We start from the raw sequence: 249,777 nt of genomic DNA, 5'->3' as shown, positions 1-249,777 counted from the left end.
TAAACAATCGCTCATATCTCTTCATTGTTTTTTTTTTAGGATGATAATTTTCGTTTTCCTTGCCAAAGAGAAATTGTATGCATCCTCCTCGTTCGATTCAGGATCGGATGGAGATGCATGTCCCTCGCGAGTTTCCGTAGCGCGATCGGTCTAAGTTTGGATATTGAGGAAGTGCTCATCCAGCGGGTAAATCACAAAGCATCAGCGAAGATTATTTTAAACAGTACATTCGCGTTCGCACTGAAAATACACTATGGCATATCAACTGTACAGAAACACGACACTCGGAAACAGTCTACAGGAGAGTCTCGATGAGCTTATTCAGGTAACGTTAAGATTAAATCAAATTGAAGGTATGTAGCTTGATGGCTAGCCAGCGCAGAATGATGTGATAAATTGATAAACAAACATGATGGTATAAAGACGATAACTGCACATCCAGTCATCCACCTTCAGTGGCTTATTATATATGTTAGTGTTAAAGCCTATTTTGTTCTGATCGTGGGTAATAATGTGTTGGTTTATTAGTAAATGAGTGTTAGCTAACACCAGCTGTGTTTGTAATTTAGCTGCTTTATTAGGAAAAAGTCATAAGTTAACTGCTCTAGTCAGGGATAAATGAATTATTATAGTGTTTCTGGGATTTTTTTTGTTTTCAAATGACCGCAGTTTTGGACATATCAACCAGAAATTCCTGTCTGTATTTAATAATAACAAGCATACAGGCAGAGTTTGCTTTTTATTACTTCATTCTGTACATTAATACTTTAACTAGTCCATTAATGAAACCAGAAAGTTTTTGTGTTTAATTCAAATAAAACTACAAGCTTAATGAATGAAGCTCAATAGTGTGTTATGATTTATCTCAGTAATGGGAAATATTTAACTATATTTTCCCTCCATTCATAGACTCAACAAATCACACCACAATTAGCCCTCCAAGTACTTTTACAATTTGATAAAGCTATCAACACAGCGCTGGCCAACCGGGTCCGCAACAGGGTCAATTTTAGGGTAAGTCAAGTGAATGCCTTATTTCTTAAGGTTATTGTAGAGTATTTACAGAGTTTTGCCTGCTTATGCAAGTTCTTTAGATAACTAGCTTTACCTTAAACTGGACACTAAAAATAACAGATCTTTGTTTTATCCATAGGGATCTCTGAACACATACAGATTCTGTGATAACGTCTGGACGTTTGTTTTAAATGACGTTGAGTTCCGGGAGGTGACTGATCTGGTCAAGGTGGACAAAGTAAAAATTGTAGCGTGTGATGGCAAAAGTAAGTTGGATTCGCCTGTGCTGATGTTGTATGCTGTATTTTCATAATTTCATAATGATGCAATCCTCCTAATTGAATGTTTCTCTGTTATAGACACTGGGTCTAATGCAGCTGAGTGAAATTAAGGTGGAGAGAGAGAGAAATGGAATGAATTGAGTTGCTGGCTTGTGGGGAAGGATGACAAGAATTGAAGATGAGGCACACAGCGGAGGGGACTGTGTATATATTATTTATTACAAGAAACAGTTCTCCAGTCTTCATACACCAACCTGCTCAGTGGAGGACTGACAAACGTATGGAGCACAAAAGGCCTTGGATGTCACATGAAAGTTTTCTTTTTATAAATAAATATATATAATTTTCATAGAAATGCCGATGCTTTTCAGTTTGTTACTATTTAGCTTATTCTCTAATAAACTTGTTTTAAAGGTGTTTAGTTTCTCTTGTTGTGGAGAATGTTTTTTGTTTTTTTCTTCTTCAAATGAACAGGATAATAGAGCTGTATCACGAAATGATCTGGATCGTTTTCGATTTCTTGTTGCCCATGCATACGCTTCACTGAATGTGCAGGGCCACATCCTCAAATGTTTTTTTATTATCTGTGACCAATAACATTAAGGCCCGGTTTCACAGACAGGGCTTAGATTAAGCCAGGATTAGGCCTTAGTTCAATTAGAATATTTAAATAGCTTGTTTAAATATGCCTTAGATAAAAACTACTGGTGTGCATCTTGAGAAAAAACAACTGTGGCAATGGCATTGACATATTATTATTTTAAGATAGGTCGGTGCAAGTTGCTTTCAGTTAAAACAGCTCAAACATGCATTTTAGTCTAGGACTATCTTAAGCCTTGTCTGAAACCGGGGGCTAACGTAACAAAACCAGATTAAGATGTTTAGCTGAACCATGTAAGATTTCTACTCTCAATTCAGTGATTCTGGACATTAAATCAGGCATGAATATGATCAATCAGTAGAATTAATGTCTCTTATTCATTACTCATTTATAGAGGGGAACAAGCATTTTCATTTTGAGCCATGTGGGAACTCTTATAATTTGAGAATCTTGAGTTTTTACCTGATAATGGTGATAAAAATTGTGTTGATAGAAGATGTGTGCTGTCAACTGGAGTGATTTTGCTGCACTGTCCTATTCACAGCTAAGCCCTACAATTCGGTTTCTTAATACTTCCCAAGGCATGACCTATCTATGTATTATTTTTATTTAGCATAAGAGCTATTTTTTATTTGACTTTTACCCAAAGTAGATTTACCTTCAATCACCATTTATTAAATCTCCTGCATTAAAGAGCATCACTCATAGGGCAACTCCATTAAGCCTGATTACACACACACACACACACACACACACACACACACACACACACATATACAGTAGCCGAGGAAGGGGGTTTTTGTGTCAGCGTCATACTATTTGCATCTAGCTGTGTCTGTATTAATCAGTCTGGCTGGGGATGCTGGAAGGGGACATCACTATTTTCAGTTGTTGAACATTTTGTCTGCTGGTCACAGAGCCTGAGAGGCTACATTGTGATGGCTGGACTTTAGGAGCTCATTATAAAGATGGATAACAGGGGATTTGGAGGAAAAAGGGGCAAAGAGGGGTCTTTTAAGCGTGCATCTATTAAACGCACTACCTCTGGATCTCAGAAGGTAAGAGACCCCAACAAACTTTGAATTCCCCCCATTCTCCACCTACTGCAATTTATTTGGTTATCTTGAGTTGTTTAAGAAACATGCATGTATTGAATTATGTTCGGGATCAGAGCTGTAGCTCGGAATTTTGGGCCCTCTGTCCCATTTAAATTTTGGGAATCTTGTTCCCACTTTTAACCCGGCCAGCTTTGATTACTTTGGGCATGGTTAATTAACCGAAGTTACACTGTCGTATGCAATGAATTTTTAATTTGTTTAGGATTCGCCACATTTTTTAAAGATTTGACTGGTTTTGCACTGTAAAATCAAGCAGTTTAAATTGCAGGTTTGTATAATGTTAACAAAAATTGGGATTTCTGTTATATTTTTATATTGGCAGTGATTTTGGATGGTCAAATACATGTGTAAACTCATTTGGTGAATGCACTGATTCCCATGGCGCTCTTGATCTCCGAGGGTGCGCTCAAACACTTGCACGCATACATACTGAACAAAAACCTGTTTTCAGCATTGTCCTCTAATCTCTGATAATGGCCCAGTAAAAAGCACTGGCCCGGGTAGCTTAAACCCCTGTTCTCTGTAATTCTCAATCTTATGTGATTAATGCAGAGTTCTGTGGAATAAATCCAAACACAAGTGGACAGAAACAAACTTAGTGGGCTTACAATGGACCTGATAAACATTGCAAATCAGCTTGTGTTCTGTTTGCACTGGAATGGAAAACAGTGTACTGAGTTCATTAAAATTCAAGGTTGCATCAAAATTTCCAGCACTGTCATTTTCAAATGACCTTCCAACTCTGTAAACTATAGCCTACAAACTGACCAACACCATTTTTTCTTATCAAATGAATACATGCTTTTAAGTTATCAGTTGCAACTGAACATGTTCTGTAACAGAATGTTTGTTAATTCGGTGTTCACGAAAAAGCTATTTTAAAATTGAATGTTAAAGATGTTAGGATTATAAAATAGTAGTCCTGAATGTTTGTAGGAATGAAAAAATCACCATGCTCATATGTTGGACTAATATTAACTCCCAGAATCATATCTGCCCTACAAAGGCAAAAGACCTTAAGTCGCTAGAGTGTGGAACTGAGAAAAATGACTTTAAAGATTTTTAGTTGTCCCGCCAAATTAATTATAGGTAGGACACTGGAAATCTGGCAAATAGATGTTTTAGTAATGGAAATTATATACATAAAAAAATCTTGAGCTCAAACTTGACTTTTGACCACTATTTTAAAGTTACTGTACTCTGCCTTTGTATTGTCAGCAAAAAGTGAGAAGTCATGCCAAGGCAAAAGGCAGTAACTTCCACATTATCAATATTTAGTTGCTGATCACCATTAACAAAATCATTATAGTAACACCTGTATAAAATCTAGTGATCATGGCATTTATTTTGTATGATTTACAATTATTTATAGCCATCTACTTATTGCTATCCTGTGCTTTGGTTGCATTCTGATGGCATTATTAATACATTTGACATGACAAAATACCTATTAGTCCAGCGTTGACTCGATCGACCGCGTTTAGGGCGGGGCTGAAGGCGAAGTTTTGGCACTCTGCCAGCTAGTTTGCCAAGCTTTAATTCTTGGTTGTATTCATCTGATACGGCAATGTGTAACGTTTTTCTGTCAACTCTGCATAATCCTTCGCGATCGATATCGCACGTTTGTCGATGGAGCAGACCATACTAAATGTTCTGACCGCTCTGAGAACATCAGAAGTTAGAGCGACTGATGGCAGCTGTACAAAGTACACAGGCTACACCGTAATTTAAATTTTAATGGACATTAAAACAAAGGCAGATAACCGTACAATCTGGTAGGTAGCATTATTTGATTGAACACCGGCACAGTAACTTCATATTGACGCGCGGCTAAACAAAGGCAGAGCACCGTAACTCGTAATTTGAGCGTTCCAAAACAAAGCCAAAGAGCGGTAACTGATGTTACGGTGTTCTGCCTTGGTTTCTCATGGGCTTTTGGAAGTTACTGTTAAGACAAATCATTATTTTCTCGAAAAAAAAACGGAATTGATTCAAGATACTTATCCACATGATAAAGAAGGTCTTGAATGTGCCAAAAATATAAATAACTCATTTTCGACCAAAAACGAAGTTACGGTCTTTTGCCTTTGCACGGCAGATATGTTTTTGTGAACTTTTGGGAATTTTTCTGTGAAATTATCCTTCTTGTAAACATTGTGGAAATGCAAGTCTTTGTTTCCTATTGGCAGACAGAGTTGATTTGCTTTTTGCTTGATTTGCTTAGATTAGGATTATCTGAGTTGAGCTTCTCACAGAGCTCCTTTATGTAGCTGCTCACGGGGTAGACATGTGTTAATGTGAGAGCTTTGAGGGACTAAATTATAATTATGGATCAGCGGGAGCAGATTTTTCTGGTTTTCTCTTTCTGTTTAATTTACTAGTCAATCTGTTTCAGGAAGCTTGTGGACTAGGGACAATATCTATGCGTCTTTGGACGGTAGTGTAGATAAAACAAGGAAAAATTCATACGTCATTAAAGCTCTTTCTTATAAGGCATTGTCACGATCGGCTGTTGCTTCAGTAGTACGCGCACGACAAAGGAGTAAGATCAAAAACACAGTCTTTAATACAGTGCTGGTCAGAATTATTTCTGAAAATCACATTACGAAATAAATGTTTTTCTCCAAAACACGTTGGGAACAATTATAAAGATACGAGACAGAACAATGGAAACTGAGGGCTTAAATACACATGGGAAGCTAACTAACAGAAACAGGTGTGTAACTCATCAGTAACCATAGATACAAACTAGTGGCGGGAACAAGTACAGGAACTAGAACTAAACCAAAACAGAGCATACACATTACAGGTATAAGGTCATTTCTCCTCCAATTTAAAAAAATAAAATAGTAATTTCACATTTTGTTTTACTCAGTCAACTATATAATATAAATATAAATATAAATATAAATATAAATATAAATATAAATATATATGGAACAGTTTTTACCTAAAAGACAATTCCCATAACAATGTAGTTTGAGAGAACGGTTTGTGTGACTGTCCACAGCTTCACCTCTGGGAAATTCCACATGTGTGTTTCTATGACTAAACCATTTAGGATTTGAGAGAAATGAAGCTCTAAAATGCCCAAATCCAAAGATGTCAAAAGCTGTCGACAGATGTCTAAACACAAATCTCACATGTACTTGGGACAGAGCCAGATTGTATTTCAGCGAGACTGCTCTTTGTGAATGAGAGTGCTTGTGCTTAATTTGATTTCTGTATTGGTTTGTTTATTTTGTTAATGTGGTGCTGCTACAGTAACATTGAACAGTTTTATAGATCACCTTTCTGAAGCAGGTAAAAACTTACTGTTTCCAATATAAATGCTAACTTAATGGCAGGACTTTAAGGACTCCAGGCATTGGTGTCTTTCACATCCCAGTTTACCTTAACAAACAGCATTAATAGAAGAGTTATGGAGGGGCTAATGGTGAGATTAGCATGTTGACCAATGAGACAGATTAGACAGCCTCAGAGGGGGCTTTAGTTTGTGGTGTTCCAGTGGATTGGTCATGAGGTCCCAGCAGGATTATCTTCAGCAGTGGTCATGAGACTCTGAGAATGAGGTCCAGCAACACGTGGTCCAGGTCAAAATAAAGACCACTGCTCCATAAATGAAGGCCACAGGCAGTTGAAGGCATGGCAAGCTGGAAGAAGACTTCATAGCAAGCCTGCCATTATGTAAGCTCTTTGTCTGTCTCTTTAACTTCAAGGGTAAGTACCTGTCTAGTAAGTTTGTTTGAGCTTAATAGATAATGTTAATGATGATACCTCATATTTATTGGTTGAATGTTGTCTGGTATAAATTAAAAGAGAAAGGCGGAGTTTACAAGCTTTTGGTTAGTCACTGTAACCTGTTTGCATCCCAGTCTGGGCTTTGTTAAGAGCTTGTTCCATTAAATACATATTTTTTGTATCAACAGCATGAATTTTAATTTTCTGTTTGGTTTATTATTGTGGTTTTGAGATTCAGGCATATTTCTATAAATATCCCTGTGTTACACAAACAACATTAAGCTGAGTGCATTTTAAGTTCCATTGCTTCACTATGTCTTCTGTAATTTTGCTAAATATATTTTTTATGTCACAAACCTTTTTTTCACACATTTACACATTAGTGCAATTAAAATTCTTAAATATATGAAAAGAAAGTAAAAAAATTGAGAATGGGAAACGTTCTGTCTATGTATGTGACCTAGTTCAGTTGATTTCATAATTTTAATATAAAGTGATTTCATTTACCCAGAGTGGTTTACAGCTGTTATGAAAACTAGAAAATATACTGTATACGCAGATAACCTATATATAATCACAATTCTTTTTACAAGTGCTGTTTTTATTGTTTTCCACATCATTAGTCAGAAATAATTTAATAAACAGATAAGCTGCAGAACAGATTGTTAATTTTTGTAGCTATACCGGGAAAAAAAGAAAGTGATTTAGGACATGTTTAGACATGACATTCCACCTGAAATGACTGTATGAATATGAATATACTGAATTCTCCTGTTTTGTGTCTTGCAGGCTCAGAGGGCATGGATTGATAGGACATTTCTAAAAAGGGAGTGCATTCATATATTCCCCAGCAAAGAGCCCAACAAGTCAGTAACAGTGTTTTTATTGTTAACTAAAATTGAAATTATATATATAAACATTTTTAATCTAAATAAAATTCAAATATTAGATGGAAAATTTTAAACTTAAAAAACTTAAAATTAGAAAATAGAAATATTAAAGACAACATAAATACTAAAACCGAAAATATAAAAATAAAAGCTAATTTGCTTTATTTGTAACATTTACAAAGTACTTTAGACCAAGTAATTACTACATTTTTTTTATTATTGCAACATGATAGTTATAATCTATAAACATGCTTCATTCGGCACTCAAGGTGGTTAAATGTGGATTTTTTCCTTTTTGCTAACTGTTGTAGGTGCTGTTGTGGTCAACTGGTAAACCAACATGTGGCTATTCTTCCTGGTTCCACCTATAAGAACGCAGATGAAGGTCAGGGGGTGCAGAATGAGCCTTCACAAGAGAAATGGTCAGTTGCTAAGCACACACAAGCCACGCCCACTGACGCATACGGCATCATTGAATTCCAGGGAGGAGGTCATGTCAACAAGGCCATGGTATTTTTTTTCTTTGCAAAATGTGCTATATACTTTGGGAGTCATCTTAGAAATTGTCCTGAACATTTTATACCCTAAATTCAACTAATTTTCTCTCCTCTTCCTTGTTCATCATCAGTATGTCCGTGTGTCCTATGATACTAAGCCTGATAGCCTTCTGCATCTGATGGTGAAAGACTGGCAGCTAGAGTTGCCAACCCTGCTCATCTCTGTGCATGGCGGCCTGCAGAACTTTGACTTGCAGCCCAAACTCAAGCAAGTGTTCGGAAAGGGCCTGATAAAAGCTGCTGTCACCACTGGGGCCTGGATCTTCACTGGAGGAGTTAGTACAGGTGGGTGTTTGACTACACTGAGAATTGCAATTAAAATGGCACCAAAACAAGAAGGTGGTCATTGAGGACCAAATCATGGTGTGACCTAACTGACCTCACTTAAATGGTAATCTGTTATAGTTTCAGATGTTAAATCATGTGCTTTCCTGTTGAGCAATAGACTGCGAATGACTCACACTAATGAGTTAATGTTTTTTCCCTCTTGTCACATTACACAGGAGTGATTCGCCATGTAGGAGATGCACTGAAAGATCACTCCTCCAAGTCCCGTGGGAAGGTGTGTGCCATCGGAATTGCACCGTGGGGTATTGTGGAAAATAAAGAGGATCTGATCGGACGAGATGTAAGCCATCATTTCACAGGAATACGTGCGCTCGTTTGACTAATGGATTCTGTGAGGTTTTTGAGTGATGTATCATGCGTTTTTGCTTTGACCAGGTGACGCGACCTTACCAAACCATGTCCAACCCCCTTAGCAAACTTTCTGTGCTCAACAACAGCCATTCCCACTTCATTCTGGCTGACAACGGCACTCACGGGAAGTATGGCGCGGAGGTCCGTCTGCGCAGGCAGCTGGAGAAACACATCTCTCTGCAGAAGATCAACACACGTGAGTCCCTCAAACTTTATGACAACAACTAGTAGTGAAGTCAACTTTTTGAAGACAGTAAAATAATATTAATGAATCCACCAAGTCAAAAGGGAATCAAACACTGTTGGAGTCCATGAATGTTGGAAGGCCTAGTCTGTGTCTGTGGCCTCCTGGGTTTCCCTTTGTCATCCTATGCCTGGAGTTCCTGATGAGGCTGGGACAGCAAAGGGAGGTCCAGACGTCGACCCATACTGCAGTCAAAACAACCATCTCAATCATGCTCAAAAGCTTCTTTTCATGTCTAATCACTGCTTATTTTGGGCATATTTGTACATGAGTATGTTTTATGTGTGTGTTTGTACAGGTCTGGGTCAGGGGGTCCCTTTGGTGTGTCTGATTCTTGAAGGCGGGCCGAATGTAATCTCCATTGTGTTGGAGAGTCTGCGTGAGGACCCTCCCGTACCCGTGGTGGTGTGCGACGGCAGCGGCCGAGCATCAGATATCATTTCATTCGCTCACAAGTACTCTGAGGAGGATGGGTGAGAAAATATTGATGATGATTTAGTTTAGTGACTGTTAACTAATCTTAAAGGTGCAGTTCTGTAAATGTTTTTTTTTTCTCTTAAGCATATTCACAACAGAGCAGGAGAAAAGATTTGTTTTTACTGAGAGGTTATTGTGCTGTTGAAAAACATATTGGTGACCTTTAACATTAAAATCCCCTTTTTAATTTACTTCCTGTCTCACGGTTTCTAAAAATATGTTCTGGTGTAGGTTGGTTAATGACAGTGTTAGAGAACAGCTTCTAGTCACCATACAGAAGACATTCAACTACAACCGCAATCAGGCACAGCAGATTTATCTCATGGTGATGGAGTGCATGAAGAAACGAGAGCTGGTGAGTAAAAAAAGAAAAGCACAAAAAGATGGAATGGCGAGGAAACGGATTAAGGACAAGTTTGTTCCAGATTTTTGATGCAATGTAAATTACTGTTTATTTATGAAAAAATTATTTGTTCGATTGTTATATTTCACAGATATGATAATAAACATGACTGTCATTCATTCGGCCTCATTTGCTTTTTTCATATCATACATTGTTCTTATTTTCTTATTCTCATTTTTTTCTATCTTTCACAACATTCATTTTATTTGCATGTCATCCCATTGAGTGCTTGTACCCTTCAAGAAAAAATATCGATTTCCTTACAAAACCCAGGGACACTGAGGCAAGTTCCTCAAAACCATGTGAGGAACACATTTTAGAGAAACTGAAAAAACATCTAACAATGAATGAACATGTAACAATAAGCATGTGCATCTTGGCTGTTCTATGTGGCGTTGTAGTATCAATGAGTCATAGATCAAATACATAATAAATTTCTGTCCAACCATGATAATTAAAAACAGCTGTGGGAAAATTAATAAACTATATTTCATGTTTCCATTTGTCAGTATGTATTATGACCATTTAGGCCAGTTTGTGCTTGTCATTCATGAGTTATAGGCTACCGTTCCAAAGTTTGGGGTCAGTAAGATTTTTTGGTTTTCTATAGAAGCTAATACTTAATAGCTAATATTTAGCAAGGATGCATCAAATTGATTAAAAAGTGACAATAAAGAATACAAAATCCTGAAAAGAAATGTGTATCACGGTAATATATAAATATTACGCAGCTCAACATTGATAATTTTTCTTGAGCACCAAATCAATAGAATGATTTCTGATGCAACATGTGACAATGAGACTGGAGTAATAGTACCTTTACCATCACAGAAATGAATTACATTTTTAAATGCATAAAAAAAAAAAAAAAAAAAAATAAAAAAAAAATATATATATATATATATATATATATATATATATATATATATATATATATATATATATATATTCAATATTACAGTTTTTACTGTATTTTTCATCAAATGCAGCCTTGGGGAACATAAGAAATTTTCAAAACATAAAAAAAACCCATACCATCCTCAAACTTTGAATGGTAGCGTATAATTATATTTATATACTGTGTATAGTATTCTATATTAACATATACATTCCACACAGTTTTTACCTTTTGTGCTGAAACAGATCACAGTTTTCCGCACGGCTTCAGAGGGTCAGCAGGATATTGAGATGGCCATCTTAACTGCTCTGCTGAAAGGTGAAATCATGTTCAGACCACATTCATACAGTTTACAATAGCACTAATCCTGAACATTAAAATAGCCATGAAATATCCCTGAAAAGAACTTTGTTTTGTATCAGAATATTTTGTATTTTATAGAATTTTCTTCTAGCTTTTTCACTCTAATTCTATTAAGCTCTATTCTATTAAACATCTGGTTCTGGATCATTTTGTTTTTTGGGTTTATCAGGCACAAATGCTTCAGCTCCAGACCAGCTGAGTTTGGCTTTGGCCTGGAACCGTGTGGATATCGCTCGCAGTCAGATCTTCGTCCACGGACAACACTGGCCTGTAGGTGTCGCTATGCACAGCTGGGTTATGGGGCACATAGCACAGGTTTCCGTCGATAGAAAGTATAGAAAAATGAAATTCTAAAAAAAAAATCAATACATTTTCATATATTACCACGCCAGACTGCTAGGTCCCTGCCCACCTCGTCCACAAGCCAGCAGGATAAACCAAAGAGCCCCATCGCCGCCCGTGCCAGCAAGGGTAAACCTGCCAGGGGCAAGAAGGGCAAAGGCGCCAAATCCAAACCTGAGCCTCCAGAGGAGACAGACCCCAGAAAACTAGAGCTGCTTAGCTGGGTAATTTATTTTTTAGTAATTTCGAGTCAGTGAAAATGTATGGAAGCTTGTTCCGCCACAGAATAAAACATTTTAAAAGATAATTGAGACTTTGTATCTCACAATTGCGAGTTCAGGCCTACATCTCGCAATTCTTACTTTATTTCTTAGAATTGCGTGATAAAGTCAGAATTGAGAGATGGGTCATTCTACAGAAACGTCCACTTTTGGTATGGCAAGATGTCTTGAAATGTATTTCTTTTTCTAACATTTAAATTTAGACCACATTATTCGATTTCTTGTGCATTTATTTAAAGACCTCGTGCATGTACCATTTTTTTTGTCACTGGTGTTACCCGTTTATATACTGTCTATGGTGTTGTTACCTTACTTCTTTGACAATATTAAAGGTTTTTATGAACTATTATTTCTATTTTTTTTTTCAGCACATGTAGTCAGAGTTACAGAAAAATAAAAATAATGCAACAAATAAGGAGATTATGTTTTATTTATTTTAATCAGGTTTGTTAAAAGTGTGCTTGAATGCTGTTCATCTGCGCAACCATGTATTTGATATAACAATGAAAATATTTGAAAACCAGTTAAAATCTAGTAATGATGCAATCCTTTAAATCTTAACCTTTGAGTGTAGCAGAATTAAATGGATGTAAAATTATTATCATGTCACATATGACATTTTATTTAATGTGACAGAAAAAAACACAGTAACACCAGTGACACAATGAATCACCAATGACATACATAAGACCAAATATCCTTATTCTTCAACTATAATTAAGTAGATTAGACTAAATTGTTACATTTGACAATCTAAATGAATAGCTTTTAATAAAGTGTAGCCTATCTATAAATGTGATTGAATGAGAGTAACAGCAGTGACAATTTTCATGAAAAAATACTTTTACAAAATGGCTGCTGCAAGGTATCGAACCACATGTTGTCAATCATGGTATATTAACTAAATTAAGTAGTTTAATCCATTTGTATTCTATTTTTTATTTTATTTTTATTTTTTACAATCCCCTAACAATGAAGTAGGTCATACCAGTGAGTTCAACTAAAAGCTTCATATGAAATCATGTGATAAATGAGAAAATTTTGCATAACTGAAACTGGAAGAAGGAAGTCAAGTGATGCCATCAGTGTGATTTTTATTTCAAGATAAGAGATTTTTTTTCAGTGACACAACTCCAGGGGATCACTACTTTCATTATACATTTTATAATATTTATTCGGCATTTTGTTTTGTTTTATGTCATTTACATAATATATTTGATAGTTATGTATACATTATTGTATTTTAAATGGTAGAAAAACCTGTTATTGACCTCAAAATAAAGCATTTTCCCTCTGTACATGACTGTGGGGATGAGCACTTCTGTGGTGCTTGGAATTCTATATAATTAATTAAAAAACAAATATTGCCACATTGATGGCTCAAGAAGGTGTAATTGTTCAAATAGCATATTGTTTTATTCTAAAATATAAAGAAATTGTAACCCTAAAGTGCTTTTCAAGTGTAGTATTTCTGTAAAGGCTAGGGACAGAAAAATGGACATTTGAACAAGATATAAACTGACAGTCAGTTAAAAAGTCAGAATTGCGATATATAAAATGTGAGATTAAAAAGTTGCAATTACCTTTTTTATTTTTTATTCTGTGGCGGAAACAAGCATCCATAAGCATTTGCTTTACTCAGTGCAGAATAAACAGGGATGTATGTGTGTGTATGTTTTAACTGAAGTAATTATTTCTGTTTATACGTGTATGTTCTTTCTGATGAATTAAATGTAATATTTTTCTGTGTGTGTTGATGTGTAAAATAGGTTAATTCTCTGGAGCAGGCCATGATGGACGCACTCGTGCTTGACAGAGTGGATTTTGTGAAGCTCCTCATTGAAAATGGAGTCAACATCCACCATTTCCTGACAATCCCACGGCTGGAAGAGCTCTATAACACAGTTAGCACACAATCATCAATTAATGGCGTATTAGAGGGTCACGTAGCCGCTGTGTTTTACTGTGCTCTCCATTTCACAGAGTGCATTCTATATTTTAACGATACAACCATTGACGAATGTGAACCACATGTCCAGTTATTAGAGCTTTCACCAGTCCCCTCCTCTTTTTCTAAGCAATATGATTTGAAAATGTCAGTCGTGTGTTCAGTATTATCCATTATCATATTGTTTTATGTAATCTGTTGTTGAGGAGAAAGCACTTAGCCCACAAACATCTGTGTTTTACAGAAGATGAGCTTTTCAGTCAACTATGTATGATTTTTTTTTCTGTCATTCAGAGGTTAGGACCCATCAACACACTGCATTTTGTGGTCAGAGACGTAAAAAAGGTAATGTTTATTATTCATAATATGTGCCATGATCATTCTTGTCATTGAGATTATCATGAGTTAAAACACACTGTTTTTTTTTTCTTTTCTTTTATGGCCTATTTTTCTAAAGAATAAGATTTTAATCTTCTTTACAGTGTGTGAATGAATGCAAGTGTGCGTTTGATTCTGTGTTTGTGTGTGTGATTGTGAGAGCATTGCATCAATAGTTTTATTTTTCTCTCAGTAGTCTCAGCTGCATAAACTAAGCCAGAAGTGCAGCAATAGAAGGACCAGTTATTTTATGGTGTTATGACATTAATGTTCCCAGGGAAACCTTCCACCAGATTACCAGATCACCCTGATTGACATTGGCTTGGTTCTGGAGTACCTCATGGGAGGGGCGTATCGGTGTAACTATACTAGGAAAAGTTTCCGCACACTCTATAATAACCTCTATGGACTGAAAAGAGTGAGTTATCACCACCTTTATACATTCATGTATATCTGAAAACACACAATCACATTTTTCTGCAAGCACATTATACATAATATAATAGCTTTTTAAATATTAAAAAAAGCTCAAACAAGTGGCTGACTGACTCCCACTTTCTGTTCTCTTGTAGCCCAAAGCGTTGAAACTTCTGGGTATGGAGGTAAGCCACTAAAAATCAAAAACTAAAACCTTACGTTTTTGATTTTCTTTATGTGTTCAGAATGTTTGCAAGTACTGTGTACTCTCACACACAAAAGACATGTGAATGGTAGCTAAAACTTGTATTTGCAACCGATTCTTTCTGTTTTTGACAGGACGATGACCCAAGACCTAAAGGCAAAAAGAAGATGAAGAAGAAGAAAGAGGAAGAAATCGATATTGACGTTGATGACCCAGAGGTCAGTCGATTCCAGTACCCCTTCCATGAGCTGATGGTGTGGGCAGTTCTGATGAAACGCCAGAAGATGGCGCTGTTTCTCTGGCAGAGGGGAGAGGAGGCCATGGCGAAGGCGCTGGTGGCATGTAAACTCTATAAAGCAATGGCGCACGAATCCTCACGGAGTGAACTTGTAGACGACATCTCACAAGATCTGGACAATAATTCAAAGTGAGGAATATTATTATATTTTGTTATATTATTAATTGTTTAGAGCCAGTAAGATTTTTTTTAAATGTGTTTTTAATGATTGGTAAAAAAAAAAAGTCTCTTATGCTCACCAGGGCTACATTTATTTGATAAAAAAAATACAGTAAAACAGTAATATTGTGAAATATATTTTAGTGTATTTTAAAATGGCAAAGCTGAGTTTTCAGCATCATTACTCCAGTCTTCAGTGTAACATGATCTATCAGAAATCATTCTTATATGCCGCTTTTGGTGTTTAAGAACCATTTATTTTTGTTATGTTGAAAACTGTTGCTTAATATTTTTGTAATATTTTTAAAAAAAAATTCATTATTCTTTGATGAATAGATAGTTCAAAAGAACAAAATTTATTTGAAATGGAAATATTTTGTAACATTTTAAATGTCTTTACTGACACTTTCATTGTTGAGTAAAAGTATCAATTTCAAAAAATCTTGGTATAGTATAGTGTATCTATAATCTTATTTAGGAAGGGCAAAACAGTACTAGGATGCATGGGACAGAATACAATACAATATAACTATTTTTAAATAGTTTTTTCCCCCACGATTATTTCTAAATCAAGCAGTCAGACAGTCACTTCTCATATAAAACATCTCTTCTCCCTCTCACACTCAGGGAATTTGGTCAGTTAGCATATGAGCTGCTAGATCAGTCATACAAACATGATGAGCAGGTGGCCATGAAACTGTTGACATATGAGTTGAAGAACTGGAGTAACTCCACCTGTCTGAAACTGGCTGTGGCTGCAAAACACAGAGACTTTATAGCCCACACTTGCAGCCAGATGCTGCTCACTGACATGTGGATGGGATGCTTGCGGGTGGGCAAGAGCAATGGACTCAAGGTCTGCAATAAAAAATAAACACTCCACATTTATAAGCCATAGACTCTAAGTATTATATATCAACGTTTTTATCATTCAATATCATTCCTAGGTGATCCTTGGAATCATTTTTCCTCCAGCCATCCTTCTCCTTGACTTCCGAACTGGAGATGATCTGTCTTACCAAAACTCCAAAGACAAAGAAGAGCTCAAAGACAAAGAGGATGATAACAAATCTGGCAAGGTAAATATATGTAGAGTACCATTATGTTTTTTTCTTTTCTTTTTTCAGAAATTATTTTTTTAAAGAAAAAAATAATACTTTTATTCAGCGAGGATAAATAAAAAACAAAACAATTTATAATGTTTTAAAAGAGTTCTATTTCAAATAAATGCTGTTCTTAAACTTTCTATTCATCAAAGAATTAAGTAGCATGACTGTTTTCAACATTGATAATAATAAATAAAAAAAGGGTATTTGAGCAAATCATCATACTAGATTCATGAAAATTCAGCTTTGACACCACAGGCATAAATTACATTTTAAAATAATTTACAATAGAAAAGTTATTTGTTATTTTTATTTGTAATATTTATTTATTTTTTACAATATTTCTGTTTTACTATCATTTTATTTTTACTTTTGATTAAATAAATGCAGCTTTGATGAGCATAAGAGATTTTAACTTGTATACAATATATATATATAATATATTCTGTATATTTTTATGGACATTTATGAAGTGAAAGTGAGTAAAACTCATCATGGATGTTTATTGCCAGGATGGCACTGTGAGCATGGACGCAGCATCTAAGAAAGGTGATGAGGAAGATGGCAAAAAGAGACAGAAACGAGTGCCTGTTGGGAAGAAGATTTACTACTTCTTTAACGCTCCGTATACCAAGTTCTGGTTCAATACGGTATGTGAAGTCAAAACACCCAAAAAATCTAAATTTTGTTGCAGCACATGTTTATAACCTCATAAACTGAAGAAAAAAATAAAACAATGATTATGTATCTACTCAGACTGCCTACCTGGTATACCTGATGCTGTATAATTACATCATCCTGGTGAAAATGGAGAGATGGCCATCATTGCAGGAATGGATCGTCATCTCCTACATCATCACTCTTGGACTGGAGAAAGTTAGACAGGTGAAGTACTAGTATAGGTGAAGTTGCTATCTCGTTATATTTTTGTGTTTCCTTCATTGGACGCATGTGCTTGTGTGTAGATCCTGATGTCAGAGCCGGGAAAGCTGAAACAGAAGATAAACGTATGGCTTGAAGAGTACTGGAATATCACTGATCTGGCTGCCATCACCACATTCCTGATGGGACTTTTACTGCGCTTGCAGAATGAGCCTTACTTGGGCTACGGACGCGTCATCTACTGTGTGGACATCATCTTCTGGTACATTCGTGTCCTCGACATCTTTGGAGTTAACAAGTATTTGGGACCGTATGTCATGATGATTGGTAAAATGGTGAGAACTAACATGAAAACTTGAATATGAATGGCTCAAAAGCTTTTTGTTTGTTTGTTTTTCCTAACAATAATGGTGTTTTTATGTGTGTGTGTGCAGATGATTGACATGCTGTACTTTGTGGTGATCATGCTGGTGGTTCTCATGAGCTTCGGCGTGGCACGTCAGGCCATCCTGCACCCGGACGAGGAGCCGACGTGGCGTCTGGCGAGGAATATCTTCTACATGCCCTACTGGATGATCTATGGAGAAGTGTTTGCTGACTCGATAGACCGTAAGACTAGAATTCATAGTAAGATTCTGTTTCCTGATTCATGTGTGGATGATACGTCTGGTCTCCATTCCACCCTTTCTGTATCTGTGAACTCTGCAGAAAGATTTGTGTCTCATCTCCTGATCATGTGACCATTCACAGTGCCGTGGCTTTCGCCCTCTACTGAATCATGTGTGATGGACTGAGTGTGTGACAGTGCTGGTCTTTACCTACCCTGCTTGTGAGTTTTAGGTTTGTAGCTGTGTCTTCTAATTGTTCATAGTTGTTGACTGATGTTTTTTTTTTTTTTTCACTTTTACATTTCTGTTCAAGCATTCTGCTACTCTGGTATTTATGTGTGGTAGCACTAACTGTTGTATCCCTTGGTTACATTTCTTCTGCTTGTATATTCTCATTTGCAAGTTGCTAAATGAATAAATGTAAATAAATAGTATAGTAAATAGTATAGTAGTTCATATAAGAGTATAACAGTATAACAAAGGACATATTAAAACACAAAATGGTAGTTGTACCATTATATGGTACACATGTATATGTGAAAGTATTGTTATGAAATGACTTCAAACATAAATTATTGAATGTCATGAAGTACACTACCGTTCAAAAATGTGGGGTCAGTCTCTTATGCTCACCCAGGCTGCATTTATTTGATCACAAATACAGTAAAAACAATACTATTGTGAATTAAAAAAAAAAAAAAATTATTTAAAACGTAATTTATTCCTGTGATAGCATAGCTGAATTTTCAGCATCATTACTCCAGTCTTCAGTGTCACATCCTTCAGAAATCATTCTCATATGCTGATTTGTTGCTCAAGACACATTTCTTATTATTATCAATGCTGAAAATGGTTGTGCTGCTTAATATTTTTGTGATAATCTTTGTCCCTGAATCTCTGATGAAAAGAAAGTTCAAAATGACAGTATTTATGTGAAATAGAAATATTTTGATCAGTTTAATCAATGCATCCTTGCTTAATAAAAGTATTAATTTCTTAAAAAAAAAAATCTTACTGGCTGAAAACTTTTGAACAGTAGTGTATCTTTTCTAACTTCACTTAAATAGAGATGTAAAAAATTCTTTAACTAATCTTCATAATGCACTGTAAGATATTGCCAACATATAGTTGGCTGATTGTGAAATGATAAAAACAGTTTTTATCTGTGTTTTCTCTCTTTCTTTTCTACATACTCTTAGTCTATGCGATGGAGATTAATCGTAAGTGTAAAATTCTTCCACTATACCCACAATTCAGTGTGATTATCAAACACTGTAGAATTACGTCATGATTGCATCTTAACCTCTGTTATGTACGACAGCACCCTGTGGTGAAAATATGTATGATGAAGATGGGAAAAAACTCCCTCCATGTATACCTGGGGCCTGGCTCACACCTGCCATCATGGCCTGTTACCTATTGGTAGCCAACATCCTACTGGTCAACCTGCTCATTGCTGTATTCAAGTGAGTCAAAGACTAAATATAACGCTTACCCTGTAACATAAAGCAGTGATGTGAGCCATAGCACTGTATTATGTTCTCATTTATTCATTATCAACTCATCAAGAGAACTCATTCCCTTCATAGTAACACGTTCTTTGAAGTGAAATCCATCTCCAACCAAATATGGAAGTTCCAGCGCTACCAGCTTATCATGACGTTCCATGACAGACCAGTGCTTCCTCCTCCTCTCATCATCTTTAGCCACATATACATTGTGTTGAAGCGCCTGTGCTGCCGCTGCAGAAAGAAACAAGAAGGGGAGCTGGACGAGAGAGACCGCGGGCTGAGTTATTACTCCTGTTACTCGTTTTTACTGCTTCAGTCTATCAATGTTATAGCAACTTATTTTAAAACTGGCTATTATCATCTTTTTTCTTTTTTTCAGAGTTGACTCTGAGTCTGGAGGAACTGAAGGGTCTGTATGAGTTTGAGGAACAGTGTGTGGAGGAGTACTTTAGAGAGAAGGAGGACGAAACGCATTCTTCCAATGATGAGCGAATCCGAATCACTTCCCAGAGGTACTGGATGGAAAACAACAACTGCACCTGCAAATGTAGTTTCAGGGCTCAATAAGTTTTTTCTGCTGCAGAATGATCTATTTTTATTTTTGCAATTTCACCAAATCCAGGATTTGACATCTAGCCAGATTGATAACTTTCTTTTGGTGACAAATAAGCAGAATTTGCAACAACGATGTAGAATACATCACAGAAATCCAAACATTTAAGTTTAAAAAGCATAAAAAAATGGATGTACTGAATCAATGATGTAAAATGTTCACCGGCAATGTCCCAAAAGATCCAGTGACAGTTCTGTCAGCTGGCCCAAAACTCTCGCACACTGGCTTTGGGCAAACAGGCCGTTCTTATTGTTGAGCCCTGCATTTAGAATAACAATTGAGTTTAAAACGACAACAACCATTTGAAACTCTTGCTGTTGCAGGGTCGAGAACATGTCCATGCGCCTGGAGGAGGTGAATGAACGAGAGCACTCCATGAAAGCCTCTCTTCAAACAATAGACTTGCGCTTGGCTCAGCTGGAGGAGTTCTCTGGCCGCATGATGCACGCGCTGGAGCGGCTGGCTGGCATCGACCGCTGCGAGCTGGTCCACTCTCGATCCGGGAGCACAGTGGCCATCGACCAATCCGGCCTGCTTCGTCGCGGTAGTGTCAACAGTGCTGACGGCTACAGTTTGTACCGCTGGCACCTGGATGCAGAGGACCGTGGTGATGAGATATCAGGGGACAGGAAGGGCCAAACAGAGAATCGTGGCAGTATTGGCAGCGGCGAGCTCCTTCAAAATCCTCAACATGTTTCATCCTACGGTCCCACATTGGAAGTGGTCCCCCTTCGGCAGAGGTCACGCTCCAGCTCCAGTGTGGACATCCTCATCTCTCCCTGTGAGTCACAAGGCGGAGGCCAGAGTTCTCAGTCCCCAAAACTCACCTCCGCTCATCTCCCTAAAGACCCACATATTCTGCTAGAAGCTAGAATAGACGCAGCAATGTCACATCCTCTGGAAAGGGCGCAGTCCCTGAGGCAGTACCCAACTGAAACTCAAAGTAACTCGCTTTCGTACGGGAACAGATCCCAAAGCAGTACATTGTATGTCTCTGTTGCACAGTCGAGGTTGGGCAATTCGGAAAACACGTGGGCTTCGGAGCCTCACGGCCTACAGGATCAAGCAAGCAGATCGCCAACGCTAGGTCGCTGGCCTCCACGCTTCGATTACAAAGTTCATCCCTCCCCGTTCGGCCTTTCACCCAAGAAATCTTCAGAGAAATCAAGACACATAGAGGACCAAGATAAAGAAGGAGCTTCTAAGGAGAGCAAGAGGACAAAAACGCAACAAGAGGAAGGTGAGGAGAAGAAGAATGACGAGAATGAGACGGAGGCAAATAGCGAAAGCACCAAAACAGAGGTGGGAGAAGAGAAGAGAGAAGAGCTGACAGACTCAGATCACTTGTATGTAGCAGAGGACAGGATGTACCCCTCACTCAGATCTAAGAGTCTGAACACTAATCCACGAAAGGTGAAGGCCGCAGGGGACGTCCTGGATAAACCTCGAGCAGCCAGTAGTGTGAAAGACCTGGCTGGGGCCTTTGAAGTCAACACTAATAACTCCAGACCCTCTAGAGAGACATAATTTTATTAAGATAATCGCAGGAGTGCAAGCTTAAAGAAGCGGTTAAAGTGTTGTTTCTTTTATTATTTTCCCATATGGAATACGCTTCTAACTAACACATGCTCATGCACTGACATCTTAGCTAAAAGGCATACTTCATTCATATTTATGAGGTACGTAATAAAACCTGGCAATGAAAAGGGAAATAAGGGTCTACCTCTGTGCTGTAGATATTAAATATCCCATTTTTCAAAATAAAGGGAAATTTAACTTTCAGTGATGCTGTTTATTATTCAACAATTTCACATCTTTCCAAATTCCCATTCCAAATAAAGCAGAAAAATATTATAATATCATATAAATTATATATAATCTTATGTGGTAAAGCACCATAAAAAAATAAACTGGGCACATGTAAATAACTTAGAAAAGATATTTTAATCTTTTTTACATAATCAGTTAAACTCTGACATAGAACAGACATTCTGACATATTATAGAACAGACAAGAAAAATCAAGGAAGACGTTATAAAATAGGACATAAAAGCTTGCATTGAATAGTCAGTAAGACTTTATGCTCATATGGGAGGTTGAGTGCTGTCACTGTTTCATTGAAAAATATGCAAATGTGCCTGCATGCATATTCAAAAACATGACTACAGGGCCATTAAAGGGATAGCTCACCCAAAAATGAAAAATATATCATTTACTTAAGCTCATGTTATTCCAAACCTGTATGACTTTCTTTCTTCTACGGAACACAAAAGTTTTGGTTACCACTGACTTCCATTGTATGGACAAAAAACAACAATACATTTCTTGTTCCAAAAATATTTTCTTTTGTGTTCCACAGAACAAATAAAGACATACAGGTTTAGAATGACATGAGGGTGAGTAAATGATGACCGAATTTTTATTTTTGGGTGGACTATCCCTTTAAGTGGATATGGCACACCTCCGAGCAGCGGTTCTATCAAACAGATACAAAACAGCCAATGGAACTCGAGCAATCGTACACCCTTAGACATAAACAGTAGAATCAATCATTCATTCATTCTGAGTAACTTAAGTGACTGTGAATTCTGAAATTTGTAGATTCTCAGCGTTTCAGTTTGAATTTTGTGTTTGAATTTGTAACAGGCCCACATGGAATCTGTACATGGAAGAATTCGCAGATTTACGCAGAAATTGAACGTCTGATATGCTCAAAGGTAATAAGAGTTTAGTACTCTCAGCTCTGGTTAACAAATTTGACCATGATTAAAACCATTCAGCAGAATTTCAATGGATGTCCCCCCCAGAAATCAGCGATAAGAGTCTGCAGGTTCCATTTGGGCCTGGTAAAAGCCCAATAAGCTCAGAGGACACTTGAACACAATCAAGCTAGTGCAATCTTGCACTCTTTTTTGAGTGGCTGACTTCACAAGCAGGACTTTAAGTGGTTTATGAAGTGAGGAGGCTCTACGAGAGACCCACACACACACAGATAACAGTGCACGACTTAAAAAAAAAGATATTGTTGCAGTGTGGTTATTGTAAACACTACATGACTTCACACTCATAAGAGTCTTATAAAAGAGGGAATTAAAAAAAGACAATGTACAGAATACTGTGACGACATTTAAATGAGTTTAAAAAATAAGTATTAACAAATAAATCTCACATAAGCACAGGTTAACATGTTTTATATGAAGTGGTGAGTAAAAGATGCTTACGTATAAAAATATAATACCATTAGTAAATGTAATACTGTATATACTAATATACAGGGCCTAGCTGGCTGCTGCTGCTTCAACAAGCATTAGGAAAAGGGTCCTAGCCCTCTCTTTTCATTCTTTCGCTCTCTTTTCATGCTCAATATGTAATATATGAGAAATTACAACCAAAAAAGAAAGAAATTTTGACTTAATATTAATCACAGTTTTGATTTCTTTTTACTTTGGTCTCTGTTACAATTAAGGTTAATAATAACGTAAAGTCAGGGGAAGGGGGAAGACTACAACCTGTGGAACGCTGCTTTATATTCAACAGTTTATTGCTGCTTTGGAACAGTAACTAAAAACTAATTTAAGTTGATAAAAAACATACAACGACAACAAAAATTATATATATGTCTTTCAGTTTGACCAATATTTAGCTGTCAAACTATCAGGTTCTTCAGTCGCTACTTTATTGCCAAAAACTGCATAATGCCAGATGTTTGATATCTGTAATCTCTTCATATTCTTTCCTTCATTAAACTGTGCTTTAACAAAGCACTTTAAAATCAATGTAACTATAAATTGTCTATATATAATTAATTACTGACATTTTAAAGGGGAGAAAATCTAATCAAATTTAAATCAGGCTACACTAAATTGTGATTGGCCCACGGAGGGTTAAGGTTGATGGATATTTTGGTTTAAAAGAAATGTTTTGGGAACAGCTCAAGAGTCTTTTATCTAGCATACTTTCTTCAGGCCTTTGATGAGGCAGACTAAAGTCCAGAGCTCTCAGCAGCAGCTAACAGCTGAAAGTCCAGTGGTACTGTAAACTCTCGCATAAACACACACACACCGAGCTCAAACACACAAAGAAATGACTGAAGTCATTCACACACTGAGGCTGCAGGAGTTGCTGGGTTAGAGCAGAGTGCAGCGGAAGAAGCTTGGCTTCTTGGACCGACTCTCCGTGATTTTCACTGCTCCTCCTCCACCCGAAGGGTTATTCTCATTCTAAACACAAAGATGCAAGCAAACAAGAATCCATTCAGCATTAGTGTCAGAGATAAAGCCACGTTTCAATAATATTAACATACTATTGTGGTGTTTGAGTCAGTGAGCAGTACTAAGCGCATCAATTTTCTTTTTTGATGATGTTGATCAATTTTTTTTTTATATAAACATTTTCTACATCAGCATTCTCACCATTTTTCTGTTTAGTCTGGTCATGATGTCCCTAGCAAGAGTGACAAAGGCCTAGAGTTGAAGAAAACAGAGATATGACACTAGATAAGATGGTATGATACCTTGTAAAATATGCAAATCAAATTAGATCAACATTACACAATTTTCCCCCACCTCTTCAACATTTGTGCTAGATTTTGCACTGGTTTCCAAGAACTTGATTCCATAATCAATAGCTAGCTGTAGCAACAACAAAAAAAGGAACTGTTTAAATAAACACATCAGCATTTTACATACAGCTTGTTCAGGCAGTTCCTTTGATCAAGGTTTGTTTTAGAAAATAGATTTTTCAGTAATCTTTTTTTTAATTATACATACCTTTTCCCCTTTTTCTTTTGAAACTTGTCTCTTATCATTCATGTCACATTTGTTACCCAATACCATCCGTTCCACATCCGATGATGCATGCTGATTAAACAGACAGAAGTGAATCCATATGACAGACTCACAAAATGAAATGAAAACTTCATGCTTATTTTCTCCAGCATCAGCTGTTTCTCACCTCCTCAATGTTCCTGATCCAGTTCCTGATGTTGTCAAATGATTTCTCATTTGTGATATCATACACCAGCATAATTCCCTGTGAAAGTGAAAGAAAACAAAAACATAGTAACCACATGCAGAAGAATATCCGCCACTCAAAATAATAAGGCATTATAGCTTACCATTGCTCCTCTATAATATGCAGTGGTGATGGTTCTAAACCTCTCCTGTCCGGCTGTATCCCTTTAAGGTAAATTTAAAACACACATTTTAAATATTGTATGTATACAATGATACTTTACATACCAGTCTCGGCCATAAAATCAAAACTTGATTGAGGGCTGTGGGCCGAAAAATGTTGCATAATTTCCAACAATATAATATTATAAAATGTTTTTTTTGTTTTTTTTAATCAAATGTACTTAAATTCTCCACATTCAAACAATAATAGGAAGCCAGTAGATGAATCCAGCAAATGAAGATATGCTTCAATGGCATGTTTTTCCCCACGCCACGGCAGGCCAAATCTTTCCACAGGTTTGGGCATCTCTGCTTTATAATGTATAATGCAGACTTGTACTCTCACCAGATCTGAAGCTTGATCTTCTTCCCATCCAGCTCAATTGTTCTGATTTTGAAGTCAATTCCTGCAATAATAATGTTTAGAAATAAGTGAAACACTGTATCTCAGTACCTTGTATTCTCACATTGGAGTCCTATTATAACACGTTGTGAAAACTGACTCATCTCAGAACACATCACAACTCTTTCCACTGAAAAGGGAATCGACCCATTAGCACGTTTTCATGGTGTAACCGTGGATATGGAATGTGTAGAAAGGTCAGAATGGTTTAACATATGCCTGACCAACTGAATTACTACAGTGCTGCAAAAGGCTTTACACACAATGCATGTAAAACTGTTGAATTTGGTAGCAACAGAGTGTGATCCTCTGCTTATGGCAATTATGAGAAAACTCGGCAGTGTGTGTATATTGAGGCATACAATCCTGCCACCAGTGAAAGCTCGGACAGGACATGGGACGGGATGTGACACAGCAGTATTGTCCATGGCAATAGGGGAAGTCTGTGGCATAACAATGACAAAAGGTCAAGGAACTCTCGCACAGGTTTCACACAGGAAATGACATATTGGTCCACGGTAGAGACGAGCCTTCCCAAAGTTGTGTCAAAAATATCACAACAAATAACGTGTCCAAGAACTATAAACCTGGTGAACTAATCCATGTGTACAATTGCTTGTGACATGTATGATTTTGCACATTCTTATTTTGAGGGGTTCCTATCCCGAAATAACAATATAGGTCAGCTGACTTCAACAGCTTACTGCTTCAAGGTAATAATAGTGTTAAAGTTGCAATGAAACGGAAGTAGTGACACATCTTCCTGTATTATGACTAATCAGCTTATCAAAAAAAAAGAAAATATGTAGGGCGGGTCTTGGTTTAATTCACTGGTTGCAGATTGGATTTTGAGATGTGTGCATTGCAGTCAATAGTGGAGGCAGATGAACACGCGTCTGCTGGGGCGAAGTTTAAGCAGACTTAATGATTATTGGAGAAGTCCTGTATACGTCACCAGAGAAAAGTCTGTCGTTTCACTGGAAGGTCCAGTTAAGACATTCTGAGGTCAACACATATTGAATGAATGAAACATGAAACATGCACAGATGAATTGTTCACAGTACAATCAATAACATGAGTTTAGAAAACGTTAAGTTGGCATGAAAATAATTTTAATTTCACGCCAACTTTAAGGTTAAAGTGCAATTAAGAACTCAAAAAAAAAAAAAAAATCTAATATTTGAGATAAGTCACTTGTGACTGCACACAAATCCGCTTTTTAATCTTATCCAAGTAAAGTGCTGGCTCTGGCCCCCTTGACCTTTTGTTTAGTGGTGAAATGTGAATCTAAACACCTAACGTTAATCGTCTCTTTAACCACAGAAACGAAAGTGCAGTCCAGCCCACATTGCTAGCGAACAGCTAATCAGGCTGCCATCATGCTAGCTATATAAACACAGCATACTCTCACGTTTTATTCAAATTACATATAAAAGTAGTATGCCAACTGATCCTGACATGGAAAATCGGTTGTTTGTCATTTTAAACGCAAATAAAAACATGTCGATGAATAGCTCAGTAAACGGGCTGTCACATTCACGGCCTCTTCCTGTCACTCCAACAGACAGTCACATGTATGTAAACCTCCATGTATCTCTATAACAGCGTATTTCTCCTCCCGCAGGACTGCACAGTAAACATTCCAGTAATGTATACATACAATTCAAATAGTCATAGTGTTAAACTGACCTATAGTGGAGATGAAAGTGGTGTTAAACGCGTCCTCACTGAATCGAAACAGCAGACACGTCTTGCCCACCCCGCTGTCTCCGATGAGCAGCAGTTTGAACAGATAGTCGTACGTTTTCGCCATGTTTCCTGTTTCTCCTGCCTGGCTACCTTGCTTCGGATCGGTAGCAGAGTAGCGGTATTCGGCTAACGGTACATAAAAGATGCGATTGAACTTGTGTTTCCTGACTTTTCTGCACACAGCAGTGAGGAAAAGACTGGGCGTGTCTGTCGTGACGGCATCGCGAAGCCATAAACGTCAAGAGCGACAGAAGGTACTAGTGTGGAAGTCCCTTGCCTTTCTTTCCCCACAAAACATTCATAATGATCACTTCATAATGATGACTTCAAAAGTCCCTGCGACCATGAAGAGGATGGCCATAAAGAAATAAAAAAATATGAGATAAAAAGTCACAATTATGACATAAAAAGTCATAATATACTGCGTTTGTTGTCATAATTATGATTATTTTTTATTTATTAGTTTATACTTGAAATAATAATAATTATTATTTCCAATTTAGCCTACCTCCTAGTTGCTTACCCTACGATTTATTTCCCTATGAGAATTTTTCTTTACATTTAAATTTCAATTGTAGACTATATTAAAATTCCATCAAACTGAATTGAATAAACTAAATGAATAATTTAATTCTAAATGAGTAAAACGAGCTTAATAAAAATGTTGTATAAATCTTAATGGAACAAGGTAATGGATCGTTTAGTATAATGTGAATCGTATTCATAAAAAAAAATGAAAACGTTTAAATTTATGAATAGGCTTCCATATTCTTGAGTTACTTCTTGGTTTGAAAAATAGTAAAACAAAACGTACTGTACTCTTGGTGAAGCTTCATGTGCCATTTTTTCTTTTCTTTCATCAAAGTTTTGTATTTTGATATGTAAGTGATATGGTCATATTAATTATTTGATTTGTCTAAAAAGCTGTGCTAGTGCTGGGGATTTTAAACCCGTTCACTAAGATCAATTCATTGATTTGTTAAGTGATACATTTTTAATGTTTAATTAAACATGCACTGTAGGCCGATATGTGAAATGTATGCAGTTTCAGAGGTATAACCAGAGCCCGTCTTCTCTGGTATAACTGCAAGCAGTTGTGCCCATGGTTGTCCCAGATGTAAAGGAGGTGGTGAATTTATGCGTCCATCAGGTATTTTGGCAAAAAAAGACTTCCGCATGGGATGCAACCGTATATTCTTCCTTTTCCTAAATACTTTGGGAGTTTCCTCTGTTCGCGTTGTGCAGCTCTTTGATCGATTTCCGGGGTCGCGAAATGAAGCAGCTTCAATTTATTGAGACAGCCGTTACTTTTTCTTACATTTGGGGAAATACCTGTCGACTTTCTGATTCAAATTATTCATAATGTGGTGTAATTTTACTTTGTCGTAATAACCACATGATTTCTGAATTTTAGTTATGATATCATTAGGTACAAACCATTTGTTTATCCCGAATTTCCCTTGAATCCACCATATGCTAATATTCTCCGCCAAAGGTAGCATCAGCATATACTATTGTAAAAACATTAATAAATTATTATGGAATCACATTTTATATATATTTGTAATTTTATTTAAAAACGTTTTAATGACAATGAGGGCTACCAAGTTTATTATAACAGATAAACTAGAATACTGAAAAAAAAATCTGAAAGGTGTAAACAATAAAGTGTGAATTGTGGTTGTGTCACCGTCTGCTGGAGGAGGCCGGTACTTCACCGCCGTAGAGTCCCCGAGATAGTCCGCTTCTCTGGAGCAACAACGGGATGATAAGTAAACAATCTCGAATTGCGTCAGTGTTATGGACGTGTTTGCCTTTTGGACGTGTTTGCATTTAATCTACCCTGAAATGTAAAAAAGTGGTAGCAGCAGAAAATCTGGTATGGGCCTGTCTGGCGACAGCAATTAACTTTTAAAGATGAACCAGATAGCCTATAGTGTAAGAATACCAGATTAGCCTATAGTGATTTTTAAAATACAGCATAGCCTAGGCTACTTATAGTTTGTTTCACTGGTTCAGAAAGTGAGTTTGGTGTGTGTAACCAGATAATTGACATGAAATCACTTGATCATTTCTGTAATGATTATCTTTTTACTGGTTAGTACTTTTTTACTAGCAGGATTTTATATTGTGAACATAATATTTTATTCAACAAATGCTTGTTACTATTCTCAAAGTCCTGTTTTAGGCTGAGATAATGAATTTGTACACATCACCATTTCTCAATCTCTGTATAGTTCAAATCTTGAAGTAAAGGTCATTTTATGGCCAATTTTGTACCTCTACACAACACATAAACCTGTCATGTCGCATTGCCATCATGTCAGAGCTAAAGGTATAAATTTGCTTTTAACTGTCTTAATCACTTTCTAAAGGGGTGATTGTTTTGATTCTGTCTTGAATGATCTGTGTACATGTTCTCCATTCTCAGTCAAATGAAGAGGAGACTGGTTGCCCAGTGGGTAATAAAGGAGGCAGGCTTGGATAGAGAGATGAGAAGCTATCACTTCTTGACTTTGAAAACATGATCTTCAAGTAAAATTGTTTCGTCACGTAAGTAACTGTACAATTTAAAATATAAGCATATAATTATCATGAAATTAATCATCAACTCTCTTTAAACATTAAGCATTAAACATGAATCTATTACAGCCAATTAAGCCCAGGGCAGGTCATTTTGATGGCTAAAACAATGCAAGCATAGTTTATTAAATAGCATAATAGGCTGTTCTGCAGCTCACCAATCCATCATGAGGTTGTATCAGTATTTAGAGTCCAAACCCAGTGGAAATGGCTGAGTGGCTCAAAGAACACATCACTTTAAAGGAGACAAGAACCATGCAATCAATCTACTCAATACTAACCTCATACAGAGCACTTACTGTAATATTATCTCAATGCTTTATTGAGTTATGCTGTGTGGTGTTATGGGTTCTAATGTGTAGATAAAGACTATTGTATCATACAAACAGTGTGGAGTTCCTGGATTGGGTTTACAGAAACTCTAGGTAAATGTGACAGGCTGTGCTCACATAATCTACCACTGAAAGATAAAGTCCTGGGAAAACAGAAAACAGCAGGAGTGCAACAAAAACTATATATATAATCAGAGCAGGTATTCAAATACATTTTCCAAATATGTTGTATCATAATAATATCTCTGTACCATTGTATTTGCATTAACAATGTTTAGCATTTTGTAACTGTGGAAGCCATACTGTACTGAAGTTACGCATATACTGCACACACTAACATGAAAATTATAACTTTATAATTCTAAACTTAAATGTGTAGCTTTTGCATTCACCTATAACTGTGGTGTTTCTTCAAATAATATGACTATGACTTCTTGTTCTCCAGACGAAGTTTCCACCACTTATGATTCTGTTAAAAACAACAGTTTCAGCATTTTTTTCACAACATAAATTAATGCAAAAATGATGTATATTTGTTTGTAATTATGTCAGGTCTCATCTCACCTTCTTCCCCAGGATGTTTTGTGTGTGTGGCTGCATCTCATCCAAACTTGCATATGTATTGCTGTCTGTCACTCGAATGTCCTCATAGGTGTTGCTCTCAGGCATGTGTTGATAGGTGTCATTGTCACGTTGTTCAAGTATGTCTTGATAGTGGTTTTCTGCTAAAAGGATGTTGTCGATGGGCTTTGCACGGTTGTCATACACTAGCCCTGGCTGGTCCTTCTGCCCCGAGTTAACCACGGACGAGGCCTGGTAGAGTGGATTAGGCTGTAGGGCAACTTTGTCAGTTTGTGGCACTCGGCCAGCTCCAGTATGGTGTTTTTTAAGTTCGAGGACAGCGTAAGAGCAGGAGGCTGTTTTGGGTGGAAGTAAGGGATGTTGTTTTCGGGTGGAGGGCATAAGATTACAAGAGTTAGAGGTTAGAGACTGATCGTTTTCATGGTGGAGAGGCCACTTTAACTGAGGGTTGTAGCCCTCAGTGTATATGATATCACTTCTGCCGTTTACTCTTTCGTCTCCAACTGACCTTCCAGGTGTCCTTGATTCTGAAAAGCTGGGTTGTTCATGTGAAGGATTTTTACCTGGAAAACCAGCGCTTAAGGCATTCCGAAGTGGTGCACTTTTCTTTGGCACTGGTGGAATTTTCATACCCTAATGATTGAAGCCATACAGTACATACATGAATTTTAAAAAAAAAGTATGCCACAGAATTAGCCGTATTTACCAGAGAGATAGTAACCAAGGAAGCAGCTGATATGGTTACCTGTGACAGGCTGTTCCTGTCAATAGAGGTGGAGGTTGTGAGTTTCCGGCCACTTTTAGAAGACAGAACAGGAGGCGTGCTAAGCGGGACATTGTTAGTTTGTTCCCATAAACTTCTTAGAGCCTTAACGCTCACTCCTGAATTAACCCAGGGCTTATTTTTAACCACATCATAAAGCTCATTTGTAGCATCCTAAAAGAAAGAAACACAAAAGTACAGACATTTTAAAACAATTCTTAACATGCTAGTATTCTATTTGTTATGTATTTAAAGGTGCACTTAGTAATTCTTTCTTTATATTGTGCTGGCCAATATGCCCAACACCTAGACGTTAAAGCAAACAATTTCCTTTCTGATGCCTTTATAGAAGTGCTTTATTCACAGTAAGCAATGATTTAGTTTTTCCACAAGCAAAACTGTCCAATAACAGAAGATTACCAAGATTGTATTTGGCTAGTGATCTTAAAGGAACACGCCGACTTTTTGGGACTTTAGCTTATTCACCGTATCCCCCAGAGTTCGATAAGTCCATACATACCCTTCTCATCTCCGTGCGTGCCGTAACCCTGTCTGACGCACCCACCGCTAGCCTAGCTTAGCACAAAGACTGGAGGTAAATGGCTCCGGCTAGCATACTGCTCCCAATAAGTGACAAAATAACGCCAACATTTTCCTATTTACATGTAGTGATTTGTATAGTCACAGCGTGTACAAATAACAAGGTCACATGAGACACAGCCATCTTCTAACTGTATACATACTGGGAACTATATTCTCAGAAGGCGAAGCACTGCTACTTGGGCGGAGTGATTTACTCCAACTCTGAACGAACTCTCTGCTCCTCACCACGGGGCTTCTCAGGTGCTGCGAACAAATCACTCCACCCAAGTAGCAGTGCTTCGCCTGTCACACGCTGTGACTATACAAAGCACTACATATAAATAGGAAAATGTTAGCATTATTTTGTCACTTATTGGGAGCAGTAGACTAGCTGGAGCCGTTTGCCTCCAGTCTTTGTGCTAAGCTAGGCTAGCGGTGGGTGCGTCAGACAGGGTTATGGCACGCACAGAGATGAGAACGGTATGGACTTATCTAACTCTGGGGGATACGGTGAATAAGCTAAAGTCCCAAAAATTCGCTGTGTTCCTTTAATATGGAGCATGTCAAATAAAACGGCTTATAAAAGGCTATGATTAAATGTATTTTTCATCTAATATGCATCAACTTGACTTTAAACAGTTTTTAAAAGTATCAATTTCTTTATGGGTAACATTTTTTTTTAATAAGGAATAATTACTGAGTGCACTTTTACAAAGAATGCAAAAATGGTTGACTTTACCTCTCCTACAGAATCCATCTCTGTGTTGTATGAAGTCAGGTACTCTCCAAAAGGCTGGATTGGTGTGGTTTTAAAGTGATCAATCAGCTCTGTGAGACTGTTGTGAGTGGTGGAATCACCAGAAATGATGAACATGCCAGTCTTGGTTTGATTTATGACAAAATGGCGACAACGATCCTGTCCTCTGTGAACATAAAGCATTAGAGAAATGAAACAACTCGAAACACAGCAGCTTCAAACTGTACATTGTGGTTTTTTTTTTGCCATAATATACTTAGGATTTACTAAAAATGACAAAATCTTGTTTGTAAACTACATTAGTTCACATTAACTAAGAAAGAACAACGCTTCTACATAATTTACATAACTTAGCTACTGTTAATTTTGACATTTACATTTTTAAAACCAAAAGTTGTATCTGCTAACATTTGTTATTGCGCTGTGAACTAACATTAAAGAAGATTAATAAATGCTGTAAAATGATATTGTTTATTCTGCAGTTCATGTTAGCTAATGCATAAATAATGTAAACAAATTAGATCTTATGGTAAAGTGTTACAGAGAAATCTTTATTCTTACTTGTATGAAAGAATATATCCACTGGCTTTTTCACTGAGTCTGATAAGGAAGCAACCAACATTCTTGTCTCGGAGCTGATCTTCTGCTTCACTACAAACAGCAACAGTTACCACAGTGTACCAGTGCAACTGCCTCAATACACAATCATAAACATTTGGATCTCATTTGCCTGCACCCGAACAGTATACGTTCAGATGGTTTTACAGATCATGGTGAAACAGTTACTGTTACCAAACTTCTCATTTCTCATTAGTTCTTACTGCCTGGAGATGAAGCCCTGGAACCAGGGTGGAAAACTTCCGTCACACAGGATGAGCACAGCCTGAGTCTCCACAAACCACTTTATGATGGGCTCCCTCTGTCCTCTGTCCGTGGTGAGATCTCCCTCCATTCTTTCCATCTGCTTTTCATTTAATCTCTCAGATATCTTCATCTTCTGGTACATAGCTGCCTCTATCTGCTCCATTGTGAGCTTCTCACAAGTGCACTGCACACATCCAATAAACCATCTTCAAAAATTCATCACTCATTCACTGCGACAGGAAGAATGGCACACTTCATTTGCCTAGTTTCCTCATACGTAAATCTTGCGACTATAAAAGGTTCTATTGTTTGAGTTTATTTGCGTAGTCAATAACAACTTACAGGTAATGTGATTTCATTGCATTATCTTTGGATGGTTCTTCCGCCAGAGTTGCCATCCTTATAAATATTAAAGATTAAAAATATAGATTGGATCAGGAACTAGGCCAACCACTGCACAATTTCATAGACTATACAGTATTAATACATAAGTGAATATACTCAGCTGGGAAAAGAAAAGTTTCAGAGTCTTATAATTAATAGAAGTCATTTCAATGATATTGATTATTGACCTAAAAGCATAAAGACATGTCAACCAAATATTTATTGACTCTATATTTGCATTTCATTTTTATTAAGTGTTTTAGATTAAATTTGAAAACTAATATGATAGTGTTGGCTATATAAATAACACGACGAAACAAAGGAGTGTCCAATTTAAACAGTCTTTATTAACAAATCAAAATCCACATGCAAGAGATCACAGGAGAAAAACTATCACATAGAGAAAACACATAAGCGTAAATAAGACTGAAGAAAAAACTGAATGAACTGAAGGCTTACATACACAGACGAGTATTCAACGGAAAACAGAACAGGTGCGTAAATTAGGAACTATAGAAACTAATAAGCACAGGGAACTCGGGAATCCCAGAATAGGGAAAACCGAACCAAAACACAATGACACTAAACAGACATAGAACTACATGTTACATTAGTCCCCCCTCCCGGAAGGCACGTCCCCATGCAATAAAAAGTCCAATCGAGGAGGGAGCTCTGGAGGACGACGTGTAGCAGGCGAAGGGTAGGACACGAGATGAGAGGAGATGACAGAGGGAGGAGCCAGGAGCAGGGGAAGCCAGGTGGGGACCCAGACAACAGCCAGGATGAAGGCCCACAGCGGAGTCGACAGAGGAAGGAGCCAGTTTAACCAGTTGGACATCAGACGGAGACAGAGCCGATGGAGGTGAAGACACAGGCGGAGATGGAGAGCTGATAGGTCAACACTGAAGGTTCAGGCGACCGAGGCGCCGCTGCAGCGACGAGTGTCTGAGGGGGAGCCAGGGTGCCAGAGGACTGAGCGGAGCCAGTGGGACTGAAGACCAAAGCAGAGCCAGAGGGAAGGTGGAGCCCGACGGAGCCGGAGGGTGCAGCCGGAGACCCGGAAGTCCGTATAGTGTAGGCAGAGTGACGTCTGACCAAGACGGAGCCGGAGGGACGAGGGAGCCCGCTAGAGCCGTAAGGGTGATAGTCATGCAGGAGCCGAGGGAGGGAGGAGCCAAGGTGGAGGCGGAGGGTGGCTGGGCTTTGGGGCTGAAGTGGGGCTGGTGATGTCATCCACAGTGGGGCAGATGGTGAATGCTGATCCTTTATTCACCAGCACCCACTCCACATATGCGGCGAAATATCCCAGAGGACCGTTCACTGGCAGGTGTGCCTTGGACTGTTGGGGTAAAAAATGCAGAGCGAACGGTTCAGATAGTAAGTTAGGCACACCAGTTCTAAAGAGTCCCTTGTGTGGTCATCCACTGAACGGTCTTTCTACTCCAGGCATAGCAGTTGGATAGCGAGTAGGTCCATTGTGAGGGGGAAGAGGGAAAAAAGAAATGAATCCAATCTAGGTTCGTTCTTCTGTAACGGTGGTTGTGTAAATTGCATGACGAAACAAAGGAGTATCCAAATCAAACAGTCTTTATTAACAAATCAAAATCCACACGGAGGAGATCATAAAACTACTTTATGGCCAGGACAGGAACTAGTCTTGAATTTATAGCAATTATACAAACAAGGACTTGAATAAACCTCTTCTATGATGAAGATTTAAATTATTGAATTAATTTAATATTTTTGATAGCTTTTACTGTACAACTATAAGTCTTATTAAAATAAATCTGGGTTAAAAGTATGACATGATCTTTATTATTATATTTACTTAAAAGTAACTAGCCTATTTGCAAGTGTTTCATTACTTCAGCAAAAACTAAATCAACTATTTTCCACTTGTTAAAAGTGATAATTTTTTAGCACGTCAGCAAGAGAAGAGAGGAGTGAGACAACGAACAACATTGATTAATCTGACTGAAACTGACTGCAGTGAGCGACATAGCGACTAAACGGGCAGGTGACAACATTATTCAGAAGAATAGCCTACTTTATGGGTTTTTTTTTAAGTCATGGGACAAGCCTGTCAGTGTGTTGTCGTTTTTACGCTCAGGCATGAGTTCAACAGGTGGCGTGTCCACTTTTAGAAACAAGCTGCTGGGACTCACGACGAGTGCACTGTCCTCTATGAAAAACGCATGAAAGGATTCAGAACGTAACATATTTGTTGGTGATGACAGGTAGGCTATCTTGTGCTTGTACTAATGATCTTAAACATATGCATTTTTTTCCACACAAACTCTTTGGTTAAGCCCTTAAATGTTACTTTTTTTATTACAGAACGTCTGCTCGTGCTTGTGTAACTAGAATATTTCTAAATATTTTTTCGAATGCCTAAAGAAGTGCAGTAAGCCTACACCGTCTTTTTGAGATCATATGGTAATCCGGTGTTGTGACGATCAGACCTATTTAGGGTGACTGCTAGTAGCCTAGGCTAGATAAAGCTGCTATGTTTGTCAGGTAAAAATGCTTCTTTCTAGGGCTGCACTATATCGAATTTCGAAATATCGCAAATGTATCGCAATAGCTTATGCATATCGCAACGACTTGCAATAACTGGGGTCATGAACAAAAGACAAAGAGAAAATCACTCACTGCTCTTGGCTGAATAACTTTTGTAGCTTTAATGAGAATCAGTATATATATATATTAATTCATACAGTAAAAAACGAAGCAGTGTTTTATTTTTACATTTGATTATTCAATTTCTGTTTTTAAATAAACCTAATGTAGGATAACCTGAACCCCATGGTGATGTTAAAATAACACTTCTTATGCTACAGTAAAACATGCTGTTCACTTTCAGAAGTTGTGGGGACGTTTTCTTGTCACAAAAAGAATGTGAATTTTTCCAATTTGCATTTTGTGAGTTTGTTTTTTCATGTTCCATTTTAGACACCCGTTTTCCTTGGATAAATTTAGGCTAAATATAGTTGAGGCCTCGTCGTTATCTTGCACACTTGAGTAAGATCTAAATTTGTCCCTCCATCATGAATGAAATATTTAGGTCACAACAAACTATATAATTCTGTATGGTCAGCTTTATTGTAGCCTATAGGCTATGCAATAAAGGGCCATTTTGACTGACATGCACAGATTATTTAGGCTATATTGTTCTTTAAACAATTGTAAGTCTTTGTGTATACTATTTGTTATGAGTCCAGTAAATCTAAGAAGAGATTTTGTTTTGTTTTAAATAAGATCACAATGGCTGTGTTCAAGCAGCAGCAGGTTGAGAATTTCTATGAGATTGGAGAGGAACTTGGAAGGTAAGAATTTTGCTGTTTACATAGTGATTTATTGATATACTTGCTGATTGCTGCAAATGTGATGATCAGTGTTGGAAATGTCAAAGTATCATACCAGAAGCTCAAAATTATAGTATTTGAAAGAAAATGATCGTACACGAGTCAAACGTACAGAATATAGCTATTTATTGTAAACATACAGATGACATTTTAATGATATACAACTTTGTATACAATATACAAAAAGTACATTAGCTTGTGCTCATGAAAGTGTCATTCTCCACGATGATTGGCAGAGAAGACATAACGTGAGATGAGATGGAGGACATGCGTATTGCGTAACACCACGTTCACGTTCTTCTCACGCTAGACGTAGAATCCACAGCTAGATCAATGAGTATAGAAGCCCTATGATTACAACGACCATCATTTGAAGTGTCACACAATTCTGAAATGATCGTACATATTATTATCGTTTTTTTTTTTTTTTTCATTATTGATCGTACAAGGTCAAAATTATCGTACAAATACAATAATTATCATACGTCTGGCAACACTGGTGATGATACACATTACACAGATGCATTCATAGGTACCATGTATAGGGGGACATATTGAGTCATTCGCCCCCCCCAAAACTTTCATCCCAGCACAGTGCTTGTGAAAATCAGAGATTAAAACTGCTCTATAACAGTGTGAAAACATCAACAATGTAATTGAGTCCTGATATAAACTGAATATAACAATAGGTTATGTTAATACTATTTAATAAAATATTCATAATAATTATTAATATTAATTATATTAATAATAAATAATATATTTAAATTAGTGCTGTCAAATCGATTAATCGCATCTAACATAAAAGTTTTTGTTTACATAATATATATGTGTGTGTATATATATATATATATTATTATGTATATGTATAAATATATGTCTGTGTGTATACAGTATATATAATATACATATAAATATAACAATATAGATATATACACACATATATTATGTAAACAAAAACTTTTATGTTAGTTGCGATTAATCGCAATTAATCAATTTGATAGCAAAATTTAAATTAATGTCCCATGTTTCTTTTACACTCACAAGATGCATTATGGTGCCTTGCTTGTATTAAGTCTCAATTTAAGACTGTTGTGATTCCACAGTGTAGTTTCAAATCTGAAAATCTTTTCTAGAAATACCTTTTATATATGTTTTATATATGCTTTATAATATGAAATTGTTGTCTGTGTGTTTTATAACAGTTCATGTGTCTTTCAGCGGGCAGTTTGCAATTGTTAAGCAGTGTCGTGAAAAGTGCTCAGGCCGGGATTTTGCAGCTAAGTTCATAAAGAAACGCCAGAGTAATGCTAGCCGGCGAGGTGTGCTCCGAGAAGAGATCGAGCGAGAGGTCAACATCCTACAGCAGATACAGCATCCCAATATTGTCATGCTACATGATGTGTTTGAGAACAAGACAGATGTGGTGCTGATTTTGGAGCTGTGAGTAAAGCTTGTATTAATGCTAATACATGATTTAATTATTATATTAGTTTGCGCTTGCATCATTTTTTAAGTGCATATTTTAGTTTTAGTTCACCTGCCTATGCTTATTGAGAAGAGATTATGTATTTTTGTAGGGTGTCTGGAGGAGAGCTTTTCGACTTTCTGGCACAGAAAGAGTCTTTAAGTGAGGAGGAAGCCACACAGTTTATTAAACAGATTCTTGAGGGTGTTCACTATTTACACACAAGGAATATTGCTCATTTTGACTTGAAGGTACAGTACACTCACTGGTCTAATAACACTGCTCAGATTATTACGGTACAGCATATTTGCGCTGACAGATGTGGAACACTGAAGAATTCTCTGTCAGTAGAACAGTGTGTCTTTGTGTGCATATGAGTGTGGGTGTGCTCCTGTGTGTATAATTTATTTTCCGGTTCGCAGCCTGAAAACATCATGCTTCTGGATAAGAACGCCCCTCTTCCCCGGATCAAACTCATTGATTTTGGCTTGGCCCACAAGATTGCTGAAGGAGTTGAATTTAAAAACATCTTCGGAACACCAGAGTTTGTTGGTATGATATGTGTTCTGTTTAATCCCTAAAGCCTGCAGCCTTAACCGTGCACACTAAGGGGCCGTTCACACAGAAAATGTTTTCGCGTTGAAAAACGTGAGACGCAGGGTTGTGGAACGAACTTGAGTTCTGCATTTTTAGAGCGCTGTGTAATGCAGCGGCATTCAAACACATCCGTCTAGCTCATGTTCACATAGAAAAAACAATGGAAAAGCAGCACAGTGGAATGCAAAAACACGTTCTGTGTGAACGACCTCTAACACACTTTTTTAAATTCTTATTGTTTTGTTCCTCTTTATACTACATAACGTTTTTTCAGCTCCAGAAATTGTGAATTATGAACCACTGGGACTGGAAGCAGATATGTGGTAAGATCATTTTTTTATGTATATTAAATAAAATATCTCAATAATTTGATGTTGTTTTTTATTTCAAATAATTAAGTGCTTTCCTTTTATAGGAGTGTTGGTGTTATTACATATATTCTGTAAGTACACAATTTTTTTAAGCTTATAAATATAATAATGTGTGATTTTAGTCATGTTCTGCTAATATGCTTTCTAAATGCAGGTTGAGCGGGGCGTCTCCTTTCCTTGGAGAAACGAAGCAAGACACCCTGGGAAACATCTCAGCCATGAACTATGAGTTTGATGATGAATTCTTTGGCCACACCAGTGAGCTTGCCAAGAAGTTTATACGACAACTGCTAGAAAAGGACACCAAGTGAGTGAGCAGACATCTTCTGAGGTCATGTGTATTTGAGTGTGAACTTTGAGCTTGTGCTTGTTTTTAAGTAATATGGCATTAATTACCATCTCAATTATGTATTTCAGAAAGAGACTTACAATTCAAGATGCCTTGAACCACCCTTGGATCAAGGTATGTTATCAGCTTGAGATTGTTTACCTGAAAGGCATTTAAGGCCCTTTCACAGTCACACCAAGGACTATATCTAAAAAGATAACCATAAAGATTTAGTTTTAAAAACTGTTCTAAATGTAAAATAACAGCTCACACCATCCACACCACAACTATAACAATAACACAGAGGAATTATATAATTGGAATAACTTTTTTCCATCTGATGAAGCATAAAAACATTGACAGCCAATATAAGCAACCACACCAACGCACAATAACGCCTGCGACTTTAAACGCCTGAGCTCTTTAAAGCAGTTTGGATTCCATTCCAAACCAGAGTCCATACTGCTTTAAAGAGCTCGAGCATTTGAAGTCGCAGACATTACTGTGCTTTGGTGTGGTTGCTAATATAGTCATCATTATTGTCATCTTTATAGTTATCATTCTTGTCTTTATAGTACCGTGCATTTTGATATTCCCTCTATTTCATGCTTTCTCTCTCTTAATCTTTAAATATCTCTCTCAATCTTAACCCCATTGTCTATTGGCAGTCTAATGAGCATAAGGACGAGCGCAGTAAAGCACCAGAGAGGAAGAGAGAGCGTAGGCAGCTGAAGACGAAGCGTCTTAAAGAGTACACCATCAAGTCCCACTCCAGCATGCCTCCTAATAACACCTACATCAACTTTGAACGCTTCGCACAGGTGGAAGAGGACGTGTCAGCAATGGAGGGCACTTTCTGCCAGTTGGCGTCGGCCCATGACTCCTTGCAGGAGGACATTGATGCACTAGTGTCCATTTACAATGAGAAAGAGATGTGGTACAAAGAAGAAAGCGAAAGCATCAGACACGAGTTGTCCCAGCTTCGTTATGAGTTTCGTAAAGTCGAAGCCCAGAGACGGAGCGTTCACGATGACATGAGGAGCGTGGATGGCAGCGTTAGCCGAGTGAGCGAGCGATACAAGGAGAGGCAGACACGTTTTGAGGCCCTGCAGAAGGAGCTCTGTGCCGAGCTGCAGTGGGTACAGGAAGTGGTGGGTTCATTCCAGGTCACCTTCCCAAACTGTAGCTTTAGCAGCGTGTTTAATACCGATGTCAATGAAGCACTGAAAGAGTTGCTGAATAGATCCTGTGGAGGAGACCTGCTGACCGGCAGCAACCTGGACCAGCAGAGATGACATATTAATAACCCACCATCCACTGATCACACATCGTTATATAAACACTGGCGAGGTAAACATGCTGAAGATACTGCGCTGGGACATATAGATCTGAATAAAAGCAGGTATGGTCAGTCAGAGAGAGCTGACATTTAAATATACAACTATTGCGTCTGTTCTGGTTATTTATGGTTAACAGTTTAAAGATATAGACCGTCATCCTAACATAATCTCAACTGAAGTAATATATTAACAGGTTTACTTTGCAGATTGGAAAAGTATGAAATTTGATTTGAGTAATTTCCAAACTATTTCCCTTAAGTTTTCTAAAATTTAAATTGAATAATTTATAAAAATAATTTCATCATACAAGCAGAGTGATTTCATGGCTAAAGTTTAGTGATCGTTTGGTGATAGTCAAGCACGACTGAATGAATTAAAGGCACACGAATGTGTAAACAAATGACTTCATTCATACTGTACTGAATGTTTCATTCAGACTGTACTTTGCTGTTTGGTGATCGTGCAACATCAAACCACATTTACAGTATCAAACTGATTTGTCAGAGGTGAATACATGCAGTTTATAAACCGTTGTAGGTTTCTTGTCATTATGTAAATTCATACTATCACTTTGAGAAAACCAATGAAAAAAACCTTAGAAAGTATTTTCTGATGATTGTACTATATATCAAATATAATGCTGTATGGACAATTTATGTTAAATATGGTCTGAAAAATCTAGAGAGGTTTGGAAATTTAAGTCTGGAAAAGTATGACATTTTTTATTTGAAAATGTGTAGGAACGCTGTATTCATTAATTCATGTTTTAAAAAAAAATAAAAAAATTAATAGGGTCATTCCATCTCAAACGCTCCAAAAATTAAAATTTGGCTGCCTGACTTTTTTAAATTTGCCTTAATTTTTTTTGTGATTACCTCTTATGTATTGGTATTGCAAAGTCACCAGTTTTGTATTGTTATTTTAAAATATGCACTGGAGATCCTAAACTTCCATATATCCCAAATATTGACAGCCGCTGTGGTTAAACCAAGTTGTTTTTTTAAAATATCCATTCATAAAAAAATTGAAAAAATCTAAATTTGCAATTGGACCACTTGAGATGGATTGACCCAATAATAATAATAATTAAAAAAAAATTATATAACCTCAACTGGCTCACAGCGGGCTCCAACCATTGCTCCAGTACTTTGTGACAAGGTCTGCGTATTTAGCCTTCTTGCGCTTGCTCATTGGCTTCCTCAATCCAGTCTTCCCAGGGGACAGTCAGTTCTAGCAAGACCATTTGCTTTGTCGACTCCGTTGTTAATACCATGTCTGGGCGGAGCAGAGTGGTAGCGATGTTTTCTGGGAACTTGTGCCGCCTTCCTAGGTTGACCTGGAGCTGCCAGTCTATAAACCCTCCCGCAGAGCTAGACCGATGAGGTGCCTTCTCCCCAGCTCTGATGAAGGGGTTGTGCTGTTTTGGGGGAATTTTGCTGATTCTTGCTATCTTGAAATGCTGTGTTGATTGTATCCGCCAAAGACTGTATGGCGCCAGCGATATCGCCCTTCACACTTTGCCTTCAAATAGCAACTGAGGATGTGCTCCAAGGTGCCCCTCCTCTTGCACAGTTGGCACGCTGGAGTGTTTGCCATTCCCCAGCTATGTAGGTTGGCCGGGCTGGGGAGAACGTCATAAACTGATTGGATGTGAAATTGAATGCATAGCAGAGCTCTGACCAGGTGATCTTGCAAGATTCTGCATGCTCCCATCTGGTCCAGGCTCCTTGTTTGTACATACCAACCATCTTGGTGCAGCGATTTTCCTCCACCTCTGCTCTTATCTCATCCTGTACCAGTTGACGCTTCACCTTTTCATGGGTTTTGTCAAAGCGAGGTTTGGGAAAACCACCCAGTTCTGCCTGCCCCACCGCCACAGTGCCCACCAAAATATTGTGCCACAGTCATGCCTCCGCTCTGTCGACAGCTTCCTGGGCCTGCCACTTCCTTCTAGTCTTCACGAAGATTCCTGCGGTTGCAACTTTAGCGTCAGAGGAGTCTCGGTACATCATATCCTCCCTGGCTCGAGCAACTTTAAACTCCTCCACCAGGCCGCTGATGGGGAGCTGCAGTTTGGTGGAATGCCCATACCCCATGCCCCAACCACCTCCAGAGAAACTGACTGATATTTTTTCCTTGAACCTCCACTGTTGTCATTGGCACCTCGTACACTAGCAGGAGCCAGAGTAGCCTTGGCAGGACAGGCTTTGAACTTCCTGGAAGCCCCGATTTGTCTTTCACTGTAAGCCAGGCAGTCAGGTCGCTCTTGGTATGCTGAAATGCGGCTGTGTCCTTTATGGAGCTGTCAAAAATCTTGCCCAGGCTCTTGACCAGTTTTTCCTGTCACCGTTGGAATCTGGGTCCCTCCCAGGTTAAAGAGTAACTGGTCAACCACCCTTCCCTTCTTCAGGACCAGAGATCTGGACTTGGCTGGTTTAAAACTCACCCTTGCCCATGAGATGAGCTTTTCCAGCCCTCTGAGGAGCCATCAGCACCTGGGCACGGATGTTGCCATCACCATCAGGTCGTCCATGAATGCTCTTATGGGGGGCTGCCGAGTACCAGATATAGACATGGGGCCTCTACATTCCACCTACGCTGACTTGATAATCATGTTCATGGCCAATGAGAAGAGTGGCACAGAGATTGTACAGCCAGTAATTATGCCCTTCTCCAGCTGATGCCAGGCAGATGTTAATGACCCTGAGGAGACTCTCAACCTGAAGACGCTATAATAGTATATAATGATCAGAAACACCATTCATATAATGATTCTGATATATAGTTTAAGATTACTGCTATTAAGTCAAGGGGAAAATGGTGCCACAAAACTAATTATTTGTCTTTTTCTTTGCTCTATTAAAAACAGAAAATAGATCTGATCTTTTTAATTTGTAAGTTGTAAAATCATAAAGCAAGATGTTGTGATTTTATGTTTTGATTTTATGTTGTGTATTAGGCGTATTTAAAATCATGGTGCTTTATATACATAAGTGATCAGCTGTATTTTTTTCACGCTGTGTTTACACAGAACATGGTGGTTTGGTTATTGGTATTGGTTAACCGTTGGTTATTTGTTTACCAGATCTGATTAAATAAGGTTGAAATGGGAAGTGAAACAAGCTTATTTGATTAAACCCTGCTAATTTATTGAATATGCCTCAGTTTCAGATTCCATTTTTATTCCTTTTTTTCAATTGCCGTCTACTGTAACGTTTCAGAGGAATGAGTGTTTTATTTTATATTGTGTTTAAAAAGTACTGATTGTTATGTCTGCATGACATAAGTTGCTATGCTTAGTGGAATGATGCCCCTTCCAGCATGTACTCATCGACCTATCAGAGTGCAGACTCTTTTAAACAATTGACTACACTATTGGAACTACTGGAAAGGGATGTTGATTCTCAGTGAACTGTTGGGAGAAGCTGTTAACCCCTAAAGGAGGTTATTCCATAACCATATGATCACTCTGCTACATTGTGTCCATTACTGGTGAGTTGCATTGAAGCTTTAGCATTATGTTGGCACTTTGAGTTGGTACTCAAAGTATGTTAGATACATTGTCATTTTCAGTGTTATGTTGCATTCATTCTTTGCAAGGTTTCTTCAAAGCATCCTTTTAAGGACTAACTGCTATATTCTGATAAATTCAAATGCATGCATGTTGTAGGGTACATGGTATTTCTTTATTTTCAATTTCTCTTGATAAAAAAGTTTTTGCAGTGTTTTTATTTGGGTTTTCCCCCAATGTATTTGTCATTGTCACATGCTGTCATATAGAAAGGACACATTGTGTTGTGTAAGTGCAACTGTAAAGCTAAACCACTGACCAGGATCCTTAAATGAAACTGTCATGCTACTTTGACTTTGTTTTTTCTCCTGAGCAACAGAGCTTTTCATTCATATGCTGCAGCTGTTAACCCTTTTAATAACAATTTGTGGATGGTTTTATCAGAAAAGGTAGAACCCTAGGAAGTGTGTCATTTTCAACTCCAATAGAATGTGTTTACAAAGTAATAAAGTAGAGTGTCCACAGACATCAGCACAAGACATTCTGCTGCAACAACGCTTGTGGTTTCCACTCCCCACTCCCCGAGTCCCCAGTCTCAATACAGCATACCACAAAGCAGCACGGAAAAAACTTGTTTTTGCATTATTATTGTAGTCCTACAGGGGGCAGCGTTTACATCTTATTTCCTCTGGAACCCACATACATGTAGTCCATGAAAAGTAGGTTTAGTTTCATCTAAAGGCCTCATAATGTGTTTGCTGTTAGATAACTCTGAGGGCAGTGACTCACTGGTGTTGTTTAGCTGTCCCTTATAAAGGTTGGACAGGTCAGGGATGATCGAATGTTTTGTTGCAATTAAAGAACAAACGTGTGCCAATTCTTCTGTTACACAACCACATCCACCTTTTATTAGACTGCAGAGGCTTGCACGCGCACTGCTGTGTGTACTCAGATAGTTCTGGACAATGTTTATCTGTACGTGTGCAATAGCCACCAATTTTTTAAACCATTATTTTTGTTTTATTCATTCTGTACAATGTTGTCCCACTAAAAATGAAACTTAATTTCTTATTTAATTACATTAAATAATCGAGTTGAAATGATAAATTATTGTGACGTTTTAAATAGATAAAAAACAAAAATGTTGTTGTCATTTTTTTATTATTAGCCTACGTTTGACTGGTTTCCTTGTGTAAATGTGTAAATGTCCAGTGAACCGATTTAGGTTTAGCGGTTGAATGTAGCCAGTATTATTTAGCCTATGCATTTTGAACTGATTTAGCCTATGTATTTTGAACTGAAACATAAATAAATGAAAAAAATGAAAAAAAGAGACTAACTTCAACTAAAATTAGAAATGCTGCCTTGAGAACTAAGGGAAATTATTGCAAGTTAAAGCAGCCATCTTCAATTACTGAATCTGAAAAAAATATTATAATAATAATTAAAGCTAGAAATACCATAAAAAAGAGAAAAAGAATAGAAATGACAATAACAATACCAAAACTTACATTTAAATGAAGATATAAATATAAACTGAAAATATAAAAATAAAGGCTAATTCAAAATATTCATATATACTATAATAGTAGGCTATGTAAATAATACAAAAATAACACTGCTCACTGTTGCGTAGTGTGAATTTTGCATTGAGGGTGTGCGTATTTCAAATAATGGACACCACTAGCATATTGTTTATAAATTACACAATATATATTTATTCTAAAGGACAGGTATGGTTGTGTATAGTCGTTCAGGGCTGTGAGCGCTGTTTTTCTGTGCAGCGGGTAATGAATGATAGGGAGGGACTGAACACTGAGCCTGCTGCTTATTTCACAGTAGCTGAGTCGAGAGGGATTGAGCACTGCTCTGCTCACTCCCAACTCTCAATTATTCAGCCTAACCAGATCCTCAATCCAGCGATTACGAGTCTTTTCTATCATGCACGGTCACATGCAGGTGCCGAGGGATCATTAATCACCATGAAAGCCACTTTCGTTCATTCACTGAATAGGCCTTTGGCAGTTTATGGTAAGCTCCAGCCTAACCTTTTCAGTTCTTTATGATCACAACAGCCGACAGGTTCAAACCATTTCAAATGTGACATGTTTAGCCTAATCTTCTGTATTGGCATATCTCTGTTTTTGTAGCAGCATCTGTGTCAAATGCATGCCTTGTACATGGGGCAGATGTTTGTTTGGGTGCATGATTTTAATGTGAAATATCAGCAGCTGAGCTGACTCATGTAAAGTGAGTGGCGGAGGGAGTTGATCACAGCCTGGCAACCACCGACAAGCAGCTCTACAGCCGGGCTAATGCGCCGGGCTACCTGTGCTATATAGTCCTATACTCACAAGACAGCTGGTTATTTTACTTGAGGCTCTATCTATGTGATAATTCAATCTAGGCCCACAACATAAGTTGTGACGTTAGAGAATCATCTCAGTGTGGATTAGCTTAGCTTGTTGGCTTCTACTGCTCTGTTAGCTGTTCTCATGCTAACAAGCTAACAACGCCTATAAGTTCCATTTCACTCACAGACGTTAGCATAGAAGTAACGTTACACTCCTTTTGAATACATATAAAATATGCTGCAGATGTCGTATAATAATTTAAGTTGACAGATGTTCCTCGAGAATGTAATTTACGTACGCTGGCTATGCAAGGCAAGCTATGTGATAAGATGGGTTAGCCAGCTGAATGAATAAGCAAACCACAAGGTTGTCAAAGCCCAACACCGTTAATCGCAACGCAAACAGCTGGGTGGAAATGTCACCCTAATTTTCACATACAATCAAAGTGCTTATTAGCAAGATATGATAATGTTCGGAGCAGAAGAATAGCTTAAAATAACCTCCTTTGCTGTTTTACTAATGCTTTAACTTAGCTGACAACCTGTAACTTATAGAGTCAAATATGTCATATTATATAACTGGCTGTAAGAACTTGCAAGACTGTTTTATCCTTATGACAAGCTGAAGGGTAGATCAGATTGGAATATACACCCAGGTTCCTTATATTTCCCCAGGTACTTGTGGAGAATAATCAAAATTCTGTGTCTATATAGCACCAAAAAAGGGGGGAGTAAACAGGTGTAAACCATGCATACATTAGATATGCATGTTTCTTTCATTAGTGTCATACTTTTGGTCAGGTTTTCAACAAACCATAGTTAAAAGAAGATCTAACGTCAAAAAAGTCTAACGTCAACCTGCTTATGAAAGTTTGCTGACTAGATAAATAAGTTAATAATCAATGGGTTGACTCAAGACCTACATTTATACATGTGTTCATGCTGAGTAGGCAGAGGCTGTCATCTTGCTGGAAGTATTCCGGGCATCGTTAGGAACATTAGAAAGATGACAAGTATGTGTCATCAAAACATCATCTACAATTGATGAACTTTCTAGTTCTGAAGTCCATTTCTCAGAATCAAACTGGTTTTAGGATGAATGCATATTTCATCATCACTTTGTATTGTTAATCTTTGGTTATGGACCTTGGTATACAAGAATATGGAGAGATAGACTTATAGAGCTAGAGGTTAAGGTTAACAGGTTTAACAGTTAAGGTTTAAATATTGGTTTTGAACCAATGTTAGACATTGTTTTTAATTTGTCTTTATCAGTTAAACATTTGGGATCGGTATGATTTTTGAACGGTTTTTAAACGTTTCCCCACTTAACTGTGGTTGCCCACTTAATCTTTAATATATTTATAACTTAAAAATAGTTATTGACTTATCTGTATCAAATATTGATGTTTCTGTGTCCCATAAGTCACTGTACCTCTTTGTCTCTCAGATGTGAGGGTGAGGGTGTAAGGTGGCACCATGGCTGTGATGATACCACCAGTAAAACTAAAATGGTTGGAGCATCTCAACAGCTCCTGGATCGCTGAGGACAGCGAGTCCATCTCCACCCGTGAAGGCGTCGCTCTGCTGTATGGCAAGCTGCTGGCCAATAAGGAGGTGGTTCTTCTCCCTCAGCAGGTGCTATGTTTGAAGGGCCCTCAGCTGCCGGACTTTGAGCGAGAGTGTCTGTCCAGCGATGAACAGGAGCATTATCTTGACGCGCTGCTGGCCAGTCAGCTGGCTCTGGCCAAGACAGTGTGCTCGGACTCACCCTTCGCCACTGCCCTACGTAAACGCCTGCTGGTCCTGCAGCGGGTTTTTTATGCACTTTCCAACAAATACCATGACAAGGGCAAGGTCAAACAGCAACAGCACTCGACTGAAAATACTCTGGGTTCTGCAGACTTACAAGCAGTTAACGAGAGGCCTCGCTCTAGTACAGACGCCCTCATCGAGATGGGCGTGCGAACGGGTCTTAGCTTGCTGTTCGCTTTGCTCAGGCAAAGCTGGACGCTTCCTCCAGCCGGTCCAGGGATCAACCTCTGCAACGATGTCATCACCACAGCCATTGAAGTGGTGGGCTCTCTTCCACCACTCTCCTTGGCCAATGAGAGCAAGATTCCTCCAATGGGTTTGGACTGCCTGGCCCAAGTCACCACGTTTCTGAAAGGGGTGACCATGCGGAACTCCGGGGCTGATGTGGTGGGGAGGAGGCTAGCATGTGAGCTGCTGCTGGGCTTGGCAGCCCAACGAGGGTCACTGCGCTACCTGCTGGAGTGGGTTGAAATGGCCCTGGCAGCATCAGCCGGTGTCAGCAGCCTGGAGCAGAGCCAGGAGGGGCTGATGGGATATGACTGCTTCATGAACATTTTGATGCAGATGAGACGTTCACTGGTACGTCCTCACTAAAACTCTCATACACTAACACTAATCTGTTTACACAAGTGTTTTTTATAGTCGTGGATATTGTGAAATGACTGGATGTCTGGTGTTGTAGGGTTCATCTGCTGATCGTAGCCAGTGGAGGGAACCAACACGCACGCCTGATGGACTCTGTTCCCTATATGAGGCTGCGCTCTGTTTGTTTGAGGAGGTAACATACCCATTAATATATTTATGTATATTTGGAGTATAGATAAGAAGAGGCCATGCCATTTGAGAGTTTTTTTTAATTAGATTTTTTACATGAATTACTCATTGAAATAATAATGTTATTACAGTGTGGGTATTTTGATATAGTCTTTTAACCATGTAAAGCCTGACATATGAAATAAAAGTCAGAAAATAGAAAAATCACATATTTCGAAATAGAAGTTTATTGAACCTTTAGGCAAAATGTTTTTTCAAAAAACTGCATAGCCTATGTTTTTTTTAATTGAGTATCATATTTGATACATCAGGCTTTATGACTCTTTAGTCTTTATGGAGAATATGGAGCTCATACTCAAGGAGGAAAAAATACCCAGTTTTATTCTGTAGCTTAAACTGAGCAAAAATAGCAATTTATACAATACAGTGATGATTGTGAGCTGCACAAATAAACATTCCTTAAATGAGATTAATGTATCATATTTGATACTCACATTTGAACATTTTTCTAAAAAATAATGTATGGATGATCAAGTTAACCTTACCTAACCTTGCTTCAGTGTTCATCTTGAAATATTATTAACAATATAGTTAAGTTACTTTTATGTTGATTCTTATTATGTTGATAATTTAGAGGTCTTAAGTATATACTGTATATAGGCTTTATAGGTTTAAGAAAACAAAAACTATTTGAATGTTATCACTCTTATTCTGTTGGGAATGTAGGACGTCTTTCATAAGGACTTTACACATTCAGTTTATTTCAAGTTCTCAAGAGTCGAAATAAGCAATTGTTTATGACCTAGAATAGAGTGAAATGGTTGTAATGTTTGGTGATGTAATTCATCTACACAAAAGAGTCTGTTGTTTTCTGTTAATTTTCTCATCCTTAAAAGGTAGCAGCTGCTGCCAATGCTCAATGTGCTGCCATAACAATACGTGGAAATGTGGACCAAAATAAATTTAAATAAATTTAGCAACGAAACAATAATATATAAATGGGGACTTGTGGGATCATTTTAACATAAATGTTTGCAGCTAAATCTGCGCTTTTTTATATACTGTTGATTTCAGATTTTGATGACGCCCTCTAAGCCAAACTTATTTTCGGATTGGACTAAACATCACCTTAAGCATGACAATGATTTTTACTTGTTAAATCTTGGTGCATCAATGAAGAGAGCATGCACAACATGCTCCTTGACCTCATAAAGTACTTCACAAACGAACGAAAACTAAAGTAAATGGCTATTAATAATGACAGAGTCCTTTAGATTGTATTGACATACCAAACGTGGTAATTAAGTAATATAAATCAAATAACAACACTGATAAGAAAAAGAGAAACCACTCACTGCTCTTGGCAGGGCAACTTCAGCTGTAATATTTACATTGGCAAATATTTACAATTTACAATATTTGTAATTTACAACAAAACATTGCCATAATTTTCATTATAGCTCTGCTTCTCTGTCAAACACATTAAATAATTATTAATATATGAATGCTTATGTTAATTATTCAGTGCAGACTTTTAAAAGAAACCCACATATATATTTTCCTTATACCTGTCCATGATATCATTATTGCTGTGAGTGATTTGCTCTCATATTTTGTCACCCAAAAATTCAGTTTCAACTGCCTTAGTGCACAATTAAAAGAGAGTTTCTGCTGCTTTCAAGCTGCAATCTATAACATGCTGCACAACAAATCTGTCCTGCTGTATCTAAAAATAGAATGTTAGTAATTTATATCATGCCAATTCTTAGCATTATTATTACTCTTATTTCTAAAAGCAGTGTGTTTGTTACTCTCGTTTTGTTTCAAATCGGTTTCCCGATGTTATAGGTGTGTCGCATGGCTTCAGACTACTCAAGAACTTGTGCGAGTCCAGACAGCATCCAGGCAGGTGAGGCGACCATGGTATCTGAGACCTGTGAGGTCTATGTGTGGGGCAGCAACAGCAGCCACCAGCTTGTAGAGGGCACTCAAGAGAAAATCCTCCAGCCCAAACTAGCTCCCAGCTTCAGTGATGCACAAACGGTAGTAAGCATCTTCATATTAACTATTCATACTGTGTTAGCATCCTCATTTTTGCCCACAGTGGATATTTGATGACCACATCTCCTGTCTTTTAGATTGAAGCTGGCCAGTACTGCACATTCGTCATCTCCTCTGATGGTTCAGTCCGAGCGTGTGGGAAGGGCAGCTATGGTCGCCTGGGACTGGGCGACTCAAACAACCAGTCCACTCTTAAAAAGCTGACATTTGAACCTCACCGTGCCATTAAGAAAGTATCATCATCCAAAGGCTCAGACGGCCACACGTTAGCCTTCACCGTTGAGGGGGAGGTGTTCAGCTGGGGTGATGGAGACTATGGCAAACTGGGTCATGGCAACAGCTCTACCCAGAAATACCCCAAACTAATACAGGGCCCTCTACAAGGAAAGGTACTGAATTCATGCAGTTATGCATCACTTGAGCTATTTGGGCACTCTAAATGGACCTGTGTGTTTAAATGATTTATGTTTTCTCTGTGTGTGTTTGTGTGTGTTTGTTTGTAGGTGGTGGTTTGTGTTTCAGCAGGCTATAGACACAGTGCTGCAGTCAGTGAGGATGGAGAACTCTACACCTGGGGAGAGGGCGATTTTGGCAGATTAGGTATATAAATGTTTATTATACATATTAAAAAACAGTTTGCACAGAAACTATTTTCAACATTGATAATAATAAGAAATGTTTCTTGAGCTGCAAATCAGCATATTAGAATGATCAATAGATCATGTGACACTGAAGACTGGAGTAATGATGCTGAAAATTCAGCTTTAATATGAAAGGAATAAATTACATTTTAACATATTATAAATAGAAAAGTTATTTAGAATTGTAACATTATTTTACAATATTACTGTTTTTACTGTATTTTGGTCAAATAAATGCAGGAAAATAAATGAAATGTATGCTTGTATCATTGATTACATTTGTCTACACTTGTAGGTCATGGTGACAGTAACAGTAGGAACATTCCCACACTAGTTAAAGACATCAGTAATGTAGGTGAGGTGTCCTGTGGAAGCTCCCACACCATTGCGCTGTCTAAAGATGGACGTACAGTCTGGTCCTTTGGAGGCGGAGACAATGGTAAGTTGAGTTGGCCTGTGCCACTTGTTCTGCTGTTGTTCTGCAGCCACTTGTTCTGTTTGAGACAATCTTATTCTTGAATTCTTAGTCAACATATAATTATTATACTCTGTGTGAACTTGCTGGCATTTATCTGCAGGTAAACTGGGTCATGGTGACACCAATCGTGTGTATAAACCCAAGGTGGTAGAGGCGCTCCAGGGAATGTTCATACGCAAAGTATGTGCTGGCAGCCAGTCATCTCTGGCTCTCACCTCTACTGGTCAGGTATGACACATTACTAAGCCACAAATGAATGGCACAATTTGAGTTCATGTTGACTGTATTGACTCTAATGCAGTGGATGTTCATTATAAAAACACCAGTTATTATGTATATGTAATGTGCAGGTGTATGCTTGGGGCTGTGGTGCGTGTCTTGGCTGCGGTTCATCCGAGGCCACAGCTCTACGGCCAAAGCTGCTCGAGGAACTTGCCACAACCAGAGTTGTAGACATCTCCATTGGAGACAGCCACTGCCTTGCTTTATCACATGGTAAGGGATCACTGCAAACCCATTGGATTGAAATGGCCCTATCTGGTATGCTTAAGTGGTTGATAGTGCAACAACATTCCTAAAGAGAACGAGATGTTTCCGTATAGGGCTGGACTATTAATTTACTTTTATTTTCAATCAGCGTTCCCGCAGGGCATTAAAAAGTCTTAAAAGTCTGAAATTTGTCTTTATTATTTGTTTTTTTTTCTGCTAGGCATTAGGTCTTAAATCTGATCGAGAAATATAGGCTTTTAGGAGGTGTCTTTGGTAGTACCCAGGTAGTACCCTTGGTAAACACCAAGTCTTTGGTAGTACCCAGGTTGCAGCTTGACTGTTATGTACATATTTTTATGTAAGTGACAGTGCAGGCTTCACCAGAGATGAGTGGGGGAGGGGGAGTTGCTTGGGAAAAGACAGCGGGCAAATTCGAGCGAAAAGGGGAAGCCAAAATTTAACACTCAATGGCTCGAAGGTTTCAGAGATGGTTGGCAACAACTACGGACAGCAATGTAGCAAAGTGCAATTTATACCGCAAGACATTCGGTACTATGGGAAGGTGGTTGAATCTCAAAAGATGACAAACAAAACAACAAAACAAGTTTTGCACCATAAAACTGGTTTGATTTCAAATGTGCAGCAACCCTACAATTATGAAAAAAAGATAATCAGGATAATACGATTGTTGTACCACATTCTGTTTCACAATGATTCGCTTGTTTTGTTTATAAATTATTGTTATAAACCCAGTGCACCCCTACAACAGTGCTTTTCGCCCCCTCCCTAAACTCATTCCCCACTAGGCTGTGGTATGTTTAGTTCAGCTTGAGCCAAGATGATGGAAAGAGAGCCTTTGCGCAACACAATTTTTGCAACATATTTGGTCTTATTTATTTTTATTCCTAATTTTAAATATTGAATAAATGTTTAGTAGTTTTCAGTAGGTTGTGATAGCACTCTATCACTATATCCTATTTATTTTGATGTACTTTATATTATTTAAAAACAACAATTTTTATTTGATCAATTTTTTTACTAATTTTTAAGTTGTGTGTGTGTATGTATATATATATATGATTATATATGATATTTGATTTTGCAATTACAGTAAATTATCATTAGAGTTTGGTTAGGTTAGTGATCCTCTTCAAATATTCTTTTCACTTTCAGTGTATTGTAAACGCAGTAATCAGTGGCTGGTGATTAGGTGCTGATGGTTTTGTGAGTCTTCTTTTTTAGAGCTGTACTGGGTTGTGTGAACTGTAGTTTGAGATAGTGGAGGGAGGGGGGGGGGGGTGGGGGGTCAGATTAGTAGCAGAAGGGTATGTGCTGACTCAGAATCAGATAAGGTGAAGCCCTCACACATGATGTCACAATTTGACGCTGTGTACTTGAACAGAATGTGCAATTCACATGTATTAGGAAAAATGGTCAGATAATTATTTTTTTTTTCTGTGCATGTTTTTGATAAAGACAATGAAGTGTATGCCTGGGGGAATAACTCCATGGGTCAGTGCGGTCAAGGGAATTCCACCGGTCCCATCACCAAACCCAAGAAGGTGATTGGTTTAGATGGAGTGGCTATTCAGCAGATCTCTGCTGGCACATCCCACAGCCTGGCATGGACTGCCCTCCCGAGAGACAGGTTAGCAAACCCGTTGACTCCTTTCATAACCTTCTGTTAAAAAAGAAATGCATTTGTTGTACCGTGAAGACACAATATATTTCAAATGCATTTGTGCCTTTTAGGTCTTAGTTTGTTGAAGCCTTTTTCTTCTTTCTTCTAACTCACTTTTCAACATTCCTATATGTATGCTAATAATCTTATGTGTATACACAGGCAGGTGGTGGCCTGGCATAGGCCGTACTGTGTGGACCTGGAAGAAAGCACTTTCTCTCACCTCCGCTCGTTTCTGGAGCGATACTGTGACGGCATCAACAACGAGATCCCACCACTGCCTTTCCCATCTTCCAAGTGTGTATTCTGCCACCACCATAGACGAGTGGCGCCTGCTTTGTTTTTAAGTGCATTAATATCACTGGAAGATTACTGCTGCTAATGTGATTTTAGTTGAGATCAAGTTTCAATTGATTTTCTAAACCATCCTGAAGGTTATTAAATATTGAGAGAGTGTCTTCTTGCACAAATTTGTTTTGGGCCAACAGGGAGCATCATAACTTCTTGAAACTATGTCTACGGCTCTTGTCCAACCACTTGGCTCTAGCGCTGGCGGGGGGCGTGGCCACCAGTATCTTGGGACGGCAAGCGAGGCCACTCCGCAATCTGCTTTTCAGACTTATGGATGCGTCAGTACCTGATGAAATCCAGGAGGTCTGTGTATACATGTGTTTTGCCACATATTTGTTGCTGTGGTGGTTTACTGTGGCCTGTGTTTTTCTCTGATCAGTGAAAATAAGTTGCGTTTTGTAGGCTGTCATTGAGACTCTCTCCGTGGGAGCCACAATGCTGCTGCCTCCTCTGAGAGAGAGAATGGAGCTACTGCACTCGCTCCTTCCTCAAGGACCAGACCGCTGGGAGAGCCTCTCAAAAGGACAGGTACATGTGTGTGCCTGTATGAAAATAAAATGCAGTTTAAGTTGCTTAACTTTAAAGAAGCATCTGTTAGTCATGCTCCTAAGAATGTGTGTGCTTTCTCTGTCTCAGAGGATGCAGCTGGACATAATACTCACTAGTCTGCAGGATCACACCCATGTGGCATCTCTGCTGGGTTACAGCTGTCCTCCAGATACTTCTGAGCCTTCCGCTCCACCCTCTGACTCTGTGCCTGGCACTCACTCTGATACACATCCTGACACACACTTGGCAGAGATCCTCATGAAAACTTTACTCAGGAACCTGGGATTTTACACGGTCAGTCTTTAGCATATATTTTAGCTCTGGTCTTGATTTTCACGTTTATATTAAATTATCATTCATTAAAAAATATCTCAAATGTGTGTCTATAAAATAAATGCATGTTGTTATTGGAACAATTTGCAGGTAATAATGGTGACCTTATGTTTAACAAACTTTTAGTACGTGCTTCATTTTGAGACCGGCATCACTGAAATTAATAATGAAGTTCAGAAAATGATTGAGATGTTGATTCATTGAACACTCTCTTGGATTCAGTGAGTTCATACAGTAAAGGATTCACCAGACTAATTCAAATCAGCAATTATTTTTAGTCTTTTTTTTTTTAATGATTCATTAAATGAACCAACTCATACTGTAAGTCATTTGTTCTTGAATCAATACATTTCCCTGTTTTTGCATGCAACCTACAAAGAACTCAATAGAAATGCACGGTTTCTTGCCTTTATTTTGCAGTACATATATCATATTTGTATACTGATGAACCCATATTTGAAGAAAATAAATAAAAATATTTTGCTGTGGTTAATGTCAACCCGTTAGGATATTTTTGAGAACAGGGGCATGCAAAAAAATGTAAAACTAGTACTCTTGTTAGGCTAGTGCATCTTGACTGGGTAAACATATAAACACTGTCCTAAATTAATGTAAAATGATTCAAGAAGATAAATTGGATGTGTGTCAATATTGTATGTGTATTACACTTGCAGTGCAACCTTTTCATATTCACTGATGATCATCTTCTCAACTGTGGTCCAACTGCTCTTTCCCACGATTTTCAACAACACCCTGTTTTCGTGTGTGTGTTTTAACCTCACAGGACCAGGCGTTTGGAGAGCTGGAGAAGAACAGTGATAAGATCTTGCAGGGAACATCTTCATCTGATAGCAGCCAACCAGCTCACCTCCATGAACTGCTCTGCTCTTTACAGAAGCAACTACTGGCCTATTGCCATATCAACTGTGTTACAGAGGTACTTGCACAACTAAACACATATCATGAACAAACAAAAATTAGAGGGAGAGAGATTAGAATCTCAAAAAGGCCATGTATTGTTTTTGGTCAGAGGAGTATGATTTCCTTCAGTATGTAAATCATCTGTGTTTTTTCAGGGCTCCAGTAGTGTTGCACTCCTCCATAAACATCTGCAGTTATTATTACCTCACGCCACAGATATCTATAATCGCTCTGCAACTCTTCTGAGAGAAAGCTCTGGAAACGGCAGTGTGCGTGAGAAGCTACGAGGTATATCAATATACACACGTTTTTGCTAAACTCATTCATAACTATATGCAAACGGACCTGCTAATTTTGCCTGTGTTTGTATTTGGTAGATGTGATCTACATGTCTGCAGCGGGCAGTATGCTGTGTCAGATTGTGACATCCTTGCTGTTGTTGCCTGTTTGGGTGGCACGGCCACTGCTCAGCTACCTCTTAGACCTGCTTCCCCCGCTGGACCGTCTCAACAGACTCCTGCCTGCCGCCACACTCCTTGAGGAACAGGAGCTGCAGTGGCCACTACATGGTCAGACTGTCACATTAAACTTTCGGTCAGATCTTCATATCAGTAGTACTGCAGCACTGTCTTGTTGGCAAGAATCAATGTGTGCATTGTGTGGTGGCAAACAATTTTCTATCTAGTTCTATCTATTTAGAACTTTCTACTTCAAAGTGATAGCTGGTTGTAGGTTTAAATCCCACATGGGTCGATTCATCAACTATATATATATATATATATATATATATATATATATATATATATATATATATATATATATATATATATATATATATATATATATATATATATATATATACACACACACACTACCGTTCAAAGGTTTGGGGTCAGTAAGATTTTTTTAATGTTTTTAAAAGAAGTATCTTCTGCTCACCAAGGCTGCATTTATTTGATAAAAAAACAATAAAAAAAAACAGTAATATTGTGAAATATTATGACAATTTAAAATGACTGTTTTCTATTTTAATATATTTTAAACTGTAATTTATTCCTGTGATCAAAGCTGAATTTTCAGCATCATTACTCCAGTCTTCAGTGTCACATGATCCTTCAGAAATCATTCTAATATGATGATTTGATGCTCAAGAAACATTCATTATTATTATCAATGTTGAAAACAGTTGTGTACAAATTTTTTTCAAAATTCTTTGATGAATAGAAAGTTCAAAATAACAGCATTTATTTAAAATAAAATATTTTCTAACATTATAAATGTCTTTACTGTAACTTTTGATCAGTTCAACTCATCCTTGATAAATAAAAATATTGATTTATTTTATTACTTTCCCCCAAAATAAAATGAAAATTCTTACTGACCACAAACTTTTGAATGGTAATGTTTAATGTTACAAAAGCTTTAGCTTTAGCTTAAGATTTCAGATAAATGCTGTTCTTTTGAACTTTCTATTCATCATAGCATCATGAAATAAAAACTGTTTTCAACATTGATAATAATAAGAAATGTTTCTTGAGCATCAAATCATCATATTAGAATGATTTCTGAAGGATCATGTGACACTGAAGACTTGAGTAATGATGCTGAAAATTCAGCTTTGATCACAGGAATAAATTACATTTTACTGTATATTCGCATAGAAAACAGCTGTTTTAAATTGGAATATTTCACAATATTACTGTTTTTGTTTGTATTTTTAATCAAATAAATGCAGCCTTGGTGAGCAGAAGATACTTCTTTTAAAAACATTAAAAATCTTACTGACCCCAAACTTTTGAACGGTAGTATATATATATATATATATATATATATATATGTATATGTATGTATGTATATGTATATGTATGGATGTACATTTAAATAATTTTAAACCGTCTTCTGTGCCCCTTGGGAGTTTGCTGAAGCCCCCTGTTAGGCCCTGGCCCCGTTTTTGAGAACCACTCATCACTCAAGAGCCGCTCATCTCTCATTTGTGTTGAACTTCTTTAGCTTTAAATCTGTGATATTGTTTTGAATTAGGACTATTTTTCTTTCACTCAAAAATCTTATATTGAGAAATGTTTCCTCTTTTTCCTGTAGGCACTCCAGATCTAGTTGATCCATTGTGCGTGTCAGGACCGGCGCAGTGCTGGGTGTGGTTGGTGGATCTGGAGCGTACCGTTGCGCTGCTGGTGGGACGTTGTCTTGGAGGAATGCTTCAGGGAGCCCCACCCTCGCCAGAGGAACAGCACACTACCCACTGGCTCAAAACACCACTTTTTAGTAACGGCTTAGAGACTGAAATACCCCAGCTTGGTATGCACACGCACACATACGTGCGCGCACACACATTGAATTACCTTTTATCATTAAATGTCCTGTTTTATTTTGAAATTTGGTTTATTTTGAAGGTTGTGAATGCCATTCCATGTTGATGTTGAACGTGTGTATATGTTTTTAAGATGCGTGTATCAGCTCTCTGCTGGAGGTGGCTCTGTGTGGAAATGAGGAACAAAGACCGTTTGACTGTCAGTTGCATGCTGACATGAGTGTGCTGGTCGATTTGGCCCTTGGATCGACTAAAGAGCCCACATACAGCCTGTGGACAAACATGCAGGACTATGCCATCAGCAAGGGTAGGACACAAACACAGAACATATATTGAGGATTGTGGAAAGATTACTACAAATGATTCACTGATGATTACCCTTACTTGCGTAAGTGCTTGCATAGTCTCAGAAGTCACACATTAACCTATGCAAACCTTGTAATGGCTTCTATTTCTGTGGTGTTGGGTAGACCCACCCACATTGAAATCTCATTGGTCCAAAATCTCACTACACTTGCATCTGATTTGGACTTTGTGTCAGTTGTCATTTCTTTTATATAAAGACATTTGTTTTTCTGAAAGAAGTCGGGATCTAAATGTTGAATTTAAGTAATATTTGAGTGTACATTGCTGTTATGAGGTGCATTATTTTCCCACACTTACTACCTAGAGGTTACCATAACTACTGTTATGTTACAGCTGGTCATAAACCAGACCTTTATGGCTTCTTAACTATGAAGTTATTGGATTTTATATAAGTATTATTTATTATTAAGTTATTGGTTAAAAACAATCCTGATTTTTGGCTTTAGCATTATCAACTTGCATTTGTGCAAGTGAACATCTTTGATGTCGTTACATGTTGCTTTAGTCTTGTGTGTGTGTGTGTGTGTGTGTGTGTGTGTGTGTTTGTGTAGATTGGGACAGTTCGTCACTGCCGAATGAGGCTCTGTTAGACACATTATCCCGCTTTGTACTTGCTGTCCTGCTGAAACACACAGGGCTGCTGGGACAGGCATGTGGAGAGGGGAGGTATGACATCATATCCTACATAACTATGGAGAATGCTACACTGTGGACACTACTAAAGCATTTCTCTCTCGTTTTCTTTCTTCCTGCAGATATCAGCCATGTAAACTGTTGGCAGAGGTGTATCGCAGTGTGTATAAGGTGCGGAATCGCCTCCTGGCTTGCAAGAACATGGAGCTCATCCAGACCCGCTCATCATCACGAGAACGCAGAGTATGTTTTCATTACAAATGATATTATCAGCATTACAGTTTGATTAAAAACTTTTTTAGCATCTGCCGTGTACCCCTTTTGCTTTAATGACGGCAAACATGCGAACTGGAACAGACTTTGTTTTAAAAGGATATTTACTCAGCTTAACCACAACTCACGTTGTTCTAAACCCAAAATGATTTTCATTCTTCTGTGAACACAAAAGAAGATATTATGAAGAAGTGCACTGAAGGGCCACTAAGGAAAAGCAGTCTAAATGACTCTTTTTAAACACTTTTAAACAAAAAAAAGTTATGAAAACAAAAATAAAAGAATAACGAAGAAGAATAAAATAAAATGTGTGTATTTATTTATTTATTTATTTATTTATTTATTTATTTATTTATTTATTTATTTATTTAATGTTTCTGTTTCCAGAGTTTCAAAAAAAAATTGGAAGACTTTTGGATCCCACTATATGTAAAGTAATTTCTCCTCCTGTGTGCAGATCTCTGATAACGTGGACTCGGTGGAGATGGACCCTCAGGAACACTCTTTCACCCGAACTATAGATGAGGAGGCTGAACTGGAGGAGAGAGACCGAGAGAGGGAAAGGGAGGAAGGACACCAGGAGCAGGAAGATGAGGAGGAGGAAAGAGAGCATGAAGTCATGACCGCAGGAAGTGAGTTCAGACACATTTGAAGGGCATGTGTATGTGCTGCTGATGTTGGCTGTGTGGCATGGTGCAAAGTTGTCACACATTCACAATTTCACACACTTTATGCACTTTTACATTTTCCTGTCTGACAACTTAGTTATTACACCTAAAAATAAATGTTCTGTAATTGTTTATTTACCCTTCTATCATTCCTGAACCACATGCCGCTATTTTAAGTGGAATAAACAGAATTTTTTTTTACACAACTATGGATTGATAGGAACAGACCAAAATTTAAGTTATTATTCACAAATTACCTCCTCCTTCAAAGATTAACAGCATACGGGTTTTGAATGACATGAGGGTGAATAAATAATAACATTTAAATGTATTACTCTAAAGATATATTTAGTAATTGGATTGACAGTGTAAATTGCACTGTATTAGAATAGACCACACAATATACACTATCACTCAAAAGTTTAGGGTTGCTATGTTTTTTTTGAAAAACGTCTCTTGTGCTCACCAAGGCTGTATTTATTTGATCAAAAATACAGTAAAAACGGCAATATTGTGAAATATTATTAAATATGTGAAAAAAATTGTTTTCTATTTGAATAAATTTTAAAATGTAATGTATTCCTGTGATGGCAAACCTGAATTTTCAGCATCATTATTCCAGTCTTGATGATTTGATGCTCAAGAAACATTTCTTATTATACATTTTTTTGAAAATAGTTGAAAATAGTCAAAAAACATGTTATTTAAAATAAAAATAAAAATTTGTAATAATGTAAAAGCCTTTACTTTCACTTTAGATCAATTTAATGCATCCTTGTTGAAAAAAATTATCTTACCCTTACACTTTTGAACAGTAATGTATACTAATAAAACCCCCAAAGTTTGTTATCCATGGTTGTTTGTTACACATTTGTTACACATGACATTGTGTAATACCCAGCCATAGGCCCTTTTTTAACAGCCTCATGCTTCTTGGCTGCTTCCCTAACCCGGCCGCTCTGTGTCTTATGTCTCGGCGGACACAGAAATCTTTCAATGTTTCCTATCAGCACGGGAGGCAGCGCGAGGAAGGGACCGAGATCGAACCGGAAGCATGAGCGTCCAGGAAGAGCCGGCTCAGCCCGGTCCCGAGCGCAGGAGCAGCACAACTGCTCAGGAGGGACAGGATCTTTACACCACCGCATGCAATGCCGTCATCCACCGCTGTGCAATGCTCCTGCTGGCCGTCAGCACGCCGCTCGCTCAACTCAGCAATCAACAACCCCTGACAGGTGGGGTCAACCAGGACGGAGGCGGGTTTATGCCGAGGTGAGTGACGTCATCGTTATAAAGTACAGGTACAAGTACAGGTTAAACAAGCGTAAGCGTGCCTTAACTTTCATATGTAACCCTTATCCTTGGAATCTGAATGTCTCACTGAACTCGTTTACCTCTCCAGCGCTCTCGTGCGGTCCAGGAATGCCTGACCTACTTTTTAAGATTTCATATTATCCAGTTGCAAGAGACCTTGTGTGCTGTCCTACTTTTGAAGCACCTTTATAAGCTGACCCAAGTGCAATTAGCTTAAAAGCAGCATTACCTATCATTTCAATAATCGTAAAACATTGTTCATTAGTGGTATTAATATGAAATTTAGGTCACATTTTTATTGACATGATTATGTGTTATGCCCACTCACAGGAAATGTAACATTTATTTCCCATTTTTATTTTGTGTTTAGGAGTGAGAGCTTGTCAGCAGAGAGTCGGTCTATCCAGAGCAGTCCCTGCTATAGACTCACAAAATCCAGGAGTGAGTCAGATCTCTCCCAGCCAGAGTCTGATGAGGAGGGATACTCACTGGTGAGATCTGTAACACACGCACACTGCCTTATTTGCTTTTCTTGCTTTTAAATTGCAGTTATGTAACCTGTCGGTGTGACCATTTTCAGAATGCAAGGAGGAATGTGGATCTGGATTTAGCTTTTACTCCTAAAAAAAGAGGTAACAGCCCCTCCCCCAACACTTTGACCCTCTAGTGGTGGGACACACTGTATTGGTGTCTCTATATTTGTGCTAAAGTCTATCTGTGTACACATGTAATGTGTCTCTGACAGCTCTGCGTCAGTCTGTTTTCTTCTACTTGGCTAAATGAGTCCATACATTTAAAGCATCTTCATGTTCTTCCAAAATTCAAGACATGCCACACAAATTTAATAGTAATTTCACACAATAAAATAGCACAGAAAAATTCCTCAGAACTTTATTTATATATACTTTCTGTATGTGTTAACAGTCATAGCTAAATAAATTAGACATTAATTGGCATTTTTTATTATACAGTCAACCGCACCTGGGACACATCTTTTTGGTCGACTGTTGCCTCTATGCCTGGGAATTTATGACGCTATTGGCTACTAATAAATGGCTTATTAGATCCATTAAGCAGATTTTACCATATAATACTTTCCCCAGATTTTCTCTTACAATCAGGACTGAAATGTGAAAAAAGGATGATGACTTGTGGAATGTTTTGAGAATTTGAAACTCAATGTTTTCTGTTGAAAGTATCAAATTGATCCTTTTACTGAATATTTTTTTAATAATTTGAATTACAATTTACAGAAAATGTACTGAAAAACAACTATTATTTAAATATAGATTATACACATTTAAATTAGTATATATAAATTAAAAGTAAATATAAATGTATTTAAATTATACTTATTTGCCCATCTTTATAAATTTGTTCAACAGATTTTGTTGTGTTTTCAAGGTTTTCTCTACAGTTCTCCTGACTCTTCTGCTGATTGGTTTGGGGGACGCTCAACCCGTGAGTGTTTGTACAGCTCTCCGCAGTCCTACGAGGAGTCAGACATCGATCTGAGCCAATCACTCAGGCTCCATGCACTCATCGAGAACATTGTGAACTTCATCAGTGGAGATGTTGGGAATGCTCCTGCGTTTAAGGAACCAGAAGAGAGTGTGTCCACCAGCCCACAGGCCATTATTATAGCCATGGAGCAGCAGCAGAGCCGAGCAGAGGTACGTGCATTCAGCATTTTTATTTGTCTTTGTTACTACAGATGCCTTCCACCTACACATCTTATGCTTTTATGTTTATTTTTTGTTTCTATAGTTGCGTCTGGAGGCCCTTCATCAGATTGTGGTGTTGATTTCTGGGATGGAGGAGAAAAGCAGTCAAGCAGGCTCTGGAGGTGGAACTGGACGCACAAGCCTCAGTTTTCACTCTGCCTCTCTGCTAACATCAGTCAGACTGCAGTTCCTGTCGGGATGTTTCGGCCTGGGTGCCGTGTGTAATGGGGGGCCAAAGGGGGAGAATGTCCAATTACACCATTACCAGGTAACTGTGACATGGATCTAAACTTTGACTTGTTTCAGATTTACAGGTACTGGTAAAATATTTTTTTTTAATGTATGGCATACCGTTCAAAATGTATTTATGACCATCATCAGTGAATAAAAAAAAAACAACGGATTGAGTTCCTGAACATAGTTGAGCTTCTTTGTAGGTCATGCTGGCTTAATATGAGCTAATTTAGACTGGGGTATGTAAGCATAAGGCCTTAAATAGAGAAGATCAGAATGGATTTGAGCAGTTCGGTCTTCTTGCTTTAACACATTTAGTCCTATAAACTGGGCATGGAAGTTCTCATAACATGCTAAAAAAGGTATGTTATCATTTATGCTATTATCTGCATGTTCTTTGTCTTTCCTTGTAGGATGGAGTCAGAGCAGCCAAGAAAAGTTTACAGATGGACATTCAGACAGCTGTGCATAAGATATATCAGCAGCTGTCAGTCACATTAGAGAGAGCCCTGCAAGCTAACAAGCACCACATAGGTAATGTATACACTATAGTAATTGCATGTGGCATATTTTATTATACTGAACATATATTCACAATGCTGTGTGTGTTTCCAGAGGCCCAGCAGAGGCTGCTTTTGGTGACAGTCTTTGCTTTAAGCGTGCGATACCAGCCAGTCGATGTATCATTAGCCATCTCCAGTGGCCTTTTGGACGTTCTCTCACAGCTTTGTGGAACGGAAACCCTGCTTGGACAGACACTGCAACTCCTGCACAAGCCTGCAGGCTCTCAGCTCAGCACTGCCCTCAAAGTGGCCAGCACCAGATTGCTACAGATACTGGCCATCAGCACCGGGTACAAAACAGTTCACTCACTCACCTGGTTTTTCATAGTCAATCTGAACCTTTAATGCTGTATGATTTAAATTATGATGCTAGTGCCTGAATGTTCTTTAGGGAACTTCATACCTGGCATGTAAACAAAGTGCCAAAATCTCACAGCATTCAAAATGTTGCTTTCCCCTATCTTTTCATCAGTACATATGCGGACAGGTTGAGTCCTAAGGTGGTCCAGTCCCTGTTGGATCTTTTGTGTAGTCAGCTGAAGACTCTGCTGGCTCAGGCTGCTGGAAGCACACTCAGTGCAAGTACAGAACTGCAGGAGAAGACTGACGACTGTGCAGATGCTCAGAAAAAAGATTTTCGAGGTAGGACACTTAAGAGCTCAAAACAACCACGTGCTCACTAAGTCGATTGATTTTGTGGTCTTATATATTGCTTTTGTTTTGGTGTAGCATTGTTACGCAAGACACACACCGCAGAGCTGCACCTTGGAGACTTCTTGGTGTTTCTACGGCGCGTCGTCTCTTCCAAAGCGATCCAGTCCAAGATGGCATCTCCTAAATGGACTGAAGTCCTTCTCAACATTGCTGCTCAGAAATGCTGTTCAGGTAATACAGCAGTGTCCCGTTCATCATCTTCGTCTTCGATCATCATCAACATCATCTTGTTTATGTGTTAGTTGTTAGATTAGTTGAATTTGTGTGTTTTTCAGGCATTCCATTGGTTGGTAATTTGAGGACACGGCTGTTAGCCCTTCATGTTCTGGAAGCTGTACTTCCTGCCTGTGAGAGCAGTGTGGAGGACCATCAGATGACCCAGGTCTGACTCCACAGAATTGTGGTTTTTTTATATATTTTTTTTTTATATGTGTAGCAGAGCTAAATTAATTTGACTTTGTGTGGTAGGTGGTGGAGAGGTTGTTCTCGCTGCTCTCGGACTGTATGTGGGAGGCACCTGTTGCTCAAGCTAAACACGCCATCCAGCTAAAAGAAAGAGAGCAGGAACTCAAACTACAGGTAAGGGAGATAAAGTCAGTCAAGTGTTTTTGTCAAGGTTTTGTTGCTTCAAAATGTACACGTACTCAACATTCACCTTTCTGAGATGCCATTAAATTGCCTTTCGTGTTGTTTTAGGGTGAGACAGAGGAGGAAGAAGAAAATTTGCCTATCCAGGAAGTGACCTTTGACCCTGAGAAGGCTCAGTGCTGTGTGGTGGAAAGCGGACAGGGACTGACACATGGCAGTGGGGGCAAAGGTTACGGCCTGGCCTCCACTGGCATTTCCTCTGGCTGTTACCAGTGGAAGGTTCTACACACTTTCTTTTACAGTACTGTTTGAAAGTTTGTGGTTAAGATTTTATGTTTAACTATAACTTTATTTTAAAAATATGAAAGATAACAAGAAAATCTCCACATCTGTAAGATTTTTAAATAACTGTTTTCTATTTTTGTGTATTTTAAATGGTAATTAATTCCTGTGATGGTAAGCTGAATTTTCAGCATCATTACTCCAGTCTTCAGAGTCACATGATCCTTCAGAAATCATTCAAATATGCTGATTTGGTGCTCAAGAATCAAGAAACATTTCTTATTATTATTATCATCACAGTTGACAATTGTGCTTCTTAATATTTTTGTGGAAACGGTGATACGTTTTTTCAGGATTCTTTAATGATTAGAAAGTTGAAAAGAGCAGCATTTATTTGAAATAGAAATCGTTTGTAACATTATAAATGTCTTTACTGTCACTTTTGATCATTTTAATGTGTTCTTGCAGAATAAAAGTATTAATTTCATTTAAAAAAAAAACTTAACTACCCCAAACTTCTTTGAACAGAAGTCTATGAATACACACACACACATCCATGGAAGCTGATAGCGTAATATGTACATTCTGTCAGGCTATGTGAGTAAAAGTACACTTTTTTTTTTTTTTTTTTTTTCAGTTCTATATCGTGAAGGAGAATCGGGGAAACGAGGGAACGTGCGTGGGTGTTTCACGCTGGCCCGTTCATGATTTTAACCACCGCACAACAGCAGACATGTGGCTCTACCGCGCATACAGTGGCAACCTTTACCATAATGGAGAACAGACCCTCACGCTGTCCAGCTACACACAGGGAGACTACATCACCTGTGTGCTGGACATGGAGGCGAGGACTGTGTCCTTTGGCAAGAATGGAGAGGTGCGGTGCAGCCCACTCATGAAGACAAATATTTAACCATTTTACCAACTCTCATGTCAATAGCTGAGCTATAACACTCATTATTTAACTCTCTTTTATCATATTTATTTGCTAAACCATGTGGCTTTATGTGGCAGGAACCTAAACTGGCCTTTGAAGATGTCGATGCTACAGAGCTCTACCCTTGTGTCATGTTCTACAGCAGCAACCCAGGGGAGAAGGTAGGATGCAGAGATGCTGATGTTGATTTTTTTTTTTTTTTTTTAATGACACATTATGCCTGAAAAGGTTTTGGACTTTTTATCATATGTTAATTTAGAAAATCTTGTATAATATGACTTGCTGTTTTTGTTTGTTTGGTTTTAATGTATTTATATGATATTTGTATTTTTGTAATTGAAAATTTGCCATGAAAATAGCCTTGAATGCTAACATGGCACTAAATAAAATAATCTGAATCTTTAAATGACACTGATAGACACCAACTGTTCAGACTACATTATAATTATTGTCTAAGCTTCAATTTCTTCACCTTAGAGAAATGATATTTGTGATGTAAAGTATAAAAACAGTTTTTTATTAGTTTAACAGGCATATTTTGTAGTGAAACAAATTATATATACGTATATATTATATTTTCAGATTTCCTTTTGGTAAATTTTTAGTGACTTTTTAGTTTTTGTTTATTTCCAGTTAATAATTTTAGTGCTTCAACTTATTTCATTTAGTTGCTTAGGCAACATTTCTAATTTTCATTTGAAGTTTTTCATGTAATACTTCCGTTTTATTTTAATTAACAAAAATATATTTATTAGTTTTAAATAATGATATTAACTCTGATAAATGTGAGTCATTTTAAATCAAAACACTGTTCACATTGGATGTTTGATTTTGCCTGCAAAGCTTAATAGAAAAGTTTTCTTGCCATTATTTTGTACTACACTGTCTTATCTTATATTCAGTTAAGACTGCAGTCACATTCAGAACTAAAATATGATTGATTTCTTTTGCTGTGGCGCTGCAGAAAGTGATGTAGCACTACCATAACAGTGACAACAATGAAAATGTAGACTGGTTGGCAAATTTCTACACTTTTCTCTATTGTTTTAACTGGTCCCCTACCCTGCAGGTAAAAATCTGTGACATGCAGATGAGGGGCACACCACGTGACCTGTTACCTGGCGACCCGATCTGTAGCCCTGTAGCAACTGTCCTCGCTGAAGCCACTACTCAGCTGGTCCGGATCTTACACCGCTCGGAGCGCTGGACCCAAACCATCAACCATAGCATCCTCCAACGCCTCCAGCAGATCAGGGGCTGTCTGCGAGAAGGAGCTCCTCCAGCAGGGGCCACCCGACTGCGCAAGAGCCGCTCGGCACAGAGCCGAGAGGAGCAGGATGAGAAGGAGGAGGAGCGAGAGGAGGAGAGAGGAAGAAGTGGACGGCACACTGCAGCAGAGCTGTCGGAGGCGCACCTGCGGACGCTGTGCCACCAGGTGTGGCCGGTGTTAGCTGTGATAGGGGGAGTAGATGGTGGGTTGAGAATGGGGGGACGGTGTGTGCACAAGCAGACGGGGAGACACGCCACTCTGCTGGGTGTGGTGAAGGAGGGGAGCACATCAGCTAAGGTGCAGTGGGATGAGGCGGAGATTACCATCAGGTGAGAGATGGCTATCTGTTTACATGGTTTATTGATCTCTAAAAATTATATTGAGGCTTTTACCTTGTTCCTGCTCCCCAGAGGTCTAGACTCCAACTTTTCTTTCTTTCTACAGTACTGTGCAAAAGTCTTAGGCATGTTAATATCCCCCCCCCCCGCCCCTGGTTTTAAGTAAGTTATTTATATCTTTTGCTGTAGTGTGTCAGTAGGAAATATCAGTTTACATTTCCAAACATTCTTTTTGCCATTAATTGTAATAATCCAGTGAGATTTGTGCACAAGGAGTCTGACAACAGCCGGTATGATCTGATCTCATGTATTAACATGCCTAAGACTTTTGCACAGTACTGTATCTGGGGCTCTCTTGGTTTCTTTAAGGGATGTGCGCCACAACTAATTTCATGAATGATTAAATGGACATTTTGTTACCTACTAGTCTAACAAACACCAAGAAGCCAGCAATCCATTTAAAATAGCCTACTTACTTTACGAATGAACAGTCAAATCCCATACTGAATGCAGTTGAAAAATCATACATGTGCTGTGCATTTTGATCATTGTACATTCAATTTAAAGGGATAGTTCACTCAAAAATGAAAATTCTGTCGTTTCAAACCTATACAACTTTTGTTCATCTTCAGAACACAAATGAAGATATTTTTGATGAAATCCGAGAGCTTTCTGTTCCTCCGTTGATGACAATTCCTCCGCAACTGACAATTTGGCCCCTAAAAAAGTTCATAAAGAAATCTTAAAACCAAACCATATTAATTGAGTGGTTTAGTCCAAATTTTCGTAAATATGACGAACAGATTTAATTTAGGCTTTTTCAAATATAAACATTCATCAACGCACACATCAGTTGTAGTAAACGGAAGCTCAAGCATGTTTGCTTGATGTGCGAGAACCAATAAGGTTCTTTCTTATGTGTTGCGTAGCACATTTGAGCTTCCGCAAGAACCAATGAGGTTTGTTCTCGCGCGTCAAGCAGGTTAGGTTGAGCTTCTGATATGTTCGCTGATCAATGTTAATAGGGGTTTGGAGCGACATGATGGTGAGGAATTAATGACAGAATCTTTGGGTGAACTAACCTTTTAAGCATTCACTTAATCAACGTTAGCCAATTGTAGACATATTTATTGAGATCAACTGAATCAATAGGCTTTGCAGGACCAATAAGAACAAACTGAATTTTAAAAACCGAATTCCTTAAATCAATATTAGTTAACATAAATCAGCACGTCAAAGTATCGTTGTTCATTACCACAGCCACCGCTTGCACGTCCGTGCTTAAGCGTGTATGAAAAGTACCTCTTCACATGAGAGACTTGTACTGGCAACTATACATTATTTAAGGGTATTCTATTTGTTAGGATATTGTTATAAGATCTGTTGTCGTCAAGTAAGTTTCAGCAATATTGTTGAAACTCGTCTAGTCTCGCACATCCCTAGACTCTTTTTCCACTTTTCGTCCTCCCTATTCATTTCTTTGACTTTTTCCTTTGAATTAGTTCCATAATGTTGCATGTTCCCTGGCCCTCCTCCCTGCTCCCTCACTCTCTCTCTCTGTCTCTTTTTCTCTCTCTGTTTGGTTTGTCACTCTTTTTTTATTGAAGCTTCCCCACTTTTTGGTCGCCCAGTGACACGCCGTTGTACAACTTGGAGCCGATAGAGCCACTTCCCTTTGACGTTTCTCGTTTCCGCGGACTCACTGCGGCTCTGCTTCTGGACCTCACCACCCTTGCCAGCCTGCAGGACGACAGCTCCAAATCCGTCTCTAACCGGCGGCATGAACGAAGACACCGGCACGAACCCCAGGAAGAACGAGAGAACGAGACGCGCACCAAACCAAAAGAAGGGACGGGAGACCTGCGTGTGTCTCACAGCTTAGACGAGGTTCGAGCTCGCGCACCGCCCAACTCTCGCTCTGAGAGCGAGTTGGCTGCCTACACACAGGACGCCACACAGCAGACTCCAGCGGAGGGACGCCGCAGACTGCAGGAGATGGTGGTGACACGGGGAAGCTCACAGGAGGCGGCTGCACAGATGGAGGTGCATGCGGTACAGCTCTCGTATTTGTATCTGGGAGCGATGAAGACCCTGAGTGTACTTCTTAGCTGTAGTAAATACGCCGAACTGCTGCTGATCCCCAAAGTGACGCCTGATAGCGGCCATAATGCGGATTGTGCAAGCCCTGGGGTCAGCGTGTGTCAGGAGGAGGCAGAGCTGCGATCAGCTCTGCAGTTTCTGATGCGACACATGGTGAAGCGGGCAGTTATGAGGTCACCCATCAAAAGGGCGCTTGGGCTGGCAGACCTGGAGCGGGCGCAGACTATGATCTACAAACTTGTGGTCAATAGCCTGCTTGAAGAACAGGAAGGCCAGAGTTCCAAACCAGGTACATCAGAAAACGTAAAACATATCTGATATACACAAACCGCATATATGAACTACTTTTCAAACGTTTTCGAATAACCCTACTTTTCAAAAGTTTGAAATCTTATGTTCACCAATGCTGCTTTTATATGATAATATTGTGAAATATTATTAAAATTTAACAATTTAAATTTTCTGTTTTAATTTCATTTAAATGCGACTTGATGTCAAAGCTGAATTTTCAACATCATAACTCTAGTCTTCAGTGTCACATGATTGTAGGATCATTCTAATATGCTTATTTGGTGCTTAAGAAATTTCTACATAATGCACACATGATGGGCATAAACAATGATTCTTGTATTATTGTAAAGTCACATAATTTAAAGGAAGTTAAGGCCCAGGTATACCTAATTTTCCGCGTTCCGCTGCCTCCGAAATTATACTCCATAGGCCGTTAGTGGACTCTGTTTTCAAATCCTCAAGTCACTCTCATATGCGAGTGAAATGTAAGCACTATGAATTAGAACATTTAATAGAATTGATCATTATTTTTAGTCTAATGGGTAGAGATTTTTGGTTTTGTCTTTTTTTCCTATAAAACAGCAAAATAGTAGCAAAACCCCTTTATTTTGCACTCATCTTTAGATCACAGATTGCACTCTCTTTCCCAGGACACACACTTCTCTTCATAAAGTATGTGAATGTGTGTGTGTTTTTAGTGGACACAGAGTGTGAGGAGTTAGAGGGAGAGCAACAGTTTCAGACTCCGGTCACCACCTCCCCCTCAGCTTCCAGCAGCACCTCCTTCATGAGCTCCTCACTGGAGGACACCACCACAGCAACCACACCCGTTACCACAGCAACCACACCTGTTACAGATGCCGAGACTGCACCAGCTTCTGAGTCACCTGGAGTGATGCCCCTCAGCCTGCTCAGGTACACACCCAACGGATGTCTTTTTTAGAGTATGTGAACATTGAATCTTTCAACCTGTGTGTCATAACTGATCTGCATGTGTATATCTGAGCAGGCAGATGTTCTCCAGCTACCCGACAACCACCCTGTTGCCGGCACGTAGAGCTCAGACCCCTCCCGTCTCATCGCTGCCCACCTCGCCATCGGACGAGCACGGCCGGAGACAGAGCCTCACATCACCGGAGTCCCAGCCTGCCAGGACCAACACTAGGACAGGTACAAATACACACACTCACAATATGTTTCTCTTAATTAATAAAATGGGGTCCAAATGTCTGAAAACACATCGAAAATATGAAAATTTGGATTTGGTTTTTTGAAATGTTTTTTGAAAGAAGTCTCTTATGCTTACCAAGGCTGCATTCATTTAATCAAAAATACAGTAAAAGTTGTAATAATATTTCACATAATTACAGCTATGTAATACTATTTTGTTCAAGATAATATATCATCAATCCTTCTTCCAAAACATGTTTTTGTCTTACCCTGATTCACAATGGTAAGTCTGTTATAAGTGTTTATATTTTAGACCTGTCAGGATGGTTTTCGCAGGAAATTGTACGCATACGTCACTAATGCTTGTGCATGTCTTTTCATATCTGTAAACAGAGAAAAGTTGCCGGCTAATTTGACGCATGTGTATGGTGTTATGTGACCGGCATAGGTTCGTTTTCACAACGAACAGGAGGCAAACATATTTTGCTGCTTAATATTTTTGTGGAAGTTGCGAATGCGATACACAACCATTCAAAAGTTTCGGGTAAGATTAAAAAAAGAGAGATAAATGCAGCCTTAGTGTGCAATGTGCATTAGTGACTTCTTTCAAAAAACAATAAAAAAATAAAATACTAGGAAACTTTTAAAATTATGCTGAAAATATAATTTGAAAAAAAAAGAAAAAATTCTGAAAATGTATGTTTATTCACTCCAAGCATTATCAGACCCCAGCAGTCGTCTCTCCACATCTCCACCTCCTCCTGCCATCGCGGTTCCACTGCTGGAAATGGGATTCTCACTCAGACAGATCATGAAAGCTTTGGAAGCAACAGGTAGGCAAATACTTATAGATACTCTCATAGATATGTTATGTCTGATTCAGAATTTCCTCATATATCATATCAGACATTCAGAGTATGTTCTGTATCGGTCTGTAGGTGCACGTGCTGAGGCAGATGCTCAAAACATCACTGTACTTGCAATGTGGATGATCGACCATCCAGGCACTGCAGACTCTGAGGAGGCTTCGGACCCCTGCTCCGGGGCAGCTGGAGGGGGTAAGAGCACAGAGAGGGGTTACCTGCGCTCACCGGGAGACATCCCCAACGCTGACGCTGCAGAGATGGAGGAGGGATTCAGTGACAGGTACAATACCTACAGAATGAATGACATTTACTTATTGGATGTCTTTAATTACTAAGTGTTATTACAATGTAATAAAAAAAATTATTGTTAGGTACAGTGTACTTGGATTGATAAATGGCCAAAATAATGTTTTGCAATACAACATGAACACTGTGACCTCTCTGTTCCTACAGTCCTGAAGGTCTTGATCAAGATTCGGCTTCTGCCTCTGCAGGCCCCACTCCCAGAGGACGCTCTGCAGCCAGCAGGAAACACCGCTTTGACCTTGCTGCACGCACTTTACTAGCTCGTGCAGGTACACTCTAGGGATCTACAAATATACATGTTTTCAACTATTTGTCTAATCAGTCTCAATGAAGCCCTGTGCAATGTGGCTGGTTTAACTGACCCTGAAAGGACTTTCTAAATGTTTTTGAAAGAAGGGACACAAACGAAGGCTGCAATTTTTATATAGTTTAGTTTTAATATATTTTAAAATGTAATTTATTTCTGTGATGGTACAGCTGATTTTCAGCAGCCATTACTCCAGTCTTCAGTGTCACATGATCCTTCAGACGATTTGGTGCTCACGAAACATTTCTTAGTATTAACAGTTGTTGAAAACAGTTGCGCTGCTTAATATTTTTGTTGAATATGTATACATTTTTAAGATTATTTGATGAGTAGAAAGTAAAAAAACAAAACAGCATCTATTTGAAATTGGAATATTTTCTAGCAATGTAAATGTCTTTACTGTAACTTTGATCAATTTAATGCATCCTTGCTGAACAAAATAAGTTTTAATTTCTTGAATGTATGAATAATCTGTATAACCTTGACCGTACCGAGGACAAGCGGTTTGGAAAATGGATGCATTTGTATATGTGGTTGTATGTATAATACAATTTTACAACATTAAGTTGTAACCGTTGTTTTGTTGTGTAGCTGGACTGTACCGCTCAGTGCAGGCACATCGAACTCAAGCCCGTCGAGAAGGCTCTGGACTGCAGCAGGAGTCTGGGCCTCTAGGGGCGCTGTACGACTTCAATCTGGATGAAGAGCTGGAGCTGGAATTGGATCAGGAAGCCATGGAGGCCATGTTCACCCAGGAGCTGGCATCCGACTCCGACATTCTGGGAATGTGGATCCCGGAGGTACTGGACTGGCCAACATGGGTGTGTGTGACAGCAGCCTGGGGCTGCCGCTGCTTTACTACTCACCTTTAACCCCTGCACGGCTGTACACAAACACACCCCAACACATTAGATGCACATAATGTACTTGCATAGAGTTTGCTCACTCACGCTCTCATATTGGACACAGACAAACTTCTGCTGAAGCACAGCAGCTTTCACACACTCACTAACACTGGTGCATGCTTTACTGGCACAGTATGAAAGCAGCAGATGCATAATGGGATGCTTCAGCCCTGATCCATGTTCTACTGGCTTACATTTCGTTTCAAATGTTTGTTGCACAACTTGCTCTTCCATCTGACCACAGTTTTGTTTCATTTTGCTTGTGTGTTAGCATGTGTGCGAGTCGGAGGACCGCGATGAGGTGGTCGTGTGTGAGTTATGTGGGGTCAGCGTTTCCAGCTTCAATCAGCATATGAAGAAGAGCCACCCGGGCTGCGGTCGCAGTGCCAATCGCCAGGGTTACCGCAGCAATGGATCCTATGTTGACGGCTGGTTCGGAGGGGAGTGTGGAAGCGGGAATCCCTATTACCTGCTCTGTGGCAGCTGCAGAGAGAAATACCTCAACATGAAGAGCAAGATCAAAGGACCACTGCCTGAGAGGTGAGCAGTGTGTTTGCAGGCATGCGTTATCATAGCCGAATTCACAAGAATCTGACATATTTCACTGATCTCGGTTTTTCAGGTATAAAGGTCAAGCCCCAGACCTGTTGGGAAAGCAAGACTGTGTGTATGAAGGTATTAAAAGTGTCTACAAGCAAATCCATACCCAGAGAAAACAAAAAGAAATTTGCTAGAATTATTAACAACCACTACTGTTGATATGTGTCAGGGTAAATGCGTCTAAGTACATGTGGTTTTGTCCTGCAGAGGACTGGGACATGTTGGATGTAGACGATGCAGAGCGTCTGACGGGCGAGGAGGAGTTCGATTTGCTCTCTGCTCCGCTGGGTCTTAGTGAGCGCAGACCTGTTCCTGAGGCTGTCCATTTTCCCGACACCGACCCTCTCGGAGCCTCTGTTGCCATGGTCACTGCCACCAACAGCATGGAGGAGACTCTCTTGCAGATAGGTACAATAATAACACCAATGCAATTAAGTGACTTGAATGCATCTCATTGATTAATGGTGTAAAAATGCCTATCATTTTACAGATATTGTTTAAGATGTTTGTATTTATGTATGGATTTAATTTATTAAACTCTATGGATTTGACCAAGTAAAACATGCTTTGTCTATAGGTTGCCAGAGCTCAGTGGATAAAAGTTCATCAGGTCGGTTGTCTTTGGGGGAGCAGGCATCAGGTCTCCAGACGTCTGCTGATCGCCTGGTGGCTCTGAAAAGAGTCACTGCAGCTGCACAAGTCCTGTTGGCCAGAACAATGGTCATGAGAGCACTGTCCCTGTTGTCAGTTAGGTAAGTGGTGTTGTGGCTGCTTTAATTTGCATTCATAAATTTAGCCTCAGATACATGATATGTTCATTCGCTCTTACAAGCAGGTATTGTTCGTTTCCACATTGAATTTATTTCTTGTGTGTAAAAAGCACCTGTACACATAAGAGGTGCCAAGATCGCAATAAAAACTTTACGTGTACTGATAACTATACATTATATAAGCCGCGTTTCCACCAAAATTAAAGGAGAACTCCGGTCAATTTTAACATTGAGCTCATTTTTTTGTACATTTGGAGTGCTGTCAGTACAGAGAACAACGACAAAAATCAGTGTTGCCTACACCGTGTTATCCTCTTTTTAAAATGTGCACCCTGTTGACTTCAATGGGGCAAGTTTTAAACCTGCTTTTAGCCTCTTAACATCCTTGATGTGTCATTACAAGTGCCCAGCCATGTGAGTGATTCCTTCAGAGTGAACACGGGTGAATCTGACTGCAGTAGATGTGAAAGATATGAATAAAAATGATGTTATTTCAGCCAGCGCACATACCTGTATTTACATCCTGTTTTCCGTTGAAGTCCACAGTAGTCGATTGTCGAGTTCGGACGCATGATCGTACGTACTAAACCTATGCGCGTGAACTCGACAATTGATTACTGTGGGCTTCGACCAAAAACAGGATGTAAATACAGGTATGTGCGCTGGCTGAAATAACATCATTTTTATTCATATCTTTCACATCTACTGCAGTCAGATTCACCGTGTTCACTCTGAAGGAATCACTCACATTGGCTGTGCACTTGTAATGACACATCAAGGATGTTAAGAGGCTAAAAGCAGGTTTAAAACTTGCCCCATCGAAGTCAACAGGGTGCAAATTTTAAAAAGAGGATAACACGGTGTAGGCAACACCGATTTTTGTCGTTGTTCTCTGTACTGATAGCACTCCAAATTTACAAAAAAATGAGCTCAATGTTAAAATTGACCGGAGTTCTCCTTTAACCGGAACAATTTGTCCCAGGAACAATTTTTCCCCCAGACCTGTTGCTGTCTGCATTTCCATCGAGGTCTAAAGTACCATGAAGATTAGGCAAATTAGTCCGGTGACGTAGGACTGCGTGCCACTTTACAGTTCCAGCTGGATTTCATCCTCTGAATTTAAGCTTAATAAAGCCTGAACCTTGTCGTTCCATCTGTCGTATTTTTTAACTCCATTGTTGATTCGAATAGCAAACAACTCTTACTGCACACAATGCAACAGATTTTAGAAAATGGTGGATGAAATAAAATGCTGCGTGGAGTCAACCAATCAAAATGCGGCATGAACTCAACCAGTCCCACCCCCGAAAGTTCCTGAACTTTGAAAAAGTACAACCTTGCAAGCAGGGACTTTCTGAGGGAGACATTTTTACCTGGAACTTCCAAAGTCCCTTGTTTCTGGGAAAAGTTCCTGCGGTGGAAACGCAGATATTGTTAAGATGTTGATATAGAAACTGTTGTGGTCAAGTAAGCTTCATTCTCAATGCTTCCTGTTGCACTCTCTAAACTGTCCGGGTTCTGCACTGCTCTTGCAGTTGACTGCAGCCTTATTTGTTCCGACAATATCACGTTATTAATAACAAACATTTAGAAAATCAGTCTTTGAAATTTGTGAATCGATTCGAATCGGTAGAAAATAGAATCGTTGTTCATATGTTAATCAGTTTTCCCCCTACCACTTTTATATATATGTATGCACACACACACACATGTCTAAACTCATATTTCTGCTCTTCAGTGGATCTAGTTGCAGTTTAGCAGCAGGATTGGAGTCTCTGGGCTTGACAGACATTAGGACTCTGGTGCGTCTGATGTGTTTGGCTGCAGCAGGTAGAGCTGGACTGTCCACAGGCCTTGCATTAGGCCCCGGATCCTCTGAGCGCCCACGAGGGGCTAGTAAGCCTACCAAACCCATCTCTTGTTTAGCATACCTCAGTACCGCCGTCGGCTGTCTGGCATCAAACAGCCCCAGCGCTGCCAAACTCCTGGTCCAGCTGTGCACACAGGTAGTCAGATCGTCTCATGAATATCTATTAAACAAAGAGATGACAAAAAACTGTAAATCTTTTGTCTCATCCTGCCTCTCTTTTCCTCTAGAATCTGATATCAGCTGCCACCGGGATGAATCTGACCACAGTAGATGATCCAATCCAGAGGAAGTTCCTGCCCAGTTTCCTGAGGGGAGTGGCAGAAGAGAACAAGCTTGTGACATCACCCAATTTTGTGGTGACCCAGGCACTAGTTGCCCTGCTTGCTGATAAAGGTGCCAGGCTTCGACACGGCTATGACAAGGCTGAACTGGAAAAGAGAGGTTAGTTAACGTCTTGCTAGCCGCTTGAGACTGCCACCACATTATTTACTTATTTGAGTTTTTTCCCAGTCATTTTTTTTGTTTTGTTTGGTTAAATCTTGTAAATCTGATGCTTTATTTGTTTGTTTTTGCAGCAGAGGGTTTGTTAGATGAAGCTTTGTTGTGTTGCAGCTCGAAAACCACAGCCTTTGCCGCCAATCACCACCATTTTAATTTCTCACTTTTTTTTTTTTCTCATTTTGTGTGTGTGTGTGTGTGTGTGTGTGTGTATCCGTCTGTGTGCACGTGTGTTTGTTTCTCTCGCTCGCGGCCTGGCTTTGTTCTGCTCGGTCGTCACAGGGCTAATGTCGCCTCTCTATGCCCACCTCTCCTGTGCCCCCCTTGCTGTAGGCCCATTGGAGCTGGCAAATGCGCTGGCGGCGTGCTGCCTCTCGTCTCGACTCTCGTCGCAGCACCGCCAATGGGCCGCGCAGCAGCTGGTGCGCACACTGGCGGCTCACGACCGAGACAATCAGAGCCGCCCACAGACCTTCGCCGACGTGGCAGGAGACCTGCGGAAGTGGTCCACTTTCAGACTCGAGGCCCACCAGAGCAGGGTATGATTCCCACAGCGCTGTTTGCTGCTTTTAACCGCACTGGATGGTTTTTGATGCTGAGTCATTTGGTCTCTTGTAGGTGATCACATGTGGGTGGTGTAGTAAAAAAGGACTTCTGGCTACAAGTGGGAATGATGGGACGGTCCGCGTTTGGAGCGTGACCAAAAACCAGTATACCCTGCAGCAGACATGTGTCTTTAACAAAGCGTGAGTTCCTCTCTTTCTCCTAATTAGGCCTGTGTCTGAAAGGTGATGTTTATGGCCTTCTGTGTCTGTCTTCAGAGATGATACTTCGGAAGAGTGTATGAATAATCTGGGGTCGCCAGGTGATCCAAACTTAGCTCCAGTGGCCTGGAGTGTCAGTGGGAAGTACTTGGCTGCTGCCATGGAGAAAATGGTGAACATTTGGCAAGTCAATGGTAAGTTGCTCACCATCACCACCATATAAACTACTGTTTATACCCATTTTACCCATAAGATTTTTATTTTTTTGTTTTATGCTCACCAAGGCTGATTTGGTGCTCAATAAACATTCCATATTATCATGTCTAAAAAAGTTGCTCTGTTTAATATTTTTGTGGAAACAGTGATACAATTTTATATTCATTGATAAATAGAAGGTTCAAAAGAACTTCAATTATTTGAATTAGAAATCTTATGTAACATTATAAATGTCACTTTTTATCAATTTAATGTGTCCTTGCTGAATAAGAGATTTAAAAAAAAAAAAAAAAAACCTTCCTTTATATTGTTACCATACCGGTTATCAGCCAACATTTGAGTTTTTGATTTTATTTATTTATCAGTATTGGTTGATATTGGATATTTAATTGTGCTACTCATTTGCTCTATTTTTACATTTAGATTACATTTTTAAAAAAAAATGTTTTAATAACACTGTTAAATGTAATGTTAGCAAAATATCCATTTTCCATACTGTATATTATAATGTGATGCCTCACTTGTAGTAGTTTTCAGTGTTTTGTTTTTCATTTATTTAGACAAAATGGAACAAATTGTTTATATTTTAATATAGAAAATATTTATTCGCTTATCTGAATTGCGCAGAATTTTAATATCAGTCCATCACGATGTGTTTGCGCACAAGGTGGGAAGGCCTCATTGGACCTGCAGCCTCACTGGGTATCATCGTTAGCTTGGCCGGAGGAGGAGGCGGAGTCTCTGTGGGGCGGGGAGCCTCGAGAGCTGCTATTGGTGGGTCGCATGGATGGGACATTGGGACTTCTCGAGGTTCTTGATGATTCTGATATGCAGAGAACTGAACTCCAACACTGTTTCAGGAAAGACGGTACTGACATTTACAAAATCCATACTAATGCATGCGATTATACCCAGTTTGTTCTAACTTTGTGAAACTGTAAACAAGATTTCTTTTGTGCATTTTTTTCATGTGTATCCATGTTTGGTGCTGATCTCTACAGTGGTTGTAATGCAAATCGCATGGTACAGTGAGGACCGGCCCTTTGCAGTTGGATATGCTGATGGAAGGCTTCTGATTGGCTCTAAGGAGCCTTTAGAGAATGGATCTGTGGTGGTTATTGATGCCCATAAGGTTAGAGTCATCATTACTCATCATAAACTGACACACATATAAACACACATTCACATACAGTACTTTCACACATTCTTGTCTGTAAAAATCCTTGTGTGAAGAAGCTATTTAACGTGCCTTCACAATTCACTGACAGTCAAATCTTTGTTCTCTCTTTGTGTGTTGTGACCGTAGGAAAGCATCAGTTCATTGCGCTGGGCTCCAGGTGGGCAAGTGTTAATAAGCTGTGCTAAAGAGGAGATTGTGCGTCTGTGGATGGGGTCTGGGACAGGTTTGGGCCAAAGCTGGACATGTCTGCAAAGTATCGCCCACCCTGCTGTTGTCAATGCTGTTGCCTGGTGCAACCTGCCTGGTCTAGGACCTAAACCTCTCAACATGTTTGCCACGTATGTCCAGACAAACAGTGTGCACGCTAATACATAAGAGTGCTAAATCCAATAGAGTGGTGCAGGGATGATATTTTTGTAGGGTAACCCGGAAGTTAGCATCACCCTGGTTCCCTCATCAAAAACCCAGTAGGATTCCTCTGGCTTTTGGATTATTAACGAAAAAAATATTTTGTCATTTTTACAAAAGGATTTTTACAAGGATTTTTAATCAAATAAATGTATTTATTTGATTAAAAATACCATAAAAACAATAATTTTGTAATATTATTATAATTAAAAATAGCTGTTTTCTGTTTTAATATATATATTTTAAAATGTAATTTATTTGTGTTATGGCAGAGCTAAATTTTCACTTTACTTTTGATTAATTTAATGTGTGCATGTTGAAAAATAAATCTTACCGACCCCCAAATTTTAAGGGTAGTTTGCATAAAAATGATTATTATTATTTAAAGTGCCATTGCTTGGGATATAAGGAGTAGATATTTCAGTATATAGCAAATAAACATTCTTTTAATTCTATTTTTATTAACATTACTATGATTGGTTTATTTTTTGATAAGTTTGTAATGTACATTATTTTTCCAATTACATGTTTCACAATGTTTCACTAGCATGTAATTATATTTTTCTGTAGTATTTGTAATCACTTTATTTATTTCATAAAAATGTGTGCATTGTGAAATATGTCCTAAATTAAGAATATGGTCATTAAAACGTGTACTCTTTGTCTCACAGATGTTGTCAGAATGGCCTTGTATCTGTGTGGACTGTACCGCAGGACCCTTCGTCATACTCTCAGTGCAGCATTGCCTGCCCTGATGCATGGTGGGAATCAGAATCCAAATCCAAACTGATGGTAATGCGTCCATACATCTAAGCAATTTAAAAACCTCTGAATTATACTTTGCTATCTGTTCTTCCCTATCCTTTAGAATGTACGTTTGTGTGTTTTTAATGTGACTTCCCTGATCTCTCTCCAGCTAGACCCTCAGCGGAGTGAAGGAGCAGTGTGTGTGTTCAAGCTCCGGGGTCACATGAGTCCTGTGCGGACAGTAGCATTCAGTCCAGATGGGCTGGCTTTGGTGTCCGGTGGGGTTGGTGGACTTTTGAACATCTGGTCATTACGGGTCAGTGTCTGTCATGGACGCACATTTTGTAAACGCATACAGGCTAAACTTACAATACTAACAAACAAACTTGAAAGTATCAATATAGTGTTTTCATGATGATACGCTTGTGTGTATGTTTATACGTGTAGGATGGATCAGTGCTGCAAACAGTAGTTGCAGGATCTGGAGCGATTCACAACACAGTTTGGATCCCTGACGTGGGTGTAGCTGTCTGCTCCAATCGCTCAAAGGTAAAAGAATCCTGAAAGTTTCAATTTTAGTCGATTTTCATTCATTAAAAAAAAAAAAAAATCAAATATCTAGAAAAAATGTTGCTTATTGGAGTCTGTGCTTGTTCTGCAGGATGTGCTGGTCGTTAATAGCTCAGCAGAGTTTATGGCAACCAATCACGTATTAGCAACCTGCCGCACGGCGCTGAAGAAGCAGGGTGTTGTGGGACTGAATATGGCTCCATGCATGAGAGCCTTCCTGGAGAGACTTCCCATCATGCTTCAGGAGCAGTACGCATATGAGAAGGTACACAAAACTGATATAATTTGAGCAAATAGTATTCATGGAAAAATGCAAAATGTTGAGTTGTTGTTGAGGTAATTTCTGTTTCTTTGTTTATTTTGGTGTGTTTCAGCCTCATGTGGTGTGTGGGGAGCAGCTCGTCCACAGTCCTTACATGCAGTGTCTGGCGTCTCTGGCGGTGGGTCTGCAGCTGGACGCTCTACTGTGTCATCCTCCTGTCCCACCTCATCTGGCCCACTGCCCACCTGAGCCTGGCTCATCCCCCGCCCCCTTGCCCGGCTCCTGGGCCAGCAGTGAGTGGGCGTGGCTTCACTGCTTCTCCACCACCGTCAAAACGGCCGAGGCCCTTGTGCGCGGACACACCTTTCCTGAGTCTTTCATCGTCCCGGACCTGGAGCCCGTGGCCAAGGACAAATTGGCATTGCTCATGGTGAGGGCGATTAAACATACACTTGTCCTGTGAGACTGCCATATTTAATGATTTGATGGTGAAAAATAAACTGTTGTTGATGATGGTCACAGTCTTTTCATCACACACAGGACAACAGCAAGTGGCTGTCTGGGATAGATGAGCAGATCATGTCTTGGGCCACTTCCAGACCAGAGGTGAAAGCAAATAAAAGGGATAGAAATATATATTTATAGATATATTTATGTCAATCGATTTACATATTATCACCAAGGCTGCATTTGTTTGATCAAAAATGCAGTAAAAACAATAATATTGTAAAATATTACAATTTAAATATTTTAAAATTAATTTCTGCTTGTGATGGCAAAGAGGATTACTTAATTTTTTAGTGTCACGTGGTCATTCTAATATGCTGATTTATTGCTCAATTTTTATCAACATGTATATAATGTTGTTGTTATTATTATTAAAATTGAAAAAAAAAAAAACTAAACCTTTGAATATCTCTTGTGAATTTTAAGGACTGGCACCTCGGAGGGAAGTGTGACGTGTTTTTATGGGGTGCTGGCAGGCATGGGCAGCTTGCAGAGGCTGGGCGAAACATTATGGTGCCAACTCTTGCTCCCTCTTTTTCTCAGGCCCAACTGGTATGATTGTACACAAATTTATTTTTATTTTTCAAATTTCAAGTTTGATTTTTATAATATTCTGTCGTACAAATCAAATAAATTCAAATTCATGTAATTTATCATTTTTGTACTGTCAGGTTGTGTGTGGGCAGAACTGCACATTTGTGATCCAAGCTAACGGGACAGTGTCTGCATGTGGAGAGGGTAGTTACGGCCGCCTCGGACAAGGAAATTCAGACGATCTGCACGTCCTCACTGTTATATCTGCCCTGCAAGGCATGCTGCAATCATACACAAACTCTGAAGGACTTTCATTATAGATGTTTACAATACCCTGGAAGCTTTAACAGTGATGTGATGCGTTTTTGTGCAGGGTTTGTGGTGACCCAGCTGGTAACGTCCTGTGGGTCTGATGGCCATTCGATGGCTCTAACTGAGAGTGGTGAGGTGTTCAGCTGGGGAGATGGAGATTACGGAAAACTGGGCCATGGCAACAGCGACAGACAGCGCCGACCGCGGCAGATAGAAGCGCTGCAGGGAGAGGAGGTGGTCCAGGTCAGAAACACACCTCTCACATTCACTCTCACTCTTTAATACACCCAGATGCCTCTCCAGCGGGCAGTTCTCCTCTTCTTCTTCTTCCTCTAAGGTGTGTATGATGAATAATGGTGTTTGTTCCTGTGCAGATGTCGTGTGGATTTAAGCACTCAGCAGTGGTGACTGCAGATGGAAAGCTCTTTTCCTTTGGTAATGGAGACTATGGCAGACTGGGACTTGGAAACACTTCTAACAAAAAGTTACCAGAAAGAGTCAGCGCGCTGGAGGGCCACCAGGTCGGCCAGGTAAAACTGAGTAATAGCTACAGACACACTTCATACATCCTTTATAGTGCTGTTCAAAAGTCTGAGTTCACTTGTGAAAATACTTCCTTTTTTTAAATGTAAAAAATATATACATTCTATACATATAATGTATTAATGTATAATATATTAGTAATCATATAATATAATTTATTAATGGAATTTAATTCATTTCATTGTCATTTCATGAAGTCATTTCGTTTATCCTCTTTTGCTTTAAATCAATTAAATTCTGAAACTTTGTTTATTTGCAGGTTTAAATTAGACTTTGAATCCTAGAATGTCAACTTTTGAATGGCACTTCACATATACACAATTTTAACTGATGTTCATTTTAACATCGGTGTGTGTAGGTTGCATGTGGGCTGAATCACACTTTGGCAGTATCGGCTGATGGAATGACCGTCTGGGCGTTTGGAGATGGAGACTATGGCAAACTGGGATTGGGAAACTCTACAGCCAAATCTTCCCCTCAGGTACCACTACTGACATATTTATGTGACAACACCCTCACAAGAATACACAGTTAAGCATATTACATGTCATAAACTCTTTTTTTTTTTACTAAATTGTGCGTGTTTGTTATTTTACAGAAAGTGGATGTTTTGTGTGGAATTGGAATAAAGAAGGTGGCATGTGGCACACAGTTCTCTGTTGCTTTAACCAAAGATGGAAACGTGTTCACGTTTGGGCAGGGTAAGCCATGTGCAGTCATGGATGCATACTTGTCTCAGGGAGGAACTGTACACTTCTATAAACTGTCATGTAAACTGTCACTTAATGTTTTTGCTTTAATGTAACAGATCGTTTGATTGGTCTGCCGGAGGGTCGAGCACGAAATCATAACCGGCCTCAGCAGGTCCCAGCTTTAACAGACGTGTTTATAGAGGATGTGGCTGTCGGGGCCGAGCACACACTTTCACTCTCTTCAACTGGAGAGGTTTACGCCTGGGGGAGCAACTCAGAGGGACAGGTGTGTGTTTACTAACAAACTCGTAATCTTTCCCATTTTCCATTGTTTTTATGTAATAACTGAACAATAACATGGTTTGCAACAAAACAAAAAATGCCGGTATTTTTAATCTTTTTTTTTTTTTTTTAAAGCTGGGCTTGGGCCACACCAATCATGTCAGAGAGCCGACCCTCCTCAGTGCTTTACAAGGCAAAAACATCCAGCAGATATCTGCAGGTCGCTGCCACAGTGCAGCATGGACTGCACCGCCTGTACCGCCACGTGCTCCAGGTACAGACACATAAACAATGGCTTGCTTAGGCTTATTCTTTATGAATAAGCTGATGTAACTTTAAGAACGAATGCACAGATCTAATATACTGATACTTTACACTTGTTTAGTTTCTAAACTGTTTACATTCACTTAAGACATAACTGACTATGTTTACTGGGATACTCGCAATTCTTTTACATAATTTTGTGAGTTTGTCCGCTCAAGTGCAAGATGATGTGAAAGAGTTCAGTTTTGTATTTGTGCGCTGTCTGAGCGTGTACAGCTTTCTGGGCACGCGCTGAAGGTGTGTGCGCACACAAGACTTCCCACACAGTGAGTAACGAAATGAGCTGCTTTTCGCATGCTCTTGCACTTGAGTATTTAAATTGGCAAGGATCTTAAACTTTCGTGATTATGCAGTGCTGGCTCGTCAACTGTCCCGAGCATTGTTCACGTTTGTTCAAGTTCATGCATTTTTAGGATTCATAGAAATTTTGCGTGCTTGGCGAGTGTTAATTTTAGGCCAGATAGATAGATGGACAGACAGACAGACAGACAGATATGTGTGTGTATGTGTGTGTATATATATATATATAGAGAGAGAGAGAGATCCGACAAAATATAAATAACTGATTTTCTTAATGTTTTTCCTTTTGAGCTTTTTCTTTTTCTTTTTTGCATAGTAAAATAAAACCTATACCTTTAGTTTGCAATTTTTGCTAAATAGTTTTGTCCGATAAATACATTAACCAAGTTTAGTGTTTTGTTCTTCCCTCATATTTAAAATTTTAAACTATATATATATATATATATATATATATATATATATATATATATATATATATATATATATATATATATATATATATATATATATATATATATATATATATATATATATAATGTGTGTGTGTGTGTGTTCCTCATATTTTGATGGTTTAATCGAACTAGTAGGGTTGTTAAAAACAAATATCCCCTCCTGACATCATTTTTGGCCACTATATTATTATTTATATTTTTATAATTAGAAGATAATTCTTATTATTCAGTAGTATAGCATATACAGTTGTGGTCAGAATTAATGGCACCCCTGGTAAATATGATCAAAAATGGCTGTAAAAAATAAATCTGCATTGTTTATCCTTTCATTCAAAAAATGTAAAAAAAATCGAACCTTTCATTGAAGTGATTTCCCCCGCACTTTCAAGTCTTTTACATTATGAAATAAATGTTTTTCTCCAAAACACATTGGCCACAAATATTGGCACCCTTTTATTAAATACTTTTTGCAATCTCCTTTTGCCAAGATAACAGCTCTGAGTTTTCTCCTATAATGCCTGATGAGTTTGGAGAACACCTGACAAGAGATCAGAGACCATTCCTCCATACAGAATCTCTCCAGATCCTCCAGATAAAATTCTAGGGGTGCCAATAATTGTGGCCAACGTGTTTTGGAGAAAAACATTTATTTCATAATGTGATCCACCCCCCCCCCCCCCCCCCGCTTACAATTCTTTTACTTCAATGAAAGGTTAGTTTTTTTGCACATTTTTTTAATGAAAGATCAAAAGATAAACAATGCAGATTTATTTTTTACAGCCATTTTTTATCATATTTACCAGGGGTGCCATTAATTTTCACCACAACTGTATATATAGATCAAGGCTGAAATAACATAATAACAATAATAAAATGTAAACACATTGTAAAGCTGTCCAGTTAAACCATCGAGACTTAACGTTTTTTTATGCCTTTTTTTATGTCCACATTCTAGATTTTTAAAACTCCATTTCTATGTGACATGCTGTTAGTTTCAAATTAATTTGACAGACCTGTTTCTGTTAGGTGGCAATTTAAATGTACAATAATACAAAAATCATAATTAGACCCAATAATTAGTTCATTCAGTTTTACCTGATTATGTAATAAAACAAGCATAGGTGTGATCGTCAGTTGTTGAGATGAATGGTTTGTGTGTTCAGGTTCATCAGTGCCTCTGCAGCTGGGCTTGCCCGTGTGTGTGCCTCCTCAATACAGTGCCCTAAGAGAGGTCAGTATGGAGGCTCTGAGAGCCCGACTGCGCCTTCTCTACCACTTCTCTGACCTCATGTACTCCTCGTGGAGACTGCTGAACCTCAGCCCCAACAACCAGGTATACACACACTCAAACACTCACAAACAAATCATATTTGCATCGATTTATCGCATTACTTTGAGTCTGTTGGACAAAACCCCATGAGCACTGTCTGTGATGTTGCCATCATGACTCATTTCGATTTCAGAGCTGCACGTCACGCTATAATGCAGGTACGTGGGGTATAGTCCAGGGTCAGCTGAGGCCCCTGCTGGCCCCTAGAGTTTACACACTGCCCATGGTGCGCTCCATTGGTAAAACCATGGTGCAGGGGAAGAACTACGGCCCACAGATCACAGTCAAAAGAATATCTACACGGTCAGTCATGTTTTGTACAGAATTGTAACCAGAACACTGTGCATTTAAATCCTTATCTTTGCCCACTTTTCATTAGAGGCAGAATATCTTAATGTTAACATCTTATTTTTTTCTCTCATTTTCTCAGAGGGAGGAAGTGTAAACCCATCTTTGTGCAGATCGCAAGGCAGGTTGTGAAATTGAACGCATCTGATCTGAGGCTGCCGTCACGAGCCTGGAAAGTCAAGCTGGTGGGGGAGGGGGCAGATGATGCTGGAGGGGTGTTTGACGACACCATCACGGAGATGTGCCAGGTAGGGTGATCCTGATTGTGAGCTACATTAACTAGGGCTGTCAAAGAATGCGTTAATATTTTATATTTAGTGCAATAAATGCAGCATCCTTTTTTTCCCCTTGCTGAAGTAGCTATGCTCATGTCTCCTCACATCCTTTGGATAGTGTTACAGTATTTGTTCACACTATCTGGGTTCTGCTCAACAGCTCCACAAATCAAGAGAGCGGCCGACCGAGGAGGGTCCACAATGTAAAAAAATGAAATTATTTAGACAGAGGGAGCTGATATTGACAAAGACAGAAACATCATAAAATTACTATATGTGACCCTGGATCACAAAACTAGTCACAAGTCGCATGGGTATATTTGTGGCAATATACATTGTATGGGTCAAAATTATCGATTTTTCATGTTCAATGAAGATATTTTGTCAATTTCCTGCCGTAAATATATAAAACATTTTCATTTTGTGAGTGGATGCAGCACAATCGCGAACATAAATGGACAACTTGAAACATTGAGAAAAACGCCTTTAGATTTTTTTTTGCATCCTCAGATTCCAGATTTTCAATAGTTGTATCTCGGCCAAATATTGTCATATCCTAACAAACCATACATCAATGGAAAGCTTATTTATTCAGTTTTCATATGATGTATAAATCTCAATTTCAAAAAAACTGACCCATGTGACTGGTTTTGTGGTCCAGGGTCACATATACACTATATAAAACACAATATATTAAAGGCACATCTAAATGTGAAATTACAATGGGTTTATTTCAAGATTGTTTTAAGTTCACTTAAATTGAAAATTTTTTAAGCCTATTAAATGTTAAAAATGATGACTGTTAATTATATTTTAATGTTGATTTACTAATTTCCTCCTCAAAAATAAGAAAAAAAAACATTTTATAGAGATATCAGTAGCAATATTGGTATCGGTTGCTGCGTTTCCATTACAGATTTGTGCAAAACTTTTGAGGCGTTTCCATTAACCAATGTTATGCAACTAAAACCTTTTTTTTTTTTTTTTACCAAAAAACATTTATTTGTTTTACTCGTGATAAGTCATTCCAAAAATCATGGCAACGGATGTTAGTAGGTTTACGTATCGCAGCCACGGCACTAGCCATTATTTTTAATCGAAGGAGACGTAGGTATATTATCCTACTATCCTTTCCAAGGAAAGTCCCTTATACTTGGCAGCAGCTGGATGAGGTGTTTCTGGGTGTTTCTCCCTCCTATCTGCTTCAAGTCTTGATAAATTGAGGCATTTCATTGTTATTTAGAATCCAGTATTCTCGTAATACTTTTATCTTTTATGAGTTTAATAAAGAACTCGTCTCGTCTTCTGTCCAAACATAACGTGTCATCTTTAAAGAATGATTGACTGTTACGTATGCCATGTGACCTCTAAATGTGAAAAAACTGTTTCCATTGCAGTTTTGCGAAATATTCCTTTTTCGAATTGCCTGAAAAACCACCTCATGCGAGCATCATAACTTTTTTGCGGTATATGGGATTTTTTGCGAAACTAATGTATTTTCAATTCACACTTTCATTTTGCGCAATTTGAAGGGTAATGGAAACGCGATGATACTGAACTAGTGATACTGGCCTTTATTCATAGTATTTAGTAAAAAGATGACATATTAAACTGTTTCTACATTATTTGAAGATTCAATGTGAAAACATGTACTACAATACAAAAAAAACTCTAACAAATGTGCGATTATTTTTTTTTAAATCTATCAACAGCACTCTATTCAAAATGACAAGCATCATGAATAATGAAGGAGTGTTTAATTGTGGCATGTTGTTCTGTATAGGAGCTGGAGACAGGAGTGGTGGACCTTCTTATCCCTTCTCCCAACGCTTCAGCAGAGGTGGGCTACAACCGAGACCGGTGAGTGGCCACAGACCAATGTCTGAATAATGTATTCCACTAAACTAATAAACTGATCAGGTCGTCTTGAACTTTGTGTGTCCTCAGGTTCTTGTTAAATCCCTCAGCCTGTCTGGAAGAGCACCTGCTGCAGTTCAAGTTTCTGGGTATTCTGATGGGAGTGGCCATCCGCACGAAGAAGCCTCTAGACCTGCATCTCGCTCCAATGGTGTGGAAGCAGCTGTGCTGTATTCCTCTCACCCTTGAGGATCTGGAGGAAGTGGATCTGCTCTACGTACAGACACTCAACAGCATCTTGCACCTGGAGGACAGCGGCATCACAGAGCAGAACTTCCATGAGGTGGAGTGGACGCTCACAAAATACTCGTTTTTACAGTCTTGTTTCTCACAGGGGACATGTGCTCGGTCTAACTCAGTGGTTCTCAACCTGGAGGATAGGGGGGCAATATGGCTTAAATTGACTACTAAATATTGGTTTATATTTCATTTAGTTTATTTTAAATCTTATGTAAGCTGAAATCATATTTCTTATTTTAACTTGTTCTCTTGATTTTTATTTAAGAACTAGAATTCCCACAGCCTTGGAAAACCTGGAAAAGTCATGAAAAAATAACTGAAATTTTACAATGACATGGAAATATTTACAATGAATATAAATATTTCCAGTATTTCAAGATGTAATCTATTTTATCAGGTAGAACGAAATTATAAGCAAACATATTTTTAAAACCCTTTAAACACAAATGACTAGAAAAGTCACAAATTCGGCAGTAATAAAACGTTTAACCCTTTAATAAAAAGTTAGAACATTCAGTTGTTAAAAAATATGGAATTGAATCATTTTAATGATGATAATTTTAATCAAATATTATTTTTATTATTATGGTTTGTAATATTTATATTTGTATTTATAGTTTCTATAAATTAAAAGTTTTTTCCCCCCTTTTTTAATAGATGATTCCACTGGATTCATTTGTTGGCCAAAGTGCTGATGGGAAAATGGTTCCCATCATCCCTGGAGGAAACAGCATACCACTGACCTTTTTTAATAGGAAGGAGTATGTAGAGCGTGCCATTGAGTATCGCCTGCATGAAATCGATCGCCAGGTGTGTTGAAGTCAAAACGGGTGTATCCTTTCCTCAAATATGTGGGAGTGTATCTACACCTAGAAACGTCTTGTCAGCTGATCCTGTTATTCATCTCTTGTAGGTGGGGGCGGTGCGAGAGGGCATGTCCTGGATCGTGCCTGTCCCCTTGCTCTCCTTACTAACAGCGCGGCAGCTGGAGCAGATGGTCTGCGGGCTGCCGGAGATCAGCGTGGAGGTTCTGAAGAAGGTGGTCCGGTACCGGGAGGTGGATGAGCAGCAGCAGCTGGTCCAGTGGTTCTGGCAGACACTGGAGGAGTTCTCCAACGAGGAGAGAGTGCTCTTCATGCGCTTCGTCTCGGGACGCTCACGTCTGCCAGCTAACACTGCTGATATATCCCAGAGGTTCCAGATCATGAAGGTGGACCGGGTAAGAACGTTGCCGTGTTTTTATGGATGAACAGGCATTTGAGTTGATGTACTAATGTTTGTCTCTGCTCTCTTTCAGCCGTACGACAGTCTTCCCACCTCTCAGACGTGCTTCTTCCAGCTCCGTCTCCCACCTTACTCTAGCCAACCCGTCATGGCGGAGCGGCTGCGTTACGCTATCAATAACTGCCGTTCTATCGACATGGACAACTACATGCTGTCCCGCAACGTGGACAATGCAGAGGGGTCTGACACAGATTACTGACCTTACGTGCACACACAAACACAGTGTACACTGTTAGGACTCAGTTTAGTATTCGGTGCAGGCTTTTATAATTTTTATGATTGCATATACATCTTAAACACATAATCAAGTGGTTTTATTTCACCTTTTATTTCTTGGCAATTAAGCAAAGCTTGGGTGGGCCGCACAATCTGTTTACACACATGTACACACGCGCACGTGTGTTGATTGTATATTCTTTCTCTTTACTTTAAAGCACAGTCTTTCGCCACTATTCATTTTTTGGCTCTGCCTTTTTTTCAGGATATTCTGCATGAAAGTGTTTTTATTTAAAAAAAAAAAAAATGTATAGAATGACAAAAAAGAAAAATATTGTACATTGTGTATAATGCTTCATTAGGAAATTGTTTTACATGAGTATCTGTATTTATTTGAATTTTTTTGAATCGCCTACACCAGATTTCTTATGTCAGATGCAATAAATGTTTGAATCTGAAACTGCATTTTTGATATATTATTGGTCACAAATTAAAAAATTTAAGGGGAAGAAAAAAAATGTAAGGTCAGTAAGGTTTTTTTTATTTGATACTTTTATTCAACAAGGATGCATTAAATTGATCAAACATGACAAATCTTTTGTTACAGGTTTTTTTTTAATAAATGCTGTTCTTTTGAGTTCTATTTATCAAAGAATCTAGAAAAAATTCAGGAAAAAAAAAGGTTCATAATTTCCACAAAAATATTCAGCACAACCATTTCCAACACATACATAGTACTGTCTCTTAAGCGCCAAATCAGCATGCATAGAATGATTTCTGAAGGGCCACGTGACACTGAAGACTGAAGTAATGCTTGATTCAGCTTTGCCATCACAAGGAATAAACTCCATTTTAAAATATAGAAAAATTGAAAACCGTTATTTAAGATTTTAATATTTCACAATATTAGTTTTTACCCATTCAAATAAATGCAGCCTTAGTAAAAACGTTCTAGCTCGTGTTTTGTTCTAGTCGTAGATTTCAGAAATTTAGCGCTCAAATTAAACCTTTTTAGAACTCAATCTTATGAGATTGGGGGTTAAATCATGATTTGATACATCAGGAATGAATTCCCAGCTTCTTTACATATACGTCCAGCATGGGGGAATTTTTTTTTTTATTCAGAACAAAATGCACATGAAAGAAAGAATACAATTACAATGGATTCAAGCTCAACCTACTTTATTATGAATGAAAATGTCATGTCTTAAAAGGAAACTAAAAGCATATGAGTCCAATAAAAGTGACATCTAAACCGATACCACTGTACTGACCCCACTTAGGTTTTAAAATCATTCGAGCTTCCAGTAGAGTAGTGGTTTTATCGAAGCGTGGTCATTGCATTGCTTATTCAAGCCCAAGCAATTTAAATGCATTTAAGTACCACTGGAATGGCGATACACGGGAAAATTAAACTGCTGCCCTAGGGAGGGTTGAGGAGGATATTTTAAAAGACAAGATTACAGAATTAAAAGGACAGCACAACGCCACACTCAAGAGAATTCGAGATCTGTTCTAAGACTCATGACATGATATTAGCAGATGATTTGAACCTAATTGGACAGTTAAACATAAAATACAAAGGAGAAACCCTGACAAGTACACTATTTAAATGCCAAACCTATACAAGACCTCATTTAAAATCTGCTACAGAGGAAAGAATCACATATGAAAGCAGCTCTAGACATAATTCTTTAGTATAAAACACACACACACAATCTCTGTCTTTTACATGGTTTCAGTGTCTCTCTCACACACAGAACATGAGGTACAGAACAGAAAACAAAAGAGGAGGTAATTACAGAAAGTGCAAGATCTGCAGACTGATCTGAAATTCCTGTTACTCGGCAACCAACTACCTAGACCATAAGCCTCCCAGAGTCCAGGGCTGCCGGCCGTGTCGTCGGCCAACTGGCTCAGTGAGCCGGTCTTTGGAGAAAGTCCTGTTTGTAGTTGATGGGTTATCTGGGCCTGTGATTGGCCAGCAGGAAGTCTTTATCTTTACAGGTAAGGCAGAGTTTGAGGTTCCTCAAAGATCCTCCAGCGCATAAGTACGCCCAGGCCGCCATGACAGACAGTATGATGTAGGTCGGGATCAGACTGCCTTGATAGTGTGGGTTCACAAATGTCTGTGGGGGTGAAAAAAAAGAACCAATGTCTCACATGATGCACTTGTGATCATAGAGTCAGCTGTATTAGTTGTGTTTGTTGCTATTCTCTGAGTAATGCAGGGTTTCCCAAATGGGGTTTCGTAAGTTGATGAAAAGCTAATAATTGAATCAAATGTAAAATTATATTATAAGTAAATGTGGCTGCACTTGCACTACTAATTGAAATAAACTGAAATGGTGACAGTTTGAAAGTATAAAATCAAAGACTCGATTTAGATAAGTATATAGTCTGTTGCGCTGCATGTTTCAGATTGAAGAGCGGCACTGTGTTAAACGTGCAGCTCACAGTGTTTTCAGCTTCAGAGTAAATGCTGCTTCTCACCAACTACATCTCTGTATGTGCAGTAAGTTTAATAACATGCATTTCGGGCATGCAATGTGTGCTACTTTATTTAGACATTCACACAATTAAAAAAATATATTATTATTAATATGGTATATTATCATTGTAATTTGCAGTGTAAAAAATGAATAGGTCTATATTTATGAAATATATATTTTTTATTTTACAGGACAATTGTAATTACAACTGTAATATTTATATGTCTTATATATTTTTATAATAACAATGAAAACAATATAATATTAATAATAAAGAACCCTATATATGTGCAGCCCTATACACAAACAATTTTAAAATTAAAACAGGGTTATTATCATTAACTAAAATTAAAACTATTAAAAACATCTCAGTTAATTGAAATAAATAAATAAATAAATAATAGTTGAAAATAATAGAAATAGAAATGTTGCCTTGGCAATAAACTAAATTAACTAAAAAACTAAAATTAACTAAAACTAAAATAAACATAAATTGAACCTACATAGCAATATTTATAAAAAACAAAAAACAAAATGTAAGTAAAATGAACATGAAAACTACAATAAAAGCTAATTAATTAGTAAACTATAATAAAACTAAAATAACACACATACATACACACAACACTAACTAAAAAAGTTTTATGTTTACTTGCATGTCACGTGACCATTAACCAACGTCAGAAAACCATGAATATGCGAATGTGACGTTGAATTATTGAAGTATTAACTTAAAATCTCAGGGGATACTTCAAGAAAATATTTTGAAATATCTAAAAAGTTTACTGTATGATGTGTGTTGACTTACCAGGCATGATACTACAAGATGACTGATGACCACAGCTCCAAGAGCCCACCATCTCTGTCGCTCACACGCCTCGAAGAAAACAACCCCCCAGAACATATGCAGCAAGATAATGGCCAGTGTCATAAAGGCTGAAGAGGAAGAGCACACCATGAACGTCTGATATCATTCTCTGGGTTTAATCACAAACTGCCATCTCATTACCTGAGGATATGAAGTAATGCTGAGGGTCACCATGAATACCGACAGTTCCTGGACCCAAGGAGTCCGAGAGTATGTTGATCATAGAGAACGCACCACTCATGAAGCCAAAGCCCAGACCTGATACTGCAAACCAGTGACACGCACAGTTAAACAAACATCGGCTGTTTATTGCACTACTAGGAGAGGCATGTGATGGATGTTTACCATAAGCTAGCTGCCGCATGGAGATGGGCATTGTGTCCTCCTGACTGAGCGTCAACAGCCCTTCATTTGCTTTCCTGAGAGATACGATAACAGATATTAACAACCACCCTCCTACACAACACCAACACTGAATGCCAATGTGAATCACAAGAAGTTACTCCTTTCATTAAAAAAATCAAAATAAACACCGTTCTTTTGAATTTTATCAATCAAATTGTCCTAAAAACATGCATCATGGTTTCAACAAAAATATTGATAATAATAAGAAATGTTTCTTGAGCATCAAATCAGCATATTAGAATGATTTCTAAAAGATCACGTGACACATAAGACTGATGTATAGTGCGTGCAGAATCATTAAGCACGTTGATTTTCTGATCATATTTTTTTCCCAGTCACATATTACCAATTTCAAACCACATTAATCTTAATAACTACTATTAATTTTGTATTTAATCATTTATAAGTGATTTATAATTGTTCATGAAGGCTGGAAATGAAAAACACCTTATATTCAGGTGTGCAGAATTATTAGACACGTTTTCTTTTACAGATAAAATAAGCCAAAAACGAGATTTAACTCAGACTGAAGAGTAAAAAATTATTAAATGCCCATGAGAAGGATGCAATAGTAGAAATTGCAGTTGAGGCATGACCATTGGACAGTGAAATGTTCATTGGGTCAGCAGGGTCAGACAGAAACAGGTGGAGAAGAAAAGACACATGTTAACTGCAAAAGAATTAAGAATTAAGTGTGAAAGCATCAGGAACCCTTTAGTCTCCAGCGCCGCCAAGTTTTGGCAAAACTTACTGCCAGATTCTGGAAGATGAATTCTTCAAACAGTGGTACAAGAGGATATAGTACTGGTCCTTCAAGAGTCACTCTCAATCTTCATGTCTTTTCATGTATTTTACTACACTTCAGCTTGTGATTCTTATTAAGTGGGGGTCATTTTTTAGGATTCCTTACCTAACCCAAGTCTCTGAGATCCTGACACCTTGCACTTCTGGAGACTCCAGGTAGGTTGCAGTTCTGGAAAATGGTGGCACTGAAGACTAAAGGGTTCCTGATGCTTTCACACTTAATTCTTTTGCAGTTAACATGTGTCTTTTCTTCTCCACCTGTTTCTGTCTGACCCTGCTGACCCAATGAGCATTTCACTGTCCAATGCATTATCTGCAATTTCTAGTATTGGGCATTTAAAGGTCCCATATTGTACACCTTTCTGAAGTTTTATTTTAGGTTGTGATGTCCTTAAAGGTCCCATGACATGAAATTTTCACTTTCTGAGGTTTTTTAACATTAATATGAGTTCCCCTAGCCTGTATATGGTCCCCAAGTTTCTAGAAATTTCAATCGGTGTAAATCGAGCTTTTGCTATCTTTCTCTGCCTTTGAGAAAATGGAAGCTCAATCGCGCTGATCTTGAATCTCCTCCTTGTGACGTTACAAGGAGGAATGTTACCTCCCCTGTCTCTGCTTTGCCCGCCCAGAGAATATTTTCCGCCCATGAGAAAATGAGCTAGGAAGTAGGAAGGCGCGCGCGCGATTTTAGTTAGTCCACGAGAGATATCATGGCTTTTGAGCGAGCGAAGCATAACAATTGCTCAATAATTGGATGTACAAATGAACACCGAAGGGTTAATACAGAGCTGGGCTTGCTGAACGTCTGAAACTAAAGTCTGGATCACTCTCTTTGGCTCAGCTACACACCTCGGACAAGTAAGTCAACTAATGATATATAAGTGTGTTGCTTTACTGTTTATGGTTGCCTAGACTGTTACACGTAGAATGTGGCTGTCACATTAGCTATGCAGCTATGCAGTTTATGTGTGTGAATACACACACTGTAACGCGAGTGTTGTACACTTCTTTGTTATTTGGATAACCGTTTTCCTGTTGGTTATACGGCGCGCGCGATATCCGCATTTCAAGATAGCAGAGCTTGATGATGTAATTGTAATAAGATAAATTACAGATGTTACAGATCTCTCATGAAAAGGCAACAGTAGGTTAGCGTTAGCTACATGATAATAACTGTAAACCATCCGAATAAAGTACCGTATCCAGACATAATATTTTAAACTAACCATTCGGAAACGTCCTGCTGGAACCGCTGAGTTGTTGCTTCTCCATCCGGATCAGATTCTGGGTCAAACTGAAATGCTTGAAAGACTGCGTGTCTTCGTGCCATTGCTATATCCAACGTAAACATGCACGGACCGGTACCGTTGCGCAAGATGGTCAAGGCCACACCCACCCTCCACCTTGCGCCGCCTTTCTCCTCCTCATTAGCATTTAAAGCTACAGACACCGAAACAGCCTGTCTGAAGAAAGCTCATTCTGGGACTGGCTTGTAGTGGCTATACTTCTGCACCGAGGCTGAATTTTTGAAAAGAGATTTCAGATACAGTACTAGGGACCACTAAGGCCTATATTAAAGCCTACAAAAAGTAGCATGTCATGGGACCTTTAAGAATATATATTTGTGGTATAAGTACCAAAAACCATCCCAATATATTTTTAGAGCTCCTTTCTCAGGAGCTCTGCTAGAACAGGTCGATTTTGGCCGGTCTAATTAATATTCATGAGCCTCTCTTCTGATTGGCCTGTTGTTTTCTGAGTGACGCACGGCCAGGCCAACCACAGGTAACTAGGGTCATGTATGCTGTAGCCTGCTGTGGCATGATGGTGCTCACAAGCAAGGTAAATAAAACACCTGTAATGATGGACGTTGCTGAGGGAAATGTTATCCGGCCTTACATGTTCGAGCCAGATTCAGACCCCGAATCGGCGATGACAGGGAACAAACAACCACCTCACTTTCGGCGTTATTGTAAGAGTATTATGATTACCATTACATCAATGCTGCACACAGATTTAAGGTTAACGCTAATTTAAACAAACTCAGACTCTTTTTTTTTGGTCAAATTCGATTTAAATCTCCTAAATATGTAGGTTAATAGCTAGTTATACATTGTACATTTTGAAACACTTAACTGCTTTATAATATGTAACGTTAGCAGACAGACACTGAATGCAGTAATCTATGTAGCTATTGCTTTCCTACTGATACAGTGAGTTGACATGCTACAATTTCTTTTACAATGTTACTTTTTTCTGGCTCTGAACTGAGCCTGATTGACGAAGCAGTCACTTGTGAACTGTGCAGAACAGACGGTTAAGGTTGAACTAAATTGCTGTGGCATTTCTAAATAAATAAACATTAGCCACTGTTCTCTTATATTAATGTTGTTCGGAAGCCTGTGCAATGTAGTTTCCTGACAGTGGGCAGTGCTCGGGGTGGAGACTGAGTAGTTCTGACGTCACATTTATACGGAAGTCACAACGGCTCGTGAAAAGGCACAGCTACTTTATGCAGGCTGTGTCTGTGGATTGACTGTTTTGAAACTTATATGGTAGCTTCATAGCCCCTAGACCTCTGCTATCATGAAAAAAGCCAGGAAATTTCAGTTTTGACAATATGGGACCTTATAAAAATAATTTTGGACTTTTCAGTCTGAGTGAAATCTCTTTTTTGGCTTATTTCATTTGTAAAAGAAAACGTACCTAATAATTACGCACACCAGACTATAAGGCATTTTTCATTTCCAGCCTTCATGAACAATTATAAATGATTAAATACAAAATTAACAGTAGTTATTAAGATTAATGTGGTTTTAAATTAGTAAAATGAGACTGGAAAATAAATATGATCAGAAAATCAACGTGCCTAATAATTCTGCACGCACTGTAATGACTATGAAAAACTCAGCTTTGCAATCGCTGGGAAAAAAATGCATTTTTAAGTTATTTTAAATTATAATAGTATTTCACAATATCACTCTTTTTAGTGTATTTTTGATTAAACAGCCTTGGTGAGCATAACAGGCTTCTTTAAATTTTTTAAAACCTTTTTTTTTTTGGGGAGGTTTTGATTTTTAGTGCAATATGAGTCATCAATATTTTTGCTTCCATTCCCACAGAAGAGAAAGACTGTACATTCAAATGTGTATACCAAAAGGTGAATTTTGTTTGCGTTGATGTGTAAACTAGCATATAAATGAACACAAAACACAGCCATGCCATTTAAATGTTATATCAATGCAGTTAATGCTCAAGAACACAATATGCTGTTATATTTAGGCTTATTGATTATGCATCTCCTTTCAAACAAGCAAAATGGATGGATAATTCTTACTTCAGCAATCTGTAGTAACCATATCTGAAAGCCTCCTGAAGCAGAACAGAGAGCACGACTCCAAAAATGAGCAGCCCTCTCTGCTGAGTGGCACTGTTCTTGTTGCTGATCTGAACTGTGATGAACCACACAAGAGAGGACAGCAGCAAAGACACCAGCCAGAAGAACGCCCTAAAACAAACACAATCATCTTACAAACACTGTAGGGCTTCCCCATTCCACTGCTTGTTAGCGCTCTTAAAGGAGCAGCACAGCCACAAATGATTTCTAAAATTGTTCCCCATGCTAACTTACAGTTCAAAAGTTTGGGGTCGGTACGATGTTTCTGAAAGAAGTCTCTTATGCTCACAACACAAGGATGCATTTATTCTATCACAAATACAGTAAAATGTGAAATATTTGGATCAATTTAATGCTGAATAAAAGTATTAATTTCTATAAAAATTAAACCCCAAACTTTTGAACAGTAGTGTTTTTTTGTTTTTGTGAACTATTCCTTTAAATATCTTAAGATTTCAAAACTTCTTCGTTTATTCATTCAAAGATGCGTGAGTTTGTCATGATTTAATAGTATTCCAGATAAGCTTGAGATCCTAGTGATTTCACTACAGAAGTGAAGGGCAGTCCTCAGCCCAGATGAAGTGCTGTATATCACGGGACTTTCAGCCACACTAAGCCGCACATCTGCCCTGATACTCACCCTGCTATGAGGAAGATCACACGCAGCGGGTCCCGGGCGATTGTAAACAGAAACAAACTGATGGCCGGGCCGAAAGCGATGAACGTACAGCCGAAAAACACCGCCACTGTCATGATGGAGCTCGGCTAACCTGCTAATTCAATCAATAACTACCACTTCACCCTCAGACGCTATCAACACACGGCATCCATGAGAGAGTCATACGGCTGTCAATCGGTTCGTATAAGCAACATAGATCAACAATTATGGAAGCATTTATTCAACCCGTTTTCCTCGAAATAGGTTAAGAGGGTTCAGCGCTGCGCTTGAAACAGAGTTCAGCACAACGGCTAAGGTTACTTCCGGTTCCTAGTCATGTGACCTCATGTGTTTCGGAGTCATATCAGTTTTCTTACCGCACCCACTGATTTCCTTTTCTTACCACCATTATTCAACCATCCTTTTGTCCTATGAAACTTGACACACATTTAAACCTATTTTGAAAGCCTATTTTTTAAACTCTTGATTACAGTAGCCTACGATAGGTCTATCACCCTGAGACATTTAAAATGTGTTTTTACCTTCATAGTTTATTCAATTTCACTCACATTTAGACAAAATGTTAATTCACTTTAATAAGTTATTACAAATATAAATATAGAATTACTGTGTTGAACATTAGCATTCATACTCTCCATTATTATCCAAATAGTTTACAGTCATTCCATACAATGCATTTGAAAAAAGAAAACATTATTCTTGTCCAAACCTACACAATATAATAAATACAGCATATAAGCAAAAATCCTCCTGTGCATTGTCTTAGCCACAAACAAATAAATAAATAAAACAGCAGTAACAGTACTGTGGAGACATTTTCTTCTAAAAGTACGTAGTTGCCACTCATCCTCAGTTTGAAGTATCATAATGTTTATCATCCATCAGTCAAATGTATAGACATTTTTCTGAGGCAATGATATTGCAAATTATGATGAAAAGAAGATTAAAACTTGTGCATCAACTCCATAACAGCTATAGTTGTGCTCTGGCCAAAGATAAAAGCTCCAGTAATGACAGTCACCACACCCCAACCTGTCAAGAAGATTCTGAAAGAAACAAACAGAATGATAGAGGGAAAGTGTGTATAAGAAAGAGAAAGTGATTTAAATCAATGCTTAGAAGTGCCATCAATATATGATGAAAAATAATGTAGTTATCAATTTTATTTTCCTGGCTGTTTCCTCTGGTTTCTTTACACATAAGACAACATAGATGTTACGCACCTCATCCTGGGATTTATTGGTTCTGTCTGCATTGCGAAAATGAGGCACAGTCCTGCAAAAAGTCAACTTGGTCAATGCCATTTCATGGTCTATTTGTGACTTCTATTTCAAATAAATGCTTTCAATTCATCGAAGAATCTGTGGTTTCCTTAAAAATATAACCTCAATAACCTCAATATTATTGACACTGATGATAATAAAGAATAAAGATATGTTTCTTGAGCTACAAATCAGTGTATCAGAACGATTTCTGAAGGATCATGTGACACTGAAGACTGGAGTAATGATGCTGAAAATTCAGCTTTGCCATCACAGGAGTAAATTACATTTTAAAATACATTTAAATAGAAAGGTTATTTTAAATTGTAATAATATTTCACAATATTACAGTTTTTACTGTATTTTTTATCCAATAAATGCAGCCTTGGTGAGCATCATTTCAAAAACATTAAGAAATCTTCCCAACCCCAAACTTTTGAATGGTAGAGTATGTGTGCATGCTTGTGAGTTGGTGAGATTGTGATTGTTCCATTGAGTGTCTCACCAGGAAAGATAAATATAAAGAAGGCACTAATTCCCCCGATTACGCTGATGACCTCACTCATGTCTGGTACACAGATGGCGATGAGAAGAGTCACAGTGATCCAGAGAAGTGTTAGTATCAGACGGCACCGACTCTCAAACACAGACGTCATTATGGCCCGTCTTTCCCAAAAGCGCAATATTTGTGTTAGAATCACTGACCTGTGAACAAGACATTGACACATGAGTGTGTATACACAGTGTGTGTGTGTGTGTGTGTGTGTGTGTGTGTGTGTGTGTGTGGCCTGGTAAACCCTACATTATGGGGACAAAATGTCCCCACAAGGATGGCAATATCCAAAATCCTTGTTCGTGTGGGGACATTTTTTGGTCCCCATGAGGAAAACGGCTTATAAATCATACTACTAAGTGATGTTTTTTTTGAAAATGTAAAAATGCAGAAAGTTTTCTGTGATGGGTAGGTTTAGGGATAGGGTTAGTGTAAGGGAATAGAATATACAGTTTGTACAGTATAAAAATCATTATGTCTATGGAAAGTCCCCATAAAACATGAAAACACAACATATGTGTGTGTGTTGTGTGTGTGTGTGTGTGTGTGTGTGTGTGTGTGTGTGTGTGTGTGTGTGTGTGTGTGTGTGTGTGTGTGTGTGTGTGTGTGTGTGTGTGTGTGTGTGTGTGTGTGTGTGTGTGTGTGCAGTGAGCTATGCACATTTATTTGTAGTTTACAGTACCTTCCCAAAAGCAAAATTATAGGATAGATGGTGATGATCGAAATCCCAAACAGCAGCCTAGCAATAATCATCACTACATCATTTCCAGGATATGACATCAGGATATCTGAGGCTACTTCCCGTCCAAATGTAAGAAAACCAAACACACCTGCCATATTGCAACCAACAGTCAGTCTCTCAGTTTAATACAAAAACTCACTGGAAAATATTTATTATAATAGTACAGGTAACTAATGCTCTACAAATATGTACATATCATAGAGTAAAGTGATTTGACTCACCTGTGAGAGTATAAATAAGCAGGCAGAAAATCATAGATGTGACCGAGATGAAAACCCAATGTGTAATATTTTTGTTCTCCATGCTGCTGTAGATTGCAATACAAGCTTCATGACACTGTAATAGAAATAATGATTACAGTGTGTGAGCTTTGAGCAATCCTAATGGTCAAAAGTACAACAGAGAAAGTTGCAAATAGTGCACCAGTGATGTAAAGAAATAAATAGAATCTGACCTGGAAACCAAAACAGATGGTGGGAACCACACTGAACATGGAGGCCAGTGAGTCCAATCTGTTACAAACACAAGAACCAAAATAAACCACTGATATGAACAATGCACACAACTTAACGGCAAACATGTACATATAACTAAACTCACCCTTGACTGTGCATTGGTGTGAGGTCTGCTGTGTGCTCATCTTTTAAATAATACTTTGCAATTACAGCTACACTCAGGTATGTAGCAGCCAGAGTTCCCATTACGCTGCCAATTAAACATAAAGAAACGTTAAAAGATCAGAGATAATGATAGATACAGCAGCTCAGAAGTGGAAGAGCAAAGGAACTACGCAGTCCTTCTCACTCAGACCTGTGTTTGCTGATGGTATTATATGGTATAAAAATATTTAGGGAGTCACAGATGTATGTGTCAGCTTTCAACGCACCTGGTGTATTTCTGGATGCCGATCTCTTTGGGAATAGAGAGTGGAAGGACGATAATGAAGCACATGAGAAAGAGTGCAAAACGGTGATCTGTGTACCAATGATATGGCATCTCTCCTTCTGTGTGTCCCGTCACTGTCTCATACAGAGACAGACACACTGAAACGCACAAACAAGGGGAAAAATATCTCTTTGTTTCATTGTCATGTGTATATATACACATTTGTCTGTTACAGTTCCTCACACTGAAACATAATGACTCATATTGAACCACACACATACAACTCACATTTATCCAGCTGATCCTGCACAACCACCAAAAAGGCCACAGAGATCATGAAGAGGTTGAAAACAAAGCAGATCTCGCACAGATGGCCGATCCTCTGTCCGCACACCTCTCGCACCACATCGTGATACGTGTTCTGCCGACTGATTGACGAGGCATAGCCAAGAATGACCAACCCACTTATAAGAAATACCAGAGACACCTGAGAAAGGGAGAAAGATGTTAAATTGCTTTAAACCCCACAATCTACACATTCTTTTTCAGCTGTATCCACATTAGCACTTCCGTGTAAGGCTTTACGTGGGTTCTTTCTTTGCTAAAGGGTTGCATGAACATTAAAGACCGTTGTTTTTTTTTCCCTAAAATACCTACCGCCTTCCATTTCATTAGTGGCACATTGTGAATAACAGCATCACATTCTCACTCTAATGTGAAAGATACAGACAGAATATAAACTATGCATTTGTACATCTCTGTACAAGAAGACGCATTATATTAAATCTTAATCTAAAATTAAGATGAAACAATAAAAATATAAATTCTACTTTGCTCTCTGCTGGACAAAATTATGACAAACCAGCCTTAGCTTGTTTGTTGGTCTTAGCTGGTCACACAATTGGTTTAGCTGACAAGGTTTTTTGTATAATAAAATAAAGTAAATAAATAGTAAATAATAACTGAGTCTTATTTGTCAGAATGATAACAACGCACCATCTCCACACTGATGGCTGTGCTCACGCCGCCGGCCTTTTCAAAAGCCCATGGAAAGTTAAGGAGTCCCGCGCCGAGGGCAGATTTAAGCATGATGAAAATGGCCCCAAATGAGCCCAGCCGCGGGACGTCCGAACCCCGTGCAGGTTTGGATAGCAGACTGATGCTGCGAATACTCTCCCGGGCCAGTTCCTCCATGCTCAATATGTAAAGACAAAAACAATGCAAGAAGCTTCTCTCGATAATAATGGTGCGTTATGAGTCCAATGCATCCGCACTTGTCTGCGGTAAAACCGCTATTTAGTAGGCTAAAGCGAGTGAGGCTGTCCCAAGTAAGACCCCCTTAAAAATGTCATCCCAAGGTGAGAAATATTGTAAAGCCTTGCTAGCGTTTGAAACGGTGGGTTCCGAGTCTAAATGATGTCTCCTCTACAGATGCATGTTAAAAGGAATGTGCTTCTGATTTCACACAGGAGTGACTACAGCAACTGCCTTATCAAATGAGAGCTGCTTTTAGTCTATAACAGCAGGAATTCACGTCAGGACGGTGTTATTTTCTAACGAGAAACACTGCGGCTAAATTCAATTAGTGCTCGTCTTGCGACCCTGTTCGAACCCTTTGAGCAAATATTCATTTGCAGCGCTCACTTGAGGCGCGTGTCTCTTTAAAGGTGCCTTCACGTGCTATGGTAATTATGGTAAATATGGCAAAAGCCGACGTGGAAAATGCACATGAACACCCCCTCATGTGGTATTTTCCACTGGGCAGCTCGTAGAATATTTTGATGCACGAGTTGCCGAGATGAGATAACCTTTGACCTTTTCAAAATGGTGGGGAGCAACGCAAGAGTCGTGAATACTGTCAGAGAATGTCTACTATGATACTGTTAGCAGATAGTTTTTGTAGCCTATACAATGTTGTGTCATTAACAATTGTAATATAATGCGTTAACACTCAATTTTCAACTTCGCCGCAATTTCCTTGGTTCATATTTAATCATTTTATGTCGTTTTTTTTTTTTTTTTTTATTATTAATTATTTTTTAATCATCAGAAAGCACCACATTTACGTTTTTTTGTAAAGATAAAAAAGATACTCTACTGACACAGACCTTGCGGGTACTACATTACGACAACAAAAGCACTTGAACACAACACACTGGTAAATACCAGTGCACAAGTGGAAAATATCATCTCTCCATAGCACGTGAAGGCACCATGAGACCAGTGATTAATGATTAATTAACCACCATGATTAATTCGGATTTAAAAAATCTAGAAATATGAAGCTATCATTAGGCCTAATTGATGTGGCGCTCCACAAAGCAAATTTAAACTATTTAAACAAATCAAAGAAATAGAACTTAACAAACAAACTCAGTGTTGTTACATATGTGTGTGAGGCGGTTTTTGAAAATGTGAATTATGTGCATTGTGCAACAAAATATAACTTTGAAATGAAACAACCCACACTGCCCTATCTCGAAATCCCGCTGTGCGTCATGTCACGCCTATGCGACAGATGGCGGTAGAGCAAAACCAGCAGTGTCCTGTCCCATACGGTTGATTCATAGAACAAGAACTGCACGGTTTCGCTCCTGTAAAGTTGTGTTTCAATAAACACGTGGGTTTATTGAAAATGCCGTTTGACACAAGACGTATCCGTGGACCGGAGGAGTCGCAGTCCCCGCTGCTTTTTCTTTCCCCAGACAAAGTCCCCGAGGCCAGCAGTAGACAGGGCGTCCGAGGGAATGGAGACGTGCGGCCAGTGTTTGCGCGCTGCGGGCTGGTCAGCCAGGCGAAGGGCTCTGCGTACCTCGAGGCTGGAAACACCAAGATCATATGCTCGGTGTACGGACCGAGAGAGATTGAACGTAAGGACGAAACAGACATGAAAACCGGTCGCCTTATTTGCGACTTCAGGCTCGCGCCGTTTTCCTGTTTGAAACGGGGTGCCTGGATCCAAGGCAGCGAGGAACGAGACCTGTCCGCGACTCTGCTCGAGAGTTTGCAGCCAGGAGTTTGCCTCCACAGATACCCACGCTCGCAGATTGAGGTTAATGTCATCGTTCTGGAGAATGACGGCTCGATTCTTGCACACGCGGTGACCTGCGCCTCTATGGCCCTGGCGGATGGCGGTATTGAAATGTATGATGTGGTGTTGGGTTGTTCGCTGCGACAGAATGGAAACACGTGCCTCGTTGACCCATCACATTCAGAGGAGTGTGGGAGCTGGCAGGAGGGATACGGGGAGAATCGGGGATGCGTCACCGTTGCTCTGCTTCCCAATCTGAATCAAGTGTCTGGTCTGAATGCGGACGGGGAGATGCGGGAAGACACACTGACTGATGCTGTGAGAACCTGCCTGGACGGCTGTCACAAACTCTATCCCGTGGTACAGCAAGCGCTGACGAGGGCTGTGAAGAGGAAAGCTCCTCCACCTGAGAAATAGACTTGTTTGCCAGGATCTTAAAGTTTTTGTTGTTTTGTTTTGAGGAAAATAAAATTGTAAAACTGAATATATTGTTTGTGCATGCATTGCTTAACAAAATTTCTACACTCGTGTAAATATGTAGTACCAATTAAATACAGTATCTTCAGTTGCAAATATATTTTCTTATCTTTTATTTTTTCACTGCACAAGTGTTGATGGTTTTCTATTCAGTAAGTACATTTGCAAATATATAAAAACATGTTTGTAATATGAAGGCTTTTTTACTGGATAAAAGAAGTAGAAAAGATCAATTCTGAGGCTGATGCTTTGCTGTAGTGTGTGAAATGGTCTGTAATTAAAAGGGTGAAACGGTACAAATACATACAAAGTAATTAAAAAAAACTGGCACTTTGGAACGTGAATATTCTCATAATAAAGTGCTTGAATTTCTAGCATGTTTTGGCAAACAAATTACAATACCACACCCATTAAAAAAAAGATGACAAACAATTAAAACCTCTTGCTAAGTGTGTCATTTGAGTAATAAATAAGATTGTGCTCAAGCAAATCAGCGCAAACTTGAACAGACTGGTATCTGTGACTGATGCATCACAGAATTATACATGCATTGCTATGCGATGCATGTTTAATTGTGTGACAGCATGCAGGGTGATGAGGTAATGAATATGTATGGATGAGATTGTGTGTTTGATCCCTGCACTGTGCGAGTGCTCTCAAGCACGTTTCAGTATAATGTTTGTGATTTCTGAACGGCTTGCAATTCTCATTGGAATGCCATAATAACCGGTTCCAGAGGTCACGTAGACCATGGTGTGTTCAGAGACACGGTAGAGTCCACAGAAAAATGGATTCATCAGGAATGCCAGGATGGTGAGGGGGAACAGCTGACCAGCGTGTGTGTGACCTACACAAACGCAAAATTGCATTTTATTGGTCAGTAGAGGACATAAGCAGTATGCTCCTAAATTTTCACTTAAAAAAAAAAAAAGCATCTGTAAGACCAAAATATTTCAGCTGATATTTACATACCTGAGAGTACCAGGCTGATGTCTGGCCGTTGCTGGAGGGCTTGTTTGGCAGCATGAGGCTGATGTGCAAGAAGAATAATAGGGCTCTCTGCACTGCAGCCACTAAGAGCTTTCTCAACATCCATGCCATGGCCTGGGTATCTTTAACCAAAAAAACACTACTGACATGAGCCCAGTGCAAAGCACATGCACCAGATTTGCATACATTCAAGTGAGCCTGAGATGATATCACTGTGGACTAACCGTAACATGCGGGCCTCGAGGTCATCAATGCCGGCAAGGCAAATCCAGTCTTGAGTCCGTTCTGGGCGGAACACTTTCACATTGCTGTTGTGAAGAGACTCGATCCCCATTGAGCGCAAGAGCTCAAACCAGCCTTCAACATCAGCAGTGTAGTAGTCATGATTGCCTGAAAGTCACAAAAATGCATGCGAAAATGTGCACGAAAACATTTATTTACATATAAACGATAATTTCCCTTTATGTCATACAGCCACAAGGACTGACCAGTAGCAAAATAGGAGCCCAGTCGAGCCCTCATCTGTCCCAGTGGTTCTGCAGCGCTACTTAATCGAGTCACCTGAGAGTCAGTCAGATCACCGACAATCACCACTACATCTACAGCAACAAAGAGTACAATTAAATGTCAGGTACATGTTAAAGGGATAATCCACCCAAAAATGAAAAATTCTGTCATCATTTGCTCACCCTCATTCCGATTCCTAATCTGTCTTCTGTTGAACATGAAGATATTTAGAAGAATGCTGGTAAGCATACAGTTTTGGTTCCCATTGACTTTCATTTCATTGACAATGCAAGTCAATAGGAACCAAAACTGTTTACCAACGTTCTTCAAAATATCTTCGTTTGTTTCACAGAAGAATGAAAATCATATGTGGTTGGAATATTCTTTTTTTTACTTTTTGGATGAGCTCTCCCTTTAATATTTCAAACATTAATCTGATACAAGATGTAATTACCTGGGTTCAGCTCATTCACCATAGTCACAATGCGCTGCAGTTTGGAGCGGCCTACTGTAGGTCCCAGATGTATGTCGGACAGAAGCACCAACCTGAGCCCGTTCAGAGACTCGGGCAGCTTCTCTACTGGGATCTCCACCTCAATTACTCGAGGAGGTTGGGCTGCATTTACCAACCCATACACTGCCAGTATTGCAGTTACTATCAATGCCAATACTGTCTGGCTGGCTGATGCGCTCGCGACCGCATCCTCTTCACCTCGCGTGCGGGAGAGAAGCCTGCGAAGGCGGTTTAGGCAGCCAAAAACAAACAGGAAGAACAGTAGGATGACATAAATCCCCAAACAGGAAAAACTCAAAATTGAAAACCAGTGTGGCTCAGTATCCACGAGGAAAAACATGCATAGGTAGCTCCCGTGCACGACAGTGAGAAAGAGCAGGACAAGAAGACGCCAACATCTCTGGGGGACAGAAGGAGCACCCCTGGTTCCGCACAGCCGCCTCCCCACGCGTTTCCAGATGTAGAGCGAGCCGAGGAGCAGCAGGGAGTTGATGAAGAGGAGAAACTGAACACGAAACAGCGAAGCGCGCGTGCCTATGTCAACCCGCTCCGAGATTAATGTTCTGGACATGAGCATTGAGAAAAAAACAACCCCCGATGCGATTCCGATTTTCCCCTCTGCGGAGAGGCGTCCAAATCCGAACATACTGACCGGCATGTGCTCGGTCACTGACCCTGGCTGGGACAGTCTATTACAAATAGGGTGCATTCATTCTTGGCACGCTATAACGTATAATAATGATAAAAGAGTTCGCCATACCTTTCAATTCACGGTCCATTCAAGTAAAAATAAACGTTATCTTAACTGGGACACTGGAGAACAAAAACTACTTCCGCAGACAAAGACGTGTGATGGCCGCTATGATGATGACAACATGAAAAATACTGTTGTGGTTTCCGACTAGAAATGTCATACAGACATTTGCTACACACTCAAACTACAAAAGCGTTTATAACATAATTCGCGATCTAGTAAACAAATTAAATATAAACACGTCAGTCATTTGACGGCGGCTCTTCAAGCTCTTCTGCGTGACAAGTGTGTGCGGTGATATCATTGGCTCGTCACATTACAGAGGCGTGGCTAATGTGACGCTCTTAATCCTGATTGGAAACGAACTGTTATTAACTGACAACATACGAGTAGTGAAGGTCTGTTAGTTCTTAACATTAAAACACCATTTCCTGTCTCAGTTTATGCGTTTGTTCAGCATCTTACTTACGTTATCATCCAAGAATGTTTTTTTTTTTATTGTACCTTTACCTCCAACTGTCACTCAATTACTATTCACTATTAAAAATTCCAGTATTTCATTATTTTATGGGCATTTTGAAGCTATTTATTTTTAAGGTCAGAAAACACATGATTTCGATAATGTGATACAACAAAACATCCTCATTTGGATTTATTATTAAATTAATAAATATCTAAAGTTGATGTTCATGGAAAAAAAAATGTCAGGTTGTATTTTTACTTTTGTCTTGTCACACAGTGTCAAATAGAAAATGAATACATACAAAACTGCATTTAAATTTTAGGAATGGGGACCCTCACAAGGGGATCATCATTCTTGACATCAAATGTTTGAACCACCGATCTATATAGAATGACATGTCATTATATAGATCAGTGGTTTGAACCCCCTTGGTCTGTCTAGGTTACTAACGCAGAAAGCACACACCTTATATATGCATTCAAATGTTGGTAAGCAGCATAACACCATGCAAGAGAAAGGAACTGTGAGAATTTTTCTAATTCGTTTTCTAAGGTTTGCAACAAGCTTCTCTGTTCTTACCATTTAGTAGACCTGCTATTATTATCTATCTTGTGTATTTAGTGTTCATGAGTGCATCCAGTGTGGATAAGAAACAACTCAAAATACATCATTTTAGCTCATAAATAATCATAACAAATGCATGAGTACACGATAGAATTGCTTTTATTGTTAAAGGAGCACAGTGTCACAGCGCATTTCACAGCCTTTCATTTGCAGCAGCTTGTGTCGCACGATTTCTCCTTGTCCTTGCGCGCGCTCTCGCAGCCCTTCGTGCCCTTATTACTGCATTCAGATGGACAAGTTCCGCAACCTACCGGGTCGAAAAGGGCAAAATTGATTTAATTCTGCAGAATTCTGGGTGAAGTGATGTTTAATTATCCAAAGCGTTAGTTATTCGACTCACTTTTCTTGCTATGTGCGCACGCGCAGTTGGTGCATTTGCAGTTTTGCCCGCAGTTACAAGATCCATCTACAACAGACAGTGGTCTTACATTTCCAGAAGATGCATGCGCGCCACCGCATTTCTTGCTATAATCACTTAGATTAAATACTGTACATATTTATATTTGGATTATGTACTTACTTTTAGAACAGTCGCACGGGTCCATTTTCCCACCTTAATTTCAACGAACGTATGATGCTTTCTTGGAAAAATCTGTCTGGAAATGGAATCGCTCGTTCGTGCGTCACTATCACGTGTGAACGTCATATGAAGAGTGTGAGCGCGCTGATGGATGAACTTGGGATCACATTCTGTAGTCATGTGGGCATTAAACAAATATAAAAGGAAAGCCAGGCATCCCAGCAAACAATTTTGGTTACCAGAACGTTTTGGGAACGTTCGTTTTTGGTTAAACTAAACCTCCCGGTAAAGTTCTGGGAAGCTTGGTTTTGGTTACAAAAAGAGCCTAAAAAATGTCCCCAGGACATTCTTGTTTGGTTCCCAAAAGTACTTTAGGGGATGAACTCTGTCACACTGATGTTATTTGATCTATTTATGTTACTACTGTACTGTAATTATAATTATTGATAATTGCAGGTTAAAATACACTAACCACGTCAAGGGAGGGACAAACAAATCAAAGCACAGCCAGTAATTGGTGCTAAAGTGTTTTCTTTTTTAATGTAAACATTTCATTGGTCGGTCAGAAGACTAAACCCAGCAGTACAGTGCAGTATTACCCCAAGGGAGTAAAGGAGAACATTCAGTGCACCAAACAAAAAAAAACAAAAAATCATCCACAGCTGAGAAAAAGAGGAGGGAAACGGGAAAAGAAATCTGGGTTAAGTAACAGGTCATGGTTGAATAAAGAGTGTGCATGCATCACACACGCATCTGTACACACTCTCACACGTCATTACGTCATCAGTTGAAGAGAGAGAGAGATAAAAAGAAGCGATAGCTCATTCGTTCAGTAATTCAGTTATATATGAGTCTGAATTACAGTCTTAATATTTACGCTGTTCTCCATCTAAAGTCTGCAAGCTAGTTCGTTTGTATTCGTAGCCCGACATTGATAGGGTGCACAAAGTGTGGGGCGATACAAAATATGTAAATACATGCGCTTATAATTATATAAATAAATAAACTACAGAATAATTTATACAGAAATGAACAGATTTTGAACTATTTGTGCTCATGTTGAGTGAGAATGTTGTCAACATCACACTTTGTAAGAGGCTTCATTCGCTGAAAGGCATTTTATGTCACAGCCTGAAGCCAGTGAGCAGAGACCCAATAGGGGGCGATGCCAGGTCTCAAACAACTTTGGCTTAAGAGCTGCCCCTGGACAACAATCAGTTTCTGAAATGACATTCGGCTCTGCTAAATGATTCACCTTACATCTTGCTCTCAGTCACAGACATTTCTGGATCTTAAGAAAAGCCTACAAGAGCCACAGATCCTTTCAGGGTTTAGTTTAGGATCATGTCAGCACTTGGAAGTCTCTTACACAGCAGAGAACCTTTGTGTGTTATCACCTGACAAACACTCTCACTCGTTGTGACTGACACTCACACACATGCACTCATGCTTAAAGCATCTATGCCCGGCCGAACACTCATTTTACACTATACATGCACACCCATACGTTATTTACTCCAGCAATGGACTGACGAACTACAAAAGAAAATAAGGGATACATATTCTGAACAAAAGACAAAAATTGACAGTGAAATGAAATAAGGGAGTGCCTTGGCCAATGTCACAGGGGTGTCAGTTCAGTCACTTGTTACCATTTCGAAGGGCAACAAGTGGAGTCGGAGCTCAGTAGAGGCCACAGCCACGCAGGTTATTGGCGATGATGATGTCAGTAACAGCATCAAAGACCACTTGGATGTTTCCTGTGTCTGTAGCGCAGGTTAGATGACAGTAGATCTCTTTATTAGGAGAGCGATTCTTGCTTTCAAACTGACCTTGTACATACGTAGCCGCGGCTTCGAATGTATTTGGGCCTGTCGGAAAGATGGAGACACGATGAGAAGTTGAGTTTTCAAGCCTTTTTCATATCTGTAAATTTCTTGTATAGATTTGTGCATGGTTGTTGTACCTGTGTATTCTGGGAAGCAGATATTCAGGGGAGATTTTACAATCTTTATTGCAAAAAGGTCCTTCTTATTGAGGAAAAGGATGATGGACGTGTCAACAAAGAACTTATTGTTACATATAGAGTCAAAGAGCATAAGAGACTCATGCATTCGGTTCTGCAGAGAAGAGAGAGAAGACACTGAATCAAACATGTTTGCATTTTTGGAACTGAATAATTAGCATAAAGAAATAAATCAATACAATTTATATTACAAATATATATATTTTTTTTATAAAACATAGATATGGTGGGTAAAAACAGTAGGATTCCTCTGTAATTTGGTGATTCAAATCAATTTTAGGTTGACCGTCAAGGGATTGTTTTAGAGAACCTAAAGTTAATTTACCAATAAATGTCATAATATGAATATGCAAGCTGTCTAAATGATCTGAGTGTAGTAGTTCACCGTGGTCTCGTCTTCATGGAGCATTTGGTCGTATCCACTCAGTGCCACACAGAAGATAATGGCTGTCACATCCTCAAAGCAGTGAATCCATTTTTTCCTCTCTGATCTCTGTCCCCCCACATCAAACAGCCTGGGGACGGAACATCACACACTTTCAGGACACATGTGAAGCCATGTACACGCATGTGTGCACACACACAAAACACTATCAAATCAAGTCCAAACTCATAAAGCATGTTAAGAAACAAAATAGGTCGACCAAAGATTTGTCCCAAAGTCCCATCTAAAAGAGAATGTCATTTTCACAAATAGACTTTGAGGACAATTATAAAGAATTCACATCTGAGTGCTATTTTATATTCAACAAAATATTCCTAGTATTTTTTTTTTTTTTTTATTAAAATGTAAAAAAAAAAAAAAACTTTTAGAATTTAAAGATATGAGTAAAGTCAACTGTTTTAATGCAGCTTTGCAGAAACTCATATTAACAGGTTTATAATGTCTTATAATTTACACTAAGCAGTTTTAGGGCTGGGTGGTATGACAATCTATATATATGTACTGATGAACCAACTAAGGTTCAGCTCTATATATTTACTAATATTATGCAGATATGAGTTTGTACCTTTTTAGGAGGTGCAGAAAAATCTTATTTTTAAATTCACAATGTAATTCACAAGAAATGCATAACTTAATAGATACCTAAAGTTAAGGTTCTTGAAGGAAAAATTTGTCTCAACGATGCCAGTAGTTTTGACTCTGGTTCGGAGAATATCCTGTTCAGTGGGGAGGTAATCTGGAGAGCCAATGCGCTGCAAACTGTCTAGGTAACTGAAACACAGAGCGTCCATGTGCATTCTTAAATAACGTATTATGATATATAGGGTGTTGAACATTACACCTGACAGTGACATGCTCATTGCACCATCTCATTGCATTTGTGTGTGAATAACAGAGGGACTCACTATTGGGCGGAGTCATTAAGCTGATACTCTCGAGAACGGCCAAAGCAAGCTTGAGTTCCAGCATCAGTCCAAAGATGTATCATGGCAGCCAGTAGTTCTGTTGAGTATGGCTCTGTGTCTTCCATTCGACTGACCACATCAAATACCATCTTAGCATCCGCCTATAAACATATGCAAAAGGTTAAAAACATCCTGTTTAATGCATATAAGTGTGTAGAGGGACACTCGCTAAATGTGCACTACTTTGGCAACCACAATGATTTTTCCTAATTTCATGCACTAGGTGTCACTGTAACTCAGTGCATCATGTAAGAAGGAGGGTTTGGGTAATACAAGGTGAGGTCAATCACCAGGAAAATCCAATGCAAACATTAAAGAACACTGCAAATCAAAACAAGCGTGCACAGGTACATTAACAGTAGGTACATTAACTGTTGTGCTCTGTTTTCCTGTATTGGTGTATCAATACAATTATATTATTCAGAATAAAGAGGTTTGAACAACTTTTAGATTCAGTAATTGCTTTGAAAATGTTTGAGGATCAAACAATAAAACATTTATTGCATCTGAATATTTACGGTAATCTTCTTCTATCACACCACTTGCGCTCCATTATCTCTGTGTAGTTCTAAAGTCAGTTCACAAGAGTGTGTGCTGCATGTGTGTATACATACATTTCTGTCTTTGTCCGCATACTCTATACCAAGAGTTTCCATAGCTCGCAAGATGGCGGCGAGACTCTGAAGGGTGTTGCTATAGACCACAGGTTTAAACTGCTTTACATCATCTCCGGAGAACCCATCTTCATGGATAATCCTGACGCAAACACACAACAGAGAAAAGCCATTATAGACACACACGCACCATACAAACACGACAGGTCAACAGAACTGACACAATACTGCGCATATATCTGTATGACTGGGATATGTGGTGGCAAAATTAGTATGATTAGAGATTATGCAATAATCTGTTTTGCGCTTCCACAGGTTGCGTAGCACGAGTTGTTGGTCACTTTAATATTTTAAACCACAAGTTAAACTGTAACTATGCAATAACTGCATAGCTGCAATAAAGAAGTTAAAATGCAACTAGAGTATTTATAACCTCAAAATATATTGAAGCTCTGAGATTTAGTTGTGTGTGCTTAGAAATAAAAACTGTGCAATGATGCTGGTGCATGATATCTGTAAAATGGTATTTTATTTAACTAGGTGTTTAATAAAACAATGCATTTGGTGAAAAATGCAATGACTGTGTATGTATGTGCATCTGTAGTTATGAAAATGTAAGGTTAGGTGACATAGTCCCGGTAAATCCGTTTAATGGGCGGATAACGCTAAACGAGACTGCAGGGATCAAGCACTAAAAGCAACCCATTAAGATTAATACAGAGAAAGATTCTAATGCCTCACACACACAAACTCACTCTCTCTCTCTCTCTCTCTCTCTCTCTCTCTCTCTCAAGCACACACAGAGGGCAAAATGAACACAAGGCCCTAATGCATAACATGGAATAACACACAAAAATCGGTCCCAGATTAAATGCAATGACAAAAACGTGAAACATTAAGGATCTTTGGAGCCCAGGACGGCAAAAACAACGACAAGGCACACGCGCACTCTCAAGCTTCACTGCACACATGAGACTAACACTCACTCACTCACTCACTCCCTCACTCACAGCGTTGTCTCTTGGGGGGGGGGTAAGCTTGTGTTTCAGCACTACCACACAATGAACAGCGCGAGACAAACAGATCCCAACCCTTAACCGCCCCAAAAAAGGCCCAAAATCACTGAGTATGTTAAAAAAAAAACCGCACTTACTTCATCTGTTTGACGATGGTGCTCTTCCCCGACTCCCCTCCGCCTGCGGAGACACAGGCTGTGTCAGTGCTGTCACACACACACACACTTACCTGCAGCATCCTTATTCAATGCACTCATTGCAAATCGGCCACTGAAACCTCACGACTTACCCAGCAGCAGTAATTTGACTTCTCTGGCTGCGCTTAATCCGTCTTCCTTCAGGTTTTTCTCGATCGCTCTGCTCCGGTCCAGAGCCGCGCGCTCCTCGGCACTTAACGTACATCCCATTGCAAGACCGGGAGTCGGGACGCGCGAGAGCTGAATCCTAAATATCCGTCTCTGTCCCACACTCTCTCCTTTCTCGCTTGCTCAGTCTGCCGAATGTTGCTAAAGCATCCAAGCCGAATTGAGGTCAGGAACAGGCTCACACTCCGGCCTCTTGGTTGGGAGGAGGTCGTCCTGCTCGCGCTCCGGATCGAGGGTGTCTATTGGGCGGCGGCAGTGACAGCCTGCACGAGCTCGTCTCATCCTGTAGTTCCCTCCTAATGCGCGAGGGGCAAACCCCTCTCATCGCGCTGACGTCACAGGAGGAGCAGGGCTCGGCCACATCTGTTTTGTGGCAGTCGAAATAAAAAGCACCGAGCTTGCATGCATGATATATTTGTAGACATATTGGATATTTCCCACGTTTTTGCACATTAATTTTACTTATCTTTTCATGTTTTGTGGTATTACAGCAGCCAGGAAGGCAAGGCCTATTTATGTATTGTGCATTGTGCAGAGCCTTCCTCCACAGCGTGTCTGTTTCAGTATGGTAATATGGGTGCCATGTTTGGATGTTTCTAATATTTTGTATTTCAATAAAAAGAAAATGTTTTTTAAACATATTTTAATACCTTTGTTTTCAATAATTTTGTGAAGTGTTTCTTATTAGGGGCTTAATTTATTTAATACAATTAGTATTACTTTTAATTTAAAATAGTTAATAAAACAATCATGTTCTTTTCCCAGTCTATTAAGTTATTACAGATTTGGGAAAAGGTCCAGTCCTTTAATTTGACTGGCTTTGAGCTGGGTTTCTGCCCTTGTCCACTCACATATTCCATTCCTGACCGGCTTTTAGTCTGTGCATCACTTGGACTCTGAAACATGCAAAAACGAAATGCTTTAGGCAACTAAACTTTCTTCATTTAGCAGAAATAATCGAACAAATTGGGTAATTTTTTTTTATCAGAAAAAAATAAATAAGTTAGTCGATATCAATTACCTGTCTACAGAACTGTTGTATAAATGCATTCGTGTGTGTGTGACTCTCCCCCAAAAATGAAAATTCTGTCATCATTTACTCCCCCTCAAGTTGTTCTAACCCTGTATGAATTTCTTTCTTCTGCTGAACATAAAAGAAGATATTTTGAGGAATTTCTGTGTTTGTTTGTTTTCTTTTTTCATACTATGGAGGTAAATGGGTCCCATCAACTGTTCGGTTACTGACATTCTTCAAAATATCTTCTTTTGTGTTCAGCAGTAAATTCATACAGGTTTGGAACAACTAGAGGGTGAGTAAATGATGACAAAATTTTCATTTTGGTGAACTATCCCTTTAAATGCACCAACACAATGATGGGACAGATAATATATAATTATATTTATATAGCCTGTGTATATTAAAAAATGTCAATATCACAAAAAAAAACTATTCTTGCAGAACTGCATTATCTTCAAGATTCCTGTGATCTTCTCTAATGCCTCACCCGTTTGATCAGTCATTCAATAACTCTTATTTGTGCAGTGATGCTTTTAATTACATTCACATTTATGCAATTGGAAGATGCTTTAAACAACTTAAAGTGCATTCAAGATAAACATTTCAAAAGTATACATTTTCCCTAGGATCCAAACCCATAACCTTGGTATTGCATGGGTTCTACCAATTTTATTTATATAAAAGCATCCACAACAATGGAACGCAGATATTCAAATATATAATAAAAATGTTCATCCCTAACCCAATCCTCCCCACACACTCATAGTCTTACAGCTCTAAAAGATTCCTGTGGATTTCTCTAATACCTAACCCCTGATATATGAGCCAGATGTTCTGATGTTGGATTTCAACACATAATAATACTTTAAGAGTTTGTGCTTCAGCAACTGTTATATGGGTGAAATGCTTTGAAAGATGAGATCACTCAGTGAGTTTTTAATATCTACTAGTAGTGCAAATCTCTGGAAATCTTAGGATATCCTCTCTCATGACTTTAAAATAAATGCATGCACATACATAATCATTTCACACTTAGAAACTGTATTATTATTTGGGTTTGTTGGGGAACATAAAGTGCATTTTAATATACAGAAAAATGCATAGACCTCTAGTTAAAGATGAATATCTGACTGATTCTTTGAAATGTGCCCATGGGGAGGGGAGAATGGAATACATAACTTTAGTTTTGATTTCATGCCAAGCCCAGACCTAACTGCAAAGGACTGTTCACTTTCTGAACACACCAGTGACACACACACACAGGTCACTCTGATGGATTACTTTACTAAGATGAGAGCAATATCGAGCCACATAGCCTGCTTAACATGCTTTTATCTTTATTACCAGGGTGGAGACAAAATCACAGACCCTCCTCCATAAGCTGTAACGTCACAAGTATGTTGAAACATCATTGCATAATCATATGTGAGTAGCGTTTATATTTTGAGTGAAATAAACTAAGCAAATCTCTACATTTTTGCAAAATGAAATCCTAAATAAAACATTTAGCAAATGCGACCAGGCATGTAACAACGGAACAGTTGAGTCACATTTTCTCTGGTATTTAATCACCAGGTTTTTCGTAAATGAAAATGTTAGATTTCACTCTAGAAAACGACTAGGAGCTTCTAAATCCCCATAACTAAAATGAATATGATCTCTTAACCATGTAATACTTTAATGGCAGGTCTGCATAATGCTTTAATGGAGAAAGGCCTCATCCATTTCATTAATCTGAACGCCCTCAATAGATACCATTAAGCTAAAATTAATTTCTAAGAATAATGGCATCTCATATCATATTAGAACACAATCAGATCCAGATGTTGACTTTTTTCATTTTTGCCCAACTGATTATTTGACTAATGACACAACTTCATTACACCCACACCTTTTTCTTAAAAAAAAAAAAACCCAAAAAAAAACCACAACCGGAAATCCTCAATCTTATGAGCTAAAAACTAAGAAGTAATACCCTATTGCAAGGTTGGTGTTTATTTATAGAACTGCAGAATATTGATTTCAGGATTTAATTTCTAAAAGCAATATACATTCCACAAGGGTTCTTAAATAATGCCTCATCTCATATTTATCCTTCATAGTCTTTTTAAAAAAATGAGATCAATATAGTTGACCTATACTCAGAGGACCAGTTTTATAATCAGATTAAGCATGCCTTTGGACTAGAAAGCAGTTGATTTAGAACATTATTATGAAAGTCATCTATAGTTCAGTAATATCCTTAATATGCATAACAGAATTTAATTTTTAAAGTGGTTTCAAGCTCTGCGTTTCCAGTTGTCTTTAATGTATGTGTGATTTCATGTATCGTACCGATAAAAAGTCAATCCACATTAGCTCTGCTGTAGCAACGGTCCTGCTACACTAAGTGCCTTCTAACAATAACACTGCTCCCTTCAATGCTGAGGGCAATTCAAAGTTCTTGAAGTTAAAGTGATGCTGTTTTTAGCATCTTCCGTTTGTTGCTCTTATGCACATAATGACTCTAAGATAAAGATGGAGACAGGACAGTGTGGAGGACAAATCTGGAAACATGCATGAAATATGCATGAAAAACCCTTTATTTAAAATGCATTTCATTTTGAGCAGATGACAGGTGATTGTGAAACAATTTCAAGTAGGAGACAGATAGAAATGATAAGGTCATGATGAAAAAATTTTCACAAAAATGAGAGTGCACACTCTTCAAATGTAGCTATATATCTTGTTAACAGTCACACGTACAAAAACAACACGCACGCCATTCATTCATTCTCTTACAGTCTCAATCTCGTGGCTGAATGCCCAACATGATCTCTGCCATGCTGGTCAATTTGGTCTCCTCTAGTGCACTGATAAGACGGCTCAGTTTGGCACTCCTGCCCTCTGACTGGATGAAACGTCCAAGCAGCTGATAGGCCTGTTCATAAAGCCCTTCCCTCTCGTACTCATAGGCCAGATTGTCGATAGCAGGGCCTTTTAAGGCACGGCAGTTCTTTTGTAAAGCCCGTCCCACTCGTTTCCAATCCCGTCCCACATGAGCTGCAAACCGTTGCTGGTCTGCTGAAGTCAAAGGCCTATCATCTAAGATAGGGATGGAGGAGAAAAAAATATTTCAAACATTTTGAACGTGAAAACTAAACTGTGCTCATAGAAATACAAATGTACATTTTTTAAACAAAAGCTATACACTGATGTAATGCATCATCACATACATTTAAATACTTCAAACTCACCGAAAACTCTTTTCTGAAACAGAAAGCAGTTCCTGGGCAGCTCCTGCGTTGGTTGACTGGGAGGACCGTAGCTGTTCTGCAGCTGCTGCTCCAACTGTGTGACCTCATCATCTCGCAAACGCACAGGCTACAAAACATCATCTGTCAATTCAACTAAAAGCACAGTATTCAAAAACATTTCTGAACCATGGAAGGTAAGGCTCCCCCAGCAGCTGTTTAGTTCAATTTAACTTAATTCCACTGGGGGCTTTACAATAAAGAGATATTTCATCAGAGCAAGACTGATACTTCAGACTGGTTCAGATACCACCATACGTCTGCTGAAGAAAAAAGATGTTTGCAGACACAAAGTCCATGATGGTATCAGGACAGAGAAGGACGGCTTTATAGAGCAATACATTTAATATTCTACAATGTTATTGATTTGACTGCACTGACACTATCGGATGAGAACTGGACTGAGCTGGATGATGACATCATATATTTACAGAGGAACTGAACTCATTCCATAAGTGATGAACTTTACACAGTTATTGAACTGAATCAACACTGAACTGATTTCAACTGAACAATGGCACTATTGTCTTTCTAGAGCTGCTTTACAGCAGAACTGAATTCTGTTTGCATCACTGATCATTATTCACCTGTTTAATACTGTAACGCTGCTTTGAAAACAAACTGTATGTGCGATATAAATAAAGCTGACTTGACAATACAAGCAGTCAGAGGCCTTTTGCTTAAACCCCTGATGTTAGACCTGCTAGTTTGGGCACAAGATGGCTCATGAGAAGTCAATTCAGGATTCAGTGGTGTGCATTTTATTTTAGTCTCATTTGTTTGTTTTTTCAGCAACAAACTCTGAAATCTCAGTCCGGCAACAAGCATTTCTGATTTTACATTAGTGAAATGTAAAACAGGGAATGAAAAGGTTTGACAAAACCCTTGTGAATAATTAGCCAAATGTTTACTTGCAGACGAGCCTGAAAAAATTAAATCAAAGAGCTTCACATCTCCAACAATTTAAATACTAAATCTGAATCATAGTTATGTTCTGACAGGGTTGTAGACAGGAGAAAAACAGGCTGAATGCAAATTATAAAAATGCAACCGCATAATTGTAGATAGATTGACAGTATCGAAAAATAAATGTGCTTATCGACATTTAAAAATAAGAGAATGCTTCCCATGCCTTTTGTTGTTGACATCAAGTCCAGCAAGTGAATCCAATTAAACTATACAGCACAAATTAAGCTTGACAGTTGTGACATCCGCTTATCCTCAAAAACACTGCAGTGAAGAACATTTAACCATCAATTTAGAAGGCAACTATTTTACTAACTTTTTTTTCAAACAAATTTACAAATTTTTTCTATTCATTTCAACCTATATGTTTGTTGTATTAATGTTAAGAATACATTTCAGTGTTTGATTGCATGTCAGTCTGGTTTTGTGTTGAAATGTCCAGCTGAGAATCACTGCACCAAAATCTTTTTAGTTGTTTTCACTGTCATTGAAACATAAGATTACAATACTGTTACTTGTAACAATTTAAATTGTTTAACTTGCTGACACTACACAGTTGTTTCCAACACCACATTTACCACACAACCACAGTAAACTGGTTTAAGAACAGTACATACGTTTTAACATTCACATATGTTAATTAGTATAGAAAACGTGACATGGAGGCAGTGGTTTGAAACATGCTTATATGACCAAATCAACTTATCTTCGATCTATGAACCTGTAGTTTCTTCTCAGAGCTGAAAATGTCAAGAACATGCTCAATTAACATTTCTTATGTGCTGTCCTTATTGAAGCAGTGAATTATAGCAATATCAGAGGCCAATAACTCAATTCATATTTCTTAAGTGCTGTCCTTATTGAAGTTGTGAATTATAGCAATATCAGAGGCTCATAAAGCCCCATCAGTGAGACTGTCAGTGTTTGCACTGAAGAATAAAGTGCATTTTAATATTGTGAATATTTGACGCAGAATGGAAGATGCACATGCAAGTTTCGTGCAATTAGCTGCTCACAAAGCAAACATACACACGTACCTGTGATTGGCGTATGTGATCCAGACAGATCTCTAGGTCTTGAAGGTTTTGGTCCAGTGTATGTATTCCTGCCTTGAGCTGTGTTTCCATGACAACCCCATCAAGAAGAGTAAGAAGACGTGAGGCATGCTGGGACAGAAACTGAGCGAGTGAACCACATGCATAGCTCTCCAGGAATCGCTGACAGGGAGGCACAGACATGAATTTAAGTTCCACCCCAAGGAAGGGATCAGCATCGTGCAGTTTTAGGATTTCGTACCCCTCCAGTCCACCAACAGAATCTGGATCAAAGACAATTAGAATTGTATCATTTGCAACCCAAATACGTTGTTAAATCTACTGTATACACAAAACGCCATACTCTTTTAATTCCGTTATAATTTGACTAACTTGATATGCACTTGGTGGCCACTACTATCAACTCTTACCTGTAAGGGTGAGTTTAATAACCTTGAACACACCAAATTTCCCTTGTTCGTTTTTGTAAAGCGATAGAAGGTTGTGTTCTGGACTGCTACACCCCAGGAAGAGTACAGCACACCCTGAAAATTCACGATCATTGGTGTTGCTGTCATTTAACCTCTGCAGATGAAGATGAAGATGAAATCATTCACACACATTGTTAATTTACATACAACAACAACTGGACAGACACAAAATTAAACACAATGTACCTTAGTGTCTATACTGTCCATCTTCTGATCAAACTCTTGTCTCAAGTCCTGTGAATGTGAACAAACAAATCAGTTTGTAAAACACACACAGAAAGAAACTGTGAAAACAAAGCAGAACTCCTTGTAGATCTAATAAGACTAGCATAAAAAAAAACATTATTTTGTGTTTCCAGCATGTAACCACTTCCTTATAAGGTTGCGAGCTTGATGGTCGACACTGTTAAATAAATGGGGTCAGACGTTGGTGATTGCTACAGAAATGCGATGCACATGTTTACAGGTAATGTGATGCGTCACATTACAACAAACTTTTAATTATTATTTGAAAAAAAAATTAACATTTTTGAGAGGTCAGTGGATAAAACCTATACAAAAGCTCGCTCGCACGTCTCGTGGCTTTTATTTTTTTATACATTTTACTGTTCACGTGAACAAAAGTTTAACATAACACAACCCTGCTTACCTCCACTTCACATAATAGCGAATATAAAACCTGCGCTTTGTTATATACATTACATTTTACTTACACAGCGATTTGGTGAACTTTGTCTGAAAGGTAAGGAAGTCTAAACAGGCCTGTAAACATACACGAAGGAAACTTTCGAGGTGTCGATGCACTATCTTGGCCGCTACTAAGACACACCCACTAAAATATGCAAGGATCTGATTGGCTAAATGTCTCGCACATTCTATGGTGATTGGCTAAAAGCTCGAAATCTGTGTCCACCGCCGTGTTTAACAACGGAACTCGTGACGCAGGAGGAAGTACAGAAGTTTGAGAACGTTTTTTTTTTTTTTTTGCAGTCTGACAGACATGCATGCAGACAGACAGCAGAATCATCTGAGGTGCTTCTTGTTATGATATCAGATAACCTTTTTGTAAGCGTATTTTAACTGGCGGCTGACTGGGCTCTATTGGGAATGGATCTGCCAGAAGAGGTCCTTGCACATATTTTTTCTTTCCTGCCTTTACAGGACAAATGCAACGCATTTACTGTTTGTAAGGCTTGGTCTAATATCATGACACATCCAAGCTCATGGAAAGATACTGAAGTCAGGTAAGAATCCATGAGATACAAGCAAAATCCTCCTAGAGAAACATTTTATTACCAAGATGTTGCACTTTTGTATATTGAGAAACGTAGTGAAGATCTTAATTATATTGCAAGTATCAACTTTGTCTCATGTTTCTCCTAAGAATTGTCAGGAGAAATAATAATACATACAGAGTTGACTTTATAACTAGAAAGACAACCCTAAATTATAAATCTAATTTGATGAGAAATGTTTGAATTTATATTAATTTCTTACTTTTGGTTGTAGACTGATATCTTGGCAAATCAGAGCACAGTGTTGAGATCTGATGAAATTGTTGGAAACTAATGTGAGATTTCTGAGGTGTGAGAACATTTGAGAAGCAGGTGTCTCAATTTCTCATAATAATCTCCTCTGCTGTCGAATCGAGATCTCTTGTGATTTTTTTCATTCTCTGTGCCCTCATATTTGACCAAAGGTTATATGCTGATAAAAGCATATTATGTCATTAGTGAAGACTTTGTGCCATACACGACTATATTGTCATAGAATTTTGTCACATAAACTGCAACAACACAAACTTATTGTAATAATAACAAAAAAATAAACGGCATTAAGAGATAATACTTGCCGTGCTTTGTTTTACATATTTTATCTCTGTCTTAGGTGTGAATCAGGAACCAGTGTCCCTGAAAGATATTCTGCTCTTCTGTCACTGGTCAGAAATTTGAAACTGATAATGAGTCTGACCGATCCAGCCAATCGCAAAACAGCACTGTGGGTGCTGCGGCAGGCGATTGCCAGGGGTGATGGGCGGTTGCAAGGACTTTCCATCTCTTGTGTGGGGAACACACCCCTCTTTTATGCTGGTCAGGACCTGCAGCAAGGCTTAGTGGACATACTGACGAATGGGTCGTCCCTAACCCTGCTTGACCTAAAGGGTGTGCCCTTCACCCTCAGCGACTCCTTCGTCAGGAGCGTTGCCATGCTTTGCCCTGCTCTGCGAAGTCTTTATGTCAACAATCATTCTTTGGTGTGTGGCGTCAACGCGGAGACCCTAAGGCAAGTGCTGAAGTCCTGCCGGTCACTCAATATTCTTGGAGTTTTTCAGGCTAGTCTATCACAAGACGTCTTTAAAGATCTCATGTTGCCAGAACGACCAGCATTAAAGAAACTAGAGCTCCGTTGCGAACGCTCACTCAAATACACCCTGCCTCTCTGTGACCAGATATGGTTAGAGTTAAAACTGAGACACCCAGGTCTCTGGGTGGAACTTGAGCTGGACCACACCCTACCCGAATTGCACGTCCCAGGGGTACTGCAGCCCAGCATCCCTGTTCGATGTCTTCGGCTGCTTACTTGGACATTGCTGTTGAATGAGGTTCGGATAGTCGGGCAGAGCTACGCAACCACGCTAGAGTTTCTGGAGCTGCAGACGACTGCGTCTTCTGAACTAAACTATGTGTTGATAGCTTTAGCAAAGCAATGCATCAAGCTCCAAGAGGTTCACTGTTATTGTGTGGTCTCACAAGAAGTGATCACAGCATTCATCACAAACTGTCCAAATCTCTACAGATACACACTCAAAACACACAAAGAGCCTCACCCCTGGACCTGTACAAAACTAAAGTAATGCTCTCAAGGACTCTTTGCACATGATTAGATAATGTAATTCACACACTAAGCACTATGTACTCTACTGGTTTGAGTATGATTTTTACAAGGTTCTTTTGTCAAAAGTATAATACCAAAAATATAATAATTCTGTCATAATTTACTCATTGCATTTTCAATTAAAATGCACTCAAATATAACTTATGAAATTGTTTGTCTTAAAATAATAAAAAAGAACCAATTTGCTTACCACAGCTATGCGGATGACACACAGATCTACTTAGCCCTATCGCCTAATGATTACAGCCCCATTGACTCCCTGTGCCAATGCATTGATGAAGTCAACAGTTGGATGTGCCAAAACTTTCTTCAGTTAAACAAAGACAAAACTGAAGTCATTGCGTTTGGAAACAAAGATGAAGTTCTCAAGGTGAACGCATACCTTCACTCTAGGGGTCAAACAACTAAAAATCAAGTCAGGAATCTTGGTGTGACTCTAGAGTCAGACCTTAGTTTCAGTAGTCGTGTCAAAGCAATAACTAAATCAGCATACGATCACCTGAAAAATATTTCAATAATTAGATGCTTTGTTTCCAGTCAAGACTTAGAGAAACTTGTTCATGCTTTCATCACCAGCAGGGTGGATTATTGTAATGGACTCCTCACTGGCCTTCCCAAAAAGACCATAAGACAGTTGCAGCTCATACAGAACGCTGCCGCAAGGATGCTGAGCAGAACCAGAAAATATGAACATATCACACCAGTCCTCAGGTCTTTACACTGGCTCCCAGTTACATTTAGGATTGATTTTAAAGTATTATTACTGGTATATAAATCATTCAATGGCCCAGGACCTCAATACATTGCAGATATGCTCACTGAATATAAACCGAACAGATCACTCAGATCATTAGGATCATATCAGCTAGAAATACCAAGGGTTCACTCAAAGCAAGGAGAGTCTGCTTTTAGCTACTATGCCTGAGCTTCCAGAAGAGATCAGATGTGCTCCTACAGTAGTCACATTCAAATCCAGACTCAAAACACGTTTAGCTGTGCATTTACTGAATGAGCACTGTGCCACTGTTCATCCGACTGTTTGTACTGTATTTTATTTGATTTTTTATTCTAAACTGTTTTAATTATTCTTATTTCTTTTGATTATTTGAATTTCTTCTATGTAAAGCACTTTGAATTACCATTGTGTATGAAATGTGTTATATAAATAAACTTGCCTTGCCTTAAAAGGATATTACACCCAAAAATATAATAATTCTGTCATCATTTACTCACCCTCATGTCATTCCAAACTTGTACACACAAAAGAAGATATTTTGACATTGAAGCCCGTTGACTTCACATGTATGGACCCTATCTCTAAATTGGAAAAGAATGAAAAAGGAAACGGTCACTAATGTTTTTAGACTTTTGGAACTCGCTCGTTATAGTTATGGTATAACAAAATGGGCACAATCAAATGAACGCAAATGTCATTATTCAAATGTTTTTTATTAAACATTTATTGACTCTTTCAACAACTAACTGATTACATTTCATTTTGAGCATCAAATGTAACAGAATTTTTGTAGTTGGGATTGAAATACTTGCACATTCAAAAATGAATGTGCCTCTTGAATACCAAACTCATGTCTGTGTATATTGAACTCAAATTGATCTGAAATGTATAGCCAATGCACTTTGCTTTCACAACTCACATACAATCAGTCAGCCAGTCAAACATCCGATTTTCTCTCATCATTCATAGTAGTTAAAAGAGAAGTCATAGAAAGCTGTGGTATTCTGGGAAGAAAGGTGGCTGGAGCTGTTGTTATTGATATGCTTGATGAACTTGAGGGTGTCTTTGTCTCTGTATACCAGAGCGAGGGAGTTATCTTCAGGATACACTGTGAGGAGCTAAAGAAAAAACAGTGTCAACAGAATAAATAATCTGCACTAGTCCTGCTGGATCTGCATAAATTATAATAACAAATTGCTCAAATGAAAACAAACTGACATTGTGTGACAACACTTACCTCCTCATCTTCATCATGTGCAATATAGGACGTATATCCCCCAAACTCCGACTTCCACCCTGAAAAAACAGACTGATTTCTGATTCATGCTCTTGCACTTTTTTTTACTTCAGTCTTTTTAATACAATTCTGATCTCAATCACAGCTGAATCATACTGAAGACACTAATCAACTAATAGTAAAGACGCACATACATGTCAAGATTACGTACCTGCACAGCCCATGTGAAGCTGCAGATCCAATGCATACTCTCTTTTGACACAGTCATGTAACAATGTATAGTCCCCATGTGCCCAGTGACGCAGTTCTCCTACACAAGTAGGCGGTCCTGCATGAATACAACACATGTAAATCACTGTAGATGTATAAATTGATCTTTGCAGAAACAACACATGCACACGCTGATCACCTTTGTCTTTCTTCTCAGCTGACGAAGCATCGGCATCAGCACTGGAACCCCCTGCTTGTGTATTTTCCTCTGCATCTCTGTTTTCTGTGTCACTCTTTCCATCTTCGCTCTCATCCTCGTTGATGCACAGATAGTGTAGACTGAGGCCGGTCAGGTTGGATAAGAGGATGAAGAACGGCTCAGAGGAGAGGAGTTCCCAGCACTCCTGTACACAAGTTGGGAAGCTCTGCATATCAGCACAGCCATAACACCTAAACACAGTGACAGTCATTAGTACACAGGCATATAAACAAATCACATGACACTTACCACCAGAAAATAAAACATGTAGAGACAGGAAGAAATTAATAATTGAAATATTATCACAACTTTAACATCTCACCTCTTATTGGGCCGTCCCCTCCTCTCCCACTGGATTTCAGACGACTGCAATGCACTGCGCACCTGCCTCAGTTTCTCCTCCTGAATTAAGGATATTAGCATTATAGATGCATGCAAGTGCGTGGAAATATGTAACAGTTTCCGACAGATATTCATTAATATGAACAGAGTTTACTATAAGATTCAATTTGCTTTCATTAGTTGATGCCTTTAGTGTCTTAAACTAACAATAAACAACAACATTTACTAATCTAGATTCATGTTCATACTTGTATAATTTATATAAACTAGTGCAAAATGCCATTGCAAAATCAGTTTTTGAGTGTGTTTTTAGTAATTGTTGGTTTGGTGTGTTTGAGTGCTCATTGTTACAATTACACAGCAAAAGTTCAGTGACATTTTTATTTGTGCATGGTAGAAAGCACAAAGTGAACTCCGAGAAAACGCTATGCTTGAGCAAACAGTTTGTGAATGGGCTACTACAAATGATGCCCGTGAAAGAGACTGTGAACGCATATGTTTAGTTGGTGAATAGCATAGGCTACTATTACACAGTAGCGATAACGTTAAGCACACCAGAATGAAATATAATATTCAGAAGTAAACAGCATAGCTGACTTATAGATTCAGTTTACATCCACAAAATCACAAATGAATAAGCGTGTCGATTCAGGGAGCAGTGCAAAGTGCCCGTGCAAAATCAGTTTTTGTGAGGTGATCGCAGTCAAAAAAGTTCAGGAGATTTTTCTTAGCGATGGCTGATTTCAACAGTTTCAATACGATAAAAAATAACTTTTATATTGATTCAGTGGATTAATTGCATTTTGAAAAAAAAGTGTCATGAATTTATTGCATTTTTGGGAAAAAATAATCTTTTTATAATAAATCTTTGAAAATCAAAATCTGGATTTGAATTTTTTATGTTATTATAACCTAAAGATGCTATGTGAAAGTTTGAAACAGAAAATAGTGGTTTTCATCTTGCCACTTTCTTGGTAAAGAAAACACATTTTTACTCAAATTAATCAAAATGGATTTATTACGTTTTGGAACCAAACTATAATATTCAGAAGTAAACAGTGTAGCTGACAGAGTGTTTATATCAGAATGTTTATTTTTAAACCACAACCTTCTAAGTGCTTCTTTTAGCGATATATTTACCGATATATTTTGCATTTCTAATCCAAACAACGCCAAACTTGGCACTGCACTTACTCGTGCCCGTAGCGAGACACCTGTCAAGTTTGAAATCCATCGGACTAACGGTTCGAGAGATATACGAATAACAGACAGACAGACATACGTTTCTGTAATTTATAGATAGATAAATGTTAAAGTTGCAATGTAACAGAAGTAGAGGCAGATCCTCTGTATTGTGACGTACATCAGAGTGAAAAATTATAGGGGAAAAAAAAATGAAGGGTGGGGTCTTGGTTCAATCCATTGGTTGTTGATTGGACGGAGGCAGCTCTAAATGCAAGCTTGCGGTCGGTCGTAAGAAAGAGGCGAATTTATTTTTGGACTAAATGATGGAAACCTCGACATGTACAGTGGGGAGAACAAGTATTTGATACACTGCTGATTTCGCAGGTTTTCCCACTTACAAAGCATGTAGAAGTCTGTAATTTTTATCATAGGTACACTGTGAGTGATGGAATCTAAAACAAAAATCCAGAAAATCACATTGTATTAAGTAATTAATTTGCATTTTATTACATGACATAAGTATTTGATACATCAGAAAGCAGAGCTTAATATTTGGTACAGAAACCTTTGTTTGCAATTACAGAGTTCATACGCTTCCTGTAGTTCTTGACCAGGTTTGCACACACTGCAGCAGGGATTTTGGCCCACTCCTCCTTACAGACCTTCTACAGATCCTTCAGGTTTCGGGGCTGTCGCTGGGCAATACGGACTTTCAGCTCCCTCCAAAGATTTTCTATTGGGTTTAGGTCTGGAGACTGGCTAGGTCACTCCAGGACCTTGAGATGCTTCTTACGGAGCCACTCCTTAGTTGCCCTGGCTGTGTGTTTCGGGTCGTTGTCATGCTGGAAGACCCAGCCACGACCCATCTTCAATGCTCTTACTGAGGGAAGGAGGTTGTTGGTCAAAATCTCGCGATACATGGCCCCATCCATCCTCCCCTCAATACGGTGCAGTCGCCCTGTCCCCTTTGCAGAAAAGCATCCCCAAAGAATGATGTTTCCACCTCCATGCTTCACGGTTGGGATGGTGTTCTTGGGGTTGTACTCATCCTTCTTCTTCCAAACACGGTGAGTGGAGTTTAGACCAAAAAGCTCTATTTTTGTCTCATCAGACCACATGACCTTCTCTCATTCCTCCTCTGGATCATCCAGATGGTCATTGGCAAACTTCAGACGGGCCTTGACATGCACTGGCTTGAGCAGGGGGACCTTGTGTGCGCTGCAGGATTTTAATCCATGACGGCATAGTGGTCATTGACCAGGTCCTGCCGTGTAGTTCTGGGCTGATCCTTCACCTTCCTCATGATCATTGATGCCCCACGAGGTGAGATCTTGCATGGTGCCCCAGACCGAGGGAGATTGACCGTCATCTTGAACTTCTTCCATTTTCTAATAATTGCGCCAACAGTTGTTGCCTTCTCACCAAGCTGCTTGCCTATTGTCCTGTAGCCCATCCCAGCCTTGTGCAGGTCTACAATTTTATCCCTGATGTACTTACACAGCTCTCTGGTCTTGGCCATTGTGGAGAGGTTGGAGTCTGTTTGATTGAGTGTGTGGACAGGTGTCTTTTATACAGGTAATGAGTTCAAACAGGTGCAGTTAATACAGGTAATGAGTGGAGAACAGGAGGGCTTCTTAAAGAAAAACTAACAGGTCTGTGAGAGCCGGAATTCTTACTGGTTGGTAGGTGATCAAATACTTATGTCATGCAATAAAATGCTAATTAATTATTTAAAAAATATACAATGTGATTTTCTGGATTTTTGTTTTAGATTCCGTCTCTCACAGTTGAAGTGTACCTATGATAAAAATTACAGACTTCTACATGCTTTGTAAGTAGGAAAACCTGCAAAATCGGCAGCGTATCAAATACTTGTTCTCCCCACTGTATGTGGAATTTAGACATTTTTATTAAAAATGATGGTCAAATTTTTTGAAAAAAATTAAACGGATGTATGGATGAATAACTCACCATAAGATCAATAACATGCATTTAGAAAATAGATGAATTTCCATTTCATGTTGACAAAAAAAAAAAAAGTAACATTAACTTAAATTTAAAAATGCTAATGTTAACAACTTGAACTCAAATTGTGAAGTGTTACCATTAACGGATAAGAAAAATAGTAGCATTTTCATTGTAATTTAGATCCATCTCTATTGGTATTGTCCATATGGCACAATATAAGAATATTCTTCCATGCAGTGTCTGCAAATGTGACTCTTACATGTGCACAATTATAAATAAATAACTTAAACACTTAATTATTTAAAACTTACTTGCCTACATGCCTCTAGTGGGATGTCACTAAAATTCACATCTACAGGAATTTCTCATTTCCATCAATTATACATAGACCTCCACAACAGCACAGACAAAAAGGGTCTTATAAAAGCCTCTTCTGTCACAGTTTATTTAAAAGTGTATATATATATATATACACACATACACAAACACACAATTCCTAACCATGTACCAGTGCATAGCCATTCACTGATGTACATTTGTATGTGTACTACTGTTCATTGAATATAATTGAACATTTTTGTGTAATTAATAATTATGATGATGATGATGATGATGATGACTAACCTGTAAGAAACTAGGCAAGCAAATCTCTGAATTATCTTCGAATTCCTGCTGTACCCGAGCCTGATAGCGTGGATCCAGGTACATCTCATTCACCCACTCAAATAGCAAACTCTCCTATAATACATAAACACAATGTGCTTCAGACAGAGGAAATATAAGTGGAGTGAGTGAGTCTTGGTCATTTGGCCATGTCACACAACAAAAACACACTGTCACGCTAACTTGACTTACATCTCTGGGGATATGAGTATGACGGGGAACTGGGGGTTCAATGTAGCGTGAGGGCCTTGGAAGGGAAGGGCCATGAAACCATCCACTCAGAGATAAACGGCACTTCTCCTCAGAAAGAACCTCTGCCACCTAAGCTTGCAGATAATTTCATTAAAAAAATAATTTATGTAAATCATTTATGAATGGACATTCAATCAAAATATGAATAAATACTATAATAGTATAACAAAAAAACTAAATTAACATGGTTCTGCTTACCTGATGGAAGGAGATGGGGGACACTTCAAAAAACACCAGAGAGTTCCAGCAAGGAAGCAGAGACTTGACAACAGTCACTGGCTGACAGTGTTCTGTGAAACATACAGAATAATAATTAGTAAACAAACAAACAATTAACTAAATTGACATTGTCCCCATGCATGATTATGCAATATTTTAAGCTGAATAATACACATTTTTTTTACTGCAAAACATTCTTACTCAGAATTACAAATATCAAAAAATTAAATCAAGATCCATTTACTTGAGAAGCAAAATGACTATTTTCTGAAAAGATCAAAATTAAGTGAGTTTATGCTTAAAATAAGAAGAAAAAAAATCTATCTGCAGGTAGTGGGGTCAGAAAAATAAACTAGAAACTAGGAAAATAGTTTTTTTCTTCTCGTTTTAAGCATAAACTCACCTGATTTTGATCAGTTTGATCTAATTTTTTAAGTCATTTTTCTTCTCAAGGAATTATGTCTTGATTTAAGAATCTTTAGATATTTCTACTGGAAAACAAGACAAAAAACTGAGTAAGAAAATGATTTTTTATGCAGTGTGGGGGCTAAAATGACACTATTTTTGCTTCTTTTTTTAATCACACACCATCAGTGCTGAACAGGTCCAGTGTCCCTCCATCGTTCACGTCCCAGGGAGGAACAAGATAGAGGATAAATGCAACTCTTCGTCCCTCCAGCTCATCATCGTGACACAGCAAAACATCTGCAAAAAGAGCAGGGAGGGACAGAGATGTCAAGAAACCCAGCTGCACATCATCTCCACGTCTACACCCCAGTGATTGGTTGAGAAGTTGTTAGATGGTTTACCCGTATGCTCGTACTTGGCACAGGACATATCAACAGTCGCCTCCAGATCCACTTGCAGCACCTCCGACAACCACTCACGAAACTCCCCAAAAATCACAGACCTGAGATCCCAACAAACAACACATGAGTACAATTCTTACAGAAACTCTTACACAGAAGCTCACTTGAACTCTGACGCACCTTATTTGCGAGACATGATGTTCTTTTCTCTCTTTCAGATCATCTGACTGCAGAAGAAACAGACTTCAGTACTTGACCATCAGCTTCTTTACAAAATATAAGTATGATTCAGACTGATACCTGTTGAAACTTGTACAAGTCATTTGACTTGCTGTTGAAATTCAGCTGCAGAAGCTCTGCCCGCAGACTCTCCACAAAGCTCTCATTCTGCAGGAAATGAGTGATCTGACAGTGAGGGAAGGGCTCACAATCCAGGTGGATATTACCTGGACAGAGACCAGAGAAAGGAGGGATTCACAGACATGACACATAGACAAACCAGTTTGCTTTACCTCTAAAAAGCAAATGGATTCTGTTCACAGTAACTATATAAATGACTGTTGAAGTAATGTAAGTTCAATGTGTCACGTGGGTGGGCATACATACCATTAGAGTAGCTCTCTTTCCTCTGCCATGCGTCTGTCATGCATTTCTGGACAGCGTGATCCTTCATATCCGAGTTAATTACCGCCAGTTCACCTCGTTTCTCTTTCTTATTCTTTTTACCCGTTTCGGAATCATTCTGTCGTTTTTTAGGTGACATGACAAGACCATGAGGAAAATAAACACAGGGGGACTTTTGTTTTCTTTTCCTTTGCTCTTCTTCGTGCGGATTCAGTCAGAGACGCTTTTGGGTCGTTACTGCCCCTCAGGTCAGCTGTGGAACAGGGTCCTCTGGAATTATCATGTCCAAAAAACGATCTATGTATACAAGTTTTTCGTTTTTAATACCGTTGACTACCAAAAATTGTATTCAATGTTCATTCATATCTTTATAACAATGAAAACACTTAAAAATAAGTCATAATAATAAGGGCATGTTTGACTACCTGTGACATATTTAAATTTTTACCATTACTATCACCGATGTAGGTTGTGCATATTCATTGATCCTTTTTGTGTAATGACATTTATTTGTAATAACAAATAATGGTCACAAATATGACCAACAGGTCATCTTTTTTAGATGTATAATTTAGTATTAACCTCCATCATTGTGTAAAACAAATCACAATCCTTATTTTATTTAGCAATTTTGTGTCTTTTGTTTTGGCAGCAGGCCCACCATTAATTTCTTTTTGACAAATCTGTCACAAAGTTTCAGCTTGGTAAAAGGCATTAAGACCATGGCTTAAAAGAGATAAACATGGTTACATAAGTAAAATTGTGATTAAATTATACAAACTGTGACACAGGTCATCATAGTATTTGAATATTAACATTTATTACAATTGACACCACTGAATTCACTTACACTTAGACAGAAGCATACATTGACAAAGGGTTTTATGGGGGAAAATCTTTTTTTTTTTTTTTTGGATTACATCCAATATTTAAATACAAAAAAACCCTGTTTTGTAAAAAAATAGCATTGTGTCATTTGAGGTAACAGGTAATTGCTTATGAACCAGCTTTAGCGTTGACATCTGCACAGTCAGATGTCCCCAGATAACGCACCGCCCACTGTATGAGATGCCCTGGGATCCTAGACACACACACACACACACACACACACACACACGCACACACAGAGATAGAAACCAAGAACCAACAAATAGATCTTAGATCAAAAGGATAACAGTGCTCATTAAGAAAAAGCTGAAATATTAGAGCTTTAAACCAAACTTAGGTGGTCTGGTTTTACTCTGTACTGCTGCAACCGCTGTCTAGCTAATGATCAGTTCAGATTTCCTACAGAGATCAAAACTGATTCCCCCAATCTTGATCTAAAGGCATATACTTTTAGATCAAATACTTAAGGCTTATGAAATGTTGTTAAAATGAACAATTTTCTATTTTAATATATTACAAAATGTAATTTATTGCTGTGATGGCAAAGCTGAATTTTAGCAGCCATTACTCTTCAGTGTCACATGATCCTTCAGAAATCATGTATATCAATCATATATATATTATAAAAAATAGGATGTGATGGGTGTCAGATCCACGTCATGTGTGGCAGGTCTTAAAGTGTGTCATTAATATTAATCAAAGAACAAAAGACAAAAAAATAAATAAAATCACTCACTGCTCTTGACGATATAACTTTTGTAGCTTTAATAAGGATTAATCAATATTCAATTTATGATTTATGTAGTTATAATTTATGCTATATTTACCTGTTAGACCTACATGAAAATCTTAAAACATTGTTTACAAGGTTACAAGGGTCAAAAACAGTATTATTTATTACAATGGGTTTATGTGAAGATTGTTTTAAGTTCACTTAAATTTAAAATTGTTATATTTTTTAAAGCCTATTAAATGTTAAAATTGATAGCTTTCAATTATACTGTAATGTTGAATGGCAATAATTAATGGCTAAAATTGAGAAACAAATCCATTTACTAGAGATATCAGTATCAGTGATACTGGCCTTTATTCAGAGTGCTTCGTAAAAAGATGCCATTAAACAATTGTTTTTAAATATACTGTCTTTATGTTTTTTTCTACATTATTTTGGAGATTCAATGTGAAAGGATTAAAATATAAAAATATATGAAAAACGTAAGTGTTAGGTGCGATTAATCGCAGAAAAATGTGCAAATAGTTATTTTTATATAAATTAATATTCAATTTTGAATCGATTAACAACATACATACATTTTATATATATATATATATATATATATATATATATATATATATATATACTTACACACACACTTTTTTATTTTTTTTACTGTACTACACTGCAAGACAAAGTCCTTAGATCATTGCCCATCACATAAAAACCATATTATAATCATTATGTCTCAGGTCACACTCACTGGAAATGGGCGAGGGCTGTGGTAACCTGAGGCTGTGGACAATACAAATAGGAAAAAGGCGTTCCATCCGAGTGCACCTGAAACAGGGAAGTTGCGACAATGTAGCAACATTTCTGATGCAATACACAGCATTAATCATATATTATGCAAGAAATACAGCAAAATATAATTAATACCATTTCCACTCACTTTGGTGGCTTTGGTGGGTGGAGACGCTGAGGGGTTTTGGCTGGCGCCTGGAGACACTAGGGGCCTCTGTTCAGAGGGTGGGGCTGTATTGTGGACAAGCCACGAGGGAGGACTCACCGCACGTTCTGTGTCATGCTCCTGACTGGGGTCTCTGATAGACTTACCACTCGAGAGGGATGGGCTAAACTGGGTCGGCTTGGGTCTCTGACTGAGCGTAATGCCGTCTACCGACATCCCTCCTGAGTTCTGCTTCGAGAGCTGGTTTTGGGTGCTTGTTGCTATAGGCAACGAGGGGACTTCCTTTAAAAGCGATTGACTTTCCAGCTCTGGGTCTGTATCAGCACAAAAATAAGTTAAGTTAAACATAATTGTCCATTCTGTTTGTCACAGAGCAGAAATGACACTGGTATTATCCATAAATACATCCACATAAATTTACACATTAACACAAAAATAGAATTGAATAAAATTAACTACATAATTTATGGAATATTGCAATATTTATAATAAATGATTTATCCCAAGCACATCTCATGTGCTCAAATAATCTTTAAACAAAATAACTTCATTCCCTTATGCAGCGTCATCTCTTCTCTGATGACGAGGGCGGGACAACCTGTCACTCACATGAGATCACAGCAATAGTAAAACAATGATCCAATCAATTCCCGTTGGACAAAATCAAGTCCCGCCCTACATTTTTCTTGTTTGAGAAGCTGTTTCACTCAGATATTCATCACAATAGGTAAAAAAAGATGATCACAACTTCCATTTCATGCTGACTTTAATTAAAAAAAATAGTGCAGTTTAAAATAAATCAAGGCAATGAGTATGATTGTACATACCGCAAGTGCCGTTTTTAACATAAAATAAAAAAATCAAGTCCTGGAGTGCGTGTTGTTTACATTCAGTGATATTATCGGCCTGGTTAGTTATTTCACAATTAAAATTATGTCCTGTTATTCTGTGTATGTTAAACATTTGCATAAAGAGGAAATTACCATTTGAGTCTGAAGTGGAACATCTACCTAACAGAGCTGGCTCTTGTGTGTACATATCCCATGGGCTCTCTCCATCCCCAGACAGCTCCCCTGTACCACACAAAACCTCTGGGAGAAGGAGGGATGAGTTTAATAACACATCATCTACCTAGAACAGCACTGACTTTCTTTTGTAAAATCTCACCTGGTCTTGTGTGTATCAGAGTAGACTGTCCTTCATCTGGACATGAGCCAATTATATTGTCCTGAGTGGCCACTGTTTGGTTTGCAATCGATGTGCTGGTTGGATGCGATTCTTCAGGGGGCGGGGCCAAGCCATTTGGTGTCTCACTCTCACTACCTGCACCTGAAACAAAAACACATATGCATAGTGCGCCACATGCACGGTAAAATCTGGTCGAATGCACAAAGGGTTGTCATGAAAAAAGCAATTAATGACCGTGTTGAATGGAACTATCTTTTTGAAATTCAGATTTGGCCCTACATTTGTCTCTTGCATTAACATTTTATATGCGGCCCCTAAAGCTTCTGTACGTACTAATAATGTTCTTTCAGAGTATTTCAAACTAGACAGGGTTGTCCCCTTTCCCCATGGTTATTTGCCATAGCCATTAATTGCCCTACGGTCCAGTGCACAGGTCTGTGGTATCACCCGTGCAGGTATAGTGCATAAGGTCTTTTTATATGTCTATTATATTTCTATTCTAGATGTCTTTAGTAGTTTCTCAGGATACAAACTAAATTTCTGTAAAAGTGAAGTGTTCCCATTGAACTTATCTTCCCTTCAGATTTCAGATTCAGATTTTCAGTTCAAGGTTGTCAGAAATCGTTTTAAACACCTGGGGATTCAGGTGACCCGTAAATACTATGACCTGTTCAAAGCCAACATTAGTCCTCTCTATAATCATGTTAAGTCTCTCTTCATGTCCTGGAAATGTCTCCCTCTTTCTTTGATAGGAAGGGTGAATATCATCAAAATGAATGTACTTCCTAAATTTTAAATCTTCCTATATTTATTCCAACATTGTTTTTCACAGTTTTGCAACGGAATATTTCTTCTTTCATATGGAATAAGTCAAAACGAATTAATCAAAGTCATCTTATGAAACCAAAGTGTTTGGGTGGCCTGGCTCTGCCAAATTTTCAAACCTATATTATTGGGCAGCAAGCATTAGGAATCTGTTATATTGGGTGCAACAGGATTTGTTGTATGAAGGATATATTAGACCTTCACACATCTTTGAAAGGGGTTATTTCTAAAATCTTTACTATAATCAATACAAAACAGTCCCCCTCGATGCGTCCACTGAAGGCGAACTGAATTTGACGCTGGAGGAAAATATTTGGGATCTAATTCTTGCCCGAATACACTCATCATCTATAAATGCTAGGCACACCCTCATTCAATTCAAGGTAGTCCATTGGTCTAGAACTAAATTAAACAAAATATTCCCTGATCTCGACCCAACCTGCCTTCGCTGCGCAACTGAACCAGCCACGTTATCACATTCTTTCTGGTCTTGTCTGAAACTGTCTGATTTTTGGCAGAAAGTCTTCAGGTGCTTTTCTGTTATTTTTCTTTACCCATAGACCCCAACCCCTTAACAGTATTGTTTGGTATCTTGCCAGAATCTGTTAATTTAAACACATTGCAGGCTGACAGTGTAGCCTTTGCAACTCTACTGGCTAGGCGACTTATTCTTATGAATCGGAAGACAACAGCTCCCCCTCCTTACCGCCATTGGGTTTTTGACCTTTCGTATGCTCTAAAGTTGTAAAAGTTTCGGTTCGCAATGAAGCAAAAGCCAAAACTTTTCCTGAAAGTCTGGAGCCCTTTTCTGGAATATTTTAAGGAGCCAACAACCACTTAATTTTTACTAATTAATTATATGTTTTACTTTTTTTATTATTATTATTATTATTATAAAACATAATATTTAATTCCTATTTGATTTTATTTTTATTTGTTTTTTTTTGTGTGTATAACAATACTTGCCTGCTGTTTTCTTTTTTCTTTTCTTAATCTGAATTAATGTATGTTATATGTATATATGTATCTATATTATTTACACTATATTACACGTTATTGTACTTTCTGTCAGACCTAAGATGAACCAAATAAAAAGGGGGGGGGGGAGAAAAAAAGCAATTAATTAGGCAGCAGACAGTACTGGGATCAGCTGTTATCAGCTCCCTCTGTTCCTCCGGGATGAGAAGAAAAGGCACAGGGACAATGAACTGCTCCTGTCCCTGGAAAAAACACACACACATGCAATGAAAATTTGTCTGGTCAACAGCTGGTGCCTTTAAGTTGCCAAGCAAGCAGCCTTACCCTCCAGTGAAGCCTCTCTCGGTGCCAGTGAGTTGGTGTAGCCACACTTGGACAATATGTTGCAGACATGGTTATTTTCTCCGTTGCATCATTCAGAATATGTATTATAACGTCATTGTGCCACACCTCCAATAGAGACGAGAGCGAGACCCCTGGGAAATTAGGTACATAATGCACTTTATCATTTCTGTGAAGTGTTTTCTTTATAAATGATATTAAGAATCCAAATTACAGGCATTTACAGTTCAGTGCAAGAGGTGTGTGTATATGCAAGCTATTCGAAGAAAGACAAAGTGTTTGACACCTACCAGAGGATGAACTTACAGAACCCTCCCTGTGGGATCTGACAGAGAGCAATACAATTAACACTAACTGTTAAACACACAATCTTAAAAACACACTGGAGTTCTGTGTATCATGTGCGTGTTCACGCATGCTGTATAAATAAGGTCAACACACCTCCAAGTCTTTATGATCTGATCTCTGACTGATGAGAGAGTTGTACTGAAAGACGAATAGAGATTAACAATAGTTAAATAAATGACAATGAGTGCAGTTAGGACACATCATTGCACATGCTTAGAGAGATCAGTGACTTGCCAGCTAGGGGGTTGTTGGCGCTTTGAAGCGATGCATATGGTGTTCATTTGATTGACTTTCAAGTAAAACTGGCAAGATGCCTAAAAAAAACAAAAAGAGGAAACAAGTAAACATCTAATACATAAAGATTTCTGATTTCAACAACATTCAAATAAACTCTACATTTGGTAGCATCAGTTATTGTTTTAATGTGCTTTATTCATTCATATTTAATATTGCATTAATTTACATGACTTTTCTAGACTGGACAGGAATAAATATTATAGGCCGTGTTTATGCATTATATATCAGTATATCCCTGCTGTTTCTCTATGCAAAAACTGCATGGCCTGGAGCATGCCAAAGCATCAGCACTCAAAAGTAAAATGTTTCGAGGTTGGAACCAAAAGATGGACATATAACATACCAGATCAGGATTCATGTCGAAGTTCAGCTCAAAGCTGCGTACATATACAATAGCATTGTTCAGGCATGTAAAGGTCTCCATTTCCTCCAAGCTGAAGAAAGAGAGACCAAAACTCTGACAGTCATTTTTTATTTGGATTTAATTACTATCATTACACTGAGACTTGGAGTAGTGTCTGCTGATCTCTAATATTCACTTCTGCTGCATTTACAAAAATCCAAGGCAGCAGTTAATATGCTACAGGCAGAAGATCAGAGCCCTAAACTTGAGCTTATTTCAGCATGATTTTCACTGGTTGATGAGTTGGATAAAAACAGGGGCTCAGGTGTGTAGTGAGTGGTGTCATAACAGAGGATTAATAGGTCCCTCACTCCTGCAGACGCTCCCATGCGGCTTCGCTCAGCACAGCGGGAATGACAGCGCTCCCATCGGACATGAACAGCATACAGGCATCTGTGTGCGCCGTCCGCTGCGAGTCTGTTAAATCACACACCTAACCAACACACACCCGCACTTTAGTACTGACACGACATTCTACATATGTGATGGCCCATAAAAAACTACTTACGCCGACAACGTTTGCTTTAACCGTCGTTTCACACTGGCTTTGGCCGTAGTTTTGGATGAGTTTCTCGATCCACGGCTCCAGCTCCGCCATTCGGCGACGTTTTATCTTTGGTGGGTTCATTGCTAAACTCGTGTATCTGTAAGTGTAAATGTAATAAAAGAATTCAAACGGTTAAACTCTTCGCGCCCCCTTTATTGAATATTGATACTTTATTTTCGTCCCGTGTAGAAAATCAGACCAGGCGATTTGGGTTCCGTTACAATCATGTAGATTCGAATCGTTGGTGCCACCTTGCGGTATTTGTGCGCAATGATCAAAAATAAAAAGATAATCAAGTTTTTGTGTACTGCCGTTTATTTTTTTTAGCAAGGTACGATACAATTTATGAAAACTTGAGAAAAAAATTGGAAAAATATTTCACTTACAACATGAACATGTCCTTTTCCTAAAGTAAATTTGACATTGATGGATTGAAATGCAATGGTTGCAGTATATCAAGACCAGGGAGAAATTATTTGTATAAAAAACAAACAAAAATAAAAAATAAAAACGTGCAGTTACCCTTACAACTAAACATTGCTTTTTTCAAAATGTTAAAAGACAATGATGAAATAAATCATTCATTAAAACTCAGTCTATGAAAGCAAACAAGCATAAGTTTGCACTGTAATACAATTACCACAATAAAAGTTGCTTTTAAAAACATAAAAGCTTTCTTAAACATTCCATAAAATAACCAAAGCCACATTCCACACCTATTAACTCTTCTCATTATGGTTTCACCTGTGAAAAAAGGAAGAAAAAAAAAAAAGTCAGACTGAGATTTCAGCTACCTATCTGGCTGTCAGCATGATTACAAGTTACCGACTTGGAAGTTGCACATGAACGCATCTTTAAATCGTAATTACAACTGTAAACTTCCCAGTGATGAGGACTAAAAACTTGCTGACATGGCGAAGAGGACAATTTCAGCAGTGTTGTGATCATTTATTTTTCAATATTGTAATCATTTTTGTATTTTTACATCTGTTGCAGTTTTGAAATATGTGAGAATGAAACAATTTCATATTCATGCCAACAATAAAGAACTTGAAATGTGACACCCATAATAATCCTGTAGTAGTTGTTTAAATTTGGGAATAGATGTTACCTACAGATTCAGTGATTCCTTCAGACTCCCACCCATTTTCTGTAAGCTCTCATGAAGTCCAGCTTTCAGAAGTGTATAATCCGGTTTCTCGGTATACTGCAGGGTCATCACAGTAGACAGGTATTCTTGTAATGCACCTAAATTGCACAAAAACATATTACATACATACCTTCACTGGTATTAAACACATGAAAATGATTCAAATAGAAAAATGAATGCTCACTTGAAGCTTTCTTCTGTTTGTAGCAGCAACTCAGAAGTCCAGGGATATCAGAAATATACCTGTAGGCAGGCAGAAAACATTTTACACAGAGAAGAACATTGACATAACTGCACCCTTTCCTCTGTAGCACCTGGCACTAGGTTTTCATTCATGGAAATTGTGTTCCTTTATAGATTAAGTTGAGTAGTCATTTATCAGACACTTGTATTCGAAGTGTCTAAAGGTACATTCATTGAAGTGACAGTTCACCTGGAGTAAAGCACCTTGTCCAGAGCTCATGGCTCTTTCCTTGTGGGGATCAAACTAGCAACCTGCTTTTTTAATTTAGTCACCGAGATGCTTTTATTTCGAAGTGACTTATAAATGAGAAACATCACAAGCAATTCTTCATAAAAGAGCCAACAATATCCACAGCACAGCAAAAACAAGTTTCAGGAGTAAGCTAAAGGAAGCATAGATAATATCCATATTATGTATGTGGATGTCACATTCAAAAGCTTGAAATGGGTCTTGGAACGGTCAACATTTCAGAATCATCTTCAATTTTCAAAATCTTCTGCTTAAGTCTGTTGTAGATCTTGGGTGTTGAGTGTTGCTCTTGAGTGTTCACAGACCGGATTTGACCGTTCCAATGTGGTTGATGGCTTATGAACCTCTAATGAGGCATCTATATACCTATTTGCAGAAGCAGTATAAAAAATAATTTCTTCTTCTTATTATTAATATTTTTTATCATTTTTATTTTTTTAGGCAATGCCTTTATGATTGGTACTAGGGGATACTATGTTCACAGAAAAATGGCTCTATTGAAGAAAAAAACCTTGCAATTATTATTAAAGGGGTCATATAATGGTACATGCACTTTTACAAGTTGATTGTACTGAAATGTGTGTTGGCAGTGCCTGTACACAACCATCATAAAATGATAAAAATCCATCCAGTGTTTTTTTTTTAAAATCTTCTTATGTTCGACACCCCTCCCACGATGGTTGATTGACAGCAGCAGCGTTTCAACACAGACCCGCCCTCGTGAGCGAGCTGTCAAACATAGTCCGTGCGGACCGGCGCGGTCATTGTTGATAGCTGGAGGAACACTGTCTATGAGCAGAATGGCATCTAAGCGATTGTGGTGTTCTGTTCTTGGGTGTAATAACGAACACAGCATCATTTTGATGTTCCTAAATCTGAACCGCTGAAAACGCAGTGGCTTAGTTTGTTTTCGAAGGGAATATTCCCCACGATCAACGTCAAGCTTTCATGTTTGCGCGAATCATTTCACACACCAGACTGCTTTACAAACGAGGGTCAATATAAAGCTGGTTTTGCTAAGAAGCTGCTCCTGAAAAAAGGATCAATACCAACTATTCGTGTTCCTGCTGAACCTTCAGAAGAAGAAGTGAGTGTAACGTTTTATTAACCTTTATATTCATCTTTGAAAATCGCTTGCTGCACGCTTCACGATGAATGCGGCTGTTTACACTCAAGGTACATTACGGCATGTTTTCTATGTACGACGTTCTCAATATAATTCATAATCCCACGTTTATAATGAACAACGCGTTATGGTTACAATCGACTACTATGGGCTTCGACCGAAAACAGGATGTAAATACAGGTATGTGCGCTGGCTGAAATAACATCATTTTTATTCATATCTTTCACATCTACTGCAGTCAGATTCACCGTGTTCACTCTGAAGGAATCACTCACATTGGCTGTGCACTTGTAATGACACATCAAGGATGTTAAGAGGCTAAAAGCAGGTTTAAAACTTGCCCCATTGAAGTCAACAGGATGCAAATTTTAAAAAGAGGATAACACGGTGTAGGCAACACCGATTTTTGTCGTTGTTCTCTGTATTGACAGCACTCCAAATGTACAAAAAAATGAGCTCAATGTTAAAATTGACCGGAGTTCTCCTTTAAACGGCGTGCTGAAAACAGAGCTGTTTTTGACCAGGTAAAATGAGTGTTTTCTTACAATACTAATGAGAATTTTTAATTAAAGTATATTACAAACTTTTAATTTAGACCCTAAAGAATCATATTAGCTTGTACAAAAATGGCATTATATGACCCCTTTAATTATTTTTAACTAATACTTTAGGAAGCCACATTCGTTTATATTTTAAGAAGGTGGTCATCATATTTGGGGGAAACCCCTGGTTTAGTAAAGGGCTCACAGTAGAGATTGCCAGTTACCAGCTTCACTGAGCTTATAGCACTGTACCACACCACTCCTGGAGCCAGTTGCATAAACATAGCCACTATGTTAAGACTGTGTCTTAACAACTGGTCTGACCAAGGGGTCTATAAAGGGTCTATGTAAGAATTTTGATTAAAGCTACACTGTGTAACTTTTTTAGTTGATTCTTAGCAAAAAACACTTAGTTCTTTCAAAAATATATGTGCTCATTAATGTATATTTAAATGTATTTTTAAATGTATTTTTAAATGTATATTTTTCAAGTAATAAAGTATTCTCTTAAGTTTATAATCTGCCATTGAAAGTACATACGGGTGAGGGGTTCGAATGCCGGTCGCCATGTTGCCACTCCATCTTGAAACTACATTCGCCAAAGAGGGACATGCCTGTAAATTCAAGCTTCGCCTTTTGCGTTTTTCACTCAGTGACACCGTGACGAATGCGAGGGGGAGATTACTTGCGAGCTCGCGAGTGCCGGCAGATTTGAAAGATAGTGTGGTGTGTGTGTGTGTGCGTGTGTACTCACATTTGAAAGAGAGAATTAAAACATCAACGCGACAGACAAAGCAAGACCATAGTCAATATTGGAGTAACTTTTCCCAGATGGAAAGAGCTCATGAGGAGAAAAGATTTTAAAACGGACGCCGAGGTTGCCTGCTTTCTTCTCGACAGGTAATTCAGCCTGTTGTAATTCATTTGTGTAAATTCGAAGTTTTATAGTTGCTTGTCTAACCATAGCATGGTTGTGCATAACGCCAGAACGACCTCTAGTAACTTATAACTTCATCCTCGCGTCAATGGTGAAAAAGTATTGTTTACCTTGTAACATAAATCTGTGCTGCGACGGATCACAGGTGATGAATAGTTTTAAAGGCGCAATTTTTTAAGCTATATATAAAAAAGGACACTGTAAATTTTAGTTATTTTTAATTGCTTTTACTTTGTACACATTGTAACGTTAGCCTAATCTGATTATGCTGGGATAGCCGATTCCAAGGGTGACGTTTACCTCCTGACATCTGTCCTGTAGTTTTATTCATTTTAGACGTATTGTTTATTATTGTCATGGACGAAGTCGATAACTGGAAGCCATGTTAATCTTGGAATAATACGGCCACCGTAGGAGTTAAAACGCCCTCGGAATTGAGAGGAACAGAAACTAATATTCACTGGGTAGTCATATACAATTTCACCGCTAGATGGGGGTAAAAATCACACAGTGTAGCTTTAAAGGGGTGATGAACTGAGAAATCAAAGTTTCCTTGAGCTTTTGACATATAAGAGATCATCATACTATAATAATATCCTGTAAGTTTCAGAACTGAAAACTACCTTGTTAGTCCAATAAAAGCTTTTATAGACATCAGGCTCAGCAAACGACTCGTTTTTCAAAGTGGGGAACTATGACGTCAAAGAGGATAAAACACCGCCTCCACAAAACAAGATCAACGCCTACTTCAACAGGGCCTCTTTAGCCCCGCCCACCGATTCGCACAAACATGCTAAATAACATAGGACGACATGATGATTGCTAAACCGGATCGAGCTACTACAAGCAATAAACATGCTGTTTACTAAATATTGTGCAGCGCCTGTTTGTGGAAGAAGACAGTCTGCATAAGCTTCCTTCGGATTCCAGCATGGTTAAACTTTATTAAATCAGTCAATCACAATTTCCCGACACGGATCTGCCAGCAACATGTAAGTAACCATACTCTAATGCCTGATCTGCGATCAGTGATTTCTGTGTAATTATTCAAGTTCAGATATTTCTCTTAAAATCGTTCAATACTGTTTATGCATCAGTGCTAAACGATCAACTTCACATAATTTCTCGTAGTATTATGAAAATAATCTTTTTTTAAACTGTTATTAAATTATATAGCCTACAGAAAGCGATCAAAGAACGATCCCTTTCGCCCAAGCTGTCAATCAAAGCACAGCGCGAGCCGCGAGAGCTTATCTGGACACTCACCAAACTCGTGATGAAATAATGACACTGTTACACTACACAACGAAGCTCTTACTGTGCATTCACATCGTGTTTGCATTGTGATTTGGTGTAAGCATTTGTGAGAGTGCAAAAAATGCGTTGCAATGATAAGATCTTTATTCACGCGATCAACAGACTGTCTGTCATCTGCTCAGTCAGTGCTCATCATGCTGCAACCTTTCATGTGATGGAATAGATTTAAATATAATGCTTTAAACGATACTTTTCACGATTTGTTAATCTCGATAGCTGTAATAGTAAAAACGTAGTAAAAGTTTTCTCGAGAGTTCCTGTAATACTAGCTATTTCATTGCAAGCATGTCAGCCAATCACAGCAGTGGGCGTTTGCACTGCAGTCTCACAGCAGACACGCCCCTTAAAACGGAGCGTTCAAATCTGAGGCAGAAATCAGGCTTGGAAAAATGGCTTTTATTTATAAATTATGACAATTTTTTATGTAAAAATCATACTAACATTATAAGGGCACCCCAGGCAACATTATAAAATAATAAAACAATCCAGTTCATGACCCCTTTAAGAATTTTCTGATTACCAATGTGTGAACAACAGCTTGTAACGAAACTTAAAAAAATGAGACCTTCCCCAGCTTCCTAGGGTTTCTACTATGAACGCCTGCAGACAGATTTTTATGTGAAGAAGTCGGGCTGGTTTCACTCGAAAATCCAAAGGATGTGATGGTTACGCACACTCCCGAAAGACTTTCTTTTGTTCTATGACACATGAAATAATTGCTTATACAATATTCAGGATAATGCAGAAATAGCCATTCTGTACTGTCATGCAATGAAAAGGGATTAATTCAAACTATAGTCTCACAGAGCCAAATCTATATAGTCTCAAATATACTTTATAATCAAACCATCATAACAGTGTAATTTTAATTATCTATCGACATATGTCTGATGAATTGCAGAGCTGGTGCAAACATATCCATATCACTATGATCAGATGCTTTCTTAACGGCTGCTTTCTCACCGCTGTCATTTTTGTTGTGCGTTTTTGTTTTTGAGAGGAAAGTGCAGCACATATTTACAATTCATCTAAACGTCGCTCTCAGTAGCGTCAGGATGTTCGTTAACAGTATTTTGCTGCAAAGTTATTACCAACTTCCTTTTACCTTTAAGCAAAGAACAAAAAAATAACTTTTCCATGATTTTGCGGTTTTGCTTACCTCTCTTTCTCTGCAGCGACAGAGCTTGTGTGAGAGATGTGACTCCAGGGTAGTGAGCCTGTCAACCAACACAGCATACAGTAACCCAGAGACTGCAGGTCACTGCGACAAGAGGGACCTGCAAAACCCCCACAGACATGCAAATTAGACTCGCTTCTGCCATGGATAATGTAAATAATGCAATGAACAACTGACGCTCACCGGCCCCCTTGTGAGAATCCACGCTGATGAAGTTGATGTTACCCTGGTGAGCGGTGCGGCTACCCTGTCGGTACTCCACGTGCTTTCCACCAGGGCAAAACCTAAACGCATTACCAAAGCCAGACAAGAAAACCTACAAAACACAACAAACACTTTAATGTTTGAATGATATATAAAGCATTCATGTTCAGTTCATAAGAGACATGCTTACTGACCTCTGTGTCACTGTCAGTGTTGATGTAAATATTTCCTGCATGAATGTCTGCATGGGCATATTCCTTCTCGTGGACAAATTCAAGTGCATCCAACTACAAAACACATACACATTCTATATATATTGTCGTTTCATAGAGAATGGCATAGCTAGGGCATTAACAACAAATCTGAGAGTAAAGTCGTTCAATGGTACACTCACTAGTCGTAGTGCAAGCTGAAGAACAGCTTTCTCAGAGAGAGAGCCGGTGCCTTCCTCTATGGCTGTCTGCAGTGGTTCACCCATGCTGGGAAAAACTAAAAACCTACAGGGAAGTGTATACGGATACAATTAGATTCCACAATGAGGTCATTGCTATTGAACTGTTTTTATCTTTACATACAATCTTTCAATGCGTTGCTCTGCGCTCATGATACAAGACTATGGAAATCAGTGAAATGCAAAGCAACAACCAAAGACATCAGTCTGCACGTGTACATAGACTAACATTAAGAAAAGTAGATGGGGTGCGGAAACGTTTTGTATGCGAATACATCTCCCACTGTTTCATCGGACAAATTGACAATTTGATTGCAAAATGATTTGATGTTGGCTAAAGGACAATGTTAAGTCTGTGTTCAATGATATGGAAATAAAAGAAACAATATATTGGCTTCTAAACCATTTTTGTAATGGCAAATTAATGTTTTACTAGTCTGCCAGAATGTAATGTCTTGAAATATCTTGAAATATCTTCACTTGGAGGCTTTTCTCACTATGTATTGACATCTGTGATTATATTTGCACTTCCATTCAAATGTTTGGGGACAGTAACACTTTTGTTTGTTTTTAAAAGAAGTATTTTTTACTAAGGCTACATTTATTTCTTAAAAAATACAGAAACAGTAATATTGTGAATTATTATTGCAATTTATAAAATACCTTTTAAAATATATTCGAATAGAAAACATGACATGAAAAACATGAATTTTCAACATCATTACTCTAGTCTTCAGTGTCACATGATCCTTCAGAAATCATCCTAATATGCTGATTTGGCACTGATTTTGAAACATTTCTTATTATTATCAATGTTAAAAAACAGTTGTGCTGCCTAAGATTTTTGTGGAAACCGTGACACTTTTTAAAATTTTTATTCTTTGATAAATAAAAGGTTCAATTTAATGCATCCCTGCTTGTTACAAGTATAGATTTTTTCAACACCCCCCCCCCCCCCCCCCAAACTTTTTAATGGTAGTGTAGTATAATACACATACCTAGATGCTTCATGGAGACCAAATCCTACACATGATGGAATCCCAAGGAAGTCCAATTTGTGCAATTTCATCCATTTCTCCACTATTGGCAAAGAAAAAGAAAGAAAGGGTTACACTTTATTTTAAGGTGGCGTAGTTACATTATACTTACACTAGTTTTTGATATATCCAATGCCAGTTCTACAATGGCTGACCTGCATCAGGTTTGGCTGCTCTCAGATGGAAGTTCTGCTCATTGAACAGGTGTCCTTCTTTAGCACCCTGGAGAAGACAACCTAAAGTTATCAGGGCCTTCCTCATTTCCTTCCTGTACGTGTTTACACACAGGCTACATTTTGTGAACACAACACTCACCAGTCTCAAGATGTATTTGCATTCATTTGAGTCTGCGTGCTGATTTGCCTGGCACACTAGATTAAACAGACAATATTTAGATGCATAAGTCACATTTATTGCATTGCTGTTATCTTGGTCTAAACCATCTGAGGAAAAATGATCAAAGGATTAAAGATGCACAGGTGGATACACTGACCCACTTCCCATTAATGTGTAGCATAGGGATTTCATTTGATAGTCAAATATCTTACCTGCATATGTCAGATCTAATTCTGTTTGCCACAGAAGTTCAACCAGCTTCCACTTTTTGCTTGACTGGTCACACACCACCAGACCCTCCTGGACCGGCTCCACGATGCACACGCGCTTCTTGCCTTTGCATTTAGCTAAAAACCCAAATAATAACAACATGAAGCTATTTGGCCATTTTGTATGAAACACAATAAAGAAATGTGATATAATCACTTTTAGATATCATGTATTATTTTTCAATGTAAATTTAGCAGTTTTCCCCTCTATACATTGCATCTTACATGGGCTTTGAATAACTGAAGACGTTTGCTTTGCCGCCTCGTCTTTAACCTGGGGGGAAGCTTTACATTTTCGAGGTGACATCGAATGCATCTTATCTGAAATAATGCAGCACACAAAATACTTCACAGCACACTAATAAAAATCTGTGAATATAAATATAAAATGTATTTACAATAGTGTGTAAAATTATTAATAATGTGGTCATATTTGCAATTTACTATATGACCGAGCAAGAAAATCGGCTTTAATTATCTAAGCTATAAAAAGATACCAAATCTAAATTTAAAGACTACATCCAGAGTTTCCCAGTACACGGCATCTCACCTGGAGTTTGAAGTGTAACCGAACAAGTTTGCTTCACCTCCTCTTGTTCTTTAACCTGGGGGGATGCCTTTCCTTTCCCAGGAGATGTCAAAGACTTCTTACCTGGAATAAAGCAAAAGTCTTTCACACAAAATCCTACAACATTTAATGTTAGAAAGCTTTTTATTTGCATTTAGCAGAAAACTTCTATACAAGTAATAATAATATGAAAGTTTTTTATGTTTACTCTGTGAAATAACATGACCATCTGCTCCATTACATTTAGCTATAATAAAACATACTATTTTATATAGTCTAGCGTTTTACAGTATAGTGTGTCTACCTGGGGTTTGAGTTAATATGGACAATGTTTTCTTTGTCACTTCTTTCTCCTCTTTAACCAGGGGGGATGTCTTTCGTTTTCGAGAAGATGGCAAAGATGGCAAAGACTTCTGATCTGAAATAAAGCAGTCGTCTTTCACAAAAATCATAGCAAGTCTACAAAGCCCTTGTCTCTACTACAGAAACACTCAGACACACCTATACAGTCCATGGCTGCGCTACTCGAGGTCTTTCGTCGAGTCGAACGCAAAGGTGGGCGAATCAGTGCAGATTGTGATAAGTCTTCAGCAGAATCTACTACTACAAAAAAAGTGGATTACTGTGTTGCAATTATGCATTTTAAAAGAAGCAACAGGGATCAAAAAAGGAGGCTCAGTCAGATGGCATATACATAAATGAACACGTATTATGCATAAACTACCATTCAAAAGTTTGGGGTTGGAAGATTTTTTAATGTTGTTGAAACTAAGTCTATTATGCTCACCAAGCCTGCATTTATTTGATCAAAAATACAGTAAAAACAGTCATATTGTGAAATATTACAACAATTAAGAAAAAAACTTTCTATTCTAACATATTATATGTAAAATGAAAAAAAGAGCCTAACTTTCAGCATCATTACTCCACTCTTCAGTGTCACAGGATTCTTAAGAAATCATTTTAATATGCTGATTTGGTGCTCAAAAAACATTTCTGATTATCAATGCTGATAGTTGAGAAGCTTAATGATTTAGTGGAAACCACTTTCAGGTTCCTTTAAAGAATAGAAGGTTCAACAGAACATTTATTTGAACTGTAAATATTTTGTCATATTATAAATGTCTTTAATCCCAGTTAAAATCCCAGTCCCATTTTGATCAATTTAATGCATCCCTGCTGAAAAAAAGTATTAATTTCAACAACAGAACATTTTTACTGACCCCAAACTTTTTAGTGCATTAAACTCGTATGCTAGTAGTAAGAGAGACCATCATGTGATTTACTAAAAACAACACCAAAAAAAAAAAAAAACACACCAAAAAACTATAACTAAGCAATATTTTATCTCAAGGTTATTGATTATTTTGAGAGAGCCAGTTTATCTTTGGTTAACCGATATCATAAAAGATGTAGCGTATAGATGACAGACAATCATTCAATAAATGATGATATTACATCAAACCCACTTTGAAACCCATTACTACTAGACAACTCTACTTTTGGGTTGTCAGATTAACAGTGTTCAACTCAACTGCAAATTGGTTAATAATGAAATCTGGACCATGGTGTCACCTGAATTCACCTGAATAAATATTTTTGTTTTGTAGATTATGATACGTAAGTTACGTTCAGTATTGACGACGACATGAATCTACTTAAGACGTCGTTACCGCATGGTATGACCATTTGGTTTTCTTATTTAGCCTCTCTGCCTTTCTATATTTAATCACCTCTTTGATCAGCGAATTGTAGTCCTTTCAGAAACCTATCGAATAAATGTAATTAAAATAAGGTTGAACTAAACCCATGTTTACCTTCCATGGCGCTCAAAGACGAAAGCACAGAGTTAGGATATGGTTCGGATGACTGTGAAGTTACAGCTTCGGTTGCGTCTTCTGGGAGTCTCCCACCACATGAAGGACAGAATTTGAACCCAGGCTGTAACTTTGAACCACACTGAGGACAGAAATTCAGCATTTTGACGGCAAATTAGACGCGGTGGGTGGAAATGCTCCTCGGAAAAATGTTGTGACTGTTGAATTAACCTTCTGCAGACATCTTTCGCACTGGTGCGATGTGGTTGTAACTGACACAAATCACGTGATCGTTAGCAGTTGACGTTTTACGGCAAGCGACAAGGGCCATAATTCACGATTTTCATTTTCTTTTTAATATGAACGAGGAGTATCGAAATGGCTCGTGCTTCCTTTTCTAATTTTGAATTTCTGAAAATGAGACATTCTGAGGCCAAGACTAAATAAAAAAACAGTAATAATTTCCAACATAGTTTTGACTACAATGAAAATTGCCGTTTACTCACGTTCATATTGCTCATACAAACCTATGACTGACTTTCTCCTGCCGAACACAAAAGATATTTTAAATCAGTTTTGGTGACCACTTACTTCCACTGTATGAAAAAAAATAATAATAATAATTCCTTTTGTTTCACAGAGAGAGAAAAAAACCATGAAGGCGAGTAATTTTTGGGTGAACTATCCCTTAAACCCACTTTTTTCCCTCTCCCGACCTCGACCTTTCTTACCTAAAACGGTCTTTAACACTAATCTTTTGTTGCCATATAAGCAAACTGAGATGTTTTTGAAAGCTTTGAGAAGTAAATATGAACAAGTTTTTGAGGTCCACGTTTTTCTCTCAAAAATATGTAATATGTACAAAACAGGGTTAAAGTGACAACAGTATGCAAATATGTCTAAAAACAAATTATTTTGAACTTCTCTTCACAATAAATATTAATGCAGTACCATCTTGTCAGCCTTCACATTAAGCAAAACTCTGCTCTCAAGTTATACAATAAAACCGTGACATAGGAGGCATATATTATCAACTCCAGGGTAGGAATAACAAAAACATGGCCCAAATGACTGAGGAAGGAAATTTGCTGATAGCTTTTTTTTATTCCCAGTGCATAAATGTACAAAAACACATTTGAATACATTCACACACTGGTCGATTTCGGAGCGAACATGAACTTTTTTTTGTGTTAACACTCATATATACATGAATATATACAGCATGTGAGTAGATCTAATGCAAACTGATTTTCTAGTTATCTGACATGAAAGGCCATCTCGTTATTAATCTCTATTTTAATGGCAGGAAATCTATAATTTGCATGCATGCATGTACGTGTTTGAAATCCTGGAAGGTTAAGGTAAACTTTCATTTAGCTAAAGAAAATACAACATCCCTGGCATTTCCCCCACTCCCCAAATCCAAAGCAATCTTGTAAAAAATAAAAAGGGTAAAGAAATAACTATTTCCATAAAAAGGAAATCATTGTTTCCTTGTGAAACAGACATACTGAAGTATATCAACAATTGTAAAATCCAGAGGTCTGTCCCTGTGCATGAGCATTTTTCCAGGAGTCCAGTTCTTGTTTCTGTTTCTCTAGCTCCTCTTTCTCTTTCAGAAACTCCTCTCTCTCCTTCTGCATCTCCTCTTTTTCCCCCTGGAGTTCATTCTTCTCCTTCTGGAGGTCTTCTCTTTCCTTCCGCAACCTTGCATGTTCCTGCTCTTGTTCACATTTCTGATTTTGAAGCACTCGGCGCTCAGCATCCATTTCACGGAACTGTTGCAGTAACTCTTTCTGCAGCTGTATGCTCCGCCCCTCTTCCTGCTGGACACGCCTCAACGCCTCTGTCAGCTCCCGCTCTCTTTCCAATATACGCACACCCTCAGACCACTTAGCTCCTAAGAGGAAAACATTTCAATTGTGATATTAAAACTTATATTAAACTTAAAACACACACACAAACCAGAGCTCGCAAAATCACTAGCCCGACTTCCCGGGCTATTGTGTTTTCCAGTCGGACTACCAAAATGCGCAACCGGCCTGCCCGATGGGCTATCTGAAATCGTGTAATCAAATTCCTCCCTTTATTAACATTATTGACTAGCTCTTTTAAGGAAAAATATGACCACGCAAGTTTTCGATCATGCTGATTTATCCGCAGCGCAATATCTCATGAATCCCCGTGCCTGTTTTAAGAGAAACGCATGAATGATCGATAAAAATTAGGCTAAAGCTCCACTTTCACACGAATGCTTTACTTTGCATGTCAGAAGGTTTGAATCCATGTGCTAGCATAAAGCTGCTTTGAAACAAACAAATCTGTATGGTAACAAGTGCTACATAAATAAAGGTGACTTGACCATCATATATTCTGCTATATAAACAGCATAGAATAATTACCATTTTCTTGCCTCAAAAAAGTCTGGTATTATTATTATTATTATTATTTATTGCTACACTTCAATATCTGAATTATTCTATCAGACAATTAACACTTTTAACATTGTCAGACTTTAAAACAACGGAGCTGCACACTTCAGTTGATATATATATACATAGGCTACATATATGTGTGTGGTGTGTTTTTGTCATTTTATTTTATATACTATAGAATATTAAGATACACAAAATGAAAGAGATATTTTATTTGTATAAGTTTAAGGTGTTTGTATATCTTAATTTATTTCAGTTAACATCAGTTAAGTTAGTGTTTTTTATGGTTTTAGTTCTAGTTAACTATAATAACAACATCCTTTTCACACAAAATGTAAATATGCATATTGATGAGAAGAGTTAAATGCAAACTATACCCGAGTATCTGTCTAGGCTGGTACTGCAGGGTAAACGGACATCACGCTTAGGTGGCACAATGTGTGATCTGGTCGGAGTCCCGCCCGCTAATGTGGGAGAGGAAGCAAGTCGGCTCGGATCTTCTGATTTACGCTTGCTAGGCCGCTTTTGTGGGTGATCCTCAAGTTGTGCAAACTCATTGGGATGCTTATGCTGTAGATGCCTGATAAGGTTACTTGTGCTACTTCGGTGCTGGATCTTCTCCATGCAGAGCAAGCACAGGGCTCGTGGCTCCTGGCCAAGCTTTCGATAGTGCACCCACACGGAGCTCCACTTGCGAGTATTACCTGGGGTCTCATCCTCTTGTATTTCTTTCCCATCCCCTTCATCAACAGGCCCCTCGCCTTCCTCATCAGCCACCTCTGCTTCAGCTGTCCCCTCTCCTGCTGCAGCACGAAGGATCCCTTTGATGGCACCATCCATTTCGCCATCTTCTCCCACAGACTCCACCTCTACCTGCTGCTCGTCCATTAACACTGTAACTTGGCACAGAAAAAAAAAAGGAAGAAAAAAGAAGTTGCATTGGTTATTTAAAATGCCCCATCACTTAATTCAAATTGACTGAACTTTGTACACCTGCAGCTAGATGATGACAAAACCGAAAACAAAAGTAACAATTAACTAAAATGCAAAAGTCAGGTTCCAAAAGTAAAAATCCCATTCAATTTTTTTCCATGAGGGAATTGATTTTTAATGATAATTTAAAAACCTTCAAACAAAGACAGACCTACTCTGAGCTAAGAAGTGGTTAATCTATGGAGTGTACTTTTGCTGAAGCTATCAGTCCACATTATATCAACTTTTTAATTTTTCAAATAGTGTTCAACAGCTGAATTCCCGGCGAAAAAACTACATTATTCATAATTCTGCTGAGAAAGCTCCAGTCAGGGAATCCAACAAGCAAATCGCACCAAAAGAACACTTTAGCACCACTCCCATGAATTATCCAAACCACTTTATCTTTATTAAGGTCACAGGGACTAACCCAGCATCTTGGGTAACATCTTAACTGCCGTTTGCAAATATTTGACATGCTTTAATAGTTTCAACCTGTTTGGTTAGAAAAAATGTCATCTGCTAATTTTCTTTTACAGTATTTGCCTCATTTCAATACATTTTCCTGTTGTATTGTTCTCCTGACATAATTATTTAGTTTTTAGGAGGTAAATTGTACTTATACACCTTGGTTGTCATGACAATAGAATTCTATCATATTCTTTTGGCAGTGTATGATTTGGGCGGGTCTTTTAGAGATTTTGGGCTTGAAATCGTCGCTCACATTCACACCTACGGACAATTTAGTGTCTTGAATTGATTTTGCGGTATGTCTTGGGATTGAGGGTGAAACGGGAGAATTCGTAGAAAACCCCAGTAGACACAGGGAGAACATCCAAACTCCACACACAAAGGCCTTGAACAGTCCTTGTTGTGAGACGACAGTGCTACCCAGTACCCACTGAGCCCCCGTGCAACCCAACATAGAATTAGTTGAAACTAAAAATATTTGTATGCATATTTTAAGAAAAATATGATCTTATCTCCAGTAGTTGTAAATTGGATTAGATCATTAAAGATGCTTTATGAGACTGTAGTTCTTTCTCTCATTATAGCTGTAAAGTAGCCTACACAGTCTGTCTTTTTGACTGATTTTACTTTTTAAAAGGACGTGCACTGTTGCAACTATACGGCCTTATATCATTTCTAGCCTGTTTTTTTTTCATGCATCTGTCAATTTTGAGATTTTTAGCTTTTCATAAAGTGTTTTTCAGACTAGTGGAAAGAAAACAGCAAACATACACTTTTAAGTATATTTTATAGCACTTAATCTATTTGTGTCTGTAGATTTCAATTACAGTACATATTTTTAAAGGCCGCTTTCTCAAAAAAATCTAATTTGAGTCCGAAATCTCCATTTCAGTAGCACTTTACACCAAACTTTACAGTTTTATTCCTATCTATATTCTGAAGGTTTTTACAGAGGGGTTTGTTCATATATAATTTGCCTGATAATATACAACATTTTTTCCCTAAGAATTTGTGAAAATTTTGTTTTTTTCTGACTGTTGACAGTATTTTCGAGTGATAAAAAGAGATATCCAAAATCCCCTCTATAAAAACCTAATAATAATAAACTGATTTTTAACCTGGCTTTATCCAATGTTCAATGTTTTACCCTATTCACCTGGGGTGTCACCTGGGGTGATCACAGACATGAACAGGTATTGTACATCAAAACATTTCCTATCCATTACTATCCATTTTTGTACATTCAAAATTTTATAGAAACAAATAATCTTGGCTTTAGCCAATGACCAGTTTTAGAATTTAAAAAATAAAATAAAAAATCGCGCCCATCCGGGGATGTGACAGATGGTACATCACGTGACAATTTCGGATCAAATACTGCTCAATAAAAATTAGATGTTAGAAAATGACTATGTATAATTTATTAATCACTGATAATTCGTGTATAATACGACTTTATACTTCGCACAAAATGGGGCCGTTCTCGTTGAAGGTTTTCTGTCCCGTTTATTCTGGACGGGAGGGGGCGGGGTGGCTCTCTCAGTCAAAGCACCGTTTATTGCCGATCCAAATCAGCGACACGATTCAAAAGATTCATTCGTTTGACTGAACGAGTCGAATCGAATCGATTCCCGTCGGGGAAATTCGTTTGAGATCATATAAAATGTGCTAAATTAGCTCTCTATCATTGAGCGACATAATAGACAATTGTTTGAAAAAAACAACATGGCGTCGTTGCGACATCCACCCAAAACCATGGCCTAAGCGATACTCTCATCACGTTGACACAAGACTCTGTAAAACGAAGCCGTTCTTACTGAAGAGTCGATACCGAATCACACAATCTCAACGAGCACAGTTTTGAACGATAAAGCGCCTTTAAATGAGCTCCTGGACTCACATGTGGTAAGATACAAGCACGTGCAAAGTAACGTTAGGCCAAAATGGAAGGGAAAACATCACAAACCAAAGAAAATATATGAGGTGTCGATTCTAAGTTCCATAACCAGCCAGCTGTATCATAGACATATCACAGTAACGTTACACCATGACAGTGTGCATAATGGTAAACACTACAAGACAATAATTTATCCTTTCATACCTTCCACGCAACCAGTGTCGTTGCGTTTGGATACCGCATCTGTCGCGGGCTTCCTTTTGTCCAACGAGGAAAAATCTGACGGGTGTTTCGTTCGTAAATGGCGAAGCATGTTTGTTGTGTGACCAAAATACAAAACCGTCTTCATACAGAGAAGACACAATACTCTTCTTTCATCCTCCGCTTGGAAAAATGACCAGACTATACTTCGCTTTCGTGCCGCCATTTTCGAACGAGTCGACTTTGAATACTGACTGATTGCCTTATTTTAGATGGTAACCTTCTCTCCGTGAAATTCTCGCGCATGCGCTCTGTTGCTGATGCTTTGGTCACTGAGCAAAATGATTCAAGAGTAAAAACAATATGTGAATATATTTTCCCTTAATGTGTTTGTTGTGAATGTTATCCTTAATGTTCGTATTTATAATACTTGATGTTAAAAAAATGTACTCATGTTTTATGATGCTATGGAATATATAGTAAGACAAAATAATTGGCTAGTTATTGTATGTCCCTTTGATCCGCAATGTTAAACTGTATGTCTGTTTTCAAACGTTTTAATTTAATGTCAATTTTAAGTCAAGACTGTTTATGATTAACAGAGAGAGAACAACACATTAATAAATACGGATCTTTTATAAATAAAACACCTTGTTGGTGTAAAAAAAATAATTTTTTACTTTTATTTTAACATTTATTTAATCTTGAAGTCCCTAAATCTAAATAAGCAACGGACAAAGCTTCTCATATCTTCAGAATCCTCCGCTTTTACGATTATTTACATTTTACAGTTTCTTTTTTTTTTCGGTTTATTATCATTGGTGCAGGATTCACAAAGGATCAAGTATGCAAATCTCGCGAGAAGTTCAGACGAGGGTTACCATCCAGACACGAGCCCCCTCTACAATGCCAATAAGCATTCGTGTTATATCCACGTTTAAAAATAACAAAATAAAAGGTAAATATTTGTTGTTTTTCAACAGGCATTTGTGTAAATCCCAGAAGTAAAAATATGTAATTAAATTAAGTAAATGTTTATTATTAAACTTATAACAATGAATAAAAACACCATCCAAACATCAACCCATCACTCACTCTTAAACAGTGCAGACACAAATTCAGCAATAAAAAATATAATTCAAGAAACTATGTGCAGCTTAGTAAAACCATTAACATGTCCAATGCATTGGGCATCAGGCTGTAAGTCACAACAGGTTTATTACAGAAAATGATATCTAGTGTCCAGCATTGTAAGTTCATCAGTGCCATAAAAGCTCTCTCGTGTGCACATATACAGAAAAAATCCTCAGCAGAGCACAAGCTTATATTCACTACTCATATAAAATATAAAAACTTGAGGGGCTCACACTTCTATCCTGTGACTCAAATTTAAACTGATAACATAAAAATAAGCACAAAGTTTCACAGATAAGCTTTGCACATCTTTTTTTGTTACAAGAAATAGGCAACAAAACAACCCTGAAACCACAATTCCTATCCAGTGACGCATCTCCAGTGTTTTGCGACCCAATTCCCCTGATAACTTAAAACTTGCAGTAAGTACACATTAACTCAGATAAATTATGTATTCAGTCTCTGGTACTTTGTTTAAAATGAAAGCATGGTTATTTGATTGTAAAAGAAGGTGACTGATATTAATAGGGTTAGTCTTGAGATATAGAATGTAACAGTGTGTGTAGTGTTAGTTCGGCAGGGTCCTGTGGTTGTGGTTTGGGTCAACATCCTGAATCTTGACCTCCACTGACTCCCACTCTCCAGTGCGATTTGATCGTTTGATGGCATCCACAACTGTCTGTACATACAGCCCATCCTCAAAGGAGGCTGCCATGGAAACAGGATGCCGCACCCAAGAGCGCCTGTCCTCTTGTGCCTGAAAAGAGAGTCTGAGCTGAGTTACCATGCCATTCAGTCCCCTGACAGATGGCCCTACACCTTCTCCACCATCAGTCATAAGAAGCTCCTCTACTTGCATGCTGGTCCGTTGGCCATACAGCTCTGTTCCTCGAGCAATGAGTCGTCCTGATGACCCCACAAGCATGATCTCATGCACATCTGTGCCAGGTAGATTGAAGTTTAATGTAACGCTGCAGACCACACCTCCGCTCATCAGCAGCTGAAAGCAAGCATAGTCATCTGCGGTGACGGAACGAATCCCTCCCGCTGGGCCACCTTGACGTACAAAAGTCCGGAGCATTCCATGCACTCGCAAAGCCCGACGTCCCGTGAGGTGGCTCAGGAGGTCAATGATGCAGGAGCCCACTGTATGCAGGCCACCTCCCCCCATAAGCTCCTCCCACGCCCAGCCATATGATTGGCTGAGCAGTGAGCCTCCATAAACTCGTGCTTCACATACCTTGAAAAAGAGAGAGAAAAAAAGCGATGTCAATGAGTTTATTATTTTGACCAAGTTAAGTCATAATGTAACACATGAAGAAGTTTCTTTCAAAAAAACATGAAATGTTTTTCTTTTTTCTTTTTGGAAAAAGTCTCTTATGCTTTATGCTCACTAAGGCTGCATTTATTTGATCAAAAAAATACAGTAAAACAGTAATATTATGAAATATTACAACTTAAAATAACTGTATTAAAACCATTTAAAATTATGTTTTGTGCTTTAATGTATTTTACTCCAGTCTTCAGTATCACATGGTCCAGCAGAAATCATTCTAATATGCTGATTTGGTAATTAAGAATCATTTCTTACTATTATCAATGTTGAAAATAGTTGTGCTGCTTAACTTTTTTGTAGAAACACAATTTTTTTCAGGATTCTATGAGTAGAAATATCAAGGGAATAGCATTTATTGGAAATAGAAATCTTAACTTTATAAATGTCAGTCATTTTCTTAATATCATTATAGAAATTGTGTCATATAAATCAAATTATTCATTTCTTAAAAAAAAGAAGGGAGGTGGGGGGGGGGGGGGGGGGGTTTGGGGGTGAAATTCCAATACCTGCAAGGTCCCACAATACCCCTCTCCTAGCAGGCGTTTCATCTGGACAAATGCAGGCAAGAAGCGCAAAGAATTTCCCATGATACTCATAAGCTGTGGGTAATATCTTGCCGCTGTCACCATCTTACAGGCATCTGTCAGTGTAGCTGCCTGCTCACTGATCACATTTTTACCTATACCTATAGAGAATGAGACAACAGAGAACAAAATTGGGTAAAAAAAAACGGAATATTTTCTAAGCCTAACAAGTTTCTGCTTGAAGCAAGAGCTTTATCAACATAATCTTAACTGTGCTGAGGGGTTCACTGTGATCGGAGTATGTGACATTTGATCAGCCTGCAGGGCAAAAAAAGCCCAATTTGGCTTGTGCCAAGATGTTAAGTAAATAGTAGCACAGTAAACACTCTAGTTGAGTCCAGGAAGGAACCCAACCCAATCCCCTGAGACAACACGGACAATCAAGATAAGAAGCCAAGGAGCGTAAGTCTCACCTAGAGCTTTTACCGCAATCTGCCGAGTGTGGGGAGGAGGTGTCAATATGCAGACAAGGTGGACCTCCGGATGTAGCAGCACATCATCTGTTTGGCTGGTGGAAAAGGGAATGTCCAACTCGCTGGCTAGTGACTCCGCTTCCTCTTGTGTACGGCCCCAGACGGCCTGAACGGGGAAGCCTTCCTTTTGGAGCAACGGCACCAGGGCACGTACTGTCTGCCCTGTTCCAAACACACCCACGCCTGGCAACATTATTCTAACAGAAGACACTTACGCGCCAGTTGGTTTCTCATTCCACAATGCGACTGTAAATCTCTTGCAACACAAATGCACGTCCTGTGAAAAAAGAGAGAAACATCAAAGTTCACTGACTGACATTTGCACAGGGATGAAAAATTATCTCCAGACAGTGCATGGAGCAGCAAGTTAAAATTAACCTCAGGGCCACTTCAGGGTATCACGATCAATAGACAATAGAGATAAGGAGCTGTAAGAACCCACTGTTATCAGTGGCTCGGGTGACAGCCTTCAGATACAAGCGTTGCTGATCTACCAGCTGGCTTGTAATTTAATTTACATCCCAATGGCTGTGCACCTGCCCAGCAAAGGCAAATGAGAAAGCATACTTGTTTTTCCACTCTGGACTAAACACAAGGTAGTTCCTGGTTGGGCTAAATTAAAATCTTTATTGGCAAACACATAGGCTATTTTTAAGTATCGAGAAAGTGTTTAGGTGAGCCAAACGGTACGACCACCAAGAATATCCTTAAAGAACATGGAAAGGGTGAATTTGACAAATTACGATGTTTTTAATAAAGAAATGTAAACCATATCAATTTTGTGATCCATTTTAGAGGCACACACTAAAATTAGCATCACTTCCACGCGATAATCCCCGGATGACGGGCGGATAGTGTTCTTTGTTGAGTTTAAAAGTTTAGCTCTTAAAGACATTAGATGTGTTATATTATATATTTAAAATAAGAACAATAAAAACCAACAAACTTGACACTTTCCAACAAAAACATGCCTATTACACTGCGGATACATAACGTTGTAGCTTAGCCGAGCCAGTCCAGCCCTGCAGTCACAAATACGTTACACACATTCTTCCTCGCAGAGTTTTGAGCTCGTGCCAGTTCCGCGCTTCGGGTTTTAGTTCCATACTTACCGCAACACAAAGCCCTGGGATGCGATGGCGGTGCTGTGGAGAATGATGATGATGATGATGATGATGATGATGGCTAGAGGATGGTGGAGATGGACACCTCCCTCTCTTTCTGATCAACACTGCTCAGGGCTCGGAGTTCTCATGTTATCTCAACCGCAAGAGGAAAAACAGGACAAACCCGTCACACCTCCCACCCTCTCAACGTACGGGGCATTCTTCGTCCGTCTTAAAATCACAGTACATTGCTTCATGTGTAAGTCTGCAGCGCTGCTGCTGATCTTACCGCTGCTCATTGCTGTGTGCCGTGGGCTGATCTTTCGCCGAAGCAAGATGTTCGATGATGTGCGCATGCGTGAAACTGTCGTGTGTGTTTTTTTCTGCCACGCCCATATCATATCATATCAAACTGAAACAGTTTGACACAATCCATCCACAATGCATGTATTTGTTGTAAAACTTAATTAGATTGTTTAATAAGCAATTATATAACTCGTTTATTAAAAATACCCAAGAACCCTCGACCTTCTCGACCGCATCTACTGAAAACAATACGTCATTTTGACATAATCTAATTGAATTGAGATTAAAGTGAATGTACTAAAAATATTAAAAACATGCAACATGTTACCACATGATTTCACCTTGTTATGTTACATTCCTTAAAATTGTGATTTATTATTTGTACCTTTTCTAGAATATTACACAAATTAGGTTTTAAACTGTATTTAGTATTTCCAGAGGTGGACAATAACAAAGTACATTTACTTGAGTACTGTACATAAGTACACTTTTTGAGAATCTGTACTTTACTTGAGTATTATTTTTTTCTTTTTACTATAAACTTTTTACTTTAACTTCACTACATTTGAAAGACAAATTTCATACTTTTTACTCCACTACAATTCTGTTAAAGGTCCTTGAGTAGAAAGTAGTAACATCAGTCAGGATTTTGGTTGTAGAGGTTGTATTTTGGTTGGAAATTAAAGTCGGGTTGACGTCAGAGCCTGACTGATGTTGGTTTCTGACGTCAACCCGATTTTCATTTTCAAACCATAATACAACGTCTGTCCAACGCTGGAGATTAATGCCAATCTGGAGTTGGATTCTGACATCAACCTGATTTTCATTTTCAACGTTGGGTCTGGTCTTCTAAATGCGAATTTTGTCATTATTTTGGAGCACATTAGCTTATAACAGTAAGGCTAACATATTCATGCTAAAACACTTTAAATAGGGCACTATTTGAGGGAACAGCCATTTGGGTGTCTGAAACCATTGTGGACGTTATTGAGTGCACTTATTCAATCTCACATTCAATCCCACTACTGGAACTGTGTTCTAGAAATAAATTTGATATTGATATGAGGGTAGACATGAATAGATTCAGAGGCATAAGGTACTGTAAGTATTACATACAACAATGCAACAATAATAAAACAATGCATTGACATTTACTTTTTACTTTTGAAGTACTTTTAAAAACAAGTACTTTTTTACATAAGTAAAAATCGGTCTTTACAACTTTTACTTGTAATGAGAATATTTGACCAGTATCTGTACTTTCACTCAAGTAAGGAAGTTGTATACTTTGTTCACCTCTGCGTTTTTTTAAACAAACTAGTTTATATGACCATTTGTTGAAAAAGAAAATTTGTATTAATCTCTCTTTATCTCTTTATTTTAGGTACAAAAGCAAATTTACACAATGTTTGGGGTTTATCATGAAGATAAGCACTCTAGATTGACCTTTGAGTAGATGCTTTGGACTTTTGGATTTATATGATGTAACAAGCATAGATTAGAAATATTAGGCTATAGTGGTTGTCATTTTGAAGTGCTAACATATAGGATATGTATCATATCTTTTTGTATCTATTCTCAATCGATCATCCTGCTACTGATATGATGGCTATATTTCATACATTAAAAAGCAATTTCCCTGACAATAACACATTCTTTGAAATAAAATAGGCCTACTTTTATAGTTTGTTTTAATTCAATATTTATGGTCTACTTGTTTGTTTTGAAGACTCTGTAATTCCATTTAATAAGACGAGACAGTCTCTTTATTACCTTAAACTGGCCAGTGATATAATGGTTACACTTTATAGTTTGTCATGATGATGCTCTTATTTAAATGTATGCATTTTTATGTTTGTTTTATTTGTTATGTTTTGAATTAAAATGTTTCAAATTCGCTCGCTATAAATGGTACCATTTCCAATTAAAATGTTGGGGGATGGCATAATTATTAATAAATTGATACACAAATTAAAAAGTTTTCAATTAGTGCTACAATGCACTTTGTACTTTGCATGGGTTTAATAAATCTCCATTTGTAGCGTATAAATATAATTTCAAAACGGTCTCGTTTTGATAAAGATGGTGCAAGTTATAGTCGTTAAAACACTGTTAAAACACTCCTGGTTTTGAATTATTAAACCAAACTGGCGTATATTTGCGCAGACGCAAATCTATCGACTAGCGTTTGAAACCAAAACAGGAAGTCGTAAGTATTGTGGGACGTGTAGTTCCGCTTGTAGGCCGCTGGTCTGGATAACAGCACACGAAGGAACCAAACAAAACAAAATTAGGGAAACTTCTAAGGGACTGCAGTGTTACTGGTGCATCTTCTACAAAATCATGCCCGGCTTTACTTGCTGCGTGCCCGGATGCTACAATAACTCACACCGGGACCGCGATCTGCGATTCTACACCTTTCCGAAGGATCCCACTCAGCGAGAGATATGGCTGAAGAACATTTCGCGGGCCGGGGTGAGCGGCTGTTTCAGCACTTTCCAGCCCACCACCGGCCACCGGGTCTGCAGCGTCCACTTCCCCGGCGGCAGGAAAACCTACACCATTCGCGTCCCGACCCTTTTCCCTTTGCGCGGGGTGAACGAGAGGAAGAGCAGACGGGGAAGGAGCAGGAAGGTGTCCGCGGTCGTGCCCATCATCAGCTCGGTCGTTTCCACGGCTAACGAGTCAGCACCAGTGGAGGAAGAGGGGGACACCGAAAACACCACCGTGGTGCAGATAGGTCAGAACGGCCAGTACATCGCGCCCGTGGACCTCACCGTTTCGGGGGACGGTTCCTGCCTTACAGCGGTGGTCTCGGGCTCAGATTTATCCGGGGACAGCACGCAGTGCCCCGTGGCCGATCTCGCGCTGTGCGGGGCGGATCACTCGTACTCGCTCACCACCGGCACAACGTCTGCGGAACTGCTTCGGAAGCTGAACGAGCAGCGGGACATAATCGCGCTGATGGAGATCAAAATGAAGGAGATGAAGAACACCATCCGACAGCTGCGGGTCAACGAGGCACGACTGCAGGAGGAGCTGCGCGAGCGGGACCGCCTGATCTCCGCCAACACCATCATCAAGAGAAAACTCTGACAAACGACGTAAAGAAACGACGGACTAAAGACGCATAGGACGGTCTGTGCTTCTGTAAGACAAGGCGACGACAATTAAGTTTCATCGTAGTTCTCATTTAAGCTTCCTCCAGGACTCAGAAATGGTAGATAGGCTGTGTGTGTTAGAGCGCAGATACATGAGTTCAACCTGTTTGCACGAGCTGTCAGGCACAGCGCTACACGGGGACTGAGATGAGTTCAGCAGACTGGTCCTTCTCATTTTATATTTAATGATACACGATTGTGTTGTTTGTGTGTTGAAGGAAGGAGATTCAAGATCTGCCTACTGTCACACATCATGTTACATGCACACAGAGACTGCTTCATATATGTGTGTAAACAAACAACTGCTTATCATTTGTTTATGTTTGTTTTTTAATATCAGAGTGCATCAGGTCAGAGCTTCTGGTCCAGGTGAACTGATTCTTTACATGCAGGTTAATGCAGTTAGAAAATATGAATGGTTTGAAGTAAACTGCTTTTGAACTATAACTTGTGGGACTCTTTTTTTATGGTATGACATTTATGCAACAAAAAAAAGTTTCTAAGATTCTGTACCACACGAGTTATGGATATATTGCTATATTGTACACTAAAAAAAGATCTACTACTTTTCTATTTGAAGCCTTGTGCCATCACATTTATTCAAGGAAACTGTTTTCTTGTTAATTAACTGTGCTCAGTAAAGCCTCCTCAAATTAACCAAACTTTCCAGTATTTAGAAAAAAACAAAACATTTGTGGACGGAAGATATTGACCTTCAATTATAAGGTAAGCTTCAGAATAGCTGAAGAACAATCTGATCCACAATGTTGGTTGGTAATACATTTATTACATGTGTTTAAAAAAACAATTTGTGTGTATACAAATGTTCAGAGATAACATACATTCATTCAGGTTACCCTGAATGAGACCACGTATTAAGTGTTTTTGTTAGAGTCGTAATCTTTTAATGTCCTCGCTGCGGAAATCTACCCTTAGAGCCAAGACCTGCCGAACTTCAGCAGGGGTCAGACGCCACGTCAAAGGCCCAGAGTTGGGTCCCCAATAATCCAGGATCTCAGACACCTCAAGAAGAAAGACACAAAATAATGATACTGTCCTCTTAGTCATAGACCAGATTTCAATGATTAACATTTTTCAATGCCAGTCAAAAAGCCACATACCCTCTCTAAGTTGAGAATAGTTGCCATCTGTGTGAGTCGTGCAAACTTATCCCGGATGGTCCAGGAGGTGACAGAGGAGAGGTATGCAACCAAAGCACGCAGCTCCTTATCAAACTGTAATCCACCAAGCTACAACCCAGAATCAACAGGACAGTTAGGATGTCTGTGTTTTTAAGCAAATATGTAGCTGTTATGCTCATGTGTTTACATCTCACCCTGCTGAAGGTGCATTTGAACACTGTCTTCTCCATCTCCATTGCTATGAGACTGGTCATCAGGCTAGTTAGAGTATCGTAGATGACTGGAGACAGGCCCACCTACAGAGAGGCATTTTAGAATGGATGTGTGTGTGTGCGCGCATGTGTAAAGTGGATTAAAATAAATGTACCTTAAACTCGGCCATGAGCTGCTCCAATTGGACAATGAGTTGTTGAACCCAAGGATCATTGGCTTCATACTCACTGAACTCTTCCTAAAGACAACAAAAGAAAGTAACATGTAAATCTTCAGATAACATTTATAATAATGCATAAGATTAAGCAATACAACTGATTTCCATCCTATCATTAGCTATGTTTCCATCCAAAGTTGCGAACTTAACTTGTGTGCAAAATTGGAATATGACATAAAACATTTGCGAATAAAGCACCGTTTCCATCCAGTGAGCCGGGAAAAAAAAGTCACTTCCTGATAAACTGGCGCTAAATATAACTAAGGAAAATGGAAGTTGCTGCAGTAGGTACGCAGATGAAACACAAATAAAGTTATCTTGCTTTCAGAGGTGGATCTCTACTGTTTGGGAACGCAGTCGTGTAAGAGTTCTGGGAGGTTTGATGACAGATTTTGCTCAGGCATTTTAGAACAACCAAAACAGCATTTCAGATGCTGTGCATCGAGACCGGTCCAGTTATGCCTTCCCATCGCGCAAAGTCACGTCTTTTTTGATGTGCACCGCATTGAGGAATTTATTCGGTAAATGCGTTTCCATTGTAGTTTATGTGCATGTTTTCTCATGCATTATTCTTGGATAATACGTTTATTATATGTTTTTTATGCACCTATTTTATGCACATTTTGGGATAAAAATAGGTGGATGGAAACATGGCAATGGTCAATTCTTAAGTGCAGACATTTTTATTTCCTCTCTGCCAATAGTGGTAGATTTGGTGATGTTATCATCTCATACCTCTTCAATATTGTGTGAGACAGACAAGAAGCTGCTGATCCAGGGTTTTACTTGTGGTCTAATAGAGGTGTTGTTAAGCTCCTGTAGCCCCTCCTGCACATACACAAACCGGTAAGAAAAACAGCACAAACATTCAAGATTTTGTAGTAAGATCTTTTTTTTAAAGAAATTAATACTTTTATTCAGCAAGGATTCATTAAATTGATCAAAAGTGAAAGTAAAGACATTTATAATTATATATTTATTGGTAGGCTACAAAATATTTATTTCAAATAATACCTTAGGTACCTTTCAATTCATAAATAAAAAAAAATTATCAAATATTAAGCAGCATGACTATTTTCAACATTGATAATAATAAAGAAATGTTTCTTGAGCACCAAATCATCATATTAGAATGATTTCTGAAGGATCATGTAATACAGAAGACTGGAGTAATGATGCCATCACAGGAATAAACTACATTTTAAAATATATTAAAAAAGAAAACCGCTATATTTAATTGAAATAATATTTCACAATATTACTGTACTTTTGATCAAATAAATGTAGCCTTGGTGAGCATAAAAGACATCTTTCAAAAACATTTAAAAAATCTTACCGACCCATAGTTGTGAACGCTAGTGTGTAAACAGATTCTCACTGACCTGGAGGAGGTCCTTGAATTTGCTAGAGGTGGTGACCAAATCAGATAGACAGCTGTCAATCTTAGCCTTCGCATGATCTGAGCCTGCGCCCTGACTGAACAACTTGGCACAATCACTCTGAGATGGACAGGAAGAGAAATAAGCCAGAAAGACCAGAGGATTCAAACTTTTCCAGTGTTATTGAACTCTTTCTTGCATTTAAGTGGATATCATTTTATCACATGATTACAACAACTCAAGCTAGTAAGAGTAGTCTGACATCATGTTCTAGGGATGCAATCAGTAAAGTGTTTTTGACTGGCATGTCTCATTTCCAAAAATAGTAAACCATGCAAGGTATTGTGCATAGTTGGTTAAATTCTACCATTGGATGAAATGCTTCCCCAAACATTTCTGAAAATTTCAAGTATTAGTTCACTCTCCCTCATGCCGTTCGAACCTTGAGAGACATTCTTTCTTCCATGCAACACAAAAAGTGAGTTTATTTGGACTGCTTTTATGGTATGTTTATAGGGCTTGAAAGCGACTATCCACATTAACTCTAATTGCATGGTAAAGATTTCCAAATTTCTCTTTATGTGTTCCATGGTGTAACGCAAGATGAAGGAGATCAGGATCTAAATGGAGATTAAGGTATTTAATGATAAAGTAACAAGAAAACATCCAAACACAAGGAATGTAACTGAGAGTGACATGCAACTATGGATGAACAAAACCTGACAATGAACACAGGAAACACCAGGGCTTCTATACACACAGGTGCAAATAATCAGGGAGTAATGAGGGAAACAGGAAACTGGAGCAGAACTACAAAACAGTAACAGGAAACTCAAACTAAACAAAAGACCAGACAAGAATCAAGTGACATGACACATGGAAGAAATGTCCTATTGGTCTCTTTTATGGCATGAGGTGAGTTGCTGGTGTTTGGCTGGAAGAAACAAAATAATCCTTGATGAAAGAAAGTCGCATCACACTGACCTCTAGATTCTTTTTCAGGGTTCTGATATTCTCACTGCAGACCTCCACATTATTGAGAGTCACCTGAGAAAAAAAACAAGCATTATTATACTTAAACACTACATGAAAATATAAGTTTATTGAGAAATACAGAAAAACAAGTGGGAAAAGTGACACAATAAAGTTGGCGATAGAAAGACTTGCTGCTGACCAAGTAGGCACTCTTTGCCTGCTCTTGGCTCTCAATCCCAAGCGTTTGTGTGAGGTTTGTTATCTTGCCCTGCTGTAGACTGCTCTGCATCAGACTGACGGCACTGCTGACCCCACGCTGCAGGTCCTGCAGAGCACTGACAGGATATCCAGCTCGCAGCTTACTTACTAACACCTCTCTGCACAAGGAAACAGATGCAAAAGGTATAGCGGATGATTAGATATTCAATAACAATGCAGTCACATCTCTGATGTGAATTTCTAAATCTTCAACAACCACAACAATAATTCTTCACATGCAGTTAGTCATCATCAGTAACAATAATGAAATAATTAAATTCCAAAGTTGTGCGAATACCTGAAGTCTGTCTCCAGAACGCTGGTTGCATGATTGATCATAGCGCACACGCAGTCAGAGCTGCTGCTGGTGAGAGCTCTGCTGATACATTTCTTCACAATGTAGAACACATCGTCCACCATGCTGGAGCTCAGCTGACCCACCTCAGCGGTGTCCATGACAACTGCCTATAAAGTCATATCAATCATCCTATGAGAACTGAGAACTAAAGTGAGTTGGACGATGACATTACTAGAACTGAATCAACACTGAACTGACTTCAGTAGAACAATGACACGATTTTCTTTTTAGAGCTGCTTTACAGGCGAAATGAACTCTGTTTGCATCATTGAAATTTTTTTTTTCCTGTTGATCACTGTAAAGCGGCTTTGAAGAAATCATATCATATTGTATAAAGCGCTATAAAAAGTGACTTGACATTCATTCTGCCAAAGAAATCAATCAAAATAGAGTAAATCACCTTTTAAAAGTAACTCGGTGCTTCAAATAAAGATTATATCAATTACGTCGTTTCACCAGTAGGTAGCGACAAGTGAATGTTTTAAAACATGTATTTGTCATTGAATCATTTTGTTCAAATTTGTTTATTATTAGGATAAACCCCTTGAGACGTACCATCTCGTTTTCGAGGGGGTCCCACAACCATTTAACAGATTTGTTCAACTTATCCAGAATTGTGCAGCTCATACTTCCTTGTTCAATAAAATAATTCATTTCATTCATTAAAAAAATCTTACAGACCCCAAACATTTGCATAGGAGTGTGCATGTGCCTGACATTAATCTCTGATTCAGGTATAATGTACATTCACACATGACAGCACGAAATTATTGAGTGTATATGTGGCGCACCTTGTTGACGGACTCTCTCATGTAATATTCCTCCATGGGAATGTAATAGCCAATCAGCTCCTGCATAGCACGGCTCAGCTGACAATCTTTCAGTAACTGTTCTAAACTCTGCTGATGCTCTAGAAAACAACAAAACAAGTATTAACAATACAAGCAAATGTTGAGTACAAGTATACATTTTTTTTTGTTCTCAACAGGCAATGATGGGGAGAAATAGGATCAAGAAGTATTGTGATGCCTGAATGAGCAGTAGCATGTGTGCTAACTGCTAGGCTACATCTGATGGCAGTTATGTAGAAGTTATTTTTATATAGTAATGTCATATCACATCCCATGAAAAGTTAGGTGTTACCTTGTATAACAGTTTCATCTGCCATTGCATCTGCAACCTCAAAGTCAGCAACAATACGCCGCCTCAAGAATCGAAAGTACAGCTCGGCTCTTGAGTTCATTAAGGTAACCTCACATAACACAGGATCCAAGTCTCTAGATTAAACATTAAACACACAATAAATAAAACACCTTGTATTCACAAGATACTCATACAATCTTCATGATAAATAATTATATGTACCACACCTGGGTTCAATCTTTTCTGTAGTCATGCCCCTCATCATGCTGCTCTGGACAACCTGAAACTATTGCAAAACAAATGTAAAAAGTACACGTGTGTATAAATATATATAAAAATGCACTTTATTCAAGATGCAAACATCAAGTACAGCAATACAGCGATACAGCATATAGCATAGATCAGGGTTTTTTAAACTGGGGTCCCCTAGGGGGCCGCAACGGAGTGACAGGGGGTCCATGAAAAAGTGCAAAACTGTTTAAAAAAAGGATGAAAACATAACAAATAATAAGATTCAAATAAATAATTAAATGAATAGAAATAGAAAAATGAATAGCCTACTGAGTAGAAAAAATATAAAGTCTAATAATGTAACTAAATAAAAAATAGATACCTTTAAATTTTAGGACGGGGGTCCGTCACACAAGAATGATCATATTTTGGGGTTTGTAGCATCTAAAAGATGAAAAACTTCTGGTATAGACACACTACACACACCTTGTTGTTGTAATCTCTCTGTTGGATGAATTTGTCCACTATTTTCTGAGCCTGTTTGTCACACTCTTTCTGAAGGTGTGCAAGGAGTGTGTGCAGTCGGCCTGGTCCATAGTATGTTTCCACTATGGGCTGATGGGTTTCAACAATGCGTGCGATACCTAAAAGATACAGACAAAGGCTGGTTGATCTTGATTCATTTAAACATTATAAATATTGCCAAGTTAACAGCGATGCATCTGCTCTTACCTTCAAGCAGCAGAGTGAGGGTGTCAGCAAAGATAACCGGTGCTCTGCGTTCACCAAGATCAGAGCCAGCAGCCAGGAGTAAGTTCTCCTCTGCTTTACTGGCCAACTGAAAGAGAAGCGAGCAAAAGACACAAGTCTTAATACTAGAACCCCAATAACCGAACCAAAGCGTTCTCAACGGATTTCACTTGTCATGTTGGCTGGACATTCAGACATGCTCCTACCTGACTGCAAAGGTACTGAGCAAAGCGTGCAAGTCCCTGCTCATGGAGTCCCAGTAAAGGAAGGATCTTGAAAAAGCGCTCCACTTGAGGCAAGTCGCCCGTGGCAACCGCCTCCTCCAGTCGTGTTGTAACCAGCACCTTCAGATTGCGCTCTGCTTCCTGCAGCAATTCAAGGCTGGCTTCAACTGCACTGCCTGCACAGTGCATAGCATACAGATAGATAATAAAATAAGCATAGTATCTGTGCATATCGGTTTAAGCAATATGTGCATTACATATATTTCTACAAATCACATTTAACAATTTGCATAACTATGTGTAACAGATTGTTCATTGCAATAGTTGCTTGTAATAGCCCAAAAAGTACTCACCCTCTCCACCTTGCTTGCTGAGCTCAATCACTGACTGGTCAAGAGAAAGATAGCGATGAATATGGGCGGCAGCCTGCTCATAGTCCTGGTTACGCAGGGCAGTCTGAACACCATCTGTACAGAACTTCAGGTCTAGAATATCATCTGCCCGCTGAATTGCTTGGTACAGCCTTTTCTGAAACAGAACCGCATAATCCAGGTGCAAAGCTTGAGTGGATGCTGTCTAATAAACAGACGTTCATATCATCATGAGAATGTGTACGTTGGCCACCTTGGTGAGGTCCAGCTGTCTGACTTTGCTGCTGACGTTCTCTGCCAGGCTGCATGTAAAGTTGATCATGCCAGAAAGCTGCACAGCATCTCCCTCGATCAGCTGCAAGTTTGGTCTGAGGGAAAACACACACAATTTAACATCACACTATCCTATTCTTTCAGTTCAAAAGCATAGGTTAGGTGTAAAACACATACACTCACCCCATCCTCTGCAGGGCGAGCATCTTTGTTTCGATGTTGCTCTGCTGCCCCATAAGAGAGCCCAACTCCACCTCCACTTCCGCCTGTCAGGGAGGTGCGTTTGTTTATATTCAATCCATGCCAATGTACAGTCAACATCCACACGCTGTTCAGGCACACACTAAATTCTTTATTCATAATAAATTAACTGACACAGCCGACAAGCCTTTATCTACCCTTCCTAGTCATAAAGCTCAAAGGGACTAACGAACACTGTGTTTCCACTAATACATATTTACCTCTTCGGCACATAGCTGCGCATACACTCGCTCCAGATCCTCCAGCTCTGTCAGACCCTCTATGGTGTCGAACTGCACGGCGGAGAGCCCCGCCGGACCACCGCGACGGCGCGCCGGTGAACCAACTTCATCCATGACAGACAGTCCCACATCCACACAAACTGCGTCACTTCCGCTAACTCTAGTGCGTCATGCATTCAACTGTCAGTATGCAGCTTTACTCCCACCTAATGGTAGTTTTTTTATATAAAGCAACTTTAATGTTGCAAAAATATATGTGCAACACAACAACACAGTAACCAACACAAAATATAGCCTATTATTATTGCATTCTATTATATTGTGTTCTATCTTTACCATAATATATTTCATAATTATGTATCTCATAATACATGTTGCTTTTGGGGCCTGATGAAAATGCCAGCTCATGGGGGCTTTAGGCTTTTTACAATATAGGGCCAAATCAAGAATTTAGTTTTCAGCGTAGTTTATAGGTTCATAGGCAATCGAATATAAAAATCACTGTTGCTTCATAGGGATGGCATCATATGATAAAACCTTGCATTTGTTTTGGCTGTGTATTGCATGGCACTGAATGATTAGGCCTACAATAGTCATGTACCATTTAATTTACATAGTAGCCTACTTAAAGAATTCTAAGTTAATACCATATGTCCAAAAACATGGAAGATGAATACTAGGAAACAATTACAGGTTCAGGAACAGAGAAAATGAGAGTGGAGTTGATAGTAATGGCTTTATATAAGAGATACTAATCCGTGTTTATTCTCCTCTCCCCTTAGATTTATGCAATGACATAATCCAAGCATGTCAATCAAATAGAGGCTTGCCCCCTGAGTGTGTATTAGACAGTGCCATGCTGGAATTAAAAAGCCAGTCCTACTGGAATTTTTTCCCATCTGTTTGTATATATATATATGTGTGTGTGTGTGTGTGTGTGTGTGTGTGTGTGTGTGTGTGTGTGTGTGTGTGTAGGCTATGTGAGTGTGACAGACAGACATAGAGAGAGAGAGAGAGAGAGAGAGAGAGAGAGATTGAGAGAGAGAGAGAGAGAGAGAGAGAGAGAGAGAGAGAGAGACTAATAATCCAAGCCATATCGAACCATTGCCATAGGAGGTATATTCTTCTTTTCTGATATGATGAACGCTGTAGCCGGAAATGATCTTTAATCCAACAGCTTCCCCCCTTTTTAATAATCAGATTTCACAACCCCCCTTTATCCATCAGGCTCAACAGTTGGCTTCAAAGTTGCAACTCTTTTGTGAAATAGGAAGGTGAATGGGACACCTCAAGGAGGTTTGGATGATTTGTGAAAGTGTGTAAACGTTAAGGTGTTCCAGTGTATGCCGTCTTAATTTCAAAATTCTGTCTGTTCAACGGAATGCATCTGCTGCTGTTCATTTCATTCTGCCTCAGTGAGTAAAAGCCTATTTTTATTTGTGTGTGTATAATGTTATATACATTAGTGTAGTGTTATAATGTGTCTCACAATTATCATACACTCTTAAAAATAAATGCAGCAATGCCTTAGAAGAACTATTTTGGGTTCCCCAAAGAACCTTTTATTGATTAGTTCTTAAAATAACTTTTTTTTGTGAGGAAGATTATAAATGTTTTAATGACCCTTTCACCACTATAAATAACCTTTTGTGCAATGGAAAGGTTATATGGATGTTAAAGGTAAAACTATAGATTCCAATAAAGAATATTTATTTTTAACAGTGTAGGCTACAGTGTATATACAGTTTAAAGTATTACTTTATTTTTATATTTTACAATATATTGTGCATTATGCGTGATTTTATATGATATTTTATGTAATATAAGATATTTTTGGTTTATCCATTTAAAATCATGCATGCTGCATAAATATTTATTTGCCTATGCTTTTCAAATTCTTCTATCTTTTTTTTTTTAATTAATGTAAATTAGTGGCCATGGTCACACATATACACACACACACACACACACCATAAAAAGAATAAGACTTGGACACTTTCTTTAGGCTTAGGAATTGTTTTAGTTTATGTATCTAATGTTTCTTAACTATTTAATGTATGAATCATTTATATTTCTGTTAAAATAAACATACAATGTTTAGAGTTGAGAAAAGGGAAAAATGGAGGAGATTTGTCTTTTCGAGCTGTTCTGCAGTGAGATTAAATGTTGTTTTTGCTCTGGGTCTAATCCTCAGATTAATCCATGTGACGTACGGTAACATCTAACAGTATAGAGAAGTAGACACTCATGAATATATAACATATAGTATCTGACGCAATAGAATGTTGCCATGTAGCCACATATACTCTCTGTACATATATACATATTTCGTCAATTTTAGCATTTTGTCTATATATGCCAGTATAATAATTGTGCATTTACAATCAAGTCAATTCAAGTCACCTTTTTTTTTATAGCGCTTTACACAATACGGATTGTTTCAAAACAGTAATCAACAGGAAAATAACGATTTAATGATGCAAACAGAGTTCATTTTGGCTTTACAGCAGCTCTTAAAGAAAACAGTGTCATTGTTCAGCTGAAGTCAGTTCAGTGTTGATTCAATTCAATTGTAATATTAAATGAGTTCATTTCATCTATAAAGCAGTTCTGCAGAAAACAGTGAAATCATAGTCCAGCTCAGTTCAGTTCCCATCCGATAGCCTCACATCAGTTAAATCAATAATATTGTTGAAAATTTAGTGTCCCCAACTAAGCAAGCCAGAATGACAGAATGTAGAAAAAAAAAAACCTTGGTTGAAACCAGGCTGTCTGTGGGCCAGTTCTCCTCTAGCCAATGAACGAACGAACATGGTGTGACTATGATTCAGGCTGCATCACAATCATAGCATTCAAATATTTAATTCACCTCCTTTTGCTTGGGGATCCGATTCATCACGCCATAGAGATGAATCTGAGGATTAGACCCAATCTTTATTGTTTATGACTCCAACATTGCAGGCCTGAGTTTTTTTTTCAGTGCATAAGTTCTACCAAAATGTCCTCTTTATCATATCATTAGAATTGCTTTTATTTTCCTCAGGTCTCTGTTCCTCTGTGCTGAGTGCAGCAGTAACGCCTTCATGTAGTGCTGTATACAGGGGCTTTGCTGACTGTCTGGTCACTCTGGGTGACAGTGTGAGCTCCATGAATGATAACCCACAGGACATCAACTCCATTTGCAAGTGAGACACATGCACACGCAAAAACACCTCCACTAAATACAACTAGCATTTTCTTTATCTTATTACATAACACTTTTTTATTTATTTATTTTTTTACATCTACAGGTCATGGGATGCCTTCCAGATGTGTGTGAGTGGTGTGTTGTCAGGTTGCCGTGGCGATGCAGCAGAAATTTGGGAATCTTTGAGGGCAGAGTCCCGGAAAACAGCATTTGCTGGGAACCTCTACGACATGTGTGCGAGTCGCACTCAAGCTGTGACTGCAACCACACCTCTGGTTCCCAGCACTGACCAAACCAATCAGGAAACCCTCAGAGGACTCGCCTGTTCTGTCAGCCACTCAGTCAGTGAAGAGCTGCTCCTGACATGTTTCTCTCTTCTCCTGCTGCTTCGGATGTAACCTATCCATTTACATACCTGAACTGATGCCAATGACAGCGCTACAGGCACTTATCTGCATAGACTTCATGCAGAATTTAATATGTAAGCTCTTTGGTGAGATATTCATGACAAATGATATGTTCGCTATGACAAAAATATAAGTCTGGTTCTTACAACTATTTTTTCTATAGCAATCATTAATGTTCTGTTCTCAAATCGAATGGTTTTGAACATCATTTAATGTAGATTGTAAAAAAAAAAGAAAAAAGTTTGAACAAAATACATTTATAATATCTGCAATAAACTTAAAAGCAAAATGGCTTTATATTTTATTATTTTAAATGAAATTATTAATGTGATTTTGTCATTTAAAGTTAAACACCTTTATATATCAGGCAGACATCCAATTTAAATTCACATCCAAGGTTTGTGCTAAGGGACTGAAGGGTTGGGAAACACTACAATATAGTTTCATCCATTAGTTCAACCTTAAAGACTCAGTCCAGCTCCTCAATTAGAATCATCTTTCTAGTTTCTGCTGTCTTGGGGAAGTTATCCCCTGCCTCTAGTTGACTGATACAGTCAGGGCTCTGCCGCTTGACTGAGGTTCTTTTAGTGGAGACACTAAAAAGCAGCTGTGATTGGTCAGGGGCCACAGCGTCTAACTGAGGCCAGTGATACAAACTTGTAACAGCTTCTGATTCTGTTTCATCGTCAGAGACGACCTGAATCTTTGGACGGACGACACTCTGAAAAATGTAACATTTAAAAATGTAAATCTCCACAACTTTCCAATAAAATGTGATTTTTCATCAACTCTTTAAATAACATGCTAATTATATATGCTCTCTTTTTTTAACCCTGTTCTTACCTGTGATGTTGCTTGGAGTATCAGGCTAGTTTCTTCATCTTCAAGGTCTGGAAGATCCTTGGGAGAAGCAGAAAATGTTGTTAGTAGTGAAACACTATGGAACATTTCTGTATAAATCAAATATACATTGCAAAGAAATTCTAAATCATGCAATTTCTTGTAAAAACAAATGTAAATTATAATGATGTGAGCAATGGTGTAAGGACTCACATCAATTGTTAATGCTGGTCTCTCTGACAGGACGATAGTCTCTATTTCATCCTCAGAGATCAGTTCAGTGATGAGAGCACCAGGACCTGCGGCTGAACCGCTGTGATGCGACTGAGAAGGTTTTGTGCCTTGGTATTGCGCTAGCATTTTTTGGCACTTCTCCTCTTTAGTCTTCAATCCCAAAGTTGCTGATTGACCAGTCTGTTCCTGGTCAAATGATGGATGGAAAATCTGTTCTAAACCTGTTTGCTGTCTCTCTGATTTTGTCTGGTTGGAATGATTTTGATCAAGTGTTGTTTGGATAATCTGTTCCTCATCAGATGCAGACTGGCAATTGTGGTGTGTCTCTGATGCTGATGGATCAGTTTGCTCCTGTGCTGTTTTTGAATTGTCTCTCTCTGCAGGTGCAATATCTGGTGTTTCGTTTTGAGGGCTCTGATCCTCAATAACAGAAATGGGAGGCTCTATGATTCCTGAGGGTAAACGGTAAGCTTTTAATGATGCTGTATGTCAGATATATAGAAGACGAGAAAATATGAGTGTTTACACTGTATACAGTATTGTTCAAAAGTCTGGGGTTGGGTTAGTCTCCTATGCTCACTTATGATCATTTTTATACAAACATTTAAACACAAATACTGTAAAAAGAGTGATATTGTGAAATATTATTACATTTTAAAATAATTAAAATGTTTTTTTTTTCTGTGATAGAAAAGATACATTTTCAGCACCATTACTCCAGTCTTCAGGGTCACATGATCCTTCAGAAATCAATCTAATATACAGATTTGGTCCTCAAGTAACATTTCTTTTTATTATCAAGGTTGAACGGTTGTGCTGCTTAATATTTTTGTGGAAAACGGATACTTTTTTCCAGATTCTTTGATGGATCTTTTGTCACAATGTAAAAGTCTTTATTGTCATTTTTGAACGATTGAATGCATCTTTGCTGAATAAAAGTATTAAAAAATAAAAATCTTACTGACCCCAAACTTTTTAACGCCAGTGTATAAGTGAACGGATTGTGTGTTTACCATTCTCCAAATGCTCTCGACCCTCCCGTCGTTTCAGTGCGTTCTCTTTGATAGCAGTCATTGCATCCAAACTTTCCTGGATCTTCCTTCTTTCTCTCGTTTGCCACATTTCTCTTTCTTTTCGTTCACCTTCCAGACCACCAGCAGCCCATGCCTCTGCACATGCTCTGTGAATCAAAGCAAACTTCAATAATTATACAAAAGTTTCAACCGTAGCCTCTAAATAGTAACAAAGACTAGCTTTGTGGTGTCTATTCGTCTCCAAACTGGCAATGCCAGTCACACAATTAATGCTATAGGACTTCAGCACAGAAAACACTGCTGCTAACCTGTCTTTTGGAAACACAGGCCGGTCATCTAGATAGGTCAGCTGCTTTAGATGCAAAATCAGAGTCTTCCTGTAGTTTGGGATTTTTTTGATGACCTCATTACCCATTAGATTTAACACCCGCTGACAAAAAACAAACAAAACAAGCATTAACTCCTAGCAGTTCAGTCCACAGATAGAAGTAGGCATATCTGATCATGAATATGACGGAAGAGATATAGTGTTTTTACCAAGTCAGGCATTCTCTCTAGAACACTGATGAGAGCTGGATCTCTGATGCGGTTGTGAGACAGATCAAGAACACTGATGGATGGACAGTGTGACAGCTCCTCCATGTCACACACATTCTCCAGTGTGTTATGGGAGATCTGCAGCGTGGACAGCTCACTCAAGCAGGCTGAAAAACCAAAGATGAACTTTATGAGTGACTTTAAGGTATATTAAAGAACAGGGAACAAAAAATACATTATTTTGTTACCATGTTCACTTTTGTGTACTCACATATGTTCTCAATGACTTTGATATAATTGTTTGAGACATTCAGTGTGCAAAGCTTGCTGAGTGGTTCCAGGTTTTCCAGAGTATGAATGAGGTTTTGATGGAGAAACAGACAGCGAAGCTCTGTCTGATTCTCCAGATTCTCAATCTTCCGAATGCCATTACATTCCAGCCATAGGCAGCGCAGGCCGGTATAGTCCTCCAAACCCTCAATACAAGAAAAACCTACAATGCAGAATTGAAAACTTTGTATAAAGAGCTAAAAAACAAACAAAACAAACAAAAAACAAAGATGCAACATTGAAGTAGCCTCTTCTGCACAAGCAATTTCAAACCTTTAAAGTGAAGATAAAGAGTGTCATTCAGCCTTGGCGTCAGGTACAGTTTGTGTTTCTTGCATTGCTCCCTTAAAAACTCTTTGGTAATTCTTGAAAGATACAAGTAAAATCATTCAGTATTAGTTCTTCTCAGACAACAACCGATTTCACTCTGAGCAAATATCATATAGGTCATTTGCACTTCATCACCTGGGACCTGAAGACATTGTTCTGCTCTCTGACGCTTTGGTCTCTATTGTATCACCATTAACCTTTGCCCCATCAGCAGCTCCACTCTGAGACTCCTGACCTTTGAAAGAAATTGTTATTACTGTTTGATATTTTCCACAAAAGGATACAAAATAGGACATTACATTTTTTTTTAAGTTTTTTTCTTTTTTCAAGAAATGATCAGTAAAAGGAGGCACTTAACAGGGAATGTTTAGCTTGTTCAACATTTTAAGGAATGTGAAATAATGTAGTAACAGGGTTGAGTATAAAATGATGGAAAGGGTTAAATATTAGATTTTTGATGAAAATGTAATGTTAACTAAAAAAGCAGCTGGGATATAACGTTAACCTGGAGAGAACAGGACTTAACGATAACATTGCACTATTTCCTAAATGATTTACGGTTGATATTTGCTGTTGTTGTTTTTGATAAGTCTGTTATTTTGATGATGGTCGTTGAATGTTCACATTCAGAAGGTAGCCTAAGTTAACGTTACCTGGAGCGAAAGACACAACACCTTCACTCGTGTCTTTTTCTTCAGATTCAACCCATGTTCCTTCCTCCCCGTTCAGTGTTGTTGATAGTTTAGTCATTTCTGTCTGCATTTCGAAATGATAAACAATATAAACCAAATTAAAGAAATATATGAACGCACCCACCGACCAACTGTAAACTTACGTTAGTATGCTGAAACAGCTCGTGAAGTTTGCCTGGTTTCCATAGAGACCGGCCGCGACACCAGCGCGACACCCGCTTTGTTTGCTCGTGAAAGAGGCAGCAGTTGAATCTTCCTTTGGCAGGCAGGTGGCAGCCTATGGGTGGCAGCTAGCATACACTCAGCTACTGAATCGTGAAGAAACCGTGATCTACCCCTTCTTATACTGTCTATGGATATACTGTCTATGGATCTACCTCTGCTGGTACTTTAAGTGTTTAAAGTACACTTAAAGTGTTTAAGTATTCTACCAAAACCAGAGCAGAGAGAGGAAATTATTCAGGGGAAATACTGTGCTATAATGTTATGTGCAGTAAGTTATGTAGTGCTACAATAATGTGCAATGTGAGGGATAGACATAACTTACATCTCTTCAGTGGGTTGCCCTGTTATTTAAGGTGTTTTTTTAATTGTCCTGCTTACGAAACGCTGCAAAATATCTTTCCGAGATACCCAGACAATATGAGCTGTGTAAGATAGGAGCACTATGCATCTTTTTACAGCGGATGCCATTAAAAAGACGATCCCTCGCTTGTGTCATAGCGCTGCCGCGCTGCTTTGAATAAGGTCTATAGACTAACAAAGTAGAGATGGTAAAAGACGTTGTTTTTTTTTTTCATCACAGTCAGTGCAGAAAATATTAGGAAAAGATTACAAATTCAAAGATAATGCTTCCCAAATCTAATTTAGGCCTATTTTCCGTTTTAAAAAAGACAGATGCTAACAATTAGTTTTTAAGCCACACATTTAATCGGCTGGATTTTAATGAAGACAAATTGAGTGGAATATAAATGTTTACTTATTGTTTTTATAACACAATGAGTAGTAGGTTAAGGATACAATTTATACAGAGAAATCTATATAATAGAAGATTATTATTGTAAATATATGTATAGATGATGTATGCCAGTGCAGAATCTATTTAGGCCTATAGCAAATAATAGGCTACATTTTTATAAGAGTCCATATTACATTTGTTTCAACAAAACTGCCGATTAATGAAACTCACTCAGAGTACGGTATTTTCTCTGTATGTTTGGACATTGATTTGTACTTCTCTCCTAGAATTGGAGGAGTCTTCTATCTGTGTCTGGTTCTCACATAGCTTTTCACAGCACAAGCATCTAAGCATGCTTTTAGCATCTTTCCTTATGAAAACATACAGCAAAGAGTCAGCGAGAGGATTTAAGTATACTAGGATCCCTACCACTGTGAATAAATTATCATAAAGACCATGCTCAAAGGATAGTGACAAAATTATGTTCTGAACAATGGCTGGCAGAAACAACACAGTGTAATTGAAAAGCACAAGAGCCAGAATCTTCAAAATCCTCTTCTGTTCATCAGGGGTGACTGCGACTGAATGAGAGAGAGCCCTCCACGAACCCACAAAGGAAAACACAACCAGTGGATAAGGCAGCAAAAAAAGAATAACATTTAGAAGAAATGCAAATTCCACATAGCCTGTAAGTACAATAAACACATCAATCACCATATATCCACATGATATTGCCCAAACTATCAAGCATATCAGAACAGAATTTTTACAAGTATGATGAAGTCTGTACCAAACAGGGTATTTGATCATTATGTATCTTTCCAAAGAGATACAGACCATGAAGCCAATATTAGCTATTATGCTCATGAAATAAATGTAGAAGACAAGTAGAATTATAACATTGAATAAACAAAAATTCAAGATGGGTCTGACACAAATCTCAATGACATCAGAGATGAAGAGGTTTATGACAAAAACGGGAACAGTATGGTTAGATCTGGTCAGACAGCACAATCCATAGAGTGCCAGAGACATGACAAGAAACTCAATGGAGAAAATAATCCAGATTACCACAGCTTCAACTGGGGGGACACAAAACACCTTTTCCAGATATGTCCATTGAAAATCATCAAATTCCCATGGAAATTGGCTTATTTCCAGTTGGAAAGTACTATTGGTTGATGTACCAGTATAAACCATTTTCTGTGTCTTGGATGGGCTCTGGATGTTCAACTCACAAAAACAAGTGATTTTGGATTTTTGAATTTGATCTGTTAAGGAAAAACAATTTTGTGAAATTAACACCAGTCCACAGATGAATGCCATCAAAGTCCACCTTTACAAATATCATTGTCAGCTATAGTTTAACATGTTTCCTTATTCAGTTCTTTATGTCAGAAAAAGACAAAAAATAATAGAAATGTATTCAAAAAAATTGCAAATTTCAGCAAGAAGTTGTGTGTAGACATGTTACATTAATATCAATTTCAATAGAGATTTTACTGATAATAAAAAAGTGTGAAACAGATTAGAGTATAGCTTCACTCCTACACAACACAAAAAGGCTTCAGCAGCATTATAAAAGTGCACAAAGAGATATATGTATTCATCATTGAATCTTCTCATTATAAGCATGGAATATGAAAGTTCACTGTAAATTGCTAATTAAACTTGCCATTTAAATTTATAGAGCACAAGAAACATGTCCAAACATACCTTGTTTTTTCTATGGTGATTATTTCACTTTGTCCTATCAGCTTTTGTGAAAGTGACACTCCTATTGAGCTGAAATACAGAATTTTGCTACATTCTCATTATAGAATCAGATCTCATTCATTCATTTATTCATTCTTGACAGTAGCCTACATAAAATATTTATATTCCCAAAGGCTAGTCTGTTAATATACTTTTACAAAACTTTTAATAAAATCATTGCCTAGTAAAATTACATGTGAATACATTTTAATACACAATTAATTCAAAGCAAGATTAATATTCTAACAAATATTTCCCAAGACAATGAAAAATAACTCTAAAGAGCAAAGAAAAGGGTTTACCTACAGCTGCTGCTGGTTGATTATGGTGGAAAGTAACTGATGAAGAAACAACATAGAGAGGGAGGAGCTCTGCGTTTTTATCATATGATCATGCAATCAGATTAACGTTTGACCATGCATTTCCTGAAATCACTTAAACTCAGAGGGATTGACAGATATGTTGTTGCATTTCAAATGTGAGTAATGATGAGGACTCGGTAAAGTAGTTAAAATGCAATAAATAGCTTCCTGGTCTGTCCTTGATACTGTTCAGTGACTCAAATGAAACTTTATACACATTTAGTTAATTGCCATTTGTGATCTAATAGTAAAATGGTTTTGTAGATCCCTACAAAAAACACAATAACTTAACATGGCAGTTTCTGAATTGGAGAATAGAAGGGCTACACTTGATTTTCATGTAGCTTCTTACAACACAAATATCTTAGCATGCTATTAGCATCCTTCCTAATGAAAACATAGAGCAAAGAGTCAGCGAGTGGATTTAAATACAACATGATTCCTGACACGGAACGAAAACAATCATAATAACCACTTATTCCACTCTTAAAGGACATTGCGAAAATTCCATTTTGAACAATGGTTGGCAGAAACAACACAGTGTAATTGAAAAGCAAAAGAGCCAGAATCCTCAAAATCCTCTTCTGTTCATCAGGGGTGACTGCGACTGAATGAGAGAGAGCTCTCCAGGAACCCACGAAGGAAAACACAACCAGTGGATAAGGCAGCAAATGAATAAATACATTTAGAAGAAATGCAAATTCCACATAGCCTGTAAGTACAATAAACACATCAATCACCATATATCCACATGATATTGCCCAAACTATCAAGCATATCAGAACAGAATTTTTACAAGTATGATGAAGTCTGTACCAAACAGGGTATTTGATCAGTATGTATCTTTCCAAAGAGATACAGACCATGAAGCCAATATTAGCTATTATGCTCATGAAATAAATGTAGAAGACAAGTAGAATTATAACATTGAATAAACAAAAATTCATGATGGGTCTGACACAAATCTCAATGACATCAGAGATGAAGAGGTTTATGACAAAAACGGGAACAGTATGGTTAGATCTGGTCAGACAGCACAATCCATAGAGTGCCAGAGACATGACAAGAAACTCAATGGAGAAAATAATCCAGATTACCACAGCTTCAACTGGGGGGACACAAAACACCTTTTCCAGATATGTCCATTGAAAATCATCAAATTCCCATGAAAATTGGCTTATTTCCAGTTGGGAAGTACTATTGGTTGATGTACCAGTATAAACCATTTTCTGTGTCTTGGATGGGCTCTGGATGTTCAACTCACAAAAACAAGTGATTTTGGATTTTTGAATTTGATCTGTTAAGGAAAAACAATTTTGTGAAATTAACACCAGTCCACAGATGAATGCCATCAAAGTCCACCTTTACAAATATCATTGTCAGCTATAGTTTAACATGTTTCATTATTCAGTTCTTTATGTCAGAAAAAGACAAAAAATAATAGAAATGTAATCAAAAAAATTGCAAATTTCAGCAAGAAGTTGTGTGTAGACATGTTACATGAATATCAATTTCAATAGAGATTTTACTGATAATAAAAAAGTGTGAAACAGATTAGAGTATAGCTTCACTCCTACACAACACAAAAAGGCTTCAGCAGCATTATAAAAGTGCACAAAGAGATATATGTATTCATCATTGAATCTTCTCATTATAAGCATGGAATATGAAAGTTCACTGTAAATTGCTAATTAAACTTGCCATTTAAATTTATAGAGCACAAGAAACATGTCCAAACATACCTTGTTTTTTCTATGGTGATTATTTCACTTTGTCCTATCAGATTTTGTGAAAGTGACACTCCTATTGAGCTGAAATACAGAATTTTGCTACATTGTCATTATAGAATCAGATCTCATTCATTCATTTATTCATTCTTGACAGTAGCCTACATAAAATATTTATATTCCCAAAGGCTAGTCTGTTAATATACTTTTACAAAACTTTTAATAAAATCATTGCCTAGTAAAATTACATGTGAATACATTTTAATACACAATTAATTCAAAGCAAGATTAATATTCTAACAAATATTTCCCAAGACAATGAAAAATGTCTCTAAAGAGCAAAGAAAAGGGTTTACCTACAGCTGCTGCTGGTTGATTATGGTGGAAAGTAACTGATGAAGAAACAACATAGAGAGGGAGGAGCTCTGCGTTTTTATCATATGATCATGCAATCAGATTAACGTTTGACCATGCATTTCCTGAAATCACTTAAACTCAGAGGGATTGACAGATATGTTGTTGCATTTCAAATGTGAGTAATGATGAGGACTCGGTAAAGTAGTTAAAATGCAATAAATAGCTTCCTGGTCTGTCCTTGATACTGTTCAGTGACTCAAATGAAACTTTATACACATTTAGTTAATTGCCACTTGTGATCTAATAATAAAATGATTTTGTAGAGCCCTACAAAAAAACACAGTAACTTAACATGGCAGTTTCTGAATTGGAGAATAGAAGGGCTACACTTGATTTTCATGTAGCTTCTTACAACACAAATATCTTAGCATGCTATTAGCATCCTTCCTTATGAAAACATAGAGCAAAGAGTCAGCGAGTGGATTTAAATACAACATGATTCCTGACACTGAACGAAAACCATCATAATAAGCACTTATTCCGCTCTTAAAGGACATTGCGAAAATTCCATTTTGAACAATGGTTGGCAGAAACAACAGTGTAATTGAAAAGCAAAAGAGCCAGAATCCTCAAAATCCTCTTCTGTTCATCAGGGGTGACTGCGACTGAATGAGAGAGAGCTCTCCACGAACCCACTATGCTGAGTAAAAGTATTAAAAAATAAAAATATTACTGACCCCAAACTTTTTAACGCCAGTGTATAAGTGAACGGATTGTGTGTTTACCATTCTCCAAATGCTCTCGACCCTCCCGTCGTTTCAGTGCGTTCTCTTTGATAGCAGTCATTGCATCCAAACTTTCCTGGATCTTCCTTCTTTCTCTCGTTTGCCACATTTCTCTTTCTTTTCGTTCACCTTCCAGACCACCAGCAGCCCATGCCTCTGCACATGCTCTGTGAATCAAAGCAAACTTCAATAATTATACAAAAGTTTCAACCGTAGCCTCTAAATAGTAACAAAGACTAGCTTTGTGGTGTCTATTCGTCTCCAAACTGGCAATGCCAGTCACACAATTAATGCTATAGGACTTCAGCACAGAAAACACTGCTGCTAACCTGTCTTTTGGAAACACAGGCCGGTCATCTAGATAGGTCAGCTGCTTTAGATGCAAAATCAGAGTCTTCCTGTAGTTTGGGATTTTTTTGATGACCTCATTACCCATTAGATTTAACACCTGCGGACAAAAAACAAACAAAACAAGCATTAACTCCTAGCAGTTCAGTCCACAGATAGAAGTAGGCATATCTGATCATGAATATGACGGAAGAGATATAGTGTTTTTACCAAGTCAGGCATTCTCTCTAGAACACTGATGAGAGCTGGATCTCTGATGCGGTTGTGAGACAGATCAAGAACACTGATGGATGGACAGTGTGACAGCTCCTCCATGTCACACACATTCTCCAGTGTGTTATGGGAGATCTGCAGCGTGGACAGCTCACTCAAGCAGGCTGAAAAACCAAAGGTGAACTTTATGAGTGACTTTAAGGTATATTAAAGAACAGAGAAAAAAAAATCATTATTTTGTTACCATGTTCACTTTTGTGTAGGCTACTCACATATGTTCTCAATGACTTTGATATAATTGTTTGAGACATTCAGTGTGCAAAGCTTGCTGAGTGGTTCCAGGTTTTCCAGAGTATGAATGAGGTTTTGATGGAGAAACAGACAGCGAAGCTCTGTCTGATTCTCCAGATTCTCAATCTTCTGAATGCCATTACATTGCAGCCATAGGCAGCGCAGGCCGGTATAGTCCTCCAAACCCTCAATACAAGAAAAACCTACAATGCAGAATTGAAAACTTTGTATAAAGAGCTAAAAAACAAACAAAAAACAAAGATGCAACATTGAAGTAGCCTCTTCTGCACAAGCAATTTCAAACCTTTAAAGTGAAGATAAAGAGTGTCATTCAGCCTTGGCGTCAGGTACAGTTTGTATTTCTTGCAATGCTCCCTTAAAAACTCTTTGGTAATCCCGAAAGATACAAGTAAAATCATTCAGTATTAGTTCTTCTCAGACAACAACCGATTTCACTCTGAGCAAATATCATATAGGTCATTTGCACTTCATCACCTGGGACCTGAAGACATTGTTCTGCTCTCTGACGCTTTGGTCTCTATAGAGCTGGTAAGTCCCGCCCATCCGTAAAACCCCACTGGACCTCTAGGTTGAAAAATCGTCAATGCAAGTGAATGTGAGAAAATAATTATTTTCTGGTCCCGTTTGAATTGTGCCATGAATGTGAACATATGTTGTCTGTGAATTTTTAATATAATTTTTCATGTTACGAGTTTGACAGTATATTGTATGATTCTTTGGCTAGCAGTTGTGGAAAAGACATAACGAGAAAGACTACATGTCGCCTATGTGACGTCACCCCATAACACATTTTCCCTCCACTTGTCAAATCACGGTGCTAATGCTGCGATAATCTATGTAGACAGATCGAGATGCCTGTGTGTTTTGTACCCAAAATGTCACCATTCAAACCAAATGGGCTGTTCTTTCTTCAGATTCCCGTCTGAAAGCAGCGAAGAGTTGTAGTCCACAAAGTGCTCTCACACAAAGTCTAACCGTATCAAACTTCTACCCGCTAAATTGTAGCATTCTTTACACGAAAAATTATATAAAAAATTCACAGACAACATATGTTCACATTCATGGCACAATTCAAACGGGACCAGAAAATAATTATTTTCTCACATTCACTTGCATTGACGATTTTTCATCCTAGAGGTCCAGTGGGGTTTTACGGATGGGCGGGACTTACCAGCTCTATAGTATCACCATTAACCTTTGCCCCATCAGCAGCTCCACTCTGAGACTCCTGACCTTTGAAAGAAATTGATATTACTGTTTGATATTTTCCACAAAAGGATACAAAATAGGACATTACAATATTTTTTAAAGTTTTTTTCTTTTTTCAAGAAATGATCAGTAAAAGGAGGCACTTAACAGGGAATGTTTAGCCTGTTCAACATTTTAAGGAATGTGAAATAATGTAGTAACAGGGTTGAGTATAAAATGATGCAAAGGGTTAAATATTAGATTTTTGATGAAAATGTAATGTTAACTAAAAAAGCAGCTGGGATATAACGTTAACCTGGAGAGAACAGGACTTAACGATAACATTGCACTATTTCCAAAATGATTTACGGTTGATATTTGCTGTTGTTGTTTTTGATAAGTCTGTTATTTTGATGATGGTCGTTGAATGTTCACATTCAGAAGGTAACGTTAGCCTAAGTTAACGTTACCTGGAGCGAAAGACACAACACCTTCACTCGTGTCTTTTTCTTCAGATTCAACCCATGTTCCTTCCTCCCCGTTCAGTGTTGTTGATAGTTTAGTCATTTCTGTCTGCATTTCGAAATGATAAACAATATAAACCAAAATTAAAGAAATATATGAACGCACCCACCGCCCAAACGGTAAACTTCCGTTAGTATGCTGAAACAGCTCGTGAAGTTTGCCTGGTTTCCATAGAGACCGGCCGCGACACCACCAGCGCGAGCTGCGCGACACCCACTTTGTTTGCTCGTACAAGGCGTGCAAGAGGCAGCAGTTGAATCCATAGACGGTAAAAGAGGTTGAATCTTCCGTTGGCAGGCAGGTGGCAGCTAGCATACACTCAGCTACTGAATCGTGAAGAAACCGTGAATCTACCTCTGCTAGTACTTTAAGTGTTTAGGTATTCTACCAAAACCAGAGCAGAGAGAGGAAATTATTCAGGGGAAAAACTGTGCTATAATGTTATGTGCAGTATGTACAATAATGTGCACTGTGAGGGATAGACGTACATCTCTTCAGTGGGTTGCCCTGTTATTTAAGGTGTTTTTTAATTGTTCTGCTTACGAAACACTGCAAAATATCTTTACGAGAAACCCAGACAATATGAGATAAGATATGAGCACTATACAGCTTTTTACAGCGGATGCCTTTGAAAACACTCCCAGATAGCGTATGTCTTTAAGATGTCAGTTTAACATCATTCTAAATCATTACATCTTAAAGACATCTTCTAAACGTCTATTTGACATCTGACAGGAAACGTCCTATAGACGTATTGCAGGTGAGCAAACACTCTTAAAAATACGTCTTCCAGATGTAAACACGCACATCAAATAGACGTCTCCGTGATGTACATGTACTATCTGGTCTATCCCTCGCTTGTGTCATGGCGCTGCTTTGAATAAGGTCTATAGATTAACAAAGTAGAGTAAAAGACGCAGTAGTTTTTTCGCAGTAGGTCAGTGCAGAAAATATTAGAAAAGATTACAAATTCAAAGATAACGCTTCCCAAATATATTTTAGGCTTATTTCTCATTTAAAAAAAGACAGATGCTAACAATTAGTTTGTAAGCCACAAATTTAATCGGCTTTTAATGAAGACAAATTGAGTGGAATATAAATGTTCACTTATTGTTTTTATAACACAATGGGTAGTAGGTTAAGGATACAATTTATACAGAGAAATCTATATAATAGAAGATTATTATTGTATATATATGTATAGATGATGTATGCCAGTGCAGAATCTATTTAGGCCTATAGCAAATTATAGGCAAATTATAGGCTACAAAAAGTCCATATTACATTTGTTTCGACAAAACTGCCGATTAATGAAACTCACTCAGAGTACGGTATTTTCTCTGTATGTTTGGACATTGATTTGTACTTCTCTCCTAGAATTGGAGGAGTCTTCTATCTGTGTCTGGTTCTCATATAGCTTTTCACAGCACAAGCATCTAAGCATGCTTTTAGCATCTTTCCTTATGAAAACATACAGCAAAGAGTCAGCGAGAGGATTTAAGTATACTAGGATCCCTGACACTGTGAATAAATTATCATAAAGACCATGCTCAAAGGATAGTGACAAAATTATGCTCTGAACAATGGCTGGCAGAAACAACACAGTGTAATTGAAAAGCACAAGAGCCAGAATCTTCAAAATCCTCTTCTGTTCATCAGGGGTGACTGCGACTGAATGAGAGAGAGCCCTCCACGAACCCACAAAGGAAAACACAACCAGTGGATAAGGCAGCAAAAGAATAAATACATTTAGAAGAAATGCAAATTCCACATAGCCTGTAAGTACAATAATCACATCAATCACCATATATCCACATGATATTGCCCAAACTATCAAGCATATCAGAACAGAATTTTTACAAGTATGATGAAGTCTGTACCAAACAGGGTATTTGATCATTATGTATCTTTCCAAAGAGATACAGACCATGAAGCCAATATTAGCTATTATGCTCATGAAATAAATGTAGAAGAAAAGTAGAATTATAACATTGAATAAACAAAAATTCATGATGGGTCTGACACAAATCTCAATGACATCAGAGATGAAGAGGTTTATGACAAAAACGGGAACAGTATGGTTAGATCTGGTCAGACAGCACAATCCATAGAGTGCCAGAGACATGACAAGAAACTCAATGGAGAAAATAATCCAGATTACCACAGCTTCAACTGGGGGGACACAAAACACCCTTTCCAGATATGTCCACTTAAAATCATAAAATTCCCATGAAAATTGGCTTATTTCCAGTTGGGAAGTACTATTGGTTGATGTTCCAGTATAAACCATTTTCTGTGTCTTGGATGGGCTCTGGATGTTCAACTCACAAAAACAAGTGATTTTGGATTTTTGAATTTGATCTGTTAAGGAAAAACAATTTTGTGAAATTAACACCAGTCCACAGATGAATGCCATCAAAGTCCACCTTTACAAATATCATTGTCAGCTATAGTTTAACATGTTTCATTATTCAGTTCTTTATGTCAGAAAAAGACAAAATGTAGTCAAAAAAATGTGCAGATTTCAACAGGAAGTTTTGTGTAGACATGTTACATGAAGATCAATTTCAATAGTGATTTTACTGATAATAAAAAAGTGTGAAACAGATTAGAGTATAGCTTCACTCCTACACAACACAAAAAGGCTTCAGCAGCATTATAAAAGTGCACAAAGAGATATATGTATTCATCATTGAATCTTCTCATTATAAGCATGGAATATGAAAGTTCACTGTAAATTGCTAATTAAACTTGCCATTTAAATTTATAGAGCACAAGAAACATGTCCAAACATACCTTGTTTTTTCTATGGTGATTATTTCACTTTGTCCTATCAGCTTTTGTGAAAGTGACACTCCTATTGAGCTGAAATACAGAATTTTGCTACATTGTCATTATAGAATCAGATCTCATTCATTCATTTATTCATTCTTGACAGTACATAAAATATTTATATTCCCAAAGGCTAGTCTGTTAATATCCTTTTTTAAAACATAGTAAAATCATTGCCTAGTAAAATTACATGTGAATACATTTTAATACACAATTAATTCAAAGCAAGATTAATATTCTAACAAATATTTCCCAAGACAATGAAAAATAACTCTAAAGAGCAAAGAAAAGGGTTTACCTACAGCTGCTGCTGGTTGATTATGGTGGAAAGTAACTGATGAAGAAACAACATAGAGAGGGAGGAGCTCTGCGTTTTTATCATATGATCATGCAATCAGATTAACGTTTGACCATGCATTTCCTGAAATCACTTAAACTCAGAGGGATTGACAGATATGTTGTTGCATTTCAAATGTGAGTAATGATGAGGACTCCGTAAAGTGGTTAAAATGCAATAAATAGCTTCCTGTTCTGTCCTTGATACTGTTCAATGACTCAAATGAAACTTTATATTTAGTTAATTGCCATTTGTGGTCTAATAGTAAAATGATTTTGTAGATCCCTACAAAAAACACAATAACTTAACATGGCAGTTTCCGAATTGGAGAATAGAAGGGCTACACTTGATTTTCATCTAGCTTCTTACAACACAAATATCTTAGCATGCTATTAGCATCCTTCCTTATGAAAACATAGAGCAAAAAGTCAGCGAGTGGATTTAAATACAACATGATTCCTGACACTGAACGAAAACCATCATAATAAGCACTTATTCCGCTCTTAAAGGACATTGCAAAAATTCCGTTTTGAACAATGGTTGGCAGAAACAACACAGTGTAATTGAAAAGCACAAGAGCCAGAATCCTCAAAATCCTCTTCTGTTCATCAGGGGTGACTGCGACTGAATGAGAGAGAGCCCTCCATGAACCCACAAAGGAAAACACAACCAGTGGATAAGGCAGCAAAAAAAGAAATACATTTAGAAGAAATGCAAATTCCACATAGCCTGTAAGTACAATAAACACATCAATCACCATATATCCACATGATATTGCCCAAACTATCAAGCATATCAGAACAGAATTTTTACAAGTATGATGAAGTCTGTACCAAACAGGGTATTTGATCATTATGTATCTTTCCATAGAGATACAGACCATGAAGCCAATATTAACTTTTACGCTCATGACATAAACATAAAAGACAAAAAAGACTAGAACATTCAGTGTACAAACATGCACAACAGGCTTGACACAAATCTGAATGATATCACAAACAAAAAGGTTTAAGACAAATACAGGAACCGTATTGTCAGACCTAAGCAGACAGCACAATCCGTAGAGTGCCAGAGACATGACAAGAAACTCAATGGAGAAAATAATCCATATAGCCATCATTTCAGATGAAGACACACAGAAAACATTCTTCACAAATGTCCAATTGAAGTCCCCCAGTAACCAATTGAAATCGTTTACTTCTAACTGGAGTGACATCTTGGTTGCGGTTTCAGGGTAGGCCATGTTCTGTAAATTAGGATGTTCAAACTGAAATGAAAACAAATCTGTTTTCGATTCAAACTCATCTATTTGACTTTATTCATTTAAGTTTTATGCTGTATTGTAAGCTCATGTAACATATTACATACATTAATTACATTGGCAAAATAAGACACTTGATAGCTAATTTTGGCTAATAAAAAAGAAACACACCCTTACACATACAGTGAATCACTTGCGATTAAATATCTAAATTTTATTATTTTTATGCAAAATAAAATATATAAGCATACCTTAATTGTATGTTGTGGTGTAGAGTGCTCTCCGTCCTGTCAATTTTTGTGAAAGTGACACTCCTTTTGTGCTGAAACACATGACTAGAATTTGCTACATTGCTATAGGCTACTAGAAACTAACAGGCAGTATAGAAAATAATTGACAATGCTTTCCTCAATAATCACTCATAAACATGGGTTAACCCTAAGCCTAAATTTCATAAATGTAACTATAATGCTGCTTTAGAAATTAAACCCAGAAATTAAATGCTGGGTGTAAAATGCAAAAATGCTGCTTGCCAAAATCAGAAATGGAATGGAATAAAAATAATATATTCTATGCATTTATTTTTTGATAATAATACAAATCTGGTCTGTTGCTAGTATATATATATATTTTTCCCCCACAGAAAACATATTGACTTTCTATTTATAATATCTATAAAACTATAATAATATCATAAAGGTTAGATAATATTCCAAACATCATTTAACAATAATATTTCAAACAACACAAATCAAACAAAGAAAATAAACCCTTTCAAACATGAATAATGAGCTTGTAGGCAAGAATGAATAAAGGAAAGTTTTACCTGACACATAGGCTGTTGGCTGATTTTGGTTAGCAGGAACTGATGAAGAAACAATATTACAGAGAAAGGGAGGAGTTCTTAATGCTTAATAGCATCCATCCTCCATGGTTTCTGCATTTTAGTTAATGAATTGTTGGCTAATGTGATTATGACAACTCTGGAATACAAAAATGAATAATGATAAGTGGCTGGTAAACTAGTTAACTTGGCAGGGTAGTATTTCAGTATTGCTTGCTGTGCTTTTTACTTTTCTGTAACACATACAGTTTAAAAAAATTAATAAAAATAACTGCCTACATCTTGATTAAAGGGGTTCATAATCATCATCATCATCATCATCATCATCATCATTACCATCATCATCATCATCAAAAGGATCATTATGACATCTGATTTTATAAAACTTTGTTTTATTGAAAAAAGAAAAACCCTGCAAAATATTTTACCAGAAATTATAAAGAACACACGTCATTTAGCAATTAAAACTCATGCAAAGGATTCCTACTCATGGCAACATGCTCAGAGGTCAATCTGAACTGCCGAAGAACTGGCAAAGCCTCCAAAACAGCATGTTTATCACTCTTCTCGTTCACAGGTCTTTTACAAATACAGAGTACTGCAATTTAAGTTTAGTATAACAACTCTTTAGCACTTTTTCCACACGATTTCATGTACAGCCTTCATCTTTAGTATTTCCTTATGGTTTACGATTTCCTTGTGTCTTCCACTGTCATTTCGCATGTCAGCATTAACTTTCACATTAGTGCTTCTGTGTTGCAAAGGGATGGAAATGATACTCTGATAATTCAAACAGATTGTTCTGTTAAGTACAATGTCAATGCATGATACTTTCAGGTCAAGAATCTCTCCAGGGACCCATTGGCTGTTTATGTACAAATATATAACTCATTTCAGGGTGATTACATGAATGTTGAATTATTTTCTCTCCTGCAAACAAATGAGTTAAATAGGGAAGAATAATAAATCATAAGGAATTATTTTGGTGTGTGTATTACTGGTGCGCGCTATTATTTGGTGTCATTTTTAATGGATAGCACTGTAAAGCAATTAATAAGAACAACTGCAAAACAGGGAAACATTTCTGCAATGAGCTACAACTCAAACACTACCTCTCAAAAGTTTGGGGTAGGTAAGATTTTTTTTTTTTTGAAAGAATTTTACTTATGCTCATCAAAGCTATTTTTTTTTTATATGACTGATAATTAGACATGGCAAATAGAACTAAAGTTCAAATAAAAGGTGCTTATCTTCAAAGGGCTGTCGCTGTTGAAATATATACTGATAAAAACAAACCATTTTCACACTTTTTTAAACTGTTTGCGAGGGCACCTGATAAAATCCACTTTCTTTTTATCATCAAAGTGTACAATCATGAAAATGAGATCAGCTAAATCGCTTTTTAATGGTACAAACATGACGTGAGTTAATAAATCCAAACACCGAATATGTATAAAATGTATAAAGCAACAGGGAGTCAAACCTTCAGGACTGTAGCTCAATTGGAGAATACAACCGAAAGAATTCTGTGTCAGACTAAATGTTTGATCAGATCATTCACATAGACTGCACATCTGCTGTTTTATTTAGTTTTTGGCCTTTATGACACTTGTATTTATATGGATAGTTGAGAAAGCACAGGGAATGATAGTGAAATAGCCAGAATAGCATGCTGGTGTTCAAACCACGCTGCTTAAAAAACAGAAAGACTTTCTTGGTCAACCAGCTTCACCATGCTGGTCGATCAGCTTGATCAAACTCCAGTTGTCTGCATTAGCAACCCAACTCATTATGAACGTGTGCTAACTGATAATCCACAGCTCCAACATAGAGGGTCTTAAATTGAGAATTATGGTACCTTTCACCAATTTCATGGAAATGACTGGAAATAGTTGACAAGCATGGAAAGCAAGAAACATGTCTTGTGTGAGGCCTACCACCTTGTGTTGAAGATCTCAGTTCTAGTATAAACCCTTTTACATACAGAACGCTGCTAAAGAAATCCTACTACTATACACTGCAATTTGTCTTGTGCTTTGTTGGTAAACTTCAATAAATAAATAAATAATTCATTCGACCACCTCAGCGGGGTATATTCATAACCTTTGTTTCCCTCTGTACTTGGATCTCTGACCCTCAAGACATCTTCCAGATAAAACGGTGGACCAGTCTCTCTGAAACGAACACAAAGCACGCGAGCGAGTGAGTACTAACCCTCACTTCAGTCCAATTGGCAGAGACAGTTTTGTACATTATAACTGTCCATTTTAGTCACTTTAAAGTAAGGGAAAAGGAGAAACAAAACGCACGACCATACAAAATGCCCCTTTCAGAAAGTGCTCCCGGTTCCTCAGAGTCTTCTGCGCTTGGGAAGTCTTACAGACATGCCAATCAAATTATGATTAAAGCATCTGATCAAAACACGCTTTGGATTACTTATAACAAAGCCCAGAAGCGTTTAAGCTGAAACTCTGAAGGCCCTTCCACCGGGGTTTCTTAGTGTGTAGGGGCTTCTACAGATGTCTAAGAAACTCCTTCGTAGCTAAGCCGTTTACCTTGGGGGACATGCATAGGGTTGAAGAGCGTGCATGAGATTAGAGTTAGAATAAGAGATACTGCTGAGAAGTATTAAGAACCTACAGTATAGTCTCTACTCCCACAGAAACCCAGCATGAGTGACCATATTGCACTGTGAAGGCGACTGAGCCAGTTCCAACATTTTTAAGGGTCTGTGGGCCCTGCTCCAATCGAAGCGCTTCAAGCTTCACAGTGCGTTTCCCTCTTTCCACAGTAAGTGCCCTCAGCGTCGCTGGCAGGCTCAGGGAGAACTGAGGCAGCATGGCAGCATGGATCCTCCCCTGCTGAGGAAGAGCTGATGGAAAAACTTAGGGCAGAGTGCAGTGTGGAGGGAGGTCAAGAGGTGAAAAACTGGAAGGTTTCACTGCTAAGCCGCTCACTCGCTGGGGTACGTGGGGTAGTGCGTCGGGGGTTGGGGGCAGCCGTGCCCCACAGGAAGGGTCGAGTGTCGTTCTGGAGGAAGGCGTTTAGAGAAGAGGTCAGTGTCCACTCCTGGTTGGGTATCACCATAGATGTCACCTGAATGAAGATGAGAAGTGTTAATAGCACAAAAGCCATGCATGCACATGCAGCTGCTTTACACAGAAAATAAAGTGATTTCTGGGTTATCACACTGCTTTTCTCTTTTCATAACACCAACCATTATAAAACAGCCAACAGATGTTATTCTAACTTAACACAAGGAACCTTTTTGTATGTTTTTTTTTTACCAAAGATGTTTTTGAAAGAATTCTCTTATAATGTAGACACATGCATTTTCTGTAAAGCTGCTTTGAAAGGATATGTACTGTGAAAAGCGTTACACAAATACATTTTAATTGAATTTTTTTTCTCGAGACATGCTCTTTGCAAACAACAATCCTTCTGGCAGACTATTATGATGGCTGGTGAATCACATACATCACACTTATGCATGCGATTCAGTCTCACCGTTGGCAGAGTCCACCCCAGCCTGAGATCCGGTGATGTGGTGCCAGAAAGCACTTCGTGGTAAGATTGCTGTCGGTGTGCAGGGGTAGGACGTCCCCTCTGAACCCTTAGATAAAAGCTGGGGACAGATGTGAGAGGAGAGAAGAGAAAGAATTTTCAATTAGGTTGATTATAACACAAAATTATGGCATTAGTTCTGATGTTTTGAAAGTTCTATAACAGGAAGAAAATCAGATTATTTGCACTGCAATCTCTCCAGCCTTGTTTTAATAAGCACTGTGTGTGTGTGTGTGTGTGGGCATATAACTACAGTGGTGTCTGAAACCTCTAGTGATGATGCTTTTATTTAGCTAGCGTAACCAGTCATTACAAATTACTCTACCGTTCAAAGGTTTATTTTTTATTCAACAAAAATGTCAGTAAAGACACACATTGTCACAAGTAATTTCTATTTCAAATAAATTAGGTTCTTTTGAACTTTCTATTCATCAAAGAATCCAGAAAAAAGGGTATCAGCTTCCACAAAAATATTAAGCAGCACAATTGTTTACAACATTGATGATAATAATAATAAATGTTTCTTGAGCATCAGATCAGCATATTAGAATGATTTCTGAAGGATCACGTGACACTGAAGACTGGAGTAATGATGATTCAAATGAAAATTCAGCTTTGCCATCACAGTAATAAGTGACATTTTATTTTATTTTTATTTCTGTTTTTACTGTATTTTTGATCAAATAAATGAACGGTATAAATAAATATGAACAGCAGTGTATATCATTTATTTGAGACTGCTGTTTCAAAGAATGCTTTTTGTACAAAGACATTCTCAAGGTTAATGTCAAAAATAGTTTATAGTGACCTAGAAACAGTGCAGACACTTTTTTTTGGTTGAAATGTGTCTTGGTTTTAAAGTGTCAAAACTTTCTATTTTCCTTTTTAAATGAGATTTTCAAACGAAGATTTTTAATCTAGTCTGAGACTTTTGGACCCATTGTATGCTTTCATTACCTTGCTGTTTTTTTCCATTTCCATAAGGACCCTCTTATGCTGCTCAGCTATAGCTAGAGTGGAAGAATGAACCCTTTGGTAGATCTGCTCTCCTTCTCGTGTCTGGAAAGTGTACAGGCCCTCCCCGCTGTCACACATCCTGACACAAAATCAAACAAGATAGTAACACACAATCAAGCAATGCAAAAGTGATGTACTGCAAAGAACACTACACATGCTTTGTGTGTTACAGTAAAATAGCCACTGGGGGTCAGTGTTACACCAGACTCAACTTCTCTCTAAAACTCTCTCAAAGGGCATCCAGCTGGCGATGCGAATCTTCTTTTATTATTTGATCAAAGCAGTGAGAGAGATAAAGAACACCTAATCTGCCATTGAACTCCTTGTAATCCCCTCATTAAATCCTTTTAGGAGGTCCACAGTTCAATGGCTCCCTCCTCTGCTTCCATGTTTCTCCTACATATACATGACCACACCAAAGTGAAGTACACATTACAAATTTCACAAGTTCCTGTGAATGGTTCTTGTTATTGGCTTTAAATTTTGATGATATCTTAAACAGGTTTTACCTGCCAGCCTCGAAGGTGAAGCGTGTAGCATCCCGTCCGTAGCGCCGCAGAGAGCAAAGCGGCCAGGTTACTAGCTTGGTGCGAGGGTTGTGAATATCCCACAGGTAGATGTTTTCATGCGTGATCTGCATCATACACTCTCCGTAGATGTCAAGATTAGGGCAGGGTAACAGGAACACGTTGAAGCGCTCTGTAAGAAAAAACAATAAGAGACTGATAGTCAAGAAGGTTAATAGTTTGGTTCCTATGTTTTGTAATTCTTACTGAAAAAAATGACAACTAAAAAAGGCTATATTAAGAACCTGTTAACTGGTTATCTGTAAGTTACCTTACCATATATGGTAAAAGAAAACTGTAAATGGTTTAATATTGCATTATATTTTACTGTAAACTGTCAAATTTTTGTTTTTGCAGGTAAAAAAATTATGAATTACCGTACAATTCATGATGGAAAACAGTAGACATTCCCAGAAGTCCTTGACACCACGTATGAGTATAATCTAGTTTCTAGTTAATAATCAAGTTTCTTCTGATTTTTGTTATCAGAAATATACATTAGATTGACCAAAGATTGCACTTTAAATAAACCCAAAACAAATTAAATCTCATGTTGAACCACTACAGAGACATCAAAGCCAGCGGCAAATGTCAAAAGGACTTCCAGAGATCAGGCTGTTCTCATGAGTGCTGACTGCAGTGCCCAGTGCTCGCGCCCGGACCTCACAACTCCGAAAACCTCAAATTGGCGCCATCTTTATCAATAAACCACATATTTGAGGTTTAAACAACAACATTCTCACCTGAAAAACTCTTAAAACTACAATCCATGACTAAACAATAGTAGTATTTCAAAGAATTATTGTGGCTTTTTTTTCTCCGTCATTGCCGCTCGCTGAGAGAAACGCTGCCTGTCTAGACCGCAGTAATGACAAATGATGAACAGTCCCATAGCTGATACTGGTGATATATCAGCACTCCTGGAAGACTTCTAAGCCAATCAGATTCAAGGACCAGAACTAACTGTTGTATATTGAAATATATTGTTTCAAGTAGTAAAATACACAGGCATCAAAATGCCATCAATACCGTAATTTTAACAGGATACTTTTTGACAGTGTAGATTAAACTAAGTGCTACCATGTTGTCACTTAAGTAAACCACAAATCTGAGGCCATATTGGATTCCTGCTAGGTATAAACAATAGTACAAATATGACCCTGGATCACAAAACCAGTCATAAGTCGCACGGGTATATTTGTGGCAATAGTCAACAATACATTGTATGGGTCAAAATTATAGCTTTTTCTTTTATGCCAAAAATCATTAGGATATTAAGTAAAGATAATGTTCCATGAAGATATTTAGTAAATTTCCTACCGTAAATATATATAAAAAATATTATAAAATTATTTAAAAAAATTTATATTATAAAAATATAAAATATTTTTGCGAGTGAATGCAGCACAGTCACGAACATAAATGGACAACTTTAAAGGCGTTTTTCTCAATGTTTCGATTTTTTTGCACTCTCAGATTCCCAAATAGTTGTATCGCATCCAAATATTGTCTTATCCTAACAAACCATACATTAATGGAAAGCTTATTTATTCAACTTTCTGATGATGTATAAATCTCAATTGCAAAAAATTGACCCATGTGACTGGTTTTGTGGTCCAGGGTCACAAATGGCAACTGGTTTTAGTCTCTTACCTGTGTGTTCACACTGAACTCCAGCAGCAAGGAGGTCTGGTTCTCCAAGACTGATGTCATTAAGACGTGTCCCCAGGCACTCAATAGACAAGGTTTTAAACCACTCTTCAGCCTCCAGCTCTGGGAGAACAGAAAGATTCAATGATGTCAATGAATGAACATGTTCTTTAAATGAATATGTTCTATGAATAAAACATACACTCGGAGATGCAGTATGTCAATGTGCCTGAGAGCAGCACATCGTCAGACTGTATAGACTGCTAATACCATGTTAATGTAAAAAATGAGAGCTTCTTTAAGTGAAGCATCATCATCAGCTGCTGCAGCAGCACAACAAGCCTTAGTTGAAGATGATGTACCTGATTCACAGGTGAAGGTTCGAGAGGTGTCGTCTGTAAAGACGATGGCCACAGCTTGCCGCTTCGTGTCACGAGGCAATCTTGTGATGTTCTTCACATTACTAATCTCTGTCACCTGTGTGAACATAGAAAAGGCAACCGATGCAAACTCAGAAGTACTGACAGAGCCTAGTTATTCAGACAAACTTCATTCGCATCATTCGGAAAGGCACTTGCGGTCTCTTAATCATCTAATTTATCTTTCACGGTCTATAGCGGCTTGTGGGAGCAGCAGAGCGCAGTGAAGAAAGGCAAATGAGACCGATAAACATGCAGAAACCGGATGGCCGTGAGTCAGCAAAGTTAGAGCAATTCGTGAGAGTCTTTGCGTATTGATACTTTTATTCAAAAATGTATGTTTACACTCCGCCCGTCTCGTAATCTTGCCAGCCAGCCCTCGCAGTATGAATGCGCTCTACGTGGCTGTTAGTATAATTGGAGAACTAAAGTGACACTTGAATGTTTTCCTCGAATCTTTCATATGACCCGTGACATTTTCACAGCTTAGATTAGACCTTAACTGAACTGTTGCAGTGAGAGGTGTACCTTAGGACAGGCTCTGATGTAGGCTGACTTCTCATCAGGGTATTTTTCCAGTCTACGAGGTCCTTTACTGGACGACTTCTTAAACACCAGCCAGCAGCGCCGATAGATCTGAAACACGCATGCACATCACCACATGAGGTCCGAGAATAACACTCACGACATCATGTGCTAAAGGCAAGAAATTGGCCTTGGTGAGTAAATCAATGATTTCAGTGTTAAGGAACTTTTCAAATAAAAATGCAGCATGGTATAAAATATATACTGATATTTTGACTGATACTAATACGCCAATAATTTTTAATGCAGAGAATCAATAAATGACCAATGTTACAAATCTTCACTATTTTGTTTTGTAAGATTACAGGATTATTAAATAAGTGCTCTTAAAGATGAACTCTCAGAGTGTTCTAAATGCAATCTAAATGTAAAAATATTGTAAAATATCACTATTGACTGATACAGATACACTATTGTTCAAAAGTTCTGGGTCGGTAAGATTTTTTAATGTCTCTTATACTCACCAAGGTAGCATTTATTTGATCAAAACAATTAAAAAAAATAACATTGTGAAATATTTTATTTTAATCTATTATAGAATGTCATTTATTTCTGTGATGGCAAAGCTACATTTTCAGCATCATTTCTCCAGTCTTCAGTCACATGATCATTCAGAAATCATTCTAATATGCTGATTTGATGCTCAAGAATCATTTCTAATTATTTTAAACTGAAAACAGCTGTGCTGCTCAAACTTTGATAAATGTTTTTCAGGATTCTTTGATGAATAGAAAGTTCAAAAGCATAGCCATGACATAGAAATCTTTAGGAATTTACATTATAAATGTTTTACTTTTATACATTTTGCCACCTTGCAAATAAAAGTATTAAACCATCTCCAAAACAAACATTTGAGCACTGAAAATCACAATGGGATTTGTCATTTTTTGCGTCAGGTGGTTACACTGAGAAACTGGGTAATGTACAGTATGATGCTGCGTGTGGCACAGAGACCTGCGCTTCATTACAAATATACGGGTAAAAACAAAAGTAAAATACCGGCTTAGAAGAACATTTCATTCCAAAGCTAAAACAAGTTATTCTGCTAGACAAATGTGTTATTTGTACAATATGAAAGCTCCTAATTAAACCCACACCAGTTGTGATCTGTCTTTTTCTTTTGTAAACACTCTCTCTCCCTCGATCGACCTCCTGCCATAAAAGCTATTTTCTGTTTATACCTCTGATGTCCTTCAATGACAAATCCTACAGTTGCCACGGTAACCCCAGTCCATTTAGGCAAGTGCTCCAGCTATCCCAAGGCCAGTTCCGCTCTCTATCGTCATCACGTACACCCATCTTACTGCAATCTACTGGAAATTGTTCCTGAGCAATATTATTTATTTATCATCTATTCAACAAGCATTACAATCCTTTGTCAAAACAGCCTGATTGTACCGAATAGGCAAACAGCAGCTCAGCTTTATACACTTTCCTTTGTGTTTTAAGCGTCGGAAGATGACAAGAACGGCAAGAGAGAAACTATAACATTTTAATTGAATTGAGTTAACCAGGAACATTTTTATTCTTTACGGGGGAATTATTTATTGTTTTTGCCTCAGTAACCCTTAAGAGCGAATTAAAGTCAACGTGTTTAGACTCTGATCAAATTCCCTGGTGTTTAGACTGTTTTTAAATGAAGTTACATTCTGACTCACACAGTCATAAACATTGCATTAGTCATCAAGCTTGTATAATGAAAGGCCTGCATTGCCCCTCAAATACAACAGAGAGGCTTAACAACCGAGTCCACATGCTTTTAACCCTATTGTCCATTAATGAACATATCAATAGGTGATTTGGAGTCCAAATGAAAAAATCTTACCTTAGGAAGTTTCATGCATCTTACAGCGTGTCCAACTTCCTGCCGAGATGATTAATAGAAATCTGATCTGAGTCAATGAGCTTTTGTTTTTGTCATCTAAGCTGCTGACCTTAATGTTATTGCCACTCGAATGCTTGGACCCATCTTATGGAAAAATGGAGAAAGTTTGCTGCATGGTTTTCCATTCACAGCAGGTAAAAGATTGATCCCTTGTTTGCATCATATTGTCCCCTGAGGTTCCACTAATCCTCTGTAAACAGACTGAGCAACAGCATCAGCAGAGAGCGACCGAGTGTGTGTGTGTGTGTGTGTGTGTGAGACGTGCTCTCACTGCTGCTTTACTGTTTGTATATCTGTCCGCACAACAATTATACACAGACGTAGAGGCATAGCCTATACACACACACACCAAAACAAAAAGGTATCATGGTAACGTGTAAAAATGACTACAATTAACTTGGTATTATAGCCACCACTGTCAGCAAAAAGAAATTGAAATGAATGAAAGTAGACAGAAGTTTTTTATACTGTTTAAATGAGATCCTACACTACTGTTCAAAAGTTAGTATGAAATGTTTTTGAAGGAATTAATACTTTAATTTAAATATAGTTCAAAAGAAAAGCATTTTTTGAGAAGGAAATCTTTTGCAACATTATAAATGTCTTTACTGTCACTTCTGAGCAAAGAATCCTAAAAAACATTGTATCATGGTTTCCACAAAAGTATTAAGCAGCACCACTGTTTTCAACATAAGCCGCAATAAAAATCTGCATATTAGAATGATTTCTGAAGGATCATGTGACACTGAAGACTGGAGTAATGATGCTGAAAATTCAGCTTTGATCACAGGAATAAATTTTAAAATAGGCCTATATGAAAATAGAACATTTAAATTGTAATATTTCACAATATTACTGTTTTTACTGTATTTTTGATCAAATATATGGAGAGCTTAACAGACTTCTTTCAATAACATTAAAAACTTTTGAATGGCAGTGTATAGCAGCAGCTTGTATGACTCCACTTGTTTGCGTTTGCTGCACGCAATTGCAATTCCAATTCCAACCCTGCTTTGTTTTTTGATTGTTTTTTTAAAAATCCATTTTTCCAGGGCAAACATTAATGAAGTGGCCAAACTGTGTCTGAAATTTCAGATAATTGATATTAATGTATTGCTTTTAGCTGCTGTATGAAAGCAATGATCTCACTCGCAATTATACCACAGTACTGAATATTGGCAAGGCTACAACAACAGTGTGATTTTGAATATTATTTTGCTCAATTACTGTATGGCTTACAGCATAATTGAGCTTCTTATTTTTTGGAAGAAACCATGGTAACCAAGCTAATTTTGTTTCAGGGTCAGTCTTCTCCCACCGTGAATGTGTATTAACATGCACAGTTATCTTTATATTGTCTTGCTTTAACCCTTAAACCTCTACATGGAGAATAACTTGTCAAAGCAAATGTGTTAAAAACATGGGGGAATAATGCATGGAGGAATACACAAAACATCTCAAGTGCTTACTTCAGGTCAATATAAGAGAAGAGGCAGGAGAAATAGAATGAAGGACGCAATAACAGCGTATGGAGGCAGAGGGAGAGTTAACAATTTAAACTGAAACAGTGAAAGGCTTATTTATTGGAAGGAAGAAGCAGAGATAAAACAGAGGCAGAATGTGCCAACATTTCATAGGATAATAAGCCTATAATGACTAATGAGGCTGTTTGCCCTTGGTATGAATCCATTTATGCATTTTTGTCAGCTGTTCATCTCTCATCTTCTCTTCCTCTGATAAAACTCAGCTTGGCATCCTAGGATAGTCAAAGCAATAATGACACTATTTTAACAACAGTTGCTGCTACGCTTAAAGCTAAAATTAAACCACTTCCTCTCAGGCAAGACTAAATTTAAAATGGCTGTGTCCATTGAAACCTGTTGGGGATTTTCTGAAACTATCCTAAAATTCAGGTCCTGTCTGTCAGCGTCACAGTAGCTTCAGATCTGGGCTTTTTCCCTCAGAGGTGGATAGCAAAAAAAGAGGGCTAAGCGCGGTATTACAATGTATGTCCATTTGATTTTTGGTCTTTGTCACATGCATCGACCAACACCCTCCCCATCTAATGTCTGGGGTTGTTTCATAAATGTGATGCCTGGTGTTGGCCCGTTTACGATTGCAAATGCACTCAAAAGAGCTGGCAGTGGCTGAGGAGCAATTAGGGTAATTCCAGCATGGCAGTGAGGCCGGCGATCCTGGGCTGCCGATACCCGAGCAGAATGCTAAACAGAGCTCTGATTAGTCTGATTGGGGTTCTTGGTCCCTAAGTGGGCCGCAGAGATAGACAGTGAAAAAGGGAGGGAGAGATAGAGAGGTATGTAGTCTGGCTAATTAGCATCCCTAGAGGTGCGCAGGGAGTTTGGCGAGGGAGGTGAAGAAGAACGTAAAGAGGAAGGGAGGGGGAAGGGATATGGAGACAGTGGTCTGGAACGGTGTGATGAAAGGCTGATGAGACTCACCCAGCTGCTTTATGGCAACATGTAAAGCGACTATGGTGTACATTGCATTCAAGTTATACATTTCAAACAGTGACAATTTTTAAATTATTAAACGTATATGGACTTAATTTAGTAAATTATTTAGTTTTTATGCTGCCCAAGGCTGCATTCATTTAATAATAAATACAAAAAAAGAACAGTAATATTGTAAAATATATTATTACAATTTAAAATATAATATATTTTAGAATGTAATTTATTCCTGTTATCAAAGCTGAATTTTTTTGCATTATTACATCAGTCTTCAGTGTCACATGATCCTTCATAAATCATTCTAATATACGGATTTGGTGCTCAAGAAACAGTTCTTATTATTACCAATGTTAAAAACAGTAGTCTGCTTAATTTTTTTGTGTGTGTGGAAACTATACAAAACTATAAATATACAAAAATTTCAATTGTCTTTACAAAACTTATTTTCAGTCCTAATATCATCAATGATGGTTTTAAATTTCACCACACCATACCACCAAGACTGTAAATTACTTTTTTATTTATTGAAATACTGTATGACTTACAATGCATGCACTGTAAAAATTATATGATCAATAAGTTGACATGGTTTTACATTACATCCAAATAAGTTAAGCAATTTTAAACTTTTTTATAATTTATACAAGATTCAACTCATTTTTTAAACTCGGTTTAAAGGGATAGTTCACTTTGAAATTAAATTTTGGTATGTTTTAGCTTACCTCAAGGGCATCCAAGATGTAGGTGTCTTTTTTTCCGCAGTAGTTTAAATTTTGATATTTTTAGGTCAAACCGTTCTTGTCTGTCAGTCATTTAATGCAGGTCTGTGGTCATTGTCTCAAAGAACATGCACAGAGTCCAAATTAAAACAATTCCCCATTGTAAGTACACATTGATGGCCTAAGACACGAAACGAGCGGTTTGTGTGAGAAAACGAACAGTATTTATATTGTTTATACCTCTTGTAACACAGCCACGTCCAAGTGATCTGAGGGCGCGCGCGCATCCTGCTGTGTGACGTGTGCGCAGACTGGTGCATAGATATATACACTAGATGTCGCCTTAAAGACATTCGTTCCAATGAACTGCCGTAGACAAGGCGACATCTAGTGTATATATCTATACACCAGGATGCGCACGCACCCTCAGATCACTTGGATGTGGCTGTGTATAAGAGGTAAAAACTATATAAATACTGTTTGTTTTCTCACACAAACCGCTCGTTTCGTGTCTTAGGCCATCAATGTGTACTTACGATGGGGAATTGTTTAATTTGGACGATGGGGAATTGTTTTAATTTGGACTCTGTGCATGCTCTTTGAGACAGTGACCACAGACCTGCATTAAATGACTGACGGTTTGACCTAAAAATATCAAAATTGAAACTACTGCGGCAAAAAAGACACCTACATCTTGGATGCCCTTGAGGTAAGCTAAAACATACCAAAATTTAATTTCAAAGTGAACTATCCCTTTAATGTAATTTAAGTTGAAATGAATTAAACATCCAAGTAGATTGTACTTAAAAATTTAAGGCAGCAACTTTTTTTTACAGTGTGTGCATGTGTTCACTAATGCATGTGTTTACAGAATCCAGAAGCATCAGCCAGGTCTTGCAGAAAGTTACAACCAAATATGAATAAGAAAACAATCGCTAAACAATCCTCTTCTTTAACAAACACGGTAATGACTAAATAAACCTGGGTGGTCAAAGCCTTACAAAATATTTACCACCCGCATTCAATACAACTTTCAGATGGACAATATGATGAAAATGCTGTAATGTGGGAGATTTTTGCCAATGAAAATGGATTAGAACACAATCTTTCCTCCAATCTGTGGAGGCTAGTTCCTCTACAGCCAGAAAAAAGTGTGTGTGAGTGTGTGTGTGTGAGAGAGAGAGAGAGAGAGAGAGAGAGAGAGAGAGAGAGAGAGAGAGAGAGAGAGAGAGGGGGCTTTGTCACAGCTCAGACACAAATGCAAATGCCGCCACACACTCACTGCTGCTGCCAAATCAGAGCAGAGGCAGCAGCATGGATGTAAATAGTATTAGCTGCGCATAAGCGGGGATTTACGATATTGTGCTTGCATTACGTGCACTAGCATAATATTAAATAGACGAAGGAAATTGACTTACAATTAGGGAAGCCGTTTGTTAAACAATGATGGAGGAACGGTGCCCGTTTTGAGTTTGCACAGCACAGGAAAGCAAAAAGGAGAGACAAAGAAAAGCATAGGCGCAGATACAAGATGTTTCTGTGCAAAAGGAACAAGAAGAAAGAGAAATAAAAGAGAGAATGTAGGGAGAGGAGAAATAAAGGGTACCAAAAAAAAAAAAGAGAGAAGGAAATGGTAAAATATAAACTCCTCTCTTAGATTATTTAGCACTGCGTTCCCCAGGGGGACCATGTGTCACAACCCCACTGCTGCCACGATAACCACAATCCTGCTGACTATATAATTCAGCCATCGACCTGTGCATGAGCTCGAGAGGCACTCAGAAAGTCACTAGACATAGTAATGCTGGAACTTCTTAGACATTCTGAAACATCAATGCGGTTCATCCAGATTGATTTCAGCAGTGAAATAGTTTAAAAACATATGCTTGTAATCATAAAAGCATATGCAGAGCAGGAAAACTCGTAATGGAAAGTGATTGTAATGCAAATAAAGCAAGAGACAAACACAATGAAATACTAATGAAAAATGACAAGTAAAATGACAAAAAGAAAATGAAGAAAGAATGAGATTTTTCCAGAGGCAAAAAAAAAAAAAAAAAAAAACCTTATGTAAGTGTAACTAACTGGGACAGCAGAGGAGATGCTCTCAGACCCTGTGAGGCTGAAGCTCCTGTCAGCGGAAGATTGTAAAGCAGTAATGAGGTCTCCGGGCCAGAGATGAAGTTAAGTTAGTAGTATGAATGTAGTCCCCCTACGTCCTGCAGCATTATTGGTTCACAAAGCCTATTCCAAGGGAATCATTTGCTCAATCTCTTCAAAAACATACAATTACCCAGTAAAATAATTTTGTGCAAGACGTCTAGTCTGATCTGGATGAAACGATAAATAATACTTGGACATTTTGATGCCACATACAGCAACGCTTTCATTACCTTGCCTATCACACACCATTAAAGCAAATGCTGACCAACACACAAACTGATATATGATGTTTGGCTCCAGCATAATTATTAACGGAAATTAAAACAAACACAAGAAAATATATTTTTTAAAAATCAATCTAAAAAAATATATATATATTACATTTTTGTACATGGCATAATAATACGCTATAATAAGATAATAATAAGCTAATTCACTAAATGTTACAGGATAGACAAGACTGTGCTGAGAAATTTTATACCATAGAAATTTGAACGCTACACTAAAAAAAAAAAAGATTGTTGTGAATAAAACAAAAATATTATTGGAGTACATTTTACAACAAAATATTATATCAGTCTTTCAACTTCAAAATGTCATGTTTAATTCAACGTATTACTTTGTATTATTGTATTACATCGTATTACTTTCTTTGTATTCATTGAAATTGTTTCAAAGAAAATCCTACACCAAACTGATTATTAAAACTAAAACAAGAAAACTTCAAATTTTACCTGAAAAGACAAGTTAAAAAAAATAATAATAATCAAGATCATGTGTGCACTAAAAGCTATTAATTACTACTCACCCCCAGTTTCCTGCTCCGCATGCGGACATAGCCCTGCTTGACAATGTCATTGAAGTTGGAGGCCATCTCTGAGGAAACTGGGAAATTCTAGAATAAATAGAGGCTAGCATTCAGCCCTTCTTTTTCCCCCTTCAGCCAGTCCAACCAACTCCTTCCTTCCTTCTTTCCTTCCTTCCTTCACTTCTTCGCTTGTCTTCCAGTCTTCCTTGATCTCGTCTACTCAGCAGCTTGTGGAACTTCACATCCAAGAGATCATATAGGTCTTCTGTGTCCCCTCACTCCAGCATGATCACTAAGAGATGGAAAAAAAGGCACATATTTTATTCATTTACGAGAATACTGAATGTTTGTGTCAACATGCAAAAGATCATTCACTTGTCAGACACCTTCATTTGGGTCAAATCTGCCCTCCTTTCCATATACTTTTTGACTGGAAATCTTTACTGGAAAATTTCACCGCTGAACTTGAGAAAGTGAGAGTTAAATAAACATTAAAATTGTATATGACATGTTTTCACCCAATGGCTGCTTCAAATGCCATACTGGCCTAAATTAAAATGCACTCTGACTGCAAACATTATTTCCGCACTAAATAGCTCAAGCTTCATTTTGAGGAGGATGACAAAGATTAAACATATCAAAGTAGCAGACTAGAAACTGGTTAGACAATCCCTAAAGGGATATTTCACCCAAACATAAAAAAATGTCTCTGTGTTTTGTTTGCATTAAATTAAATTACAGTTGTGGTCAGAATTATTGGCACCCCAGGTAAATATGATCAAAGATGGCCGTAAAATAAATCCGCATTATTTATCATTTTGATCTTTCCTTCAAGAAATTCACAAAAATGTAACCTTTCATTGTGAAAGAATTGAAAGTGAAAAAAAAAAAAAAAAAAAAAAAAATCACATTATGAAATAAATGTTTTTCTCCAGAACACGTTGTCCACAATTATTGGCACCCCTAGAATTCTTTGAGTAAAATTTCTCTGAAGTATATTCCCATTATTTTTATTTTTTACTTTTTTTTTTTAGAACACCAGGGTGACTATAGCAACAAGAAATTGTCTAGCTATGACTTCTTGTTTCACAGAAGTATAAATATGAGGAAACCCAAAGGCCAAATTCCCTTAATCATCCATCACAATGAGTAAAACCAAAGAATATAGTTCTGATGAGCAGCAAAAGATTGTTGAGCTTCACACAATAGAAAGTGGCTGTTAGAAAATAGCTAAAGCATTGAAGATTCGCATTTCCACCATCAGGGCAATAATTAAGAAGTTCCAATCAACTAAAGATGTCACAAATCTGCCTGGAAGAGGACGTGTGTCTATATTGTCTTAATGCATGGTGAGGCGGATAGTTTGAGTAGCCAAAGACTCTCCAAGGATCACAGATGGAGAATTGCAGAAATTAGTTGAGTCTTGAGGTCAGAAAGCATAACAAAATAAATAAAAACAAAATTAAACAAACCCGACATCAGCACATGATGTTTGGGAGGATTTCGAGAAAAATGCTCCTCGCTCCTCCAGAAACAAACTCCAGCATATTCAGTTGTCAGACACGACTGGAACTTCAAAAGGGAACGGATTCTGTGGTCAGATGAAACTAAAAAAGAGCTTTTTGGCAGCAAACACACTAGATGTGTTTGGTGCAAACAGGGATAACAAGTACAAGTGGATCTTTAATGTTGTGGGCCTATTTTTTCTTGTTCAGATACATGGTATCATGGATTCTAGCAAATACCAATAGATAAAAAAATTTAAACCTGACTGCTTCTGCTAGAAATCTTATAATGGGCCATGGCTGGATCTTCATTCGGGACAACGTTCCAAAATAAACATCAAAATCAACAAAAATGTGCCACTGAGCAAGCTTCTCCCATGACCATCCTAGTCCCCTGACCTGAACCCTATAGAAAATGATTGGGCTGAACTGGGAATCTGAAGGATCTGGAGAGATTTTGTATGGAGGAATGGTCTCTGATCTCTTCTCAGGTGTTCTCCAAACTCATCAGGCATTATAAGGTTGCAAAAAGTATATTTAATAAAAGGGTGCCAATAATTATGGCCAACGTGTTTTGGAGAAAAGCATTTATTTCATAATGTGACTTACCCCTACTTTTTAATTCTTTTACTTCAATGAAAGGTTAAATTTTTGTGAATTCTTTGAATGAAAGATCAAAAGGATAAACATTGCAGATTTATTTTTACAGCCATCTTTGATCATATTTAGCAGGGGTGTCAATAATTCTGACCACAACTGTAAGTGGGATGCCATGTTGTTTAGACACTATTGACTTTCAAGCAAACAGCTGAAAGATTTTTCAAAATATCATCTTTGTGTTCGCCAGAAGAAACAAAGTCATACAGGTTTGGAATAACACAATAATGACAGGATTTTCATTTATGGGTGAACTGTCCCTTTAGAATATCAAACTGAGTTATCTTACCCACATATCAAATCTTGAAAGGCTTTACAAACCCTCAATTAAAAAAACTAAACAAAGAAGAATCACTGACTTATAAGTAATAGAGGAATAGTGTGCTTAACACACAGTTTGAGATTAAAAGTTTCTAAGCATTCATAATAATCCTCTAAGCTGTAGCCCTCAGGCCAAAGAACTGGGACATGTTTGTAAGTGCAAAACTAAAAGCATCAGCAGCATGCTCTCGAGCAACAGCCTAACGTGGCACACTTCCCCAGCAGAGAGTCGGAGCCGGCGCTTAAAATTCTTGACTGCAGTGGAACACAGACATTAAACTTTAACAAGGAGCTCATTAGACAGGACAGAGCCAGGCTAATCGTCGTCGGCGCTGTTGGTTTTAAAAAGTGGCTCGCTCAGGGAAGGAGGGGCCATTTGCTCCAGTAGAAGATCAGTGAATCATAATGGCATTATTATATGCTCTCATGACCTAGCTTCAAAAGCCCTTGTCAGTCGAGTGAATGGAGAAATAAAGATAAAAGGGAGAACAAGAACAGTTGAAGAAGGATATGAACGATAAAAAAAAAAAAGGTTTTGAGAGGACCTCAATGGAACAGCATAATGAAGGCTCAAAACAAATCACAACCGCTTGAAAAATCAAGACTCAAGTGTCAGGTGAGCCTCTTCGTATAAATAGTCAAATTCCTTAGATAGAAGGAGAGTTTAAGAACATGATGCTGTTGTTTTAATGTAAATCTGTATAAGCATCAGTCACCTTTATTTCCCCAGAATACATATGATAGGCCACTATGCTTAAATTTGAATTTACATTTTTGATGGCAGTCAGTCTTAGCACAGTGACAATGTCTGGATTTAGTGTATTATGATTACCACTGTTCAGCAGGAAGAAACAAATCAGAGCTATAAATTCTTTGGGGCAGTCAGACTTCGATTCTCAAAACCAGCAGGAAAAAGTAGGTGGGGGAATGAATGAACAGCGCTCTCTTCCATCCTCAATGTAGTGTGTTCACTACTCACTGCTGCTAATGTGCGTGCACAAACATGGATGGGTTAAATGCAGAGCATGGGTTACCTTCACATCACGTCACGTAAAGTAACATTTTAACATAAGAGCTGCTAAGAGCCTTCTGCTGTATGACGAATGGGTATGTTCAACCAAGAGCAATATGCTGAATTGTTAAGTATAAGGTCATGTGCAGTAAATAGGCATGCAAAGGTTTTCAGTCTACCACAGCAAAAAGAACGAAAAACAAAACAAACAAAGATATTGGCCAAGGAAATAAACATCCAGTCGTCCGTGAGGAGCTGCCGCTTTACTTTCGTATTGTTGTTTGTTTTGTCATTGATCTCTCAAAAACATTAAAAATCATACTGACACCAAACTTTTGAATGGTAGTGTATACACATATACACACACAGCCATATAATTCAAATAATATTTAAAAATCAATATATTTTAACAATATATACACATAATATATAAGACGCACACACACTCATAGCCAGTGAGTAGGCAGCATTATTGTGTTTAGGGTGTTAATTCCAAGTAATCTCTTGGATGAACTTGATGTTCAATCTTTGCCAATCACTTCTATCTTGAGATTACCAAGCTAGAAATTAGCCGAGAAGCCCTGTCATTGCCTGAGCTGAAGCCTCACTTCTCTTCTATGTTTGTCACACAGAGAAACAGTGGTGACTAGGAATCCAGGTGTGAGCAAGATTTAGAGGCAGCTAATGAACACAGACACCAGACTATCCCACCCAGCCCCCTGCAGCACTAGCGACAAACAGCTTGTTAAGACGCAGGTGACACTCAACGTGGGAGGAGGAATGGAAGAAGAACATCTGTTTTCACTGTTAAGTGCAGGTATTGACAGGGAGCTGAGAGCATGCAGCAGACAGACACGTCTCTGTTGAACGCCTGGCTAATGATAGCCTGCAATGCCTTGTCGCCAAGTCTTCGTAATCCCTGAGAATTGGCCAGGTACACCATATTGTTATGGATTTAAGTCCAATTTGGTTGCTTTGTTTCACAAACACATCCTATTTTTGAGGAAGTGATGATAAATTGTGCTGTTTCAATGTTACCAAAAATGCACCTTCGATGATGAGGGTGACAATTGTACGATGACTATGCAAACAATTATACAATCTCCTTTTATTATTACAAAAATAATAAGTACATTAAAGCACCACTGAAATTTGTGAACCACTCATCAATGCATGGGCAATTTCTACTATTCAGTATATTTTCATTTCCCCATCCTGTCTTACTACATATAAAAGTTCACAAGTTTTAAGGATGAAAATAAATGATAGTGTTATGCTATCAGTTTCCACTTATCTTTAATCTTGATAAACAGCAATCTTGAGAGTGGCAAACAATAATGAGAGATGAGAGAAATTACAGTGGAATTTCTGGTTTCTATTAGCAAGGGATAAAGCTTTTCAAGACGGAGTACTACGATACTTGCATAACACTTGCATTTTTTCACAGCTGATTAGGACAAAGCGTCAAGCAATAAAAGTTCTCTCTTCCATGTAAATCTGATTTTTGTCACCCAGCCACGGAAAGCGACAGGAAATTTTGTCCGTTACTTGGTTTCCCTTTTTGCATCTTCTGACAGGAAAATTGCCATCGGTCCAAAATCTGTTCTATGTAGCGTAATATTTAACATCAAATACAGTATGTTCTAATTGCCCCTGAAAGGGGCATAAATCTGAAAGATTGTATAAACTATTATGGTTAGATACAGTGTTTACCATACCACTGCCCAATAATATGAATACAAGGCTTTATATTTATATTATTCTCTCAACTTTTAAGGAGGTTTTTTTTAAAGGTCATTTATTTTTTCAAAACCTCATGCCTTAATGCCCTGGGTTGCCCTATATACACATTTGACTAGAGAAAGGCATTGCATTAGGGGGTGGTGGGTGCTTCATTTCAAGGTTGTGGTCAGAGTTGGCAAAACTCCCCTAGGAGGATTAAAGAAGAAAAGAAAGTGAACAGGAGGGTTAGAGGAGGTGCACTGATTGTCAGTTTAGATGAACCCTCACAGTTGGAGTCTATCAGAAGAATAAGTGAACTGAAAATTGAACGTGTTTGCTGTGACTCATACAGACGAGGAGGCCAGTAGCTACAGTGGACAGTGAAATACCAAGTGTGCTTGAGTGAGAGAGAGAGAGACAGAGAGACGAAGCAGCAGAAAGAAAGGTCATTGGTTGCAGTTGTGTGTATTTCAGGGGTCACTTATATTGGCCAGAGACTAAATTTAAGAGGTAAAACGTTTACCAACAGAAAGCTGCTTGGGTTAAAAAGGTGACCACTAAAGTATTGACTATTGATATGTATTTTTTTTAAATTTCACAGAATTTTTCACTACTGTGACTTTACCTTAAAGCAGGGGTGTTTCATCCAAGGAGGCAGTCCCTGCATAAATAAACAAGTAATGAGAACAATAATTGTCAGTACTAAAATAAAAACAAAACATAGCTCATATAGTGTGTAAAGTGACATTTTTATCAAGTAACACTGTCCAGTGGCCACATTAGCAGATAAAGTTTCATAGGAAGGCAGCGTCTCTTTTACCTCCCTTGAGAACATTGCGGTTTCACAGAGGTCACGTGGCATGAATGTGATGGGGGAAAGTGCAGATGAAAAGTCATGGTTAAAAAATATCAAATGAATCTGCAACATGGATTTATACAGAAAAAAAAAAAAAAAAACAAGAGACGGGCTTCCACACGCCACTGGTCTAAAACAAACCTTGTTATTCTTTAACCTTTTGTCCTCCTAGTCTATCATGCCATCTCATAATATCACTTCCCGATAGGAAGACATCCCATTCTCATAAGGTTTCAGTGAAGACATACATTATCTGAAAAGCATTAACACAGTGAGAACGCTTGTTGGAAATCCCAATAGGACACGCTGTTACTTTTCTGCTTCCTGAGGGGTGACAGCTGTGCAGAACACCTAGGGTAACCAGCAGCTGACACGCAACGCAATACATGAATAGAGAAAAGAGAGCGGTTGAAAAGAGCAAATGGATGCAAACCATATACCGTATTAAGATGTTAAAAAATTTGGCACGGAAAGCCCCCTGGTTCAGTTTAATCATTCCCTGCAAGTGCATGTAAGCAATAAGATCTCTATAATCGGTTGTGTTTGGAGTCTTGATAGGCTTATAACATCAGACTCAACCTTGCAGTGTCACCTTATATAAACTCCACGATATGACATTCCATCAGAATGATACTGCCATTCTTCAGTGTTTGCTGGACTGTTGAATATTGAAAAAGAATTTATCGTACTTTTATCATTCTCAAAACTGCACAATCTCTCATACTTTATAGCTTAATTAAAAATTTAAATGGTAGAGAGAATAATTGGAGAAAGAGGAATGAGAAAATGTGCCAGTGACACTTTCATTTTTGTTTTTTTGTGTTTTATCTCCATCATCAAATATTCAACAGTATAACAGAAGCAGCTCATTTAGCCTTTTTGTGGGTCTGGAAATAACAACATCATATAAATGATTTAGTGATGCAAATTGCCTAAATAAAATTCAGAATTGAGTCTACATTGCTTGTCAAAACCATTATGAGCAAGCTGTATCCCTTCCTCTGAAAACAAAATTATAGTGAAATCAATTCAGACTATAGCACAAAAGGGTCAGGCAAGACTTAATGACAGGACCAGCACTAACACAGCAAAGCAAAAGACACTGACTTTCACCGCCTATCGCTAATTAAAGAATTGATCATGATTTAATCGAAAACACTCTTGAAAATCAAACAACATAGATTGGTGAGCGGTGAGCGCAAGCCAAGCACATAAAGGTGATAAATAACTGTGCTCACTCATTTCCCCTATTTTAATCTTTCAAGACAATATTTTAACAACACTGCTTTAGCAAATCTCAAAATAAATATCTGTTTCATACTGTACATTATAAAGTTGTGATGGATAAAATCTCTCATAATATTATATATAAAATATATAATATTATAAAATGATTGATTTTAGTTTTTAGGGTTTTATTTCCAAATTTTTCAAACAAAATAGTACAGACTTAAAATATGAGTAATTTTATTTCATGTTAACGATATATATCACAATATAGTTATTTTTGCTTTAAATAAGGTTTTTATATCATCAAAAAAATGTATACCATTGAAATTTCATAATTCTTATCACCAATTTCAATGTCACAAAAAACGTATACTAATAATAATATTACAAGCAATAGGACAACAAACTACAATAGAACAAAGAAACATACCTATCTGAAAAACTTCAAACACTAGAAATAACAAATACTAGCCTAAATAAATTGTATAAAGTAATCAAATGTACATAAAAACACTATCTTCACAGTGTAAATTAAATATACATTTATTCGTAACACTTTACAATAAGGTTCATTAGTTAACATTAACATTAAATCTTTAATATGTTTGTATTTGTTAACAATAGTTAATGCACTGTGAACTAACATGAACAAACAATGAACAGCTGTATTTCAAGAGCATTGAGAAATGTTTTCTTTTTTTGTTGTTTGATTAACATTAATGACACAGATGCCAGCAGGATCATTAGGCCACTGTCTCATTAAGACCAAATACACGGATCCACTATACTGTTACAAATGCACTGTTTACGTTCACTTAAGACATAAATGATTGTGTTTACGAGGACACTTGCTAAGACTGACATTTTGACACACAAGTATGCGTATAACAGTTGAAGCCCAATTAAAGGGCAAAAAGAATTCAGTTCAGTACTACGCTCTATGAGCAGCGGCTTCATGTGCGCACGTCTCACAGCCCTCAGAAACCATCAGCGCACGCGTATGACGAAATGTGTTCTCTTTTGCTGACGATTGTGTTTCAAAAGTTCAAAATCACTCGTTTTAAAAAAACGCATGCAAACGATAAGCTTTCGTGACCAGGCAGCACAGTAGCCTAGAAATCTAGACTCACCCTAGCGGCAGCAAAATTGCAGCCAGGGTAGTCTAGCAACTCTCCGTTGACTTTCGGAGCTGTAAAAACCTAAATTGGGTCAGGCCAATCACATCGCGCTTAACATAATGACGACAGAGTTGAGACGGTTCCCTACTACTTGAAAACAAAGAAGAGTTGCTGCTTCTGGCGTACAGTCTTTCAAATCGGCTTTGGCCGCGACTCTGGAGGACTTGGAGTTAAGTTTTTCTTTGAGAAAAGAGCAAAGAACGGCACTTAAGTCATTCTTAAAAAAGGAAGATGTGTTCGTAGTTTTGCTGGCCAGATTCAAAAGTTGAATCTATCAACTAACGTTAGCTCCACTGTTGGGAAAACGCTCTGGTTGGTTGAAGCGCTGTCCTATTGCGTGCAGAGGGAATTTGAAAGACAGCCGTTTATCCCGCCCCTCGGATTGAGCCGTGTCTATGGTGAGTTGCCAGACCTAACATCTTGATGTAGGTCTGGCTTGCCAGGCTAGCAGCACAGCAGCATGCAATAGAGAAGATGGTCCAAAATCTCTACTGGTTGACAAATTTCTACTGGTTAATCGTGTCTACTGGTATATCGCCCACCTCTACTACAGAGAGTAAAATAACTGAAGAGGAAAGAAAGAGTTGGCTTTGCAACACTTCACTTTGCAACCATGCAAATGAAATATAAAGAAAGAAAATACATGAAAAATTGAAAGAGATAATTGAAATCTCATTTGACTTAAGTTAATATTGCTTCTGCAGTATTAACTTGTATTAATATTATCTAAGAAGTCACTTACCCACATAATTGTCACAGAATATAGAACTGTTCTATTCATGTCATGCTAAGAGAAGGTCAGGAGTGAGAGAACAACATTGTTGAAAATACATTTTAACAAACTAAATTTAACAAGAGCAAAAATGAGGTGAAGAGGTAAATGAGGTAAAAATGGCTGAGCAAAATAAAGAGTGGAATGGAATTCAAGAAACGTAAAAGAGAAACTCTCTTTTGTGGAGTTTGTCATTCATTTATCGTTCAAGGACGATGGATTTCTCTTGAATGGACTTTTTTTGTGGTTTTCATCCACATTGTCAGCACAGTCAGAGTTACTCAGAGCCTGTGACATGACCCCTACCACTAGGTAAAGGAAAACGAGGAGAAAAAAAGAGGGAATGGGAGGGATGGGGCTGAGGGGACGACAGGACGCAGTGGGGTCTCAGCTGGCTTCATGATTGGCCGATTTCATCTCCTGTGGTGCTGCAACTTATGTGCAAACCACCTCCACACCTGACTGTCTGCATGTGTGGGTCAGCTTTTGTCTGCCACAAGGATAGTAAAACCTGAAATCACCTACATTGTGGAGACTGGCCAACAGCTCCCATGAGGAAAATGACTTAATAAATACACTAAATAATCTCTTAATGAAAATGTATATGAAAATGGATCGAGAATACCATTAGCTCAGCATAAAAACAATAGAAGTCAATGGAAAGCCCCCACCGCAGTGCACATTCTAATGAAGTATATTAAATCCACTGCATACATATCTGCACTCGAACCCAATTTCACACTGAATTAAAGGGCTTTTATTGCTGTCTGACTACCTAAGGAGGGTGCAAGGACATGTCCCAGTCTCCCTCCACCTCTGTCTTACCATCATTCTGTCCTTTTTATACTCTTAATCCAGCTGACATATCTCACATAAAGCCCTCCATACAACCCACAAGGCCAACATTGTCCTTTCAGGCTCTGCCACAATGACATCCAAAATCACTCATTCAGTTAAAAGAGTAGTTGATGCCTTTTAAGAGTGCAAAATGTTGTGCAGTGCCAGGCTGTGGAAAAACACAGTTGCATTGGATTTGCAGAGAACCTGAAATGAAAAAAAACTATGCTGTGCCTACTATATTGGATCTCACAGGAACGACGCAACACGCTTATGTGACAAAAAAAAGGTTTTACTGTCACTATTGCTTTGTTACAGATCGTTTGATATGTACAGATTATGTATACATGTCTAACCAAAATGTATATTTTTCTGATATGTAATGATTCATATATTCAATTATATATAGAGATCAATCAAAGAACGCTCCCTTTACAATCGCTGGAACTGTCAATCAAACCGCCTGAGTGTTCTCGACTCTCGCTAAAACTCCCGTTAGAATCAATGAATCTCTTATTTACAATGTGTTTGCACTGTTAGTTATGATGAAAGCATTAGTTAGTGTGCAGAACTCGAGTTACAATGATGAGGTCACTGCATTCATGCGCTCAACATGTCTGTGATTGGCTACAATGCTCATCCACTGCAACATTTCGTGCCACGATCAATCTAAAATATAATGCTATAATCTACACTTTTCACGATTAGTAATCTGATTTAGATTAGATTAGAACTGTAATAGTAAAAACGTGCTAAAAGTTTTTGAGAGAATTCCACATATAATACTTAGCTATTTCATATGCAAAGATGTTAGCCAATCAAAGCAGTGGGCGTTACTTACACTGAAGTCTCACAGCAGACACGCCCCCTTAAAACAGAGCGTTCAAATCAAAGGGCTAAAATCAGGGTATAAAAAAGGCCTGTTATTTTTAAATTATGACCATTTTTGATGTAAAAAATCATACCAACATTATAAGTGTACCCCAGGAAACATAAAATAAGAAAATAATACAGTTCAATACCCCTTTAAGGGGTGTGAGGGGTATGGCATATTCATCATTCATGGATACAACGTGTATTTGGCACCATTCATGTGTCAGCAAAAATGTACTTTATGCAATAGTGAAAATACACTATACCGAATCTGTGCATTTTTTTTTTCATTTAGATGTTTATTCTTGTAATGTATTTCCTCTTACACATTTAAGTGATTAGAGCTCCTGTAAACCAGATGAATTTATGATCACACTTGGCCAATAAAGGTCTAACAGTTTCTGAAAGTGAAAATAACTAACTATTATTCTTCTCTTTTTATTCTACCTCAAAATCCACTGCATTTAGCTACATCAACAGTTTAACTCTTCCTCTAGAAATGCCAAAAAAGCACAAAATCAACATCAATTTTAGGATCAACAAAGCTAAACACACCACCTACACACAAGTGTTAATACACACTGCCACATACATAAGTGAATGAGACCATTGATATCGCAACAGTATTATAAACAAGTTCGATTTGGGTTACACTTTATTTTAAGGTGACATAGTTACATTGTATTTACTCAAATAAGCACGGAGCGGGCACGACCATTCATTTACATGACAGTGGGTGGTCTCTTGGTTTCCCATGTTCCACACCAATATATTGACCAGGCCTTTAAGATTATCAGTATTGAATGAAAACTCACAGATTAAATAGCGTCTGATTAAAACAAAGTGGTTATAGAAATTCACAACATATCAGGACATTATTGGTTTTCTTGTGGTATTTGTGATTGTTTTTTTTTTTATATGTTCATATTGGGCATTTTTAAGCTGATATTAATATTATACACACATTTAAAGAGGCGATTTCTTTAAGACTTTTTCTGGAGCGCTTTTATTAATTATCACATATTACAGTTTTCATCTCAAAATCAAAAGTTGCAATGTACATTGGTTTGACATTGAAAAATGTTGAAGTTTTTAGTGGTTTACAACCATTTTTAACATTGGCCATAACATGACAATTATCAGCATTGGCTGGAACTGTTTTAAAATAATTTTAGGGACTTTTCAGTCAATATTGTGTCAAAAAAGTGCTCATTTAAATTCAACAATTTGTGAATAGGCTATCTTATTTGCTTTTTTGACATTTATACGGTACTTTGAAAATGTCTTAGGCATGTTAGATTTTTCACCATTTATATGTTTAATATCTTTGCTTTTGCTATGTCATTGGGAAATATCAGTTTATATTTCCAAACTTTCATTTTGACATTCATTGTAATAACCCAGTGAATCAGCTTGTTTTTGAGATTTTGGTTGACTTTTGCACAAGACTGCATATTGGCATTATACTCTCAAAATATTGTTTTGTACCACAAGAAAACAACAACAACAACAACAAAAAACTATTTTTACCTTTTAGTAACCAGCTTACAACCAATAATCAGAAACGACATGCATATCACAACACTCAGAGAAATATAAATGTACCACACAATTCAGTGAAATGAGATGGAAGAAACAGTCTTTCTGAAATCACATTGAGTAGCGCCACTTTTCTTCAGAACAGACGGGAAAAGGCCGAACAATAATCAAGAAACGGGCTGCAATGCTGATGAAAAAAAGATGAATAAGAAGAGAAAAAAAGGAATAGACAGCTTGAGGGACAGAACGAAGACGCCTCACTCTAGTTTATACGCCCTGATTTTGACCTCTTGTGGAAAAATTCCAGACTTTACTTCTGCATAGTCCTAACAACAATCTCAAACAAACACACAGATACACACAGACCCCCAGAACTAAAGCACAAGCAGATGAGACATGATGTCTGCAAACTTCTATCTAACAAAGATAACAGAGCAGCTATAAACACAGACAACTGGTTTCAGCACCCCTCCTACAGCCTGACGCGACACTTTGTCTCCAGTCCTTTTACCAGATTGACAAAGATAAAGCAAACAAAACACACAAGTATGCAAATACACACTCATTGTAAAAGCAAGGAAGATTTATTACACAGAGACACTTATGCTTGTTCATGCACTTGTTTCTGGCAAGATAATAATCAGAATATGATGAAAGGAAAGAATTATTTTAAAAATAATTATTGATTCCCTTGCTTGGGTATATGGGAATAAGGAAAAGAAAATTGACAGGTTTAAGTATTTTGAAGTGAATTTTCAGCTTTGGAAGGTTTTCCAGGCATGCACATTCCCCAACATTTACATGACTGATAAGTAGGGTCAGGGTGATATTTGGAGGATTAATCTCAGCCTCGCAGTTACAGTATTACCTAAATTAGGTCTGTCCATTTAATGCATTCATTTAGTGGGATTACTTCTAAAACTAAAAAACAATGCTATAAAAAAAAACTAATTTAACTAATTATGCCTCGTGGCAAGTTCTGTTATAAGGAATTTTCCTACAGTTATACTGGAGCAATTCATGCTTGAAGCATCACGTCCATGTATTTGTCCAATCAGCACTGAATGGGTAAGGAGCTGTTCACTAAAGACACATTTCTCCATTCAACTGGATGGTCAGCAACATAACGGAACAGAATGCAGGAGTCTCGAGAAACGTCTTTTAAATACTCAATTACATTTAATTTAAAACACAGTGGTTGCCAAGTCTGCCTCAGATAGAAGGACAAATTCAATGTGGATTGCTGTGGACTGTACGCCAGTGATTGGCTTCAGTGATATGGAAATAAAACAAAATATATGCAGTTTAAGGCCAATTATTATAATGTCTATTCAATGATTTTGAAAATGTTTTTATTAACTGTGATTACTTTTATGCATTTGGCAACTGCATTGTATTGAAGGTATAGATTTTTATCAATTCATGCATTCCTTGGGATTCAAACCCATGACCTTTCTGTTGTTAGCGCCATGCTTTTACTGTTTTACATACAGGAATGCTGTATTTGAATAAGAATTTGATTAGTTACAACTAACCATACTAATTTGATTAATTATATGCTAATGCTTTATAAAGAATAATCTATTTTTAATTCTAATTTGATTAGTCAAAATATGTATTGAATTACAATTTATATTATAATATTTGATATATTTATATCGATTGGCAGCCCTAATTTAAGTTGATAATTTTCTCAAGATCATGAGAGACAAGAGAAAAAAAAAAGCGAGACATGAACCTTCAGTGTTTGTGTGCGTGTAAGAAAGTGAAGTTTTGAGTTGAGAGCGAGATCTTATTGAGTTGAATTCCAGTTATTGAATGAGAATGAAAAGGCTCACACAGCAACGTCTATCACGAGTGGCTGTCTGGTTTCCGACACTGTGCAGAGCCAGAGCCCATCTGACTTCAAGTGTCTCTCTTGTCTTAGACAGCCTCCAAAAAATGCACACACACACTCTTACACATACACACTTTCAAATCTCCCAAACACTGCTTCAGAGCAACAACAAATAAAAACATTTAATTCATAAAATTCCCTCAGGCATAATAGGAGAGGAAAAGATGTAGTTTGCTATCATCTGAGAGACATTTATTGGTTTTTAACTTTATAGGGCTTTTTTATGCCTGTGAACCATTAAACACATTTAAACATTTTTAATTCTGCAGAGCAAAGAGACGTTTCAATAACATGCAAGCCTATCCCGGTCCTCCTACTCTCCTTAACAGCACTCCAGTGTATAGACATTACATATAAATAGTGAGGGATGAGAAAGTGTAAAAGCAGTCACTGTGTTGTGTAAGAAAGAAATGAGAGATCTTGTTTGGCCATTTAATATTTCCAGCTCCAAACATCATTTTTTTCTGTTTCGTTTTACAAATTGCTGCCACACCACAGCAAACTTTTTCCTGGTGCCACAGTAAAAACAAACACTGAGGTGTTTACACAGGTTTGCGTGTGAGTGTTTGAGAGCTGCACTATTCTGGATTCTGAATTCTGAATTCTTAGGACTCTCCCACAATTCTGAATAGACAACTAAACAAAAAAACATGTAATTTACTAGAGATTCTGATAAAATGTTAAATGCTGTAGTCTTTAAAAAAAAAAAAATTATTCATTTGAATTAATTATTTACAAAAATTGGTTTGAATGAACGATTCAATGACTCACTCAAAGAGTTTACTTGTTTCATTACTGGATGAATCAGTGTTTTTGAACGAATGTTTTAAATGTCTTGATTCAATGACAAATACATTTTATGGCAGTCACTGGTCCCACTTTATATTAAGTGTCCTTAACTACGATGTACTTACATAAAAAAAGAATGTATTTCTTGTGTTCAAATTTGAATAGCAAAACACTTTTTCTGCTACTGAGTTGGGAGACTGGTAAGGTTAGGGACAGGTTTGGTGGTATGGGTAGGTTTAAGGGTGGGTTGAGGTGTAAGGGAAGGGTCAACAGTGTAATTATAGATGTAATTACAGAAAGTAATTACAGCTGTAGTTACATGCAGGTATTTTCAAAATATAAGAACAATGTAAAAACATGTATGTACACAATAAGTGCATTGTATCAAATGATTAATTTCAATGTTAGTACATAGTAGTTAGAGACACTTAATATAAAGTAGGACCCAGTCACTCCTCCCCACCTACTGGTGGAATGATGTAATGATAAAAAAATGTTTTGCAGCTTCAAAGTACTTTCAAAAGGTGTTTTACTCTATTTTGATCGCAACCTTAGACATTAGTGTTTATATCCGAACTATAAACTTTTATCCCAGTACTGCAAATACTGAGCTGGACTGAAGATTCCAGTCCAATCATCCAGTAGCACTAAATGATTTTAGGCCAGTTGCTCTGACTTCCTTAGGTGATGAAGAGTTTTGAAAGATTGCTGAAAAAAGAGCTTCTTACAAAGGTACAAGATTCCCTTGACCCTCTTCAGTTTGCTTATGGGCCCAGGTGTGGAGTAGAGGATGCTATGGCCACTCTGTTCAATTTGGTACTTAGAAGGAAGTAAGACTCATGCTAGAATTGTATTTGTTGATCCGCTTTTAATACGTAGATAGGCTTTTGAGCTTTAGTTTTAAGGGTGAATGGGTGTTTGTCAGAAGTGTTGTATTCATCCACAGGGTCCCCTCGGGATTGTGCCCTTTCTCCACTCCTGTATATTTTATACACTGATGATTGCAGGAGCAGGCATGACAATAGATTTATTATAAAATTTGGATCCAGAAATCCAGATCAACTATTAAAGAGCAGGAGGTTGTTGAATAATATAAGTATTTGGGATGTGTGATTGATAAGCTGAATTTTAATGTAAATATGGAGACGATTTGTAAAAAGGGCCAGCAACGTCTACAGAGAGAAGTTTAACATTGATCGGTCCTTGATTATTTTATTTTACAAATCTTACATTGAGTCGGTTTTAACATTCGCTGTTATGCTGGTAAGGCAGTCTTAGGGTGATGGCAAAAATAGTTAATACTAGTAGTAAGATTTTAGGAATTCAGCAGAGTCACCCATCCTGTTTAATCGCCAGGTAGTTACAGTAGAAAAGCCCAATCCATCTTAATGGTTAGTTCCCTTCCTCTCTACTCTGAGTTTCAGTTTTTATCCTCAGGATCTCGGTTAAGATTTCCCTCTGTTAGGAGTAACAGGTACAAACATTCCTTTATTCCTACTTCTATTTCTCTGTTAAATTTGGGCATGGGGGGAGTAGGTGGAAGTAGGTTGTTGTTTGGGCCTGTCATTGTCTTGTGTAGTTTATTATGTAATTTTTAATGTATTGGAAATTGTCTTCTTTTGTATGCTGGTCTTGCTGTAAAACCAATTGCCCTTCAGGGACATAAACAAAGAAAGAAAGAAATAATGTGGTTGAAAAGACTGTTTGTGAAGCTGTTTCATACCAATACATGACAACTGCTCTCTCTGGGTCAGCGGCAGCATCAACACAGATTTGAATGTTTGCTGTGATCGCACTTGTAAAAGGTTAAGACATAGCCGAATTGATGTCAACTAAGAATAGGATTGTGTGGGTGTTTGAATCAAGATTGTAATGTTTCAATTCAATTGTGCAGCTCTAGAGTGTTTTGAGGCATCGGAAATGTAGGAAGAGTTTACTATACAGTATAAGAACATTAATATCTGAACCGCCTGTAATTGAACAGCAAGTAACAGATTATCGCAAGTTATTTAGGCTCAAATGTACCTGGGCTTACTACAATTCAAGAAAATGTCATTATACATGGAAAAAGAGAACAATTCTACACAATATTTACAACCCTTCGTTTTCATTTGTTAGCCATGGCTTTATCTTTGCCCTTTTTCCTAATCTCGATCTCATGACTGCACTTCTGACACAAAGAAACCAATTTCGACAGAAACCATCTCCGCTTCGTTCTGTTTAGCCTATTCTCATTGGAAAGAACTAATGAAGGGGCAAATGAAGGTGTTATGACAGCCTAGAATTTATCACGTCATCGCACAAACAGCATGAGATGAATGAACAAAGAGGTGACAGCGAGAAAGAGACTTGGACTCAGAGAGAAACAGAGAGAGAGAGAGAGAGAGAAAGCATATTTCAGATGAATCCAAATCCCCAGCATTGTTGTCACACAAAGCAGGCATTTGGCTAGGTCATTGGCTTCGTGGAGCTGCCAATGTGGAGCTGAGGTAGTCTGTCTGAAGTCTCTCTGTCGCTTCCTTTTCTCATCTCTGTGAGCATTTTGCTTTGACAGTTGAGACAGCTCAGTCTAGATTTATTAATTAAAATCGCCTTGTACACAAAGTACATGCCTCTACCAGTCATGTATTTATGATCAAGCTATGAATAAGTCAAGAATACTGAGGCAGGCCAGCTCAGATAGCAAATTCCAAGGGACATTTTTAGTTAACTAAGCTTAATGGAAGAGTTATCCTTTTGTCGGCTCTACGGGGAGGATGAGTGAAGGCAGAGGTTTGTAGGGCACTTTGTGAGACTGCAGAGAAGCTGCTGATGAGTCAACGGCTGGTTTCACTCTCACAGAGCATCAGCCAAACGCCTTGAAAGACACCTCAATATAACAACTTTTCCCTCGGTGCATTTCTACAGTCAAGTTTCAAACTTTTTTCTGAGGTTCTTGGCACCACTGCAACATGTTCAGCCGCTGCCAAACTAGAAACTGCCAAAGTATGTCAACTTGTTTTTTATGATATCTTTCTTTTATGAATGAAGAGTTTTTATTGTTGGAAATCAAAAACATATGTTTATAAATAGCACAACATTATACAAGAATAATAATAAAAGATTATGACTTAATTGCACATGCGCACACATGGACAATGATGACAAAAAACATTAAAAAGACAATAGTACATAATGGGGTTTTTAGTGCCTCTTTTCCATTACAAAAAAAAGTTGCAAAAATGTAATGGAATAAGACAGGTATACCATGGTAACTCTTTATAGGCAAAAATTTGCTTGTTTAGCCAAAATTCTGTTTCATCTATTATGCAATATTTTACCCAATAATGCCACTTGAAGAAAGAACAAGCATAATCTCTGAAAAAATATTATAATAGGCTATCTAGAATTTGTTTAGTAATTCTAAACATTATAAAAAATTTAAAATAATAAAATTATAAACAAAGTAAAATGTATGATTTTGGGCAGTAATTTACATTTCGGTGCATTACTACTCCATGGTATTTTTACAATGGTATGCTAATGGTATACTCAAAAAAAACAAGAAAAAAACGTAGTATTGGAATGTCCAAACTGGTACTTTTTTTGTCAATAGTTTAATGATTGTAAGTAATGGTTGCTGAATGTTCTACTAATCTGTTTTTGGTCACACTTTAGATAAGGTCCAATTCTCAATATTAACTAACTATAAACTATGACTTTTGCCACAATAAACTTTATTAATAGTTAGTGAGGTAGTTGTTAAGTTTAGGAATTGGGTAGAATATGGTCATGCAGAATAAGGCATTAATAAGTGCATTATAAGTGCTAATAAACAGCCAATATCCTAGTACTATCCATGCTAATTAGCAACTAGTTAATAGTGTGAATGGGACCTTAAACTAAAACTTTCTTTTTCAGGTAGCTCTGATGAGTTTGGCAACAAATTAGTCATGGTTTCCAAGAATCTCTCTCTTACTCAAACAGAGTTTTTGTCTGTCGTTCTTATTCGCTCTCTGTCTCACACAGATGTGCCCTGACAGCCTTGCATGACTGAGGGTGAACAGAGAAAGAGATGGAGAAGATGAAGGAAGCAGAAATGAGACAGACAGATCGAGAGATACAGAAACAAGGGCTGAGGGAGGATGTCAGAGCTTGGGAGATTGTTCACGTCAGCATTCTGGAGCTTTCTGGCTTTGAAGAGTCTCTCTCATGGCAGGCTGAAGTGACAGGCACGCCTTGTACAGAAAAACGTACAATTTGTTATAAATCAGTGTGTCGGAGAAATGAGGGAAAGATGCATGAGAGAAAGAGAAGAGGAGACATTTACATGCTCATCATTTAGCTTTGTAACGCAGGCTTCAAATGCATCTACTTCACAGCAGCTGATAACAACACCTCAGCTCTAGCCTTATCTGAACCTGCAGCTGTCATGTACAAATTGGTAAAAATGTGTAGAAAATTAAGACACTTTGTGGAAATTGAGGGCAAATTTTTTGGTCATCAGGTTTCTTAAAAATCTTGCCCTGTGACTTGCAGATATGAGTGTCTCGGATTTAAAATTAGGTAGAAAATGGCATAAATGGTCTTTTTCAATTAATTAATTCAAAACTCTGATTCAACACTGCCCTGAATTTTTTTTTTTTTTTTATTAAATTCAGGCTTCAGATTAAAAATCAGGAAATATTTCAATTAATTACATTGAATTTTCATTTTTGTGCATATAATCAAGACAAAATAAATCTGTTCATTTAGTTATTTTTAATAAGCAAGCAAAGTGAAAGAATGTCTTTACATTCAGTAATTTACATTGCTCAATTTACATTAAACATTTTGAATCAAATTAGCAATATGGGCTAACTGGTAGAATCTAAAGATTGAAAAAGATTGAAAAATATATATTTAAAATGAATTACATGTAAAATAATTATACATATAACAAGGTGACAAATGAAACTTGTGCTAAAAAGTAAAGCATATTTTAGGATTATTTTACTGTGCTCAAATAAAATTCAACAGTAGACTTTTATAAGTAAGCTCTGACAGTTTATTGTCAAGCCTGCTTTTATTTGTACAGCACTTTTCACAATTCGTGTTGTGTCAAAGTAGCTTAACAGAAAATGGGAGGGAATTGCACTCTGGCAACAACAAAAAAAGCTTATGTTTAGCTACAAGATGCGAACCAGACTCATCATAAGATGACAAAAAAAGAGATCAAGAAAAAAAAAGATAAAATATAACAGACTCCCACCCCAGGTAACATGAAAAAAGCGACAAAACCATAAACGATTCCCCAACCTGTTGCTAGAGTTCTACCGTGACCCATTATTACTTTAGTTACATAAAGTTAAAAACTCTGAAGAAAAGAGGGCCTATAATGTCAAATTCCGCTCTCATAACTTCCCAGTTGATTTATGAGATGCAGCATAACAGCTGAGCATTAGGGGAAAGAGAGAGAAAGATACAGAGGGAAAGACAGCAGGAAATGCGTTCGCTATTCATTTGTTACAGAGGGAGTGCACGAGGGTGCAACTTAGACACAAAAACAAGCCGCAAGCCGCATCTCTATCTCTGTCATAAATTATGGATGTTGTCTGATGTCTCCTAACTGCTGTGAGGCTCTCAGGGGGTCTTCTCAGCGGCAGAAGAGCTGAACTTATAATGTAGAGCCTTCCCCTCTCAATGTCAGCTCCAGCACAGGGAGTGCCGTTCAAAAGCACGGGTCATGGACTGGTGCAGCAGTGGTAAAACATTACTGGAAGATCAGCACACTTTATTCATTGTATGCATACAGTATGCTTTACGTTATAATTAGTAGTCCTTGCTAAGGCAAATATCACTATAACTATTGCACAAAACTTTTTATGCTTTAATGTCAACATGTGAGAAGTGCCGGTATGCGGGAAAAAGTGAGGGTACGTACGCTACAGATTAAAATATAGAAGTGCCAGTACTGGTTACCACTCAGAACACACAATAGTATCACGGTGATGAGTTTGAAACGGCCATGAATGAAGGTAAAGTTTTATAAGAAAATGCAATCAGAAGTGTTGTACCCTGGGCCTGGCAAGAGCATTATAATTTGGTAGACTTTGATGACATTTTAAAGGAGAACTCCGGTCAATTTTAACATTGAGCTCATTTTTTTGTAAATTTGGAGTGCTGTCAGTACAGAGAACAACGACAAAAATCTGTGTTGCCTACACCGTGTTATCCTCTTTTTAAAATTTGCACCCTGTTGACTTCAATGGGGCAAGTTTTAAACCTGCTTTTAGCCTCTTAACATCCTTGATGTGTCATTACAAGTGCACAGCCATGTGAGTGATTCCTTCAGAGTGAACGCGGGTGAATCTGACTGCAGTAGATGTGAAAGATATGCATAAAAATGATGTTATTTCAGCCAGCGCACATACCTATATTTACATCCTGTTTTCGGTTGAAGTCCACAGTAGTCGATTGTCGAGTTCGGGCGCATGATCGTACGTACTAAACCTATGCGCGTGAACTCGACAATCGACTACTGTGGACTTCAACCGAAAACAGGATGTAAATACAGGTATGTGCGCTGGCTGAATAAACATCATTTTTATTAATATCTTTCACATCTACTGCAGTCAGATTCACCCGCGTTCACTCTAAAGGAATCACTCACATGGCTGGGCACTTGTAATGACACATCAAGGATGTTAAGAGGCTAAAAGCAGGTTTAAAACTTGCCCCATTGAAGTCAACAGGGTGCAAATTTTAAAAAGAGGATAACACGGTGTAGGCAACACCGATTTTTGTCGTTGTTCTCTGTACTGACAGCACTCCAAATGTACAAAAAAATGAGCTCAATGTTAAAATTGACCGGAGTTCTCCTTTAAAGCATCACTGTTTATAATTAGCTGGTCCTTTACATTAACTAACCCAGTGACAATATAACTTTCAACACAGGAAGCACTGACATAAACAGGAAACTGCTGTTCGGCAAATCCTCTTACAGCAGAGTCAGCTGATGAGACCGTTGAGAAATAACATTATGAAAGCTTTATTGAAGCACTATATTCAGCTGGAACATACAGTATAGGCTTAGACATGCACTATAACACAATATTAAACCTGGATATACAGACATACAATATAAAAACACTATATTCAGCTGGACGTTTAGACAACCACTAAATATATATTGTACAGATGGACATACCATTGGATGTATAGATACACTGTCTGCGTGTTAGTTGAATGGTGAAATTTGGAAAAAAAGTATTATCAGTTCAAGATCAAATCAACAAATGGCACAAGACAGAAGGAGAGGGGAAGAGAGGCTACTTGTCCTATATGGTGTGCTGTACTTAGGCACAAAATCACAAACCCACACTTTATCTCTCTCTCTCTCTCTCACACACACACACACCCAAACACACATACAATGTCACAAAGCTCATTTGGTCCCTCAGCTCCCTCACCTCTGTCAGGGTCACAGCCATTTACTCGGTCCCATCCATCAGCACAGACTACACATGATCGTTACGCACACACCCACCCTCACAAACACACACAGCTCTTAGCCTCAGATATGTTCTCACAAACACCAATGAACACATTCGCATGTAGAAACATGTATTTGTTGAATTAATTCAATTATGAATTACATGAAATACCGAAATTTTGCAAAAAAGTAGTAGTTTGCATCACTGAATACTACCGTTGGTCGTTTCCCATTTTTATTGTAAAACAGTTGTCAAACATGAAATGTTTAGCTGCTTACATCTTACCACGCACACTTTCTGGTAAGATGACCGATAAGATGATTGGTATTTTTGCTCAGCTTGAGTGAACAGTATATACTGTATTGTATATATATCCCGCCTTCTTTGATTTGAGACTAAAAGCAATTTGGCTGTAAGATTCTTTGATTATCAATTATTTATTATTAAATGTATTGATATTTATGAAGAGCTTTAACCAATATATTAAGCACGTGCATAATTATCTAACACTGATGATAAACTAAATCCTATTAAAATCATCTGCTGAAGATACAGATATTCGTACATGTGTTAACTTTGTCTGAAGTGCTCACGGACTAGCTTTGAGTTTGAACATTCCAATATGGTGGATAGCTTACGTATGGTGGCCCATAGAAAAAGTTGCTGCTAATAAGGCTCTATGTATATCTATGATCATAACAACAAACACAGCAGTGTGTAATGGAGTGCAGCATAGTAACCATTGGTAGGTAGAATTTAGCCATATATGATTATTGGGGGTGGGCTCATCCCCCCCTGTCGAAACCCACTCATAAACTCTGAGTAAAGACCACTTTGCAGTCGCAAAGCATATTTTGACACCTTTAACCCTGTTAAACCCTCAAAACAAAGCATATTTTCAAAACCCAAAAGCTTCAATTCTTAATTTAAAAAAAACATAACGTTGAAATCCCTTGTGTTATGGAAATGCCGTGCATTTCAGAGTACGTGCACTTCGATAAACAACACCAAACTCTTTAAATATGCCGCTCAGACATGACAAACAGCAGTGTAGGGAGTCTGTGGCGCATATGTATGCCAAAGCTCTGGGGAGGGGAACAGAAATCCAAACAAATCAATGCAGGCCGTGCCCCGGAGAGACGGGAGCCTCCACCACCGCCAATTACTGCAGCGCAGAAACAAACACAGTGGAAGTGAACTGGAAGAGAAGGCAAAGTCTGCTGCTAGCAGGTATAGCTGTAGTTTTGCATGTGCGTGAGGCCGAGGGAGGGGAAGAGGGGGGTCTGGATAGACTCACACAGGCAGGTTTGCTGGGTCTGGCAGTGCAGGCAGGCCACTCTGTAATTTACAGAGGTGGAATGCAGCATGCAGCCGCGGGTGCTAATTACAGAGTGTTCATCTCTCTCTCTCTCTCTCTTTCTGACTGTGAGCCAGCCGACCAAAACCAGCCGACTCCCACACTGCTCCGCTGTCAGCTGCAACCTTCAGACAAAATGCAGAAGTGCACGCACACACACACCAGGACAGCTGTTTGGATAACATCTATGACTCAGGTGACTATCCACTCTACAAAAAGCCCACATAAAGGTTTAATAGTATGTAAAGAGCATTGTAATAGACCCCATTACAAAGCCACTGGAAATGGACTGCCAGTACTTATAAGGCTATTCATCTCTCTTGACTGGAATCTTGTTCTGTTATGTTTTTTTTTTTTAGCAGCTACTGGTCAGGTCATATAGCATGCTCTCTTGGATGGCACCGATCTCTCCTGTCATGGCATGTGTATTGATGCCTTTCTTCATAGTGAACGAATTCATCGAAATCCATCCATTTGTGTCTCAATTATTCACACATATGCAAGCACACTCCCATTACCAAAGAAGCAAACCCACACAAAAGTATTAAATTCTGCCACATATACATTGTGTACTACGCACCTCCACACCAACAGTGTCCATTCTGCCCACTAATCGTATTGCGTTTAATTACATGAGTTGGATTATACTGGAGAAACCCAAGGTCAGCAGGACAAGAGCCTAGACTCACTTAGGGAAACATCCACCCCCTCAGTGGTCAAATTCAGCGTTACAGCTTTTTAGATGTGAACGAGACTAAAATTAAGAAAGCAGAGAGAAAAGGATGGAAGACCAACTGTTTTGTGCATGAGGTTTTGCCAGACCTCATTCACTGCGATGAAGTGCTAATTCCAGTACTTGCTGTCTCATGCAAACATGGTTTGCTTACTTGCTAATGTCTTTTCTAAATACGATTATAGCCTATTAATGCTTCTGTTGCAAAAATGTTATAGCAAAAATACTGCAAACAAAAATCCAAAAGAAGTGTAACCTCTTCAGTTGACTCAAGTGACAAGACTGACATTTAACTAATGGGCTTCATTCAATCACTACCAAGCATTAAATCAGCAGTCATGTTTAGTTTAAAGGGGTTATAGGTTAATAAGTGTTTATCCACCGTAATCTTTATTGTGCTCGAAAGCAGTTTACCTGTGATAACACCGTCATGGTAATAAGCTATCACATTGACCGATAAGATGATCTTTTTTTTTTTTTTTTTTTACTTTCTATGTTCTCTACAGCCAAGGAGGATTTGCAGACTAATTTATTATGAGCTTTAGTGAAGCTGGTTATGCTCAGAGAGATAAGGCTCAGATTAAACGCTGTCCTTTATCAGCATGCAGCACATTCAAAAGACACTGTTTCAATTTAATTAATTGCCCAGAAGACAAGGTGCAAGGCAATTATTTTCCATACTTAGACATTCGTGTGAAAATATGGACAATAAGGACAGTAAATGGGAACATATCCAGGAACAGAGCTCTTTTTTGCCCCTAGTTGCATCTCAAAATCTACTGTTCTGTCTACCTAGACAGCTTTTTAGGCACCAGATGAGTCAGCTGAGCCAACCCCGCACACGCCTATAAAACCCAAAATATAAATCACTAGATTTAGAGATATAAGCTGTGTCTGAAATCATCCATCCACAAATTCCTACATAGTATGTGGTGGTTATAGGTGCACTATGCCAGCAAGGATGCTGATGAATTCGGATGCTGATGTAGCCATGATCGAGTGAGTCGAGTAGTGCTACCTGATGATGACCCTAGAAAATAATGAATGAATGCCTTTTATTGGCTTGTCAAGAAAAATGGCCCATTGCTACGTAGAAAACAATCAGTCATGAACACCAGCACTGCAACAATATTGCAATTTATATATTATTAATCTTTAATTGAAGTTACTTTTCATATGGATTAGTTAGCCAGAATATGTTAGGTTTTCTTTCTTCTTGCTCTTCTCTAATCGGTTTGTTGTTATCCCAGCCCAGATGATGCCTTGTTTTCTTTTTCATCTGGACTTTTAAGCTAATTTATATATAGAAAAAATATCAATAATGTCCTCTGAGGCCATTTTTATTATATCACATAGTCGTAGAAACTGTTTTTGACATTAGTTAACTATTCTAACTTTTGTTATAATGAAAAGAGACTGCGGAGTGACATTGTGACATGAAAGTAATGCTAGTGTGTTGTCGTAGGTAAGGGTGAAATATCCGGTTAGTCTACTTAAATTTGTCTTGGACAAATGACAGCACACAGAGTGGAATACAACACATACAAATTAGTAGCCTACAGCAGATAATTACCAGTTATTATTTAACATTAATAAATCTTACAATTAAAAATATCAATTGATAGCCTACTGATATGAAAGACTTTTTTGCACAGATTAACTATAAACAATGGGACTCTTCACCGCCTCCTTAGTGGTAGGGCATATAAAATATAGATTACATATTTGATTGCTCATTGACCAATCAGAATTAAGTATTCTAGAGTCATGCAATAAATAAATAAAAACTAGTATGTTAAAAATATCAATAACAACAAAGGCAGTGCATAACACAAACACAGAATTGCCATTTAAAGACCTGGGCATAATCACATAAAAAGCAAGATAATAGGAGCAGTTGAATGGACCTGCAGGTTAATTAGCTATCCTGGGTCTGAAGATGCACTTCTCAACTAAACTATATGCTTCATTTCAAGCACACTCACATCAGACAAACGCAGCATTAATAAAATGGGATGCTGTTGCACAAAAAGTTGATCAAAGGAGTAAAGATGTAGTGATGGACATGATTCAATAAGCAATTTGCAGATAAAAAAATTGCAAATTCAAACAACACCATTCCAAATTACCCCTTTCTTTCTCTAGTATTTTGTTTGTGTGACTGAAGAAGTGATCTCGGCTTCGATACAGCGCATGAACTTTCATAAACCTACCTGGATGATGTTCAGCTGAAGGTGCGGCCCCTTCCGAGAAGACAGCTGCTTTTAAAATGTGAAAATGCGATGTTTTTGCTTGTGCCCTAACAGAAGAAAAAAAAAGACAAACGCAAGTTTTCTTAGAAAAGAAATGTGTTCGGACATTTAGACCTGCGGACAGTATTCCAAGTGACTCTTCTTGGTTGTCGTCTAGGGTTTCGGGACGAGACGCTGTGCAGCGCGTCTGAATCTCAAGCTCTAAACACACACACGGCTGTTTCACTCTCAGCTGTCTGTCTCCAGCTCGCAGACAACAAAAGTCCACCCTTTACCGTAGTGTGTTGAAGAAGAGCGCACACAAAATAACGAATGGGTTTGCTGTTATTTAATTATTTATTCTTTGTCACTAGTTGTCTCCATCAAGAAACATTTCATAATTTGGTAACACTTTACAATGAAGTCTAATTTGTTCTCATTAGTTAATGCATTAGCTAACATAGGCCTAACAAAGGGCAAACTATATTTTAAAGGATTCATTAATCTTAATATCCGTAAAAAAAAAAAAAAAAAGTTTGTTCATGCTAGTTTACAGTACAACAAATGTTAACAAATACAATTTCAAAATTTGAAAATGTATTAGTAAATGCTGCAATTAGAGCCTGTCTAAGCTGTAGAAGTGATGTTCATTGTTCATGTTAACAAATGGAACCTTATTGTAACATACATTTTTTATAATTTATAATTCTTTAAATTATAGAGCTTTATTGTTTGGTCAAATGTATTAATGATAAATTAAATGTTGAGAGAGAACTGTGAAATCTGTAATTGAGAAATCTCTTTTATAAGGCCATTATGGAGACATACACTCTTAAAAATAGATATCAATAGAACCATAGATACTAATAAAGAACTAGAAAAGGGTTCTTTAGATTATTAAAGTGTTCTTCACAATTGAGATAGGATGGTTCTTTTAAAGGAGTGGTATAATGCCCTTTTCACAAAATGTAAAATAAGTCTTTGATGTCCCCAGAGTGTGTATGTGAAGTTTTAGCTCAAAATACCCCACAGATATTTTTATATAGCATGTTAAAATTGTCACTTTTTGAGGGTGAGCAAAAACGCACCATTTTTGTGTCTGTCCCTTTAAATGCAAATGAGCTGCTGCTTCCGGCACAGAGGATGGAGCTTCAACAGCTTGTGTCCTTTTACCTCAGACAGACATGCACTGAAAATTTCAAAAACTTTCAGCCTTTTATGTTCAAACCGGAGTCAGACAATGATAGAGAGACTCAAGAAGAAGAAGTGACAACATGTAGAATGCAACAGGATATTTCTGAATGGTTAGTTGATGAATTTATGTAGGTTATGTAGTTATCTTCTAGTCAATGATTAGCATATTCTGTCATGATAATCTATAAATTGTGTTCCCGGGGGCGGGGCTTTATGTAAATTCTAGGGTTGGTGATGTCACTAACCCTGGAGGAATGTCGTGTAGTCTCTACCAGCCGTTTGTTGTAGTCCTTAAAAAGCAATTTCTTTAAAAGCAAATATCTCCCTTTGCTTTGAACTTTGAGCTTCGCAACTTTGCAGATGTTATTTATGCTCAAACAGCAACATTACACAATAACTAAAGTTAAAAAAGTGAAATCATAATCAACCACCCCTTTAAGATCTGTTCACTGAAAGGTTCTTTGGGAGCGCAAAATGGTTCTTCTGTGGCATCACTTTGAAAAGCCCCCTTTTGGAACCGTTATTATTATCATCTGTGAAACAAACAATGAATAACTTTAAAATATTGGACACCAGGCAAATTGTAGTGTATAAGCCAGATTGGTACCTTGTAGACATCTTTGTTTCCATTGGAACTGATAAGAAAACCTGTGTGTTTGTACTCATGGAAATTGCCTAAAGTCAGCCAAACAGATTAGAGTTTACTTGACTGAAAAAGTGCATTCTGTTTTTATGTGCAATATTCAGTCGACTGAACGGTCAGACTGAGGCTGAGACTATCATCACTGAGTGCTTAAGCAAGGCACATAAACCCAATTAAGTTGCTTGTAGAAGAAGATGCTGTGAATTGATGTGTCAAAAAAAAATCTCAAATGAATCTATTTGCTAGTAAAAGCTTTCAGTATAAAAGATTGCCATTATACTGCTTTTATTCGCATTCAAATGATTAGTGCAATCATTCTTGGTAACAAAATATTATGTGGATATTATGAATTTGAAATATGGATGTTTTGTCTATGTGCATTCTCACAGACTTCACGATAGAGGCGTTCGGGTGCTGCATGAGGCCCGAGAGAACCACTCTCTTGCAGGGTAAATGATGGATCATTGGTGGGAGCATTCAAGTGAGTCTGCAATTGCTGATGTTGGAGTTTCTAGGCTAGATACGTCATCATCATCACTCACAATGAATGCTGATCAGTCATGAGATATGAACATTTGAGAAAACGGTGTCTGAACACCAAATATTTTTTGGTGATGTTGAAACTCACAGTTCTAAGTTATTAAGAAGCAGCATTAAACATTTAGTCTCTAATCATGTGTCATTTTAAGTTTTGATGTCAGAATTGATTGCCCCCAGCTGGTTTGAAGTGGGACACGCATATGGACCACTTGGGGTTATCTTAGATTTGTGACAGCAAAAAAATGTCCTCGGTTCTCATGGAAACAGAGGCAGCAAAGCAGTAGAGAAGAATGACAGCGGAGGATTACGCACCAGTATGAGGCATAAACCGATATTATAGCAAGTTGCAAAAGAATCAGGTTGTCAACTTACATTTCTAAGATTGAAAGTATTTTGGATACTGATTTGTGCTTGCTTAGTTCCACTATTTTACATTTAGATTACCTTTGTTATTGTCAAATATACTTAAAAGTTAACCTTCAAAACACAGATAATTTAAAGTCCCCCTGTAGTCATTAATTGTATGGCTTAAAACTCATTTTTGATCACCAAAATTACATATTTAAAAGTTTTTTCCTTGAAAAAAATTTCTTCATGTCTTAAAATAACTTGAAGGTAACATCCTTGCCTCATTTAGTATAAACGGTTGTATGAATATGTAAATTAGCCCCGCCTCCACTCACTCACACCAGCTCAGAGATGCACACGTTGACCTGATTGGTTACAAGGTCGTTTGTGACGTCAGAAACCAACCCGATTTCGCGTTTTTGAAACTGTCTTTGGTTCACATTTAAGGAGAAAATGCTCAACAATAGTGCTGAATTGTGAATTTGCACATGGTTTGTCTTAAAGCATATTAAGCATATTATCAATTTTTCATACTGTAGATTATAATAATAAATTCACTTGCATAATTTAAGATAACTGATTTTAGATTTTTAGTGGCCGTTTCCCGGACAGAGATTAAGGGCCCTATTTTAACGATCTAATCGCATGGTCTATAGCGCACGGCTGAAGTGCAATAAGGGTGTGTCAGAATCCATTTTTGCTGGTTTAAAGATGGGAAAAGATGGTCGGCGTGCCCTGCGCATGGTCTAAAAGGGTTGTCTATTATCTTAATGAGTAGGCTAATGGGTGTGTTTTTGGCGTAACGTGCAAAAACAAAACAAAAAAACAATTAGAGTGTAATTTCCAGTTTCCTTTAAAAGCCAGTTACATTTGCGCCATGTAGCCTACTTGATGGAATTTGCAAGCGGAAAGACTGAATGCGTCTCCAGAGAGCAAACGGATCTGCTCGTGCGCGAGATAAGCGCGCAAGCAGACCATCAACCGGGACAAGCCGGATTCCACCATATCTTTATGTAAACAATCAATATTTTATATTGTAATCCTTTTTATTTTTAATATTTGGCATGTTTGTGTGCTGCTGCTCTTCCCTGCCTGTGTAATAAGCAGAGTGTGGACCCACTTATAGGTCTTATTACTAACGCGCTCTTTAAATAACAATATATATATATATATATATATATATATATATATATATATATATATATATATATATATATATATATATATTAGGGCTGTCAAAAGATTAATCGTGATTAATCGCATCCAAAATAAAAGTTTGTTTTTAATAATATATGTGTGTGTACTGTGTATAATTAAATTTGTATATATAAATACACACACATGCATGTATACAGTACCAGTCAAAAGTTTGGAAACATTACTATTTTTAATGTTTTTGAAAGAAGTCTCTTATGCTCATCAAGCCTGCAGTTAAAAAAACAAAACAAAAAAACAAACAAAAAAACAGTAATATTATGAAATATTATTACAATTTAAAATAATGGTTCTCTTTTTTAATATATTTTAAAATGTAATTTATTTTTGTGATGCAAAGCTGAATTTTCATCAGCAAGTACTCCAGTCTTTGGTGTCTTATGATCCTTCAGAAATCATTCTAATATGATGATTTGATACTCAGTTATTATCAATGATGGAAACAGTTGTGCTGTTTAATATATTTTTTGGAATACTTTTTTCAGGATTCATTGATGAGTAAAACGTTAACAGCATTTATTCATAAAAACAGCATTTATTCAAAATAAAAACATTTCTAACAATATAAATCGTTACCCTCACCTTTTATCAATTTAACGCATCCTTGTTGAATTAAAGTACTAATTTCGTAAAAAAAAAATAGTTATTGTTCCCAAACTTTTGAACGGTAGTGTATATTGTTACAAAATATTTCTATTCTAAATAAATACAGTTCTTTTTAACTTTTTATTCATCAAATAATCCTGAAAAAAGTATCTCAGGTTATTAAAAAAATATGAAGCAGCACAACTGTTTCCAACATTGATCATAAATCAGCATATTAGAATGATTTCTGAAGGATCATAAGACACCAAAGACTGCTGATGAAAATTCAGCTTTGCATCACAAAAATAAATTACATTTTAAAGTATATTAAAAAAGAGAACCATTATTTTAAATTGTAATAATATTTCATAATATTACTGTTTTTTTGTTTTTTTGTTTTTTAACTGCAGGCTTGATGAGCATAAGAGACTTCTTTCAAAAACATTAAAAATAGTAATGTTTCCAAACTTTTGACTGGTACTGTATATTTAAAGGGGGGGTGAAATGCTCATTTTCACTCAATCTCCTGTTAATCTTGAGTACCTATAGAGTAGTATTGCATCCTTCATATCTCCAAAAAGTCTTTAGTTTTATTATATTTATAACAGAAAAGATAGGCTGTACCGAGTCTTTCCGGAAAAAACCGAGCGTCTGGAGGCGGGCCGTGTGGGCGAAGCCAGAGCCATAGAGAGAATCCGTCGATCTGTAAAACATTCATCGTCGAAATGCAGGGAACAAACAGCATCCACTGTTCCTAACGCTGGGTTCTTTGGTAAGCTTTCCCTCACATCCAAAAACACACTTTGGAGACACTATGCAGCGCTGCCGATGATTTCCTGTTGAAGCGCGTTGATGTGCGCGGTCTCGCTCTCCTCTAGTCGACGTGTGCGCGGCCGCGCTTTTCCGGGAGAAATGCTCATATAAGGAGTTCCATTCTGGTCTACGTCATTAGATCCACGGTCGAAAAAAAACCAGCCGAAACTTGAACCAACCCGGAAGTAAGATTTTCGGCACAGAAATTCTCCGTTATTCGTCCAAAATATTTTTAAAAAACTTTGGCCATGTTAAGCATGAGAATTCATCTCTTTAACACTGTAAACAACTCTGAATACATGAAACACCATTGTACCCCCCCTTTAAGAAAAATGTGTTATTTATATATATAAAAAATTATATTTATATATAATATAAACTATATAAATATATATACAGTATATGTATGCAAATATTTCTTAAATATATACATGCATGTGTGTGTATTTATATATACAAAATAATTATACACAGTACACACACATATATTATGTGAACACAAACTTTTATTTTGGATGCGATTAATCGTGATTAATCTTTTGACAGCCCTAATATATGTATATATATATATATATATATATATATATATATATATACGCTGCATCTTTTCTGTTATAAATATATATATATATACAGTATTGCGCCATTGACTTTAGACCAGGTTTCAGTTGGTCAATGGCACAGTCTATTTCAGTTGCCTCAAAATAGCAACCCGCCAACATTGCGCCAGAACACACCTTGTTACAGCAATTCAGACCAGCACACCCATGGGCGCACCAATGAGCGCAAATGCATTTGCTATTTAAACAACCTTTGCAGGACGTGAAAATGATAACTACGTCGGGCTAAAACTAGCAAAATACACTTGCATTGCGCCAGGTGTATGATAGGGCCCTAAGCCTATAATCTTAGACTTATATGGGTCTTTAAACAAAAATCTGCTTTATCTGTCATGGTTTGAAATAGTCATAGGCTTAGTCTAGTCCAGAGGAAGATTATAGAGCTACTCCAGGACTAAACTATGTCTTAAATTAAACCAACCAGGAGGCAGGTTTAACTTCAGTTTAATGTTGTGATTAAAGACACATGCCCCTGGTTTCACAGACAAGGCTTAAACCTATATCTAAACTACAATGCAAGTTTGAGCTGTTTTTAGTGAAAGCAATTTGCACTGGCATATCTAAAATATGTCAGTGCCATTGGTTTGTCTCAAGATGCACACCAGTAATGTTTTTTTTCTTAGGTACATTTATAAAAGTTACTTAAATGTCCTAATTAAACTAAGGCCTAATTCTGGCTTAATCTAAGCCCTGTCTGTGAAACCAGGCCCATGGGATTACTGGGACTATGTCAGTGAAGATCAATACAAATACACGCACATACACACACACACACACACACACACACACACACATAGCCTACATACAGTAGTGTGTGTGTGTGTATGTGTGTGTGTGTGTGTGTGTGTGTGTGTAGGTGTTCTTCTTTGAAACACAACATTAATCTGAAGTTAAGTCTGCCTCCTGATATGGTTTCATTTAAGCCTCTAGTCCAAGGTAAATCCACAGAGGCTAAGTAACTGCTAGTTTGTAACTAACTCTGCACTTTATTCGGTTGCACCATTTGTTCTTAAGGCAGAATAGCTCGTAGGCCTTAAGCTCTCCGTAATTCATAGTCGCATAATATGTCGTTAAGGCTACCCTCAAAATTCCAATAGCAGCCTTCAAATACGTGAGCAGATGTTGTGTTTAAATGCTGTGAATTTAAGTTTATCCTTCATTCTAACTTCTTTTGCCTCATGTAACTAAAAATAAGTTTCCTTTAAATACAATACCACTTAGTCATGAATAACATAATTTGTCTTTATATTTAGGTTAAATAACGTTCAGAAACTGTATTTGAAACAAAATTAATAAAGATCAATAAATAAATACTGATAAAAAAACACCAAAAAAATGACATTATTATGACTGATTTTATTGGACATGCACGTCCATGTTTAGGACGGGTTCGTGTTGATGAGCCGCTAACAAATTAATCTTTTCACATAATGTTCTTTCTCTTAAAATGTAAGCGAGTGTAAATGTCAGCATCATCATATATATCTAAAGAATTGAAGTCTGTCAGGTAAAAGAAGAGCTTATTGATGCAGTTCAGTCTGTCTTCTATTTTAGTCCAACCGTTACTCCTGATCGGAGGCTTCCGTAAATATTTAGGCTAGTTTATACGTTCTGCTTCAACTAAGTTTAATGGTGCAACGCACAAATATTTAGTAGTGCGCAAGCAGTAACTTAGTGTCCATTTACATCAAAACTAGGCTAAGTTGTAACTCATGCACAGCTGGTGCAACCGGCCCCTGGAGTAATTCT

General features: G+C 38.0%; 26 protein-coding genes across 53 annotated transcripts; 8 read left to right on the top strand and 18 right to left on the bottom strand.

The window, feature by feature from the left end:
- The first annotated feature begins 141 nt into the window (after nucleotides 1-141).
- gtf2a2 (general transcription factor IIA, 2) lies at nucleotides 142-2,246 on the top strand. The gene is made up of 4 exons (XM_079867260.1): nucleotides 142-325; nucleotides 910-1,014; nucleotides 1,154-1,280; nucleotides 1,374-2,246. The coding sequence occupies exons 1-4, from the start codon at nucleotides 254-256 to the stop codon at nucleotides 1,397-1,399; spliced, it is 330 nt and encodes a 109-aa protein (XP_079723386.1). The 5' UTR covers nucleotides 142-253; the 3' UTR covers nucleotides 1,400-2,246.
- Nucleotides 2,247-2,794: 548 nt separating this feature from the next.
- trpm1a (transient receptor potential cation channel, subfamily M, member 1a) lies at nucleotides 2,795-21,815 on the top strand. Of its 2 annotated transcripts, none has more exons than XM_079867259.1 (27): nucleotides 2,795-2,954; nucleotides 7,545-7,621; nucleotides 7,957-8,155; nucleotides 8,274-8,487; nucleotides 8,706-8,830; nucleotides 8,926-9,097; nucleotides 9,444-9,618; nucleotides 9,854-9,977; nucleotides 11,169-11,241; nucleotides 11,456-11,556; nucleotides 11,679-11,852; nucleotides 13,679-13,813; nucleotides 14,152-14,202; nucleotides 14,513-14,653; nucleotides 14,808-14,837; nucleotides 14,992-15,284; nucleotides 15,942-16,170; nucleotides 16,262-16,393; nucleotides 16,933-17,070; nucleotides 17,177-17,305; nucleotides 17,386-17,637; nucleotides 17,737-17,911; nucleotides 19,110-19,130; nucleotides 19,232-19,376; nucleotides 19,500-19,702; nucleotides 19,801-19,933; nucleotides 20,358-21,815. In XM_079867259.1, exons 1-27 carry the CDS (start codon nucleotides 2,865-2,867, stop codon nucleotides 21,559-21,561), a joined length of 4,935 nt encoding a protein of 1,644 aa, XP_079723385.1. In that variant the 5' UTR covers nucleotides 2,795-2,864; the 3' UTR covers nucleotides 21,562-21,815. The 2 variants fall into 2 exon arrangements, with proteins under 2 accessions (XP_079723385.1, XP_079723384.1); XM_079867258.1 differs by lacking the exon at nucleotides 2,795-2,954 and adding an exon at nucleotides 6,644-6,734.
- Nucleotides 21,816-21,959: 144 nt separating this feature from the next.
- Nucleotides 21,960-27,585, bottom strand: rab8b (RAB8B, member RAS oncogene family). The gene is made up of 8 exons (XM_079867864.1): nucleotides 27,301-27,585; nucleotides 25,555-25,615; nucleotides 25,151-25,211; nucleotides 24,988-25,065; nucleotides 24,804-24,893; nucleotides 24,600-24,665; nucleotides 24,447-24,497; nucleotides 21,960-24,254 (listed from the first exon to the last, which is right to left on the bottom strand). Exons 1-8 carry the CDS (start codon nucleotides 27,422-27,424, stop codon nucleotides 24,162-24,164), a joined length of 624 nt encoding a protein of 207 aa, XP_079723990.1. The 5' UTR covers nucleotides 27,425-27,585; the 3' UTR covers nucleotides 21,960-24,161.
- A 2,465-nt stretch (nucleotides 27,586-30,050) lies between these two features.
- Nucleotides 30,051-43,078, bottom strand: sh2d7 (SH2 domain containing 7). Of its 2 annotated transcripts, XM_079867863.1 has the most exons (8): nucleotides 42,783-43,078; nucleotides 33,781-34,007; nucleotides 33,521-33,610; nucleotides 32,942-33,125; nucleotides 31,603-31,794; nucleotides 30,840-31,490; nucleotides 30,668-30,744; nucleotides 30,051-30,178 (listed from the first exon to the last, which is right to left on the bottom strand). In XM_079867863.1, the coding sequence occupies exons 1-7, from the start codon at nucleotides 42,810-42,812 to the stop codon at nucleotides 30,700-30,702; spliced, it is 1,419 nt and encodes a 472-aa protein (XP_079723989.1). In that variant the 5' UTR covers nucleotides 42,813-43,078; the 3' UTR covers nucleotides 30,051-30,178; nucleotides 30,668-30,699. The 2 variants fall into 2 exon arrangements, with proteins under 2 accessions (XP_079723989.1, XP_079723988.1); XM_079867862.1 differs by having other exon boundaries at nucleotides 30,051-30,744; nucleotides 42,783-42,940.
- dapk2a (death-associated protein kinase 2a) lies at nucleotides 33,833-44,831 on the top strand. Of its 5 annotated transcripts, XM_079867858.1 has the most exons (11): nucleotides 36,137-36,224; nucleotides 36,318-36,444; nucleotides 37,466-37,533; nucleotides 38,794-39,015; nucleotides 39,153-39,291; nucleotides 39,463-39,592; nucleotides 39,912-39,960; nucleotides 40,053-40,079; nucleotides 40,163-40,315; nucleotides 40,426-40,471; nucleotides 41,005-44,831. In XM_079867858.1, exons 3-11 carry the CDS (start codon nucleotides 37,472-37,474, stop codon nucleotides 41,629-41,631), a joined length of 1,455 nt encoding a protein of 484 aa, XP_079723984.1. In that variant the 5' UTR covers nucleotides 36,137-36,224; nucleotides 36,318-36,444; nucleotides 37,466-37,471; the 3' UTR covers nucleotides 41,632-44,831. The 5 variants fall into 5 exon arrangements, with proteins under 5 accessions (XP_079723982.1, XP_079723986.1, XP_079723984.1 ...); XM_079867856.1 differs by lacking the exons at nucleotides 36,137-36,224; nucleotides 36,318-36,444 and adding an exon at nucleotides 33,833-33,894; XM_079867860.1 differs by lacking the exons at nucleotides 36,137-36,224; nucleotides 36,318-36,444 and adding an exon at nucleotides 33,833-33,894 and having other exon boundaries at nucleotides 38,778-39,015.
- A 2,176-nt stretch (nucleotides 44,832-47,007) lies between these two features.
- Nucleotides 47,008-94,768, top strand: herc1 (HECT and RLD domain containing E3 ubiquitin protein ligase family member 1). 8 transcript variants are annotated; one of them, XM_079866555.1, is made up of 78 exons: nucleotides 47,008-47,218; nucleotides 48,991-49,934; nucleotides 50,038-50,133; nucleotides 51,978-52,172; nucleotides 52,268-52,579; nucleotides 52,694-52,790; nucleotides 53,127-53,270; nucleotides 53,410-53,537; nucleotides 53,660-53,804; nucleotides 55,275-55,446; nucleotides 55,642-55,776; nucleotides 55,968-56,133; nucleotides 56,233-56,358; nucleotides 56,467-56,673; nucleotides 57,497-57,649; nucleotides 57,789-57,921; nucleotides 58,011-58,202; nucleotides 59,734-59,949; nucleotides 60,096-60,269; nucleotides 60,880-60,994; nucleotides 61,084-61,204; nucleotides 61,692-61,866; nucleotides 62,889-63,171; nucleotides 63,584-63,704; nucleotides 63,794-63,845; nucleotides 64,618-64,886; nucleotides 64,981-65,205; nucleotides 65,585-65,705; nucleotides 65,787-66,024; nucleotides 66,207-66,376; nucleotides 66,464-66,619; nucleotides 66,724-66,830; nucleotides 66,917-67,027; nucleotides 67,145-67,315; nucleotides 67,956-68,195; nucleotides 68,333-68,416; nucleotides 69,325-69,854; nucleotides 71,495-72,252; nucleotides 72,953-73,169; nucleotides 73,264-73,424; nucleotides 74,141-74,257; nucleotides 74,363-74,570; nucleotides 74,744-74,865; nucleotides 75,495-75,724; nucleotides 76,080-76,348; nucleotides 76,431-76,483; nucleotides 76,616-76,816; nucleotides 76,986-77,160; nucleotides 78,917-79,184; nucleotides 79,276-79,489; nucleotides 79,880-80,085; nucleotides 80,165-80,292; nucleotides 80,368-80,504; nucleotides 81,194-81,394; nucleotides 81,528-81,658; nucleotides 81,833-82,044; nucleotides 82,786-82,906; nucleotides 83,031-83,177; nucleotides 83,309-83,410; nucleotides 83,523-83,696; nucleotides 83,806-84,123; nucleotides 84,234-84,299; nucleotides 84,627-84,752; nucleotides 84,872-85,010; nucleotides 85,108-85,289; nucleotides 85,421-85,576; nucleotides 85,948-86,070; nucleotides 86,188-86,290; nucleotides 86,398-86,567; nucleotides 86,699-86,837; nucleotides 88,803-88,972; nucleotides 89,103-89,272; nucleotides 89,400-89,565; nucleotides 91,376-91,452; nucleotides 91,540-91,792; nucleotides 92,407-92,559; nucleotides 92,663-92,968; nucleotides 93,047-94,768. In XM_079866555.1, exons 2-78 carry the CDS (start codon nucleotides 49,020-49,022, stop codon nucleotides 93,230-93,232), a joined length of 14,550 nt encoding a protein of 4,849 aa, XP_079722681.1. In that variant the 5' UTR covers nucleotides 47,008-47,218; nucleotides 48,991-49,019; the 3' UTR covers nucleotides 93,233-94,768. The 8 variants fall into 8 exon arrangements, with proteins under 8 accessions (XP_079722681.1, XP_079722680.1, XP_079722676.1 ...); XM_079866554.1 differs by having other exon boundaries at nucleotides 71,471-72,252; XM_079866550.1 differs by having other exon boundaries at nucleotides 71,471-72,252; nucleotides 79,829-80,085.
- On the bottom strand, nucleotides 93,771-102,214 carry aph1b (APH1B gamma secretase subunit). The gene is made up of 6 exons (XM_079866556.1): nucleotides 101,856-102,214; nucleotides 101,156-101,326; nucleotides 96,955-97,028; nucleotides 96,751-96,873; nucleotides 96,550-96,677; nucleotides 93,771-95,378 (listed from the first exon to the last, which is right to left on the bottom strand). The coding sequence occupies exons 1-6, from the start codon at nucleotides 101,966-101,968 to the stop codon at nucleotides 95,211-95,213; spliced, it is 777 nt and encodes a 258-aa protein (XP_079722682.1). The 5' UTR covers nucleotides 101,969-102,214; the 3' UTR covers nucleotides 93,771-95,210.
- A 199-nt stretch (nucleotides 102,215-102,413) lies between these two features.
- On the bottom strand, nucleotides 102,414-107,539 carry slc38a8b (solute carrier family 38 member 8b). The gene is made up of 10 exons (XM_079866544.1): nucleotides 106,333-107,539; nucleotides 105,625-105,823; nucleotides 105,338-105,494; nucleotides 105,052-105,156; nucleotides 104,906-104,963; nucleotides 104,673-104,787; nucleotides 104,392-104,539; nucleotides 103,662-103,861; nucleotides 103,118-103,169; nucleotides 102,414-102,940 (listed from the first exon to the last, which is right to left on the bottom strand). The coding sequence occupies exons 1-10, from the start codon at nucleotides 106,528-106,530 to the stop codon at nucleotides 102,838-102,840; spliced, it is 1,335 nt and encodes a 444-aa protein (XP_079722670.1). The 5' UTR covers nucleotides 106,531-107,539; the 3' UTR covers nucleotides 102,414-102,837.
- On the top strand, nucleotides 107,384-108,937 carry exosc6 (exosome component 6). Its single transcript, XM_079866547.1, has one exon. The coding sequence runs from the start codon at nucleotides 107,972-107,974 to the stop codon at nucleotides 108,782-108,784; it is 813 nt and encodes a 270-aa protein (XP_079722673.1). The 5' UTR covers nucleotides 107,384-107,971; the 3' UTR covers nucleotides 108,785-108,937.
- Nucleotides 108,839-111,946, bottom strand: tmppe (transmembrane protein with metallophosphoesterase domain). Its single transcript, XM_079866545.1, has 5 exons — nucleotides 110,796-111,946; nucleotides 110,323-110,433; nucleotides 110,059-110,224; nucleotides 109,817-109,956; nucleotides 108,839-109,691 (listed from the first exon to the last, which is right to left on the bottom strand). Exons 1-5 carry the CDS (start codon nucleotides 111,562-111,564, stop codon nucleotides 109,501-109,503), a joined length of 1,377 nt encoding a protein of 458 aa, XP_079722671.1. The 5' UTR covers nucleotides 111,565-111,946; the 3' UTR covers nucleotides 108,839-109,500.
- An 831-nt stretch (nucleotides 111,947-112,777) lies between these two features.
- On the bottom strand, nucleotides 112,778-113,328 carry mtbl (metallothionein-B-like). The gene is made up of 3 exons (XM_079866543.1): nucleotides 113,217-113,328; nucleotides 113,037-113,102; nucleotides 112,778-112,943 (listed from the first exon to the last, which is right to left on the bottom strand). The coding sequence occupies exons 1-3, from the start codon at nucleotides 113,239-113,241 to the stop codon at nucleotides 112,840-112,842; spliced, it is 195 nt and encodes a 64-aa protein (XP_079722669.1). The 5' UTR covers nucleotides 113,242-113,328; the 3' UTR covers nucleotides 112,778-112,839.
- gnao1b (guanine nucleotide binding protein (G protein), alpha activating activity polypeptide O, b) lies at nucleotides 113,315-118,941 on the bottom strand. Its single transcript, XM_079866541.1, has 8 exons — nucleotides 118,572-118,941; nucleotides 118,420-118,462; nucleotides 117,267-117,408; nucleotides 116,593-116,753; nucleotides 116,330-116,458; nucleotides 115,628-115,757; nucleotides 115,183-115,336; nucleotides 113,315-115,087 (listed from the first exon to the last, which is right to left on the bottom strand). The coding sequence occupies exons 1-8, from the start codon at nucleotides 118,687-118,689 to the stop codon at nucleotides 114,900-114,902; spliced, it is 1,065 nt and encodes a 354-aa protein (XP_079722667.1). The 5' UTR covers nucleotides 118,690-118,941; the 3' UTR covers nucleotides 113,315-114,899.
- A 3,260-nt stretch (nucleotides 118,942-122,201) lies between these two features.
- tradd (tnfrsf1a-associated via death domain) lies at nucleotides 122,202-126,274 on the bottom strand. Its single transcript, XM_079866542.1, has 6 exons — nucleotides 126,163-126,274; nucleotides 125,636-125,683; nucleotides 125,390-125,543; nucleotides 124,962-125,242; nucleotides 122,902-123,028; nucleotides 122,202-122,749 (listed from the first exon to the last, which is right to left on the bottom strand). The coding sequence occupies exons 2-6, from the start codon at nucleotides 125,654-125,656 to the stop codon at nucleotides 122,451-122,453; spliced, it is 882 nt and encodes a 293-aa protein (XP_079722668.1). The 5' UTR covers nucleotides 125,657-125,683; nucleotides 126,163-126,274; the 3' UTR covers nucleotides 122,202-122,450.
- On the top strand, nucleotides 125,844-129,544 carry fbxl8 (F-box and leucine-rich repeat protein 8). 2 transcript variants are annotated; one of them, XM_079866539.1, is made up of 3 exons: nucleotides 125,844-125,915; nucleotides 126,611-126,693; nucleotides 127,337-129,544. In XM_079866539.1, exons 1-3 carry the CDS (start codon nucleotides 125,895-125,897, stop codon nucleotides 128,301-128,303), a joined length of 1,071 nt encoding a protein of 356 aa, XP_079722665.1. In that variant the 5' UTR covers nucleotides 125,844-125,894; the 3' UTR covers nucleotides 128,304-129,544. The 2 variants fall into 2 exon arrangements, with proteins under 2 accessions (XP_079722665.1, XP_079722666.1); XM_079866540.1 differs by lacking the exon at nucleotides 125,844-125,915 and having other exon boundaries at nucleotides 126,391-126,693.
- Nucleotides 129,545-129,772: 228 nt separating this feature from the next.
- ogfod1 (2-oxoglutarate and iron-dependent oxygenase domain containing 1) lies at nucleotides 129,773-137,061 on the bottom strand. The gene is made up of 13 exons (XM_079866538.1): nucleotides 136,831-137,061; nucleotides 136,525-136,670; nucleotides 136,405-136,451; nucleotides 136,225-136,325; nucleotides 136,004-136,120; nucleotides 135,395-135,486; nucleotides 135,137-135,265; nucleotides 134,906-135,019; nucleotides 131,109-131,188; nucleotides 130,727-130,977; nucleotides 130,529-130,645; nucleotides 130,318-130,376; nucleotides 129,773-130,198 (listed from the first exon to the last, which is right to left on the bottom strand). The coding sequence occupies exons 1-13, from the start codon at nucleotides 136,985-136,987 to the stop codon at nucleotides 130,040-130,042; spliced, it is 1,569 nt and encodes a 522-aa protein (XP_079722664.1). The 5' UTR covers nucleotides 136,988-137,061; the 3' UTR covers nucleotides 129,773-130,039.
- A 586-nt stretch (nucleotides 137,062-137,647) lies between these two features.
- On the bottom strand, nucleotides 137,648-144,653 carry acd (ACD shelterin complex subunit and telomerase recruitment factor). The gene is made up of 13 exons (XM_079867380.1): nucleotides 144,311-144,653; nucleotides 144,114-144,235; nucleotides 143,743-143,833; nucleotides 143,337-143,416; nucleotides 143,196-143,240; nucleotides 143,045-143,079; nucleotides 142,737-142,888; nucleotides 142,576-142,654; nucleotides 140,589-140,750; nucleotides 140,405-140,512; nucleotides 139,404-139,735; nucleotides 139,215-139,291; nucleotides 137,648-137,929 (listed from the first exon to the last, which is right to left on the bottom strand). Exons 1-13 carry the CDS (start codon nucleotides 144,428-144,430, stop codon nucleotides 137,845-137,847), a joined length of 1,488 nt encoding a protein of 495 aa, XP_079723506.1. The 5' UTR covers nucleotides 144,431-144,653; the 3' UTR covers nucleotides 137,648-137,844.
- Nucleotides 144,420-156,051, bottom strand: vrk3 (VRK serine/threonine kinase 3). Of its 7 annotated transcripts, XM_079867376.1 has the most exons (17): nucleotides 156,005-156,051; nucleotides 155,774-155,915; nucleotides 154,458-154,559; nucleotides 154,261-154,374; nucleotides 153,939-154,040; nucleotides 153,614-153,709; nucleotides 153,332-153,466; nucleotides 153,099-153,154; nucleotides 152,939-153,005; nucleotides 152,745-152,826; nucleotides 151,690-151,792; nucleotides 151,490-151,582; nucleotides 151,275-151,407; nucleotides 151,074-151,191; nucleotides 145,684-145,742; nucleotides 145,465-145,597; nucleotides 144,652-145,093 (listed from the first exon to the last, which is right to left on the bottom strand). In XM_079867376.1, the coding sequence occupies exons 2-17, from the start codon at nucleotides 155,778-155,780 to the stop codon at nucleotides 145,090-145,092; spliced, it is 1,404 nt and encodes a 467-aa protein (XP_079723502.1). In that variant the 5' UTR covers nucleotides 155,781-155,915; nucleotides 156,005-156,051; the 3' UTR covers nucleotides 144,652-145,089. The 7 variants fall into 7 exon arrangements, with proteins under 7 accessions (XP_079723498.1, XP_079723502.1, XP_079723496.1 ...); XM_079867372.1 differs by lacking the exon at nucleotides 144,652-145,093 and adding an exon at nucleotides 144,420-144,446 and having other exon boundaries at nucleotides 145,461-145,597; nucleotides 155,774-156,030; XM_079867370.1 differs by having other exon boundaries at nucleotides 155,774-156,030.
- A 566-nt stretch (nucleotides 156,052-156,617) lies between these two features.
- Nucleotides 156,618-162,067, bottom strand: LOC307156149 (uncharacterized protein). Its single transcript, XM_079867369.1, is given in 4 exon segments — nucleotides 156,618-157,673; nucleotides 158,586-159,107; nucleotides 161,753-162,007; nucleotides 162,010-162,067. Coding segments are annotated over 4 exon segments (1,203 nt in total). The 5' UTR covers nucleotides 162,056-162,067; the 3' UTR covers nucleotides 156,618-157,293.
- Nucleotides 162,068-162,554: 487 nt separating this feature from the next.
- On the bottom strand, nucleotides 162,555-168,054 carry gfod2 (glucose-fructose oxidoreductase domain containing 2). Of its 3 annotated transcripts, none has more exons than XM_079866445.1 (5): nucleotides 166,389-166,825; nucleotides 165,217-165,553; nucleotides 164,726-164,904; nucleotides 163,741-164,123; nucleotides 162,561-163,640 (listed from the first exon to the last, which is right to left on the bottom strand). In XM_079866445.1, the coding sequence occupies exons 2-5, from the start codon at nucleotides 165,467-165,469 to the stop codon at nucleotides 163,358-163,360; spliced, it is 1,098 nt and encodes a 365-aa protein (XP_079722571.1). In that variant the 5' UTR covers nucleotides 165,470-165,553; nucleotides 166,389-166,825; the 3' UTR covers nucleotides 162,561-163,357. The 3 variants fall into 3 exon arrangements, with proteins under 3 accessions (XP_079722570.1, XP_079722571.1, XP_079722572.1); XM_079866446.1 differs by having other exon boundaries at nucleotides 163,737-164,123; nucleotides 166,389-166,715; XM_079866444.1 differs by having other exon boundaries at nucleotides 162,555-164,123; nucleotides 166,389-168,054.
- On the top strand, nucleotides 168,042-170,203 carry thap11 (THAP domain containing 11). The gene has a single exon (XM_079866447.1). The coding sequence runs from the start codon at nucleotides 169,032-169,034 to the stop codon at nucleotides 169,782-169,784; it is 753 nt and encodes a 250-aa protein (XP_079722573.1). The 5' UTR covers nucleotides 168,042-169,031; the 3' UTR covers nucleotides 169,785-170,203.
- Nucleotides 170,204-170,383: 180 nt separating this feature from the next.
- Nucleotides 170,384-178,035, bottom strand: cog4 (component of oligomeric golgi complex 4). Its single transcript, XM_079866443.1, has 19 exons — nucleotides 177,845-178,035; nucleotides 177,567-177,649; nucleotides 177,364-177,478; nucleotides 177,093-177,267; nucleotides 176,722-176,915; nucleotides 176,498-176,603; nucleotides 176,252-176,409; nucleotides 175,762-175,820; nucleotides 175,535-175,668; nucleotides 175,183-175,301; nucleotides 174,332-174,498; nucleotides 173,975-174,152; nucleotides 173,785-173,847; nucleotides 172,804-172,920; nucleotides 172,157-172,249; nucleotides 171,359-171,442; nucleotides 171,186-171,287; nucleotides 170,971-171,099; nucleotides 170,384-170,872 (listed from the first exon to the last, which is right to left on the bottom strand). The coding sequence occupies exons 1-19, from the start codon at nucleotides 177,977-177,979 to the stop codon at nucleotides 170,738-170,740; spliced, it is 2,346 nt and encodes a 781-aa protein (XP_079722569.1). The 5' UTR covers nucleotides 177,980-178,035; the 3' UTR covers nucleotides 170,384-170,737.
- A 705-nt stretch (nucleotides 178,036-178,740) lies between these two features.
- On the top strand, nucleotides 178,741-183,501 carry nrn1lb (neuritin 1-like b). Its single transcript, XM_079866334.1, has 3 exons — nucleotides 178,741-179,280; nucleotides 180,909-181,050; nucleotides 181,156-183,501. Exons 1-3 carry the CDS (start codon nucleotides 179,247-179,249, stop codon nucleotides 181,448-181,450), a joined length of 471 nt encoding a protein of 156 aa, XP_079722460.1. The 5' UTR covers nucleotides 178,741-179,246; the 3' UTR covers nucleotides 181,451-183,501.
- On the bottom strand, nucleotides 181,929-185,687 carry LOC307155581 (dynein axonemal assembly factor 1-like; the record flags this gene model as incomplete). Of its 6 annotated transcripts, none has more annotated exons than XM_079866330.1 (10): nucleotides 185,577-185,687; nucleotides 184,900-184,994; nucleotides 184,708-184,799; nucleotides 184,376-184,597; nucleotides 184,105-184,271; nucleotides 183,876-183,997; nucleotides 183,547-183,713; nucleotides 182,513-183,015; nucleotides 182,303-182,359; nucleotides 181,929-182,180 (listed from the first exon to the last, which is right to left on the bottom strand). In XM_079866330.1, exons 2-10 carry the CDS (start codon nucleotides 184,914-184,916, stop codon nucleotides 181,929-181,931), a joined length of 1,599 nt encoding a protein of 532 aa, XP_079722456.1. In that variant the 5' UTR covers nucleotides 184,917-184,994; nucleotides 185,577-185,687. The 6 variants fall into 6 exon arrangements, with proteins under 6 accessions (XP_079722456.1, XP_079722455.1, XP_079722457.1 ...); XM_079866329.1 differs by having other exon boundaries at nucleotides 184,900-184,999; nucleotides 185,581-185,687; XM_079866331.1 differs by having other exon boundaries at nucleotides 185,581-185,687.
- Nucleotides 185,688-187,955: 2,268 nt separating this feature from the next.
- On the bottom strand, nucleotides 187,956-192,671 carry LOC307155247 (dynein axonemal assembly factor 1-like; the record flags this gene model as incomplete). The annotated part of the gene is made up of 7 exons (XM_079865810.1): nucleotides 187,956-187,961; nucleotides 189,491-189,639; nucleotides 191,401-191,567; nucleotides 191,730-191,848; nucleotides 191,959-192,125; nucleotides 192,234-192,455; nucleotides 192,557-192,671. 7 exons carry the CDS (start codon nucleotides 192,669-192,671, stop codon nucleotides 187,956-187,958), a joined length of 945 nt encoding a protein of 314 aa, XP_079721936.1.
- Nucleotides 192,672-195,307: 2,636 nt separating this feature from the next.
- Nucleotides 195,308-195,943, bottom strand: LOC307155246 (G-protein coupled receptor 4; the record flags this gene model as incomplete). Its single annotated transcript, XM_079865809.1, has 1 exon — nucleotides 195,308-195,943. One exon carries the CDS (start codon nucleotides 195,941-195,943, stop codon nucleotides 195,308-195,310), a length of 636 nt encoding a protein of 211 aa, XP_079721935.1.
- Nucleotides 195,944-199,638: 3,695 nt separating this feature from the next.
- On the bottom strand, nucleotides 199,639-242,354 carry dok4 (docking protein 4). The gene is made up of 9 exons (XM_079865333.1): nucleotides 242,053-242,354; nucleotides 215,108-215,399; nucleotides 207,005-207,112; nucleotides 206,420-206,534; nucleotides 206,061-206,180; nucleotides 204,351-204,540; nucleotides 203,782-203,920; nucleotides 202,768-202,885; nucleotides 199,639-202,356 (listed from the first exon to the last, which is right to left on the bottom strand). The coding sequence occupies exons 2-9, from the start codon at nucleotides 215,171-215,173 to the stop codon at nucleotides 202,214-202,216; spliced, it is 999 nt and encodes a 332-aa protein (XP_079721459.1). The 5' UTR covers nucleotides 215,174-215,399; nucleotides 242,053-242,354; the 3' UTR covers nucleotides 199,639-202,213.
- Between the last annotated feature and the right edge of the window lie 7,423 nt (nucleotides 242,355-249,777).

The sequence above is a fragment of the Squalius cephalus genome, assembly GCF_949319135.1.
Source record: "Squalius cephalus genome assembly, chromosome: 3".
In the NCBI taxonomy this organism is placed as follows: Eukaryota; Metazoa; Chordata; class Actinopteri; order Cypriniformes; family Leuciscidae; genus Squalius; species Squalius cephalus.
The sequence above is the reverse complement of the archived record's forward strand: the minus strand, read 5'-3'. Positions and strand labels throughout refer to the sequence as shown.

Coding starts and splice junctions, on each gene's coding strand:
- tradd (XM_079866542.1), bottom strand. CDS start 125,656: ATGGACAGTATAGACACTAAG. Junction 125,243..125,389: donor TATTAAACTCACCCTTACAG/GTAAGAGTTGAT, acceptor TCTTTGATCCAG/ATTCTGTTGGTGGACTGGAG. Junction 122,750..122,901: donor GTTTCAGAAAAGAGTTTTCG/GTGAGTTTGAAG, acceptor TCCCTATCTTAG/ATGATAGGCCTTTGACTTCA.
- gtf2a2 (XM_079867260.1), top strand. CDS start 254: ATGGCATATCAACTGTACAGAAACACGACACTCGGAAACAGTCTACAG. Junction 326..909: donor GTCTCGATGAGCTTATTCAG/GTAACGTTAAGA, acceptor CTCCATTCATAG/ACTCAACAAATCACACCACA. Junction 1,015..1,153: donor GCAACAGGGTCAATTTTAGG/GTAAGTCAAGTG, acceptor TTTTATCCATAG/GGATCTCTGAACACATACAG.
- acd (XM_079867380.1), bottom strand. CDS start 144,430: ATGAACCCACCAAAGATAAAACGTCGCCGAATGGCGGAGCTGGAGCCG. Junction 143,834..144,113: donor GCATGGGAGCGTCTGCAGGA/GTGAGGGACCTA, acceptor CTCTTTCTTCAG/CTTGGAGGAAATGGAGACCT. Junction 142,655..142,736: donor GAGAGAGGCTTCACTGGAGG/GTAAGGCTGCTT, acceptor TGTTTTTTCCAG/GGACAGGAGCAGTTCATTGT.
- dok4 (XM_079865333.1), bottom strand. CDS start 215,173: ATGGCCTCCAACTTCAATGACATTGTCAAGCAGGGCTATGTCCGCATG. Junction 207,113..215,107: donor TGCGGAGCAGGAAACTGGGG/GTGAGTAGTAAT, acceptor TGCGTGTTTCAG/ATCTATCGGCGCTGCTGGCT. Junction 202,886..203,781: donor AAATGGAAAAAAACAGCAAG/GTAATGAAAGCA, acceptor ATCTGTCCCCAG/CTTTTATCTAAGGGTTCAGA.
- ogfod1 (XM_079866538.1), bottom strand. CDS start 136,987: ATGTCACCTAAAAAACGACAGAATGATTCCGAAACGGGTAAAAAGAAT. Junction 136,452..136,524: donor ACTTGTACAAGTTTCAACAG/GTATCAGTCTGA, acceptor TTTCTTCTGCAG/TCAGATGATCTGAAAGAGAG. Junction 131,189..134,905: donor GCTTGCCTAGTTTCTTACAG/GTTAGTCATCAT, acceptor TCCTTAATTCAG/GAGGAGAAACTGAGGCAGGT.
- rab8b (XM_079867864.1), bottom strand. CDS start 27,424: ATGGCGAAAACGTACGACTATCTGTTCAAACTGCTGCTCATCGGAGAC. Junction 24,894..24,987: donor GGATCAGGAACATTGAGGAG/GTGAGAAACAGC, acceptor CTGTTTAATCAG/CATGCATCATCGGATGTGGA. Junction 24,666..24,803: donor CAAAAGAAAAAGGGGAAAAG/GTATGTATAATT, acceptor TTGTTGCTACAG/CTAGCTATTGATTATGGAAT.
- mtbl (XM_079866543.1), bottom strand. CDS start 113,241: ATGGACCCGTGCGACTGTTCTAAAA. Junction 113,103..113,216: donor CCCGTGCGACTGTTCTAAAA/GTAAGTACATAA, acceptor TGTCTGTTGTAG/ATGGATCTTGTAACTGCGGG. Junction 112,944..113,036: donor GTGCGCACATAGCAAGAAAA/GTGAGTCGAATA, acceptor TCGACCCGGTAG/GTTGCGGAACTTGTCCATCT.
- tmppe (XM_079866545.1), bottom strand. CDS start 111,564: ATGCACCCTATTTGTAATAGACTGTCCCAGCCAGGGTCAGTGACCGAG. Junction 110,434..110,795: donor GGTGAATGAGCTGAACCCAG/GTAATTACATCT, acceptor TTGTTGCTGTAG/ATGTAGTGGTGATTGTCGGT. Junction 109,692..109,816: donor CATCAGCCTGGTACTCTCAG/GTATGTAAATAT, acceptor GCGTTTGTGTAG/GTCACACACACGCTGGTCAG.
- trpm1a (XM_079867259.1), top strand. CDS start 2,865: ATGGATAACAGGGGATTTGGAGGAAAAAGGGGCAAAGAGGGGTCTTTT. Junction 16,394..16,932: donor ATGATAACAAATCTGGCAAG/GTAAATATATGT, acceptor GTTTATTGCCAG/GATGGCACTGTGAGCATGGA. Junction 17,638..17,736: donor TCATGATGATTGGTAAAATG/GTGAGAACTAAC, acceptor GTGTGTGTGCAG/ATGATTGACATGCTGTACTT.
- exosc6 (XM_079866547.1), top strand. CDS start 107,972: ATGCCGTTTGACACAAGACGTATCCGTGGACCGGAGGAGTCGCAGTCC.
- cog4 (XM_079866443.1), bottom strand. CDS start 177,979: ATGGATGAAGTTGGTTCACCGGCGCGCCGTCGCGGTGGTCCGGCGGGG. Junction 177,650..177,844: donor CGCAGCTATGTGCCGAAGAG/GTAAATATGTAT, acceptor CCTCCCTGACAG/GCGGAAGTGGAGGTGGAGTT. Junction 176,604..176,721: donor CTCAGTACCTTTGCAGTCAG/GTAGGAGCATGT, acceptor CTTCTCTTTCAG/TTGGCCAGTAAAGCAGAGGA.
- slc38a8b (XM_079866544.1), bottom strand. CDS start 106,530: ATGGAGGAACTGGCCCGGGAGAGTATTCGCAGCATCAGTCTGCTATCC. Junction 105,824..106,332: donor CAGCCATCAGTGTGGAGATG/GTGCGTTGTTAT, acceptor TCCCTTTCTCAG/GTGTCTCTGGTATTTCTTAT. Junction 105,495..105,624: donor GCAGGATCAGCTGGATAAAT/GTGAGTTGTATG, acceptor TGTGCGTTTCAG/TGTGTCTGTCTCTGTATGAG.
- aph1b (XM_079866556.1), bottom strand. CDS start 101,968: ATGACAGTGGCGGTGTTTTTCGGCTGTACGTTCATCGCTTTCGGCCCG. Junction 96,874..96,954: donor CATGCGGCAGCTAGCTTATG/GTAAACATCCAT, acceptor ACTGGTTTGCAG/TATCAGGTCTGGGCTTTGGC. Junction 95,379..96,549: donor ATCTTGTAGTATCATGCCTG/GTAAGTCAACAC, acceptor TCACCCCCACAG/ACATTTGTGAACCCACACTA.
- thap11 (XM_079866447.1), top strand. CDS start 169,032: ATGCCCGGCTTTACTTGCTGCGTGCCCGGATGCTACAATAACTCACAC.
- nrn1lb (XM_079866334.1), top strand. CDS start 179,247: ATGCATCTGCTGCTGTTCATTTCATTCTGCCTCA. Junction 179,281..180,908: donor GTTCATTTCATTCTGCCTCA/GTGAGTAAAAGC, acceptor TATTTTCCTCAG/GTCTCTGTTCCTCTGTGCTG. Junction 181,051..181,155: donor GACATCAACTCCATTTGCAA/GTGAGACACATG, acceptor TTACATCTACAG/GTCATGGGATGCCTTCCAGA.
- vrk3 (XM_079867372.1), bottom strand. CDS start 155,936: ATGCTGAATTTCTGTCCTCAGTGTGGTTCAAAGTTACAGCCTGGGTTC. Junction 153,006..153,098: donor GCAAATACATCTTGAGACTG/GTGAGTGTTGTG, acceptor TGTCTTCTCCAG/GGTGCTAAAGAAGGACACCT. Junction 151,192..151,274: donor GGATTCTCACAAGGGGGCCG/GTGAGCGTCAGT, acceptor GGGGTTTTGCAG/GTCCCTCTTGTCGCAGTGAC.
- sh2d7 (XM_079867863.1), bottom strand. CDS start 42,812: ATGGTTGGAGCCCGCTGTGAGCCAGTTGAG. Junction 33,611..33,780: donor CAGGGCTTCATCTCCAGGCA/GTAAGAACTAAT, acceptor TGCTGTTTGTAG/TGAAGCAGAAGATCAGCTCC. Junction 31,795..32,941: donor AGATGGATTCTGTAGGAGAG/GTAAAGTCAACC, acceptor TCTTTCTTTTAG/GATGCTACAAATGAGCTTTA.
- fbxl8 (XM_079866540.1), top strand. CDS start 126,557: ATGGATCTGCCAGAAGAGGTCCTTGCACATATTTTTTCTTTCCTGCCT. Junction 126,694..127,336: donor TGGAAAGATACTGAAGTCAG/GTAAGAATCCAT, acceptor TCTCTGTCTTAG/GTGTGAATCAGGAACCAGTG.
- dapk2a (XM_079867856.1), top strand. CDS start 33,865: ATGATGGGCTCCCTCTGTCCTCTGTCCGTG. Junction 33,895..37,465: donor CCCTCTGTCCTCTGTCCGTG/GTGAGATCTCCC, acceptor GTTTTAAATAAG/ATCACAATGGCTGTGTTCAA. Junction 39,593..39,911: donor CGGAACACCAGAGTTTGTTG/GTATGATATGTG, acceptor ACGTTTTTTCAG/CTCCAGAAATTGTGAATTAT.
- gnao1b (XM_079866541.1), bottom strand. CDS start 118,689: ATGGGATGTACGTTAAGTGCCGAGGAGCGCGCGGCTCTGGACCGGAGC. Junction 115,337..115,627: donor TCCATGAAGACGAGACCACG/GTGAACTACTAC, acceptor TCTTCTCTGCAG/AACCGAATGCATGAGTCTCT. Junction 115,088..115,182: donor CTGCTTCCCAGAATACACAG/GTACAACAACCA, acceptor TCTTTCCGACAG/GCCCAAATACATTCGAAGCC.
- herc1 (XM_079866548.1), top strand. CDS start 49,020: ATGGCTGTGATGATACCACCAGTAAAACTAAAATGGTTGGAGCATCTC. Junction 63,846..64,617: donor TTTTACTCCTAAAAAAAGAG/GTAACAGCCCCT, acceptor TGTGTTTTCAAG/GTTTTCTCTACAGTTCTCCT. Junction 82,045..82,785: donor CCTCTCAACATGTTTGCCAC/GTATGTCCAGAC, acceptor TTTGTCTCACAG/ATGTTGTCAGAATGGCCTTG.
- gfod2 (XM_079866444.1), bottom strand. CDS start 165,469: ATGTTGCCAGGCGTGGGTGTGTTTGGAACAGGGCAGACAGTACGTGCC. Junction 164,905..165,216: donor GATTGCGGTAAAAGCTCTAG/GTGAGACTTACG, acceptor CATTCTCTATAG/GTATAGGTAAAAATGTGATC. Junction 164,124..164,725: donor GGTATTGTGGGACCTTGCAG/GTATTGGAATTT, acceptor CTCTTTTTCAAG/GTATGTGAAGCACGAGTTTA.